The sequence below is a fragment of the Cuculus canorus genome, chromosome 2 (assembly GCF_017976375.1).
Source record: "Cuculus canorus isolate bCucCan1 chromosome 2, bCucCan1.pri, whole genome shotgun sequence".
NCBI lineage: Eukaryota > Metazoa > Chordata > Aves > Cuculiformes > Cuculidae > Cuculus > Cuculus canorus.
In genome coordinates, this window is record NC_071402.1 from 117,639,453 (window position 1) to 117,869,253 (window position 229,801).

Genomic DNA, 229,801 nt, shown 5'->3' on the forward strand with positions numbered 1-229,801 from the left:
ATACTCTAAAACATATGAGCTGCTAAAAATAAATTCTAAGCTCTTCCTATAGTTTTTGATTCAAGCAGCTAAACATGGCAAAATATATCAAAATATTTTGATAGGACATTAAAACATGACCATTAAAATGTGGTATCTACTGTGGAGTGCTCTTTAGTCAATAACTCCTGTGTTAATTTAGAAACATTCTGTAATAATTCAGGCAATACTGAGAAAGAAATAGCAGTTCAGACCTTGTGGTTAAAGCATAGTGTTCTTTAGTGTAATCCAGCAATGAAAGATTCATTTCACATTAAAAAAAAATAAAGAGTTATAAATACAAGATATGGCGTCAATTACAAAAGGAATATTATATTGCCTTTAAGAAAATCCAAATAATTTTCATTCATCCAATCCATTCAGTCTTACTTAAAAATCAATATATATATCAAGGTGTATTGCATTTTTCCAAGAAGAGAGAAATAATATGTTTTCTTACTTTACACTGCCATAGAAGTGGCCACATCTGCTCAACTCAGAAAGCAGATGGATGTCCAAATACTGTATCAAAGTATATATTTCAAGGAGAAAATTTAACTGCCTGTGTGTCACATTTTAATTCAATATAGCTGAAGCAGGGAGATTAGAATTTTTAAAAATTTCCTTAGTTAATTGATTGATGAATAGCAGCAACAGACCTCTATTCATCTCATTTCATACACCCTGATCCAAAATTCACTCAGATTACCTCAGGTCATAAAAAATGATAAGTAAGGACACACCGAAGGGTGCACTGCACACTTGCAGTTTCTATTTTCTAGCATTTTTCTGGGATTTTAATTTACTGGAGATGCATGACCAGAATACTTATTTCTATAAAACTACTTTTAGAGCTTGAGTCAAGAAATATTAAAGGCAAGTATTCCCCCGCAGTGTTTCTGTGAAAAGTAGAAATGACCCAGTGCCATTTCCCTCTCTCAGGAGAGAGGAATTTTTTACAACTGTCAACACAGACAAATGGGAGAACTTCTCAGCTCCAACAATGAACATTTTTATAAAGATGGTTATTAATGCAAATGCTTCCGTGTTTTCTGCCAGATTAGCTTTACTGCCCAATATCTTATACAATTGAAGAGGTGTTTGCTAAAATGATAGCTATATAGGAACAAACAACTTAACAATAAAAGAACACCAGTATGAAGTTTGTAACATGAAATCTATACACATCATAAGTTATTGCGGATCTATCTGATTTTATCACTGCTGAATGGTGTGAAAACATTGGATTCCTTTCACTTGTGCATCCCTAGCAAGCATATAAATCTCAGCTCTTTCAATTATAAACACTCAATAGCAAGAAGCCAAATTGTCTAAACAGTAAAAGGGAAATTTCAAAGATTTAGGTTTTGAGATAGCAAGAGCCAATTAGAAACATAATAAAAAGCTTAAAGCTCTGGAACATGGTTCAAATTGTATCTTCTTAAAGAATGATTTATGATGCAGCATATTCAGCAGCTCCATAGCTCACAGTACACCTCGTTTTAACCGGGTACAGCTCAGTACAGAACATACATGTTTTTCATAGGGACACTGTGTAACAGTATGTCCCACACTGAACAGGCATGCCACACACAGACCACACTGGGCAGTGAATGGAAGACAAAGAAAAATACCTTCCTAGTCACCCAAAGTGGGTGAAGGAACAAACATTCAACCTGTGAACAACTGAAGGAAAAATTAAAATTCATTGAGAACTTAGGGCTGTTTGTTTAGCATAATCCTAAAGTGTGCTCTGTTCATACAACTTTATAAAAAATAATGAGGACTTGTTCTTCAAATATAAATAAATGTTTTGCAATAGTTCTCCATCATCTCCGACACTGATCATAGTGGTTTTCTTTTGTCATGAGAGTGACTGAGTATGACCAGTTTTAAGCAGGCCATATCATGTAATTACTATCAACAACCATATATATTCAATTGGATAGACAATTTTTTCTCACTGATAATGGCTTCCATCAGGTCTATCAGTAGATCACATTTTTGTCTTCTGAAATGTTCATAATGCTACCTGGAAATTGATTTCTAAATTATAAATGAAGCAGGGTCATTTATAATAAACAGTATTTTTTTAAAAGACGAGGTTTTTGGAAGTCAGTTTCTAACATTAGTATGAATTGTCACTGCAAGGAGTTTGTTAGGCACAGCTACAGCAAACAGGACGAGCAAACAGGACAAGCAACAATAGTATTATAGAAGAGGACATTATTGAACAGAACAGATAAAATGGGATGCCAAAAAATACATGGTGTGAAGAGCCAGAAGGTTTAAAAAACTGAAATATAAAGTGTTTCCGTTCTATCTTGGTTCTGATAATAAGTTGTCAACTAACTGGTATCATTTAAATGAGTGGCTAGCTGAGTTTACTAGTTGTGTATAGGCAACCATGTAGAGACATCCTAAAGCCCAGGCTCAAGCTGAATTTGTCACTTCTCTGCAGTACTTTCCTGCAAAAGCCTATTCAAGGGTCAGCTCTACAGCAACACAGTTAGTGCAGCTAGTAAAGACACCCCATATACTCTTGAAAGTACACAAGGTTATGCTTACTTGCTATGTGGATGCACTGCAGGATACTGTGACTTAAGGGCACTCATGACAGCATCATGAGAGGTTGTCATGAAGGTCAGCAAAATGAGATGGCTGCAGGTTCTTCCAGGAAGGTCTCACTGAGTCCTACTGCAAAGCCTAACAAGATGCATCAGCTCAAGCTCCAGCACAAAGAAAACTGCTCGTAACTGAGACATAAAATTTCAAGGTTTCAAAGCATTTTAGGGCCACTCAGCTCATATACACAGTGGAGGCACAGCCAGAGGTTAACAATTGTGATATATTTGTACTATATCTACCCGCTATGTTATACAAAAATCAAGTAGGTCACACAGCCAAATATCACTGTACATGTTCTGACGACTGTTATCCACCCAAGAGTATTGAAGGAGCTAGAGGATGTCCTTTCCAAACCCCTATCCATCATCTTCCAGCGGTCCTGGCTGACTGGGGAAGTTCCACTAGACTGGAGGCTGGCTAACGTGCCCATTTACAAGAAGGGTTGCAGGGAGGATCTAGGGAACTACAGGCCTGTCAGTCTGACCTCAGTGCTGGGGAAAGTCATGGAACCGGTAATCTTGAGTGCTATCATGAAGCACATGCAAGAGAACCGGGTGATCAGGCCCAGTCAACATGGGTTTACAAAAGGCAGATCTTGCCAAACTAACCTGATCACCTTCTATGACAAAATGACTCAACTACCGGATGGGGGAAAGGCTGTGGCTGTAGTCTTCTTGGACTTCAGTAAAGCCTTTCACACAGTTTCTCACAGCATTCTGGCCTGGACAGGCACACACTCTCCTGGGTTCAAAACTGGTTGGATGGCCGGGCCCAGAGAGTGGTGATAAATGGAGTTAACTCCAGCTGGAGGCCAGTCACAAGTGGGGTTCCTCAGGGCTCAGTACTGGGTCCAGCCCTGTCCAATGTCTTTATCAATGACCTGGATGAAGACATTGCACCCTCAGCAAGTTTGCAGATGACACTAAGCTGGGAGGAAGTGTGGATCTGCTGGAGGGTAGGGAGGCTCTGCAAAGGGATCTTAACAGGCTGGACCGCTGGGCTGAGACCAATGGCATGAGGTTTAACAAGGCTAAATGCCGGATCCTGCACTTGGGGCACAACAACCCTATGCAGTGCTACAGACTGGGGGAAGAGTGTCTAGAAACCTGCCTGGAAGACAAGGACCTGGGGGTCCTGGTTGACAGCCGACTGAACATGAGCCAGCAGTGTGACCAGGTGGCCAAGAAGGCCAATGGCATCTTGGCTTGTATCAGAAACGGTGTGACCAGCAGGTTCAGGGAGGTGATTCTCCCTCTGTACTCGGCACTGGTGAGACCGCACCTTGAATCCTGTGTTCAGTCCTGGGCCCCTCACCACAAGAAGGATGTTGAGGCTCTGGAGTGTGTCCAGAGAAGCGCAATGAAGCTGGTGAGGGGGCTGGAGAACAAGTCTTATGAGGAGCAGCTGAGAGAGCTGGGGTTGTTTAGCCTAGAAAGAGGAGGCTGAGGGGAGACCTTACTACTCTCTACAACTACCTGAAAGGAGGTTGTGGAGAGGAGGGAGCTGGCCTCTTCTCCCAAGTGACTGAGGACAGGACATGGGGGAATGGCCTGAAGCTCTGCCGGGGAGGTTCAGGCTGGATATCAGAAAAAAATTCTTCACAGAAAGAATCATTGGGCACTGGAACAGGCTGCCCAGGGAGGTGGTGGAGTCACCTTCCCTGGAGGTGTTTAAGGAAGGGGTTGATGAAGTGCTTAGGGACATGGTTTAAAGGAGTGTTAGGAACGGTTGGACTCGATGATCCAGTGGGTCCTTTCCAGCCTGGTGATTCTATGATTCTATGATTTGTCCTTCCTTAGCTTGCTTTTTTTTTTCATTTAGGCCCCAGTTTTGCAAAGAGTTCCAGGGTCTTGTAATGAGGATGGGATTAAAAAATAAGACCTTACATTCAAATCTGAATGTAAGAGACTGTCTGGTGATCCAGGTCTGTAAATACCCAAGTTTTCTGGGTATTTGAGTTTGCTGTAATTAAAACAAGCAAACAAACAACTCCCTCCCAAAACCAGAAACAACAAAAAACCTGCCACAAAACAAAACAAAAAACAAACAAAAAAAAACCCCAAAAACCAACCCACAAAGCAATGCAAAACCAGTAGAAGATTACATTCTCTCCAAAAGATTTCTTCCACACATTAACCTAGTAAGATTACTCTGAATTAGCTGTCTGTAAAGAGTATTCCTCTGACCCTCATTCTTCTCCTTACTTCTATTCTCTTCTTTGAAGTTCGGAAGGTACACAGAAATGGGCTCTTGCCCACTTTAATCACATCTTCACTTCGGAATCAAAGTCAGTGCTATTGGCAAAGAAAATAAGATAAAATTTCAAGTCAGAGTAATCTTACTTGCAAACCCTCATCAATCTCATTTCCATTTCTCATTTGCATTCTGGAAACAATACTCTTCTGTTGCCACTATACCCTTGCAACAATTATCATCTCCAGGTGTTTTTATTTTTGTAAAGGAATAAAAGTGAGATTGACTAAAGAATGTTGGCAAAGGTAGCAAAAGAGAAAGTCTTTGAAGCAAAAGTATCCTGGTCATCATTATCCTAAGACACTGTATTAAAGGCTTTCTCCTATACTCATCTCAACACTGTAAACAAGAGGTACATGCTTTCAGAGGACAGTGGAACGAAGGTGCCACAATATTAGCAGTATTGCAACAAGTAGCAGACAGGATCTGAAGTGACAAAATGATATCAGAAAACACATCTATTTCAGGGAGAAAATGTACTAATTTGTAATCAATTCCACACGATGGAGAGATACTGAAAACAACTCCTTAAAGTGGCTTCCTAAGAAAGATAGGAGGATATTAGCTTACTGCCTCTCTTTACTGAGAGACACAACCAAATGCATTACACAGAAGAATGATGAGTGCTTTTTCTTTAAAAGTGTAGTTAAATATTTCTACTAATACTAATAACACTTGGCTTTTCATATAAAGTTTTCCATCTCACCTGCATCTCACAGCACTTTGTGAAAGTTGTTTTATAGCCTCTTTCAGCCAGGGAATTCAAAAGCAAAGAATTATCAAAGCAGAGTTGCCTCTGAGGAAACATCAAAGGAGAAAAAACATGCCCAAACTGTTTCTGTTGCTGCCAAGAACATTTATCTCCTGTCTCCTCATCCTTGCAAGTTCACACCTGGAGGAGGCTGTGTATCAGAGTTATAGAGGGAAGGGGTAAAGGTAAGCAGGCTGACTGTAAGGAGGCAGTGAGAGGAAAATAAGGGTCAGGAAAACCTTGGGGGAAGTAAAGTTTGGTAGAACAGAATGCAGAAAGCTCAGCTGGGAGGACCAAGACCCAGAGGTGAAGATGGTTCATTAACATTTATACAGACTGTCAACAACTTTGGTATGTAAACCACAAATATGACAACGCTGTGCTGCAGTACAGTTAGTGTTAGTTGGGAACGTGGCATTTATTGCACAATGAGTAACATTTAACCACAATCCAGGGGATAAAATAAAGAAAGATCTAACTGAAGCTACTAGGAAATTTACTAAACAACATGCAACTCTCTATGCTACAGACTAAGGTTTGCTTTTTCCACAGCTGCTACACAAGAAAAAGCTATATTTAGGTGCCAGATAGCGAAGACAATTGAGGTCCACCTGTCTATTTTAAGAAGTGTATTTCTTTCCCTTATGTCATTTTTTTTCTACAAACGTCAAGGAACACAAGAAAAACTCTCTGCTGTGCAATTGACTAGAGCAGAATACAGAGTTCCTCTTCCAAAATCCTTTAAACAACACCTTTGCTTTGTAACCATTGCTAATAGAAACAATAATCTACCATATGGAGCTCAAAGTAGACACTGCATTGGCTTGGTTCCAGCAATTATTTGAAAAACACTGTTTCAACCACTAAATTTACCGTTTTAATCAACTTACAAAACCAAATCATCCCCAGCAGTGAGTCACTGTACTTTTCAGTGTTTAGGCCCCATGGAAACAGCGATTGCATCTGTTGCCCCAAAAGACCTACTCATTCTTGGACAACTCTTCATCATCCCTAGAATCAGACTCCATACTTTATATTCATCTCTGTGAATTTAGGCAATATTTTGAACATGGAACAGTGCCCTAGTTGTTTTTCATTTGGACCAGAATTCCTGTGAACTATAAATGACAGGGTTTGTGACAAAACTGTTATCAGTATTACCTTGAATCCTAGTTTGACCACAGACTTCCATACTGCTTTTATGAGATGTTTAATGGGAACCTTTCTAAGATAATTTAATTTCTTGGCTTCCATTTCCTTCATACCAAGATAAAGCTGAAAAACCTGGTAGGAATCTCAGCAGTGCAATTTCCAGATAATCCCACTATTCAAATGAACAATGCCAAAAACATTTATTTCTAAGATCTTTAATTCTAGCCACTCTCTAGCCTTGCAAAATCAATTGCATCCTAGAAAGAAAGCAAAATACTATAGAACAGTTCATCTTTTCTATAGTAGATCTCTATCCTGTGCAATGCTCAAACCTGTTTAGTAATGTGGGAAGGACTACAATTTCCTGTTGTATCAGTCCCAAGGAACACAAGTCTCAAGTAAAAATCCCAATAGCAAAAGTGACCTTTAGAAAAACACTGTGTAAGGTGTTCAAACTGTTTAGTTACTACCTAGCCATGTAGAATGTAGCACATAACATTGAAAAGACAACTGATTTCACCAGACTTTAATTCTATCATCTCATATCAATTCTGTCACCAGATATTTAACTCTATCTGAAGAGACTCTCCTATGTCTTACCCCTGTGCAATCATTTACATTTATTCTGATCTAAAATAAAGCATAAGTAAGGGGGCCATCCAGTACTGATGTGACATATAACATCCTCTTCGTAATAGTCTAAGGTGCTCCGCATTGAAAATTTTCTTTAAAAATCTGAATTCTTAAATACTGCCATAATACCACATAGACAAATTAATTAAAATTATGAAAACCCACTCAGCAACAAAAAATTTTTGTCCTAGCAAACTGCAGATTTAATCTGGAAGAAGTATAAAAAAAATGATAAAAATAAACTTTCCAGAGCAGGCATAAACATTCAAGTAAACTCCTGTTTACTTTTACTATTGTTTGATCACTGTTGTCACCAAGAGCCATAATCATGGACCATGAAGTCACATCACCTTAACCACTGAAAAATAAATGTTTACTGTGTAATTGATCTTACTTCTACAGGTAATTGTCAAAGGTTTCTGGACAGAAAATTGAACACCTGATGTCATGAAAAGTGAGATAAATGTCTGGTGTCTGCCCATAATACAGTGTAATTCAGTGTCATATTTCTGCAGGTAACAATACTTTGAAGAAAACAAACCGTATTTGCCATAGAATTTTGCTTTATATCCCATATTTTCACTTCTTGTCTGTTGCCTTGTATAAATACACTACAGCCACACCTTCATTTTTCTAAGGAGAATACACCTGGGGTTTTTGCCTTCCCATCAAGTTTGAACTGTCTTTTGTTTGGTAGAGTTAAGGTACATGTGGAAAAAAAAAATAAAAGTCCCTACATTATTCAACAGTATTTGACATGAGTACGGAACTGGGAAAAAAATGTATCTTTGAAGTGTATATGCCATCATACTGTGACATTATATTAACAGGTGGTGATAAAACATTACACTATGTAAAATTATGATATACCTTTGTCATAGAGAATGTTAGCTGCTTGAGAAGACTATCACTTGCTGTTCTGAGAGAGAAAAAATTCCAAGTTATCAGGAAACTTACAGGATGGCTGCATCCAACACTGAGGAAAATTACTTGAAAATAATTTCAACTTCACTGCCCAGAGCATACATTAAATGCATTATCTGTATTGAGCTCTGCTGCAGCTCTAAATTTAGTGAAATGTGGTTTTCACTGAGGCTAATGAAACTGGTAATCCCTATGGAGAGTGAAATCTCAGCATTTTCTTTATTCAGTGGCTTCTCATTTTCCAACCAGACCACCTCAGGCTATGAATTATCAGAGCTCAGAAGCTAAGGTTTGAGGGCCTTTTAAAATATGTGGATAGGAAACCTTTTTTTTTTGAAAACTTGGTGTTGAAGGAAGAAGTGATAATGATACTATGAGACTATTATAAACTCAGAACAAGGGTAGTAGGTACCTTGTCGCTGAAATTGTCTTCTTTTGATTGAGATCTAAAACACAAAAGTAATTAGCAGAAGCCACTCAGAAGATTATCGGGGGTTTTTTTCCACAAGAAATGCCTGTACTCCTATTTCAGTGGGATATGAGGCTGCAGTTCTGTGTACTCTCAGGTCACACACAGCAGTAAACCTTTTTTCTGGCTTAACTCTGGGCACATAACCATAGTTCTATTGAATTTGCTAGATGACACAACTTGGAGCTAATATGGGCCCCATGCTTTTGTGATAACAGTATATCACTACAGAAACACCTAAAAACTCCCCTAAAACTGCCATGTGAGTGGGGTTGTTTTGTCCTGTGGCCAGGGTGGTTTCCATCCAAGACTAAGAGCTCTAATGTTAGATTCATTGTATCATGTTGTAGCTTGTACACAGATCTCAAGATTAAAAAAAAAAAAAATTATGCTCAGTAAAATTTTATGAGGATGGGATTTACCTCTAGATTAAGGCAACTAAACATAAGATTCTACATCTGAGCAAGAAGTCCCCACTCCTACTGTAGTTAGTGGAGATCTGATCAATATAGTTGATAGAATCCAAAGGCAATTCAGCTCAAAAGTCTGTTCTGAATTTGGCAGCTCATAAGGTCAGCATGGTTAAGAGCACTGTTTCTGTGGCCGATTTTATACAAGTGAACGATGCGTCTGTCAACCCACTTCATTACTTTCGACTCCTGAACCTAAATGATCAAGGACCTGTGCAAAGCGGGATCAATCATACACTTTTGTCACAAGGCTGAAATTCTCATCTCTGCATGCAGTGAGGGCCACTCTGCTTCCACAGTGTCATCATTACCTGTATCTGTACTTTGTCTCTGTGTCTTTACTTAAAAGAAAACAAAACAGAAGAATAACAGTTCACATTTGGTTTAACACCACAGTTCAAATGGTATAATTTCCTATCAGCATTAAGTCCTCTTGGAGAAAAACATAATGGTCTAATCTATGCAAAGTGCCTAAAATTACCTAAATGCCTGAGGTACTGAGCTGCCTGCTGAAACATATACTGATCCTACACATTCTTTAGGCAGCCTTTGCTGACTGACACATAAGAAATCCAGTACAGAATTTAGATCTCACCTACATGGACTTCTTAAGCTTTCTGTCCAATAATTACACCTCTGCATTACAGGAAGGTTCAAGCATCCTCTCATGCATGACATTTAACTGAAAACAGTTCACGCCTCAGGGAAAGGTTGGATAAAGATGCTAAAGATATCCCCTGCAGATCAGCTTTAAAACTTTTTACCTTGGTTAATAGATGCGAGTCTGATTGTATTAGTATCAGTTAATTGATTTGGGGAACAAAATCCTACTGCCTTAGGTTTAGCCTGTCTTACAATTGCCCTACAGTTTGCTGGTAAAGCTGAACAGTCAGAGACCAAGTCTCACCAGATGCAGGAGAGACTGGAAATTGTTTTCCAGCTCAGCAATTGGTATAGATGCTAGATGGATTATGCAGTCCCTTATTAAGAAGTGTCAAGGATTAGCTAGAACTAAAAACACTTGTGGGATTAGGGATTTATTTATATGGGGACAATGAGGAAAGTGAATTAACTAAAAATGTTACTTTAAAGAGAAGCTGTAAAACTGCATTAAACCCTAATGTGGATGTTCTCCTTCAGAATTACATTTGAATGATCTAACTTAACTGCAAAAGTAAATTAAATTAAATTAGGACCACCTGAACTCTGGATAGAGGATCCTTGGGGGGTTTAATGATGTTTAACTGATCTATTTCTAAGTCACATCTTTAGTTGACTTACATTAATTTTCATGAATTGCTCCATGTAGATAAGTCTTCAGTTCTGAAACGAGAAATTCTGCAAAAAGTATTTGCTAAATTAATGGCAACAAAACATTTCTAAAAACAGTTGCAACACAGATTGTTCATCTGCAAAGATAACAGTAAGTAATCACAATGACTCTGGATCTGCACACTGAAGGACAAGGTTTAGTAGCATGCTCTCAAACAAGTCTTCTTGTGACAAAGCCCAAGCAAGGCTCCTTCTATACTTCTCATATTGAAAACTGCTTGCTCCGTAATTACTGTTTAGATAATCTTACACCAAGATTTTAGATTTTAGGAAACTCAAACCATTTTAGAAGGCACACAGGCCAAGGTTAAGGTTTACAATTAAAGACATGTAAAATTTTCACATGTCGAGAAACCAGCTTTCTTTTCTCTTTTTTTCATTCCAAGTTCAACTGCTGGAAGCAAAAAGAACAATACGAAACTCAAAACTCTTTTCTTTTTCTTTTTAATTTCTGTTACCTTTGTAATCACTTGTATGGTATTAGAAAGCCAATGGGATAAATGGCATTACCTTTTTACTTTATGGATGTTCAGTATTCTGCTTCCAGAGGGGAAGGAACTACATGGCTCTCTAATATTATTGATATTTGAATCAAATCAGGCACCAGTTAGTTTGTTGTAAATTCAGCTAATTTACCATTGTTATCCTTCTATTGTGTATGTAGAGCTCCTCCTGTGCTTTCACTGTCTATAGAACAATGCCGTTACAGATAATCATATTTGACTTCATTCCCTCTTACAAGGTTTCCTTTTCCTTAAGAGGTATAATATAAGAATATGCATTTAAATTATAACACCAAGCATTATAAATGCTTTCCTTACAAAGACAGAGTTCCTCCAGTTCCTCTCATGATGTGTGCAGAAATGAACATCACATCACAGTAGATGGCTTGCAGTTATTGCTATTCAGAGAGTATCTCTGTACTTAAAGGTGAAAAAAGAGCCTGGAACCAGGCTAAAGGGTGCTGAAGGTTGAGATCCTTTTGTTTTCTCCTCTGACAGTTGCTAAGGATAAAAATATTATGCCTCAAAAGAACTAAATTGAATCCCTGTGCACGGGATAATTGGTGAAGGCCTGACCTCTGTTGCTAATAGCAAACACACATTTAGATTAAAATGTACGTCTTAAAATATCATACTCTTAACCCTCCCCCCCCCATATCCCTACAAGAATGTTATGTCTAATTTAGGCCTTTTCAGAGGCTTACTTTTTCAGAGCATATTTTACTGATGTCTTAGTATAATTGTGGATATAAAGTATATATATATAAAGTATAACATGTTGATTCTGTAGTAACCATGTTTCAAAAAATCTAGATTAATATGGTGTTTTCTGCTTACTTGAAAGAATAAAAGAAAAACCTACTTTGTACTGAAAAATAACAAAGACATTTCATTATTGTCATTAATTATGGTCTGAAACAACATTCATGCTACTAGAGCTGTTAAAGAAGCAGGAAAACTAAGAAGTTGCTTGTAGTAAGAGTTGTTGTAAAGTTTAGCTTAGCACGTTTACCATATTCCATCGTGGAATTATGGCTTCAGCATTTTTTTAAATAATTCTTAATGTTTTACCCATTACATCATCATTCTCAGTAGAAAGGAAACATAACTTGTGTGTTTCAGAGCACTGAACAAACCAACGAAAAGGGGGGTGGAAGGTGTTGCATTTATGAACAACGTAGAGAATACAATCTGTCTTTGAAGTTTGGGAAAATAAGGGGCTAAAACCAGAGAGGTTAAAGAGAGGAAAGTGTGCCAGCTTTAAAACCAAAGAGGAAGTCAACCTCAGTTTCCACAGTGTTTGTAAAATGCCAACATCCAAGCAGACCTTTAAGTGAAAAAAACAATCCTTATTCTCAATTATTCTGGTGTGACAGGGACTGCAGAACTTCAGAGACCATGATTCTGAGATTCTGGTATGCTGTTACCCATCAGAATATCCTTGTTTTATTTTTCACTGGGAAAGATAAAATCAATTATTTGGGAGAGAAGGAGGCCGAACTAGTAATGGCATAAGCATATATCCAAATCCTTCTGATTTCTAAAATACTGTATGGTTTGGGGGACTGTGATTGTCTATTTGTTACACATTTGTGCAGACTCTTCTATGAGAAATACAACAAAATCGCAAAAGCCTGCATGGTTCAGCAAAAAACCACCCTGCTTTCTGCTGACTTAATGAGCTGAATCAGCTTGTGAGTGGTTGAACAAGTAACAGTGCCTGTGGAAAAGAGTCTGGACCATAGGGCAGAAGCAAGGGAGGGCAGAAGAGGAAGCGGGAGAGAACAGAACCTGAAACCCTCCTTTCAACAGTAGCAAATTGTTAAACAGGCTCAGAGTTCTCAGCCATTTGCAGGTTTACAGATTGAAATATGACATTTGAAAACAGGCAAGCCTCCCTGCCTTTTTCTTTTCCCTTGTTTTCCAGGAGCACAGATCTGCTAAATGTGTAAAAAAGAACAGTTAAATCTTGCAAAATTTAGCAAAAGCTTTTTTTTTTTAACTGATGTGTAAGTATTTGTAGTACCTCCTGTGCATTGAACACAGTCTTATAGGAAAGTCCTATCTACTTAATATTAACCCTGATGCTTTCTCATGCTTGTCAAGAGTATTGTCTCCAGACAACATACTTTTATAAGTCTTTTCAAAAAACAGTCTTTTACCATAAAAATGAAAACAATTTCTTCCACCCTCTTGAAAAAAACAGCTTGTGCAGTTAAACTTAAGTCCTTTCTTTTTATTACACATTACACTCCAAAATGTAGAGAAGTTCTCCTCTATGAAAGTCCACATTAAAAGCTTTTAATAAAAAAACAATTTTACAACTGTAAACATGAAACTGCTATTGGAAGACTATATTCTTAAGATGCACTGCAAAATATTATGAGGGAGAGGTACAGAAATTTCCCTGGATTTTTCTGTAAATAATTATCAATATGCACTGGCAGACTTCGCTGGAATGCATTAAAACACAGTAAGAAAAAACATTGCCCTTTTCTATCTATATTTAAATTAGACCTTTGTTCAAAAGCCCATTTCAGATCAGAATTTTTTTTTGCTTAAACCAACACTGGAAGAGATGAACTATCTAAAAAAAAAAAAAAAATCCCCCAAAATGAAGATCATCTAATTTTATTTTCTACCCAGTTTTGTTTAAAATTCTGTGATAAAAAACCCTCATATGCTAGCCTATATAATAAAATTATATATAAACAGTATCTGCAGAAATCCTAAAGATACAAGCATTTTTCAATGCATATTAAATATCACATATCAAACTTATTAGCCTTCCACTGTGACATAATACAAGTAAAATAATACAAGCACAGGTACCACAAGGTCTGATGTGACAGCTTTCCATGCTGCCTTGTGCTGTTTTCCCGCACTAAGGATTCTCTCATGATAGGTTCTTTTACAAAATTTCTCATAAATGGGTAAAATTGATCATATTGTCATTCTGAAAGTTACACATACACCATCAGATTTTTACCGTGGTTTTATTTAAGCAGTAATGTATACGCATTTGCTACATCTTACCATCAATTGGAGAAAGGAAAACAGATGCATTTGTGTGGAGGAAATGCAAGTGTAGGAGGAAAAGAAAGCAGAACTAAATGTGAACTCCTGCATACAAAAGATGTTGGTAGCGAGTGGGGGTTGTAACTCATGAAGGCACACTGCTCTTAACTTAATTTTAACTTTTTTTTTTTTGACTGGTAAATTCATCGCACTTATACGACTAAGATTTTTCAGCCATTTGCAAGCAAGCACAGGAATAGAAGAACAGAAGAATGGTAGGAAGGGACTACAATTAGAGAGAATTCACGGCTAAATCAGCAGATAACAAGCAGGAATATAGAGATGATTGATGGATGAAAAGTGAGAAGGAAGGAAAAGGAGAAGGGCTGGAGACTCTCTAGAGACTGAGGTTGGTGCTCTGCAGCAGTGGGACTGTGGATGCAAGATGTGTGGAGCATACACTGCATAGAGCATGAAACAGCTGGAGACTGAAGGAGAGAATGCACATATGAGGAAACGCCATCTTACTCAAATGCAGACTTCCTGTCAATTATCCTCCTCAGTTCCTATTTTCAGAGTAATAATTCATTCCCCTGTTGAAGGTAGCAGAAGAGACAGGTGTGCCAGGAAATTTTGGAAATTAGAAATGGACAACAAAGTATTCATAGATCAACCATTATGGACACCTTTCAAAGGCCAGCTGTTAATGATCTTCTGTCTCAGTTTATCTCTAAAATGGAGATACAATACCCACCTAGTCCACAGAAGATATTGAGTTGTTGGCAGCAAAGCTCTTTTCAATACATGCAGTACTATAAGTGTGTTAAATATTATTATTGTTACCACTGCTAAGAAAAATCAATAAAATATAGCATTGAACAAAGGGCAGCACACTGTAGTATTGTTACATCCTGCTTGAAACATCTTTTTTCTGTCACTGGTAATAAAAATATACTATAAAAATGAAAACTGTGACAATAAATCAGAGATAAGTAATCTAAGGAGGGTGTGAGTGATACAAGAAATCGGCATTGGTTTGCTTGCTTGCTTTTACGCTGATTGGCTTGGGGATTGGGCTGAATACTCTAGGCTGTCGTAAGATTCTCTGTTAACATTGATTTGTCCAAATCCATTGCTCTGTCAGAATTTGCTTATTTATATATCTGTTGTGAGAGAAATCAAATATTATAAACTCTTGAGGCAGTGATGTAAAATCCTTATTGTAAATTTTTTAGTTTGAAGCTGTGCTGCAAATCTCCTTATTCCCTCCAAAGAAGTCTACACACAATGACCTTTCTTTCCTCTCTGCAACTTCAAGTAGAACAAAAAATATGCTGGTTTGCCGCTAGGCAGCATAGCTTCTGCTTATGTATCCAAGCTGACTTAACTAACCTGTTTGGTGATTGACAGAAGTACATCCCGAAGCAGGATGTGTCTCAGTGAAGACTATAAAAGCCTAAATATGCCGAGGAGTCTAATTTGCCCCATCTGGCTACACTATGCCTGGTACCCAAGCTAGCTGTTCTAAAGCCAGTTCGGGTAGATCATGAGGCTGCATTGCTAAACTGCAATGTAAATGTATGATATGAGAGATGACCGTAGATATTCATCAGCTTTAAAAATTAAAAAATGCTCAGGATGAGAGCAAGAAGAGACAAAGACAAATTTTTAAAGGAAATAAGATTTTACTTTCTGGAAATTGCCATTTGGACATAAAGCCTGATTAATGACAATTTAGTAATGGTTTTAGCACCTAATTACATTTGCTCAGGGTGGTTTTGGCTCACACCAGTGCTGGTTATCCAGTAAATTCGTAACTAGTGAAATACATGACACTTCCTCAGTCATCTGAAGCTTTGATGGGAAAGTTTCTTGCAAGAAACTATTCTGCTGAGACCTCAAACGAGGAACTGCCTGAAAAAAAAGTGGTTCCCAGCCATTTGTCCTTCACTGAGACGCCAGAGACCTGACTGCAGGGTCCCAGCTCAAGAGGAATACTGGAACACCATACAGGAATACCATACACATAAATACCTCAGGAATACCATACAAGTTTTGAAGATTTTGGTTTTACCTTCCAGGGCAACAAGCTTGTTCATTTGCTTATTTTGCTCCACAACTTCAACAAGCAAAAGTAGTAAAAGCCTTCTCAGATGGGAGCACTACTTCCTTATGGATTGATTTGTACCTCACTTCATGTTTTTACTTTCGCTAAGCAACATATCCCCACAGGCATCCTGTGTATAAAACTAAAGTCCTTAGAAAAGAATGCAGACAAATGTCCAATCCAACTTATTTCAAAAGTCATAAAGTACTTAAAACATTTTATCATGGGTATAAGTCCCATCAATATTTTTGGAAAGGGAGGGAGGCAAGTCTGTTTCTTAAGACCTTCATCATTATAAAGGGTAAACATCAGGAACTTGCTGTGTATAAATAAAGGATGAAGGCCATAGGAGTTTTCAAATCCCTTTTTTTGGTCATGAACTGATCCACAGGCACATAGGCAATCACATTATTTCATTAAGATACAATTCATTAAGGAACTTAAGCCTGTCAAATTGTAATCATGACTGATTCTATTACCATGACTAGAAGTATTGGAAGTCCTTTATCTACTGAGATTCTAACTATTCATTTTATTTAAAAACTTTAAATATTAAAGATATACATATATTTTTTAAATTAAAGAGAACACTATTGTTAGTTTGATATGAACTGCTTTAGCAAGCTATATTTTTAGCCTTATTTATTTAAGCTGACCTGTTTTCAGTTCTGAGATTTCTATTAATCATCTTCTCATTGTACACGCTTACGTAGCAAGTCATTGTTACCACATCAGTTGTCCCAAAGAGGTGATGAATCATTGTATTTATGACCAAATAAATGTGCTACAATGGCTTAAAACACTAGAAATTATTTCTGTTGCATCCTTAGCAGCAACAGTAACAGTTTCATTAGAGGATGAAATAAAATGAAAGTGAATGTTAGCTTTTTGTGCCTCTATAATGTTCTTCTTTACTTGATCTTTAATCTTTTAAAGAGATTAAAAGAACAAGACCTGTGCAATTTCTTTCAGTGATAACATTGTTAGTTCAGAAGGAATGCCTATAAAGAGCTGCAGTATTTGGCAGCAACAATTATTAAGGACAGTAGCAAAGACATGTAAACATGAATTTAAAATAAGGAGATATAATGTACAAATCTCATTTTGCTTACTTTGGTTTACCTGTCATTGCAATCAACAGTACATTAAATGGCTGTTATAAAAAGTCATCGTAATATGACAAGCTTTTTTTCTTTTTTTTTTAATTAAGATGCATTTGAAATAATTTGTTTAAATAGTACATCCTCTCTCACTCCTCAGGGGTTCAAAAAAATATATATCAAAACATAATTACAAAACCTCAACTTTTGCTAAGGCACTTGGGTACGTATAGCATTGAACTGGAAAATAATTTCTTTTCTCTCTACATAGCCCAGAAAAGATCACATAACAAATTCCTGTCCTTTAAAATATATCTATATCCATCTGCCTATCTATGTATGTATGCGACATATAAAGTAAGATATAATGAAATAGTTTTGAATAAGTTGTTCAATAAGTCCCTAGGGAAGCGGTCAAAATCCTGTTATTTGCAAAGACATTTAAAACTATATTGCATAAAGCACTGGAAAAGTTTATGGTAGAGAACCATTTTGCAGTGGCAAGGCAATGGACTATGTAACCTAACAGGCCTTTCTTATCTACATTCCATGATTCATATGATACATGAAGATGACTAATTACTTTTTTAGAAAAATAATAAAACAAATATTTCTTGACAACCACAGCATCTTACAAAAACTCTGTCCTTCTCAACCTTATTATTTCCCAGAATAAGAAGAACAGGGTTTTCATAAGATGCTGTGGTTGTCAAGAAATATTTGTTTTTAGAAACAAGTTCACTAATGGTTCTAAAATTGCAACAAAACTAATTATTTAGCTGCAAGTACCATTTCAGAAGGACGGTATCATACTTATGCTTCAAAAATATTCCACTTTCTGACACTACATTTGATCATGGTGCAGCACAACTTGTTGTATGCAAAGTGAAACAGCACAGTCATACAGGTAAACAAAACAAAAGCAACAAGAATTTAATCTCAATTTGAGCTGTAAGTCTGTTTATGAAGTTAGAGCAATAAGTCATAGATCACATCAATGAGGATTCCTGAAATGACAAAGTAGCCAAGAGTCTTCCCAGCCTAACTTGAGACATTTACCAAAACGTCCAAAATTAACATTGTCATCTTGAGCTCCACCTACAACCACTTAAGAGAAAGCTGCTCTGCCATGCAATTCAAGCCTCCTACAATCCAAAAGATAAGAAGAGACCAAACACGGAGCACCAGTTATCCATCCCTGCCCAGACAGGAGCTCCTGGGAGCTCAACTGCAAATCCTTCCTGGGAAAGGATAGCAGATAATGCTCCACGTGATGCTAGCTATTTACCTACAACAGCAGAGAGCTGCAGCTGATCACACAGCAATACACAGCCCCAGCTATTGCTTTCTTCTCTATACAGGGAATAGAAGAGTCATATGCTGGAACCATACAGAGTTCCCTTTAGGACAGAAAGAGTAGTAGAATCGTAGAACAGTTTGGGTTGGAAGGGACCTCTAGAGGTCATCTAGTCGAACCCCCCTGCAGTAAGCAGTGACATCTTCAACTAGAACTGGTTGCTCAGAGCCCCACCCAACATGACCTTTAACGTTTCCAGGGGTGGGGTATCTACCACCTCTCTGGGCAACCTGCTGCAGTGTTTCATCACACTCAGCGTGAAAAATTTCTTCCTGATGTCTAATCTGAACTTCTCTTCTTTCAGTTTAAAACGACTACCCCTTGTCCTATTGCTACAGGCCGTGCTAAAAAGTTTTTCCCCATCTTTCTTATAAGCTTCCTTTAAGTACCAAAAGTCTGCAATAAGATCTCCTCAGAGTCTTTTCTTCTCCAAGCTAAACAACTCCAGGTCCCTCAGCCTCTCTTCATAGGGGTGGCATTCCAGGCCTTGCCTTTGATTATTTTTGTGGCCATCCTCTGGACCTGCTCTAACAGGTCCATGTCCCTCCTGGCGCGGGTCCAGAGAACCAGGCTGTGCACTGGGTATGCCTATCTTTATCACAGTTGAGTGAGCCTTGAGTAACTCTTGGTTCCTCTCATGCTCGCCTCTCTCTGGATACCTCCCATGTACCTTAAGAGCACTTACACCACCATCAGCAAAAAAAAAAAAAAAGAAAAGAAAAAAGAAAAAAACAACCAACCGAGATCCATTTTTGTGGGCTGATTCTTCCAAATCAAATTATGAATAACTCTTACTGACAACAGTGGCTTAATTCTGTTTGCAGAGCGATAATAGAGTTTCTTGAGCACAATGACTAGTATTATACTGGATTGGAGTAGGCGGGCAGGTGATGTCTTGCACTTTCTCTGTGCTTATGTAACAGCACTGAAAAGCGCACAAATCCAGCCCTTAGGCTGCTGAAAAGTATCTTATTCCTGTCCAACATTTTATAAATTCTTAATAAAATAGTAACATCAATATATAGCATGATACACTTATCAAACGCAACTTTGGGGGAGGAAGAGAAAGAGGGAAGGAAGGGAGAGATATTTATGGCATGCTTCTTGCACCTAGGTTGCTGAAAAGTAGAACTATATTAAAACTGCATTCAAGGGAAATGTATACTCAGAATTATAATGCATATGGAAAGCAAAAATATTTCCACCAAACCTGGGAACAACGCTCATATATTTAGATATATTTTCCTTTATGCACGTTAAATTCTCTAGGGACTCAATTCAGCATCAGATTAGCTCTATGCACTTGAATGGGGCTATTCACGTACTTACAAAGAAATGCCAACTTAGGCGCTCAACTTAACGCTTAGACATTTCAACAATTTTAAAATTACAGTCTTCAAATAAAACATGCCAAAATAGATTTTATAAAAATAGATCTTATCAAAATATTCCCAACTCACAAGCAACTTTCCTCCCATCATCCAGAATCTGCAGGGATGTCCTCACCTCATACACAGCTGGAGAGAATCCTCAAATCTGTCACTTTTGTTATATCCAGACATATAACCAAACTACTAATGTCCAAGGCAACCTGATCTCTAGAGGGAAAACAGCAACTATTTTTTTTATATCACAGCTGTTCTGTTAATTTTCATAGAAAACAATGAGATTTGAAACAATATACCTAGAAAACTGACAAGAAAGATATTTACTTGATCCAATATCTAAGACAAAGTGTTTCTGCAAGAAGTTATTGCTCTGATCCTGACTAACAGTCAACAGCAGCAGCATTTTCCTGGCTTCTAGGAAGGCTATGACATAAAAGACACAAGTCTAACACATATGCCACCTTAGGGGTGCTCTGTCAGCTCTTCACCTCACCTAGATGGAAAACTTCACAGGAAAATCTACACATTTTTCTCCTCTCACAGTCCTCATTCTTCTGTCATGGATTCAGACCAGTGAGAATCCAAGCAACTCTATCTTCTAAAGAATCTGAAAACTCACAGCAAGGAATGCTTGACTCTATTATGGTAGGCAAGTTGCTTAGATTAACCAGGTAGCTAAGCACCAGGAATGCTCCTGTTGATTAGTATTGCATATGTGCTCCTTAAGGCACAGGCATTTTTCTTTTCCTTCCATCACAGTAAAATGACAAAAGTTTTAGATATAAAATACTTCTTACTCTTCTTTACAACTGAAGTAAAGTCTTCCACAACTATAATCATAGTTTTCTTCCTTTCTGCTGCAGGTATCACTGTCAGGAACACAGCTGAGGTGCATGAAATTTAGGATTGTTTAGTATTAATGGTTTAAGGATATAAGTTCATCTCCCATCAAAACATGACACCTGTCAATCTGCACTACTCTTCTCTAGAGCCCTAAGAAACCTAGATTTTATTTGTTTTAGAGATATTGAAAACAGTCTAAAAAGTGTAATACACTACTGCATCCTGACAGTTCTTTTATTCTGTGTGTAAACTCTACTAGTCAGCAGACAGGACTAGGGCAGCTCTTTGCTCACAGTAGGAGACCCTGTGCTAGACTAAGAGTGTAAACACTGCAACAGAAGAGTCCTTGTCAATGAAGATCTATTTCTCTGTAGTCAGTCTAAGGTAATTGGCTTCCTTCTGCAGACTTCTTATAGGTAGCCATGATGGGGATCCACCACAGTTCAAAAACTGCAAACAGAGTCAGTACCAAAACAACTGGCCCCTGTGACTCTTGCTCCAGTGAGAAAAAGCTCTGCCACATGTAAGTTAGGCCTAAGAAACTGTATTTTTCCAAAAATTCAGAGTTGACTAGATACATGAATAGACGCACACAGTGTTTGGTTGTTCATTATACATGCACATGGATGAGCTTGTTCTGAACACTTAAAATTTCAACTCTACTACCAGTGTATTATTTATAACTCCAGAGCATTTGTCAAGCCTTGCAGATGCCTGAAAAGAAGGGCTGCATAAGCACAGGAAAGGAGGTAATGCCGATAACTATGTGCTAAAAAGCCCAGAAGAACCATAATACAGTTCTGGGCAATTTAAATATTCATTCTTTCCTTGTTAACATAAAGTCTCTCCAAGTCCAGTTTCTCAAACAAGAGATGAAGTGGCTTATATAGCAGTTCTTTAGTGAGATAGAAAATAATTACAGTTAATCTCCCAATATACAAAAGGGTGGCTTCCCAACAGTTAATAAAAAGCGGTCATTAGGAAAGATGAGAGTACTGCTGCCAAAATGAACTTAAGAGAAAGCACAAAAATGTCTAATTATCCAATTAAAAATCTGCACTGAGAGATACTAATTTCTCAAGCAAGGATGAGCAGAACAAGTTATGATTGTATGTCTCATCCTGGAGGAAAGGAAATATAATCATTCACGTTTCTTACAGACCTACCTTGCATAGTGCTTAGGAAGCTGAATGCTTTTGCTTCCTTATCAAGAAACTAGATGACATGATGTTGGCTCTATGAATAAAAGGATAATGCTACTATATGAAGACAGAGGAACTAAAATATTTATATTTCATTTTTTAATCCTACTGGGGATCTGTGACTCTTCAGATTGTTCTAATATGTGACAGACAAACTCTTTGCCATCATAAATTAATATGATTCAGGATTGCACATCTAAATGCACCCAGGGTTTGACCTTGCATTTCTGAATTTTTAGGGGTCTCTACAGTACTCCAAAACATAATTGTATTATGCTGACAGAGTGCTTATAATACTCCAGAGGATCTGGCTGATCTTCAGAAGCACATCTCTACCTCAACTAAAATAGAGAATTAAGTAGAAGATGATCAGTCTTTGTACTTAATATTCACAGCTTTCCTAGTTTCTGGCTGTGAGAACCAGTGGTGACTGTATTAATAAGAATTTTCTCCTATCGCATTAGAAGAAACCACATAATACTTTTACTTGACAGTTCAGGTTAGGACAGTGCACACTAAGCTGGAACGAACGGTAGGGTGGAGGGACTACAATGAAATAACACTACGTTTTTCCCAAGCCTGACAAAATGTCTCTATCGCTGTTAAAAGAGCATTTGAACACTGCCTTCTCCTCATTGTTACCTAATGCAACGAGTTAACAAAGAAAACAAGAAACTAATAGAAGTCACTTTTCTCTCCAGAAGAAGGATAATTGTTGCAGAAATAAGAAAATATTACCATGCCTAATAATTCAAATTCCAGTAATTAAAAGCCCAATAAAAATTGTCCAGGATTTCCACACAAATCTTACCATCCGCCTGCAATAAAAACCACGGAGTGTATCTCTGCTTCAAGTTTAAGTCACATGAAGGAGATGTAAGTAGAAGCAGTTCAGCAAATTAAAGAACCTTGTACATCAAGATAATGGGGGTGTTTTCTCTAAAAAAGAAGTACATTATCTTATAAATTCCTGAATTTATTCTCATTATTAATAAATAAGACCCTGTCAAAATAAAAAGTTGTGTGATTCCATAGATACGCACAGTCTCCAAGCATAACATTGAATGTGTGGTGGTGTATGTAATAGAAAGACCTTTGAGCAAAGTAAAAAAATCCTGGTAACCGGCAAAAAGGTACCATGGTGCAGATAGCTTGGTCACATTTCTTATCCAGCTTGCCTGTGTGGACTTCAAAACCTGTATTGGGTGTATGTAGCAAGATTTTGGAAGTGGGAAGACTGCAGAGGAAGTCTTTGTGGGAAGAGGTCAGAGGCTGCCCTATGCTGGACACAAATGGTTCCAGATGGTTCTGTAATGGACTTGTTGCAGGTCAAAGCTGAGCCCATCAGCCAAGTTACTGGCACTTTTATGAAAACACATTTAAGAAAGCTACGAAAATATTAGCTAAAGAGAGGAGGAGGAACAAGAGAGTGTACACCAAGATCAGAGGAGAAGGAGGAGGAAGGGGAGGAAGTGCTCCATGACAGATACTCCTTGCAGCCCATGACACACCAGCTTTATACCATGCATTTGGAAGACCACAACTACAGTCACAAAATACATCTCTCAAATTAATGTTAAGCTCTTTATGACAGAGGACAGAAGCAGGCACAGAAGCTGCCATCCTGGTGTGTTATGTTAACCATCCTGCTCTGGCCCCTCTTAACTATATAGCATGTCTGAAACAGTAGGTTATGGGACTGCAAAGGCTCTCAAGATAAATCCTGAATATTGTACATAATGATCCACACTTTAAGCATCATTACAGAGAACAGTTGGAAGACTTGTTCATCTCTCACCCATACTATTTTGAAGGTCAAATATTTTTAAATGCAGAAGTACAGAGAGCATAAGAGGCAAAACCAAGAACAATTCACACCAGAAAACAACAAAGAGGCTTTTAAATGTTACGAAATGGCTTGTTATGTTAGGGTATATTACTCTGGCTGATTGCCACATCAAGGAAGCAAAACAGGGCATGTAATAGTTACATAACTTGCCCCATATTGTCCTGCAAGTGTCTGCTTTGAACAGTGGCTCGGGTGCTTTGGCAGGAGAGTTAATCCTCTGGTCTTGTTTTTGAAGCAGCACTTCATATATAGCCAAATAAGAAAAGGATCTTTATTTTTGTCTGATATTTATATGGTTGCTTTCCTTTAGTAATTAGAAGTTCTCTTTTAGGATATTAATTTGAAATACTAACTAATTTTTTTTTAAGTCTGGGAGCACATTATCAGTAACTGGCATAAAGTATCAATAGGCATTTCAGTATCCAAAGATCTACAAAAGTGGAACAAATATTTAAGGGAGGAATGCATAAAAAGAGGGTTTAACAGCAAGGATTAATTATTGTGAGATCAGTTTCCTCAAGACAGGATTTTAAACATTCAGACTCCTTGTTCCAGACACATTTACAATAAAAAAAAAAAAAATGAAAGAATCAAAAACACATGCCAGAAATTCAACTGGATAACAATAAATCTGAGATTCAAGTGTCACAGTGATTTATAAAAAGAGATTCCTGTGGTAAGAACTGAAGGCCTACAGATTAGATATCACAAAACATAGTGTCTCGGTTCACATGTGGACAGAAATCATTAAAAGCCTCATGGTAACTTCTCTGCAGTACAGCATTTTTTCCATTTTTGAAGCCTCTAATCAGCAAAAAAAACTTCATGTTGTATAAAGTCATAAAGTAGTCATTGCTGAATTCTCTTCTCCTCAGTGATGGATCCCTAAATTCAGATCTGTATGTGAGGATGGACTGAATTTATACTATCCCAAAGCACCCATAAGTTCTTGGTTTGTATTGCATTGCACATTTTGTCACAGTTAATTCCACAACAGAATGACTTAAATTCTTTTGCAATTCTGATGCAACTATTAATGCAGCAGTTGACTAGAAGAATATCTACAAGCAGTCTAGAAAACAGCAAAGAGACAAAAATTAGCCTGAATTGCTAGCAACAGAAAAGCAGTAGAAACAATTCTTTGTAAAATAACTTCTCCTTCCTCAAGGCTATCCCCATTTAGGCTACAAATTCAATTATGGAAAAATACTGCACAATATTTAGAGAAAATTTTTCAAGCATAGGGAATTCTTTGCTGATATTATACTACACAATCTTCAGATTTTTTTCCTACTGAATTAGGTAATGCACTGAAGTATCTTTGATGCTGTACAAGAAACTTACAACTTGAACAACTTGCTCAGATTTATCAGCCTAACTAATATCAGAAGAGTTAAGCTTTGATGAACTATGCTAATAGTTTACAGACAATGTGCAAACAATACCCTCTTCCCCTTTCCCTATATTCAGTTGCTACCAGGAACCATGTGGAATGTCTGGGTGAGGGAGGCAATGAAGAAAAATGCAACTCAAGGGTGATCAAAACCCTGCCAATAAAACTCTCCCACCAATTTCAATAGGCTTTAGAAAATATAAAAATAATTTTCTTTCCTCACAGTCCCTCTTTTCTGTACTGTTTCCTCACATCTTGCTCTGACGCTGTAACATGCAGCTGGTGTCACAGCTAACAGCAGAATGCCTCTTTCCTGTGTTCTCATCTCCCCTTTCATGTTAATCTACCAACAAAATTCACCTTAATTGCAACTAAGCAGTAACAGATCCCATATATTTAAAATGGATATATCTCCCACTTCAGTCCCCAGAGGTTAGCCTCACTCTCTAGCTAGTTCCCTTAGAAGATTTGCTGTTCCAACATAATGTTTTAATAAGACCCAGTATCTACAGCTGCTGGGGACTTAGCATTTACATGCTAAACATCACCCCTCAGCTATTTGATTGGCCGTTTAGTGATGTCCCTGAAGACAATGGTCTTTTTTTAAAAGTTTCATGTTTTGCTGATCATCCCCAAGGCAGCAAATTCTTTCTTACCAGAAGGAATAAAATAAAAGTTTTGCAAAAACACTTTGCTGCAGCATTTGACAAGAACAACCAAGTGCTGGTTAAGGTGCTTGTGAACACTAGAGATGACAAAACACAACACTTCAAGAAAGATACTTCAGAGGTCCACAGGATTTAAAGGTTGCACAGCACTTATGCATGTGGGTAAGAATATACACATGTATAGTGTTAAGTACAGTATTTTTATTTATTTATTTAAGGAAAGGCTGACTGTGTGCCTCTCCCTCAGTTTTCCTAACAATGGATGGGGACTTTGCAGAGCTGGTACCAGACCACCAGAGGGGAAAGACCCATTTCTTCATAAGAAGTGAAGATGAGGTTCATATAAAAGGTACTGGTGGCAAAAAGCATTGCGATTCCCATCAGGTTTGTGCATGCAAACTGCAGTGATTTTTACCACTGTGAAAGTCATGGGAAAGGGAAATTAAGTAGGGTAATGAAGCAAACAGAAGCAGAGAAGGAACATCAACATGTTTAAATTATTGGAAACAAAGATGAGAACACTGTTAGGAGTAAGTCAGGTTTCCACTGTTAATGAATTAAATGCTAGATGAAAGCCTTGTCTAAACACAATAGTTGTGCCATTTTAATTCAAATCAATTAAAAACCTCATTATAGTTGCACAGGTGCAAAGCTCTTTGCAGAGAATCTTTTGTCAGTTTACAACTGGCTTAAATGATTTGCACATATCCACGAAGGGTTGCACCTGTTTAATTAAACTGATTTTAAAACTATTTTAAACTCCTATCTTTTTGCTGAAAAGTATGACTTCTCCCACCAACCACGAGTTTGTACTTCTGATTAGTAATTTATTATCTGGGTGTGTCCATGTGCAGTTTCTTTTGCACAAATGTGGTTTGCTATTCTTTCAATAGCAGACCGAAATCAGCAGTACTTGGTAGCTGAGTTAAGGAATCAGCAGCTCTCATCTGACATTTTCCAGTATGCACCTCCACAACTTTCAAGATGTTCTGGGTTGTACAACCATAACATGAATTCTGTGCTTGGCATTATCCCCTGAATAATTCCATTATTAAGATAGCTTGAAAATGAAATAAGATTTTTTTTTCCTGAAGGCATTTGGTCATTATTTTGCATGCTTCAAACAGGAAACTGGTTTACTATATGCAAGACGGTTCATAATAACTGTGCAAAGTGAAGTCCTCAATCATTCGTGGGCATTTTTGTGAGTTTTTGTGTTCAAAGAAAACACCACACCACACAGTGGAACAAATCAAACCAATTAACCTTAAAATAAATGAGAAGAATGTACTTCAAATACTGTGTTCAATTCTGGGCCCCTTGCTACAAGAAGGATGTTGAGGCTCTGGAACGTGTCCAGAGAAGAGCAACGAAGCTGGTGAAGAGGCTGGAGAACAAATCTTAGGAGGAGAGAACTGGGGTTGTTTAGCTTTGAGAAAAGGAGGCTGAAGGGAGACCTTACTGCTCTCTACAACTGCCTGAAAGGAGGTTGTAGAGAGGTGGGTGCTGGCCTTTTCTCCCAAGTGACACATGATACGACAAGGGGGAATGGCCTGAAGCTGCACTAGGGGAGGTTCAGAATGGATATCAGGAAAAAAATTTTCACAGCAAGGGTGATCCCGCACTGGCAGAGGCTGCCCAGGGAGGTGGTTGATCACCATCCCTGGAGGTATTTAAAAGACTAGTAGACGAGGTGCTCAGGGACATGGTTTAGTGGCAGGTAGGAATGGTTGGACTCGATGATCCAAGAGATCTTTTCCAACCTGGTGATTCTATGATTCTAAGAACACACACGGACAGGAAGGGGAAAAAGGTTAAAAGAGATAGAAGACCTCTTTCCTTGTCAAGCTATTAGTATGGATTGAATGCTATTTTCAGTAGATATATTGTGCATCTCCTTTACATGAATGTACTTTCCATTGCTGTCATGGCAGTATAGTATCAAAGTCACTGAATCCTTCCATCTAACTGTAGGAGTCTATGTATTTCCATCCGTGTGCATTTGTTTGATCCATTTTATTGTAAAACTATTGAGCCTTATTTCATACAAAAATTTAAATCTATTTACAGAAGCTTTTACTATAACTGTGCTTTTGCTGCCACTACATTTCATTGCCCAAGCTCTGAAGTATTCAACAGCACAAACTTTTTAAGGGTTTGAAAATGAATAGGCAACAATATCATTTGTTACCAAAAAAAACTTTACCATTAGTCAGCATTCAAATAAATCACATTCTGTCTCGGCTTGTCTATGCACAAAAAATTGTCTGATTTAGCTCTGACAGTAAAGTCAGAATGATATAACCTCCCTGTTGGATGCAAAAGCCATAGCACTGAAATTTAAAGTAAGCACCGTATAACCTTATCCACACCACCATCTGCAATAATTATTTAAGTAAACCAGATTCCTAATCAAGGAAAGTTAACATTGATACTAAATTTTACATAAAAAGAAGTTTTGTTGTTGTACACATTTTTTCTAGCTGATATGCATCATCAGTCCTTTTTGGCTCCTTAACATCGAGAAAAATGGTCACGGGGGAGAAGAAAAGGCAAACATAGTCTATGTAAAACACTGCCCTTTGAAGCGGCTCCTCTACTGCACCATTAAGCTTGAACTGCTGTTACCAAATCCAGGATCCCAGCTGTAAGAATGGAAATACTGCATTGTCATTTCAGAAAAGTAGACCAGGACTGAGCCTGTTGTAAAATCAGTCAATGTGTTTTAGAAAACATTTGATAGTTGTAAATTTCTAGTCATATTTGCTCTTTGCTCATGAGCCAATTAAAGAAAAAAAAATCCTTCACTTGAAATGCCAGTTGGTCAGCTCATTAGAAAAGCCTCACTGACAACACCAGACAAGGGGCAAATGTCTAACTTAGCTTCTCTCAGACATATTATTGGCCTAGTTTAACAAGAATAAGAAAGAACATGGTATTAAAATAAGCAAACAAACAAAAGCTCATCTATCAAAAAACAGCCTTTTAAGAGTCACGCCCCTACATGACAGCCACTATATTAATTACCGGTATAAACAGTGCAAACCACCATGTATTTCATTTATTTAGCCCATGCTAAGTATCTCAAGTCTTTTAAAACCAGGAAGTCTGCTGCCATTTCAGAATAGAGTGAAGGTCAGTAGGACCATTCAGAAAGCATGGCTGCAAAACTTCACCATTTTTCAGTTTTCTTCACATCCTCATTACAGCTGTGGGTTTCACAAAATATCTGACGAAGTTACAAGTCTCCCAAATAGCATTTTATTATTAAAAGTCCTAAAAGAGAAGTCCCTTTTTTTTTTAAAAAAAAAAAAAAGGCCAAGGTTTCCATTTGTGGTCTCCTGACCAGCCTGGAAGCCCTCCTAGCAGAGGCAGGTGTGCCCAGATGCCTCACAGCTGCACCGGGAGGAGGGCAATGCTTGGCCAGGCCTTACCCAAAGCTACTCCTGAGGGCCAAGCTGTGGCACAACCGCTTGCTGCAGCCAAGCAATTTCCACTGGGGTAATTAATCACTTGAAACTAATGGATGAAAGGCATGTGAGCCCCAAGGGGAGGCACAGCATTAAGAACCAGCTGTACTACGGAAATCATAGAATGGTTTGGGTTGGAAGGGACCTTAAAGCCCATCCAGTTCCAACCATCCTGCCATGTGCAGGACACCTCCCACTAGACCAGGCTGCTCAAAGCCCCAAAGTGGCCTTGTGCTCAAAGTGGCCTTGAGCACTTCCAGGGAGGAGGGCAAGCAAAAGCAGGCTGCGGGGCTGACAGGCAGGTGTCCCCTCAGAGTCCCCTCGCGGGAGGGAAGTGAACCCACCGGGCTGCTCCCTGCCACACAGGCGCACGCCACGAGGGTCGTCGGAGCCGCTACAACCATCGAAGCGGCGCAAGTGGCGAAGGACACCATTCTGTCCCACCCAAAGGAACTACAACTCCCAGCAGGCCACGCGCCAGAGCCCGCCGGGAGCGGGGCCGGCCACGTGACCCGCGCACGCCGCGCTCCAATTGGCGCGAGGCGCCGTCAGTCACCGCCGCCCACGGCTGGCGGCTCGCGCCCCTCCCTCCCGCTGACACGCCCCCCGAGGCCGCAGCTCCGATTGGCCGCCCGGCCCCGCCCCGCCCCTTTTAAATACCTGTCGCTCTCTGACAGGTCGTCACGGAGTTCCTGTCATAAGGGCTATCGCGGGGATCGGCCCCTCCTCCTTCCGCCCTCCCCCTTCCCAGAGCCCCGCCCCCCATAGCTCCTCCCGCGCTGCAGGGCGGCAATGTCAAACCGTTCGCTCGCCGGGGCCTCATGCGCGAGCCCTCGCGCCTTTCCCGCCTGGGCGAGCCCTCCTGCACGCGGCCCCCTCCGCCCGCCAGCGCCGCGCTCCCGCTGTGTCCCCCCCGCCCTTTGCCCGAGGCCTGCGAGCGCTCCTCTCGAGCCCGGACCTCGAGCCCGGATTGGTCCCGCCTCCTCGGCTGCCCCGCCCCTTGCCTGCGCATGCCCGCCTCGAGCCCTTCCCTCAGCTCCCCCCGCCCCCACCTCCGTCGCCGTCACTGGCCCCGCCTCCGGCTCCCTCCGCCCCGCGCTCCCGCGCCGCACTGGGATGGTGACGGCGGCGGCGGGAGGAGGCAGAGCCCGGCCGAGCGAGGAGGAGGAGGAGGAGGTGGAGGAGGCGACGGCGGCTGCGGTGGCGGTGGCGTGGGGGCGGGGCAGTCAGTGAGGAGCACTGAGGGAGCGGGGCGGGGTCCGCCCCTCCCCTGTCCAGCCTCCCTCCCCGCTCGCGCTCCTCCCCGCTCCCTCCCCCCTCCCCTCCCCGCTCCCCGCGCGCGCTCCTCCCTCCTGCCCCCGCCCCTCCCCTCTTTCTCCCCCCTCCCCTCCCCGCTCCCCGCGCGCGCTCCTCCCTCCTGCCCCCGCCCCTCCCCGCTCCCCGCACGCGCCGGGCTGCGCGGCTGCGAGGGAGCCCCGGGTGCAAACATGGCGGAGCCCTCGGCCCCCGAGCACAAGCACAAACCCGCCGCCAACTCCGTGGCGCCACTCGGTAGCCGCGGCGGAGCGGCGGCGGCTGCTGGGGGCCCCCCGTCAGGAGGAGGAGGAGGTGGTGGCGGCGGCCTGTCGGGGGGCCTGTCGCAGCCGGCGGGCTGGCAGTCGCTCCTCTCCTTCACCATCCTTTTCCTGGCCTGGCTGGCCGGATTCAGTTCCCGCCTCTTCGCCGTTATCCGCTTCGAGAGCATCATCCACGAGTTCGACCCCTGGTGAGCGCCCCTCGCCGGACGGGACGGGCAGGCGGGAAAAGACACCCCTTCCTCCTCCCCTTCATCACCTTGGTGGGGACGGGGGGGCGCCCCGCGGGCTCCACCAAGTAGTTCCCGAGGTGGGAAAAGGGTGAGGGGGGCGGCGGGGACGGGCGCTTCGGTGTCCCCGCAAGGAGGGAAGGAGGTTCCCACACAGAATAACGCCTGGTTGGAAGGGACTTTAGGGATCGTCTGGCAGGGAAGCGACGAGGACAGGCGCTTTGGTGCCCCCGCAGGGAGGGAAGGAGGCTCCCACACAGAGTAATGCCAGGTTGGAAGAGACTTCGGCGATCATCTGGCGGGGACGGGCGCTTTGGTGTCTCCTCAGATAGGGAGGCAGGGTGGGAACGCGGTGCGGACACTTCAGGGACTGTCGTCGTTCCCCTCTCCAGAGAATGTCAGGTGGGAAGGGACCTCGGGGGTCGTCTGGTGCAACTTTTTAGATGATGTATAGTTTAAATGAGGGGGCCTAGAAGAAGCTTGTCGAGCTGAACCTTAAAAGTGTGCAGCGTAGAGGAATTGGGTTAGGTTGGGCATTAGGAAAAGGTTCTTCACCCAGAGGGTGGTGGAGCACTGGAACAGGCTCCCACGGAGCCAAGCCTGGCAGTATTCAAGGAGCATTTGGACAATGCCCTCAGACACATGGTGTGAATGTTGGGGCGGTCTGTGCAGGGATGGGAGAAGAACTCGATGATCCTTGTGGGTCCTTTCTAACTCAGGTGATTCTATGACTCTACCGCTTCCCTGGGGAGATCATTCCACTGTTTGACTCCGCCAGAGTTGTGCGGTCTGGACGCGGTAGAGTTGCGGTAGGACGCGCTGCAGGGGGGGAGCACGGGGAAAGTTGTGGAGCTGTCAGGGAGGCGGGGTGCCAGGCAGGAATCGGGCGCTCCAGAGCCCGCCGGTGTGATTGGAACGGTTTTACCAAACGTGACTGACGCCCGGATCCCCCGCGTTGGTCTCCAGATGTGCGGGGCGGCTTCCCGGAGCGGTGTTTCCTAAGAGCCTTCGTCGGCCGGGGAGGGAGGAGGGCGAGGAATGCGCTGCAGGAAGTAATCTTCGTAAAAGTGACTTGAGGGATTACAGTGAAATGGGTGACATTGATTTACTGCCAGGTGTTTCAAAGCCGTGTTTCTGAGCTCAAGGACTTTTTGCTGTTTCCCACGCATCTTGATTTTTCTAAGGATTGTGTTTCCTCTTCTAGAAGCTGTGTGTTCTTTTTCCCTGTTGGAGTGGACTAAAACCATTTTATGTATAAGATCAAGAAACACTGTGCTCATTCCTTGCAGCAAGGCAAAGTGAAAGATGAAGGAACTTGTGGGGCAGTTTTTTTAATGCAAAAACGTGGCAATGAATTTTTATATTACTGGCTATTTCATCCTAGAAATCCGTGGGGTTTTTTAGAACTTTCAGTAGAGTAAGCAGCAGATGACTTTAGAATAATGATTTCTCTGTTTTTAATTTAAAATTTTATGTCTTGGATCTTATTGTTCATTGCCTGAAGGAAGGAGATGCTTCATTTTGAAGTGCATGGTAGATACTCTTGTGTCAAACTTAATCTAAAATTATTACTGAAATTGTACTTATCTGCAAAGCATGCACTCCACTTTGATAGTTTCAAAAGCACAACTTCCTCTTTTTCTGATGTTTTTTTCCCCTCCTTGCCCCCCTCCCTCAATGTAATCCATTCACAAATCATGGCTGAGAGTAGTGGATAGAGAACAAGGAATTGCTTTGTCTTTAAATGCTGTCTGAAGTAATACATGTTTTGTGATGTGAAAGCCAAATATCTCAAAATATCTTCGAAACATCAAGTAATTGCCCATAATTTAAGTATTTTTTTCCATGCAAACACAAATGAGTGGAAGGAATGTAAACATTCTATTAATAAAGTTAACAAGGGGGGTGGCACAGTTAAACACATCTGCAGTGAGACTATTAACCTGGAGTTGCATCCTGGGGACTAGTTTGCAGGTTGTTCATGTCTAAACTTAAGCAAAAATATTTTCTTTTCTGTCACGAAGGAAATTTTTTTTAAGCATACAACTTACATTTCTGTACAGCTCTATCTGATTTTTATAATCAAAGGTCATCCTTGTATGAATTAAAATTTTATAGTGTTGATTTGTGTAACTTCTGTCACTAAGCCTTGAAGGACATAAAAAAGGTGCTGTGGGAGTTAAGTTCATAGCCATGATATGGTTGTGAAGATAAACTTCTGGTTTAAGCAGTGTATGAGTTGATGCAAAGTCATCTTCCTGAGTATACAAAGAGAAGGCATTGCTGCCTATGCTGCTGTGTGTACCTTTGCTAATTAGAGAATAGATGAAGTTGACAAAACTCATTGATTTTAATGCAGGTCTGTGAGAAGTAGTTGAAATGTTAAGAATCATGCCAGTGTCATGTTGCTGCACGCCAGAAATGGTAGAGGCAAATGCACTTAAGTTAATTACTAGGAAAGAGAACCTAAAATGGTAGAAACTAGGTAACAAAACAGAGCTGTCTCTTATTTCAGCAGCAATATTGGTGGAAAGAGTGAAAAATTATGTTGCTTCTAAATACTGCTGAGTAACTAGTTAGGAATGGTTTCTCACAGTTGTAAGGGTCTTACAAGTCTGAATCTAATGTGGGAAAGGAGCTTATGAAAAGAGATTAGAAGCAGTGCTCTATTTTTATTTTTTTAACCACTTCTTTAGCAGCTTGTCCAGGTAAACTGGATTTTTAATTTTTTTTTTCCAGGACAGTGACTGTAGTATTTGGTGGTGAAACAGTTACGTGGTTTTCTCTATTCCTTTGCCTTCCTATGTCAGGCTTGCATAGGTTATCTTGCAGTGTATTGATATGTCATTTATTCTCTAGTATTAATTTTGTGATCAAGGGGGAAAGCTGGGGTATATTTGATAAAATGAGGAGCATTGGGAAAATGTTATTTTTTTGAATGGAAAAATATTGTTGTCTTTAAGATGTGAAAAGCTTTCTCGTCTGCTGAGGAATCTAGTTTTCTGGTATGGACATAGAAATGTGGGAGATCTGGGGTGGAAAGAAAGGGAGTTTTGTCTTGGGTTTTCTGCATATTAATTGAACCAAATACTACTTTTTTTCTTCTAATGTTGCTTTCAAGCTTCATTTCTGACAGTAAAGTTAGGTTTTGATTTGGGGAGTGGGAGGTTTGCTTGTTTTGTAAAATTAGCCTCCAAGTCTTACACCAGTTGGCAGTTCTTCCAGAAATGACCCAAATGTAGTACAGGAGGCCAAGGCAGTAGAGAGAAGACAGCTTTTGCTTTTGATCTCCATTATAATACAAAGCCTGCATGAAGAAAAAATAAACTGGTGGTTTGAAGTCACCATACTGTCACTTACAAATTTGTAACCTGTTCTTTATTACTCAGGTTACTGCGGGTTATTTTTCATACTTAATACCTCCTTTGTGTAGCATTGCCACTTTATTTTGTTTTATTTCTCATGCTTTCTTTATTTTCTATACTTGAGCTGGTCCAGAAACTGGAAAATATGTGTGTTTTTTTGGCAGCTCTTAGGTCAGGTGAGCTCATATGTGAAGTCAATCGGCGTTGACTTGAAGCTGTGCTATTGACAGGCCTCCAGCATTTAACTTCAGGGCTCCATTATGAGGTCAAGAACTTGAAACATGGACAGTGATGGTACATCAAGAGGGATAGGTTTCCTAGCCTATGAAATTTGGTTCATCTGTTGACTGGTTTGGCAGTTGGATGGACCAGGGGAATAATTTGAGTTCTGCAAGTGCCCAGTGAAAGCTTTTCATGAATGTGCAGCAGCATCTTTAAGTCACTTATCAAGAGAGGTCATTCTTTATGTCAGATGTTGCCTTAAATGCCAGCATGGCTGCTGAATAAAGGCAACCGAAATTATGGAGTATTTAAACAGGAACCACTTCTTGCAACTCTAGCATGCCTGTGTGCCATTTCATTTGGCTGCTCCTGTCGTATATATTACACACATAATAATCTATATGCTGCTAACTAAAGCAGTAACAAACTTGGGTACATCAGTAATTTTCAGGGACTGCTATCAAAATAGTAACACTTGTTCTTTTTGCACAGTTGTTATGCTTCTCACACATGTGACTTAATGGTATCTGAATCATTTATCATAGCCTATGACATTAGATCAAACTCTTGTCTTTCCCTGAGAATTAAAACCAGTTACCTTAGTAGTGAAGAGATGCCTTATGCTGGACTGCAGAATCTGGTGTCTGAGCCTTAGACTCTCTGTACGAATTTACATACACAGGATGGAGCACTGGTGCAGTCTTTGTTGGTTACATTTGCCTACCTGTTACTGCCAGGAATGTCTTCTACTGTCCTGCCAGTTGCTGGTACTGAACAGCACTACCACAGTCTCATGTACCTCTTTGATTTTTCTAAACCAACATCATTGATCACTCAAATCACCAGCTTTTTAACTGCTTTCAGTGACCATTGTTTATCATACCTCACTGAGGTAACATAACTGTGCTGCTGGATAGTATGTTTTGGGTTTATATATATATACATATATATGTGTGTGTGATAACAATCCACTTTCTCATCACTGATACCATTAGCTACCATTAGCGGACTTCAGTGAGTGGGTATGAATTTGTGAAAATAAACACAAGGTTGGTGTCATTGCTTACATTTCAGAGGCAGACAGGTCAAAGGAAGTTAGGATTTTGTCTTTGACACAGGTTTTGCTAGGCTCAAATCATGTTTGCTAAATGGATTGCAACTGGTCATTGCTTGCTTACTAGTGTTTCCTCTTGCTGGGCAAACAGGCAGTAGATTACACAGGAAATGCATTGGTCTTTTTGAGGGAAAGCAGCCACTCATCTCCAAACTGCTGTCTTTCTAGAGGCTTTCAACCTATCACATAATCACATAATCTTGTTGAAGATGAGTACATGAATGTGGATCTGTTTACAAACATTACCCAGCCACTTTCATATTCTTTTCCCAAACACTTGGATTTTTTTTTATCTTCAACAATTTCCTTGGGAAAGCATTTGATTCCAGTCCAGTTTGAATATAACCACTTTGGATTGATTTTGAGTTGAATCAAGTAGGTCCAACTCCTTTCTGCCTTTTTTATTATGGGTAGGAAAGATAGTCTAGCCTGGTCTCCAAATCTGATTTAGTGAGGCCTGTGTGTTTTTGAAAGGCAAGTTTAGAAACTTATGTTCTTGTAGAGTAGCCTGACAGGTGTCTTCCTCTTCTTTTTTTTAAGGAGGAAGGTTCGGATCAGGCATCTCTTTTGATCATTTCTATTTCAATATGACGTGTTGAGAAACTCTGTTGGCACAGGTCAGTCTCTGCCTACGGGAGGTTTCTAGATTATAAATCCTGTATGTCTAGGGACTTGAACGGCCTTTCCTTGTTTGGATACTTGGAGGGTGCTGTTTTGAAGCTAAGTACATTTTTCTACTTTTATACAGTGTTAACAGTCAAGATGATGTGCAGTTGACTGTACTAATCTCTTCTACTGCTTAGGAAATTGCAGGAATAGATAAATATTAGAAATTTAATGGAAGGCAGACAATCTGGAAAAAGACCATTGGGCAAAGTTGTAGGCATAGCAGAGACTGCTTTGTGAGTGGGGAGACCTCATGCCAGGTTTGATCAGTTAGACTGATGTAGCTGAAAAGCACTTCACCATTTGACTTCAAAATAACATTCATATAAGAATCTAACCTCTGCTCCATCTCTACTATTGTTTTCTACCATCTTTACTTAACAGCTACTGTTTCTTTCCTCACTTGCGCAACTTCTAATTGGGGTGGAGACCTCATCAAACTTCGTGTGAGTGCAGTAATGGCGTTATGCATGAGAGTGTAGGAGGGACAGTGTTCATAAAGCATGTGGAGAGTGTGGTTGAGTACAGAGACTATCCCTACAGTGTCTTTCTGGAAAACATAGGAGGTGAGACAGAATGCTTGCAAAGCGTTGACTCTTCTGTTGATTTGTGGATAACAGGATGAAACCTGAAAAGGAAAAGGTATTGGAATGTTTTATGTAGGCTGGGTCAAACTGAACTGGCAATTTTAGCTTTTAATGCCATCTTTGGGGAAAAAAAAAAAAAGTCTTCAGCAAATACTCACAAAAACACTTGACTATCTAGAGCAAATGCTATGATGAAAATCCTTGAATGGACTTTTCTTGGCAGATATCCTATTGTTTGAGCAGCTTAATGTGTTCTGTTTCTTTAAAGAGAAGTTTGATTTGTTTACATAAGGTGAGTGTGTTTTATAAGGGTTACTTTTTCTTCCTGTCATTCTCTCTCTAATAGTCTCTGGGTTTGGCAGCTTGTAATCCTCATGTTTTTAAATCTGTCTCCTGTTGAACTGGAGAGGTAAGGGGAGAATAAAAATTTTGGAGAGTAAAACAAGCAGGAAAATTAAAAATTCTACAGGATACTAATAGTTTTGAAATGGGTTGGGGGTAGGCTGGGTTTAGGCTGTTCTGCGGGGATGTCTTCTGATTCAGTGAGGTTATTTCTCATTTGATGTCTAGCTATGCATATGCTGCAGAGTTTCCTCCTTAATTTTTGAAAATTCTGGTTTTGCAGGCCCTTTGAGGTGCATTTGTACTGACATTTAGGGCTAATCCTGAGGGCTTCTTTCTACTTAGCAGAGCCATTAAAGCTGCTGCTTTCTGAGCCTCAGGAGCCTGTACCCTGTAGCGGGGCATGTGCAGATGTTTTTATTATTAATAACTTTTTTAGCAAAACTTCTGTCAATCTTACTACTTACTTGGAGAACAAAGTGAATTTAGGAGAAGTATTACGACAAGAATTGCCATAGTCTTTCTGTGCTTTACATCTGCAGTAAATTTCATAGTTTGTGCAACGGACAGACTTTATTTCTAGCTCTGTCGCTGAGCAGAGATTGTGGTCTTTATCTGAGCTGTTGCTGGGAGTCATACTCAGGTATTTTTAATGTGGGTAGCCGGTAGGTCTGCGCTAGAGAGGTATCATGAAATTGACCCTAATTCTGCACCACACTGTACATAAGTTGAAGCAGCCTGAGGAGTGAATTTAAGAATATAGATACAAACAAAATAGATCAGCTGCTATATTTCTCAACTTACTGCTGCTTTACCGGGGTAAGAGCTTCTTTGGCATATGGAGAATTAAATGCTTCCTATACTTTAAAAGTTGTTGCTATTAAGTGAGGCAATATCCCTGTGCTTTAGAGAAATTGTCTATTTCAAACAAGGAATAACTGAGTGTTTGTACAGGAGTGCTTGTGAGAGGAGGAAACTTTAAAATGCCTGTCTCATATGGAAGACCCAAGTCTGGCCACATATGCTACTTGCTAAAGAGCTTGTCTAATATAAGTGACTGGTGTGTATGGACTGTAATGAGGATTGCTTCTGGGTGTTGCAGTGTTTATTATATTTTCTATGGCAGTGGGTTTATACGGGTTATGTCAGTTTGTTTGCTAAAGAGCATGTTTGAGTTCTGTTTGGCTGATAATCCATGAAGACGGAACTGTAAAACACCTTTTTGAAACTTCCCTTACTTGGAAAAAACCAAACAAAAAAAACTGGGAAACTGCATTGTAACTGAGGATGTCAGTTTAGTTTGATTTATTGAATTTTGGTGGGTGGTGTTAATAGGATTGCTCTTATCTTCTAGATTGTTATACACTGTATCGGTTACATCTATTTAAAGAGTGGCTCACAGTAAGTATGGGCACTATCTATCATGTTTGAATGGTGAATGGATTTTGCAGAAGGGAAAAATAGCATGTAATTATGTAATTTTAAACTGTTCCAGCACGTGTGGCTGGGTAGCCTACATTTTGTGAGTTCTTCGGGTTTTTTTTCAGTCTTCGTGTTCATTTTTTGCTCTTGTTATACTATAAAAGGTAGCCAGCTCCATCGGGTGCAATTGAAAGGAAATCTAGGTATGGAAAGCACCTCTTTGAGGATGCAGCTGACTGGGAAGGCCACATATTGAGCAGAATACTTGTGTGCTATAGCCAGAGGATTAAAAAATACAGCAATGCATTTTCTTGATGCAGAAGCAAAACATAATAAAACAAGCCTGGTTGTCCTGAATACTTTTCTTTGTCTATGTTTATCCAGCTTTTTTCTGTTCTGTAGTCTGTTGTATATATTGAATGTGCTTCCTTCCTATTCTAATCTTATCCCAAGCAGTATTTGAAAGTTCAGTTGAATAACTTAGAATTTCATAAATATTATTTGGAATGTATATTTTGATAAAGACAGTTTCATATTCACAGTTGAAAAATTTAAAGTTTATCATTTGGATATTAAAGCCCTTTAAAATGCATTTAGTTCTTTCTCTGGCAATACGTAAAATGCTTAAAGTTGGAATTATTCTAATTTAGAAAGTGAAACAAAATTTTAGCTTCACCATTATTATGTTGATGTTAACAATGGAAATAAATAGGCATCTTTTTGGCTCACTTTCCTGTAGAACAAGAGTCACGAAAGCCAATGCAGTGTTTGAGTTTTCCAAAAAGTTGCATAATGCTGCTGTTTTGACTATTTTGTCTTATACAGGTGACTAGGGTGATTTATCTGATGTCAGATGTCTGAAGTAATATTTGAAAACTGTTGCAAGTGTCTCACTATTCATTTTACTCTGTAACAGGTTTAATCTTTCATTTGCCAAATGGAAAATGGATTTTAACACTGGAAAAACTAACTTAAACATTTGCCACAGTATCTTAATTTGTGATGTCTCAGGTCAGCTAGTAATGACAAATGTAATTTTTCTGCTGTGGCTAAACATGTTCAGGAGCCAAGGAATTTTTAGTGCTTTAATTTTGTAATCCACCACTTCTTCATGAATGCTCCCTCCACCCTCCTGCAGTGAAGACCAATTTTTGCTTGGGAGAAGACTGGAAAATGTTTTGTGTCAAATGTGTCATGATTGTAACTGTTTCAGTGTTGAATTTTATTTTATAGCTTCTGCTTTAGTAATTCAATTTCAACAGTCCTTTTTGCCTTATGCGTCCATCATACTCTGGTTTCAGCACATGATTCTTAGGCACGTCATGGTTGTTGGTTTGTGATAGCATGTTCCATACAGTGCTGTCTGCCGTCTCCTTTCAGGATTATCTTCAAGAAGAAAAAGCCAAGGAACAGTTTTAGATGTTGAATGGTACTTTTACCTGGGAAGTTAAGCAGTGAATTTTGCTATCTCAGTATCTAATATGCTGTGCTGGAGTACCAGTGGATATCATTTGCATGTTGGGAAACACATAGATGGTGATTCCGAAGGTACCTCCAGCAAGTTGCTGTGGCTGATAAGACAGTGGTTCGGAGTGTTTTGAGTAAAGTCTGGCTCTGAATATCTACAGTATCACAAGGTGCTGCTGAGCTTGCCTTCACCAGTATAAATTTGCCTTATTTTCATCCAATTGAGTAGTTCCCCTGAATTTCCTATCACCTGCTGGACATTTTGTGAGATAGTTTTCTGCTGCTTTAACAAGCTAAGGTATCTCGTGGAAATCTGATAAGTGCAGGTGTCAGGATCTGCAGGTGGATGCAGGGAAAGGGAGACTCCCCTTCTCCAGTGGCAATGAGCACATCTTGTAGTCTCATCCAATCTCAAATATCCATGAGTTCTCTGACTAGTAGAACATGGGTTATTGAGGGATGAACACTTCAATATTTTCTGCTAAAGCTCTTCTGCTGTGCTGTAACTGTTTAGAAGTTCTGCCAGAAATAAGATTGTTACTGCTTAAATGGTTGTGCAGGATGTTGGGGATGTAGAGCCACATGCCTTTGCATCCTTTTTCTGTATCAGGAAGGCTAACTCTAGTTTTCCAATTTAAATGCACGTTTGTGGGGAGAAAGTTGAGAGGACATACAGTCTGGTGGGATTTGAAGCAAAGTGAGGAGAAAGAAGACTTGGAATTGTGTGACCTGAGAACTATCTCCTGAGAACTTCTGCTAGGTCTTTCCTGACAACTCTCATGTATCCCTGGCAATGCACCTCTTTTCAACCCTGCCTGAATAGCAACTGATCCTCTTGCTTTAGTATCCTTCTTTGCCCGTTCCTTTTCATGCATAACCAGACATTCATTTTACCTTAACCTGTTTTATCTGGCAGTGGAGCAGAATGGTACCTCAAGTCAGTACTTCTTATTTAGCAAAATGAGGTTAGAAGTTGAATTCATCCCTTTTACTGCTTGCTACTATCAAATAGAAGGGTTGTAGCTACCAAACCAACTGTGGCCAACTGGTGAAGGAGGTGATATTTTTTGGAAGGGACATGCTTCCAGACATATAATACACAAGGCAATGGTGGGTGTAGTCTGTAAATGTTTCCATAATAGCACTTGTGACAGAAAGGCATCACAGCTTTGAAGCATATGTGTGTAATATTAAGCCTAGCTCATCTTGACCGTGTTGCCCCACTTCTGGATTTTTATTGTATTTTATTATTTCAAAAGCCACTTTTAAGTTCACTTTTAAACATGAATTAGACTTTACTGAAGTGACAAAGGAGCACAGTGGAATAGTTTGGTAGCTACAATATAGTAAAATACTAGGAATTCCATCACGTAATGGGAAAGCAAACATGTAACTTTAATTTCACATTATACATGGCTGGAATTTAATTATAAATACTTTCTTAAATGCCGAGCACTACAGTCACTGCAGTACACAATCTCTAGTATTTCTGTGAGGATACCTAATAAAAACTAAATAAACTTTTGTTTTTAAAGTTCTGTTTCTTGTGCATAGTCTTCAAAGAAACATTGGTAACTGCTAGGTATACTTCTTAACAGGTTGAATTAAATTCAGTGAAAACTTGCATTTTTGTTTTGATATAGGTTTATTTGAAACAGTATGAAAGATATAAAATAAATATAGCTAATAACTGATTTTTAATTCTGCTTGCCACACTTATTTTGGAATAAAGCGGACATTGAAAGTGAATCAAGAATGCAGAATATAATTAGAAAGATAAACTCCACTCTGTGTATTGTAGGGAAGGATGAAGACTGCATTCGGTTGGTATCTACTTTCCTGATCTTTTTTGATTTTATTGGTGACATCGTGTTCCCACATCAGTTTCCTCCAGTATGAGAATATGCAGTCACTTTGCAAGCAGCTGGAGGTCTTTCTGACCTCAGCTGGAGACCACCATCTCTTCTGTTGGACTGTAGTAATAGATCATGTGAGTACTCCTAATCTGATTCAGAGAAAAATCAGGTGAAATAGTTTAAATTGTCTTTAGAGAGGTTTGCTTTTTAGCTGTGATTTGAACTAATTTGTCTAATTTGGCACAGAAGCACTCCTTTTGACTCAAAAAGCTCAGTTGAAGGATAACTGCTACAGTTAAATTTGAGTGTGCAGTTCGATACAAGGTATCTTGGAATTGTGTATCTCCCCCCACCTCTTACTCCTCCTAACCTTTTGCATTTTGGGCCACATTAATTCCTTTTCCTTTTCAGGTTTATTTGATTAGGGCATAGTTAGATCTACCTCTAGGTTTTTGTTTGCTTAGGTCTGCAGTTGCCTATGTATGTACGTACCAACAGCAGAAAATTGCCTGATGAATGCAATATTTATGCCTGTGTCAAGTTACTGAAGGGTTAAGCAGAATTTGAGCAGACATAAAGTTAGATGAAATTAGGTCTTTAACCTGGATTCAATCACCGGACAGATATTGTTCAAGTTAGACAAACTCTCTGATTCTGCTCTGATGAGGCTTTGTATTATCCAGTCTGAAACATTAATTTTTATTTTTTCAACATTCATTGTAGTAAAAAGTCAATATTGTAACAGATGGAGCTGAACAGGTGCACTATGAGAGGTTCTGCTTCTTGGGCTAAAAATGATATACATTCAGAAAGGACGATTGAAAGAAAGCATAGTCAGATAATTTGGGTAACCAAAGCTAGATTCAGGAGGAAGAATAACAGCAGGTGCATTAGGAGGTGTACTAAAAAGCAAATGCTTAAGGAATGTTGGATGAAACACCACCTTCTTTTAACTTGCTGAACTGACTCAGACTGAAGGCATGCAAGCATAACACTTAAGAATTTTTTTAATTTCTGTAAACTAACGAAAAACTATGTTGACATAGTCTGTACAGAGTGGTTTGATATCTCATGTCTGATTCTGGCTGGACCTACTCTTCCTAATGTTACACAAGTTCAAGCAACAGGCTGTCAGTAATTCAGGGGAAGAACACAGTCATTTCTAAAGTAGTAGCTAAAGCTATTCTACAGTGCTATAACTGTTTAAATGTTCTGCCAAAAAGAAGATTGTCATTACTTAAATGATAATACGGGATATTGGGAATCCTGAGCCTTTCTAAAGGCCCTATGTACTTTTTACTGTTTCGTATCTTACAGGGTAGAAGCAAGCTGCCAGGCCACCTTGCGTCTGGACAAATTCCTTAAAATTCCAATTAATGGGAACTTGTGAAGTTGGTTCAACTACATCTTGGTGTCACTAGTACCCCTATGGTTGCCACTGCACTGTAGCGTATAGATGACTTTATTATGTAATAAAGATGATGAGTGATGACCTTACCACATACTCATAAAAAATTACAGTAACCACAGTGATCAAGAAATATCTATTATTTTACTCTGTATTTCAGACTATTACAAAAATTATTATTCTTTTCTGCATACCTATTAGATTTTGCTACAGGATAGAAGGTGGTATCTTTGAGATCCATTTAATAATAGTTCCCTGTATTTGTTTAGGTGTTATATGTTGGTTTGTTCTATAGAAGATGACCGTGAAAAAGAGTGCTTGGGAGCTAGCTGTCCTCTGTTCCAAGTTGCTTCTTGTGAAGCAGTCATGACATTGATTTCTATTATCACATTTCTCACAGAGAACATATTTTGCTTCTTAAAATATATTATTCAGCTAACTGCCTTTTGCATTCCATCCTGCTGACCAGATCCTCGTGTACTGCTTTCATCTCAGAAGGTCCTGAAGTTCAGCTGCCTCCATGTTAAAAACCAGTACAGCACGAATGTCTTGTCTTCTGGAAGAAACATCCTTCTTGAACACATTTCTGAATTTGGTGCAAAGCCTTCAGAGTGGCAAGATTCAAGGCTAACGTGCCACAGAGTAGCCCAGTAGCACTCAAATAAAAGCAGATATAAGACTATGGGGCGTTTTGAATTTGTGGAGTTCGTGGTAGTTAATATGGTATTGAGCAGAGAACTGGTGCCTCTCAAGAAGTTGATGCTGTCAAAAGATAGGGAACCAAATATAGTGTGGTATCTGCAGTGAATTGGAGAAGAAAATGAGCATTCAATTCTCCTGTACGGGAATTTTGAATGATTCTGTTTGCATCGTGTCATTGAAACCTCTTGAGAATTTTGACTGTCCCAAGAAAAAATAGCATCATCTCTTTCTTCTGAGGTCTAAAATATTGTTAAATGTTATGAATGACAAACCTCACTTGTGAAGTATGTCTTCTAGTATTGGTAAAACTACCTGTTTTCTTAATAATTTGCCTTGAGACATTCAACAGTTCAAAAGCAAGAAAGAAAGATTCATGAAAAAGCCTAATCCCTCAGCAGAAGTGTCTGAAACTGTAGGCAGATATATGGCCACTATGGTGATGATGGAGAGCATATTGTGGCTTCAGATGTGGTTCGTTGTGTGAAAAGTACAAGCTGTGGTCATGGAATGCTGTAAAAAGCTTGCAGCTCTTTAGCAAAAATATTGAAGATGCCCTAGGCTCTCTGAAGAAGTTAGAGTGACTGTATGCTCCCTGTAGAATTTCATATCATTAAGGTACTGGTGGCATGCGGTTCCCAATTTTAGCACTTGCTAAGCATGACATATTATTGTAAGCAGCAAAAATACCATGCCAAGTAGTGGCAGTAGGAACACTGTAATCCTTCTTAAACACATTGGGGACGTTCTGATATTTTTAGTGGTTTATTCTGTAACCATTCTGGTCTTCTTCAGGATTTCCACTGAGCGTGGTTGAATGTTGGACCTAAAAAAATAGTTGCCCTTCTGACTGTGCCATCCAGTTTTGTTTTGTTTTTTTAATTCCTGGGCTTCCTACTGTTCTTCCATAGGGGAGTATTCCAGTGTTATTAAGAACAGGAAGAGTTCTGTTGCTTGGCTGGATTCTAGGAACAGAAATTACTCCTTCCTTTGACTCAGAATGATAGTACTGTTGTCAATTTTCTTACCAAACGTTAGACTTTGGGATGACAGCTTGCAGGACGTGTACTTCTCTTTTCAAATGGCCCTACCTGCAACAAAGGCCCTAAAGATCAGTTGCGCCTCTCTAAATGTGGGACACGCTTGGAAGCTTTCACTAACTACTTCAAATTAGCTTGGGCTTATCTCAGAATACAAAGAATAAGGATACATATGTATATATAGAGAGATAAAATAATGAAGAATAAACCATCAAAAAAATCCACATTTAACCCCCTAAAATGATAGAATTTAGGACAATATTAAATTCTATATCAGCCAAAGCTTTTCTTTTACCTTTCTCATGGACTTAATATCTTTTTCAATTAACTTTTTCAGTCAACATCTTGTCACAGTTCTTACATGTAGAACATGAGTAGGGTTAATGTGTTCATGGGTCCTGGATGTTTGTTGTCCAGTGAGGTGCAGAAGCTCCAGATGAGTTTGCAAAGTGGTGATCTCTTGCACATAAAACTACGGTAGATGTGCATCTAGAGAAATTTCAGAAAAGATTTGTGGACACAAGTACTTGATTACATATAAATATTGTAGTTGGGGACAATTAATGCAGTATTATCTTTGTTTGTATTAGATTTAAGACCTAGTAAAACCCTTCTGCTGATATCAGCCTAAGTAAAAAAGAAAGGAACATTAGCCTTTCCTGAAATAAAGTTGCTTGGTTGCACTTCCATTTTGCAGAGTTGTCAGTCACGCACGTAGAGCTCAGTGTATTCTTACTCTGACATGTGTAACACCTTGGGTTTGGCTTGTGGATGGTAGGAGAGGTTCTTTACCTGCCATAAGTTATTTTGTCTACAGGTATTGCTGGTGCAAAATTCTGACCTTGATTGGTTGAAACTGGTTTAAATGTCCCTACATATTTTCCAAGCTTGTAAACTCAACCGAAGTAAACATTTTTGTGAAGAGAAATACTGCTGAAGTGCATTGAATTCATTATATATGATTGATGGGGTACTACCATTTTAAAAACCATATGCATAACTCATTGTGGTAATTGCTTATTCGTAGGTAGAGACTTCAGAATAAGACTTTCAGGATGTTGTGCTTCTAGTATAAGGTGTTTTAAAATTTGATACAAAATACTGCATATATGTTTCTTCATTTTAGTGGAAGTTACTGAACTTTTTCATTAGGCTTTCCTTGAAAGTGTTACACTGAATAATTTCTTGCTTTGGATGCAAAGAGTATGTCGGATATGGAGTCGATCTGCAGCTATCTTCTTCAAGAATCTAGACTTGCTATCTCTAATTAGATGCTATATGGCAGAATTGATTCTGTAATCTACATTTGCATTAAGAACTGACTCCTAGAATTGCTCAGATAGCTCGTAATGTTTCAGTTAGTTTGTATCGTGTCATTTCTCCAAGTTTGCAGGTGTGAAAATTCTGTGCATCTGCAGCTGAAGACTTTTAGAGCACAGAAGTGTTTGTAATTGCAGGCTTAGAAAATTTTCAACAGATTCTTCTAGTAAGGAGATTACACGTTCTCAGATGGCTACAGAATGCCAGATAGAAAGTCTAGATGATGGGCAACAGTAACATGAAATTGATAGGGTTTTAGCCAGTCAACAACATTCCCACAAGGAGCAACACTGATCTTGCGCTGTCTTGTAAAGGGAGGGTCAAATTAATTCTTTTGCCATCAGTGTAATTTGCCTTAAATATTTTTAAGATCTGGATAAAGTAGCTGCATTGTTGTTACATGTGTTCTTTTCATTTATGTTCTTACTTTTCTCAAGAGGCTGAATTTTATCTGATTGTTCATCTTAAATAGTACTTTTGTCAAGGAAGTACTAAACTTAGGAATGTCAAAGCCAAAGATGTCTCCCTATAAATATAGCAGTAATTGTTGCTGGGAGAAGTGCTGGAGAATTCTATAGCTCCTGCAAAGAGCGAGTGATTCCTGTGAATAGTATTAACTAATCATCTTGCAGCATTACCTTGTGTCATCAAAAGAGTAGTTCATAGGGTGGAATGAAAATCAAACCCAGGCATGAACAGATAGTTCAGATTATTAACAGTACATAACACGGAACTGAAAACTTTATAGGCTTTATTTTGGAAGTTGCCTAGTTAAGCTTTCCAAATTAATGTTGCTACTAAAAAAAAATATGCCTCTGCTCAGTTATTTTGCTGTTGCTGCTTGTGCTCTGTTCTGTGCCGAAATTGAAATATGCTTTGGAAATGAGAACCAGATCTTTGTTAACTCATCATCTTCAGTTGTCTCCTGAAACAACTATAATGTAGGTATTTCCAACAATGCCTCAAAATTAATGGTACCATGCATACAGTGTTTTTGTGATCATTAAGGCATCTCCCAAAAGGTTCAAACTACAAAACCAGGCTAATCTTATGGTTGGGACTTCAAATTCTGAAATGTACAAAGACTTAGGATTGTCTGATGATTCCTTTAAAGCTTACCTCATAGGAGGAGAGAGTTCAAACTACAAACCTGACAGAAAGAGGCAAGGAGAACAGCAGAGCATCACTTTTCTTCCCAGAACATCAGCTAAAATAAGAAAAGTCAACACTTACTTGTGTTAGTCAGGTTCTGAAGAGCTCTTCTCTGCTGAATGTTAGCAAGCGTGTATCTTCTTTACAACATAGACGAGAACTTGAATACTTTTCTCAGTCTTTCAAGCTAAGTTCTTAATTAGGCATGTGCTTCGCATAATTTTGTTCTTCATTCTTCTCGGATCTGTCTCAAATTGTCTTACCTCAAAGGGATGAGGGAGGATGATAGGGAATCTTGAGAGATGGATGAACAGTTCCCATATGTCAAGATAAGGTCAGTGCGAGGGTCATAGCTTGAAAACGGGATCCTTTCCTCCAGTCTGGTCCTGTCACATAGTACTGCATCCTATTTAGTCACTGTAACCAGCAGTGCACTATTCTTCCTGCTGCTGGAGATGGAAGAACTAGTGAAGGTAGTGACACACAAGCTTAAAATGCAATCTCTACTGAGCACTGGCTGTTCTTGCCTTCATTCTGACTCCTCCTGCAGCTGTAGCCCCTAAATCTCCAGCATGCTGGCAAAGGCAGCGCTACCCCTGATATTTTCAGGGCTGTTCTACACCCCTATGAAACCTATAGATACTGTAACGGTACTGCTGTAGAAATACAATACTGCTGTGTTGCCTTTCAAACACAGTTTGAAAAGTACAAGAAGAGGGTTGCGTGGCTGTTTTTGCAGTACTTACTGTCTGCTAGCAGCTCTCTCCATTCTGGCTGTGGGAAACAGTTTTACAATGTTCAGGCTTGTGGCTAAAGGAGTAGAGCACTTTGAAGTGGATAAGTGGTAGCAGAGCATAATAGTGACTTCGTATGATTGCTAGACCATACTGTTGTCTTGTGTTCTGCCCATTGCTGCCTCTTAGTCACTGTCTGAAGCTGTTTCTGATGTGCAGCATTACTCATCAAGCTTGTCCTTACATATATATGTATTTATAGTGACATTTTAACTTAATTTTGTGTGCAGGTTACCTAGTGGAATGGGCAGTGAATGAGGTTGTTTTTTAAAAAAAGTCAAAATGAGATGCTGTAGTTAAGCTTTTAAATGTAATACAGGTTTCTGTGGTCAGGTTATTTCTTGTTCTTGCCTACAGGTCTTCTCACTGGGAAGAATTAATGTACCTATAGTATTGCTGATAATTTCTACCGTAAAGACATGCCTGGCTGTTTCTGCATGCTTTTCATTTGTAGCAAAAGTAACAAAAAAAGATTGCTTTTTGAAAGAAGTCATTAATAGATTTGTATCTATCCAGAAGTATATTAGGAGGGAAGATTAAATTCTTACCTCTTAAATGATAGAAATACAGCGCTATTATGTTGCCTTTCAATTTTGGTTGATATTTCATCTTATTGAAGACTTAAGGCCACATAACCAAAACACAAGACAGTTGCTCACATCTTTCTGAGGATGGTTGTGAAACTTGACGAGTTCAGAACAGTAGGAGTCAATATGTATCATACTAGCCTATTTCATTACAACTAAACTTTTAATGCTCCAAAAGTAAACATTAGTCATACTTTTGTAGCCTCTGTCAGTTTGAGTCATTGTTTAAAAGTTTGAAAGTAATCTATATTAGTAAATCTTTCTTGTTTCCTTTTTTTTTTTTAAATTCTAGGATAACAGTCCTAGGATAATCTAGGACTGGATTTTCAGTGCATTTTAAGTCTGGTCCATAGCTGGCTGCATTGTATGCTTCCTGTGTAACACAGAACTCCTACTTTGTCTTGTGCCATGCTGCATGCACTTGGCATTAAACAAATTAACAATGGACTTTGTTGTATTAAGATAAGAGGCTAATTTTACAGGTACAGCTTTCATAAATGACATTGTAGTTGACAGTTCAGAACTGGAGAATTAATTCACATTTAGAAATGTAGTCAAATGGGAGTAGTTGCAGGCTTATTAGAAATAAATGTTCACATTGCTGTTTGATACAAACATTTCTAGGTCAGAATGACTGATGTTTATGTGAATTTTCTGACATAACCATGACTAATTACTTTTGAAAGTCCACAGTTTTGTCAATTAACGTATTCTATATAACTGCTTATTTATCATGTAAGATAGTGTTCCTGAGAATACTGCAGTCTCTACTTATTTTTAATGTTACTTGACTAATGCTGTGATAGTTCAGAGAGAGTGGTAACATGCAAATTTGCAGACATCTGGACTTGAATTTCAATTCTTTTTGTTCTTTCACTGTGTAGATGAAGAAATCTGCTCATGACCTCTGTGTGATTGTACTTCAGATATTAAACTTGTCGTACTGGTTAAACAAGTAGGAATGTGATTTATTCTCTTGAAATGAATTAGCTCGAAGTAAACCTGTGATATTTCAGGAATCCGAGATACCCGTAAGAATTTGATAGGGTTTTAAAATTTGTGTTAGAAGTGATGCGTGTTACTGACCTAAGTGGATACTTGCCCAAATTAGACAAAATGAAAGATACACATAAGCTTTCTAATCTGGAATACTAACTATCTTTGGAAGTATTTCATGGTGGTTTGCTCATCTAACCTGTTGTCTGTTATGGTATTCCATTTAGTCAGTTGAACTTCTACTTAAGTAATGAATGTAATCTTTAATACTTCAGCTAATGAATTTCACACTGTTATGTAAATTCTAATTAGAATATCTATTAGGAGGGTTGGGCTTATGCATGTTGCTTGTTCTAGAAGTGATGCTCACCCAGGCTTTTCTAAGCCTAAATTTCTACAAAACTTTAAATTTCAGTATCTGTAGACTTGTTAGTTTGGCTTTTGAACAGTTCATGAAGGAGTTGGAGTATTTTGGGGTAGCTGCAGTTTTTCTCACAGAAGTTTCATGCCTAATTTGAGAAATCAGTGGACTTTGTAATTGTTGAAAGGTTTTGCTATTTGAAATTTGAGAAGCTGGAAAAATTATGTGCCATAAAAATGAATGATAAATGCCTTGATGGTTGATGAGATACGGGCAATGTGGAAGATTGAGCTGAAGGTATGCATAGGAGAGCAAGAAATTTTCTGCAGCAGAGTGTGTGCTAACTTTGAAGATAAAACTTTATCTACATAGATTCTGTGTTGTATAGATTGTCATTGATAGAAAGAAGAGAATATGTCAAGGCCATTAGATTGATAGTGAGAACAAATACAGTGGTTTCCTTTATTGCGTATAATTACATGATGTCACCTCTCAGTGTTAAATGAAATAGAGCAGCAGCAGATGTACTGGGTCTCTATGCTGTCTCAGAATGGGAGTCTTGCATCGATTCTTCCGTGATCTTAATTCTGCTTAAGTGATATTCTGTATGCAGTAAATAATTGGTAGATGGACTTCATTTGTAAATTAGCTTTAAAAAGGAATGCAAAAAATGACAAGAATGTGTCAGAGTGATAAACTTCTCAATGTTTACAAAAAAACCCCCACAATCCAAACTGTAGCATTTCATCTGTATATATACACTTGCTGTAGCAATGAACCATACAGTGGTTAGTAACTGAGAGCTTAGTAATTTACTTTAAGTTGCCGTAGATTGAAAGGACCATTGTACTAGTCTACTAAGTAGGATGCTGAAGTTTAATTACTTTCTGGGTCTTAGAAAACAGGTGACAAGGTATGCTTAAAACTTAAGTTCTTGATTTTTATCTTCCCTTCTCCCCGCCCCCCCCCCCCCACTTTCTTCTGTTTCTTTCTAGGTTTAACTATAGATCAACACATCATCTTGCATCCCATGGGTTTTATGAATTTTTAAATTGGTTTGATGAAAGAGCATGGTATCCACTGGGAAGAATAGTAGGTGGAACTGTAAGTATTGTAATAATAACTTAAAGATGACTATGCAATAAGTTTTTTGGACTTTCAGTACAAATTGAACATTGAGAAAAGGAGAATCTTAGTAAAATATGCTTTTAATTGTCAAATCGCTGCAGAGGGAATAGCAAGATGTTTTTAATTTTTAGCTGCACGAACTAAATCAACATACTTTAGTCTTTTTTCAGTAGCATACTGTGAACAAGAAATACAAAACTGAGTTTTACTTCCTTACACATGAACTTCTAATAATAATATATAAGGGAATTATGTCTCCTGTAATTCCGGTATGTGGAATGAAAAAAAAGAAAAAAATAGTCATCTAAATCTCTTAAGGCACAAGTTTAAATCCAGTAGTGTACGTTGAGTGGACTTTGTGTGTAGAACAAGTTAGAATTTGATTGGGAAGAGGCCTTTTGAAACTTAATCAGCGTAACAGCTATTTGAAGCATCAGGAGTAGGTAAGATGGTGTTGATGCGAGTTACAAGATGTAAAAGGTATACAAAACAGTATTATCAAATCAGACTACAAATATCGTTCATTAGTAGAATTGCATAAGTAGCACTAACATAGCTTTGCGTTACTGAAAGTGGGAACATTCATTAAAACTTTTTAATTACAGTACATACAGTTGAAATGCATTTACAAAGTTTTTTGTAATGAATAGATCAACGTTTGTTTTAGTGTCTTGAGAATCTTTTTATGTAACGTGTGTATGTGTGTTTTCTATACCTGTCTTCTATGAAGTAAAAACCCTTAGGAAATAAATAGAAATGTTGATTGCATAAATTATTTTGTAAGTCACATGGTATATTATGCTTTAATAGTTTATTTTGAAAACCAGCTCTCAAGGATATATTCAGAGGGACATTCTGTCATCTGTTGATTGAATTTGGTACAATGCCCTTAAACTTTCAAAAAAACCTAAGGCAGGTGGGGTCCATATTAACTTTCCTAGTACATATTGATTTTTCTAATGTTGATAAACGTGGGAGGGTGGAATTCCTATTAAGAATATATTAATGTTCTCCAATATTCTCTGATGGGTTTAATAGATTTGTGTAAGTATGTTATGTTACCTTTCCTGAAGGACATCTTAATTCAATTTTGTAGGACTTTATTTTAATCCTCCATATCCAAAGGTGTCTACAGATGTCTTGCAAATATGTAATACTCAACTGACTGACTGTCAGCTTTTCAGTTTAAAAACCAAAAAATGTTGATGCATGTTTTCTGTCTCCATGGGTGACAAGAAGGGAAAGAGTGGCATGGTATGTTTTGGAGGAATGTAGATGGGGCTGAGATATTGTTAGGTTTCTTCTTGTTATTTTAGGGGTTTGGGTTGTTGTTTTATTAAAGGTGTTAGCTGTTCTGAAATTGTCTTGCTAACTTTAGCTTCTGCTTCTATACCTTAACGACAAATTCTTCGCATTGTATGATAAATGTCAGGCAAGGTAGGATATTATCTATATGCTGCTTATTCATTTACAAAGTGGATTATATGCAATTGTTAGCATTTGGATAATATTTAAACAACCTCTGGTGTTCAGCAATGTTGTCAAAACATTGTAAAAGTATTATTAAAATAATTCCGTGAGCTTTACCTGCTCACTGCCTAGATCAGCTTAAGAAATGACTGTTTCATGGCAAATTACATGCAAATAAGCCTACCATGACAATTTTCTGCAATAACCTCATGTTTTTCTTTTTTTTCCTCCTCCTTTTAGGTATACCCAGGACTGATGGTGACAGCAGGCCTTATACATTGGATTTTAAATATGCTTAACGTGACAGTCCATATAAGAGATGTGTGTGTGTTTCTAGCACCAGTTTTTAGCGGCCTTACAGCTATTTCTACTTTCCTGCTCACCAGAGAACTGTGGAACCAAGGAGCAGGGCTTTTAGCTGCCTGTTTTATTGCCATAGTTCCAGGTTACATATCCCGATCAGTAGCAGGATCGTTTGACAATGAAGGCATAGCTATTTTTGCACTGCAGTTCACATACTATTTATGGGTAAGTAATTGCTGAGTCTTTCACTTTGGAAAGGTTTTTTGGTTCTTCCTCCAACCAAATGACTGATTTTTCTTAGAATCCATTGAATTCTTATTTCCCTCCCTCTCATCCCTCTTCCCCTTGGCTCTTGATCAGGCAAGTACTGAGAAGTCACATGATCTGAACCACTCCATAATCACGCTCTTTAGTTTGCTATGTAAAATGCTGTTCAACTGAAGTATGTGTGTCCTGTAATAATAGTAGTAACAATAATAATCTATAAATTTAAAGCAAACAGAAGGATTGTTTCCTGTGTTTCACTATGGAACTGTTAGTATTATGTGAGCATCAAACTTTAGCCTCCTTATTTAGCTGGTGAAAAGCAGTAAAAAAAGGAGAATAAAGTGCTTTGAATTTTCTTGTGAGGAAGCTGTTGACTATATGGAGAGTCTAGGCTTTGACTTAAGCATAAAAATTAAATACGCTAAGCTGTCCAGAGCAAGATATTAATATTGCTTGGAGGTCTTTTAATTCACCTGCTTACTTGTCTATCACTCCTTATTCTGTATGTAGAATTGTATCTGTAATGCAGTTTGGTATGAAGGAGTTCAGGCAAGCTGCAGTTTTTCTGGACTGTTACATTTTGAAAATATCGCAAACAGCAGAACTATGCTGTTAATTCAGTGTTGACAGTTTGTATGTTCTTCGAATGCATATGCTTCTTGTTTTGAGTGTCTGCGTATATGTACTTGGTCATTACAGCATTTCGCATGGTCTTTTTTTCAAGAGTTCTGCTTTGCAAAAGCAGATGCATACTCGCAAGTTTTTTAGCTGTAGAATGTTTCAAACTTGGGATATTGTTGGCAGTAGTGTAATGGAAGGGAATTAAAGTTTTGCATGACTTGACTGACTGGTGTTACTTAAATGTGTTTTGGTTTTTTTTAAATCTGGACTTAGAATAAACTGCAGCTGTAAAGTTGTAGCGTGTTTGATGTCATAAAGTAGGCTGATTCTATTATTGTTAACTGAGACATGATGGCATACCTGTTCCTGTGGAACTTGTATTTAAATGAACTGCATAGTGCAATAATATTTGCATAAGATCTTGTAGAATTATATGTGAATCATATATATTTTATAAATAAGTTTATTTATGTCAGTTTTTCTTTCCTGTTTTCCTACGCCACAATCACTACCATCTCTTTTGGACAAAATCATGCTTTTGGGCCAGTTTATGGATCCTGCTAAACCTGTAGTAGTATCTAGGTGCTCCCATTTACCTTAAGGGAGTTTTTCAAAATTAAAGAATAGCTCTTCTATCTATAATTGCAGAGTTGATGCCTGCCAAAGCCATGGATAAATGGCACTTAAAATTATAAAGTGGTGTAATATTTCAGAGAAAGTAGCACAGGGGTGTTGCAACTACTTTCTACTTCAGATCATGAAGCAGAAAGTTGCATTGCATCCTGCTTCTACTTAAACTAGAGAGATAGATACAGGGTGTTTTGTTGATGAATTAATTGCACTTGAGGTGTGGCTTTATGGACATCATTTCAGAAGCATACAAATATAACAATGTGTGCTAACAAAATTCCCTTGACAGTTGTTTTTGAGTGAAATTTTAGACTACTGTCCAGTGTTTGTTTGTCATTCATAAATACTTGGTTATTTTTAAAGGTGAAGTCTGTGAAAACTGGCTCAGTCTTTTGGACAATCTGCTGCTGTCTATCCTACTTTTACATGGTAAGCCTTTTATCTATTTAATATCTGAACTATTTCAGCAGGGCTTACATAATCTGTATGTTGACGAAGAAGAGATGAAGGAGATTCTGATCTTTGTTGGAGACATAAAATTGTTGCTTCGCGTTAGTATTAAAACTTTAAATGTATGAGTAAAAACATATAGATATTTTGAAATATAAAAGTATTTAAGTAAACACAATGAAAAAAATGAAAACCCATGAAGTATAACAACTGTGCTGTGAACAAGTACTCTGATTCGGTGGGATTTTCATTTTGGTGCAGGTAAAGTAAAGTGGAATCTTGATATTCATGACACACATATTCACGTGTGTCATTGTTACTGAAATGCAATAATAATAGTAAGTAACTTTGTCAATAAATTTTAAGTTTATATAACTTTGAAAGTTCTAACATTATGGTATAATTATATGCAAAGAAAAGCACCAGAGCTGCTGAATGAATTCCATGTCAGATTAAATGATCATTAAGTCTCTTTTCATATTCTTGACCTATGAAAATTGAGGCTATTGCAGAGATGTTCCTGAGGGCTAACAGGGGTAAAAACAGTAGATTTGAGGATATCAAACTCGTAGCAAAATGGAGGGAATTGGTTTCCTCTCCTACTCTTCTGAAACCTTAGACTTGACGAGTTTTCCTGTATCAATCAAAGGTCATTTTTTTCCGCAACTGATAATTTTTTTGTGTGTGTCTGTGGCTGTGTGAAAAATAAATTAGCCTCAAAATAGCCAGTGGTGGGATAGGCAGGCTAATTGCTTGTTGTCAGTTAAGATTGTGATCTGTAATGTTACTTTTCTACAGTCGGGTAACTACACTTACAAGAAAAAGGAGCTTATGTACTGTTTTGCATGCCTTAACCTCTGAATTAACCTTGTACCTTAAATTATCTGGATGCTACCTAGACCTCCTTTAGCTTTAATATTCATTGGGTTTTCTGGGAGACTTTTGCTGTTAATATAGCAAATAAAAGCCCTGTATGTGTTGCCAAAGACAATGGCTATCTCCTTTCAAGAGTACTTTTATTTTTCTCTTCTGTTTCTCCCCCTTTTTGCTGAGTTATGACATAAACAGACACTTCTTTATACATAGCATTTTAGTTTTAGTTTATTTAGTTTTACAGTGTAGGTTTGGTACAGACTTATGTGCAGTACAAAATCAAGCAAGCAAGTTTTTGGGTTGTTATATTTATATACTATGGCCTTTTTTTATACTTTGCCAATTTATTGGAAAGTTCCTTTAAAAATGCCGTTCATAAATGCACAGACAACAAATACAAGACTTTTAAAATTTTACTGCTGAAAAATCACACAATAAGACATTCTTCTGATCTTAGTCTAATATATTGGCCTCTGGAATTGCATGGGGGAGGAGGTTATGTTCTAGAGTATATATGGTGATAGAACTTACAGAATCAATGTCATCATCATAACATTCAATCCTTCAATGTAAGTTAATGTTTTTACTCTTATTTTCTGCTCAAGTGCTGTTAGTTAGAGAAGGGTTAATATTTGTCCATAGCTTAGCCTTGATGATTAATGGAGTCTTATTGCTTAGAGTGTACCTACTTCATCCCTGGTGGTGGCTTTTCATATATTGTGTTTCTCTTTGGGAAAGAGTTTGGTTAAGCAAAAAGTCTAGAAGGGCATCTTAGGTAAATTATTAGGACAAAGACTAATTATACTATTTGTTATATGGTAATAATTAGTCTTTCTCTGGTGGAATTAGTTATGTTTTCAGTGTAGGTTGAAAATCAAATGACAATTTTGGGGTAGTAAGTGTTGGTCCTTGCATGGGGAATTTGGAGAACAGCTCCTTGAAAGAGGAATGGATGTTGCGTGGACTGACGGAAATCTTTGATAACCGAATCTGCTTAAAATACATACTGAACTCACTGTGGTAATTTGACTCATAGCTTTGCTTTGCCTTCCATAAGGAGAAGGTTTTTCCTTGCATTTATATTGTTAGTGTTTATTTGGCTTCAGCAACTTCTGCTTTGAGTAGCCTTTTATGAGCAGGTAAAATGAAACAAAGGTTTACCTTGGAACAATCCTTGTAGCAGTAATAGCATGTTTTCACTTTTTTTGCCAATCTACGAGGATTTGCTTTGCTTTGAAAAGTTTCAAAGCGCATCTTCAGTTAAGTACAATCTTAAGTGCTTAGATTTGGTTTAATATTTTTATGATTAGAACTATAAGTCTGTGGTCCATACTGCATCATTCAGACCTTTCCCTAAACATGTGACAGTGTCCTCATTGCACGTTTGTTCTCATTCTGTTCTGTCTTACTCTTCTGTCTTACTTATCTCTTCATATAATATTTTCTCTCAATAAATTCACTCACCTCTGTAATGCATGATACTTCACACTAGTGATTTGGCAGTAAGATCATGGTAATCTGAAAGAAGTTTCTAGAAAATTTAGAAGATTTTTATTCTCCTGTTTTCACATTCTCTGTATCACTTAGCCCGAATTTTGAAATGCTGGGGTTTGTAGTATTAGCAAAAAACAGTACTTGGCCTCATCCTTATTTCGGCATCTGTTCTGTAGAACGTAGTCTTTTGAGTTTCTTTTTGGATTCTAAGGCTTTAAAAATATCTACATGAATCTAAGCCCTAAAGTACAACTAAAGTCTAAACCACGTTAGCTAATGCATTCTAAAAATGAAGATCCAGAGTAGGCATGGTACATATGGGAGAAGTCTAGGCTGTAATTTGACAAGAGGACATGTGTTAAAATACAGATTGTCTAGTCAACATTAGCCCTTCTAAATATGTTAGAAATCCAGATAACGCATTGTAATGATAGCTCATTATATCTTTATCTAAACCAGCAATCAGTGATATATTGACAGCATCTTAGCGTTTCAGTTCTAAGTGCAACATACCAGTGCGTCTCAAGTGCTGCTGTTATTACAGATTCACAGTATCTGTGATACTGTTGTATACTGTTCCACAGTGTTAAGCCCTGCTTCCCTGCACATCCACCCTCTTCTTTTTAGAATCATAGCATCATTAAGTTGGAAAAGACCTTTGAGATCGACTCCAACAGTACCTGTCCACTACTAAATCATATCCCTAAGCACTTCATCTACCTGCCTTTTAAATCTCTCCAGGGATGGTGCACTGCAACGTGCATTTGCTGCGCTGCTCCAAGAGTTCTGCTCTCAGAGACGTACCTTGCTCCCTTTCTCCTCTCTGGCTGGTGATACTATTCCCCATCCCCACCAAAAAGTGCAGAGTGTGGTGCTAAATTTGCATGTCGAAGGAAAGTTTTGGATCTTACATGGAACTCCTACCACACTGCCTTGTGCTCTGAAGCCTTCATCATGGGGAAAAGCCCTCAGCCATCCCATTCCTGTTTGCCAGCACAACCAGATCAGCTTGGGAGGAGGAGATGTAGGAAAGATAGCCTTGAAAATCTACCAGCTCATTTAGAAAGTCTTTACTGTATGGGGGGCTGATTTATTTTTTTTTTTTCTTCTTTGATAAAAAATATTGAGAAAGATTCTGGAAGTACTACTAGTAGTTCTACCTGCTTTTCTAGATGAGGTTTATGTTTTCTTGGTAGACTATCAAAATGTATAAATCCATATAATATATATGCATAAATCTGGCAGTCCAAAGAATCTGCAGATACTTAAAGATCTAATTTCCTATTCCATTTCTCCTAGGTCTCTGCATGGGGTGGTTACGTTTTCATCATCAACCTTATTCCACTGCATGTGTTTGTTCTGTTGCTGATGCAGAGATACAGCAGGAGGGTCTACATTGGTAAGTTTCGTTCATTGAACCGTCATTCTCAGGTGCTGAATCGTGAGATATGAAATTAATTATACCGATGTGTTTTGTGTCAAGTGGGAATTAAGTAATTGCATGTGAGATTGTGTTCTATTAATTTGACTGCTTATTATAGTCAGTTATTCTCTACAACATGGCATTGAGTTAAAATTTGCGCTTTCAGAATTTTGTATATGTAGCTGTTTATAATTTTTTTTCCTTTCTAGTGCACTGAAAGAAAAAGTTGGATAGTTTGATATTTGAAAAATCCTTTTTATATATTTTAAACATTTGTATTATTGTGTGTCTGAAATAATGTTTCATGTTTTTGTCTTTTCCTAGCATGTTAAACAATTCCTATTTTTAAAAAGTTGTGCTGCAGACACTATGAATTATTGTGACATATAGGAGAAAAGACATAGGAGGGATTTTAAGCAGACATGTATGTCCTACATAACCTAGACTAAAATGTATTGTAAGAATCTCTCTACTCCACGTGAGTTCTTAAGATTTTATGGGGTTAATGGGTCAGCCTTCCTTCCAGTTTCAGGAATATGCAAATAGGACACTAACTTTTTAATTTATTTGGCTGACATTTAAATACTCTATATGCTTTTATGGAGACTTTACTAGTTGAATCAGTTGGCCGTGGTGTAGGTGTGTGAATGAGATAATTTAAAAACAATTTCGGTATTCAAAGGTTTACAAATTAGCTAGAAGATTTTTGACTCCCTAATGTGAAATCTTTACAAGAGATAGTTGAGAACATCATATACATTGAAGTGTAATATCACAGGATGTTCCGTATTTATAAATAGGTTTCCTTTACCCATTTCAATACTGTTTTATCTAGAAAAATTGTATCTACTTATATATTTGAACCATCATATACTAAATTATTTACTTAATTTACTCAAATTCAGTTTGTATTTTTGTTACCAAAATTATAAATATTGCTTTCATGTTCTATGTTAATCTGTTTGTATAATTCCGAAATGGAAATTTTTGTGTTTTTAAGGAAAAAAAAAAAAAAAAAGCTCTAACTCACCTTTTAATTTTTAATGCTAGTATTACTTAACTTCTTCATTAACTACTTCATAACTTCAGGGAAAGTAATTTATCTTGGTTTGCTTTTTAAAATTGCCTTATTGAATATTTTCTCCTCCCAATTTCTATGACTTAGGTAAGAGTAAATTAAAGCTACTAATTGTAAAATCCTGAAGTGATGTGGTAGCAGAAACAATAAAGAATAAGTATTCTTGCTTTTTCAGCTTTCAAGGAACTAGTCTTTGAACTCATCTGGGGAAAATAGTACTGCAGGTTCATATGAATTAAAGGTTTTGGCAGATGTTTGTTTTGCAAATAGCTACAGTGTTTTGAGATTTTATTGCCCTTCAGCTGTGAGGGAGATGTACTTCAGCAGAGCTGTCAGAATGAAAATGTGATTGCTGCTCTGCTGTTTCATTGCAACTGTTGTCTTAATTTCAGCTTCCATAAGAAGCCTTTCATGCAGAGAAGTCTGTACATCTCACATTAGTATGATTTCTAGCTTTGTTTAATAGAATGTTTTTGTAAAACAGGTAAGAATGTTCAAGTACTTCTAGGAGGACATTAAAGCATGCTTCACTTCCAAACTCTTTAGTTTACAAAAACTCATTGAAGTAGGGAGAATAAAGATAGTTTTGGAGCTTCTGTGATATGCAATTGCTAATGTGCCTGAAGCAGTCTCATAATTCTCGAAAAGCTACCAGTGTGCAGCTAAAACTTGTATAAACTATTGTCAGCTGACACTAGCCAGTAAAAGATGCATCCATTTTACTATTACCGAGAAGTTTGGGGATTTCAAACTCTATATCAGTTACTTAATTTTTTAAACTAGCATGAGCCTAACTTTTGTAGCTTATGAATGTTTAATCTAAAGTAATAGCATGATTGTAGAGAACAATATTTGGTAGTACTGTGTTTTGAAAAAAATAGCGATGATGCCCTGGTATGTATTTTTCATACAGGTGTTTATACACTGAAAAAAGGTTAATGGGACATAATCTGATATGCCTGGCAATGTAATTCAGAATCATTTAGTGAGTAAAAATTTCCTAGTAAATGAACGTTATGCCAATTATAAAATATTTTATGACTTGAAGGCAGATGAATTTATCAGCCAGATAGCTTCTGACCCATTGATTGTGTTGTCTACATTTGAAAGCTTAAGCTTTCCTATTTTTGTTTTAGTCTTGATAGTGGTCAGTGTCTTTCATTTGGTTTTCACTGTCTTTACAATTAGGAATAGGTGCTTACCGTTCTAGATTATTAGCAACACTTGTATAGGTAAATAACTTCTTTATTCAGCAACAGGAACCACTGATATTATTTTCTCTTACTGTACTTGTAGTTTCTCTTGTAGTTTATCATATGTTTAAAAAATATATGGTTTTACATTTGGAAAGGTACTAATATGTATAATATGTATTAAAGTTATGCTTGGGCCCTTAAAGAAATTTCGTAATTTTCACTTTGATCTGATTTTTTTTTCTGTACAATTTTTTTTAAAATTCCATATGCTTTTCAGAAATTTGTTTAATAACAAATTTTCAGAAAATTGTTTAATAACAAAGCACTTAAGGATCTTCCACAAGTTAAAACTTAATTCCTTATTCTATGTATTGGACTTTATCATTTATATAGTGAACAGGCATATATTTGTATCAACTATTCCAGTATTCTTAAGCTTCGGTTTATTTGGGGTGATTATAATCCATTAATTAAAGGTATGTAGTCAAGTATTGGATCTTACTCTCTGGAGAAGTTACTCAGTAGGTTCTTCCTGTGGTTGTGTAGCGTACAGCAACTAGAATTGTTTGTAAAATGAGTTTATCCACAGTATTCAGAATGTTTTTGTTCTTGACCTAGCCAGAATTATAACCATGAGAGTAGCTTGCAGGAATAAAAATTAACTTCTTGTTTCTGCAAAGACTGTGCGAACAGTAGAATGTAAAGGAACATGGAAAGTTTGTGATGATGTATCACCTTGATGTATCTCAGTTCCTAGAAAAATTGTTGTGGTGTGTAAATTGCCATTTTTTTTTCAATACCAGGCAGATATATACGATAGCTGTTTGAGAAAAGTTGGGAGTAAGTGATTGGAGAGTAGGAAGAAGTGGGCAAGGAAAGTATAGCAGTTGCAGGACTAGGCTTAAAAACAATGATTTACAGTGTCCTTAACAACTGTGAAATGTAGTGATCTATGCCAATCATTGGACTTCCACAGGATGGCAGTGTTGTAACAGTTTCATGGTACATTAAATGATTTATTTTGTGGTGAATTCTTCAAAAATTGAGCTTCCTACAGCAAAAATGTATGTTGGTGATGTCAGAGGGGGATATATCAGAAGCTAGGCCAAGTAGTGCAATACAGATGTTTGAAGGAATAGCAGAGGAGACGTCAAGTAGTTGGAAGTATCGTCACAATCGCATGAAAGCATGCAGTACCCTGGGAGCATAATCCACCAGCGAGACCACACCAAGTGCTATGGAATGATATGCTAGTATCATTGGTAGGCATGAGCTCCCCAGACCTGTTCTTGTGGAGGTTAGTGAAAGATCATAAGAGAACAGGGATCGCTTAATAAGATCAAAGTTGTAACAAAGACAGTGGTTAATGATTTATAAGAGTCTTTCAAAATTTGGGAGGTGGATTAGTGGTGTTTGCCACTGAAGTAATAAAACTTCGTTTGGACTTTAAGTTTGCTGATTACTTCAAATGTAATTAAACTCATGGCTGTTCAGAGTTGGCATTTCCCTCTTCCCACCCCCCCATCTTCTTCATACTGGAATACTGAGGACCAAACCCCTGACAAAATAAAGTACATGAATCTTACTGCATACGTAATAATTGTTCATATTATTAATACTAATGTTAATATTAATGACCTTCTTGGTCTCTACTTGCTGGGGGGTTATGAGGCCCCGTGGTTGATAAAGATCCATTAATACACATACTAAATATTGACTTTTAGGTTTTTTGCTTTTCAGTTCCTTGACATACCTCAGCTCTTGTGTTAAAAAAACAATACATCTTTGCATTTTCTAAATAGATAGTGGACTCTTAAGTGTTTTGCTGCTTTGAGATCTAGTCCCTTTAGTTTCTCCTCATATAGAAAGCTTCTTTTCTCATCTATCAGAGAGCTCTTCCCCCTCCTACAACCCTCAAAAACAAGTTAGGAAGAGAGAAATATTTCCAAGCCTGAGCATCTTAGGTAGCTGGTTTATTTCCCTATAGGAGAAGCAAAACCAGTGCAATTAGGAACAAGAGTACTTTGCTACTTCCTCTAAAATTGGACACAATAAGCAGGTTTATTCTAGTCAAAGGAGGGAAGAAGTAATTAGGAAGGCGGAAATATTTAGAATGGTACAGTTGTATTTGTGTCACTGAAGTTGGGGTAGACTCTACTATGGAGCTAATGTTTTTGTAATGTATATATTCATTTTCTTCCCACCTTTCTCTTCCTTCTGTCTCTTCACTCTTTATTTTCCCAGCATATAGCACTTTCTACATTGTGGGGTTAATATTATCGATGCAGATACCTTTTGTGGGATTTCAGCCAATTAGAACAAGTGAACACATGGCAGCTGCAGGTAAGAAAATTGAATGTCTGCTTCCAAACAGGCTACTTAGCATAAGAAAACCATAAACCCTTGTGGCTTTGTTTCCTTGTATTAGAAAGAACACCTACTAACAAACCAAATTGTTAAAGAAAGAGGTACAATTTAGTGTCTATAGGGAAGTTTTCTTTCCAATTGACCCATTAACCCTCCTTTGTGTGATCTAATGGGGGTAAAATGTTTCCATAACTCTGTATCAGTTACAGGTTCTGACAAGCATTTATTTTACACATTGATAATCTATCCTGTTTTGCAATATGTTGAGTTCAAGCATTTTACAATTAAAACATTCCTTATTGGTAAACACAGTTTTTCCTGAGCAATTTGGTTTTAGAGTCGATAGACTTCGGTAGTGTTTCGAAGTGGGTTAAATAAAAACCATTTACATTACTAATCAGGAGGATGAGTTGTAAATAACCGATTTCAATCTTCTTTGATTCTGTTTATTTCTTTAAGTTGATTTTTCAGTAGTTGTTAACAGACATTTTATTGACTTGATAGGAATGACCTCTGCTAAGGCTGGTACATTTATGTTTAACTGCATACATTCTTCATGTGACATAGTTTAGTTAGATTGCTCAGGTTTTTTATCATGTGTAGTCACTTGTCAAAATGTATTTGGGACAGTAATTGGAATATCATTAAAATTTACCAGAAAAATACTTTTTAAAATTGAGATTTTTTTTTAACAATCTGAATAGAATGGAAAGAGTAAAGATTATCAAATCATATTTTGCATCTGAAGAATTTTACCTTTGTTTAGTAAATAGGGTTTGTATCTTTCTCTAGGAGATCAGAACTAGTGAATTTCAATTTTGCACACCTCAAATTTATTGTTAAATTGAAGAAGGACTGTACAGTTGAGTACTGTTTTCTGTCAGCTACCACTGCATTTTCACTTTTGAGTGGACTAATCATTGGGTTGATCTGATTATATACATTGAAATGGAAAAACAACAGGAAAAAATCGCATCCAATTTCTTGTTTAACATTAAACTCTAAGCAGCCTTTTTGTGGCATGCTTACCCAGTGAATTGCGGTGTTTTGGCACTAGCTTTACATAATTCAGTTGTCATGTCACTTAAAGCTTATTTGTTTCCTCCTTGGTTTTTTTTTTCCTTCAATAAATCCAGTAGCCTGATTTTCATGTATTTCTATATTAGCCTTGTTTGTGTGTTGCCTAGGGTCTCTGTCTTAGTTTTCTACCAGGTCTAGGTATGTTAACCTGTGGTTTTGTCATAATCAATGCAATCTAGTCTCCAGGTGATTCTCTCCCTTACCCCCCCCTCAATTTTGGGAACAAAGAGACATTGGATATTTGAGCTTTTGATGTAATAAGAGAAGAATGTTTGGGGAGTATTTCTCTCATTGCAGGCTGCTGTTGTTGCCGGGAAGTGTCATCCCTGTTAAGTATTGAAGATGTACCCTACATTTACTTTTCTAATTGAAATATAGCCAAAGACTGCGAGTTGCTTTAACAGCTGTTATTGCTTTTGAGGATTTAAACATAAAACTTTCCTCTTTCTTTAGGTGTTTTTGCACTACTGCAGGCATATGCATTTTTGCAGTATCTGAGAGACAGATTAACAAAGCAAGAATTTCAGACATTGTTCTTCTTGGGTGTCTCACTAGCTGCTGGTGTTGTATTCCTGAGTGTCATCTACTTGACATACACAGGTAATATATGTGAAAATAATTTGCTTTTGGAGTAGGTAAACCAGATGATCCGCATTTGGCTTAGTCTAAAGTAGTTGTTCGCAATCTGTGTTCCTATGTGTTGGAATTCACTGTACTTTCTACACGGCAGAAAAAAACCCTAACTTTGTAGCATCACTCCAATAGTTCAGGTTTATTCACAGTCCACATAATGAGTCAGACTGGATGAGGAACATAACTATAGCTAAAGCGTATTATGAAGATAATTTCAGCTAATCTATTCATTGATAGGTCAAGGACAGATTGCTTACTATCTGAAATGCTTGAGTCTTGATTTCTGCATGATTGGAATGAACTTGCAAGTTCTACTTTACTTCTGCTGGAGTTCAGCCTTCAGTCTTCAAGGCAGTTCAACCTAATCCACAAAAACAAGCTTGTCTTTGCTTAGTTGCCATCCCCAGGTGCTTCACTGCCATTTTCTGATTCCGTTATATATGTCCTTGGTGATCTAATAGCATCCTTCCTTCCTCTGATGAAGAAAAAGCAATCTTATTTTCCTGACTAAATATATGTCTCCCATGCAGAAATTTACTTCTGCTTGGTTTAAATTGCATGATCTTAATGTTATATACAGGTCTGTTTTATCAGAGCTTTATTTTGGAAAAACGCTTTCCTGGAACATAAATTGTTTTTATTTCAACTTATTTCTTTCTTGTACTTCTTTCTAGCAATGTTTCTGGTGTAATTTTTTTTTATTATCAGTTGTTTAGTGTTTTGGACTGTTTAATAGCAGTTTTATTTACATAAATTAAGATAACATTATTCCAAAAGAATACTTAGAATCACTATTTGTTTGAAAATCTTTTAAAACTTGGTTTGATTTGCTTTTCAGTACCTGTGAGCAGGTCCTAATAATACGTAGCAATAATTTTCAGACTGACATATCAAAACAAAATTCAGCTTCTAATCTCAGTGTGCAGGAAAATATGTCTTCTGTTGTAGTTCTCAGGAAGTGTGAATTCAGCTTCTGAAGTTCACTGATCGGTATCACTGCTTCAGCAGATGGAACAAACCTCACTCTCCCAGCTTCTGGTATGCTGTGCAATCTGGGATCCTGACCATCTCACAGCACTCTGTTCTTTCTCTATTTTCTTAACAAGACTCTTGCAGAACCATGCTCACATCTGGACTCTGTATCCCAGGTGCAACATATGGAAGAAGGGGTGTGAGGTTCTGTATTGAAATCCTGCCAATTGTAAGGCTTGTCAGCCATGCTTTTCAGTTTGGCAGGGTCCTCTGTTCAGGCCTCTGGGATATTTTTACTTTTTACTAGCTGGACCCCAGTCCACTGAGTACTACTTTGAGCTTTTCAGGACAGACGATTTTCAGCCCATCAAATGGTCTGTTTGGGCAGCCCATTATTCTTCAACTTATAAATAAGAAATTAGGAAAATGGTTTTAAAAGCATTTAATAATGTATTTCAGGAGGCTGATCTTTTCAGGAACTCGGGTTACTGGCCTGAAGTTTCCTGCGTATTCCCTCTTGCCTTTCCTGGAGGGGTAGCCCTAGCCATTTTTGCAATCACCAGGGGCCTCCCTTATCACCCTGATGAAAATGGTGGGTAGTTAGCACATTGGCGAGCTCTTTCAGCACCCTTAGATGAATGCCGTCTAATCTATTGTTTTGGATACATCCAGAGAAGACCATCACCTGTAGTTCCCCATCTGTTGGCAGCTCCTTCTTGTGCAGTGGTTTGGGAGCAAGTTTTGGAACTGAAGAGGAAGAGTGTCTTGTTGTAGACCATTAACCACAATATTCAAATGTTTTAACTAGATACTAAACTGAAACCTTCGGTCAGGTTATACTAATTTTAAATATCAGATAGAGAGAAGAATGTGTCATGGACAAGGATTTGGGTAATAAATAAAAGGACTTAACTTTCTCTTACTTCAGCTTGTCTGTATCTGTCTTCAGAGGAAGCTTAAACAGTTGCAAGGAAAGTAGAAATAAAATTTACAAAGAATCTTACTGATAACTTTTAATAAATTTTTGTTTTCATCTGATAATGAAACCATTTTTCATCTTATGATATTCAAATATCAGAAGGCTTTGTTTAAAAGAAACAGTATTAAAAGCTTATCAGCACATCTAGTAGCAGCTTTTATGTTTGTGCCACATGTAGATCCATCAGTAGAGAAACAGTAGGAAGCCACTGTTTCATTGAGTGGTAGAATAATAGAATAGTTTGAGTTGGAAGGAACCTTAAAGATCATCTAGTTCCAACCCTCTGGCTATGGGCAGGGATACCTCCCACTCAGGTGTTTCAGAAAAATTAAATACATTCTTATCAGTTATGTTTTCTTATACTTCTTTACAGAGTATAGGTTGCAATCTGTTGTATTCTTTGAGAAAGATTTTATTTATTATTGCATTACTTTGACTTTTGGACATGTGCCAAATACTCAGTGAGTACAGTGTTGTCCTGTAAGAGTGTGTTCTTCTGAAACTAGGTTCATAGCTGGTAGACTTTATAGCCTGACTAATACAGTAGGTCTGGTTCAGTGAAATTTCTTTGGGTTTGTGCTATAATATGAGGGAATATATTAAATTTCGGTACCTAGGTGGCAAAAGGTTTTTTTTCTTCTTCTGTTTTTCAGGGTATATTGCACCTTGGAGTGGCAGATTTTATTCATTGTGGGACACTGGGTAAGTAAGGATAAAGGATATAAGGATTTAGATAGCAATAGCATACTACTGAAAACTAATTATCTTTTGCGTTCCTCATCTTCAAATCCATTTAGCATTTCAGGCAAGGAGAATTTAGTTGGCTTTAATCAGTTATCTAAAGAGAGCATTTGTAATAACCATTTCATGATCTTTGCAACCATTTCACTAATTTGTCTATTAAATTTCTTGCTTCTTTGGAAGTCTCTGAATATGTAATGGTATGTTCTTCTATATAAAATTGTAGTGCTTCTCAGCATAAAATAACCAAAAGCTGTACCAACACTTGAGGACATGTTTAAAAATTACTAAAAGCCTTAAACCTACACTCTTGTCATTGTGCAGCATTGCACAAAATCACAAACGTGTTCCACGTGTGATCTTGCATGTTGCCTGTTAAATATGTTCATGCATCTGTATTGTGTGTACAGATGTCTTCTCTGAACAGTTCCAGTTTATTGATGTGTGTTTTCATAGGTAAAAAACAATATTAGTTACTTTTTTGTTTTAGTTAACCTTTTAAAGTCCAGTGTTGTTTTCTTCAGTCAACCAGGAAAACTGGAATAAAGTTGAAGCTATTTTCCTCAGATAAATGTATTTAAGGTGAAATTCGATATTTATTTTTTTAAGATTAAAAGCAGGGATAGGAGTTTGAACTCTTGCAGTTTGGGTTTCTTCAGGTGGCAAAGTCCAGCTTATATAGGATTCTATTAGACTCTGTAATAAATTTAGTAGAATAGAGGCCAGTAAAGAAGCCTCAGATTTATTTGAAGAACATGTAGATGTTATTCTTTGCCTATAAACAAAGTGGTCTATGTATACACAAAGCATTAAACTTTTGAGGGCTTGTCTACATTAGAAAATCATATTGTGTTAAGATACACAATACCAGTTTTCAATGCGAACTAGATCTCAATGAAGAAAAGGACATATGTTTGATACCTCACCATTCGGTCATGTAGCACACCATACACCGTAGGTATAGCTGTCTTTAATGTAGAACATAGTTTTGTCCTTGTCGGCACTGAGTTTTTAACATGTTATTTAGTAGACAAGGCCTGATTGTTTTCAATGTCTAAAAGAATGTGGGGGCATCTGTAACTGGTCTGGTATTTAATACTATAACTCTCTATATTGAGAAAATGGGGATATTCTGTGTAGAGGAGAGATTTCAAAATATAATATTGAAAATCTAAGGGTCTTACTGGCATGGATGGTTATCTCTTCAAAATGTAACGATGGGGGTTCCATAGCTGCGTGTTTTCATTTTGGTGAATTTGACTTCATATACAGCCGTAGTAAAACAAAACATCCATAGTTTTCATTCTTTTAGTTATTATGGAAATCGTCCTTTATATTGGTGTTTTAAATAATCCTGTACACCAAATGCTTCCTAAACACAGTAAGATATAGGGAGGTTTTGGTATGAAAGTTTTATCAGGTTTCTGCTGAATAGAGCTCTTGCCGTTCTAAATTGAAATGATTCCTTTGAAATTAATTTCAGAATTCCTAATGTTTACAAGTTTTAATAATTTTATCTCTTCAAAATAATTTGAACTGAATTTTTTTTAAAAAAGGTATGCGAAAATTCACATCCCGATCATTGCCTCTGTGTCTGAGCATCAGCCTACAACATGGGTTTCCTTCTTTTTTGATCTGCATATTCTCGTGTGTACTTTCCCAGCAGGGCTGTGGTTCTGTATCAAAAACATCAATGATGAAAGAGTCTTTGGTAAGAGAAAATATTTTAAAATTGTTTTGAAAAATCTTGCCTTCAACTTGATTCTATTTTTGTTTTGTTTGTTGAAAGCTGGTATATGGCTTGTTCTGAGAAAGGTTTTAAAGTGATGTGTTCAAAGATGATTCTTAAAGGTTGCCTGCACCCAGCAGTATTTGTAACCATTTACAAAAACACAGATTGTTGAAATGGTGATGGAGTGTCATCCCAAGACGTGGGATTTGTTGGTGTGGTTCTCTTCTGCTAATGGAGTTGCATGCTCTCCCACACACTGACCTTGCAAACCACACACAAAGGTACAGTTCCACAGTACGGTTCAGTCAGATGAACAGTCCCTGCCCTGCGCAGGCTGCAAAGCAACCAGCCCTTCTCTGAGTGTCTGGCACTCATCCTATCACAGATGATTCAAAATGCCTTTTCTTTCCAGATTTTCTGCTATTTTAGTGAATGGAATCACTTGCTGTGATATAGACAAGGCATAAGCTTAAGCGGAGGTGTGGGGTCTCTGTGTCAGTGACAACAAATTTATTTGTACAAAGCTGTATTGTGAAAGCCGACTTTTAAGATTATGAATGAGGCTTGTAAAAATGTGATGTGGAGTTGTAGGCCATGTGGAGAAGATCACACAGGACCTGGGCTTTTACAGGGACAGGAGGCTCCTGACTAATATAGCTGCCTCTTAAGGAGGTATGTGGACAGTAGGAAGGTTTACTTTCTTAAACCCAGTGACTCTGGGGTGTTCTGGGCTCTGTGGCTCACAGTGAGTCATTGCCAAAAGCAAGTGGTGGGTCACCTCACTTTCAGGGTCCTACTGCTGCGTCATCCATTTAAGACGGCATAGAGACCTCTGATTGAGGATGGAGAGCCGTACTACTTCACCACAGAGTAGGAAATACATAGTGTAATCTGATAAATCAGTGTCCCTTGATGATTTCCATGACAAATCTTTTGCAGAAGTGTGTTGTTAAACTGTGGCAGGCAAGGAATAACCACTATTACTTGAACAAATGTTAGACGTTCCTAACCAGTGTATACAGGTTGTTTTGGGTTTTTTTCTTTCAAAGGATAATGTTTTGAATATTCTTTACTATTCTAAAAATGTTGTTTAGGGTTGTTTTTTATTTCAGGGGGAGAGTGGAGAAAATACTTTTTAGGAAAACGAGCTTCTAAATAGCGCTTGCAGTGACGTATTATTTGTCTATGTGGAGTTATAATGTAGACAAGCCCCCAATTTGTCCACAGACACCTCTAACTTAAGTTATAATTTGATTACTTGAAATTCTAACACTTGCTTTTGCTTTTTCAGTTTCAGTAACTTGTTCGGCCTAGGGCTGGTTTTGACTTTTTTAATCAAATGAAGCTACCTGTTATTTCAGTAGCATTTTTGGTGTGTGATATTAAATTTCACTAATAATGTATCTTATTCATTACTAATGAATAAGAAAATGAGTTGTGTTACCATTAACAGTTGTGAAGAAGAACTTCAGGGAAGGGTTTGAGGTTTAAAAGGGATAAATGTCAATTGAACTGTACCTCTGTAAATTAAGAATCAATTAAATGCAAGATGCATACTGGAGTCTTTAAACACAGTGATGCTCAGCCTGCTTCCAGAGTAGTTTTACTACTGAGAGTATGTACGTGTGCAGTCAGAGTGAGTGTTGTTTTCCAAATGTCATCAGTAGATTTGTTTCTTTGCAGTTGCTCTGTATGCAATCAGCGCTGTTTACTTTGCTGGTGTGATGGTTCGGCTGATGCTCACTTTGACTCCTGTGGTCTGTATGCTGTCTGCAATTGCTTTCTCCAATGTCTTTGAGCGTTATTTGGGTGATGATATGAAGAGGGAAAATCCACCAATAGAGGACAGCAGTGACGAGGATGACAAAAGGAACCCTGGCAACCTGTATGATAAGGTGAGGAGAGGGAGCAAAAGTTATAAGTCAGAACCCAGCTTGGTTTTCCTATGTATTTTTCTTCTCTTTTGGTCTGAATATTTTAAATGCCAGTATAGGTCTGAATCGCTAGCATTGAAGTTTAGAACAAGTATTGATGTTCTCCCATAAGGTGTAACTGATGTCCTGAAATAAAATCAGTGGTTCCTTCTAGCTTGATCAGCAACGAGCCTTTAAGCTAAAGGAGGTATATAATGTTAACCCAGCTTCCTAAAGAAGTGATGGCAAAGTTTCCTCTTCTCCTTAACTAGTTATAGCAGTTCCATGTCACTGACTGTCTCCATGTTTCCCTCTTATTTCCTCTAAAGCATGGTGACATTACAGAATGATATATTTTTATGGAACAGTATTTTGATACATAAACTTTCCTACTCTCATCCTGAAGATGACGCTGTTAGGTGCCGCTTTTTTTTTTTATCTCTTAGAGTGTTTTTTACTGACTCTGACAATGCTTGAGCCTTGAGTTCCCCCTTTTTCCTCACAATAAATACTTGTACCTCTCTCTTTCCACCCTACCTTATAAAAGGGCATCATCATACCCAGCCAAACCAAGGAAGTTGTGCATTGACCCTCACTTAATAGGCTTTTTTTTCTTCTGAAATAGGCTTTCAAGGGATCATCCATTTTTACAGCTTGCTGGATTGTCAAAATACTGTTGTTCATACTTAATTAATTTATGCTACAATGGTCCAGCATTATAGTATTCTGTAGCATTTATGAGTATGCGTGTGGTGAAGAAGCCGCCATGGGTTCCATTGTCAAGGATGATTAAGTTACCATAACAGAGATGTTTCTGTTTGTTTAGGCAGGCAAAGTGAGAAAACACGTATCTGAACAGGAAAAAACAGAAGAAGGACTAGGTCCTAATATCAAAAACATTGTTACTATGCTGATGCTGATGTTGTTGATGATGTTTGCTGTTCACTGTACCTGGGTAACTAGCAATGCATACTCCAGCCCCAGCGTTGTTCTCGCTTCCTATAATCATGATGGGTAAGTAAGGTCTATAGGTCTGAAAATGAAGGGCAAAAGCCTTTCTATTTCCTTTGCTTTAGCAATTTGCTTTATTTTCTTTTAATCACTTCTTACTATATTAAGGCAGAATTGTCACCTGAAAATAATCATAATACTTGCATTCTCAAAATGATACATTTTTTGAAATAGTTAATGTAAAGAAATAAAAATAATCATATCCCAAGTTAATAAAGATGATAGTTAAAAAAAGAAAATTTTTGAATCAATTGACAAAACTTACTTTTGAATCTATATTCAGTGGAAATGCATTTAGTCATATTTTCAAAAGCAGTTCGGCTTCTGGCCACTCAGTTGTCAGTGTGTTTAAACTTATGATGGTGATGGAAGCTGTCAAAGGGAGCTAAACAGATAAGAAAATGTTTATTTGTGAGCCCAGATTTATCGTGGTGCAGTCAGTTTGTTGCTAGTATTTGTACTGATGTGAACAAAATGAACTCTTATTTTTCCAGCACTCGGAATATTCTAGATGATTTCAGGGAAGCCTACTACTGGCTGAGACAAAACACAGACGAGCACGCCAGAGTGATGTCATGGTGGGACTATGGCTATCAGATAGCAGGAATGGCTAACCGGACTACCTTGGTTGATAACAATACTTGGAACAACAGCCACATAGCCCTGGTAAGGGTGACAATTTTCTATGGAGTAGTATCACCAAAATGTTTACATTGCAGTGGAATATGAAATTGTAAATGTCTGCTGATAGATAGTATGTTGTTAGGGAAAAATTCCACAGAGCAGGAAACACAGAGGTGGAACGAGCATATTTTTTCCTTTTATTAGAACTCAAGTTCCAGCCCCAAAAGACTTTTTGGGGCTGGAAAGGATAAATTTTGCTTTTGCAGTTTCCCTTTTGTTTACGGGGTTTCCAAAGCTTAGCTTCCACTTTAGTTTCTCTTCTTTTCTTTATGGGAGGATAGACAATGTACTGCAAGTTTTCCCTTTGTGAGTAGGGCTACACCAGCTTACCTGGTACCGCTACTTTACCAGCACTGTCCCAAACAGGAATCATTTCAGTTCAGGAGTGTCTTTGCTGATGGGATTTTTGAATGGCATGTGAAAACTGACCACATGAAACAACAAATTTTCAGGTATTTGGGGAATTAGAGAAAGTCTATGAATAGCAGTGAAAGTGTTACAGATTTGCTGTGGTTCTGTCTTCTCAAATTTGGAGTGAGACAAAATATCTGTACATTTAATTTCTTTCACTTTTGAAGAGTAAGTTTAAGATCTTTGCATGTGCTCAAAGGCAAAGTGTTAGTATTGCCTGTGGTTGCAGGGGCACCATGCTGGACAAATTTACACTTTTTTTAGAAATAAATAGATGTTCTGTATTGTAGCTGGGTTGCAGCCTTACGTAGTGCTGTGTAATGACAGCTGGTCATCAAGCAGGGGCCACGTCTTTCCAGAAGACCCACATCACACTATGTGGGCAGCAAGGGGGAAGGAGTGGGGGAACATATTAGAGTGGTTTCTTGTCCTGTGTCAGTACCCAGTATGGCAGTTGGACCAGATCTGTAGACTGGCAGTGTTCAAAATTAACAAATTAATCAAGTTAATGCTTCAAGCATACAGAGTCCTGGAAAAATGTGTACTGGGAAAGGGAGGGATCATACGTATGTTCCTTTGATAGGAGCAGGGAACTCGTGTCAGCTGAAAGCAAGCTTGGGAAATTGTACTTTTGGTGCTAATATCAGTCAAAAAACCTTCCCATGTATCAGGGCATTTTTTTCTTATTCCAATTGTTGACCTGACAGCATTAGCATGTTTTAGATGGAAATTGAGCTCTGATAGCACTGTGTGCCACTTTCTTCTACTGTATCTAAACCAACAGATCCCTGCAGGACAAGGCACCTCAGGTGAATAGAGAGACGAGGGAAGTCATCTGTATTACATAAGCACAGCAACCATATGCTTTACAGCAATTAGCAACAATGGGTTTTAATAAAGAATTCTCTCTAGTATGACTGCTGGCACTGTCAGGTTCTATTTTGGAATGAATACTTCATAAAGGGGGACTCAACACAAGTGTGTTGTAGCAAATACCTGAATTTGTGTGCCAAATGAGGCAGCATGCCCCAGAGACATGTGCCGGATGACTTCCTCCCATGCAGAAATAGAAATCTGCCAAATAACTTCACATTGATTAGGGTACTGGCCAAGAAGCTGAGGTTCTGTCTTTTTGACAGATTGCAGCCTAAGCTTAGTGTTTTCTAATTAGGTTCTTAATGTTTTCAGTTTGGATGCAGTATTATTTATGTTGTAGTTACTCCCTTTTACTACACCAATACATTGTTATGCTTTTAAGTGCAAGAGCTTCAACAGCAAACAAAAATACTGAACTGAACTGACTTAAGTCAATTCTGTAAGTGTGGTAAGTGACTGGTATGGAAGAGGTTATGGATACAACTTTAAAAAGTTTTTCAAGTCCAAAACTATGTTATGCTTTTAACTCAGGATGTCCCTATTCTGATGTTTTCTCTGCATAAAATGAATTTAAATTCAATGCCGAGGGTGTCTGTATGCTGCTGAGTACAATGCAGCGTGGCTGCTTCATTAGTGAAAGACAGAGCTCAAGGAACCACAAGAAATTACTAATGTTTCAAATAATTTCTTCACTTTGGGCCATGTCTAAAGCTTTGAAAATAATTTGGAATTCGGTATTTTCTGCAAGACTAAGTTTTTGGCAGTGCAGCCACAACTTGAAAATATCTGTACGTGCCACAAAAGGAAAGCCTTTATTTCTCCATTTTATACTCAGAACACTAATTTCAACAGGCAGAGTACGTCTTACAGAGGAGAAAATGGTTCAGTTTAGGTTGGACTTCTGAGTTTCTGAAGAGGCACAATGGGTTTTCTTTAACTAGAATGAAAATGTGGGCCTCACTTGGCAAGTATGTAGTTTGGACTTTGGTCTGACAAGATACTGATCTATCTGTTTGATAGGCAGCTATGCAGGTATTTAAGATATTTTTCTTACGATACAGGTGGGAAAGGCAATGTCATCAAATGAGTCAGCAGCGTATGAGATCATGAGAAGTCTGGATGTGGATTATGTTTTGATTATTTTTGGCGGAGTGATTGGCTATTCTGGTGATGACATTAATAAGTTCTTATGGATGGTGAGAATAGCAGAGGGGGAACATCCCAAAGATATTCGGGTAAGTGGAAAGGTACACAGGAAAACTGAAGCATTCTTGGCTGAATACTGTATCTCTGTATGTTCATCTCTGCTTTTTTGGTTTTTTTATTTAAAACCTTTATTTTTGTTGCTTTTCTGGTAGTGCTTATTACAGTGGAGGGAAGTATCTACTACTTATTGCAATTTTATTTGAAAAATATGTTATGGGTTGTTTTCCTAGAACAGTAGGAGTGCAGAGGCCCGTAGCCCAGTTTCTTTCAATATTTATGGTTTTGAAAGGTCAGTAACCTCAAAAGCTTTTCACTTTTTTTTTTTTTGCATGATACTAAAAGTACAGGATATCTTTTGTAATTCTCGCATGTGTGTCTCACTGTGCACCATCATACTTTAAAAAAGCAGGAATGTTCAGACTGTTCTAATAGTTGGCATTACAAATTTCTTCAAACTGTAATAGTAGACAAGTTGAAGTGTTAATATTTACTTACATAGAGTTTAAGTTATTCAAACATCTCAGAGATTGCAGAAGTCTGTAGAAATATTTGCTTAAGCCTAAAAATACTTCAAGATATTGAGCACAGGCTTAAGGGAGTAGCCCATGTGCATAGTTTTATCTTGTACCAGAGATGAAAATGGCAGAAACCTTTTGTTTAAACACTGCACATATGAAGTATATCATAACATCGCAGACCTTGTATATTAACAATACAGTGCTTTTCACCTTTCTGAATTATTATTTTGATAGAGGCCAAACTAACTTTTATATTTTGAGATCAGTTTTCCAGTAGCTGCTTACTGTGAAGTGACAGAACTTGTACCAGCACAATAATATGGATTTACAAAGATTGGTCCATTGGGGTCTAGGTTACAAGCAGGTAGTTTGTAACCTTTAATAAGCATCATCATTTTCTGGTTTTTAAGACTAGCTTAAATCAGCTTTTAAAGTGTAAAAGTCAGTGTAGATTCTTTATGAAGTGTGTGGGATTTTTTGTGGAGAGGGGAGTGAGAAATGACTGTAAATAGAGATTTAGCTTATACTGATTCCTTGTATCTCTTTTATTTTTAAAGGAAAGTGATTACTTTACCCCTCAGGGAGAATTCCGGGTAGATAAGGCAGGTTCTCCAACTTTACTGAACTGCCTTATGTATAAAATGTCCTATTACAGATTTGGAGAGATGCAGGTTAGTATTACAATTTCTACTGAATCTTAATTAAGAAAGCAAATGTTGTTTTGATATATTTTCCATTTTCTAGATTGAGCATTGCTTGTAGTAGCAGAGTCAGAGGTAAGTGTCAGCTTTACAAATTAAAACACATCTAGGCATGGGCTACAGTATGTAACCTTTAGAAAAAAAGCATTTCTGCTGCTAATCTACACTTCTACTTTAGCTTTTTGTTGTCCTTCGCGTTGCCCTAGACAAGCATCTTAACTCCATTATGCAGAGCACTTGCTGAAGCATTAACTTTTATGCTGTGCAGAGCTTTAGATTTGTTTTTTCTAATAGCAACACAGAAGAGGAACTGTTAATTGACTATTTAATATCTGTCAGAAGCGACCTGATTTCTGTCCAAGTCACATCAGTGTATTAAACAACATGGCACTTGTATAATAAGGGCATAATTCTGAGAGAGAACTGTCACTCCCCTTTGGGACCATCAAGCATACATATGCAGCTAAGTCTGCCTTGTTTGCTTTTTTCTTTCCTGTTCTTCCCTGTGCCCCTACCCAAGTGCCCTTCATTCTGATGTGTCAGCACAAGAATCCTTTATTCAGCTAAAATGGAGGCCAGTGGATCTTACTTGTGATATGGGAGAGGAAACTTAACTAATAAACGTAGACATGAAGGATTTCGGATTTGTATGGTGAACCATGAAAGTGCTGATTTCTGCCCTATAGAAGTTCTAGAGAGTACAATTGAGCAGCTAAGGTAAAAAGCCACCACAGGCTGCTACACCTCAGACTTTCACTTAATAGTTTCAGCTCTGAATGCAGACATAATATTTCTGATGAGACACAAAGTGCTGTCTCCTGCAACACCTTTTAGGCATAAGAATGAATTTGTCTCAATTGTAAAAAGGAACTAAGAGGTTTTTTTAGAGTGTAGTAACAACCTTTGCGAGAGAAGTGGTGTCCTTTGACAAGACTAGTTGAAAGCACTGCCTTGTGGTATGAAATATTGCAGATTGCAGTGACTGATGTTTTGGGGTTTGTCTTGAACTAATATGCAACTTTAATTTTTATAGCTGGATTTTCGGACACCCCCAGGATTTGATCGTACACGCAATGCTGAGATAGGCAACAAAGACATTAAATTCAAACATCTGGAGGAAGCCTTTACCTCAGAGCACTGGCTTGTTAGAATATACAAGGTGAAACAACTAGACAACAGAGAGACATTGGATCATAAACCTAGAGTAACCAACATTGTACCGAAACAGAAGTATTTGTCAAAGAAGGTGGGTTCCCAGTGAAGTAACTGAAAGGGGGTAGGAGATGGCAGTTTATTTTTAACAGTGAATTACCTAGCTGGTGAATTATGTATTTCCACTAGCCAGAATGTTATGGATACTGTTCATGTTAGTGTCCAATATCAGACCTGCCTGCTGGTAATAATTGTTAATTTACCGTCTGCTTAACTTAAAAGCATGTGAAGACACAAGGCTAGATTTTTTTTTTTTAGGCAGAATGCTAACTGGAAATAGAGTGTGTCACTGGCTGTTACAGCTCTTCAGTCTTCATGTAACTGGAAGCATAATCTCTGAAGTACATCAATTCATGTTTCAGTAACTATGGCTCACTAAGTAAATAATGTGGAAGTTGCTTTCTGACTTTGTTTGAAAGTAGTGATGCCTAGAAGTTTAAAAATGGCGATTTTGTATGAAATAAATTAAATATGAAACTCTTGTTGACGGAACTTTAGTGTCTGTCTGCTTACTCTTTGAAATCATCTTCATGGTTTTAAAAGTGCTGGCTGTGGTGTGCTCCCTCAGCCTGTTAAAAAAGATGTGTTACCAGGGGAGTTGGGGAGAATCTTAGCAGCCCTGTCCTTCACAACACCTGTTTTTTATATATTCAAATATACATTGCAAAAGGAATTTGAGAGTCCTGTCAGAAGCGACATGGAAATACCAGTAAAGAATGCTAGAGAGTAAAGATGCTTATTTCTGTGATTAGATACAAGTTCATAAAATAATTTGGGAGTTGCCCCTGAAGCTAGACTTGTCTTGAAATTATAAGTTTTTCAGCGCCTGTCGTACACTTCAGTGTAACTCTTGATCTTAAGTGACAAGCAAGGCTGTATTTATTAATGAGAGATACATTGACCTCACTTAAGCTGTGGATGTGTCAGGATGAAAGTTCATGTAAATTCTGATCCACTGCCAATTCCTGCAGTACTAACAGGCTCTCCTTCCCATTAAGAAATCGGAGAACCAGCAAAGAGCATGAGGGCAATGGCTAAACTAGAATTTCTAAAATGCATTCTGAGGGCTCCTTAGTAGCCACAGGAAGCTGTTGCTTTCTCACTGGAAATTAAGTCCCTCTCCTGTCACTTCCATGGTAGGTATGACATAGCTCAAGCTCAGAGATGCAACAACATGACTGAGCGTTACATATTACTTTGTATCTATCTCACTTTATAATATTATCATTGTTGATGTTGTTAAAAAAAGAGAAAACTTCTGTTTAATTGGTGTAATAGAGCCTGTGCAGCAAATGTCTTACCTCCTGTCAGGCGTGTTGAATACACATTTCTACCTGCCAGGAGCTGACTGTATTTATACAACGTTGAGGTTTAATATTACCTAAGGCTAATAGTAATGCTTCCCCCCATTACTACCTTAAAACAAAATAATCTGAACACTCTGAAAAAGGTGAGCAGAAAGCGCCAACGAGCCTACAGACCAGTGGCAGACGATTACAGACTAAAATGGGATTATTCTTTTTTTTTTTTTTTAAATGCTATTTTGAGTAAATACTGCTGTCTGTCATCTTGCTAACATCAGAGAGAATCAAATAACGCAAAAGATGCAAGAAGATATTTCCAAACAAAACTTAACACCCTATACCACGTCTGCTCTCTGGGCATATTAGAGCTTTATCACATTGGTTAATTATTAATTCTGCCTCAGCACAAGCTTTGAAAACAGTTCTACAGCTCTAGTGACTGGGGTTCACAGAAGTAGATCTTGTGCAAAAGCGAACGTTGGGCATGAATTAATAATCCCAACGTTATAAATAGTCACTGGATAATATCTAGTTGAGGGTTCACCATTTAAGCTCTTTAAAAGCAATCTAAAGATCAGGCATTGAAATGCACATCATTAAACTGTGGTCAAAACTAAATTGTTAACTAACACATTTTATTCTGTTTTTCTTTTTAGACCTCCAAAAGGAAGCGTGGCTACATTAAGAATAAACTAATTTTAAAGAAAGGCAAGAGACCCAACAGGAAGACAGTTTAAATACACTGCTCTGATTGCTAATACGAAGCAGTTGTCCTTGAGATAACCAGTCTTTGCCTTTAGCTCAAGTCATGTTTCACAGCAACATGAGGGTACAGAACCATCATTGGTCCAGATTATTGTACAAAATTTTCAGGCAATGTCTGATTAAAAATATTGGCTTATTGAGAACAGCTGTTTTAGATTTGTAATGTGAAGCAAGACAGAGCTGCTATCCAAGTCTAGCAGCATTTTTTTTATTGGTACATATTATCCTTCAAATCTGTTGAGAATTTGGACTGACTGCACCAAAGAACCCTGTAATTTGGTCCTTGGCACATGCATACTTGTCAATCTTTTTTGGAAAACACTGTTTGGCTGAATAGCAGCAGTATGTAAACTGGAATGGCGACATCTAAAAATGACTTGTTTTCAACATTTAAGAGGAAGCAGAGCTCTCTGAAATTAAACTTTCAAAAGAAGTTACTCCCATGATTATTTTTCAACGGTTTCTTTCCATGTCGTTTTACTCTTGCTGCAGGCTGGTTTTGATGCGGAGTGTAAGAAGCAAAGCTGCAGTTTTCACACGAGATGACAGGACAAATTAATTGGATGCTAGATTGGATGAGCTGCTTTTGTTCAACCTGGATTGCAGTATTGCTGCCTTACACTGTCATTTCATAAGGTAGACAAGGCAAATCTTGCACATTGTAGATATAAGGGCTAAATTTGTATCGTCCTGAAAAATCTGAAACGACAGTAATGAATGCTATAGTGACACAGCTCGGCACCAGGGAGCTACTGGTGCTTTATAACAGAAATAAAACTGTTCTAGGTTAATGTTTACATTGGTAACAAGTGTAGCCTGTTCAATGGGGAAAGAAAAAGGTTGACAGGTATACAAACCCCCTTTTCTGTGGCTGCCAGAGGCAGAGGTTTTGCAAACCTCTTCCCTCCCTCACTGCCTTCTCTTGTGAGGGTGAAAGTTTTTCTGGAAACCCGTTTCTCTGCATTTTTATTTAGAGTGCTTAAATGAATTGAAGAAATACCTGCTCTAGTGCTGTTTGCTTTGTCTGTCTTTTATACTGTTGGGGTTTTTTTTTAAAAAAAAAAGAAAGTGGTGAAAACTCAGACTAAATGCACTAAAATATAAATGGAGACTGAACACGTTCACTTTCCAGATATAGGAAACCTTTATAGACTTGACAATTTTCTTTAATTCAAATGAAAGGGGTTTTCAGTTTGTTTTCCTGCCCCAGTTGTAACTTTTTATAGAAACAGAACTTGCATCAATCATTTGATGTAAAATGCAGAATAGTATGTACCTTTCATGAAGAAAATGTAAATTTACAGTGTTCTGTGAAAATGTTACTGCTGCCTTCTTTCCCAAGGTGTAGAATATTTTTTTTTTTGATTTATGAACTCATTTTTGACTCTGATGGTTTATACAGACCAATACCACAGCTGCAACATTTTCACAAAGGTTATTAAATCTGGATTTCTGGCCCCCCTGTCGTTTGGAGATTTCATTTTATTTTGTTGCTTTAAAGCTCACTGCAGACCAGTTGTTGACTGTAGGGGAAAATAAAAGTTAATTCAAGTTTTGTGTTAAGGGTGTTGCATCACTTTTGTTGTGATTAACTCGATAGCGTGTTGCTTATGGTCCTAAATTAAGTGATTCCAACTGCCATAATGCAAATCTGCTGAACTCGGGAAGCTGCTGTAATGAAGCCACAGCAGCTACTTAACATTCTTCTAGCTTAAATTTACTAAGCCAGATGTAGAACCTCTACTGAGATGAAATTCAAGATGGCTGTAATATTTTAGAGAGAACAGCAGCCGCCTTTCCCAAACACATAATGTTGCAGTGAATCCTTCAAGCATCTGGAGAAGCTCAAGCTGTTACCTTGCTTAATCACCCCTTCCGCTTGTGTCTATTTGATGCATAATTTTTATTCTTTTGCTTCTTTCAAGCAAATCTGCATCCTGCCCCATCACCATTATAAGAAACAAGCAATCTAACATTTAGAAGAACATCTGAAAGTCAACAAAACAGATGCTGCTGGTCAGTCTGTGGTTTGGCAGTAAGTCCAACCTACTTTTAATAAAGAAAATAAAAGGTTGTCCCTTGTCTTTAGGTATCTTTACAGATGTTTTCCATCTTGGCTGACAGTGTTCTCTTCAACAGAGCAGAAATAAGTGAATCCTTTTACAGCTTTAAAAACAGTGCCTGTAAGAAAAGTAAGCTAACTATGGCATCTTAGCCAGCCTGGGCCTGAAGGTGCCTACCACATACCTGAGCCTTCTCTAATTTGACTTCAGAGCTTCTGCTGATCTTCTGCACTTAAACGAAAAGTTGAAGTCATCAAGGAAGCCACTTAGAAAGAACAAAGTTACAAAGAAGAACTGGCAGGCGCTGTGTCACCTTCCTTGGTTCCACAGGCACAGCATAGGTTCCCTGGCTCTCCACTTGCATCCTGGAGTTAAACTGACTTCTGCCTTTTCTCTGTGAGAACTGACACACACTTCTGTCTGCAAAGAAAATACTAAACTCCTGCATTGTTACCAAACGTACCTTCCATACTAGTGTATTTCCTTAGCTACAGCCATCCTGCTGTACTGCTAGGGCTGTAGATTTTGAAGCATAATAGCCACAAACCAGTAAAACCTAGAGGTGAAAAAAAAGTTCCAACTAAGCTTTGGTCTTCATTTGCTAAGGAACTAAAACTGCAAGTGTCTAGAAGCTGGTACTGCTGAAGTTTTGTATTGCTTAATGATCGCTGCTGAATGCAGCGAGGGCGGACGGTGCTATTGGTAATCCCAGAAAAAATATTTTGACTTGTGGAAGAAATTCCACAATGGAGGGGGAGAAAAGTTGTTAGTTAAGTACCTTAATAGACTTACTCTTGAAGAAACCATTTATGAACTGCTTTGACTCAGCCCTCTGTACATCAGTCCCACTGTGAGTAAAAATTGAAATCCTATTCAGCTGTGACTAAAACTGTCAATAATGTCTTTAAACCACGTGTATGAACTGCTCCAAGACATGGCCTTGAAGCAATGCAAAGAACATGACTGGGTAGTGCTTCCTGTCCCATTTACAGACAGTGTTGTTTTCTGTTCTGCATAAAAACAAAGTGTTCTTGCACAATAGTTTCCAACGCTGTGGATCAATGTTCAAAACAAGCTAGAACTGCATTATCTAATACTTAAAAACGTTGCTCAGGATCCACAAAGCCTCTAAGCACATTTTTCCTCCCCATGTAAGTGTCCAATGCTAGAATAAAAATTAGATTTGTATTTTAAGAGGTATCTAGCTAAAAAATTGTCAAAAGATTAAATGAAATATGATTTTCAGAAACAAGGCAACGCCTTAACCTATTTCCTTTCTATTTATCAGAAGAGGGCTTATATTCACCACTCTTTGCTAAGGCTGTGATGCTTCCCAGCCCCGTTTTTTACATGTCGTGCTGTCCAGTTTAAACAAAAACTTACCTATTGAGTGTCTGGCAGCACTAACTGGGCAGAGCAACACCCACAACAAACCAGGATCCAGCTGAGGTGTCGCTTCTATCAGAACAGTGCGAGCAGCTCACAGGCGCCCTGAGTGTCGCACAGCGCTCCTGGACAGCTGAGTGAGTGATGACAGTTAACTCGTGCTTCGGTGGAAAGAGAAAGGGCATCCCACTACTAAATGAAACAAATCTTTTATTCATGAGCATTGTCGTTTTAAATTCACAAATTATGAAAGGAAGACAAATCCAAAGAGACTGCCAGAGCGTCTTTTAAATGATAAAGGTATAAATTTTCTTTCTGAACGTAATTTAAGAAAGAAAAAGGTTGCATAGGCTTCCTACAGGTGTGCACAAAAAAAAAAAGTGAAGTACACAGAGGTTTTTACATTACAATTCAGTGTACATTGGCTACTTGAAAAGATTCACTTGCAAGTCTAAGACAGCTATTGGAGCAACCTACAGAATAAGGCTTATGAATATTTACTTATCAGTCCTGTAAAATATATCGAACACATAACTATCAGAAAAATAAGATGACACTTGTGAATCTTGTTCTGGAATCTCTCACTGCTGGGCTCTTCAGAAAGGACTGGTTTTGTGTTTGCCTCTCCCAAGGTACTTTGGGAAGGGAACAGCAGTTAACGGCATCAGGGGAGCCTTCACAGCATAGAAACAAAACATTTACCAGAGCACAAGTGGAATGTTCTCGGCATGCAGAAACAACCAACCATGCAGACAGGAAAAAAAAAATAAATCGTCAATAAATTACAAGCATAAAATATTCAAATTTAAAAGAACGGCTACAGCACCTTTGTAGCCTCGACGGTCAAGCCAGCAGAGCCGAAAGAGGTCCGCTCTTTCAGGAGCACAGGCCTGCGTGCCTGACAGACAGAGGTTTCCAATGGCTGTTTTCAGTGAGCGTGTGGCTTGTTCTTTGGTGTGTGAAAATCAGGAGTTCTGGGAGGACGTTTGATGTGTTTAATTCTGCATTTTCAATTGTTCTTTGCAATGCTGTTACAAACTGTGTGGATACTGATTACTGATCAGACTAACCTCTAGGACAAGAGTGGATCCATTACAAAGTTAATTCTTGCAGGTGATAAATTACAAGTTTCCTTGATGACACTTCACAGTAGTTCAGTGTCATTTTGGTTTTGTTACAGAAAAACATCAACTATTCTAAAAATAAGATTTTTTTCCTTTAAAAAAAAAGTGTCAGTTACAAAATCAAGCTCATACAGTCCACATTTTTTTCTTTAAAAAATAGGATTTAAAATAATTCAGCATGTTAATCCTTTCTAATGTGCAAAAAAAGTACATACAAGCAGCCAAAATGGCATCTGGGAGGAAAAAGGAGCCACATCTTCGTTAAATAGGGATCTGAAGTTCAAATGTAAATATCTATTAAATATGCCCAAATGAACAACTAGTGGCATGGTCCCTTGCGTGCACACCTCTGTTCAGCCTTCCAAGTTGCTCAAGAGATTTTAACATCTCCCCTAAAAAATAATCAGGACGCACTAGAACAGAGAGAAGCAGCACTTCAACCTAACCAAGTTTGTGTAACTTCCCTAAAGCACAAGCAGTAAGAAAGCCGGCGAAAGGCACCAAATGAATCAGTACTACAGAAAGGCAGGCAGCCGCGCTACCGCATGTTCGAAACGTAGTGGTTTCTTGACAGGGCACTGTAAAAAGAAATGCTGAGCGAAGTCAGCACACATTGTACCTTTGCCTTTTGTCGCCACTTCTCTCAAACACATCTTCACTTTCAACAAACACGAACTAAAGAGCAACGAAGCTTTAATGCACTTTAGGATCCCCTCACTTCGTGTCACAGTGGTTACCCTTCAAAGCAAGATCAAGCTATGGGATCGTTTCCTTATTTTTTTTAATATCTTTACAAAACAAATTATATCCTATTTCATTTGTTTCACTAAAAAGGTTTTGTTGTTGCAATGTGATGGGTTACTCAATTGTTACTTTTACATCCAAACATGATTCATCTGAGAAGGCCGGTTAGGTCATCTCTAATCATCCAAATATTTCATCCAGAAGCAATCAACTGGATCAAATGCAAAAGAAATCAAAATTCAGGTCTGCTGGGAGCCTGCATATGGAATTAAGGGCTCTGACCAGATGAGCTGTCTGATTTCCCACAGCAGGGCACCAAACCTGCACTGGTGGGGAAGGCTCATTCCCAGCACAGCAGGACACGACTCCTACCCAGCTTCACCCGTGTCACCGCACAGCCCAGTATTCGAGCATGAATGCACCAGCGGTGGTTTAACTTAAGAGGCAAGGCCATGGATGCCTGAGGCACAGCCCTGCGGTGCACTGTGCCTCTTACTGGGGGTGGAAAGCGGAGGCAAGAGTGAGCTGGAACACCACAGCTCCATCTGCCAGAAGGGATTTAGCAGAACACACAACCCAAAAGCATTGGCATGACAGAGAACATTACACAGCAAGACCAAGATTTCCAGAGCAGCTGCCTCACTGGTGACCACAGATCCATTCAACAGTTGGAAGTGTGAACAAACAAAAAAGCAAGGACACAACAGGTCAGTGTGAGCAACATTCTGGAGAAGGTATTGCTACTTCTTATCCAGTGGGAAAAAACTGACACGGGTAAGTGACAGGAAACGTGCTCTTAAATAAGCATCCCAGTGAGCGATTTATCATCTTACGCTTTATCATTCTTACGTGAAAATCAGTTACTCAATGACTGTTGAGACAGAACGACTGCCGTTAAGTGAGACATCACATTTGAAGTGCAAAACATTTTTGGCAAAGTGAAAAATAGAAAAACCTTAACCAGTACTGATAAAAAAGTATTTTCTTAAATACCAGCGTAGGGCCTGATCCTGCAAGCACACAACTTGGGGAACCCCAGCTGAATCCAGCCGGAGCTCTTTGCTCTAACACTTAGAGGAAAAGGTCTTTAAATCACTGTTAGTGTTTAAACTCGTTTACATGTAGTGTAAATAATACACACACAAACCCATACACACTGCGTGTATACATGTGTGTCTGTATGGACGTGTGCGCGTGTGTTTGTGTATCCGTACGCACAAAATGGCTCCTGAATAAACTCGAGCTTGTGATTATTTTGAGATGCATCATTCACAGTATACAGCTTCTCGTTTGGATCTTCTGATCACAGGACCTATTCAGTGACATCTTGAAGTTATATACTGTGTCATTTTAATGCCTTTAAGGTAAAGCTACGAGGCAACTGCTCTATCTCATCAATGGGTCTTCCAGAGAGGGTTCACGTATAGCCAACCATCACCCTGCAAGAAAATTGGGGAGAGTTTACAAACCAGATTTATATAGATTGGATCTGCGTATGTCCACATAAAAGCTAAAATGCCAATCAACACAAGAAACCATCCCTGTCACCTGAAAATTCTGCAGCTTAATGAATTTGCAGGTAACCTGGGCAGGACAGAAATAATTACAAGGGGCAAGAGAAGCCATGGGGAGACGCACCACCTGAATCGCTGGTTTAAATAACTGCACAGGGCAGCTAACTTAACAATATAGTCACATCATAATTCCCTTAGTAAGTCTTATTTCCCCTGTGCATCTTTGGGCAAAGATGAACTTAGTAAAATCCATTTCATTTCAAGCAAATGAGTCCCAAGACTGTGTTTAAGATGTCCATGCTTACTTATATTGGACAAATATCCCTAGATCATGTTCACTTTAGTACGCTGAGATCAAGATTAGTAGGAGATGCGAGTACACAGCATCTGTACATTAAGGTGTAGATTTTAAGGGAAAGAGCATTGCTTTAGGTGCCTAACATTAGGTATCAAAAATTCTGGCTGTAATGAATCTAACAGAAGGAAAGCGAACAAGTTCACAAAATGGATACGGAACAATCAATTGCTCTTCCTAAAGAGCCAAACTCTGGCAAAAATAAAATTGAAGACATAAATCAACCCGTGTTACTAACACCACCAGCTGCCCACAGCAAAAAACCCAGACAAGCCCTCCCCATCCCGCTGCCCCCCAGTTTGCTGTTGGGTCTTGAATTAATGTACCTCTTTGGCGAAATATTTTGGTTTCCACGGGGTTGTCAAAGCGGCGCGCTGCCTCTCCTCTGCTCGCTGCCTCTCTTCCAGGCGGTGCTTGTGTTCTGTTGCTGCATCAATATCGCCTTCTTTCAGGGAATTGGTGACGTGTTGCCAAAGGTGCCTGAAGGACAGAGGAGCACAAGCAGCACTGTGAGAACACGTCTGCCACAGCTGGACACCAGAATGGCGAGAGGCAGACTGACGCCCTGTTCTCTGCACCGTTTCTGGAAGTCACACAGCCTGTGAACCATCGCTCTACTGGGATATTCACAGCATTTCAGGACTATATTTTCAGATTTGTTCTGCTCCCGGTATTTCGCCATGGAAGGAAACAAAAGTTAACTGAGAAATTAGTAGCTTTTGTTCATGTGAACCGGGGGCTGGAGCACCTTTGCTGTGAGGACAGGCTGAGACAGTTGGGGTTGTTCAGCCTGCAGAAAAGAAAGCTCCAGGGAGACCTTAGAGCAGCTCCCAGTACCTGAAGGCACTACAGGAAAGCTGAGGAGGGGCTGTTTACAAGGGCATGGAGTGACAGGACGAGGGGGAATGGCTTTAAATTGGTAGGGGCAGGATTTAGATTAGACATTAGGAAGAAATGAGGCACTGGCACAGGTTGCCCAGAGAAGCTGTGGCTGCCCCATCCCTGGAAGTGTTCAAGGCCAGGTTGGATGGGGCCTTGGGCAGCCTGATATAGTGGGAAGTGTCCCTTCCCATGGCAGAGGAGTTGGAACTGGATGATCTTTAAGGTCCATTCCTGACTCTTTTCTTTTCAAAGCAGATGAATTTCCTTAATCATTTCCTGTTCACGTTCTTTCCTGATGATCCAGTTACTGTTTTGCAGTTCTATTTTTTAAGGGAATGTTAGCCAAAAAACAGGAGTACAGTTATACGACACTGACCGTTCCCCCCAGGTTATTAACAGAGTTGACTCTAAGGAGTACTTCTAGGTCTGTGCTCTGTATTTCCACTTAACACTATCGGCATGGGACCAAACCTGGTTTTCCCACAACTGACGGCATTCAGATGCGATACCTTTACACACTGTATTAACCTAACAGCAACTTTGCCCAGAAAAGTACTGAGAAGAAACCGACTGCAGCTTTCATGTATTTCCAGGGGTGTTTAAATAAGCTTCTGTTTACAATCTGAGAAACTGCATATCTTGAAGAAACACTGAGGAGTTCTAATTTGCTTACTAGTACTCAAAAGTACAACAAATACACTGCAGACCTGCTGCTTTCCTTATTTACTCCAAACTTTCTGTTCCTAAACTACAGGGCAAAAAAGAGTTTGTATGTCTACAAGGTACTTAAAGGGAAAAGCTGGGGGAGGCGCTCCTTATGAGGGAATGCAGGGATAGGACAAGGGGGAACAGTTTTAAGCCAAAAGAGGGGAGGTTTAGATCAGATATTAGGAAGACATTTTTTCCTGTGAGGGTGGTGAGGCACTGGAACAGGGTGTCCAGAGAAGTGGTGGACGCCTGGTCTAGTGGGAGGTGTCCCTGCCCATGGCAGGGGGTTGGAAATGGATGATCTTTAAGGTCCCTTCCAACCCAAAACATTCTATGATGCTGTGATTCTATAAAAGTAGGGAAATTATCTCCAGACTCATCTTTGTACAATAAAGAAAACACATTTACAGGTAATAAAACGAAGCTTAACTCTTGCTTTTTAATCCTCCAACAAAATGTTCCCAAATTCAATCATAATACTGATTTTTCTGAAGATAAGCTATGGACAGTGAATAGCAGAACAAGTCTTTTTCTAATGTACCTAGTCAGTTCGGCATGTTGATGTGGTTACCGAGAGCCTTAAAACCATATGTGTGTATTTATATCTCACACTGCATCACATTTTACTTATTTATGTATTATAAAATGTATAACACCTTACATTCCAGTGTAAATTATAAGAAGCGACATTACTTGCAACAACACAATTTGACAACTGTGTTACAATCACTCAAACAAAGAGGTGAAAATTACCATTTTCCAAATGTTCATTAAAGCAAATACTTGCATTTTTCCCCTTTACAAAATTGATGTATCCATCACTATATGTAACTTATGTACCAGAGAACCAATACACAGCTATTTGCGCCTAGATTAACATGCTGTAGGAAGTGAGGCTGTTTCGAGCCGCACCATTTATAACTGTGGTTTTTCTTCCCCTTTCTGTTCCCACCAAAGGTTCAGAAGCAGAACACTGTAACGCCTCCGCCCTTACCTTGATTCCAGTGGGCCTTGTTTTGCTATTGGCCTAATCTTTTTCCTAATAACAGGCAGTTTATTAGTGTCAATCACTTTGGTTTCTCCATTGCTGTAAGTAAATTCCAGCGTACCGTTCCATTCTCCCTGTGCCTTGCACACTATGGTGTTAGTAGGATTGTGTTTCACTTCAGCTGTAACCCTAATTCAAGAGGGAAGAAAAAAAAGTCCACTGAAATAAGCAGTACCATTATTTAACAGCATGTGAAAGCAATACCACAGCTCAGGCTACAAGCAGCTTTCTGCACCTACAAAGTCAATTTTCAAGCAAAGTAGCAATGGTGTCTCCAAAAAGAAAGACTCAACTCAAGAAAGCTCTGCTAACACCACAGTAGCTTTTGGACAACTTTGTACTTCAAAGCAACCAAATCTAAAACTGATGCTTAGCTCTAACCCAGAACTGTTTCCCACGTCAGCCTGAAAAACAACCCCTGACGTGTGGCATTTTCACACCTGAACATAATGCTGTCGGCTACCTGTGTCAAAGACTTCTGGTACCTTTATTTTCTTCTTTAGCTCTACAAGTTTACTTCTCAGTTTCTGAAAGGCAATAATTAAAGCTACCTCAGTGGTCTAAGAACTGGTTTAAGAGGGAGCAATATAGATAAGTAGGACTGGGAAAGCAAAATGGAGAGAGAAGCTTTGAGTGTGTGTGTGTCTGTGAACATGGAATTATTTGACAAGCCATGCCGAATCATCTGTAAATTCAATTATGTTTTTAAACGATTAAACTAATACAGCACAACCTTCCCCAATTTCCACTCACCCCAATGGCACCAATTATTAACCGACGCCTTTTAGAAAAACACTGGTCAAAATAGCCCAGGTTGGTATTTGCCTGAACAATATTGAAATGGTTGACCCAAGTTGACAGAAGAATACTAAAAGAAAACTGAGGAGGGGCTGTTTACAAAGGCTGATAGTGATAGGACGGGGGGCACTAGGTATAAACCGGAGAGGGGCAGATTTAGACTAGATATTAGGAGGAATTTCTTCAGATTTAGACTAGATATTAGGAGGAATTTCTTCACCATGAGGGTGGTGAGGCACTGGCACAGGTTGCCCAGGGAAGCCGTGAATGCCCCATCCCTGGAGATGTTCAAGGCCAGGTTGGATGGTCCTTGCGCAGCCTGATCTAGTGGGACATGTCCCTGCCCATGGCAGGGGGGCTGGAACTGAGTGATCTTTAAGGTTCCTTCCAACCCAAACTATTCCATGATTCTATAATACTTTGACCAAGGGAAATAAAAGAGAGGTAACTATGCAAAGCCACAACAGGCAACAGCCTTGTCATGGACAGTGCTACAGTCCAGAGCAGGACAAGAAAGGGGTCTGCATATGTTAATGAGTGGGTCATAAACTTGAGAATGGAAGTAAGAGAGAAACCCCCTTCACACCCTTAATAAAGGGGAAGCAAAGATACAAATGATACTTCCATCATCTGGAATTGCAGGGTAGAAAAGAGAGTCCTCAGTAGGGAGCTACCACTAAGAGTGGCAACACTTCCACTTCTCTCCTCCTGTAGGAGGTTCCACCTGGAACCTCAGTTCATCTACAAAGGCTCACACAGAAGCAGCAGCCGGTGTAGCAGAATCATTGCCTTCTCTATGGACATCATTTCTGATCCTGCACTTACAGAGATTTTTACAAGCAACAAACTTCAGTTCAATGGGTTGGAACTGGATGATCTTTAAGCTCCCTTCCAACCCAAACCATTCTATGATTCTATGAAACATATCCAATTCAGTTATACAATATAAATGTAGAACTACAACAAACGGTGCTCTAAAGCTGTAAGTCATCTCAGACACTAGGAAAAGAAATTCAGGTATCTGTCTATAAAATACTCCAACAAAAGAACCGAACAGATGCCCAGGAGTCTTTCCATTGAAATCAAGTAGCAGATAAATAAGAATAAGACAGTAATTCCCATACCTGTGGACCTTCCCTCCATAGAATGGTTTGGTGTGGAACGTGACCGTGGCAGAATAGCCTGTTCTGGCACAATTGATGTTGACTTTTCCTCCAAGTTCCACCCATGGGATTGTAAGTATCGAGCGAGCATAGGCACTAGGCAGGGTGAAAACATACTCTTCTTCATGTTCCAGCAAGTGAAGAACACCTATGTAGGAAGAAGGTTGAAAGTGAAATGATAAAAGTTCACTGGTAAGACATGACGGTCACTGACCAATGACTGTCACAAAAATATAGTTCCACAGAGAGCACGACATGCAACTGGCCTTGAAGGAGGGTACTGTCTGCTAAGAAAAAAAAGTCCTCTGGAACAAATTTCCTCGAACAAACATTTTTAAAAAACACACAATTTGAATGTGGACCCTGTGAACCCTCATGGTGCCAAACGGCTTATTGGAAAATCTGACTGGATTACCTACTTTGTGTTATTAACAAGCAATAAACTGTTAAGGCTGGAAAATAAAGAACATTTGCATGCAAAAAGCCACACCGAATATTCTGATCCTCACTCAGTGACATATAATGATCTCTCTCCAGAAAAAATATGGGCATGGCCAAAGGAGTCTTCAGTTGTCCATTCAATCAGGCATGACCAGGTCCTCTTTGCTAATTCCTTACTGATGTATTTGTTGGTGGAAGTGAAAGGCTCTCTCTAGGTCTTCCTGAGTGCAACTAGGAAATATGCTTGAGGAATCTATCTAGAAATGTCTTAGAAGTTTTCTCCTTCAATTCCAAACATCTGGTTTCCTGCGGAGCCGTTGCAAAAGTCTTGCATAATCAATGCGGGGCCACCGGGGCCACTGCCCTATTACCACCAAGACAAATGTCTCTACCATGCAGAGAAAATTACTAGCAACTCTATTTCATTCTGAAAAGGTTCCTCCACCCTCAGCATTATAGGACTGAAACCAAAAACAACAACATGCAGCACTTTCAAGATTATTTGGAACTACAAAGGAAGGTGCATGTCTGATCAGATCTTGGCTTCCCCTGTATCCTGCCATAGCTGTAGTTTGGTCTTAAGAATAACAAAGAACAAGACACAGGACTAGCTGAACAGCACCTTAAGCCTCGCACACAGAATTAGATCATGCCAAATACCTATAGTATATTTCTGACCAGAGTTTTACACTCTTTTGTGTCCCATTTAGTAACTGCCTGAAGGCAAAAACTACACTTTGAAAATAATTTTTCACAACAGGGACTGAAAATAACCCATCGCAGGAAGCACTCAGAACCCAGAAACATTTGGGGGGAAAAAAAATGAAAATCAGGAAAATTATCTTGACATAGGAAGAGTATCTGTTTAGAAACAAGAGGAGCTTGCCTTCACCATGGAGTAGACAGGGGGAGATAACATTGGCAGCCGTACTGATGAGTTTGTCTATGTGTTTAAGGGAATAACGACACTAATTTTGCAAAGCGCTCTGACACATAATGATGAAAAAGGACTAAATAGGAACAAGGCACTACTACTGCCAACATAAAAATATGCCCTTAACACCATATAAGAACATAAACCTAAATAACATTCAGAATTTAAAAGCACTGAGCTCGAACACAATCATCACCTTAAACACTGGCACCAATTAACAGAACTAAACACAGGCACAGGAAGCTCTGCAACGTGACACTTCTGCCTTCTGAAACTGTTCCCCAGGAAAACATCCTAAGCAAACTGGAATAAGTTTTGGAGTTGCCCTCAGGAATTCTGCAACCTCAGCATGCCGGCAGCGACAGAGCCAGAGCTTCTACTCCAGCAAGTTTGACTCAAACAAGCTAGAGTGTGCAAAAGCACAAACACAGGAAAGCAAAGTCTTAAAAAGACCTTTAATCATTTTGCCTCTGCAAGTCACAAAGTCTTTGTGTCGTGTGCTGAACTCTAACCAGCAGGGACCACCCAGGACACAGCTGGAACAAACACACTATCTGCCTCAAGCTTCCTCAGCTCCACACCTGCAGGTAAAACCAGGCTGAAGATATTGCAGGAAGGTCAAACCACCCAACCCAGTTGGGACACACAGCCAAGAAGAACGTCTATTAAAAAAGACGCCTCTGCTTTATGAGAGCACTCTTTGAATGGGTGTTATAACAACATAAAATTACTAAAGAACAATTAAGAAGCTTTTTAACTAGATGATGATAATCAAAAGGATCAAAGCAAGCTAATGGATACTGATCAAACACACAAAGGAAACCTGACAGTCTGTAGATGGGCATTTTCCACGCAGAGAACTACAACAGGTTTTAGACTCAAGTCTATCAGCTTTTATTTCTCCTCCTCTTCCCATTTATTCTCCACCTTCTTCGTCACAGTCGTGGGCAACAGACACGTAGCAGGAACCAGCTGTGGCCTGTGGTGTATCCAAGAGGTCACATTTTTCCACTCATAACGGTCTAAGCATGGACGCAATCCTCACAGAGTCAAGCAGCACAGTCTGCCTGCAAGCATCAGGTTCCAACATGAGAATTATGGGTGTTTTGTTGATATGAGGCTTCTGTGCTTGGGCTTTTTTACAAGACAAAAGGTCTAACAGCAGTATGGTGGGCAGACATGGTGCTCACTGCAGAAACTCACTGTATTTATGAACCACCACTCCACACAAGATTCTCCAGAGCCTCCTACATCCCCCGACCCAGCCATCCTCCTCTGACCATCACTCCATTTTCCCACATGAGCAGAAATGGCCATGATAAACACAATTTCCTTCTGGGTTAGTAGAGGCTTACTTTTGTCTCTCTGATGGGATCGACAGCTTTTTTGCTCCCCAACTTCAGAGGGAGGGACGCGGAGCTCTAATGAACGCTGCTAAGCACACTGAAAACCGAACAGCAAACAACAGCAGTGACCTTCAATGTAAATATTCAACCATCACAACAGGTTAGATATTAAAAACTAAACCCAGCTCTCTCGGTAGTATTTTTAGCACTTGGTAGCATGTTTTTTCAATTCCTTTAACATCTGAACAAATACATCTTTAACAAAGTGCCCTCTCACTTGAAATACGACTCCACCTCAGTTATTAGAGTCTAAAAAAGACTCAAGTGAAGATCTAAAATATCCACAACTTGATACTACTTCTAGCATTAACATGACTTAGTTTTCCCCTCCATTTTTTGGGGAGTCCACGTGCAAAACCTTATCTGAACGAAGCACCATGAAGATGGTACCTGCACCATCCTGTCTGAACTGAGACCTGTGCTCTCTCTGGGAAGAAGCAGCCAAAATGACTCAGAAAGTCAACATTCGTAAATGCATCCACAGTTTGAATTTGTGCCCTACCCCACTGAGTTTAAATAAAGATAAATTAAAGGCATAAAACCTAAAATCTAACAGTTATTTTTAAAAGCATTGTGTACACTTAACAGCTGCTTATATCATTACATTGTGACTGCTGGAAAATACACATGCTATTTTTCTTTCCTTGCTTCCCCACCGTACGGGATTATTCATTTTTAGTTTAAAAACGGCTGTAAGTAAATATACATGAAAATTTTCAGGAGGTTCTCCCATTTTCAGTAACAATTTTTTGATGTGAAAGGAGGAAGCATTTTGGAAAGTGCAAATTCCTTTAAAAAAAATCTTAAGTAATAATAGGCAGCTATTATGCATGGAAGAATGCACCAGATAAGTACTCTGGGAGCAACAGTGGATTTAGCAATCTAGTTTATTAGGAAAAAAAGCAGAGAGAGAAAGATGAATTTTTTATAAACAATTGTGGAATTTTTAAATTCCCCCTTGAAATGTCCTCAACACTACTTATTCCTGATTTTGATTAAGGCAACTTATTCATAGTCATGCTCCTTTCCACAACTCCTCAGCCTGCATTAAAGGAAGGGATGTTCGCGGCATCTAATTTTCCCTGTTTGACTATTGCACGTCCCTCACCGATGCTGCAGCTTTGTGAATTGATTTTCCAGTAACGCATATTGACAAAATACCCAGAGGAGGCTCTGGATCAATACATTGCAGAAGAGGCATGTGAAATTTAATGCTTCCCACTGATTGTATGAAGATCAATCTGAACAACAAATGGTACGTGGGACACAAACAGCCTGAGGCAGTTTCCTAATTTAACAGGCTCTTCAGTCCGTCTCCATTATTTGTAACACGGCACATAGAGGAGTAAGTTACGTAGGAGTGGAACCCCACGTGGGTGTAGTGCACCACCAGCCTCATGGGTTCACACGGGAAAATGTGAGATGCCAGAACTGGGCTTTTACCATCTCCATACGTTCCAGGAAGCTGCACTGCACTCCTCAATTTCAAAAGACTGGAGCCATTTGCTAAATTAGGTAGTGAGTGCCATGCCATATGGAAACTGTTCTGAACCAACTGGGCAAAGAAATATTAATACAAAAATAAGCACTAGGGAAATATTTTGGTAGTTCCAGTTGTGTGGAGCAGTCAGTCTTGGGGACCGGTAAATTAAAAAGTCACTAATGCCTTAGGAATTGAAATTATAGACAACTACAACCATATACACATACGTACATTTAAACTGAAAAAAAACCCAAGAGAACTAACATTCATTGCTTTCATTTAGACTTATTCTGTAAAGAGCCCTGAGCCTTCTCCCTATTGAATCTTTCCAAGATTGATTTCAAATTAAAAACTAATTTTTGGAAGCCTATACCTCACTAGTTTTTAAAGCATTTAGAACAGCAGGAGGAAATACATAAGACATAACTAGCCACTTGATAATACAGAGCGATCCACTTAAATATACTTTATGCTTTCAGCAAAATTAACCTGTGCATCAAAGGTGACACTTCTTGCTGGATTTTACTGCTTTGGCGCAAAACCCAAGAGCAGAAAAGGAACATGCACAGCCCACACTGAGGTGTGATCACCAGAGGCTTTTCCACTAAAGCCCTCTTATCCCACCACCAGTATCTGTTTGAAAAGTCTTTGGACCATGTGAAAAAAACCATTAAATATTTACATTGGCTCTCCCATGCCCTGCTAATTTAAATCTTAATATGAGTCTATTCATTACACCCTATTCCTCTCCCTCCCTCTCTCATTAGTACGTAATTAAAATTAACCAGAATTACAGACTGCATAAGCAATGTGAATTCTTTTATGCAAAATACCCTCTCTCCTATTCAGGGTAGGTTTCTCATGAGGAAACAACACTGACTATTCTGAAGAATAGTGTTTTGTTATATAGTGAAGAAAAAGTTGAGACATTTCATTAGCAATCCAAATTTAGATCTCTCATAACCATGGATGAAGGGCTAGCATATAAAACAGCTTCTCACACAGATTTCCAGCAGAGTTTTCCTACTTGTTCTGCTTCTCTGGAACTGATACTTACTTTGAATCAACAAAAATCGCACATAAAGGAAAAAAAAATAAAAAAATCTTAATCACTTTGATGTGCAACATACACTAAAAATTGTACAATTCGGATACTGAGCATGACAGGACCGTACTGTCCTCAAATCCTCTCATTCTTCACATTCTTATAGAAGCCTTCGTACTTCCACGGCATCTTATTTCAGCATATCCGACACAGCATGAAAAGCAACACGCTCTATACATTTAAGGACACTGTGACAAGTTAAAAAAATATGCTTCAAAAACACCACAGAATCATCATCTAGAATCATAATCTATCCTTACACAATACAGGTCAAAAATCCAGTAGTACTATATTTCTGCAAATAGCCAACTGCAGTAGAAAAAGCTTCACTGAAACGTTTGAAGGCCATACACAAAACTCTTCAGTAAAGAGCAAAGTTTCAAAACAAATCACAGTTGTTTGTATTCAACACTAATGTCACGACAATGTTACAGATCAATTAAAATTGTCCTGATAAATATCTGAACTAGAACAAGATGGTCACACCATACCACTGAATTATCCAGAACATGAATTGCAGCTTCCTAATGCTCTGCTGGGAAGGACAAGGACTTTTTTTTCCCTACGTATATCAAACAGTACTGAATGAATGCATAGCTTAATAAAACTACTGTAACAGAATTATTTAAATCAAGTCTCAGAACGGGCATAGGTATATAACAGATATCAAGGAAATCGCCTTTCAAGTAACATCATAGAATCACAGAATGGTTTGGGTTGGACTTTGACAATCATCCAGTTCCAACCTCTCTGCCACAGGCAGAGACACCTTCCACTGGATCAGGTTGCTCAAAGCCTCAACCAACCTGGTCTTGAACACCTCCAGGGACAGGACCACGCAGAATCTAAAATCCTTAGTGACCCAAGAAAAAGTCAAAGGCACTCATGTGTATCTAAGTAAACTCAAGCAACCGCCAGGAACAGGAGCTGAATGATCATAACGTAAAGAAAAAGAGAAGGAGAGGACAAAGAAGAAAAAAAAATGGTAAGCTTTGTCACCCAATGCACAGCTGCAAAAAAAAAAAAAAAGAAACATAAGAAAAAACATGGAATTCTATTATTTGAAATGTCAGTCTGTCTCTTACAAAAAGCAGAATCAGCCATACGTCAGCCATTCCTGAAGAACGTGCTTAATCTCGTGTAAATTAAGACTCTAAAACCCTTTTGACTGACCTCATTGTCAGAAAGCTTCTCCTGGGAGCTAACTTCAGTTTCTACCTATCTTGACTACCTCTTCGTATACCTTCTGACTAATAGCAGGTCTTTCCTTAAGCGACTCTCTGCTAGAGTAATGCACCCCACTCAAAATGCTGCAGTGCATAAAATGTCTTCAAATGTGAAGAAAATTCTACAAATAATATTTCCCATTAAAAAATATTAGGCTCTGCATTACCAGATGTGTAAATACAGATGTAATTTTTCCACATTTAAAGTCCAGTGGCTACTTTTCTTGGTTCAGCAATCTGTTCCCCAGTACTCTCACTGACCTCAGTCTAATACAGTTTACACTTAGGCAGCACATGAGAAAGAAACATCTGCAGTAGATGGTAATTTTTGCAAGAAGACCTTCCTGGGATTAAAATAAATTTAAGAAGTTTGAACAAAGTGTAGTTTTGAGTGAAGAAACCACACTGCAAAGCAAACATTTTAAACCGCGGCTGTCAGGTTTAGTCTGGTGTTTCCAATGCCAGTCCTCTACACACAACAGAAATGCTTTGGCTGCACTGGAGTTTCTCCATCACATCCCAAAAACACTGGATGCTTCTGCACTGCTCACATGAGCAAAAAATGAACAATGATAACTATGATCGGTAAAGCCAAACTTCCTCCCAGAACACCCATCATAAAGACAGCAGCAAACACTGCAATAAAAGAGTTCACCATTGCAGATGTTCCCTAAAGCCTGCCTCCGCTCCTGGGATATCTCCAGGATGATGGGAAGAAAAGGGCATGGGGGAGAACTTGTTCTCAAAAATCCATATTAAACAATCCCTGGGGTAGGGAAGTAGTTAATTCCTAGACCCTTTCTCTCTAAAAACTGGGACATACCAGGACTTTGAAGTCTTAAATAACCAACACAGTAGACACCCTCAATCCCAGGGAACTGTATGTGCCAGTAGCAAGAAAGAAATTTCTCTACTCCTACATAATCATAAGCGACTTTGTGTTTAATTTTATTTCCATTAAATAGCTCCATTCACTGAGAAACACAGTACTAGAAATGAAAAGGTACCCAAAAAATGTATCAAGTGCAACCAATAACTCAGGCTGGCAGTAGTACAGTCAGGAGGCAGACAGAAGGACCAATTTCCCTTCTAACACTCCCTTCCCAACTTCCTTAGCTCCGTATTAAAGGCAAAATACCTAAATCATAGGAAGGAGAAAACAGCAGTAGTGCAATAGACAAACTATCACAACAATATAAAATCCAACAGTAAGGAAGTTTCACGGCTTTTCTACAAAAAGGGAATATATTGCCATCAGGAAAGAAGCTACTGTAGCCCCTTCTGCTGTTGGGGTTTGTTCTTTAGTTTTAGCTAGCAGGAATAGCAGACCATATCCGTGTGTTTTCACTATAATTGTTTTGTTGTTATTAAAAGACAAAACCAAATCACCACATTTCCCACCCTACTGTTTTACTCCCTTTGATGTCACAGTCTGTAACACAACGATGACAAGGAGAAGCATTTCCTCTAAGTTGTCCTTTTGAGACTACAGCCTAAAACCAAGTTATGACAAAACACTAAAAGCCATACAGACGAAATTAACCTCAAATGGCAAAAAAAGGCTGACTAAATTGTTGAGAAACATTAAATCAACACCTTAACACTCAGTAAGGACACTGGTACAGATGTGTTTATCAGTTCAGATTAAGAATTTGTTATGATTCCTGGTATTTCTGAACTCTTGTTGAACAATGACTTATCACAAAGCAGACTGTATAGATATGAAACAGCAAATCACGGTTTATATTTCAACTACATGACTCACTAAAAAGATTGAGATATTACACTTGGTAAAACTCTACAGAAACCACGATTCTTTGTAGAATTATGACAAAACGAACGTTAGTCTTAAGTAAAAACATGGTTTTTCTATTGCTCTCTTCCAGTTGTGAAACTGTCCCACAACGAATCACCTATTACTTTAAAAGTAAGCAAGACAAATAAATATGTTCTTATAGAATATGCTGCCAGTAGCCATTTGCTACTGCAACTTAACATATGATTGTACTTCAGATATAATTAAGTCTCACATAAATATAAGCACACATTTATATACATAATGTGTGTTGCATTCTGTTTAGACAGAGAAAAAGTTAGGTGAACCCTACATTCATAAATCCAAACTTCACAAAACTAAATAGCGACAGGGTTCAAATGAAAGGTCAGAGGGAGAACAAGCAGGAAAATATCTGAGTTTCTGCCATGTTGACACCCATAACATTAGCTAAAAAAAAAAAAGCATAATAAAAGCACATTTCTTACCTTCACCTACCATAGAAACACCTATCGACATGCCCATAAACTTGCTTTTGGTCCATACGTGAGCGTTCACACACATTTTCTTCTCTTTGCACTCACAGTAAAAGCAAGATACCGGTGGATGATGGGATACTTGTTCAGCTACAAACCTCAGCTTGTAGCACATGGACTGGTCCTGGCCAGACTCCTTGGTTGGGTCCTTAGAAACCTCAGAGGCACCATTAGTTCTGAATGCTTTCACTTTATCTTTAGGCACATCCCACGAGCAATGAAACGTTTCACCAATTATAGGGTTATAGGGCTTCTTGGCAACCGCTCCCTTTCGGCCTTCGTGAAAAGCTGTTAGATAATACTCCACAAAGCAGATAATTCTTTCCTCCGGGGTGGCTCCAGCTGCAATTGACAAAAACAGGTCTGGATGGGCCATGAAATTTGCATACATCTCCAGCAGGGATCTTTTCTCCAAAATAAATGTTGGAAGCACTACCTGTATGCAAAGCAGACAAAGGCAGATGTGATTTCCCCATGACCATACTACCATGAGGGAAAGGGGAGGGGGGGAGAGAACAGTTAAGACAGTTGCAATTCCAGCCCTGCCAAATTTTGGGACAGTGTATTTTCCTCCCCTCTGCCACAGCAATTTATAGTTTTCTTTGCAGTGTAAATAACAAGTGAAAGAAAAAGCAGTGGCCTTGATAGCCATGCAGGCTGCTTCCTATTTCATTATGATTCTCGACAGCAGCTCATGCAACAGGAACAGGCTGTTCCACTCACGTGGAAATCTGCTTTTTCCTCTCCTCTCAGTTAACAAATCAGCCATTGTTCTCCTTGTTTACAGGACAAAAACACAAACTCTGATGTAAATTAACTTACATCAAAATATCAACAAAGCCAATGCCTCAGAATCCTCCAGAAAGGGTGGGGCAAACTCTCCCCAACCACTAGAAGATAAGTATTTTATATAACCATACACATCACCAATCTGTAAGTGGTGGAGAGTGTGAGGCGTACATGGTACCCACTCTGTCAATTATCTGGACTCCCGATTTCACTTCTGAACCTTTGACGACCCACCGCATACACATTAGGTCCCTTCCAGCCTCTAACAAACCAAGCCAACTAGATACCATTGAACCCAAATTGTGGATGTTTTTCCAAGGTTAAAACAATGCCAAGGACCGTTCTCAAGAGGCTATAGGCAAGAAAAAGCTCCCCATTTGGCTCCATCTGCCTTTCATAGTCATTATGTGTGTCATGCCACCTCCCAAGTCAAATCCCTTGCTGCCTCCATGCTATCCCCAGGCAGATGGCACATCCCTCACTCTGAGGTTGTACCATAGTACTGTGGTGGGCTCCTCCACGCCTTCACCTTATTTCAGACAAGCTGAAACAAAAAAACAAAAAAAAACCTGCACAAAATGTTACATTAATGTCTGGGGATTAGAGAGGCTCCTGGCGGGCCAGAAAAAATCTGGGAGTGAACACAAGGCAGTCTGCACTGGAGGGAGCTGGCCCTAAGGGGCTTGGATGCAGTCTCCAGTGGCTCATCCAGCCAACACAGATGTTGCCGACCTCACTCACTTAGGAATAACACTTCGTTAAAAATTTGCAATGAAACATCCTAGACTGCAAGACAGACAAGGGCCACAGGACCTAAAAAAAATGCATTTATTTCCATTCCTTCTCCCTCACCTGCCACACCTTGTACAGGACCATCCCAGAGGAGTTCAGAGGTCACTCCCGTGTGACCAACAAGGAACTTCTGGCACATACAAATTTATCTAGAATCAAAGCAGCTCACTGACGCCAGATGCAGACCAACATCTGTCCTCTATTAAAGCAATTCTTCTGCTTTCCTCTATTAAAGCAGTTCTTCTTGCTTTCCTCTTTAATATGTTTACATTTTCCCTTTCCCCAAAGCCAGGGTTATTTACAGCACGCAGGGAGCCTCCCTTCAATCGCAAATGCATTTACTTTCCCCGCTGCCGCCCCAACTCGCTACTTTAAGTGGGACTTGAGCACAGCTCAGTCCTTTTGTATCCCATGGATAATGAAATAGAAGCTGTCAAACTTCTATTAAACATCTAGTTCTTTTCGAAGAAACTAGTAAACATGAAGAAAAATTTCAGTCACAACGGCTCAAAGGCAGTCTTAACAGCTACACAGTAAGTCAACATACCAAAACTGAAAAAAAAAAAAAACCCAATTACTGCTCCACTTGGTAAAATTCATGCTCATTTACTCTCTCCATCTGTATATTATTTACACACATATAGCCCTTCATAAGCTAATAATTTTTACAAGTTTAGATATAAATCGAGCAAAGTTCCAACTGTAACGTTCCTCTGACTCTACACTGTAAGCCTTGAGGATGCTACATGGTCTCTGTTACCAAACTAATGAGGCCCCAAACGATGAAGGACTTTAATTTTACACTGTATGTGGCAAACTACTGAATGCTAAAGGCAACCTACAGTCCCCAGGGTGGTGTGATAGTGAGTGGCCGAGGAGACTGGTTTTTAAAAGTGAAAAAATAGTTTAGATGGCAAAGAGCAAAGGTAGCAGATTTTTTTAGGGTATTTTTAGCTTTTTAAACAACTCCTTCTTAACCTGCAGCATTCTCATGCTGACCAAATATTCACTATCTGATATAATCTTAAAAAAAAATGCAATTCAGCATTACTGACCCTCAATAGAGGATCTCATTTTAATATAAATATTGTACACTCAAAGATCAGGTTTATCAGAAGGAACCCTGACAGTAAAATATGGAAAAAAATATGAGTTTACTGCACAGACATGAAAGGGCAGAGGAACTCATTTGAATAAGCAGCACTCCTTGTCTCGTTATGTCTAACTGTCTCTCTCTAAAAAGAGTGACCTTTATTAGTGCAAATAGAGGAGAAGAAAACTACAGACGATATTTAAGATGATGCAAATTTTATGGTACAACATTAAGACTGCTGTGTTTCATCCTGTTGGGTTGATCACACAGTCCTCATAGTTACTCTCTCAAGTAATAGCTGTGTGCTTGGCAGCTACATACTTAACACAGCTATACTCACAGCCGCTAAATGAGATGTTACGAATCACTGGACTCTTATGATTCAGTTACAAGAATCAATTTAGAGTCTGAATTAAGCTTGAACTCCAGCTCAAATGATCTTGTTTTAAAAGCTCAACTAAAATGGAAACTACATCCTTAACTGTAGCAGGAAAACATCCACTGAAAAACACAGAATAATTGAACTGTTTCTTCAAAAGGAGGCAGAACTACCTATGAAAAATATTTGAATTTTTAAGCTTACATAACCCCAGTATTACAGAATATGCCTAGAAAACATGGTCTTTTACTAAACCATCTCAGTACTTGAAAGTTTCAATATGCAACACCTCCACACTAATACAGTCAAACCAAACGAAAAAACATCACACCAATCTTTTTGGCAGGTTGTGTTTGTTGTTTGGTTTTGGTTTTGTTTTGTTTTGTTTTGTTTTTAATTGGCCCTATCTTGATTTCTGCAGAATAAGCAAAATAGAAATAAACCTATTTGGAAGTGTACAGTATTCTTCTTGCCAGCACCCAACTATCAAGCACTTGTGGTAGTACTCTAGCTTCCAAACAAATGAGGTTTTCAACTCCTCTGCAGCCAAGCAGAATGCACTGTCCAGAAAAATACACTTAGGACCCACGTTCTTTATAGTGGTTTTGGACTACAACTTTTTTTTCTTTTTGTCTTTTTGACAAAAAGTCAAAACTGCCTGATTTTTATCTCTGAGAAAAAGCCAGCATTACAACCAAATGGACAAAAGAATCTCTCTAGAACAAATACCACGTTGCCAAAGTCTGATGCAAGAAAAAAAAATCTCCTGCTTGCATTCTAAAATGTTAGAATAATCTGTTCTTATTCCCTCTCAGGCTTCATGTGAAAAGGAAGCAGTTTAACAGGAATTCTTCCGTTTTCACTGAGGTTCAAAAAAGGACATTGGTTCAAACCTCCTAGGTTTGAATTCACCTATATTTAATTAGAACTGAATGCAACTGAGAAAAATAAGTGCATGATTTCTTAAAAACAGAGGTATTTATCCTCCCTACTATTTCCTGTGAGGCAAAACAAGGGTGTCAGCACGTTTCCCTACTTTGGTCAAAACTCTGACCAAGGTAACCCTTGCTGAGATGTCCTTCCCTTAGAGGTACAAAGCATTCCATTGCCATCCACGTCACTGTGGGAATAAAACAGCCTGTCTCCATCTCACTTATATTTTAAAATTACAACGTAAAAGTGTATCGACAAGCAGATTAAAAACTTATGACATCGTGAACACACTACAATGTTAATTTACAGCAGGCTCATATTCTGCAGAAATACTGGCAGCCCTTTCACATAGATCGGCAGCCCTTTATTTTTAGCACATATTAACTGCGTAGGGAAGGTAAGGGAATGTGGAGGAGTGATCACCCATCTGTACAAATTGTTAGCATTAATTTCAACCCATTAGATACCATTTGCCAACACATTTATCAGGCTGTCATTGATTTTTTGCGCTATTTTTCATTTTTTAAAGTCCAATGAACAAACGATTCAGAAACTTTTTTCCCCCAACCAATTCCATACTTAAATGAGGCTTAAAGTTCTAGCTCAGTCCAAGGGATCAGTTTTGTAGCATGTTCTGCTGCTGTGAATTGCTTCCCCTTCCAACTCTCTTTAGCAGCTATTGAAGCCTATTTGGCCATCACAGAGTGTAGCTTGTGATGCAAATCCTCCCATAGATTCAAGGCTTCATCGCTGGCGTTTTGCCTCACAGTAGATTTTTGCTGTTTAACTCCTCATTAAAAGGCACGGTAGCATGACATTTCAAAGGCGAAGCACCTCTGCAACATTGAACATCACTCCGATCACTGTGGGAAACTGCTGTCAGCACAGGCAAGGCCGACGCTAACATAAGCAAACACCCCGCAGGAAAAGGAAAAGATGCCATTTCCTCTGATATGGTACATGAAGGTAATGATTACGCATCCAGAACCAAAAGCCACTAAGGGCTCAGAGGAGCTGTTTGTTCATTTGTGTATCATCACGTTACAATTCATAGCTCACAAAATGAGCCAAATTAACAAGCCTAGGGAAGAAGGCAAAGGAAAATGGAAACATATAGAACGTCCTTTGATGTTGGCAACTACTGTGCCACAACCACTTCCAGCAGACGCTGCATAGCATCAAGGCTCTCTGAAATCTGCCTTTCTGACAAATAATAAAAAATGAGAAGAGATGCAGCCAGCAAACCAAGCTTTATCGTCACATGTGTGCAGCCCAGAGGGCCTCATGTCGTAAAGCAAAGTTAATAAACAAAAAAGCAGCCAGCTGTCTTGTAATTTATTTGGGTTTTAATCCTCAAAATGGTCTGAAAAGTGATGTGCACATGTGGCATGTCTCATTAATACTCATCATATGTGTATTCATGCATCACACAGACTAGAGAGACATCTAATTCTGCCATATGCCTGTTCCTGCTTTCAGACTGTAGGTATTACACACCCACATTCATGCCCACTAATATTTTGCCATACTCTAGATCTGATAATATTTATTGTTATCCTTATAAACTGTGCACTAAAAACTATGTAAGAAAAAGTTTATCAAATATCTTTACCTTCCTACTTATAAGTGTTAACACTTCCCTTATTAATAGGAATTTCTCTTATTTACCAACTGTACATCTTTGGGGGTTTTGCTTCCTCTGCCATGATGAAAAGATGTCATCTCCATGACAATGGAAATCAGACAAGAACAACTTTGTTCATTACCAGATACGAAATGTTTTGAAGACAGAAGAACAATGAATAAAGAATCTTAGTCTAGTTAATACATTATGAACCAAGATACCCTTACTAAATCAACACATAAAAGAGCAGGAGCTATGAAAAAATGAGGAAAGTAAAAAATAAAACGAAAAATGAACTGTACATAACTCCATACATACTAAGAAGTGACAGGAATAAATTATTCACAAATGAAATGATGAAACTTTTGTTCCATTTAGAAAAAAATATTAATTTCATGTAGCTATTACATGGCTATACTTAGCAATAGACCATGGGATTGCTCAGTCTTAAAAAATGCAAGTATTTTTAAATACTGTCGATTGTTCCAGAGGAAGCAGAAAATGCTATACTGAGAAGGCCTTATGTGGAAGAAAGTGATAGTAAAAATAGATTTTTTGATTAGTATGTAAGATCAAAAGGAAAGTAGATGAACTCTTCAGAATATTAAAATGCCCACGAGAAGAATCTCCTGCATAGCTACGTCACGCACAAGAGTAATTCTGTGGTCATTCCAAACCTTTTTTTATTTGTGGAGGGATTAAGTCAGAATGAGCTGCTCTTATTTGTGGAAGTGGGTTATAGAGGCTTTATTTGCCTTTTTTTAAGTAGAAAACCTTTGTGGAAGGAAAAGAATATTCTGTCTTTAAAAAAAAATCCAGTTGATTTTTAAGCCCCAGAAGAAGGTTTCACTGGAATGTAGGACTACTCAAAAAGAAGCATTCCTTGCTTCCAGAACATCTAACTGATTTCCAAACTCTAAGGACTCATGGGAAATTTCTCAGATACTAATTTCTCTGATTATATCAGTATAGATAAGCTTGTAACAATACCAGTTCCAGGACTGGAAGGATGCATAGAAGGTTAAAACGATGAGCTGCCAAGCACAGACAAAAACAGCAATAACATCGAAGACTGTCAATTTCGTTTCATGTTTTTTTTGAAGCTGCCGAGTAATTAAATGCAATCCAATCCACAAAGCAGTAACTTAAGCACATATCCACCCATAAAACTGACATTATGGTTCCTCAAATAGTCTCTGCACCCTGATTTAACATACATGTAGGATACAGACATGGAAAGGCTTACAAAAGAAAAAAAAAAAAAAAAGGCGTGGGGGGAAGAGTTTTGGAGGGTTTTTTTCCTTTTCCTTTTCTCTTCCCCTTCCTCATCCCTAAAATATCTGATGTGGTCACTTCATGTGAAAGCCTGCCTAGCAAAGGACAGCACTCCATGGCTCTCTGGAACCACACCTTTATAAAGACACAAACTTCACTGTCTGGGGGGGAAGGCATGCTCACAGGAATCACACACATAAACACACACAGAAGGAGAAGAAGAAAAAAGAACATTTATAGAAGTGAGACAGTATTCATACCCTAGTAAGGTCCATGCCAAGTTTGAGCTGAGAGATGAGATGGAGAATTACGCTACGTTGATCATCCATAACTCCTAAATCCTCCTCTTCATTATCTTCAGTATCTGTTATTTCATCTTCAACTAGGATCAACTCAGAAGCTGAATGCTGAAATGAAAAGAAACATCACCATCTGGACAAAAAGATAGCATACATTTTTTTCCACTATATAGGTTTAAAAATGGAGCTGTCTCAATGGAACCAAAGACAACCTCCTTTAAAACCAAGAGAAGATATTAGTTTAAAACAAAAAAATCCAGTAATGGGTTCACAGACCATTTTGATCCTATCCTCAGAACAAGAGTGGTAAGTATCAGATGCTAATTTACATATATAGCAGTGATGCCAGACAAAAAAAAAAAAAAAAATCACAGCATATTAAAGTAACAGATCTTCTATTTATTAAATAGAAGTATGCAGTTGAAAATGAGTCCTCAAGAGTTTGTTTCCTAAACCTCTCCTGCAAAAATATTCACGCTTCACACCTAGACATTGCATGACCTGATTTCACTCTGATTTTCTTCTTTCCCCTGTCCAAGTTAGGTATCTAAGAAAGTCATGACTATTAACCAAAAGAGATAAAAAGAAGACTACAATTAAAGTACACAATTCTGAAAAAAACCCAAAGATATTAGATTTTGGGGGGTAAGGCATGAGTCATCATGACATTTGCACATTATGCTGCCTCACAGCCCAGCAATGCCAATACTGCCAGGTTTCCAGACTCATGCCATATCCTTTCAAGAGGAACTTCACAGCAGAAAGGGATAATGATTTGCAATGCTTTATTTCCCCTCTCAGATTTTACAATATATTACTAACAACAATCCAAACAGGTGGTACTTATTTTGTTCCCTGAAACCACTTTGCAAGCCTTCTAGACATATATACTCAGGTAAGTTTTTTGACCTTAAAAGAAAAGTTGCGTTATATAGCTGAAAAAATTATGGCCAAGGTTTCAATATTCTCCAAGGTTTCCATGCTGTAAACGAGACAATTCTACCTGCAAAACTTAGCATTCTTTCATGCTAAACAGCACTTTTGCAGAAGCAGCTAGCTCGCTACATAAAAACAAGAAAAGTTTCATTAAAACTGATATGCAGAATTAGGTTTCAAAGAAATATTTCTGAATGATCACATTAGAGACCCCTCAGGTGAAGAGCAGCTCATGCAAGGAGAGTGTCTCTGAAATTTAGTTACTACAGATGTTTCCAAGGGTTTTTTTTTTTTCATTTTCCTTTTCATTATATAAATGTTTAGGTAACTGTTCCCAAAAGAACAGCTATCTGATGAAAACCAAGGGCATCTGAAAGACACTTTACAATTACTTTATTTAGAAAGTAGAATACGTAGATTACATAAAGCAGAATTTGGTGAGCTGTAACCTCAACAGCTTGGAGTTTTTCAAAAGGACAGAATCATACTTTCTTCTTCCCACTCCCTCAGAAAATAACCGGATAGAACGATAAGCCCTTTCCTCCCAAAATGCATAGCATTATTATCCAACTGATGCCTTACTGACAAGTTCAGTTAACATAAAACCTGACGATCGCACACAAAATTATCAGTTGGGGAGACATAAAGCACCGAATTCTGGCTCAGTTTACCGGCTACGACTCATTTGGACGGAGCGTGGAGAAAGCAGTATCAGAACTCACAGTAGATGCTTCCACAGGAGGTTTCCCTTTGATCCAGCTTGGCCTCATTGAGAGCACTGAGCTACTGAATATGCACTGCTGCTTCTGTTACTGCCATGAACTGAGCTTGCGGCAAACAAGCTCCAGCAGGAATTAATAGCACTAGGAAAAAAGCAAGGGAACCTCCCCTCCTCACTCCCACCCCCTCTTTTTTTTTTTTTTGGCTATCTGACGAGTTGGAGAGTGTGCACCGGATGTCAATCTGCTCCTTGCGTTTCTAGTCACATGGCATGGAGATCAGTGAGCTTAACTGCACACAGCTCCAACTGGGAAATGGGCTGCTGTTTCCCAAAGGATATCCTGGTGAGCTGTTCTTTTGGAGGGGGGCAAGAGGGAGGGGTTATGAGTGTGCCCCAGTGCTAGCAGGTAACAAGCTTTCAAGTGAAGATATAACTGCTGCATAACATTTCCTTGTTAACAGCATCAGAAAATAAATTACACATCGACAAGTTCACAGACTAAATCGTGTGTTAAGAATTTCTTTTTCCTCCTGAAGACCGTGCATTCATCCAGGGACAGAAACCCTTCCTTCTTTCCTGCTAAAATAGGTATTAGGTTTTCCATGCCTTTAAAAGTGTTACTAACAAAACAGCAACTGCCTCTCGTTGCTACTATGCAAAATGCACACAGTGAGGGCGAGCAATCCTAGAAACAGGTCAAGTGCTCAGAAAAATAACGTTCACACTGTTTTAAATTAAAGACTTTCTGCTCATCAGGGAGGATAAGAGCAATGCAGCATCAGGATCAAGCATGTTTAATGACCATTCTGCAATAAGGATTATAATTTTAATTATCTTAACTCTCCCCTATTTTAACAACATGTGCAAGGACACCAAAAATCCCACAACTCTAGCAGTAGAGTTATCAACACACTAGAGACCTTCAGTGTATGCAGAATGACATCAGTTATCTGTATCTTTTCTCACTTTCCAAGAAAATAATAATTTGAGTAGCAGTTTAGAATTTATGTCACAGGAACTGAACAACAGTCATCCGCACTAAGCAATATCCTTCCTGTATTTCTCTCTCCCCTCATTAGCTGTTCAAGGTAACTACTGAACTCTTTTTCAAGGACACAGAAAACAGACTTTTTTAACAAACACATATTTCCTTTAAAAAAAAAAACAACCAAACAACATGTAAACACAACACAACACAACAGAGAGTGTGGACTTAACAGCCACAAAATACAAAGCTACTGTATCTTTAAAGTGTAACAGAAGTCCAATCAGGTTTTTAGTTCTTTTTCCTTCTAGAGAAATCCTAAGTAATGTAGTAGTAACTGGCATGTAAACATTCAGTAGAATACAGATTATGACGACTGATTATCCTTTAATGGCAGCTTATCTGACTCATCAGACACAGACGTATATTCCTACTACCACCACCACCCCCCCAAAAAAAACCCAACATAATTGCACAGCTGACCTACGAAACCAGTGATTTTCTCCATCCCTGTGTGGTCAGAGCATAATATAAAAAACGATCGAGCTGTGTGCAGCTCAGCCTGGGAACGAACAGCTCAGCTTCGGTGCTAACCCTGAGGATCAAAAACTGAACCAGTTTCAAACAAGCACTTAAAATGAGTTTCCAATACTGGGCCGAATCACCAGGATTTTTCAGGAAAATCTGAACGTAAAACAACAGATAATTTCTGGAAATCCCATTAAGGGATTCACATCAAAGTTTAAAGGCCAAAGACGTGAAAACACACACTAGCAGAGATTTATTTTAAACAGGTCACTTCATTAGAACTGGGATTGATTAATTTAGAGGTCATCTGCTGGGCTATGAAAGGGATGTTTTAGTTTGCAGTCTTCATCAGAAAACATGCCAATTCTTTTTCAACAGATAAAACCTGTAAGGGAAAGAAATTGTTTCTGAAAGAAACATCCTGCGTTTTAACAAAATGTCTTCAGGAAAAAGACACTTCTGCAAGCCTGAGATAGAATCATGGAGTTGAAAGCTATCTTTCAGTCAAAGAGTAAACTTGACTCTGCTCTTCTAAAGCCTTTTCCACAAGTTAATTGTCAAAATTAACTGTTATGTTGCAAATTATTTTTAGATAATTAGCTGAGTTACAAGGCTCAGAGCTTAGTTTTCCAACATAGTTCACAAACCATATCATGCAACAATACTGTCAAGCATCACATGGTTCTCATCTTGTTTATTTGGTATGAGGGAGAGAAAGGAACGTACAAAATCACAGTATCATTTAGGTTGGAATGGACCTCTTGTCCTGCACCTTGCTCATGCAAGGACACCTAAAGCTGGTTGCCCAGGACTGTGTCCAGTTAGGGTTTGACTGTGTCCAAGGACAGTGACTCCACAACCTCTCTAGGCAACCTGAGAGCATTTTCAGAGTTCGAATACCTTCACAGAAAAAAAGTGGTTTCTGATCTTCAGATTAACTTTCATATGCCCATTGCCTCTTGTCACTGAGCACCACCGAGAAGACTCTGGCTCCCTGTTCTTCACTCCCTCTCATCAGGTATTTATATATACTGATAAGATCCTCCCAAGCCTTCTCTTCTCCAGGCTGAACTGAAAGTCCCAACTTTCAGTCTCTCCTTATGCAAAAGATGCTCCAGAACAGTCACTATCTTTGTGGATCTGTGCTGGATTCCCAAAGAGTCCATTTCTCTCTTGTAATGGGGTGCCCACAACTGTGAAAAAAAATCACAGATGTGGACATACCTGTGCCAAGTAGAAGGGGAGGATCTCAACCCACTGGCTACCCAGACCTTAACCACAACAGTGCATTGCTGGCTCATGGTCAGCTTGTTGTCTACCAAGATCTCAAGAAGGAAGAACTGCAGAATTGCTTTCCAGCCACTTTTCCAACCACTTAGCCCCAAGCCTGTAGCGCTGCAGGGGCTTAACCCTCAGATATCCCCAGATGCACAGCCCTGTATTCAACTGGATGAGATTCATCTCTATCCAGCCTGTCAAGGTCCCTCTCCACGGCAACACAACCTTCTAGCTCACCAGTCACTTAGCAAGCTTTTTATCATCTACAAACTTGCCAAGGGTACATTCTGCTCCATTGTCCAGGTCATTAATCGAGACATCGAACAGTACTGGCCTCAGTATTGGCCCCTGGGGTATATCGCTAGTGACTGGCCTCGAGGGACCTTGTTCCACAACCCTCGGGGCCCAGCCATTCATATAGCTTTTGATCCACCTCACTGCCCCCTTATCTAATCCATACTCTGCCAGCTAGTCTACAACAATGTTACAGGAGACAGGGTCAAAACCCTTACCAAGGTCAAGGCAAACAACATCCACTGCTCTACCCACATGCATCAACCCAGTCACTTCTTTGTAGAGGGCCATCTCTTTGTAAATCCATGCTGATTACTCCTTCATATGTTTGGAAATGGCTTGGGTTAGTGGCTCCATCACCTTTGTAGGGATTGAAGAGTGGCTGACCAGCCTGCAGCTCCCCAGATGTTCCTTCTTGCCCTTCTGGGAGACAGGAGTGACCATTTACTTTCTTCCAGTCTTCATTAACATCTCCCAAACTCCATGACTCTTTAACAAACAACAGATGGTGGCCTTGCAATGACATCGGTCAACTCCATCCAAGCTCACAGGTGCACCCCATCAGGCCCCACACAATTATGCATGTGCTGTTTAAGTGCTGCCTAAAGTCTTCCTCCAGACTTTCCCTGTGATCTCAGAGGCCTGGGATTCCTGAAGGCTGATTCACCAGTAAAAGCTGAGGCAAAAAGAAGGCATTGTGTAACTCAGCTTTTTCTCCATCATAGTAACAAGCAGAGACCATCTGTATCTGAGAGGGACACACTGAGGACTTATAGAACTTATAAGGCAATTCTCCATATAATTACACCAAAATACCATAAGAACTTCCATTAATGCAAGAAAAAGTTGTTATGTAGTACAAAAAGGTCTGCAGTCAGGAGCAAGAGGATGAATCTTAGGTACTTAAAACATCCAGATACGAAGGAATCATTTAATAATATTCCAAGAGAAGCAGTCCTTAAGTGCATTGAGAGAATGATGGAATAAATTACTTGCAGGGGTTGTTCAGAAGCAACATTAAATAGAATTAGCATTTTCAGACTAGGCAAGGATTATGATATTTTCTGTAGAGTCATCTAATTACAATTAGTTCTAGTGCACATAAAAGCCAAAGGGTTCAGTTTGATTTTCAGATTCCCCTCGTTAATGATATAGGTTTGCAAGCTCCATTTACATTTGCACTTGTGTAACTTCAGAGCTTGCAAACAGGTTTTCTGTGGGTGTAAGATTAAATATAACTCTGTAAGGTCAGAGAGCTTTAGCACATTTACACTAGTGTGATAAATTCAACCCATGATTTTCACCAGCCTTGATACTAAAATTAGAGTTCTCTTTGTAAAGTACATACAGCAATAATACACCAAAAGTAGTAATACATAATGAGCTGTTAGCTTCTTGCAGTGCTTGTCACTGTATCAGAACTGACAGAACTGCACTAACTCGCATGCATCACTCTGTCTTTTCTCCTTCCAGCATGCACACCTTCAAAATATTTAATTGCATTTACTAACAGCTGTGGCATGCAGCTGACAGAAAAACATGCAACTATACCTATCACTCATTAGCAGTTATTTGAATCTCAGATGTAGTTTGTCCAGTAAGTTGTACTTAACCTATTTTTACAGACTAGTATGTTAGAATACTGTGAAAGGAGGAGGAGTAATTCCCATGCAGAAAACTGAAATTAATATAATAGAAACAAAACAGAAAATTTCATTTTACTTCAACCCAAATCTTGAAACAAGAAAAAGTCAAATATATTTAATTCAAACTCACTGTAAAGACTGAAATCATCATCATCCATGTACTTTTCTAACTTCCAAATGCACTGTCCTTTACAGATTAGCAACTTTAAGCTTTAAGTAAAGTAGCAACACTTCTTTTTATACACAACAAGCTCCTGTATCTCCTTCTTTAAGCTCTTCTACTCATCAGGAACAGTTTGAATAAAAGAATATAAAAAATACTCTTCTTAGCATTTACCACCACACCATTACATCATGTAGGCAGAGGAAGGGGTAAAAAAAAAAATAAGGTTGGAAAACCAGTGGTAGAATCAACTCAGGTCATTGCTTAAGTGCTGGCTTCCATCATACTGCAGTCTTTATTTATGCTCAGTTCCTGGTAGCCCTGTGGCTCATCAAGGACGAACAAATCAAAGATAAAACCTCAAACACACCAACATTCCATGCACTCATTGTAATGTGAGCACCTGGAAACCTATGTTCCTCGGTGTTCAAGGTTTGATTTGTCTTAAAAGAGACGTAATGAGCTCAGAACCAAAGCACAGCTTACAAGGAGAATTTCAAAAGCAAAACTTACTCCATCCTCCTATACATCTCAATTTCATCATGAAAAAAAGTTTTCTCAAAGTTAGCAAAATAGGTGGTTCAGCTCACCTGATTTTCTTCATCTACTTTGATTATTTCATACTGCCGTTGTCAGTACCTTTTGTTTTAATTGCTGAGGAAATGTTTGCCATAGCATTATTTTGAAAAAAGTCACCACCTCAAGGGGGAACCCAACCCCTATCCCAACAAAACCCAAACACACCTACAACCACATTTTCCTAGCATTGAATCCATTACGGCTTATATATAACAATGATGAATAAAAATTTAAATTTAAGATCACTTTCAAAATACCAAAACAATTAACAGATGATGACAATCAAACGGGATGAATATTACAATTAAAAAGTGAGCACGTTAATTTATTTACACACCACCACTATGGCAAGCAAAAAATCTTTTTGCTTTGCTACTGTCATCTACATACAGATCCAACCAGCAAGATAGTTTCTCCTTCAAACATCTGGATGAAGGGGAAATGGCGCGACAAGTAGATTTTCTACTTACCTTAAACTATTGATTATTTTTCTTGGTACATATTTATCTATCCAGATAGATATGCCTATCTGCTGCATTTGGGTTTGGGGTGTGAGAGCGCAAGACCAAAGGTTTTATGCAGTCCTGAATACGTTGTTCATCACTGATAGGTCACACTATAGAATATTTGGTAGAAAAACCTTGCATGGGGAAAAGATGTCAAGATGCTCACACATTAATTTCTTACCAAATTTGTTATTTGTATTTGTTAATTCAGGTCTCCAGAGAAAATAAATTTCTTCCAACTAGAACTATCAACGACCTCATTTTTTCTGTGTATGGATAATTTTTTTTTTAATATGTATATAATAGCTTCTTGTTTGAGTTCTTTTAATTGATTATGCTGAGCACACTAGATGTTCAGAAAATCCCCCCAGCTACAGACAAGTGCAAGGATCAAAGTGTGGCAGTGTGAGCAATCTGTCTATCACACAAGATTAATTGGATAGAGTGCATAATAGGAGAGTCATCTACTGAATCAAGTAATACCCAGCTCTCTTTAGGGGATCTTCCCTTCACTGCAAAGCAAGCAAGCAAGCAATGTAGGAATGCATTTTGATACTAATACTTTGTAAATATAGACAGGCTGATATATAGATGATGCAAGCAAAGAAAATAATCACAAAAGCTGTATCTTAGGTGAGAAATAGGTCTGCAATCTTCTTCCCTCCCAACAAAACAAATCTGCCGGGCATAGGAGGCAAGCACATTATCTGGATATTCGCTACTTTGCTTTTTTGTTAATATGTTGCAGTAGTATCTCTGGGAACAGAAGTCTTTTCATCCTTAAAGAATAAGCTCAGAAAGCTCTTCCTACACTGTAGATATGTTTAACTCTGACCTGTGACCATATTTAGGCATAAACATGACAATATAGCAGTGATGAGGACCAGATAACATAAAAGATTTAAGAAGAACAGTGTTGGTTTGTTGTTTAAAGAGTAGGAAAATATGTATGTAACAAGAAACAAAGGGCGTCTATGTTTATGTTGCAGTATAGCCTGTGTGAGTCTTCAGAGAAAATATCAGAAACCAACCATCAAAGTGATTAAGAATAAGGAATCAATCAATGACTTAACATCCTTTTAAAAAGAGATCCTCATTTGGGTTCCTGACAGCATTGCAATCCTGTTACACACCAAACTACGCTTGTTGGACAACTTTTTCTCTATATGTTCATATCTCCTTCATAAGACAACTCCTCTCGCAAATTTTGATTTTCATAAAACCTAAGGTAATCAGTCCTGAAAATCAGCCGAGAAGCAGCTAATATGCAACCACAGGCTCCACAAGAAAAGATTAAATACCAGCACCAGTCCACATATCTTGAGACCATCTTTCGTGAAATGAGAGCTACCGAAGTACAGCGCTGTTCAATCTGAATCCTAAAACATAAGAAGGCTTTACAGTAATGCATAAATTCTGTAAGAACTGGGAATAAATATTTTTCATCAGTGGTATCATCAGAAAGGAACAGCAACATGAGACTACAAAAAAAATGTGCAAAGAGAAAAGCCCCACGGACTTGTCCTAAATTGAAGCAAAAACCTTAAAAGCTAGCATAATTCACAACAGTAAATTTCATGCTAACCTAAAACCATGAGAAATATCATATCACATCACAAACAATTTTAACAAAACTTATTCCAAATGAAATATAGATAGTAATGAAGAACAGAAAGCTATTCAGTCTTGTTTTGAGAATCAAGCTCTTAAAAGCAAGCTATAAATACAGCATCCAACACTATACAAAATAAGTTACTGAGAATTAACAAGCTTACAAACCAGTCGGTGCAGCAGGACAGATTCCCACCACTGGCCATGTAAGAGTTCAGAGACTGCGAGGAGCTAAAGACAAAAGATTGCACTGAGCTGCAGGTTGGTGATGGAGACTTAGGTGGAGGAAAGTATGGCAGAATGCTATACCCTCTGGACTTCCCCCTGTATTAATAGATATCTTCTCTAGAATGAGATTCTTAGGGAGAAACCTGAAGAACTAGGAGCAACTTGTCTCATGTTCCCACAAAGAAGGGAAAGACAAACACTTTTTGGTAACAGAGCCAGCAGGCAATTTTAGTCACTCACCAAACAGTAGAGCACATTGACAAAGAAAGGCATCATACTCAAATGAACCTTTGCTCCCATTGATAAAAAGTCCTACAGAAACTGCAAGAGTTTGTGCAGAGAAGTTGTGGGATCTCCACTGATGAAGGTGTTCAAGACTTGATTGGACATGACCCTGAGCAAGCCAACCTAATTAGCTCTGCTTGGACCACAGTGTTGAGCTGCAGGACATCTGGAGGTCCCTTCCAACCTGGAGTAGTCTGTGACTCCATGACGATTCTGCTTTTAACACCCAGTAACGGAAAACTTAGGAAGTAACAGAACTGAAGTCATTCAGCCAGCTGTAATTCTCTTCTATGTCACTTTGTATGCCAGCTAAGTAAATTTATGGCTGAAAAATGTGACCACGTTAGTCAAAAATATACCATCCATTAACACACGCAGAGAAGGCATGAAAAGACGGACAACTACAAATTTAACCTTTACAATGATCCGGTCTTGCAGTACTAATCTATATGTAAATCCACTTCTCACAGTGCTGTTTATTGTATGCAACATCACATGTCAGCATATTTATAAGAGAAGATAAATGGTAAAGACATGTTAATAGAAGCAGTCTTAAATATCATTTCTCAAGGCAATACACTTATAAAGCCATGCTGACTCTTCCTGCAATTTGTTTTCCCTTCCACTGTACACATTCTAATTGCTGCCACACACATACAAAATAAAAAGACAGGCTTAAGTCTTTCAAAAGAAATAAAAAATCATTATATGTTATACAAGGAGACTATTAAATGTACATGTGAAACAAATTGAGCCTAGAAACTGTCATCTTCTATACAGCTAACTTCTTGAGACCAGTGGAACTCTCTGCTTGAAAATCTTCTAAGGTCTGTCCTTAGTCTCTTGGTCCATCTCAGACTACGAAGACGACTGTGCAGCCTCTCTACACTATAATGTGTAAGAGTCATCTCCTTCCAGCTCCTCCTCTGAGACAAAGTTTTCTAATTAAATATTTTCAGCCCAGCTGTTACCACATTCAAGGCTTTTCAAGAAAAGAATTACTATAATTCATCACCACAAGCAGAAAACCCTTTTTTTTTCCTAGTAAGATCAGGTGCAACAGCTGAAGCCAGTTTGGATGATGCTTCACTAAGCAAGATAAAGCAATTCCAACCTGAGACAAATAATCATTGTAGAAGTCTAACTAAGTTATTGACAGTCTTAATGAGATGGGTAAGCTTACTAATGGGCAGTATTGCCAAACCCACATATATAAATATATTAAGAAACAGAACTGACAGCACAAAGCAAATCGATTGGCACACCAAAAATCAATTAGCGCACAACCCTGAAATAAAATTAACATTGGCTTCAGAGTTCATTTTGCAGAGGGCACACTTTTTATAATGAACAGAGAAAGCAATTGATCCATTACAATGAACTCAATTTTTAAGCCTTACTGCAAGGGAACCCAAGTTCTTTACATTCCAATGATTAGTTTTCACTTAATTTCACTAGTAATTATGGAATGCCACATGATCAGAGCTTCATGCTTATTCAAATTAGATGCAAATTTTGTACAAAGCTTCACATTTTTATTTTAAGTAGCACATTACTCTCAAATATATAGATAGCAGCTGGAATACATGTATTTTGGAGGTAGGAGTGACTCAACAAAATGCAGTGGATTTGGCTGGAGATTATTTTTTATTAATTATTTGCATAAAAAGTTTTACTAGAGATGGTTTGCTGGCACAGTAACTATTCTAGAAAGCTAGCAAAAAAGTAAAATCAAAATTAGCTAGACTATCTATCAGTGCTGCTGTAGCAGGCTTTGGGTCATTTAATTCTACTTTTAGTGTAATTGTGCATTTAATCCTTAAATATACCTTCCCTTGATTATCCTTAAATATATCTTCAACTGATTATCTCAGATTTCATTTTTTAGATGGTCTGTTAGTGAATGGATTAACTGATACCATGTTTGCCTAGAGATTAATTTATCTATCCAAGTCATTACAAGCCATTTACTGTGCTCTCCAGCCCAAAAAATATTTAATCATGCAGAAGGCAAAAAGCAGAGCACATTCAGAAATCCTGTAATGTCTGTACTAAACAGTGAAAAGAGACTCTGTAATATTCCAAATGTTACTTTCCCACCCTGATCTGTTCTCTTCCTGTTACTGCACTTGTCACTAACACGGCATGTTCATGGCTAAGCTGATCTCCCAATATCAACCACACACATTTATGTCAAGTACAAAATGGAACTAGGAAATACTAGGAAAAATTTACATTAGGAAACAATCCACAGTCCTGGGCAAATCTGCTGAGACACAGATACATAAAGAAAAGGTAAGACTGAATTAGCAATCATTTCTTGTATTTACCTTAGTTTCCAAAATTGCAGGAGCTCTTTCAAAATTATTTGTTAGCACCTGTAACACACTCTGTAATAGCTCTAAAGACTATTGCATCCTCTCTAAATGATGAAATATCATCACAAACTGAACAAAAACACATAACCTTTTAAAATTAAGAACTAACCAACTCAGTACCTCATGTAAATAGAGCAGTTCCTTCTTACGGTTGAAAACATCAAGGTTCGGGTCAACTAGGGGACCAAAATATCTTTAATGACCTAGACTTGACTGCCCTTGCAATCACTATCACAATTAAAACCTGGTTTAGCAGTTAGATAATCAGAGCTAAAGCTTCAATCCTACAGAGCTAAAACTTCAATCCTATTAAAAAGACACTTCAATATGGAGTATGCGTACAGCTCCTCATGCAGACCAGCAAGGGAAAGTTAGGGACAGGAAAGCAGAGAGACTGCACAGATACCACATCCAAAGAAGGGGAAGAATCAGCTGGCAGGGCATTTTACGGCATAAAAATCACGTGGAGAGCTAATTCACAGATGATTTTTCTTATAAGTCTTAACTATTAGATCAAAAGAAAATTATTCCTTCTCTCTCAGGTCCTGCATAAGAACAGTCTATTTCTGTTTGGCTGCCAGGAGAAGCATTTGGCCTGCAGTTACATTTTGTCAGCTCAGAAGGGGAATTCTGACACCCAAAATGACAATTAGGTGAACGGGAACAATGGCTCACACAGGGAATTAATTCATACCTTCATTCTACTTAGGCATCAAGTTTATTATAACTGAATTTACTGTGAGATTTAATATTTTAAAACTAATCAACTTCAGCATTTTTTTGAAAGGAATTTCAAAATTACAAACCCTTAAATGAAGGAAGCAGGGTCCCATTTACTTCCAACTGGACACAGACCCCGTTCATATCACAGCTCTGAAGAGTATATTCCAGCATATTCCATATCAGATTTGTCCTATTCTGCTTCAAAGTGAAAACCCTAGATAATACCTTGAAATTATAACATAGCTTACGCCAAAAAGTCCAAAGTGGTTCCCTAGGGGATGCACAAAAGTATTTTACGTCATCTCACACCAGACAGAAAACAGTCTGTTCAGCTCAGCCCCTTTTTCCCTGCTTCCACTTGATGTTTTAGGTGGACAGACCAAAAAAATCAAAAAAAGGAAATTAACTAAAACTTGGAGGCTTACACCAAGAAGAAAAGTATGAAAAATAAAAGACAAAGGTGCTTGATCCAGCTTTTCACTGTCAGGGGTTAGTTCTTTCAGTGAAGATAACAGGCTTTCACTTCATGCTGTCCTATATCACAGCCCTTTAAAGAAAACTCATCTGGGAAGACGAAGCAGTAACATGAAGAAAGGACATGCTATAGTACGTAAGGAATACACAAGAAAATAATCTCTGCAACAAAATCCTGTATGTTCTGAAATAGTTTAAGCAATATCTCAAATTGTGTCCCTGCATCTGGAAGCAAGAGCATCGTGAATAACAAAAGCCAGTAAACACCAACCCATTATCTAAATAGAAGAATATTTAGATTCTTCTTTAGGTTTTAGAATTATTTCACCAAGGGAGAAACTCTGCATTGTTTCACACAACAGTGTGACAGACCAAAAAGAAAAGTGTCACTTTAGTAATCTACAGCATCAAAACTCATCTCCAGAACTTACTATATCCCTCAAGAATGCTTAAGTATTCAAAGAAAATTGGACCAAATGAGCCTTGCTATTCCAGAGGAGAATTACAAAGATCCATGTTTCTTCATAAACATGTAAAATAACCCGGCAGAGAACAAGTCATTGGTTTGTTAATGATGTTGCTTAATACACTGCTGCAAACTGTCTCCATGCTGTGCTGAGAATTAACACAGCTATCACTAAACACACTCAGTCACTTGGCCATGTTGCCAGGAAACTGCTGCCACTGGCAGGCTTCTATCCGGGAAAAATTCCTCAGCAGTCATCCCTTCCTCCAACATAATAGATATCAGCGTTTTCTTTTTTAAATCACTGCTGATCCATGTACCTAAAATTCTCTTTTTTCCTTATAAATAACATTCTTTAATATAACTGGCTGAGTCGGTTGTTCCTCAAGGGTAGTTATTTAATGGCTTTTTCTATTTCAGACTACAGGTCAATTCACAATTTGTTTGGTCGGTGCGTATTATGCTGAGCGTTGGCCAAAAAGCTTTCTCCCGTTCCTTTGGGGTATAGCTTCTAAGAGGTATGAGATTACATCATAAAAAGCACAGATTTTTTTTTTTTAAATAAAAAAAGGCCCAGTCAGAGGAGAAATTGGAATTAATTTTGATAGCACTGATAGAGAAAGCAACACTCTTTCCTCATAACTTCTGTAAATGTAAGTCTTACTTCTTTTGGCAGGCATATTATGAAAGCTGAGCCCCCTTAATATATGACCAACTTCTTGAGAAATAAGGATCATCTAGTGTTTAGCTTGGGCTTTTGAAAAGAAAATCATTAGGAGAAATAATCTTCATCAAAACAATATTTGTGGATTCCTCTTTTCTTCTGCATCTAAAAGAAGCTACCAGATAAATAAAGAAATCAGGGTGTTCAATGCCAAAAATTTGTCAAACATGAAATCTAGATGCATTTTCTCATTCTCTGCTGATGCCACAAGTTATTAACAGCAACGTACCTAGACTACAAAACGAGTGAGATGATTTGCATTTGCTTTTATATATAATTACATGTAGTAAGTAATTCGCACAGTCAGTGCTTTTATACCTTTGAAAATGAACTGGTTATTTAGTGCCAAACCTAGGCTCCTGCCTTGGACACAAAACAGGTCAGAATACATTTAAAAATATGCTTATATCCCGCACACAGAATTATGAAAGTGTGTTAAGTCAAACACCTTTGATAACTGGGGGCTGTCACACTCCGTCTCCTGAGTGACTGCCAAGCTTGGAGAGCATCCTCAGCATGGTAATAGTTATGTTGCTCTAACAATTTTTCTCTTCTCCAAAGCCTGTTCTCTCACCCTCCTTTCTCCAGTCACAACAAGAAGCAGCTCCAGCTTCCTGTTTGACACTTTTCTCAGGTGGACAGAACTGGCAGCACTCTGGGAGAACCTCACCTCCTCCCCCAGAAAAGGATCTGACCACAGCAGCCAAGGTGTAGCCTCTGTATCAGAGCATGAACGATGAATATGAAAACACAAAACCTCCAACTTACGATAGATTTAACTGCTCACCTCTTCCACAAATCAGGTTTTGTGCTTCAACCTTTCACTGGGACACTGAAATCTTGATCAAAACTACCAAAACTGAAAAACTGATCAGCTACATTTAAAAGGACGCTTCAAATTGTAAGCCAACAGTACCAATCTCAGACAACCTGAAGCACACAAGCACTTGGTGGAAGGGAAGATGCAGGTTTGGAAAGAGCTTCCAAGAATTAATCCTGATTTGGGCCACTCTCCCAGCGCAAAACCAAATTTCTGCTTAATAAACGGTACTACCATAGTAAAAATTATACATGAGTCCAGCTCCTTCTTGTTGTTCTACCAATCCACAAACCTCCATTTACTGTTCCTGCCAAAAATTCATCTTCAGATGAGCTTTTTATAACTTAAATAATTTTTTTTTTTATTATTTTAAGCTTCTTTTTCCTTTTTAAAGGGCTAACACCCCAAGACTTCCAAAAGCAGGCAGCTGATTTCAGGAAGACTACCCACAAGGCACTGAGGATTCTGTACTATAAACAGTTCTGTGCTCCCTTGCTCATATGCATCTCTTCAAGGGTACTCACTTCTCAATAAATCATGAGTTCTGTGAGCAAAGCAGCATCTCAAGCCACACACACAACTCAGTATCTCTCATCAGCAAGTGAAGGAGAGGAGACCGGACTTCTAAAAAATACTGTCATTTAAAGTAAGTCATAAATGGCTCAACTCAACTGCAAAATGATTCCCTGAGATGAGTTAAATCAGCTGCTGCTCTTTATGTGCTTGCTGCAAAGCCCATGCTTCCACATCCCATTTGGCTTTACCAGGTGGTCAAGAATAAAAACATCTAAAAAAATCTAATGAAACAATTTGCAGCGTATCAGTGAGTAAGGTAGTAACTCTCGAAACAAGATTCTTAAATAGCCTCTTGTCTCAAGACACTATAAGAACTGCAGTTGGCTTACGTGGTAAAGAAATTACACAACTTCCTAATAAAAAGCAATTACAGGTAATTTAAACTTCGTGATTAATAGACACTAGGAGTAACACAATTTGAAATTACTTTCTAAGAGAAGATCTGGAAGAGGACCAAAGTAACACATAATATTAAAATAAATATATGGTTTAACCTTGGATTTTGTGAACTATATTCAATTCAAGATACTACAAAAGAACTGGAAAAACAAACAGCTTTATTGATGTCCCCAGCCATTACACATTTTGTTAAAAGCAATATAATTTAATTTATGCCATTCCAATTGCCAAAGAGCATTCACTAGTAGAAAAGGTTTCTTCAGCTCTCTCAAAAACTTCTTCCCAGTTCTCCAGGTCTCACGTGCTCCAGGTGCCCTACAATCTGTGGGGTCCCAGTGTGAAGCGTTTTCTTGGTGGGCAGCACCGGTAACCGAAGCAGACAGTAGAAGCTGGAGAAGTTTGGCATGGTGAGAGCCTTTCAGTGTATGAGATGCCTGACACGCAGCTGTGAGTCTCCTCAAAGAGCCGATGCGTCAGAACTGCCCTTTACCAAGTAAATGCCACAAAAGCACAAATCAACAGGCTGGTGCAGGATGGTTTGGACAACTTCTGCCCATAATCACTTAACAGGAAAAGCGGTCTGAAAATAGTTTTGCAACTCAAAGCATAGTCAGCCAAACTCAAGAGACACCCAGGAGCAAACAGCAAACAGAAGAACAAGTAGCAAGGAATAGTTGTGGTCCTAATGTCTCCTGTCTTTCTCAAACCAGCACAAAAAACAAACGGCTTTTTCAAAGCTGTTTTTTTCAAAACAAACAGACAGAAGATAGAAGTGTGTTCTTACAGTCTGTTAAATGCTTTTACAACTAAAAAAGAGATGTACACTTGCCATAGCCCGCCGTCTCTGTCCAAAACAACACAGAGAAGCAAAAGCACACAGCAACACTGCAACAGTATTTTTCTAGTTTTGGAGTGCACTTCTGCATGAAACATTTTCACAACTAATTTCAAACAAACAGTGTAGGACAAAGAGAAAAGTACAATAACTAATTAGTAAAAGCATCCACTGTCATACATGGCTCACATCTAATCAATGCCAAGTCTCAGATACAAGAGAAATGGCCTAGAGAGATCTAGCGTGCTTACCTCTGTATTTGGTTGTAGTGCTTGTCCATCCTGGGCTGCAGATGGTACTATTGCCCATGTAATGTTGGCACTGGCAGATGACAAGGAGCTGAGGGCACCATTTTTCAGTTGCTCTGTGGAGTGTGACTTAGGCCCAGACCATCCCAGGATACCTTCTGAAGTAGAAAATTGGTGTCAACTTACAAGAAACACATTACAGATTTCTTCCATTTATGTCATCATTCTACTAATATAAACTAAATACTACCTCTTCTCTGCTTCCATGCAGTTTTACATTAACAAAAATACTCTTAGCATCTTCTATGCCAATTTATCTGTGATTGTTTTAAAATTCAGTGAAGAAAGATTTTTAAATTATTTAATAGAAATAGACATCAGAGCAACTCTTACTTCTGGGGGCACCTGATTTCCAGGATGGGCCAGTATTCAAGGATGCCAAGACGAAAAGAATAATCAGCTAAGGTGACTACACAGTTGTTCCTCCCTCACTGCTCTAAAACATAGTTATCAACATTCAAATTAGCAGCCCTTAGCTCAAATTTCAGCTATTAATCACACTGCTATAAATTGCAGAGATATTGATAAGAAAACCTCAGCTCTTCTGTCATTACAATAAAATGTATATGAAAAAATGTTAGTGCCACAGGGAGGATCTCCTCCTCTCATCACTGACAATTTTTTCAGATGACCCAAATCAAAATGAAGTAGATTAGAGAACATGCAATTTCTCTTCTCTGTATCACTTGAGGTTACCTCCTAATTAAAGTAAATGGTTTGATCTGGTGAGATAATGCTGTGCACTATTATATTAATAAGTTAAAACAAAATTGTTTCACTATTGAATAATCAGTTTTATAGAGCACAGTTATGCTTTTTTCTCTTTGCAGTAATAAATCTCAAACAATTTCATCTCTCCCTGTCAAACAGGTGACTATTGTATTGCTGTTATTTCCCTATTAAAGAGTGACTGAAAAAAAATTAACTGACTTCAGTTTATGCCAATATTTGAAAATAAGTCATCTGTTCATTTCTTTGGGCTATCACAGAATGGTTTGGGTTGGAAAGGACCACAGAGGGACACTTTCCACTGGCTCAGGCTGCTTATAGCCTCATCCAACCTTGCCTTGAACAGCTCCAGGGATGGAGCATCAATGACTTCTCTGGGCAGGCTGTTCCACTGCCTCATCAATTTCATAATAATAAAAAAAAAAATTCTTCCTAATATCTAACCTAAATCTCCCCTCTTTCAGCTTAAAACTGTTACCCTTCGTCCTATCCCTGCACTCCCTGATAATGAGTCCCTGCCCAGCTTTCCTGTAGCTGCCTTTGAGTACTGGAAGGCTGCTATAATGTCTCCTCAGAGCCTCCTCCAGGTTAAAAAAAGCCCAACTCTTTGAGCCTATCCATTTTCTCTCTGTACATGCAATCTATTTGGTCTTCACTGTAAACAGGTTTTTTTTTTTTAATTAAAATTGTTTTTTTATAAACCTTATTTCTGTAACTGAACACAAGAAAAAGCTCACCCTTGAATAAAAAACTCACTTCAGGGGAAATTTAAGAGTGAACATTTACTCCCCCGTCACTTACAACAGAATCATAGAATGATTTGGGTTGGAAGGGACCTTAAAGACCATCCAATTCCAACACCTCCCACCAGACCAGGCTGCTCAAAGCCTCATCCAACCTGGCCTTGAACACTTCCAGGGATGAGGCATCCACAACTTCCCTGGGCAACTTGTGCCAGTGCCTCTCCACCCTCATCATGAAGAATTTCATCCTAATATCTAATCTACATCATCCCCCTCTCAATTTAAAGCCATTCCCCCTCATCCTATCACTACATGCCATGGTAAAAAGTCCCTCCCTAACTTTCTTGTAGCCCGCCTTGAGGTACTGGAATGCTGCTATAAAGTCTCCTTGGAGCCTTCTCTTCTTCAGGCTGAACAACTCTCAGCTTGCCCTCGTGTGGGAGGTGCTCAAGCCCTCTGATCATCTTCATGGTCCTTCTCTGGACCTGTTCCAACAGTTCCATATCCTTCTTACGTTGGGAGTTCCAGAACTGGACACAATACTCTCATGAGTCTCATGAGAGAGGCACAGAGGGCCAGAATCACTTCCCTCACCCTGCTGGCCACGCTTCTTTTGATGCAGCCCAGGATACAGTTGGCCTCCTGGGCAGCAAATGCACATTGCTGGCTCATGTCGAGCTTCTTATCAACCAGCACCCCCTTTTCAGTGCAAACACACCATTTGTAAAGACTATTTACTTCATCTTCCTCCATACATTTAAAGAGACTCTCTTGCAGAAATAGAAATTGTTAGAACTACGTGAGCATGTTTTTCCATGAGTCCCAAGGGCAGTGCTACCCGGACAAAACAACAAATCCTGTCAATCAATTTTTAAACAGATCTTAACAACACCTTATGACCTAGCCAACATCAATAGGATGACAAGACTTCATATCCAGGATAAAGCACCTCTGCATATGGGAAAAACTGTTCTGTTAAATTCTGTCTGCCTGGAACTACACTAATTTGCAGAAGAAACATATGCAGTAAAAGATACTAGTCATATGCCACAGAAACCTAAATAAATAAGAAGTCAGCTCTCTGAGTAAGTTGAAAAAATTCAACGCTTAATTTCGAAGTGCCATCTAGGAACATTTGATGGTCTTTAATCTACAAACCTTACACTGAAATGGCAGCATTTTCATATTATCCCAAGTGAGTTGCCTTATAACTAATATAACAGCCTACTTTTCAGGCAAAATCGAAGTATGAAGAGGTAACTCATAAGAAATTATCTTAAAATCAACTAAGATGAGAATACAATCTCTATACAGAAAGTGAAAGGACAAAACAACATGGCACCTACCTCTCTCACATTACCAGGTATACATTGAAAATGTTCTGATCTGAACTAGCAGAAATTACTGTTACCACAAAATTGTACCAGTAATTGTTCTCTGTCCCATATCAAATGAAATTATTTTATTTTAATTCACTCACTGCAGACTAAGCTGCCACTCTAATGCCAACGTGATCCACTCTAGTGGAGTTACTATCTTTGCCGCTTCATGGCACTCAAAATTTTCTATCACTTGTTCAATTCCTGTTCTTCTAAAGACTTCAAGAACAAAAAACCAAACATATAAAACCTAAACACACTGTGAGAAAGTTTCTCTTCAGAGATGGATAAGAATAAACTGTTGTCATGTTTTGTTCTTAAGTCAGATGTTTGCTCTGTTCTCAGTCATACCTGAAGACAGCTGACAAAAGGGTAAATTCAAAGCTTATTTTGATACATTTCGTAGTTCTAAAGAAATTGGCCAGAAAGGCTGTCACAAATGACACAAAAGCATTCACAGCTACACAGCCACCTGACTGTTTGCTTTCAGACTATGAAAAGCACTACGCTAATTTAAACAACACATCTGTTTCTGCAGTAAATTACACAAAAATTAGAAAGGACATACCAAATACACAAATAGCAATATCAGCCAGATCTCTTCTACTTGAACACTGTTGGTTCCGTAGTTCCAGGATTGAAAACCCAAGCCTGATTCCTCTAGAATTTCAGTGCAGATGTACACACAAAATTAGAGTGCTTATAGAAAACACCCGAAAATGAGCTTCTTTCCCACTTGCTCTCAACACCGATTTGCATTGTGATGAACAGGCAGCAGACAAATCCACCAAGGCACAGGGGAACACTTCTACATAAGAAAAGCAAAGCATCCAAACAAAATCTATTCTTCTTTTCCTACAGCAATGCTACACTTCACAAAGCCCAGTCTGTCTGGGCACAATAGGTTGTATCCCATACAAATGCCCTCAGGGAAAATGTGTTTCCTTTAAGCAGGTTCACACAGCAGGAGAGAGGGAAATTCTTCCCAAAGAGGTCTACAGAGATTTTTCAGTTAAGTTGTCAAGTTTCTTTTGTTAGTTCTGATTTTCTACCTACCTGATGCACCTTCAAAATACATTTTTGCACAATAATTGATGCATCAAATATGCTTAACACCTACCTCGATTCTGTAACAAAAACATTTCTATTTTTAAGCCCTCTCTTGGTTTATAGACTAGAAGAGCAATCTTTTTTTTTTCTCCCTGGCACAGTTGTAAGGTAACATCTATTAATAAAACTCTTGCAATATACTGTAACTATGCTCTAACAAATATCCTTTAACAATGCAATAGGAGGCCTCAAGGAAAGACCAAGATTAGATGCTGAATTCCTTCCCTGCCGGGGATGGATGCGACAGTTCTGTCTTTCTGTTGAAGCCTACAGCAGGCTGTACCAGCAGCAGCAAGTGGCAGCTGCACATCTGCTTTTCCAACTAGAAAGACAACGTTGTATTTGTTAATGCTGTGCAGGGACTAGAAAATAACATTATTTTCCAATGAAAGAAGAAGGTAGACAGAATAATGCATTAGCATTTAGATAGAAGAGCAAATTGTTTTGCTTATTCTCAACAAAGGCAAGTCTAGTGATGATGCACTTAAGGGAGACCTGACTGACCATGCTAAATTTAGTAAGTTACACCAGTAACAAACAATATGCTCTCCCCGTCTTCTTTCCTCACCCTTTCCTGCCCATAAGCATTTGGGAGAATATGGGAGAGTGGAGCAGGGTGCATGTGTGGTTGTTAAGCAAGAAAGGGAACTCTGCTCATTTTTCTCTCCTCCTGTCATCTCAGCTGCAGACTCTCTAGTTGTCATCTGTCACCAAACTGAAAGCATCTAGATTTTGTCTTTCCTATCAATTTATTTTCTTTGAAAGGGAGCCAAGAGAGGGCCTGCTAAAACAAAGTTCAAGTCCACCCTCACCCCCAACTCTAGACTCATCCTCAGTCCAAGCCAAAATAAGCAACATTTGAACATTCAAATGAACTTTGGAAAATTCATAGTGAGGATGCGTATGGGTTTCGTTTTTTTTAAAAAAAATCTCAGAAAAAAAAGAAACATTCTGTTTTACACTTTGGAAAAGCATGCAAGTGAGAAGAAGAAAAATATAGGAGGGAATCCCTTTAAGGGAGATGCTTTATTCAGTAAATGAATGGCTAATGTGAAATATAGATTAAAAGAATGGATTTATCTGTCCAGGCTGCTACTACAAGACAGGATTCTGTCTGCCAACACACAGAAAGAGAAAAACATACTGAAAATACAGCATAACTGGTACAGCTACTTTAAAATAAACATTCATGTTTGCTCTGTTCAGAGTTTGGGAAGGAAGGCTGTTAACCACAGCTGTAAATAGTCTCTATTCTTCTGCCAAAGGCTACACAGGCAGAAAACATAACACCAAAAGTTCTCAAGTTTGAAGCAAAGACAAAAGTTTCTTCTCCAGATTCTTATTTCAAAAGGCACCTGTTTCTGGTCTGCATGCTGAAAGAACTCAAGCTTGTCACAAGACACTTAATGCTGACTGGCAAATACTTGACATGTCCTCCCAAGGTGACATCCTTGGCCAGTAAGAAAATCCTTGACCTTTTTTTCCCTTCCAATTCCCTAGCCCAAAGAAGTGTCAATAGATGCAATCCCCTCATCCTCAACTTGCACTAAATATAACCAACACTTTCAGCTAGTAATATCCTTTCTCCAGCATATTTTTAAACAAAAGAAAAAAATTACAAATAATTTAGCCAGTGATCAATGTCACACAACTTTAACAATGACAGCTAGAAATTAATTTGACATTATTTTGACTAAGAAGTATAAACACAGACAGGATTTTGCTTCACCGACTCTTCTTGTTGATGTACTTCCAAAATCAAGCACTAACAAAGAAGACGATGACAAAAACCTTTCCTTGAAGCTCTACAGTGGAAATAAAATATGTATTGACTACCCTTCAAGACAAGACTGAAGACTTCAGTTTAATCTTCACGTCTGCTTGTAAGCTTGAGATCTAAGACTGACAACTCATGAGAAACATAAAAATGAAGAGGAAAAAATCATGTCATCCGTCAACTATTCCATGACAAATAATGCCATAAAAATATTTAAACTCAAGATCTACACAAACCTCGATTCTAGATAAGATTCCACTAAACTGAATGCCAAGCCGCTTTCTTCCCACTCACATTACTGGAAAACAAAGCAATAAAAATATTTACATCAAATGATTTTTTTTTCTGTTTAAAACAATAAAGGACTATAAATCTGTTTAAAATAGCTACCATTTAATTATAATCTTCATGAATGCATTCCATAAATACTAGGTTGGAAACTCAGTTAAGTTCTTGCTTTAGAAGCAATATGATTACAGCTGCACAGAGAAGTCAGCAACCCTTGCGTACCTGGCCATAAAGACTTCAATGACACAAGCACAGAACAGGTACCGAAGAAGCAGAGCAAGTAGATATATAGCTACATTTTTAGGGCAGTTCTCTCTCTTTATGCCATAACAGTGAGAGCCTTGGACACTGGAGGAAGGTAAACTCCAGGGTAAGTTCATATCACCAAACCTAAGCCATCCATGCATCATTCCTCACACTCCACATGAGCAGGACTGTGCTGCTTTGCTGGAATGAGCTGCCTTCATAAATTGTAGGATATAAGAAAGAAAATTAGTTATCAAATTCCTATCTTGTCTCTGTCTACAAAATTTTGGGGATTCTGCTCCACTACGCCTACTATCATCTTGGACACTATGCAGGTAACGAGACAGCACTGCGATGAAAACATTTGGCAATAAATTGCACAAGGCCATCACACTTCATGGGAAAGGCATTTGAGACTTCCTATCAGAGAAACACACGGCTTTTAAAATTAACAAGAGTCATTTTCACCTGACACTATTAAGAGGTGACAGAAAGGGTCATCTTTGGTTACATCTTCTTAAAAAGAAAAAAATCCGGGAGGACACAGAATCAAAGCGAAATATATCATTTCTTAGAATCAGAGTTTGCTAGAGGATTACTTTAAAGGCATTAGTCTGATTAGGTACGAGTTTATACAGCTTTGATGACTTTGAAACTACCTACTCAGCAGAAACATTAAGTCTATCAAAGTATGCCTGGACAAGATTAAGTGCATAGGAAAATCAGTAATCAAGACTTAGGCCAGGTTCTTTCAGGCAACTGTGTTGCATAACAAGGCCTGGGGAAAAGAAAAGGAACAAAAATTGTTTCAAAGGTTTTCAGTCAGGGAGAAGAGACCAAATATTTGAGCAGCTTTTGTTCCTCTCTTTATTTTGGTTTGTTTTGTGGGGTTGTTTAGGTTTGTTTTTTTTCCATTACATACCAACAAATAAGCACATGTACACACTGAAGAATTAACTGTTTCCATTCAGATTTTCACAGGTACACCAAAGATGCTGGTGTGATTCAGTGCTACAGAATTTTGATTCCTTAAAGGATTCCTGCACAAGCTTAAAGTCCTAGGAGGAACAGAAACACTTATAAAATTCTATTAAGTATATTATAGCCATGGCTTTCCTTCTTTTTTTCCAAAAAATGTGCTATTCCCTTTCAGCAATTACTAACGTTATGCTTGTTTTTCTCTGTTCTTGTGCACAGATCCTCAAAAAACATTATCAAGTCAACATACAGACACCGATCTAACAGAAGATTATTTGGACACAGATTCAAGGACATGTACAAACTCAAGCCATCTATGTCTGACAGTGCACTTCGATCACATGAAGATGAAAAACAACCTTCAGGGACTTTTCTTTGAAGGCCGCTTTTCATCTTTGTTACAAACCATTCTCTTTTGAAATTCATTTATACCAGAGCTCAATTACACACACTTTATTGTTACTATTTAGATATGTGCAAGGGTTTAATGCATTTTTTACAAGAAAACAAGACAATTTTTTTTGTTAATTTATGTTTCTTTATGAAATATATCAGAATCTGGATAAAGAAAAGTCATGATATACCATAGTATAGGTGTCAAGCTTTTTACACTGTTTCTTCCAAGAACCCTTTTCACATCATTTGCATACTTCTCAGCTGATCCTCTCATATTTCTATTCTCCCCACAACGGGAATTCTTCAGAGGGCTTCCTACTCAGCTGTCTCAGCAGCCCTGAAGGCGTATCCTGCCCAGTGGTAGACTTACTATTGGGAGGGGAGGGAGCGGGAAGGGTATGTGGTTGAAGCACCTAAAGAAAACATAAAAAGCCAAAAATCTACCCTGTAACCAGAGGTGTCAAGTCCTGCTCCCGTCTTAGACTAGACAGTGCAGTTTGTGTACGGAAAAACAGTGACCGTCCTCTCACAGAGCTAAAGGTCCAACCCCTCACACAGACACAGAACTGGGTGAACTGAAAAAAAAATGAGCTACATGGGGAGTAGGAGGTTCATGTCTGCAGAGTTCAATGCAGAATCACACTGTTTGACATCACAGGCTCATAAAAATTTGCCACAGATTTTTTTTTTCTTCAATAGCAGCATGCAGAACTCTTTCCAAATTTAAAGAAAATCTGCCTCAACAGCATCCTTCCATGTAAGTAACTATAAATAAGATTATCACTATAACATTGCATAGATTATATGTATTTTTATCAAACACATCTGAATTGTAATTTCCATTTAAAAATAAATAAATTAAAAACAACAATCAAAAGAACTCACCAATCAAAACAAATAAAACCCAAGCAGGTTCTGCACTGTCATTAAGAATATAAATATAGGCTTAGCTACCTGTTCTACACCTCCCTCCCCCTTTTTTTTTCGTTTTGCTGTCTTAAGAACCCGATTTCCCTGAGAATACTTAGGACAACCTCTTTCCCTCCTTTCTTCTGACTGCAAAAGATTTTGCATCTTTTTTTTTAGGCAAAGAAGAAAATTATGATACTTGAGGCTGTAAAAGCTTACAAGCTGCTCACTCGCCTCTCTGAGGAATGGTTAATTTTGCCTGCTATAATAAAAATGCCAAGGCATATAAAACAATACCCAAGAGAGCTTGTGTTCACCTGATGACAGTGTCCTGTTATGATTTTGTCCCACTTGATGCATGCTTTGCTGTAACAGAGTCAGGCATTCTCCAAGGCAGCTCAGGGTGGCAGCAGAGGTAGCTTTTAAAAGCAGCAAGTCCTGATCCAAGGCAGAAAGGGGCCCAGAACTTGGGAGAGCTTCAATGGCTTGTACAAGATTCTTCTGTTGTCCTTCAACTTGGCTCATGATCTGTAAAGGTCCAAAGACATCTGCTGTCATAGGAAATATCACTACGTAGCTGTTAAATTCTTATGGGTTGATACAGTGACTAAATGTGAAGAACTACCACAAATGGATGTTAATGTTCTGATCCAAACAGACCATATACTTACCTACAAAAACGAAGGGCTTGAGACTACCAAAGGCCTGTAAAAATGTCAAGACTGTGTTAGAGAAAATTGTCTCTTAAAATAGTAGGTTTAATAGTGAGAGTCATACTTTCTGAAAGTCTTCGTAAGGAAAAGTATGAAAATTACACTTCTTTCTCCATTATTAATTTAGGCTTAGATTTTCTTTCCTTTATATGCGATCTGAGACACCCAAAGAAGCTATACTGTCCCTCCTCCTTCTTTCCTACAGAAAATACCTAATCACACTTTAAGAATTGGCACTTTCATTTCTCAAGTATCAGTAAGGAACTGTTTACACAAAACAAGGTAGCTTTTATGTTTACAAACATTACCATACAACGCAGCTTAAGAGTATTTATTTACTATCAGATATGTATACCAGCTGCCAGGAAGAAAGTTAATCTGTTTCCAGATTTGGACCATCCAGATGAAGATGAAATGCATGCTTGTATAGCAGATAAAAATAACGTTATTTGAGCGGGCTGTTCTTTAAGCAAACTGGCAAGCTTCCTAAAACCGAAAGAAAAAGGAGATGTCTAAAACATCTCTCTCTAACAGTCTGTAGGAAATTACACATGCACGTGACAAGCCTTTTTTTCTTACACTTACCTTACAAAAAAATTATTGTAAAAACTTATGGGTTCATACTTGAGGTATCCAAAGCTTTCAAAAAAAAGTATGTGAAGACTTCATAAGCAACAAAGATTCACACTCCATTTGCCAAGGTTACTATACTGTAAAAATGCATTATTACAAACTTCATTACTTTTTTATGATCTTTATTATATTTTTAAAGTATGGTGTAGCCTCCCTGCGCTGCGATAAATAGACTAATTTGAAGAAGTATCCATTGAGTGCACTGAAAAGCAAGAAAGGAAACCCAGCTCAAGATGCAAATAAACATCCTTGCAAACTTGTTAGAGTGGAATTAAGTGAAAAGCTATTGTTGCAAGATTCATAAGGAAATTCAGCAAAGTGCCTTGCTGAAGGTTACAATAATGACATTTTAATAGGCAAAATTTAAAACACAGGCTAAAGCTTCAGCAGAAGCCACAGACAATTTTAATTCCCTTTGACAGAAAGCAAGATCAGTCAGAAGGTGACACAGACCCCCAGGATAGGCAGCTTTAGGGAATTGTTAGAGCCCCAGGCAATGCTGTCCTTTGAGAAATCACACATCCTGTAACTGAGCTCCACAGTACAGGCAGAGGGTAACTTCAAAGGTAAAACAAAAACAAGAGCACCACAAACACACACTCATGCAAATATTCCTCCCTCAGTAGAAGAGCTCCGAGGCAAACTGAAGGAACGGCTAAGAGAAAAAATACCATCATCCTCCTGGAAGCCTGTACAATATAATTGTAATGAAAACTCCTTTCCTCCTTTTTCCATCCTGAGTGTGATGTTGAAAACCTGACATTCTCATGCTTCGCAGCAACAGAAATGTTCTGGTTTTGTTTCCAAGTGATGAGTTTTCCTACCTTCCTTTAATTTTTGTGAGAAACAGCTTACATTTCCAAAGACTTGCTTCCACAGGAAATAAAAGTCAAAACAAAATTCAAACATTTACATTTTAACCTCCCTCTTAATAAAAGACAATTCTATTCTTCTGCAGCTCAGACAGGATAAGATATAAACTGACCAGACAGCTTAATAAATATCTGAAGTGAATGTTTGCAGTCATCACCTAGTGCAAAGCTTTCCAGGCTTTCAATAACTATACTATTCCTAGATTAGAAGACATTTAAATAAAAACAATTATTTATTCTCCGTTTATTCAAAACAAGGTATAACTCTAAGTCTTACTATTCTCTAGCTTACCTATGATAGTTTAAAAGACTTCTGATTCATCCTTTCTGTGCTACCTAGCTTCATGTTATAGTCGTGATACCAGCAGCTGTTCTACAGATCTGACACAGCGCAAGACTGAAATTGCTGAACTTTCACTGCTTGAGCACTGATCAAAACCACTCTGTTTATGGTGCTGAATAAACAAAATAAAAAGAACCTCCCCTGTTCTAGAGAGTCACAGACCAACTCTGTGGCAAAAGAGGAAGGAAATAACATATTATTGAAATAACTGCACTTTTTCTATGTGCTTGCCAATATTTTTCTTTAATAAAGTCATTGACAAAAGATTTTTAAGGAGTTAAAATGTGGTTGTCCTAAAAATAGTAAATGAAAGAGGAGCTAATACAAAAACACCAAACCATGCCAGACAACTCATTAAACACATTAAGCCTTAGCAGGACAGACGCTAGGCCATGCAGCTATAGCATCATCCTCTGTCTTACTTGTCAGTCTGTTTTTTGCTGTCTCAGAGGGGAGTCAGAGTGTTTGCTTTATTAGGCTCTAAGCTGGTTTCAAAAATAGAATTAAAAGCTCCGATTTTGAGAAAGTTAAATTGTAACTTCCTTCTTCCAAAGTGAAGTAACCTGCATATTTGGTAAGGACTTAGCTTTTACACAGGGTTCTTTTAGTAACTTACAGCTCTCCACCACCACCCCCCCCGCACCTGCAAATACAGACAGCTCAAAGTAGAGCTCTCTACTTTTTACAAGACCAAACACTACATGCCCCCATCTCCTCACCAAGTGTCAGTGCACTTCTCTTTCTCCTCTCGTTTCAGCTCTGGCACCCCCTCTTCACCTATAAAGAGCTTCTCATAATACAGAAAAGAAACCTCATGTTCCCACAAATGCATTCAAACTTCAGAAATACAACTCTATGCTAGATATAAAATAGAAAACCAGAAAGAATCATCAGGACTACGTGTATTAAAATGGATTATATGTATGCACTAATCTAACATAAGTAGGCCGGCATTTACCTAACTGCAAAATGTTCAGTAAGAGGAAGCCTCAGGCTAGGAGGAGACAAGTCCACATGCATGGTTTGTTCCTTTCACCATCTCCAGCCTGCAGCAGGAGAACAAGCAGACCACGTTATTTGTTCCCTACTAACGGCTGTTCCTGAAGCCTGGAGATTCAGACCTTTTAACTTGCCAGAATTCTCAGGTGTGGTCCAAATTCTTGTGGTGAGTTGACCTTGGCTGAATGCCAGGTGCCCACCAAAACCACTTTATCATTCACCTCCGCAACTGGACAGTGGGAGAAAAACAGGATTAAAGGCTCATGGGTCAAGATAAGGACAGGGAGAGATCGCTCTCCAATCACCATTACCAGCAAAACAGACTCGATTCATGGACATTAGTTTAATTTATTACCAATCAAATCAGAGCATTACCAATCAAATCAGACTGCTTCAGTAAGGGTCCCCCACAGGGTCCATTAGTTCTGCCAGGAAACATGCTCAGGGTCACAGCTTCCTTCAAGTGCATCCACCTGCTACAGCGTGGGGTCCTTCACCGTCTGCAGATGGATATCTGCTCCATCATGGACCTACATAGGCTGCACAGGCACAGCCTGCCTCACCATCGTCTTCCCCAGAGACTGCAGGGGAATCTCTGCTCTGGTGCCTGGAGCAACCTCTTCTCCTTCACTGACCTTGGTGTCTGCAGAGTTGTTTCACTCATATAGTCTCGCTCCTTTCTTTTGGCTGCTGCTGTGCAGCAGTTTTATTCCCCCTTCTTAAATATGTTATCCCAGAGGTGCTACCACTGTCACCAGTTCCTCTAGTTTCAGCCAGCAGCAGTTCCATGTTGGAGGCAGCTGGCATTGACTCTACAGGACATAAGGGGAGCTTCTAGTAGGTCCTCACAGAAACCACCTCTGTAGAACCCTCGCTTCCATAACCCTGCCACACAAACCCAATAAAATTCTTCTGAATAACACTACCCTCAAAGAAACCTGCCACACAATGACACCCTCACAGAAGACTGAATACAGCAGGAATAACGTCTGATGATACACAGTAGGCAATCCACACTCTACCACTTGCTCCAAAACAGCTAAATCACAGCTTCTGTTGCTGCCTGCTTCCTCCTCACCCTCGCTGATCTTAAATTCCTGTGTGATTGCTTTCCCTGCTTAGCCACATCAACTGCCAAGTACTCCTTCACAGCTGAAATTGCACCTCCTGGATCTTCCCTTCGTGAATACACTGCCAATCATGAAGTACGGGACCAAACAGATAATTGACAAGATCCCAAACAAATGGCTAAGTAGAAATTACTCTGTTCTCGGAGTCAGTCCCAGAGCATGTGAAAGACAGGCAGAAAAAGCTATGAGATACCCTAGGATCGCAAGAAATTTATTTTAGGCATAGTGAGAAGAAAGAACGTTCTTTTATACAGTACGTGAGCTAAAATTACCTGCTAAAAACTAGTTTAAGAAATAACACCGAGAACTTGAGGAGCTATTTTCTGTACTAAAAGAAAAAATGACAGTAATTCAATATTTTGTTGAAATACTAGATAGTAATCATTCTCATGCAGAGAAATCGTTACAAAACTTGTCATTTTTTAACGCTTAGTTTGTTTCTGAAACTAGAGATTCCCAATTATTAAGCATACTAATAAACTCCCTGTTAAAGATATTTCCTCCTACCCTAAACCAAAGATAAACAGAAACTTCAAAGGAAGAAAACTGAAGAACCACACCTAAATGGAAGAGCACATGACTGCTTTTGACGTTAATTTATTTACAGTGGAAATGCTTTTGTTATCCAGACTCCAGGACTAACAGGCGTAAGTCTGTTTGTGCAGCCCAGGCGGGTATTATGATAATCAGAACACCCTCCTTTCTAGAATTACTGATCTTACAGGATTTCACCCAGCTAACACAGCACATCACAACAATCTAATGCAAACACCAGTCTCAAACCATCTACAAAACCACCTAGTCCAGAGCTGTCTCAGAAGCATCTCCCAAGACAAAGTGACTTCAAGCTCCCTGACGCAAAGGAAGAATGACATCAGCCACATTACCTTAGAAGACAAGCAGATGCTCTCCCTTCATCACACAGGCCACGTGGAACAGGCCAACAAAATAAGTAGTGTCACCAATCCTATCCTTCTATAAAGGTTTAAACACTTCATTTCTTCCTACCCTTTTTTCGGAATATAAAACATGAAGAAGATTCTTCAGACTTCACCACTCAAACTGATACACAATGAGCAATTTACATTTTAACGTATGGCATTTCCCTTTTTGGGTATTGAATTTTGAATGTATTGAATCCATTTATAGTAGGTATTAAGGTACACCTACTCATATATATTAAAAATCTCAGAACACTCCAGAGAAAAAGGAGAACAATCTGTTAGCACTGAGAATCCCACAGAAATTCTGTATTGTTGAGCTCCTCTGTGACGTGCTAGAAGCTATTAATCCGTGAGGCATCTGGCTCCATCAGTTAATAATTCTTCTTCTCTGCTGTACTATTCTCTGCGCACCACCACTTGCAGCACATTGATTGTCTACTTACCTCTAGGCAATTCCTCTGAAAGATTTAATGCAGAGATTTTTATTTTAAAATCCTGTCCACTGCTGACTGCACACAAGCTGAAACTATTCATTGAAAAAAATGGGAAAATAAACAACATAGTGCTTATACGAAAAACAGTTGTGCGAGAAAAGCTTTGGGGGTTTAAATAATAACAGAAATACAACACGGATGACTTTCTTACCAACCCTTAGTTCAAGTTACCTTTGTAAGAAGTTTATTGCCTTCAAAGGTTGGGAAATAGCCAGTCTGTTTCTTCACTTTTTTGAAGTTTTTATGTTGGTTGATTGGTTTGGTGTGTTTTTTTTTAATAAATAGAGTTCTATGAAAACATAGTGTATCTGTCACACACACACACACACACACACACGCACTTCCAGCAAATAACAGATTCTTGCTTTTAGACAACAGTACCAAAAGAAAAACATTTCAGAATGCACTCGGAAAGGACATCTAGAGAGCATATTTTTTCAAACCATTCTAGCATAAATCATGAGTGATATGAGTCAGGACCTTGGTTCTCATTGTTAGACAAGCATATGCCACAGAGGGTTGGTTTTTTTTTTTTCCTTTTCTTTAATATAAAGCACTGCTTTTATTAGAAGCAAAAGTCCACACACAAAAGAGAAAAACCTTCTAAGTCATTGTAACCCTCCTATATCTGGTCGCCAAGTAAACCCAATATACTCATCAATTCTGACCTTGAGCAAGGAGCCTTGCAATCTTAACCTGTATTTCATCAGCAACAATACAAACTGTCATATTGTAAAATTAAGTTAAAACAGACAACCAATATATGTAAAAGTATAAAAAAATACATATACACATACCAAGTATATATCAAAATGTGACTAAAGCAATCATACCAGTTATTCATTTGCCACACTAGCTACCAATTCAGCTCAAGTTTACAATTCCCACTTAGTAGCTCCATGAAAGTTTCCAACATCCAACTATTTTTTCTGAAAAAGATCATAAACACATATGCAAACAAAGGCTACTGTAGCTAGTAGCTCAAAAAGTATGCCTTTCCAACTAGAAGTCTCAGCAAAAGTGAGCCTTTTGCCCCCAATGTAATGTATTTTTGTTTTGAGTTAAGCATTTACACCAAACCAGTGCAGAGCAAGAAAACTTTTTGCTTGGTTTAACTTCTGAAAAGCATTCCAAAACTACTCAAGGTCATTTGCTACATGCATCTTGCTACTTGACAAAAGAAATTTATGATAAGGACTTATAGACCTCTCTTCTGCAGTGAAGTCACATCCGTAGATCTCTTAATAGGATTCCACCAATAGAATGCAAGCCAGAAAGGCAAAATCACAGCTTAATATACAAATAAAGAGAAAGAGGCATACACAGAGTTTGCTGCTGGAAGTACTGCAATATATAACACAAATGTCTTATAAAGAGAAATTAGTGTTTCAGCTTTAGAAGTGTCAGTGTAGAAACAAGTATAACATCAGATGACAACAAACATGCATAAGTTCCACAGGCAGCATAACTGTACACTTTGTTTATAATAAAGCCCGAGGTTTTTACCAAAAAGAACCTCCCTGAGCTGCAGACAGAAGGGAATTCTATGCACAAAGCTTCAGTCTGGAGGAAGACCCACAGTAGCGTCTGTGCACGTTACTATGCTAATGAGAAAAAGTATTTTAAGAAAGGATGCTATAACACCAAGTGAGATATTCTGAAAGCATCTTGGAAAGATGGAATCAGATAGTGACATCCATATGAACTGTCCTTTCTTGATTACTGCTTCCCACCCATTACAGAGAATAAGCACATAATTCTCCATTACTATCACCTTAGGGTAACAGCCAGCTTGACCTCAATTAATTTAAAGAGGCAAACAATGAACAGTAAAATTGGAATGACTTGTTATATAATAGTTATTAAGGCTTAGACACACACACATCCTATCAATAAAGTTTCAAAGGAGCAAGTTAATTTTCACGTGGCATGTAATTTGCAGACAAAGCCACAAGAAGCAACAGAGCAAACAGAACTACACCTCTGACAAGAAGGATGGCAGCTAATCACTGGGGCACATTTCCTTTTCTTTTTTTTCAGTCTTTGCCTCTGCTTTCCCAATTCTATTTCCTCTCTCAGAGGAGAATGAAAACAAGCTCTCCTCACTCCTGTCCGCTATTTTGTTCTCTTTTCCCTAACAGGGATTCCACATAATCTCTGCTAAAGGAATAACTGAAAAGCAGTTGCTACATATCTTCCTTGTCTCAACTAACAAAACATTATTTCCTTTGGGGTTTTGTTTTGGCAGTTTTGGGGGTTTTTTTTGCCACCTGGCCTTCTCATTACACGCTCCACAGGGTGGTTCCTTATGGGGAACCTCGCAGAACAGAGGAGTAAATATCATTAGAACTGATTCTAAAAGCCAAGTCTAAGTCAACCAGGAGAAAATAAGGTGTGGAGGAAGCAATCTGGCTCAGTTGCTTCCTGGTTTTATCTACTCTTTCCAGTTTGCTGCTTCCACTGATTACGCTGCTGTTCCACTGGTTGTCATCAACACCTACAGGGGCTACAAGCTCTCCTGGGCAACTCAGCACACAATTCACACTCCAGGAAGCAGTTGTTATTTACAGACTCCTGTCATGCACTTTTTAATTCAGCTAGTAAATTTATTCATGTACTAGACTTGATCCTATACTCTACTCCTTACACATTCAATTCCTATTTTACATCTTTAATTTCTGTAACTTGGACACTTGCTGCATATCCTTACAACATAATATCATTCCAATTTGTAAAAACATTCATTAATCATTTGATAGACTACAGGCTTCTTACTCATTGGCCTGCTATCCAGCAGCTTATTAGTCACAACTCCAAGCTTTCTTGCTGTTACAGCTACATTAATCAAACTTGATACTTTGAAGGCATGCAAACTATTGCTTTAGCACATAAGGCTGTCAGATTTGGAGGAGGGATGAAAAATGGGAGAAAGGTCTTTTTTGTTGATGGGTCTGGAAGCCTTAAACATTCCTTCCAGTACCAGAGGAGGAAAAGTAATCTAACTTCCCAAGAAATTCTCTGTTTCATCTCAAGTCTAGAAGAGGAAGCTCCTCCCTTCCTTCAGCGCTTTAAAACATGCAGAAGCTCAGCAAAAAAAAAGAAGCTGACATAAATATCTATCTCACAAAAGCACCTCTCAATTCACAAGAACAAAAAACAGGATATACTTAACAGATCTATTTATTTTGTGTCAAGCAACGGGACAGGCTTCCCAGGGAAGTGGTGGAGTCAGTATCCCTGGAGGTGTTAAAAAAAATGTGTACATGTGGCACTTTGAGACATGGTTTAGTATGCAGTGTTGGGCTGATGGTTGTACTTGACTCATCTTAGAGGTCTTTTCCAACCTTAATGATTCTATGATTCAAATACTAAAGAGCATAGCACATCTGTAATTTTCAGTGTTCTCTGGAACTTTATACACTTTATTTGGATGCAAAACACATCCAACGACTATACACTCGGAGTTTCTATGGGACTCTGCGTCTTACGCTGGTCAAAGAGACATCAGAGACATCAGAGAAAGGCTCACAGCCCCTGCAACACATATGCTGGTTAGTAGAGGGGATCTAGCAGCTCTGGCAGGATCTCTGAGGACACCCCCAGAAATCTCAGTGAAACAGTTCACCTACTTCAGGCCAAAACAAATCAGATGCTTCCCTTTGCTACCTCAGGCAAACTCCTTACCACACTCCTTTATGACCACAATTCCAGACTTAAGGCTAAATGTATGCTTTCTGTATTCAATCTGCCCTTCTCCTCAACGGAGAAATGAGAAATTTCTTTAACAGAAAAGAAATTGGGTGTGGGGGGACCAAAGCACTAAAACACTAGAAGAAAGTAAAATTCCCGACAGTGTCTGCTAACTGAAGAGTGTTTCGTGGAGCTACTCCGCAAGTCTTTCAGTCAGAAGTTAAAGCTTTTCAGTAAGAGCTGGCTGCCATAATAAATACACAAGTGAAAGAGCACGATTCAGTCAAACTGTATCATTGAGCACTACTTCTCCCCACAAATCAGAGTGAGCAGGCTATACATTTTCTGCAAAATGATCAGTATCACTCTAGCACTGGTCACTTTGCCACTGGAGGAAGATGTCCAGGGACTGGGGTCTACTGCAGAAGACATGAAAGACTTTCATCTACTGCATTAGCTCCCTGTGGATACTCCACACCTGTAGGTAATGCATAACATTTGCTAACGGTATAAGGTTTATACCAAAACACAACTAGGAAGTGCTAGGTTCTCCCAACATTAGCTCTCTTCTTGAGCATTTCCTAATCTACTTATATTAACCATACTCTACTAGTAGCCACCTACTAAGACTTACCATTTACTACCAAGGACTCAAGGAGCGCAGGCTGCTGAGATCTTGATGTAAAACTACAGAGATGAGAAATAGCAGAAAGTGGCTGCCAAGGTTGTTTCTTCTGCTTTAAGTTTCTTCCAGTGATCCAGAACGAAAAACTAGAGAAGCAAAAGGATGGAGCTTGCAAGTCCAAATAAATATTGGACAGCAACTGGCTGCCACCTAGCCAAGTAGGAAGGACACATGTATTTTAACCCATAGAATGCAGCATTGAGAATACAGCTTATAAAAAACATCGTGCAGGAAATTATTCTTACCTTAACTTTACTAAAAAGTAAAAACTAAAAACTACCTCAAAATCTGCAAGGACCATCATTAGATTTAGTGATTAAACTTGGCTCATAAGCAGATGTTACATTTCGGCTCTTCTTAATAGCAGTTTTTCCTTACACATTTCAGAAGGATCACTTGAGTGAATTAATAGCTATAGCACAGAGCTATACATCAAAATATGCTTTTGATTATCAGCAACTAATGCACATTTATGAACATTAAGCGTTCAAAAGAGCATCTAAAATGTTGCTGCTAGTCATTAAGTCAACATCAGCAACCCCCACAGGAAAATTCTATTAGTTTACCATGATATAGAACACTGTTCATAGAACCTGGGGTTTGTACTTTGAGCACAAACAGTTTTCAGAAGAGAAAAGGCCATGTTGCACTGGAACATAAATTACACATTTTAACATGTGTAGCTTCAAGGGTGAGGAGGCTTCTCTCAGAACACATTGCTAGAAAATGTAACTCAGTCTTTTTTAATATCTTTTTTTTGGTAATGATTCCATTCCACCTGGAAACATGTAAACGCGCATACCACCATTCAGAGTCAACCAATACCCTGTATAGTACTTATCCAGATTTTTGATGGACACTTCTTCCCCTTTCCAACAATGCTTATACTTCCTTCCATTCCCCTCCCAGCTGGCTACCTGGCTTGTAGTGTCAAAGAGTAAAATAAAATTCTATTTCTGTTATTTAAACAGCTCTCAAGTGTCCATATGCACTGGAATGACCTTCAGTTTTATTCGAAGTAGATATTACTTCCCCATCTTATGGTCTATTCACCTCATGTTTTCTGAAAAGCAAGTGAACTGTCCCTTTCAAGGCTATCTAATCTTGCCATTTCTGAGCCTTGAATAACACATACCTTTATGCCTTGTGACAAAGCATTTCAAACCCACCCCCTTTGACTTCTCCCCATTTCCCAAAGCTGACGGCCAACTGGTTTAAGTTGACATCATTACCTTCACAGCACCACAGTGATTCAACATACGCTGCCATGACTTTGAGCACCCAGTTTATGACACAGTGTTAAAAGGCTGAATTTCATTTATACAGCAACTTTTTCATGTGTTTTGTGTCTGCCAGCCTAGTCCTACCAATAAAAATGTGGTTGGAAAGCTGGGGATCTCTGTGAGAAAAATCTCCAAGCAGTCATCCCAGAACACAGTAGATATCATCATAAGAACATGCTAAGCCGTATATGCAAGAACACAGAACTGATTCCTGAGCCAGAGACAAATATATAAACCATAATAAAAAGAAAAAATAATTAATTAATTACAGGTATACGGCTAGTACCTATAACACAAGGCTACTTAAAAGTATATGTCAAATTCAGGCAGATAGTTCAGTTTAGTTTGTTGGATGAAACATTGATAGCCATGACATTATTAGCCATACTTTAAAAGCATATTGTCAGAAATCAGAGTTGCAACCAAGAAGCAGATAAGCAGCTGCTTAGAAGCATCTGTGTAACATACACGAAGTGTCTAAAGCATTCAAACCCTGCAAGCCAAGCATTACAGATGGAGATCACAATAAAAACGTGAAGCCAAATCCACTAGAGATCAGGTCTTTGCTAAATAACAGATGAAAGCCATAGCATTTAGTATTCCCATTTGCTGTAAAAATCAAAATGTTTCCCATTTTTCTTAGTGCAGCATGCAGCGCCCACAAGGAGCAGAAGATTATAGTAAGTTCCTCCATAAATGTGTATAGTAGTGTAAACTGAATGGTATGCTTAAAATATATGAGGCATTTCTATGGTTACTTTCTCCTGGAGGGCATTTATTTAAGTACTTCTTGTAGTTAATATTCAAAACTTGGCTGCCACCTGGTATCACATTGTCATCTAATACTGCTGAGAACATTAAAAAATACCTTCTACTTAATTTCTTTAAAAGAGTATTTAAGTGAGGGTTAACAAAATGGCCCATGTATCTTGGAAGCAGTAATTCACATTATAAACAGAGCTGCAGAAGTAAGTGCACCTTGTCTCGGTCAGGCTAAGATCATCACAGCCACATGGAAAGCCGCACTGCAAGCAAGGCCAGTAAACAAGCAGCCGTGAGATGTGACACCCTAACCTGAGAAAAGATTTACTGAACTATGTTTTGTTTAAAGCTTCATTTTCAAACTCTCAGCTCTGAATTGAAACTACTACACTATTGGTGCTTTAATTGTGAAAGTAAACAGCCTTGTAGCTTTCCAAAAATGTAGGCAAGTACATGATGTGCTATGTTGCTCTATGTATGTACATAAAACAGAACAACTGAATTCTGTTTTACATACGAAAACAAGCAACAGTTTAGAAGCCATACAAAAACTGGAGACTGAATTCCCATCAAAACTAACTTCCCTCAAGCTCCTCTGGGAGCCTACCAATTACTTAACATTTAATGAAATATTTTAATAACTGTAAAGAGTAATCTCAGCTTCTCTGAAATTGCTTAAGAAAATTAATGCTGCAGCAGTCTCTGAATGCAGCTCTCATATGTGCTGTATTAATTTATAAATTAACTTATAAATCCCTAATTTATAAATTGCCATTTATCAAATGATTGAATATTATTGTCTTTGCACATGCTCAATTACTACTAAACTACATGCTGAAAAAAATTAATTAGAAGAAGCCATGTTTGCATCATGTATATTTTTCAGATTCGGAGAAAAAGAAAATCAGAAACAACGAATGAAGTTCATTCTTGACATAACTGGTGTGGACAAATTGTGCAATTTTAGTTGAACCTTTGTTCTACGATTCCCATAGCAACCTTAATTCTGCTTGCCTGAGTGTCTGGAATCCAGGATGACTCAACCTTTGCATGAATACAAAACCAAATGCAGAGAACAAGGTGTAGTTCAGGAAGGTGCAATTTATATATACTCTTAGCAACGTCAAAGATACTGCAAAGGCAGGGCAAAGACTCAGAGAACACAAGCCTATTAAACTCGTATTTATATGATTTAATAACTATTGGTTTATAGTATTAGAATAATTTACATTCTCTCATCCCTAAATTGAGATAGGTAATGCTACTTACTGAATAATTTTTATAAGCACATGCACATTTAATACTTAGGAAGGTACCAGACTGACACGCCCAGAGATCTTAAGCATCCCATTTATCCCCTGAGGAGACATGTTTTTATTAATCTTTGCAGTACTAACTTAAGGTAGAACAAACAGACACAGGAGATGAGACTTCTAAAGTCGAGCCAAATAGCTTCCAAAGACACGCCACAGAAGATACCAGATAATTTCATCTGTTCCTATATGTTCTAATTTGCTTCTTGTCTACAAGGATACGGATAGCAGCCAATCCCACTAACACTGCTGAACAGCCAGAAGAAGGTTTCTGCATGTTTGCACTGGTACTCTCATATTTTACAAGGAACACACATTTCCAGAACTGGCACCAATACAAATTCAGAAGAAAGTGCAATAACATCTGCAGCTGCCCCTTCTAGCCCTAATGTTAGGTTTGAAATTAGTTTATACTGTTACAGGTTTAATGCCCCTAAACCAGTTATAATGGCTCCTGTTAAACCTCAGCAAAGAGCAACCCTTTCAATAACAGACAGCTCAGCTGTCACTAAGCTGTTAAATGTACCTGTGACACAAACTTACATTATAGTACTTCTCAATTCAAATAGTGTTTCTTAAGCATTTCTAAGCATGGTTAAACAGCTGCAGTATAACTTACATGAACATGTTCTATGCCAAATAAATATCAACAGCTGAATCAAGACTTACGGTCTCACGCACTTTCTATTGACTCCAGTGCACACAGAACTGACTCAAAGGTTTTCTGCTATTTTTTATTCACTATCACTAGATAAGAAGTAATCATTGCTTTTGGCAAAACAGCCATGGTTTTGGTTTGGGTTTTTTGCAAACACTTTTTCATTATCTGTTTTAGACTAGAGACATCAGTCCCTATTTTCCACACCCTGTTAATTAAAATGAAAATTTGTGATAATGAGTTTGTAGACTAACAGAGGTGTAATACATACAATACAAAGTACAGATGTAGAGGTATTAAGATGTAACTTATTAAGTAACAAATTATTTTCTGACCAGCACCCCCCTACAGCTATGATGTGATGCACTTGACTGAAGATGATCAAAATGATGACCCTGTGGGGAGTAGGAGGAAGATATTTTAAATACAAGCCGGAAAAAAAAAAAAAAAAAAATCTAAAACTAACAAAGATTTCTCCTCTGTGGTTTTACTCTTCTCCTTCCAAAACTGCCACTCATGGAGCCACCATATTATTTGATCAAATGGACAGAAAACAAGACACTTAGATTTCAAAAGTGAAATGCTATAAACACATTCTGTAGTATCTATAAACTACTAGGATGAAACTACCCTGAACAGTCCAACTGAGATCTCTACCAGGTATTACAATACTAGTTTTGAAGTGCAGGAAGACTCCAGTTTAGAGTCAACCACAAACTCCTACAAAGAAAGCATCACGAAGCTAATTTTATACTAAAATACAACTAGAAGGAAAAACAGACATGGTTTTAGGTAATTAGCGTTAAATCTGCCTAGCAAAAGTGCAGCAGCACAGACTTCAGCGGTGCTATAGCAGCCACAGTCTGTGGTTATCTGGCCTCTCTCTGTTAACAGCACCTACATTACTAGGCCAGAAAAACTGAAGTTAGCATAGTCTACCAGTCCACACCTTTGAATTGGGTGAGCATGATGACAGCATTTCCATCTTCTAAAAGCAAACATTTGATTTATTAGTCATGCAGTCCCAAAGGTCATCTTTGTCACAGTTACCTCTCATCTTCCCCAACACCACAAAATCAAGACGAGAACTGCCAGTGAAGGCAACAGATCTAATACATAGATGGCACTTCTTCCTACTTACACAGAAGTTTATCAAATTAATCAAAATCATATACTCATTTTCAAAGACACTTCAGTTATTAGCAGGATTTTTTTTAATGTTCTTGCTGCATACTTCCAACTGTTGATGCATGTTCAAAGGTCCAAGTCAAACATTTTTTTACATGCACATTTACTTATCACATAACCTCAATGCTATACCAAACATCAAGAACTACACCACCCTCTTTGCTGGAACCAGCACTAGACTGCTTCTCTTCTTATTCATTGACTTTTTTATGTCTACACTTCCAAAGAAATAAAAGGGAGGGGAAAAAAGAAATAAAAAGCAGAAGTTGACTTTTTCAAAGCTTCTGAGAAGTAAAATATGGCATGAAACAAAAATTCATTTGGTTTTCCCCTAGTACCAGATTAAACACTGATCACAAAGTTTTATCATCAACACAGATCTTAGTTTACGTCTGTGTGTTCACAGACATGAAAGTCCTACAAATCCAAATGTCTCTGTGAGTGGTTTAAATACTGTATCTGCTTTCCCCACTTACAACACTACCCGTGCAGTGCTATAATTCTGTAACAGAACACAGTTCTCCAAAGACAACAGCATTGCTTTCCTCTATCAATTACTAGTCACAGTTCCTAATCTTGCTACACAAAGACGAACAACATGAAGATATTCACTTCTTACTAGAAAATTTCCAAAGTGTTTTAGAAGCATCTCTTTCTCCTAGTACCCCCCTAAAACTGGACAAGCATGGCCCCACAAAATTGCAGGCAAAACCTCACCCAATGAAGCCCAAGGTGCAAGTCCTAGCTTTTCCTAGACTTCAAGGGAAGAAGCAAAAAACTACCAGCTATTTGCATAATTCCTGCAGGAATCAAAAGGTAAACTACATTTACATATGGCAAAGGACATGCAAGAAGCAACAGGACTGTCATCTTACCAAAAGAGTCCTTTTCAAATTCCGGAACTGCCCACTGGCACATAAAATGGATGTCACACTGGTGGAGGCCCCATGTAACCTGGATCCCACTGCACCAGCTGTTCAGAAACACACGCTGATATCTAGTCCACTGTAGAGTATCACAAGTTGTAACAAACACCACATTTCAAAGGGATCAGAAATTCCTCTATGAACTTTTCAAAATTATGGAAAAACTTATTTCTCCAGACTTCTTTTGGACAACCCCATTTCATTTCTCTAAACTTCTGTAAATAAGTTACTATAAAACGTGCATGTATTGTAATTCTGGCTTCTTTTTCAACAATAGTAACATTGGTAGAAGTCACACAATAAAACAGTCAGCCATTCTCAGCCAAAATAAACACCATTGCAAGATGAAGTGTGCTGCTATTGCTTAGTTCACTGTGGCAGGTAAAACTTAATATGAAATGTGATGTGGCCATTTGGCTTTATGTTCTAGTAAAGATTAACCGCCCATAGAAAAGAATCCTGCAAGTATAAGCCTTACCACAAATTGCTAAGAGGACAATAATATGCATAGGTTTAAAAAAAAAAAAAAAAACCCACTCAATTTCAAGACCACATAGGCTTAGGTTACCATAAAATCACTTACTGAAAGATCAATCGAAACATCCCTTATAATGATAAGTTATGGCCCAAATAAAGAGGTAGAATCTTGAATAATTCTGCATAAAATGCAACTCACACATATCAGCTCTCTCAAATTAATGTAAGGTGAATTTTAGTTTTCATATAATGTCCCATAAATCAGTATGGACTGGACTATCAACATCAAGTTAATATAAGCAAAAAACTGATCTAACAGAACAATATTGTTTTAAACAAATGTATTATGTTACAATGAAAAGTAATGCTCCTGAGCTTCTTTTCAATTCAATGCTACACAAAAGTAGCTTGATATTAAAAGGAAACTTTTTATAGCAGTCCAAAGCTCCATATTCACACTCACTTTTAACTCAGTAAACTTTAGAAAAAAGGTACAATTCTGATTTCACAATACTTATTACACGTGTCATTCTGGAGATCTATGCAGTTGTTTTTACTGCTTTTACAAAATTTTGGACATCAGCTTGGTTCAAAATAGACTTCTTTGCTCTAATTTGTCTTACGCTAAAATTCTCCATGTTGTCTTAAATAAATAAATCAACCAGAACAAACAACAGAAGGAAACAATGTATTGTTTATTCTTACTACTAGAGGAAAACAGGAGAAAAATAACAACCAAGTGTTATAATAAATCACTGTATTACATCAAATATAAGAGTACATTTTGTCCTGTTTGCAGTATGGGGATAGACTTTATTGTTTGCAAATAATATGGCCAAATCAAGAAACACTGCTCCAAAACTGAGTAGTAATTTCAAGTTCAGTTCTTCCCAGGGATATTGCCCAAGTTAGTGAAGACTGTATGTCCAAATGAAGGATGCTCCTTTTACAGCATTCCTATTTTCATAGATCTCATATATAGCATTGTAGTATTACCATAATATTGTTTTAAGCTTAAAAAAAATACATACTTTCCAGAAGCTGAGGCCAACAGGATGAGGTTAACAAGGCCAAGCGCCGAGTCCTGCACCTGAGACACAAAACCCCCATGCAGTGCTACAGGCTTGGGGAAGAGTGGCTGAAAAGCTGCCTGGCGCAGAAAGACCTGGAGGTGTTGGTCAACAGTGGCTGAACATGAGCAAGCTGTGCGCCCAGGTGGCCAAGAAGGCCAATAGCATCTTGGCTTGTATCAGAAATGGTGTGGCCAGCAGAACTAAGGAAGTGATTCTACCTCTGTACTCAGCACTGGTGAGGCTGCACCTTGAACACCATGTTCAGTGTTTTGGGCCCCTCATTACAAGAAAGACATCTAGGTCCTGGAGTGCATCCACAGAAGAGCAACAAAGCTGGTGAGGGGGTTGGAGAACAAGTCTTACAAGGAGTGGCTGAGGGAACGGGAGTTGTTTAGCCTGGTGAAGAGGAGTCTGAGGGCCTTATCAGTCTCTGCAACTACCAAAAAGGTTGTAGAGAAGTGAGCGTTGGTCTCTCCTCCCAAGTGATAGGACAAGAATGAATGGCTTTAAGCTGCATCAGGGGAAGTTTAGATTGGACATTAGGAAAATTTCTTCACAGAAGGGGTTATCAAGCATTGGAACAAGCGGACCAGGGTGGTTGCTGAGTCACCATCCCTGGAGGTATTCAAATGATAGGCAGATGAAGTGCTTGTGGATATGATTTAGCAATGGACAGGTACAGCTGGAGCTGATGATCTCAAAGGTTTTTTCCAGCCTAATGATTCTATAATAATCATTGAAGGTTAAAAGAAATATGTTCAACATCTGAGATTTTTTTTATTGCAGCCCTCTAGGTTGTTCTCAAGGGATTTGGTGCTGCAGCTGAGGTATCCCTCACATCAAACATAGCAAAATAGTTATCTTCCATGATTACTGATCAAAGTCGTGTAATATTTACCTTTTTGGAATGACATCACATCACAATACACAGCAAACGAATGAATCTGCAACCTCCAGGCCTTTTCTGCAGGGATGATACCCAGCCACCCATTCTCTGCTTTACCATAGACTAGTATTATTTCTTTCTTCCCAACGGAAGTTCTTTGCATCTGTTGACTTTTTCCCTTCCCAACTTAGCACGATAAGCACATATACTAATTCCCTCTTTTAAACTCCTTTCAACCCTACACAGACTTATTTGACAAACCTGCAACAGCTATTACTGTTTATTTTATTAATAGGTTTTAGGTGCACTCTGAATTCAACCTATAAGAGCAAATACATTTAATATGGTAGAAGCAACGTGGGGAAGATGACTGGCAAGCAAAGACAAGATAATCTCATGTAAAACAAACAGATGTGTGTTTTCTGTAATGTAATGAAAACATGGGTGACATTCAGACTGCTCTTCAGAGCAAGGAATGACTGTTCTTAATACAACAGAGGATATATGGGAAGCTTTCACTTTTAATGTTACTAGAATATAAACAACCATTCTTCATCAGGATGTGCAATTGCAAGCACAGACTAAGAATTTATTCAAATTCTTAATATAAGGGGCCTCCATTTATAAAATGCTTAGGGAGCATAAACTTTAGAGTAGAATCTTGAGATTGCAACTTGAAAGACCAGGATAAGTATTTTAAACCTATGTGATAAAAGAATGCTTTAAAGCAGCTAAGCTGCCAACAGTTTCTTGAGTAGAAGGGAAGGTAGGGGGACCTACAAAGGCACTATGAGAAAACAACTAGAAATTCAGACAAAGCAAAAATAACACGGGATGAAAAGAAGATGAAAGTGAGTTCTGTGAAAGTCTGCCATACTATATAAGCTTAAAATTCTGTACTATTTTCATCGTCTGGAAGACAGATTTGGATCGGTATTCCAGTTATACTTTTTAAACACTGTTAAACACGCTTTGGAAGAAATATACTTTTGTGTTTGCTTTTCATGTATTTAATACAGAAAAAATATTCCTTCCATCACAAGCCAGTAACAGAAACTTGACAACAAAGTTAAGGCCATAGCCATGTAGAAACAAACTGCTGAGTGTGTGAAGCTGTGCCTTCTTTCATATTCATTCATCAGACTTTTTCAAGTTGGTTTTTTTCTAGTCAACCTACTTCCACTTTTAAGCATGTGTGCACGCTAATTTGTACATCAGCATAAAAAAGGCTGCATACACCAGATTTTAAGCTGAATCAGAACTGAAGACCACCTTTTGCTCAGCAAGGGGATCAGAACAAAGCACTCAAACATAAAGTAGGAAACAAATTGAATTGTTAATTTCTCAGACTTAATTGTTTATTCTAAAGGAAATAAGCATTTAGATGTTAGAGCAAAACAGCAAATTTTTATCTCTTACCTCTCTGACTTCATGGAGTTGACCAGAACGCTGGCTCTTTGCTCTTCGAGCAGCTGCAGGTGATTTGTGATGTGTAATGGTTACAACACTTTGATTCATATGCTTCTGGCCACTAGGAGATGCAGAATTAACTGCCCCAGGCGTCAGCAGAGATGATCTTCTACTTCGCGAAGATGAAATGTTCTAGAAACAAGCAATGGGATGTTGGTATTAGCAATCTTTACACAAGTAAATAATTTACAATTCAGGCTATAAATGTGTGCGGTTCTATTTTCCTCACAAACCTAAGTTTCGAGGGTAATTGTCCTCAGGACTGATTTACTCCTTCTGAACCATCTGCTCAGCAGGGATCCTCTTGGAAACATTGTGGCTATCGCTTTTGTTTCTTGGATTGTCTGAAAGTGGCATTGTGAAGAAAAAAATCTTCACTATTATCATGCTGAATTCTCCATACTTTTTAGGAAAGATTAGGAAGGATTTTGCAGACAGAGGAATAACAATGCCAACACAAGTATTTTTTATTAAGCCAGTAACCTATAATTCACCAAACTGGCCTGAACAGCAAGAAAGAAAAAAAATCCTTTCACTTGATGAACTTCTGAACGAACATAGTGGTTTTCAATATTAGAGGAGCTGCAATTTTGACAAGACCAGTCCACACACCAATTAAACATTAACATTTAAAACAAAACATGGCTTAAAGAGTCAACACATTTTGGAGTAAGTTTGGGATAAACCATAAAAACAAAAAAGGCCAGAAATAGATCTCTGAAAGTGCAATATAAAAGAGATTTTCCCTTCTATTTGAACTGCTGATTGCATGCCTAAGGTTAATACAGAATAATTCTTACCTCATGAAACACAAACCACTTCAGAGAGTAACATTTAGCAGCACTTGAAGCAAGTAAGGTAAATAAACAGACCTGTGGGTAAAACACTATTTCACCTCTCCTACAAACCCTGCACAAGTAAAGATGGCAGCCTTCAACATCACCAAGACAGCTACCATCAGCATGGGGCACTACTCGAGTCTGACAGCACGTGCACTTGGGTATAGTCTCTCTTCTTAGCCCTCACAGGTCAAACTTTGCAATTTAGTGGTAATTCCATTAAAATACTTTAAATCCAAGAGGGAAAGGTTCCAACTGGCACTGGAATTGAAGTCGGGCAACACGTTACCACTACACTGACTGTAAATGACCCTGCAGATTATCGGGCACAGCCAAGAAGGAAGAGTAAAATAAGCTACAAGATCCCTCTGCCACCCCCATACAAAACCAGACTTCAGACTTCTTGAATCACTTGAAGGTTACAAAAATGGCTTATTACATTCCCAGCATAAAAAGAGCTGCTATATTCATAGAAATAAGCATTTTTCCATTGGTCCAGAGCTACATTTACAAATACCAAGATTGATGATCTGACTTTGGTTTTGCAACTAAGAGATACTTTATTTCCATGACTAGTATCATTATAATAAAAGGCATCTGTAGAATCAGATATTCAAAAACTATCCATCCTTGCTGATAGTTCACAATTGCATTAATACTGGATTTGACTTTCAGGAAAAAAAAAAGCACGAAGGATGGAATTTGTCAGAAGGGCACAGAAGGTTGCCAGGTTTTAATTTGTCTTCCATTTGAAAGAGCATTGCTCAGATATAACTGCCATTAAAATAAGAGCCAAAGGAAAAGGTATTTGGAAGAAGGAAGGGGATGAGGGAAACCGAGTATGACTGAATTTCCTTTTTTAAACAGGAGTTTCACAGAAAAAGACAACTTCTGAGAATCACTGACATTTTAGTACCGTGCGATCGCAGTATTAAAAATATGTGACTGCTACCTTAGAATCACAGAATCATAGAATAGTTTGGGTTGGAAGGGACCTTAAAGATCATTTAGTTCCAACTTCCCTGCCATGGGCAGGGACACTTCCCACCAGACCAGGCTGCTCAAGGCCCCATCCAATCTGTCCATGAACACCTCCAGGAATGGGGCATCCACAACTTCCCTGGGCAACCTGTGCCAGCGCCTCACCACCCTCATGGTGAAGTGAAACATATATAGCTAAGCTGATCCTAAAACTCAGATAAATAGCAGCAATGTTAAAACAGTGAGTTTTGCCTGGAAGAATACAACATCTTTGAAGTTTTGTTACATTTTTATTTTCTTTGGGGGGTGAGGAGAAAGCTACAGATCTGCAAATAACAAAAGAAACCAAATTATATTGAAAAATCCACACAGTTTCTGTTTAAATACAGAATCATGAATATTCTAGGAGAATTAGGAGTCAACTTTGAGAAAAAAAAACAGCTGCCAAAATAAACTCAGATAAGAGATATGTTCATAAATTGAAATGCATGTATATTCTAAGTTAATATCTATATCACTGATGTTATTTGGCAATTCAATGCTATTTTTTCTCAAGACAGTGAACTGTCTTCAGCTGACCTGTCGATCACAACAGACACCTTAACTACAGCTTACACCTTGCATTTTCTCTCATCGTGTCACCCTAATGTGATACACGTTTCATCAAATCCCACTTAAGCTTGGGAGTCATAAATTTGATAGTGAACTATTAGTACAAAAGCTTTACCACAAGTAAGTAACAACCACATTCCCAACAAACCAGTATGTCCATCATTTTAGGAGTCTCTCAATCCAGATTGGATTTTTTTCCTGCAAGATTTGCCGTAGTTCATATCAGAACTGACTGGGCTACATCAACTACACTCCTGACTGTGGCTTGAGGCAGTCTGTGGGACCACAGTGCATTTAAGATAGGGTTTTATTACATTTTGCAAAGGCACTTAGCAGCTTCAGCAACTGTTGCTGGTGGCCAGTCATTTAAGGCCAGAGTGTGGTAATCAGTGGAGCAGAAAAGAAAATCCAGAAGAACAGCCCACCTACAGTTTCAGTAGCAGGCTGTGCTCAAGAAGGCTGTCCTGCTACAGGGATGCTAGGTAATCCCAAATCTCTACCTATGGAAGTTCACAGCCTTGTGACAGCTCACCATATCACACTGCAAAGTGTGCCTGACATTCAGTTGCATGTAATTCCCTACAACAGTGCAATGTGCTCCCTAGGGCGAGACCACCACTGCTGGAGACCCTCTCCTTGAGTCCTCTCCTTCCCCTCTCAGCACAAGATAGTTATCGGTCCTATGCAACTCATCAAGTTAAGAAGACTGATGATCTTGAATTAGCACATACAGCCACAGTTTGCCCCAAATATCAGAGCCAAATACATTGGTTTGAACTGCTCCTACAGGTCTACAATGAAGTTTTCCTCATCTCTTTGTTTTCTGCCCTTTTACATCCTTCATCCATCTAGTGATGCATTTCTGACTAATGTGCCAGAAAACTCCACCAGCCCACAACACACATCCCCTAGCATCTACTTTGGGATTATTCTTTAGACAACACCTGTAACATATAAACTCTAAATGAGCTCAGCACAAGGATCCCTGGCTGCCCATAAAACTATCCTTAGGCAAGGCTCCATGATAGACGTAAAAAATTCCAACTTACGACATGCAAAATCAGTCACACTCAAAGCACAGGTGAATATCTGCAGGAAGCAGTTTCTACAACCACTTAAACCCTTCTGAAGCAGAGCTCCACTCAACTCCACAGCGAACAGCAGCAGAGCACTGTGCCTGCTTGGTCCAAGAAGACAAGAGGTGGCATCTAATTCCTTCTGACAGTTTCTTCCAGCCACTGCCAGAAGAGGCCTCTCCAGGAGCTATACACTCAGCTAGCCCCTTATGCACTTTCAAATTTTACAACACATTATCAACACCTAAGTCCCAGCCAAATACTTGACTCCTCTTCTGCAGAACTTCTTCAGATTAAACTCTAAGAATGACAAGCACCTCTTTCGCATTGATACATGGCTCTGCAAAAGTCAAAATCTTCCATTTTTGTTAAAATCTTAAAGCCTATGTGATGTTTTCCACAGCTAAAAGCACTATAATTATGTATCATACTACAACAATCACCAAAGTCACTCTCCGTGAAATCAAAGCAATGAAAGCAACTGATGTATCTTTATTCCTAACCCCCTGCTCTTTCCTTAGTGCTGCTGGTATGACTGATCTGCCCCTCTAACTATTAGCAGATCTTGTTTTCTTTGGTCCTACTGCTTCCTGGTTTGCAAATAAATAAATAAAAAGATTCTGAAAAGTCTGAAAGGAAGACATAAGTTCTTCAACAATTAGTAACGCACGGTGCCAATAATGAGTCAAGAAATCCACAGGCTGAAGCACCCAAAGGGACTACAAATATTATTTCTTGAGGCTACACTCTACCATAGCTCCAACAGTTTGCCTGCTAATAAAATGAAATTAATAAAAGAATAATAAAGATGCTAATAAAATATTAATTTGGAACTTGCGTTCATCTTGGGTTTATGACCAAAAGCTAGCTACAGTACGCTTAGCTAACACAGTTTTGGGTTAAGATTTTTATTTTAGTAGACTGTCTCTCTCCAAGATAAAAAGCAGTGTAATAAATGCTTCCATTTGGATATCAAAAATCCTAACAATAATGTAATTGTAGAACAGTAAGTTCCAACTATACTAATGTTTTCATGACTCATTCTCCCCAGAGATTGCCCTTCTTGCTCACGAAAAAGGTGAAGTGTTTTTCACCATTTACCAGAAGCATTTCTGTTTATTTTGGAAAGTAAACGCAATGTTCCAGAGATCAATAAACTAATTTCTGAAGTGAATTGTCATATCTGTTTATGGCTGATAATCATAATTTTCACAGGCACTGTGCCACAGATGTTTTCTACAGAATAATAAATACTAAACTGACATTCCTTTACTCTTTTGTATATAAAGAACCAATCTCTGCACACAGCTTTACAGCAATCAGAAGTCACACACTATCAGAAAGTAATTATGGTTTTGAGACACCACCATTCAGCATTTTAATTCCCATCTACTTATTTTCCAATGTATCCTAAGTAAACAAACACTGAAAAAAGAAAAATATGGACAGAGCTCTGCTTAATTTACATTATAATCATTCACAAATATGAAAATGCAAATTACTGAATCTACATAACATCCAAACTTCAGCATTGTAAATGGATCAGCTTATGATATGCTTTGCACATTTGTGTAAAGTAGCAGCTATGGTATTAACTTTTCTGTCAGAATATTACAGTGCTTCATCATCTCCAGTAAGACATTAGACGTGTCTGCTTTTAAGTACGTGACTATGATAATTCCATCATAAAATCTTTTCTTTATCAAGAATAATTTGAGCAAGCTCACGATCAGTCCTAAATGGATATTTTTTTCCATTTCTGCAGAAGGATTTTGAAAACAAAACTGTGAGCAACTCTTACCTTCATGAAATTCTTATCTTCACGCAGCTTACAAAGGGAGGTAAAAAGGTGTCAAACCCATATATCCACAGCCAAGCACTGCTTCCCTCTCAGCCTCAACACTGTGAGGATTTCAAAAGCATGTTTCCACGCACCATTCTTTAGTCAACTTCTATAGGTCAGGGATGAGAGGAGGAAGCAGATAAACATACCAGACGAGGGAAGAGTGAACTTGCTCAACAGGAACAGAGGTTTGATGTGCATAAAAGAACCAAAACAACACTCAAACACCTGAATCTGGCTTTACAGAAACGGATGTTAAAAATACCCAGTGAATAATTGATTTAGACATGTAAAGGTATCTCCATAGCCATTCATTAATATGGCAAGAAGAAACCTGATAAAACTGAAGAAGTGCCAAGCAAAGATCTATGATAGCCATTCTTCCAGCTGTGGAGAAAAATTATACATTTACCTCAATGATTTCACAGAGTGTTGACCTCGAACTTTCAGGCATTACTACAGGTCCTGTTTCACATTACAGCTAAACTGCTACTGCACTTGCCACCAAAAGGGCAGGTTTGATCTTCTTCTCCACCATCACTCCATGTTGGCTGAGGCCCATTTGACCTCAGGAAAAGCCACTCCAGAGAGCTAAACCAGAAGAGAAATGGAGATGTAGACACACATACAGAATTTTCTGCTTGTTTAGTTCCCCAAGCTGCCTTTCCAAAGGGTTTGATGATGGTTTTAACAGGCACCAGAACAGTGGTTGAGCAGAAAGAGAGCAGGACAGTCCCTCACAGAGGTACACAGTCATGAGGTTTCCTAGTTTTAAATATGAAGCCTCAGACAAAATCAGAGAAAGGTTAGGTTTTGGCCAGAACCATTTCAACCATCCTCCAGCTATTTCACAAGATAAATGTTTCTGTTCCCCGCCACATTCCTGATACGCACTGAGACATACAAGGGTTATAGTCCAATCCAGCAACTGATCCACACACTGGCATTAAGAGCTGTGTTTGTTCTTAGCAGTGCTTTTACAGTGACCATCATTAAACAGTCAAGAAAAAAGAGGAATGAAAGAGAAGAAGTAACAAGCTCAAGGCAATTTATGGATATAAAATTATTCTTGGAAATTACCACAAAAATTATGCATAAGCCTACTTCTTGGAAGCATTTTATATCACTGAATTCCAATTTGACTAATGCTTTAATTAAAACTTGTACAATAATATTCACTTAGGACAGTCTTAAAAAACTGCAGTCCTATCCAGATATAGAAGACTTCTACCAACACAGTGTGATTTTGATACTCTGTGGAGGGCCGAGCAGTCTGCAATTAAGTGAAATGAGTATGGGAATACCAGAACATTAAGACTATCTTACAGCATGGGAATTACTTGCCAGAGAACGTTATCCTTTTACTGCTTTTTTATCATTAAGATGTAAAATTTAATTAAAACAAAAGTGACAGAGTTAGCTCATGTTATATTCACCTTTCAAGCTACATAGCCCACCTCTGGATCATTCATTAGAATGCAACTAAAGGAAATCATGGCTCTGCTTTATTTCCTGCACCACTCCAGTCCCCAGCTGAAGCTTTAAAGACAGCAAGGACCACAAGCCATTCAGAAGCATTTTGAAGTAAACAACAGCTCTGAAAAAGAAAGAAAATCAGCACTGAATGGGATCCAGTGCAGGAAGAAGAAATGCTCTCCTATCAATTTTTTACAGATGCAGTGAAACAGCTTCAGATATGAAAAACATTCTCCAAATGCTCACTTTTTCCTATGAATCTCCTTCCAATAATATCTATTCAAGATTTCAAAAAACATCTTTTCTCTCCACTATGTGAGATCTGCAGGTAAGAGTTGCTTCACTGATACTCTTGGGACCCTTCCACTGCTTGCCTAGTTATCCCATTATTTTTCCCAAGTTAATCTATATTCCATTTGCATAAGTTAAAACATACTCTTCACTGCATATTTTACACTTCCCATTTCACCTCCTTCTCAAGAGCACAACTCCTAAAAAATACCAAGAAACTTCTGCTTCTCATTCTTGCTGTGAAAAAGGTGAGCTTAAGCTGTAAAACAAAGTGGGAGCACTCAGGCTCCAACTTCTCAGATGCAGAAACATGCACGTTCCCAGCAGAGACAGAACTTGGATTCTGTTCAAACTTCAGAAGCTTAAAACACAGGAGTATCCATCTGCCTGTTCATGACAGCACTATGACACACAGATGGTTTGCAGCTATCACTTACTACAGCCCTCGAAGTACAGGACGACAAGAAAAGAGAGATGCAGCCTCACTGCCAGTAGAATAACAAATCACATCATGACAGTCTGCTATCAATGGTAGGGCTTTTTTAACAAAATCCAAAATTACAGTTTTTTGTTAAGTCCTCAGTTGCACAAAAGGAAGTCAAACATCCACCTTTTTCAGTATCAGATCTTCCTGTGCAATTACAACACAAAATAAACAGCCCCTAATTACAACACAAAATAAACAGTAAGGCGGCTAAAAAAGCAGCATGCTATTTTACATAGATTTAAAATATTGTAAATAGCATGTTTCCACTCCCATGCCAATAACTATTACACTAAAGTTACTTTACCTACAAGAGAAAGGAAAAAAAATCACAAAGAAACACAACAGTTCTTGCTTCCCTTACCTGCTACTAGGCAGTAGTTTTGAAGTAAAAAAACTTTGAGGAAAAGAAAAAAAGAAGCCATAGAAATGCATTTTTTCCTAGTTTCTGGAGTCTCTGTGAAGCATCACTCCCTTGTAACCAGCATCTGAGCTCCAAAGTCTTATCATTGCAACATTAAAGCTTCAGATCACCTGGTTTTACAGAGAAAAGGAGGGAGAAGCTTTAAAACCTACTTGTAGTTGAAATCCAGGTTAGCTCTACATGCAATGCTAAAGTCAGGGAAAATCTGCCTCTCCAATAATACTCTAAGCCCGAGAAGACAGGAGGGGGAAAAAAGAATTGAAATACAAGAGACAAATCTTGTCAAAAGAAAGGTTCCTAGGAACAGGTAAGCATGATGTTGCTTCAAGTACAGCACACTTCTGGAGTAAGAAGCAGACTTACTGGACTCATCAGTGGTCTCATCTAAAGCATGTAAATACCCAACATTTTATTTTCTGGACTGTTAAGCTTAAAAATATAGAAGATACAAATTCTCTGCTTGCTCCATGGCTTACAAAAGTGGAGAATTAAGAGTGCTTCACTAACAAACATGTCAAGTGAAAAGTGACCTAATTTGATTTTATATATAGACTTGTAACACAGAACTGAGGAAAATATTTCAGTTTACCTTTAGCATTTCTACTATATACTAAAAGGATTCAGGCTAATTAAAGCATATAACTGGCTGTACCAACTAAAACATCTATACTCTAGGATCATATGCCAAGTTTCTGTAACTCAGTCTTCTAAGAAAAATGTGAGAACCTTCCTGCTGTTTGAAATAATCATTCATTTGGTTCCTCGGTTATGTATGTCCAGCAACCCTAAGACAAGGAAATCCTTTTATTTTCTTGCACGATGAGCATAGGGATCAGAAGAAAGCCACAGTAATGACACGTAGGTCATTATGCAAGAGCACGAGAATAAGTCTAGAGATGCTCTTCATTCTAAGCCCTTCCTGTTCCTATAACTTGCATGTTAGATCTTCTGTGACAGAGGTTATCTCGATATTTAACAGCCTCCCACTCAGTCAAGACTTTCTAATGACATTTTGCTTTTCAAACACTTTTCAAATCTATATACACTTTGGGCATCCAAAGTATCCCATAATATTCTCTAGTTTTCATTCATCTCCTTTATTTTGAAACTGTTTTCAGCTCATTTTCTTTGAGGCTCCCTTGTACTGATATTAACAGCTACCAAATATTTCTTATTCAGCCATTTCAGAGCACTTGTTAACGTTATACTTCCCTGATTTGTCCTTTCCCTTCCCATAATCAGAAAAAAAGATTTCAGTATCATTGTTTCATCACACAGAGGTCATTCTGTACAGAACGATAACAAAAGTACTTTCCTCTACTCCATTCCCCACTATATTTCCCCACTCCCACAATGTTTCCATTTCAGAAATGGAAGAGGACTGGCAAAAGCATCCAAGACAATTATCTTACAGAGTTAAAGCAGTCTAAGTATCTTCCCTTTTGTTCTCTTCTCCTTTTCTGATAATTCCTAAAATTATATTTCCTTTTTGTTGACCACTACTAATTGCTGGACATTTTCATTGTTGTAACACCAAGATTTTTCTCTTGCCAGGCTAATTAATTCAAAACCTAACAAAATACACAGAAGCTGCTACTGCAGGAGCTCAACAAAGAGAGGCAGTATGAAAAACTCTGAACGTAAATTATTACAAAGCGCAATAGTTTTTACCTAGGAAGAAAAAATGATCCAAATTTCACTTACAAAACGATGTGCTTCAGATCAATTACTGCCATTCTGGAATTAGACTTTGGTATTAAAATAGAGACCTCTACAAAATTTGCAGGTGAACAGAGAAAAACAAATTCAGTATTAAGAAATACTAGCAAACAAATAGAGAGTAGGAGAATCAGCATGCCGTTGCACAAGTCTCTGATACATACCGAACAAGCTCTACTACCTCATTACCACACACTGTAGATGCTAAACATTTAAGTGTGTTCTAGAAGCGACCAGACAACTCACTGAGGAATAACTGACTGATGGCAGTAGCGTTTTAAGTCACAGTCTCCATCTAGCACAGGAAGCCCGAGCTGCAAATCAACAGCACTTGTGAGATTATTCTGACCAAGCAGAGTCGCACCTTTGTGAATAGTACTGGACCACAGCTACATAAAAAACATATTTAGTTGTCATGCGTAAGAATTGAAAAAGTACCAGAACACTGAAGTTTCTTATTCTCCTTCAAAAGAGCTTTAATTATACCATAATTGTTTCCCGACAAGTCCACATCACTCAAAAAGAAGAAAAAAAGAAAAAGTTGGTTTTATTTTACTTCATACACTTCAATGAATGTCCATTTCCTCAAAATACCATCTGTCTCTTAAAAGTCCAACTTTCAAAGATATTCAAGATTATGACTGACTATCGTTAAGGTAAGACTGATACTCCAAACATCTTGTGGCTGGGAGGAATCCTTTCTGCTTGCAGCTATACGCATTTTTTTTATTTAGCAAACAATTAGTCATGAGGAAAGCAACCTTTTTCATTCTTGTAAAGATAACAATAAATGTGCCTAAGAGACTAAAGAGTAGGATGTATTTTTTAGTGACTTCGTAATAACATCAAAAGAATACATAAAATAAAAACAATAATAGAAACAATAATATTTTACTTCTAACAGGGGTTTTTTGTTTATATGTTTCAATAGTTCACACTTTGAAAATGCATCCTCATTTAAAGAAATTTGTGTCATTTCTACCTGTCCAAATACTTATCTGCTTGAGGACAAAAATTCCGGCATCACTTCCAGACAAATAAATAATATAATTATTCATATTATGACCTCTTTCAGATTTGACAAAGAAGTTGAAGACCGATCACTGTTAAGATCCATCTGAAGCTTCTACAATAAGAGCCATTAAATCTTACAAAATTAAACAAAGCTAATACCATTTAACACTTTTAAATACTAATCAGGACATCACATGGCTATTTATTAATAACTCTTGGTCCAGTCACTCAATTAATCGTGTACTGACAGCATCTGAAATGCACTTCATTAATTTATCACAAATAGGACAATGTTTAAGACCACCCAATTGACTTAAGCCTGCTCCAGTCAGTGACAAATGACACACCGCTTTTATTCATAAACCTCTTCACATCAGCCAGTCTATCATCCAGATCAGACTGTTCATCACCTACACCACTTAAAATGTAATATTTACTTCTCCCTCTTAATTATTTACCTTAGAATTACCTTCCTTGTGATGTTTGGCACAGGATCGCAGCTGATTTATCCAGTATTGTTTCTCCTTTGCATCAGCAGCTAGAACAGAAACAAAAAAAAGCAGGGAGTTACACATAAATCAATATTCTTTTTTTGCATAAGAAATGTGGAGGGAGATTATTTATTGGTTAGGATGCACTACAAATTCTAATTTACACTACTTAAATTAAGTATATGCGAGTTCTTCAGTACAACACATTTAAACCTCAGCTTAAGACGGTGTGACCAGCTGGAAGAGTTAACTATGAAGAAAACTCACACGCTTATCTCCTCCAAGTGTTGTTAAAAGCAGAACCGCCTCAAGACTACTTCTTTAGGAAAAAAAAATGAATCCAATTTTGCTTTACTCATCTCCCTCTGTGAAGGACAAAGGCCACACCATAGCATTTAAATCAATGAAACCTCTACACTCAGGCTGTCAATCAGATACCAGACAACCTATTTTAGTACTTTTGTTTTAATGTTCAATTAAATCTTTCTTTAAATCTGTGTTATCAGTATGCAACATAAAGACCCAAGAATGAAAACCACAATCTCCCCCATACATCTGTAAAAAAACAGCTTTAAAAGCTAGTAAGAAGATTGTCTGCAGCCTGTCTCTGGTGGCTACTGGCTCTGGTGTAACACTAACACGTATATTTAGGAGAAAGGTTTCGTTGTTTTGGGTTGGTTTTTTTTTTTTTTTTTTAAACAAAACACTACTACAGTAATCCTAATTATGAATATCAATACAAAGTGGATAATTTCAGCAAATATTTTCTCTTACTTCCTCTGCTATTAAGTATCTCAATGGTTATTGACTCAGCATAAAATTGTTTTGTGATCTGGACCAAATTCATAGATCTCATTAAACCAAAAGCAGCAAATTTTAAGTATTCAATAATCTCAAGTAATTTCAAAGGCATGATAACCAAACCACAAGTGTTTGTTATTTCTAGCTCTGCAAATTCCAAAACATTGTAACAAACTCTCCTCCTTTGTTCTTGTCTTTCAGTTCTACACATAAAACAGCAGCATACTATACCGCCAGGGAGTCCTTCATACTCTGTCCTGATAGTAGGCTGATAAACTGTGGTCAAAATAAAGCAACATCATTTTAAACTTTTGCTAAGCTGTAGTACGGGTCACTTCTTCTCTATGTTTTTTTTTTTTTTCTCTATATGAAAGTATCCAGACCAATCACCTATACCTTAGAATCAGAATACTGCTTTTCAAATTAAAACAAAGAAAAAAAATATCTATTCCAAAGTAACCCTTTCATACCTTATACTAACTTTCTCACATTCGGGAGCAAAGGAAGACAAAATTTTATGTTAAAGGTGCATTCATTTATTGCAAGACTGACAAGAACAGACTGTGTTAACAGCCTTTCACTGCCATTTTTCCCTTCTGCAACCCATCAGCAGATTCATATATTATCTGCAGGGCGGTAGCAAGGAAGAACAGTATTAGAAATTAAATGTTGTGCAGTGGACAGCAATGAAAGCTGCTTTTTCTTCCTTCATCAGCAAACAAGATATTCTGTAAATCAAAACGCCACAATAAGAGCTTATAGAAGGCATCTTGAGGTTATCTTCCAGCCCTGAGAATCTATACATTGTAAACTCGCACATATTGAACTCCAGATTACTGTTTTACTGTGTTTTGTAATACAGTACATAACAATATAGCTGTACCATCAGTACTTTCTGACAGTACAGGGAAGAAAAATGAGATATGAGAGAAGAGGCAGAGAAGCAGGAATGGGAGAGAACAACTAAGCAGCACTGTACCTCTCAACTTGTACATCTCTCCATTAGCAGAGTAGACCACCAACATGTGTGGCACTTCATCACTGGGCGATATTATAGCTCCAGCTAAAGACAAGGTTCCTCGTGGCTTCTGGTTTTTACTTTGCTCATTCACGAAATATTGTAGAATCCCCGTCTCAAAGTCCAGCACAAAGTACCTGTTCAAAGAAATGATAATCATATAGTATTTCTGTTAAAGAGGTTTTCACACATTTACTCAAAGAAGATTGATCTTAAATCAAGACCATAAACTAAAAATGAGGTTAAAACCATTTTTGTAAGAACTTCATTTTGTAAGGTATTGTTATTTTGATCATTAGGTTTGGGTTTATTAAGGGCATGTGTGAGCTATTATTTTTACTTGTGTCTTTCAAATTAATGACGAGGTTCACATACAAAGCATAAAAGCAAGGAAAGGAGGTTTTAATTGAAGAGGTTTCACTGAAGAAGTATCAGACTACTTCTTTTGGGATTTTCTGCCTCCTGCCCCTTTTTTCCATTTATCACCTTGAAAGACATGCCAATTCCCCATAACCAGTCTTTTGAAAAGGTGACACTGTTTTTGCAAAGGGATGAGCACAATTAAAGATACCATGGTATTTTCATCTCTGTGATAATATTTCGCATACAGATGCTGAGCGTAATTTTGAAAACTGGCCAAGGGAACTGAACATTCATGTACCAATAAGTACAAGGCAGGAAGTGGAAGTATGAACACCCCCGTGTAAGAACACAATTAGGAGGAGAGAGAAGTCAAGCCTAAATTCTATTTGGTCATTCTGCTATTCTGCTAGTAAATTCTAACAAGGAATAAAGCATTTTTGTATCTGCACACACCTCTTTCCCTGAGAAGGCAAGAAATTATGCTTCCTGAAGCAGATTTAGACTAGACATTAGGAAGAATTTCTTCACTATGAGAGTGGTGAGACACTGGAACAGGTTGCCCAGGGAGGTTGTGGATGCCCAATCCCTGGAGGTGTTCAAGGCCAGGTTGGATGGGGCCTTGAGCAGCCTGGTCTGGTAGGAGGTGTCCCTGCCCATGGCAGGGGAGCTGGAACAAGATGATCTTTAAGGTCCCTTCCAACCCTAAGTATTCTATGGTTCTATGATTTTTACTGCTGATATAACATTTCTCCTTTCAAGGACACTAAAATTTTGCTACAATATAGCTCTGTGGAGATCCTAAGGAGCAATGGGATCCTCTCAATAAAGACAAAACAACTTTGCCTACGCTACTTCAGTCTTCACTCACTCAGTTTTGATGAGCACAAGCCGTTCTGCAATAAACCAAATGCTAGGAATGCAAGATCATTCAAACAAAAACAGACTATATTGCATTGTCCAAGCATAATAAAGGAAAGTGAAGATGTTTCAAACTTAAGTGTGTCAGCCTAACAAGCAGGAAACAAACCTTTTTACTTATTTCTTCCCCCCAATAAACCTGTCTTTCACAATAGCACAGATCTCAAATTCCATTTCCCTGTGGAAATCATGTATGCTATTACACAGAACAACTATTTAACTCTAACTCTTTGCCAAGAGGAGAGAGCAACTTCTTGGCTCACATGAAGTTTGCCATGACTCACAACAGGCAAGAGTAAAGATTACACAAACGCAGGTTAACCTTTTCACTTCTACTAAAGAAAAACAGCTCTATTAGTGGCTAATACCACTAAGATGGGAATTTGGAATGCATATTATCTCCTATTGTTCCTCTAGAAGGGATTAGCATAGGTCATATGAATTTGTGTACATTATTTCAGAAATCAATTATTCAGACTTCTGTAGCTATGTAGTTGCTCAAGTTACTACTCTGTTTCTGAAGCAGTATTTTGTCTTGGCCATTTTTCGGCATCCCCATATGCAGAACACCTCTAACCTTTTCCATCACAGAATATTTCCAGGATAGTCTTCCTAGCCTGCTGGGGTTCTTGGTGTTCTTACACTGACCACTTTATTCAAGCTCCACAAGCCAGGACACGGTGCAAGCAATCATTTCTTAAGATTTACAAAGCCTCAAATGTTTTGCTGGGGCAACCCTCCTTTGCCACATTTACGCATAACTCTACAGTCACCACCACCACATCAGAACAAAGATCACATTCTCTTTAAATTATTCACAGATTAACATCCCCTGTCCCAAATAATTTTAAGTTGGTGCATCACTAATCCTCATTTCTGCCCTCACTCCATCTCCCACAGTGCCTCTGCATTCCTTCCCTCGCTAAACAAATGAAGTCTCTCTTTTGTAAACATGAAACGCATCTCTACACCGCCTCTATAAAGAGTTCACCTTCACCAAAAAAAAAAGACTAGAGAGAAGGCAAGTTGAATGCCAATCATCACAGTGTTTTCAATAGTAATAAATAAATAAAATTTCCCTAAATGGAAAATGTGAACATTTCAGAAGATTACTTTATTGACTTGTATTACACCAGTCCATAACCTGTCTGTTTTGTTTTGACTTTTAAATGATTTTCCAATACTGCTCTCCCACTTAGAAAACATTTTTTTCTCTTCAGGTCGCTTAGTAAGGAGAGATGAGCACTTAACTGCAGGTGAATATAGCAAAATTGGAAAACATACAATAAAAAAAAAGTCACAGTTGCACATTCCATAGTAAATTTTCGTTTTGCTCATTCTCAGTTTTCCTTGTCCATTTTGGGAATATCTGTCATATATTCAGGAGAAAAAGCAGCGCACTATGCAGAAGTCATGCCATGCCCTGAGAAAACGATACAGCCCTTTGACCCTAGAACAAGTGTTTCTCTCTGTCTCGCTGACAAGTTTTCAGCAATCTCCTTGGTTCAGGAAACAAATCCAGGCTTTATAAGCAGTGATGTCCATTCTGAGCCTGCACCATGCTCATTATAATTTCATTGCCCTTTTATTTTTCAGCTACAAATCACTTATTTCAGCCTTTTTTGTCAAGCTATCTTTTATCAATTACTACCTTGAAAGTCATCATCATGGTTACTGCAGGACAGCTGCACAATTAACAAAAGGAGGAATAAGAGTAAAAAAAAAAAAAAAGGCAAAAAAGATCATCTTTCCTTCTCCTACAGAGGATTTGGGGATGAAGGTTCCTATATTAGAACAGAAGCTATTAAGTTACATAAACATTATGAGCACTTCAACTCAAAAATTTTTCGATGTTAGACCAGCTAAGCACTCCCAGAACGACACTAAGGTCCATGAAGATGCGCTTCACATAGCCATAAAGCTGCCCCAGGGACAGACACCAGCCGTTCAAGTACAGAATTGACCTTTACCAGCGTAACAACATCCAAAAGCAGCAACTTCTGCAAATCCACATCCACACATGCAGAAACAGCATCCTTCCACATCTTTGCCATCACAGCTACAGTAGTGCTAAGCTTCTGGCCAACCAGGATCTATTTTATGCAGTCTCAGAAAAACAGATTACGATTGGCCTTATACCTTAAGTTTTCAGTACTTGTGATGACATCTCAGTTGCCTGTAAAAGCACGCAACATTTCCAATAAAATTCAAGCAGAAATAATCTTAAGAAAGAAAAAAGTAACCACCCCTTCAAGTATGTTGCCTTCTTCATTGTTCCAGATGAATGCGTTTCCAAGTCTGCCAACTTCAAAAATCGTAAGAGAAAACAGAATTATCTACAGAAACATAAGCCCCAACTGATCAATCAAAACTGGTCACATCAACAAAATAGCTTTCCTGTGATTTTAAAACGCTCAGAAACTTTTCACAGTCATCCTGACTGGGACACTGTTCATACCACACAGAACCAAGTATTTGCTTTTCAAGGGTTATGGTTTAATGCACAACTCCCCTCTTCACCTTCCACACAGCGGTATCGCAGAAAAACACAGACTGCACAGAAAACTAAGCATCTCACAAGAGAAGCAGAGGAACAATGTACTTTGAAAACTACTAAAAAGGATAGGAAAATCCAGGAGAAAGAACGAGGAATTAAATGTCAAATCAAGCAGCACAAGACTCCACACAAAGGAGGGGTGGGGGGAGGGAAGAGGAACAGAAAGAGAAGAAACAGAAGCAGCTTTCAAAAACATTTTCTTGTATCACAGACCAAGTGATGACCAAGTTCAGACCATCAGAAACACACAGAAGAAATGGAGACCAGGTTCTTCCATTAACCAAGGATGGAAAAGCATTATATATATACATTAAAAAAGCAGAACAGAGGTAAGAGAACTGTATGGGTCCTGTTTCAGAAGCCCCATGTAACTGTATCAAAAGAGAAAGCATATCTTTTGACTGTTAACTTTTAACAGAAGTCATTTTGTTCTGCACACCAGGGAAATGCCAGCAGTAACCTCTCTAGAAATGATTAATCTTGCCACCTTCTGTATTTCTGCACTGGCTGTGCTCACAGAACACACATTTACCCATGACGTTGTATTTCTGTCATTAATTTACAGATAAACATTGATGAAAACTAACATTCTCTTTCGAGAACAATCAAGTAGAAGGCAACAAAGTCAAGCTATGTCGTCCTAGGCATATGAACAATTAGTGCTACACAGAAATGATGAAATAGCTGTTACTGAAAGATACTTCCAAAAGACAGCTAATTTTTTCTGTTATTCCAAAACTGGACAAAATAATCATTTGGGTTTTTTTTGTAATATATTCTCACTGACTTAAATTCTCCCACACCCTTCTTGCCTGCTTACAAAACTTTTCTGGAACAGATTTTGTGCAACTTCCAGTTTGAATTCATAGTGTGAGAGAGTTTTTAATATAAAGACTTCTGCAACTGGAAAACTGCAATCCCAGTCAAGTCTTCAATTATAGACCTAATCTGCTAAAAAACTTACCTCTTTTGGAAAGCAGAATTGCCTTAATTACTTCCTTGGGTCCATAAACTAGTCTACATTGGCATCCAAGCTTCACAGTTGGACTGTGTCTAATCCTAGAGCTCATCCATTTAAAACTGGCCCAAATATTGCACCGTAGCATAGACAAATCCTTTGACTAAAGACAAAAACAACCATAATCTCCAAATAATGAAATCGTTTTCATTACATGATGACCTAACACAGCAGCTACCTCTGGATGCAGAACAGCAGGCTAGCCTTGATTTCAGGTTTTCGAATTTTTTTTTCCTACTTACTTTCTCATTGAGGGACAGAGGAGCTTTTCTATCTAAACACCACTTTAGCTCTTCCCCAAACACTTTTTCTCCTAAACCAGTCTCACAATACATATTTTATGATCTACTTTTTATTTTGATTTAACCACAAAAATGCAAATTGTTCAGATAAAATACATTCATTTGAAACAGCATAAAGTCTTCACTCTGATTTAAAACCTTGATAGGCAGCAGCACCTTCATGATCTGATTAGAAAAGTAGCAATTCATGTAATTCTCCTTCTCAGACTGCTGAAATTTATTATTCCAGACAATGACACAAATGCATCCACTGCACATTTCAGCATTTATTAGTGCAAGAACAGCAGCAGCTCACCGGCATAAGAATTTCACTATCTTCTCTTTATACCACTTTGTTCTCAACATTCCCAACTTTTCAAACACACTCATTTCAATCTGTTCCAATTTGCCTCAAGTCACTGCCAGGGTGTGTTCTTCAGTGATACCATAGTCCTCAGAAAGAGAATGTTTTCAAGAATAAAGAATCAAACTAATCTATAATTCTGTCTTTTTTTTTTTTAATGCAGTTTAAAAAACTAGATAAGAATTATGGGGTAGAAAGTAAATGACTATGTCAAAGAAAAGCAAATTTTCTGGTTCCAGTAGCTGAATGAGGTGTCATATAGAAATATTTCATTTTTAGGAAACTGCACCTTATCAGGCCATCTTGGAGATGACATTTAAGCAACTGCTTAATCCCTTTTTTCTCTTTTTACCTTGAGCCGCAAAATTAGTGTAATTATTCATGCCATAAAGATAAAGCATGGCATACACATTTGACAGTCAAGTATTTCATTATTGAAAATCATCTCTAAAGTTGTAATTTAAAGACAGGTGGATGGGATAACATGCTTACATTTTGGTAACTGTTTAATTTCCTTTATTGCTTGATGTTCCTCAATTTATCATTCTCTAGCAGGAAAAAATGTAGGAACTGCAGTATTCCTTAAAAGCTTTTATGACTCAACTGAATGAAAACTGGATTTTTAAAACAGTAATTTCTCTGCATTATTATGATTACATATCAGTCAAACTGAACTACAATTTGTTGGCTACTTTTAGAAGCATTCCACATCTAAAATGAGATAAGAAACAGAGGAAGTATTATCCACAGTTAACAGATGGACTAGTTGTTACTGGTCATCATGCCCATCATGATTTTTAACATACACAAAACTCTCACACAAATGAAATATTAAAAGATATCTCCTTTCCTTTTTCTTCTTTTAATCTAAGTTTACAAGTAAGTCCACTTTATGAACCAAAACACCACATCGTTATCAGCAGTTGCAGAAGTTAAAATTGCCACTGACCAGCTCATCTGTTCATCGACTCTTGTCTGAAATGACAGTTACTTGGTCTGAAATACTATATAGTCAGCAACAGACATGCTGACTTAAATATAATCTAAGTAAAAAGAAACTACAGTAAATATTTCATATTAGCTTTCTAATTTCAGATAGAATTCCTCAAGGGTGGCTTCTTAGGACTGAGGGCGGAAAAATAATAATTAAAAATACTGCATCCATTTTTACCCATCAGGCTGAGAATTCGTACATATTTGTGGAAAAGTACTTTGACCATACTACTCTAGGCTTAGCACAACATGACTACGTCGAGGGGTAACAACTGCAATCCAGGGGCAAACACAAACAAAAGGTCCGTGGGTTGAGATTGATAACAAAAAGCACTTATTGCTCATGGCCCACTGAACAGGGTGGCTGCCCAAAGCTACTTTATGTCATTTCATAGTCCTTGCCACGTGCCTTTAATTTGCTCTAAATTCACTACTATTTAATAATTAAGCAGATAGCCATTTTTGTGTTGTGGATCACGGAGAAAAGCCTAGCAGTGACATAAATCAGGAAATAAATGTGCCAGTGCAACCTTAATTCTGGCAATGTTGTTATACTACAGTTTGATTGAGGTCACAGATTAAAAAGAGAACTTCCAAATAGGGAAATACATTTTCTTTCATAAGGAAAAACAAAAAAAAAAACCAAGATCTAGATTTAGATTAGATATTAGGAAGAAATTTGTTACTGTGAGAGTGGTGAGGCACTGGAACAGGTTGCCCAGAGAAGTGGTGGATGCCCCATCCCTGGAAGTGTTCAAGGCCAGGCTGGATGAGGCTTTGAGCAACCTGGTCTAGTGGAAGGTGTCCCTGCCCAAGGGAGTGGGCTTGGAATGGGGTGATCTTTAAGGTTCCTTCTGACCCCAACCATTCTATGATCTAAAACCAAAACAAGAATAAAGAGCCTCCATGTAATTTCTAGTAACTTGCATGTAATAAAAGGACTTAAGCTTTAGAAAGACACAATTCTACACAATTCTAAAACAAGATACAGGAAATGTGCAAGAGACAACTAGTTACACACACCAACTCCATTCCCCAACTGAAGAGAAATCAGTGCTTTATATGATACAAGACTGCTGATAAATTAGTTCTCACTGAAGCCAGGCTCACAGGACAATCATTTGCAGTCATTTGGGCACCAAAATGAAGGAAGTTGTCTGGTTTATCCTCTCTCAGTTTCACATTTCTACCTTATCCAGGAGGAAGAATTTGCACCTTTAAGAAAGCAAAAATTTGAGACCTACCTTGGAGCCTGTATGGACAACTACTTCTCTGTTCCAAATCTTTAAGCATTATTATCTGTCCTAACTAGCAAAATATTCTGCCAATAAATGAAATAAACAAAAGATAAATAAATAAACAAAAATGTAAAAATAAGCTCTCTATTTCCTCTATTTCCCAAAAATCTGGCTTAAGCAGGTTTTACACATTAAAATATTTAGATTTTACCTAGTCATCTCAAAGGGATCCAAAGGAGTAGAATGCATATCCTTTTCCTAGTCAAGGAACATTCTAATTGAAAAGTATTTTAAGTCTATCCAGAGAAACAACTGTTGGGAAGACCTATAAGGAAACTACATGCGAAGTAATAAGTAAATGAGAAAAACCAACTCATTTGCTTTCATTACCATAACAAATCACCTAGAAATAAATAACTAAATATTGGGAGGGAACCAATAAACAATGGAAGAAATATATATATATATATATAAAATGAGAAATTGAATTAAGGCCAGCTTGTGAAAGCAGCTTTTCTATATCAATACTTGTAATTCTCTTTACTCACATTAGCAGTTGTCAAAATAGCTTCTGAGCAAACAACTGCATCACCACAAAGTTTTAAACATCTCCCAAAACAATGCCACCCACGTCAGGAATTCCCTTGCTTATTCTTTTTTGTAACAAAAAAAAAAAAAAATCACACGAAAATTGTAAGTGATACAGAAATATGTGACCTTCCATAAAAACATGCCACCTTCTTTGCTTGGCACTCTCTGCAAAGAGTTCAATAACATTTGATGGGCTTGGCAAGCACATTTCACATCAGAAGTTGCCTAGTTGCACCAATTTATCTTCCACAAAATACTCATAAAATAAAGCATGAAATAAACAGTTTAGAAGATGGCCTAACATACCAAAACCACTACTCTCCAACAAGACAAATAATAAATTCAGGAAGCCTGAAATGCTGAACAAAAGGCTCTATCATTAACACACTAAGACTAACTTTCTTAAAAACATAAGCATCCCACAGATCTATTTGAAGGAAAGTAATCAGAAAGACGGCAGCATTGAATGCAGCCACTGCGAACACAGCAGAGCACTAGAGAGTCCGACAGTGACTGACACTACTCTGTTATTACCCTTTCAATAGCCTGCTTTAGGTAGAAACATACTTATATGCAGAACCTGTTTCAGGAAGATCATGTATGAAGACATCAATAATGAAGTGAGATATGAACCAAGGCAGTATTTTACAGATATTTCTGTCTGCTACTTCCCATACTCTGCAGAAAAATTCATGGGCTGAAAAGAGAAGATGTGACCTTAGCTTGGTCTTTTTGCTACCTGCTATTACAACATCCATAAATTAATTGTGTATATCCATCGGACAGCCTGGTACTCACACAAAGTAACAAGAGACGAGGAAATTCAGCCACCTAATACAAAGCCCCTATAACACACACTCTCAAGGAGCCTGGAGTTGCTGGTTTTGCATCAGCACTGCCAAGCAACAGAATTTAAAGAAAACCACATCCCATTGAATTTGTGTGAGCCAGCAAGACTATCTCATAATAATATTATTCATGATCCAAACTCTCTGCAATTCACCCCTACTAAATTTTGGCAATCCCAAACATACATACCCCCAAAATAGGCTGCTGAACAAGAAAACCTTCTATTCAACTCAAATAACCCCATGCCCCTCTCCTTCAACTTTGGCAACTAGAGCTGGCCCACTGAATTATGTTAAGAGAGAAGGATACCATTACCAGAAGGACAGAACATGTAGGAAGAAAGCAGTAAACCCTCTCTCACACACTCTACTACACAGTGTCTTCCTCCAGCCTCATCCTAAACTTTTGTATCACTTCCCTCTTACAGTGCACCAATGATGAATCAAACCCTTATTTGTAGAGGTAAAATTGGTTTATGTTCCTTTGATTAGTGCCTCCCAACTAACTTTTCCTTTTTCCTTCCCAACAGCTTGCATTCCTCACTGGTAAAGATCAACCCTAACTTCACCCAGCGCTGCTATTATTGGATGCTATTGTCCCATCTAAGGGAGGCACCTTCATACATCAAACCTCTGTAGATTTTCAGAGCCCTCTTGCGCTGCCAAGAATTACAGACTGTATACAGAACATGCTGTAAGACAACCAATAAGACCCTGAGGTTTTATACCAGACCTGATGTAAGTTCGGATTTCACCTGCATATAAAACGCTTTCAGGGACTGAAATATTAATGATACAAATAACAAAGACACAGAGGGTGTCCCTGAACAACAGCATGAACGCTGAAGGTGAGGAAGAGTCAAATGCTGGATGACAAACCAAAAGATGGCCCAAACATCTCCTGGTGAGAATATCAGGCAAACTGTTTGGGTAATCAGACCATAAAACAGTTTGCAAATGTAGCTTAAATTGCAAGACTACTCCAGCTTCAATTAGAGAAGCTGCAGAGTAGTTCAGTTACTTTAAGTGCTGCTTTTACTCAATTTAACAATGACAGAAAAGAAATTAGGAACATCATTCAAGTCATATCTTGAGCCAATTACACAGACAAAAGGAATCTGTTATCTCAGCCCCAAGTATTTGGGCTGCATGTCTTCAAGTTAAAAGCCAGGGAAATTAACTATGTAGGTGAATCCTAATATGTCTATTCCTCATAGGTGAATATGGTCCCACATATAACAGCCACAGCCTGTTGCTTGAACACGTATAGAGCAGTGGTAACTTGGGGACCTTCAGGAAGTTGACTTGCACATAAAAAGAAGCAAAAGTCAATGCAAGAAAATAGGCTGCTGGAGTTCCTTCCAATTCATTTTTACTTCTTAGTGGAAATCCAAGGTTGCTTTAAGAGACTGCAAAAACCCCAAAGTCACAGGAATGGTACTTTAGGTCATGCAACTAAATTATAAATTCTGTGCAATAAGATCTGCACTATAATAAAACCATACCGTCATAGAATTGTTAAGGTTGGAAAAGATCATCCTGTCCAACTGTCAGCCCAACACCACACCTACTAAATCATTTATACAGTATAATTGAACAAAAAAACCTAAATCACAAACCTGTCTTCACTGTTTACTAGCTCTTCCCTCATTTTTAATTGTTAAACATGAAATATGAAAAATTAGGTAGGATTCCTAAACTCTTTCAAAAAAAAAAAAACTTGACAGTAAGCTAAAAGTTTTCAATAGAAAGATGTTGCTGAAAATTAATTAAAGAAAGAGAGAATGTCGGTTTCGTGACCACAAATGAGGGACAATTTAGAGGGGAAATGAAGAGGCAGAATGAAGGAGACATGCCAAAAGGTTTTTAGTAAATTTGCCTAAAATTAAGCAAATAGAAATCTGAAGAATCATTTGATATTACAGCCAAGAACAAAGCACTTTACTAGCTAAACCTTTAACCATCATCCAGAGCAAAGCACTCTTCTTCACTCTACTGTATGCACTAGAGACTAATTATTATGATAGTGAAGTCTGGATTTTTCCTACTTCTCACCAAAACTAGCTCATCAACATCCTGAGGATATCCTTAATGAAAATAATTAGTTGGGTACTTCTTCCTAGGCTTATTAAGTAGCCAACAGAGAAAACAACATCAGATCACACTTTGACAGTACATCCATACCATTCTCTCAATCCACACAGAGTGCTACATTTTGTCCCGACAGCTGCATAGTTTCAATACACTAAGCAATCACTAAGCAGCAAAGATGTAGCTGGAATATTTTGAAGCTGAAGCACTTAACAAGAAAGATATCAACTCTAATATATACTTGAAGATGCTTTCATCTTTTTTGATCTGGTTCATTTTCTGCCATTTTAGTGAGCTGAACTCCATTACCCCACAATCAACAAGACATCAGAGTCGCAGCATAGTGAGAAGAACTCGGCAGCAAGGGAGGTTGCTCTCCTTTTGTTGACAAAATGCTCTTAATTCTTGATTCATGATTTCATGAATCTCTTGAACCCTTTGAGGACTATTTCAATGACATAATGCTTTATTGTAATTATCAGCAGGCATAAAACCGTAGAGAAGAATTTTAATGCTTCTGTTAGTCTCAATAGGTCTTTTCTATTTCCAAAACTACTAAGGTTCATAAGTGATAGCTATTGGGTTTGGATTTGCTTTTTCAATTGCAGAGGAATAAACATAGTATTATTTTTTTCTTATTCATTTCTCTCTCATATCGTCTTCTTGACTTCTTGCCTCACCACCTACAAATACAAAAACATATGTATGTGGAAAAAGTAAACCTACAAGTGAAAATGCAAATCTACTGCATTCTGTATGTTCAACATCCTAAGGCATGCTATGTACAGACCTATTCATATCGCTTCTGCTGCGCCTAGAGGTGACTGGCAGGCAGAAAAAGCATCCTCTTTGTTCTGCTGTGACGTATGAGACACCTAGGATGCTTTTCTCCTGTCCTATCAGTCTAGAAATATTAGTTTCAGCTTTCCTAGTCTTCCTGAAAGAACACCTCATGTCTACAGCCCAGCTGATTGAAAAACCTCATCCAGACTTAGGGCTTACCACTGTTTCTCTCCTCTCCTTCCTCCCCTGCTGCATGGCCACAGCACATCCCTTGGGTCCTCGTTAATGCTCATCAAACTCAATGGGAACTAATTCAATTTGTTAAACCAGGGGGAAAAACACAGAAGGTAAATACAGTTGGGAGAGGGTGTCCCCACTCAGCAGTAGGAAGGTGAAACAGTGACTCATGTTTTGGTCTCATGAGAGCAGGTTACCATGAAAGCAAAGGAGGTCATTTTAGACATCATCTACCATCTTGACCCAAGTCAAAAAATACATTTATGCTAATTATATCAGCAGATAACAACTGGAATATGCAAAATAATTTGTAACTACTAAATCATTATAAAAGCTTACAAATAGAAATAAGCCATGTTTAATTTTACCTCTTAACTATGAAATAACTTTTACATTTCCTTCTCCTAATCTGCTTTTCCAACACTGTTATTTGGAAGAAAGTCAAGAGACATTTAATTCTGTGCAAGTTACTGGCATGAGAGACTAAAGAACATGACATTCCTCTGGAAGCTAAAACCCTTCCAAAAATTATATTTAATCTGATTTACATTTGATACATTTCCATGGATGAAGTTTTAGGAAATCAGATAAACTCTTAGAATTGTTAGCATTCTATGTAATTTCACTCCACTCCAGAACTACATAATTGAAGAAAATATATAAAGTAGCCCTAGTATTCCTCAATATATAAAATTCCAGTCAAACATCAGATGAGCCCTTTAACCTCTACAACACTTTGAAATACAATGTCTTGCATGTTTACACCACAGTCCACAGCAATGGAACAAGATAAACAGTAATTGTTCCCCAAAATCTCAGTCAATTGTTACATCAATAAAATTGGGCCAAGTGATAAAAGTTGCCCTTGGAAAGCGCAACCAAAAATCAGTTACCATTTCTCACTCTCTCTCCTTAAGAAAGAATGCCAATTTGCACTTTTAAGAACCTAGTTCAGCTGAACCAGCCTTCCTCTATTTGGTGTCACATCAGAACTACTGCTCTGTCATCTTCATTTCTTTGTTCCCATCACCGTCCAGTAGCAGTGCTCAGCACCACATTCCAGTATAACTTATACAATAATAATAGTCGTAGTTAGCTAAATAATAATGCAGTCAGGTCAGACTTTCGGTAGATCCATTTCTCCTGCAGCTACAAGCATTACATGGAAGCCACAGGCCAATATTTTCAGCTGTAGGTCTGTGATGGACACACTTGACCTCAGCTCTACTTTTGTTCAGGATGACAAAGGAGCAACAGACCTCGTGGCCTGTGGTGAACCTGCAAGCTGAAAAGCTCCTGGCTCACACACAAGGCAGTGAAGATGCCTGGGAAAAACATTTCAAAAGGTACTTTTAAAATCCAAAAGTACAAGATAACCAAAGTACTGAACAAGCTACTAGTGCTAAAATGAAGATGTTTATACTACTGACTAGCTGCCAACTACTTCACTCCATGAACGTTACCACCAAAACGGGCCCAGTTTGAGCTCTCTCTGAACTGCAGCTGGACTGCATGCCAGGTGACTCTCCCCTTGAAGAGGGATGCCTCTGAAGGTTTGATATTCCCTGAGACCAAACGATCCTTCCTTAACCAAGGTGAACAGATCACTTACCTGCAAAAGATCCTCAGTGACTGATAGCATGTTTTGAAAGCAAGGGGGTCTGCTCTGAACCTCACCATGCAATGGGAGGGTCTTCCTTACTATTTGCATCTCTGGCCTCTGTGTAAATCATTCTAACACAATTCTAACTCAATTTTGCTCTGTATGTTTCTTCCATGCAGCAATTAATAAGCTGAACCTCGCCACCAAACTTATTGAACCTTGTTAAACCACTGCAAAACTTTGTTAAACTCTATTAAACTCTGACAAATTATTATCTTCCCTCAATAAAAGATATTGCTTTTGAGTGAGGTGCATTCCACTCATTCACAACAAGGCTGCACACATTAGTCACGGCAGTCCTGACTTGACAGCACACAGAGAAGCTCACTTGCTGCCCTGTTATCAACTTTCAACTGCTCCAAACTGCTGGAAAGTAAGCTTTTGTGCGATTACATGCAACAACTTTCTCCCAGGCTGAAAACACAGTCTCTCCCACGCTATTAACTACTTCACCAATATAAATCTCAGACAGACGGTCAAAGAAAATAGATAGTAAGAAAAATTTCCATCACTCAGCACCAGCAGTCCTCCCAAATTAGTTCCCACTGTACTCAGTACTACAGCAATTTCCATTTTAAAATCACAAAAAATGGTATTTTTCAGGAGCCTCCTATATTACCTTACATTACACAGGCTTCTGTCAAATCCCTTGTTACATCTTACTGAATTACTGAGAAGAGTCATATTGGCTGATCAGCTGGTAAATAGGTACTTTTAAATAAAATTTGACATCATTCATAATACAAAAGCAATAAGTCTGCTTGACAAAAAAGGCACAAACTCACTAGTAACTTTTTAAAAGCTAACATAATTCCTGCTGTCGTTTCTATTGCTACAATCACACTAGTTATAAAAGCAATTCAGAAATTGCTGATCTAATCCACCCTCCCACACAAATGAAGTGCTCCTTTGCCATAACTGAAATTACAAACTTCTGAGCCATGAAGAAGTGTGAACCAATGGCTCTGAAATTTAAATTCTTTACTTTTGCAATAAACTAGTACATAGCTATTAAAGAAATAATGACAATAATGACAATATGATAGCAAAACAAATTTCTTTTAAAAATGCTGACATCACTGCTTATCAATGGCATAAAGCAGAATCATCTGCCTATAGGAAATCAAACTACAGAACAATGAATTAACTTAATGATACAAATACAAAACATCTTTTAAACTCTGATTCTAGTTCAACGTCAGATTTTTATAGGTTCTCTCAGGTCAGGTTTCTGCTCTCCTTTTGGTAAAACTAAATTATTAATTATACTACATCAGAACAGCAGGCTTTTCTCCATGTGATGGGAAAAAAACATCAAGTTTCTTCAAGAAGTTTCTGTATTTAACCACTTGGTTTTAGTTTTCCTTTAGTTTATTACCGAGTGTTAGCAACTGCAAACAATCTTAATAGATGCTGTTCCATCTGGCACCTCAAACAAAGTATGATTGAAAAGCTTCAGAATGCATACCATTATTACTCCCCTCGCTCAAAAAAAAAATAACTCCTCTCACTCATTGTATCCGAGACATCCAAATTATAATCACAAATGCTCAAGCAAAAAAACAGAGGTTAAAAAAAAACCCAGAAGAAATATCAGTCCTAACTGAAAACTGGAACAACGGAGATGCATTTTTTTTTAACAGCCACTTCTAAAAATTTACTATTTATCAACAGAAAACATTGTCAAGAAGTATTACTCCTTCACTATACGGAGCACAAACTGTAAGTCCTGTTTCTTGAGAGAGATTTGACATTTGAAGGTCACTCCTGCTCTGCAGTGCTCTTTGGTACCCTGCTCCCTGCCTTCAGTGCACTCCTCAGTACTCCCACCGGTCCTGCACTGCAGCATTTGACAAGGCGCTCTCTCTGCTTTTCATCTCTCTCTGAGCAGTGACAAGCAGACAGCATAATAAAAGGATCATACAAAAAAAAAAGAAACACACTACAGAAACCCACAACCTAAATATACTTGGAGGAAGAAAGTCCTTAAAACAGACTAGCAATAATTTTAAGCATTTCCTTAGACTTTTTTACTAAACCCCACACTTGCTGTTAACTAGCCAGCTTGCCTCCTATACAGTCCCTGAAACAATATCAGAGAAGGAATCAATACGGAAAATTAATTTCAGGAAGAAATTCAGTACCAGGGATTTCAAGAAACAGGATTTTTGTCATTTTTTCCTTCAGCAGTATAAACATGCCACAACTTAACTGAATCTCTGAACCCAGTGCTAGCAAATATATATAGAAAAGGTGGGGGGAACAATTAATAAGTGTAAAATACTCTCTAAAATAGAAGAAAGCCATCATAATTAGTTCAAGTACCTCACAGATGACACCTCTATTAGGGGGAAGAAAGGTGGGCGTATGGGAACAGAGGACAGACCAGGGACAGGATGGGACAACATGGGACAAAAATAAGTGGAGATAATAAATAAATAAATTGCCAGAGCAGAGAACCAGTAGTTTTCACATTTCCATAACTAAGTTACAGTTTCATAATTTTGACATTTTCCTTTTTAAAAGCATGCAATTCAGCATTCCAATAATTAAATCCAGTTGAGGGATTTATTTAATAAAAGTTAAAACTCAACATGAGCAGAGTAGGTATTTTCAATCTCTCAGACATCTGTTCCTGATGTCCTGACACCATCTCAAACCAGCAGTCTGTGAGAAACTGCACTATATTTTTTCCTACAGCAGCTGCTTTCTCTATTACTACTGACAGTTCCATTAAGCTTTCCAGCTCCCTCACTAGAGACACCTATTCCACATCCTCTGTGTTCAATCTGTTCAAATGTCACTTCTGAAAAATCAATTTTTAAGCTTCAGGGGAACAAGTCTTCATAAGGCTTCCTCTCTGGAAGCTGAGGTCACAGCTCACCCATCTCTAATTTTTAGCACATGTAACATTTTCATATCTGATCTCCTTACTCTGAAATGTTTTCTTCTCTTCTATCCACCTTCTACAGCACCACTCTGTCTACACTTGCTGTCAGAGTATCAAAAGCAAGATCAAAAGAATAGGAAAGGAAAGAGATCTTAAAAAGATGAGAAGGAGGACTGGTAGATTCATATAATTTATCTGATCCTATTGAAAAGCTTAATATTCAACTGCTAACCTGTTGGTTCAGCACAAGAAGACTGTATCTGGCATCTGTTCAGCCCTCTTCCTCAAGGCTTTAATTCTTTCATTTAAAAACTAGCATAGAGAAAAGATAAGAAGCCCGGTTACGAGGCTAAGAGTTGTAAGCTGCTACAGTCTGCTTAAAAGGTCCAGCTACTTGCCACAGCTTGTCCTCCAACTCGGAGACTCCCACCGGAACCTCTGTGCCCAAGAGGCATCTACCTAAGCCTCCTTCCAGCTTTCACAACCATCTGACCCCTCTATAAATGGTCAGGTATAGCAGGACACTTCCAATCTTTTACCCACACTGACAAGAGCACAGTGTGCTATGGGGAGCCCTGAGCTCTGTCCAGATCTGAATGATCTGCCAGCCCTTAGCTCACAGCATAGAAAAAAATACAGTATATATTACAGGATTATTTTAGCCACTAATATTGAGGCCACTGCACTGAATGAAGTACACTACGTCAGACCTGCAACCTTGGCCATTGGGCCAAGGGGCTATGAATTAGTTCAGTACAAGCATAGCAGTCTGAGCTCACAGACACAGATGAACTCCAGACCATGCAGCACTGAGCACATCAAAGCAAGGCTGCAGGTGGCCGTCGATGCCAGCCTCAGAAAACAGCATGATAAAACACTCCAGAGCACCTCAAATCCAGGTATCACCTGCCTATGCCCTGTAAGCAGCATTGGGCACGCAAGGACATAAAGGCTGGAAAAGCACTGGACTACCAGAAAGGTGCAGAATGAAAATTGCAATTCAAACCTCTGATGCCCTGGGAAGGATGAGCCACTGAACAAGGCTGTCATAACCAAGAGGTTATCAATTGCTTATTGCCTGCAATCAATTCTTATGTTTGTACTCACATCTGAGAGCTCTGCTTCAAGACACTGACTATTTTCATAGCTCCTTATGACTATCAAGTCCAAATTAGCTACCTTAATTAAAAAAGAAGGCTAAGAGTACCAATGAAGTCTTTTTTTTCTAGTATGATTACATTTTCACTAGGGTATTTTTTACTATCAAGATATAACAACTGGGGGGGAAACTAGCAGTCCTGTTTAGCAAGTTACTTCATGTCAGAAGAACTAAGGAATTAGAAGTTTCTGGTATTCCAGTCTTTGGTTGAGTTTTTCTCATCCAGGAGTGAAATACCCCACCTAGACAGAACCATCCCCACAACAGTTTTCTTCAAAAAACTACCAATCTTCCCCTCAATAGTGCAATTTGGAACTTGGAAAAAGAGGATATTCTGAAATAAGCCTCAAAAGCACATTTAGATTGAAGTGCTCTCCCAAAGAGAAAGGGAAAAAGAGAAAAGGAAAATATATGACCCATACATTTTACCAACAAATTCTGGATCCCTTGCATTTCCCTATCTCCACAACGACAAATCTACTTGACACACTAAACTGCATTCCTTACTGGGCGTGGAACAATTGCAGACATACTATATGAAGCCTGGTACGTGTTAAACAAAATGTATGCGTAGACTTAACTGGACAGAACTTGCATCAATTATAGCTGTAGTTTTTATAAACAGCATATGAAATTACAGAAATTACTTAGGGTGTCCAAGAAAGCTTGAACAAACCAAAGAGAACAGAGGCACTGGCAACACAAGGGTGGGGATGGAAGGGAAGTACAGTATGACTGCACAGTCAGTTTAAAGTAAATCCATGGAATTTTTACAGGGACATCTTCTACAATAGGAAGTAACAGTATCAATAAAGATTACCATATTATGCAAGCAATATTTTTTCTCAGCATACGTTATGTTATTGACCAGCAAGTACAAGTAGTTCTTATTACCATTACATGTTTAAAAACAGCAGAAGTTTCAAGTACATCCAAAAGTACTAGTAGTTTATTTTTAGACCCACTAGATTTCAAGTTGACATCTTTTCAATATTCAGAAGCTATTTTGTTGAAGCCAACTTTTTAAGAACGCATCAAGAGAAAGATACTGACCGTACCATGTTACAGTAATGCAATTCAATGAGGTTTAAAGCATAACCACATCCCATCGATGAATATTATAGCATAACTTTTCAATTAGCTGCCTTGAGTCAGCAAAGTTTTATCGGGGTTGTATCACAGTTCACTGACTTCCTTGCCAGACCTTCATAGCTCATCCTTGTTTTCAGATGCCCTGTCCTCAGCAAGAATCGTTGCCAGGAGCCAGCAACAACTAAATGCTATTTTCGAGGCCACAGCTAAAATCATCAAGGAATAAGAGACCTCAAGATATAATAACCTTCCTGTAAACTGAAAGAATAATGTTCAGATTTGAATACCACCTTGTAAATGAAAACCACATGTGGACCTCAGTTTTGCACCAAGAAAAGTAAGACAAATATACTACACCTGGTAATGATTTAACGAAAAGAAATGTGCTCAGTTAGGGATCAAATACCTCTTCCTCTAAGCTCAGTAGTATAAGCATCACATCTGAGGCTTGCTCAAATTTTGTAAAGTACCTGTGGTATTCTCTGACAAAAAACAGAACTTCAGGGGGGGTTTAAGAAAACACTATTATCATAAAATACAGTATTAAAAGTTTAAAAAAGAGAACAATTGTGCTACAACTTAGTTTTACTAAGTATTTTATTTTTATTGAGTCAGGTATTGCAAGCTCACTGTTGGCTTTTTTGTCTTTATTATATTACGGTGTATTCGAAGTATTAATACATTCTTAACAAAACAGGCATGTAAAACAGTTTGAAACACATTTTCATCTGAAGTGTGTTTGTCTTCATCAGTCTATGTCACCAGAGTTATAATGCCAGCATAAAAAGCTTCTGCTTCAATAATCTGGCTTCCTGATTTTTTCCAGTAACTCCCTCACGTTCATTTAGCCATTTATGTCTCGTGATTATATTTATATTACTCATATAATTTATGTGGAAAAAAAACACATAATAACAAGAGCTGATTACCTCCTGTGAAAGCAACACAAAAATTTTAAAAGTCATTTCCAGGTTGAGAACAACATACACATGATGCCAAGAGACAGCAGTCCTCACACCAGTTCTTCATTCCTCCCTTCCACACCATACTTCTTATATCATTCACCACGGGTATATTCTCTATAGCTGTTCTAGACACAAATTATGATATATTCTAAGTGAATATACGGACTATCAGATACTTTTCTAGCAGAAAAATGCTTTCCAAACACATCTGCTTGGACAGTAATTTTTGTACAAGCTGATGGAATAAAACATCCGCTTTAAAATTTGATCTTGTGTTTTACTGTAGTGTTTATAGCAACAGTTATTTTTCACTTTCAAGATGCAGATAATTTATCACCTACGTTCTCAAAATTGAGCTACGTGAATGCTGGCATTACTCCCAACTGCAAGTTTCATTTAAAATACTATTTCACTGACAGGACCTGTTCAACAAGTAATATTCGTTCCACTCTCATATACAAGGGGCTGAGGACTCAGATATGTAACACTAATACCATTTTTTATGAGTATTTAAAATATATACTTACGCAGAAGAAAAAAAAAAGCAAATGGCAATTTAAGGCCTTGCTTTGGGAATTTCTGAAGTTCTCAATTTTATGTTCCTTTTATGTTCTTCCTAGCTCTTGAGCCTTTATTTTTTTTAATCTATAGTCTCGAAGTACTTGGTTGGAAAGAATTAACATATCTAAGACCACGCAGTATTTGCTTTATACATCATATGGAAGAAGATACAATATACAAAGCAAGGACCTTGCTTGCAAGATCAGCATGCTGGCTCACTTCCATCTCTTCTCCACCTCAACCAGTTCAAACAAAGCTTTGCAGAAAACAGACTTTTCTTACGCGCTGCATCATCTTAGGAGTCTTGGGACTTCTGAGCTTTCTGTACCGATACTTCCAATAGAGTTTGCCTTGCCCTTACTCTTAGGACAATCAATTCATTGACAGAAATCAGACGTTTAAACTTCCCTCTTCAGCCATTATCCTGACAGTTGCTATTTTCACAACAGAGTACTTGTCAACACTGTTTCTAAGAAACATATGCATAGAGTCCACAGAGTCCATGAGAGGGTGGTTTCATCAATATGTTGCGAGATAAGTGGCATATTAGCCAGGATCCTTCTGAAGAAAGTGTATTTAGCTTTAGAAGCAATAACTACTTCCAAAGACCTTTATGCATTAGGCGCTGCTTACATACATTTTAAAAATACTGTTCTACCAAGATACAGATCCTCATTGTTTTAATAAAAAATGAAGGAACAACGCTTATAACCTTTAACAGGAATGCAGTTTCACCACCCCATATTGTTGATTTCCCAAAGAAACAATAATGTGTTTAAATGGGCAACGGTAAGCCTGGCACATTAATTTATACCCAGGTGGACACTGTCAGTAGCTTCCTCTAGCTGCTATTCAGATTCGTAGATGACCGATTGATGTAAGACAAGCTCAGCTAACAGAAGGTGGCAGAGGAAAGAAAGCAAAACCAGAAAAGTCTTCACTGCAATACACATTCTGCAATTAATCTCCTCTATGTTCCTTGTCTGCCATCCTTAATGGCAGTACTAAAATTAATAAATAAGAGCAAATTATCTTACCTGGGTTCCCAAGACTTGATTCTGAATTTCAGACTCTCTTCTTTACTTTTTTAAGAGGTGGTAAAGGTCTCTCCTTGTGCTGTCTTCAATTCAGTATCTACTCCTTTCTCTCCTCCTTTTCTTCCCTTTCCATGGCTCCCTTTCCCTCCATCAGTCCTCCTCCAGAAGTTTTAACTCCTTTTCTAAACCTCTCCAATCATCCTACATCTTTTCTTTCCTGCCAAACCACCCTTTCCTTGCACTTGCATAATAAAAATAAGATCAAGTTTGAGACATGAACCCAACAGTCACAGATTCAAAGCCTACTAACCAGATAAGATAAAACAGGCAACAGAAGAAGAAAAAAAAGGAAAAGGAAAAAGAAAACAAACAAAAACCCATAATACATCTTATCAAAAAAAAAAAAAAAAGAGAGAGAAGGAACTTTTCCATTTTCAAGAGCAGCAGCTGTGGTAAGGCATCAAAAATAAACCACCAAACACATTCAGGAGAGGTTCTTGTGCAAGTGCAAAATGCACAAATGCTTGCAGCAATGGCTAACACATTTTTCGCTTCTCCATCTTGCCTATATTTTGGTATCTTTTCCGTGATCTAGTTCATTATCTTCCTCCTATCACCATGATAAAAGCAGTATGGAGAAACCATACACAACTCTTCATTTTCCTACCAGCTCCAAATAACGGCAACAAAGAACAAATTGTCCATTTTCCCTTCTCCCTCATTATTAATTTTATAAAGTTGAGTATAATAGCAGAATGCCTGGTCTTGCCTGCACTAGCTTATACTGTTCTCATTCCATTAGGAAGGTTTTCTGCATATTCCAAAGCTAGGAAAACATATACACCTCTCTCCTGGTGAGGTTAAACATATTACTCCAACTTCAGTGCATAGACTTTCCCACAACGCGTATGCGTCCCTTACATAAAAGCATCATCCTATCTCAATGAAAGACATAACAACCAATATAGCTCTAAGTAGCAGCGTGGTTCACATTCCTGTACATAAGGTAAATGCAGAGGCTTTATCAACATGGAGCCTCAACTTATATTCATGCACTCCTCTGTTTTTAAATATTCTGTTGAATGATGTAGACAAGTTGTCCTGTAACAATTCTTAACTGTGCTCCAAGTCCTTTCTCAAGCAAATACAATAATTGTTATCGCAAAGATTTTTTTTATAAAGTAAGTGTGTCCGATGAAACGCACACTATGTAAGGTGCAAGTCTTAATAATGTAACGGGTAAACAGCTGTGTAGTGGAAGCAAAGCCACTTCCCAGGTCAATAACAAGTACTTGATATATATGAACTTGTAGTAGTAACTTATTCCAAACCACAGAAAAATATTAATATAAGGATTTCAAATGGCAACCATCCAACTGATCCCTGAAGTCTTTCTAGTCAAAAACCTTAAGGCACCATCAAACGCCGTACAACACTCCTGAGTGGGTGCACTGGACTAAGAAATACACAAGAGTAACTGCCTTCAGCCTGGGGAAGGGCACTGAAACAAGAACTAAGCATACAGCAACTAAGACTACATACATATCATTGTAGTTCTGTCTGTTACTTTGAAGATGAGAACTCCAAATTTTAAATTGTAATTTTATCAGAAGGATAGTATCAGCAAAATTGTTAGATTTCACCAAACACGTGGTGAATGATGCAAAATGCTAATGTTTGTCAATACTTGGTGCATCCAGCTCCTTTCCACCAAAACCAATGGAAGAGTTTCCAAACAGAAGGAAACTGTACTATGCAAACATTTTGAAAAATTATAAATGCAACAGCCTAGTTAATTGCCTACACCTCTCAGCCTATCCAATGCCCAATATAATAACAGCTGATACAGTATATTTGTAAACAAACAAAAAATATTTAAAGCAAGACAATTAGCACCAATCAGTATGTATTTAATAAAAAACAAACCTGCTAGTTTCTGATATCACAAGTTTCCTTCATAATATTAATAGCATCAAAGCAATATTCTAAGGCAGTACTCTTCCGAGTACAATAAAAAAAAATGAACAAGAAATATTAAATGCATTGAAAAACAGCTAAAGATGGAGTGAATTTAAAAATATAACTAAACAAGGATCTTCAAGTGAATTTATTTCTGACAGAGTTCTCCAGCAATCAGTTCTTGGCTTTGAAATGTTCAGCAATGACCCAGATGGGGAAAAAAATAAAGACTGATGATGACATGAAGATAAGCCATCATCAGCAAAGGACATGCATTGCAATACTGTCAAAATAAAATCATACATCTAATGACAAAAAAGTCATAATTATAAGATAAAGAATTTACCTGGAAAAGCATTGACTCATAAAAGAATCATGGTAACAAAAATTTACTGATTATTTTCTCCAAGTAATTTTTCCAACCAATAATCAGCTTCCTCAACGATATTTTAAAATTGTTGTCTTCTGTAAACAAATAATTACTATTTTTACCCTCTCAAAAATAGGGCATGCACACACCATAAGAAAGCCCAAGAAGTATCACTGAGGATATGCAAAAACATGCTAACAGCAGAGAAAGCATCCTGCAGGAAGACAGCTCTCACAGCATTCCTTTTCATCATCTTCCCATCCACAAAAGGATAGCTAAGTGCTACTCTTCGTTTTGACACTTCTGGCTACGATATGGCCATATGTTACCAGATCAAGAAGCATACCAGTAGCAGGAGAAAATGGCATAACAAGCACCAGGATGCTGTGACACTGACAGCTTAAGCAAAGCATGTAGGAAGTGACAAGAGTGTGGGTATGAAGACACCTGTCTGGAGAAGCCAAGCAGCATCAGGGAACATGAGGTCTCAGTGTTGTGTGCAATTAGATTAACAGTTAAACTTACAAGGCAAACTTAACAACCTAGTTTTCAAAAAAATAAAAAAAAAATAATAATGATTAAGACCTAGAAAGCTAATGGCCTTTGAACTTTTTAAGCGGGGAATGTCAAGTTGGACGAAATGAGATGCACTACACCCATACTGGATCACCAGTGTAGCCACAACCAAAACTGTACACAGTTCTGGTGTCCACGTGTGAAGAGAAACACTGCAGTATCAAATAATAATCAGAACTATCAGATTCTTAAAACTACTGGGAGATCCCATTTACAGCAAGAAAACTCCTTTGATTTAGAAACTCCAAATACAAAGGAAAACCTATCCTGCCCAAAAGACTGCACATAGACAATAAATTAGGTATTTTCAGTCTCATACACAACTAGCATAATAAGATTCAGTGAAAAGTCAAAGGCTGCTATGCATCAAGAGCAATGTACCATTTTTTAAGTAGCAATTAAAGCTGGACAAATTGTTCCCGTAGCTATGGTGAAGAATCCTCTATCATTGGAAGAAAAATTCCCACACAGGTATCCAAAAAGAAACATAAGTCTAGGTGACACAGAAATCATGACAAATCCTACAACTTGTGCTACAGAACTGGGTAGTTAAGGACCTACATCCTTCAGCTTTTAATTAGCTACTAATTAAAATGTCATCTTGGAAAGTGCAGTAGCATTTAGATAGCGTTTTTACATGCAACAGTTAAATACTAAGCAAACTTTGCCCCCTCAATTAGGTTTCTAAACAATAATCAAACATCTCTGAAAGATATCACAAAAGCCTTCAAAACCTAAAGCAAAATGCCAAGATCCTTGAAAACAAAATTGTAGAAGTGTATTGAGACCAAAGAAATAAACTCAGTGTTTTTAGCCGAACCAAATTCAATACTCCTTGTTTCATCACTCATTATAATACATATTTAACAGATACAATTTTACATCAAAAACAATAATTATGGCAATTTTTAGCATCTTTTTCACTCAGAAGGTTCAGCCTTTTTAATACATGATAAAGAACAAAATAAGACTACCAAGACAAGCTAAGTCTCAAATACATTCTGCTTACTAAACAACTAGTTTTAAATGTAAATGACTGGGGGAATCTTTTCAATACTTTTCTTATATACTCATAAAAAGACTCAGGCACACATTGCTTAGTTTAACAACTTATTGTCACTTCTCCTACATGAACAAAATCCATATTCATAAACTGATGGATTTTTCTAAATGAGCCAGCAAGTGCATGTGTGCTCCCTCTAACCACATTTATCATAGCATTGCTAAGCACAGAAATCACCATTCAAAAAGCTAGCAGCAAAATGAGCTAGTAATAACAAAACCCAGATAAGGGTAAGTAAGTCCTTCAGTGTTCGTGCCAACTGCCAGCTCTTTTCACTGTCTGAAAGCTAAGTGTGACATCTGGGTGAAGGGAAGACCACGCTCTATTTTGCCTGTCACTTCATTCCCTCTGGTACAAGACTGCTGCTCAGCTCTGAAGCGCACTTGCAAAACCCAAATACACTGCCTGAGTGAAAATGCCCAAGTCTTTTGTTTTAAACAGATTTTCTCCTAGACTATCATCAAGCATCTTGGGCATTAGATTATTACGCATAAAATGAATTTATCCGCTGCACAGGAAGAAGCTGCCCTGACGCCATGTGACACAAGCAGCTGAGAAAGAGCGAGCTTGGGCTACCTGCCTAGGGACAAGAGAAATGTCCATGGCAGCTCTCCAAGAAGAATCCACATCTCCACAGCGCAAACCAATTTCTTCAGCACAAGATCATCCTTTGCAATGCCACTCCGAGTTCCAAAGTTGTCTTCTTCCAAATGCTTCTTGTAAGAATCACTGAAGGGCAAAGAATGATGGATTTCTCAGCCTCCCTCTTATCTTATTAAAATTCTTTCTCCAGCTTCACTGTTTGAACAGCTTTCTCCATTCTCCTAACATAGCTGGTTTTGAAGCAGTTCAAACTAAATAACCAGTTCATGATTAAACCAGTTAAGTCTGATCAACCACTGACTAAACAAAGACAAAACGCTTCTTAACTGAAGTTCTATTTTCCCAACAAATAAATTAGGGATATATGTTTAAAGAGATCCTTTTTGTTTTCTTTTTTTTAAGTGAGTATTAACAATACTTAATGGAGGAAAAGTTTCAACAGCACAAAGTATAGGAAGGAGAGGAGGGGGAAGAACGCTTATATTTGAATGTGATTATTTTTGCTACTTAGATTTCAGGATTAAAAAAAAAAAAGAGATTAGTGTCTTGAACCAAAACAGAACTTTAAAATATAAAAGTCAGTTATATTAGTAGTAATTCCAAGTCTATTTGAAACTAATGACATACATCTTCATTTCAGTAGCATAAGATTCAGCACAGAAAACATTCTGTTAATTTGTTCAAAAGAACTAGAATACATTGCTTTCAAGCAGCTTTCTTCCTTTCCATGTTGTCTCCTACTACACACAGAATCTACATGTGAAGGGACAACAGTCAGGTAAAAACTATTTTGCAAGTAAAATCTTTAATGTGGGCCCAATATTATCGAAATATCTTAAAGTGTTTCCACAATTGCTAACAAATTATAATCAAGGTTCCAAAATTTAAGGAGCAGACTTCTAAAAAAGGAAGAGAGAAAACTGCCACCTCCAGCTCTTTAAAATAGTGTCCCACTTCCCAAATTCTGCAAATAAATCCTGGAAGGTATTACTACACTAAACAAAGCCCTGTATAGATATGCCAGAAAAATATTAAAGTATATTCAGTGGAGGGGTTGGTGTTAATCTGATTCTAGTAAGAACACAAAAGAATTCCCATTTAAGCAAACTTCACAAACAGTTATTTTTTCCTCTCTACTGTTAGAATCGTGACAGCATGGTTTATTCTGTATTAAAAAAAGTTTATTTCTCTAGGCCAGACTTCCCTCCCAGCGGCTGTATTGGTATACCTATACAACTACAGTCATATAGTTTGTTAAGTAACAATCTACTCATTTTTTTTTACACTGCAGGAGGACCATAATTCATCACTAGAACAATTTGTCTGAAGAATTAGCAACTACCGGAGGCATTAACTACCCCAAAGCTCCACAAGCACGTGCCAACCCCAGAATTCTGCAAAATTCAGGAGGGGAGGGGGATTATTACTGAGCTTGAAGTATCTTCAGTAATTCCCCTTCTAAGAGGTCACAATCTCTCCAGACTATTTATAAAATTTTAAAAAACCAATTAAAAAAATTATCCACACAGGTTTTTGTAGGTTCCATAGCACAAAACAGTGCCGATTTATTTTGCCAGCAAACTTTGGAAGCAACCTTCCGTAACAGCTAAAGTCAAAGCAGCATAACCTCTGGGAGCCACAGAAATCAGCTGCTCAAATAGCACAAGGAGTAGAGTCTGCTGGTTCTTTTGGTGGTATTGTAGCTGCTGTTTGGGGCATCGGAAACACAGAAAGGTCTCTCTGTGGTGGCAGCAGTCAGATTGCAACTGTTCGCTGAAACTACAAAAGCAAAGAGCTCGCACTACAGCATTGTGAAGCCTGGGAAACAGACTGAGTGCAAAAATTCCCCAAACCACCCCAAAGCAGACTTCTGCTGTCAGCCAAAGCACCCCCCCAAAAGGATTCTGATGGTGCCCAAACACAAGTACATCCGGAACAATTCATACGGACTGGAAACACTACGTATTTCTCAACAAAGAGAGAGGAAACAGGAAGAGGCCAAAGTGATGCTTCAGAAAACACCTGGGCTATAGAATGAGTTACACAGAGTACTTCAGCTCAGAAAAGCAACAAAGGCATCCATCAGCTGGGACTCCATTTGTTCTTACAAACCCTAATTTATGCCCCAGCCCAAATGCAAGTGATCCAAGGGCTTATACAAGCTTGCAGGACAAAACCCTACAAGCACCAGTACTAAGAACATTTCCAAGGAAAAAGTGGAAAAGGGAGACAGACCACAGGTGATTTTCAGACTACCTTGAGCAAATGGAGCTTTAAGACTCCTCGCAACATTGTACCATTCTTTAAAACAGGATAATCATGCCTCAGGCAACAATTATTTCATTAATATCAAATTAACCCATGCAAAATACGCATGCCTCCCACATGAGGATGGGCTGAGAGAGTTGCGCTTGTTTAGCTCACAGAAGAGAAGGCTCCAGGGAGGTCTCATAGCAGCCTTCCAGTTCTTAAAGCGGGCTACGGGAAAGCTGGGGAGGGGCTGTTTATCAGGCACTGCAGGGACAGGATGAGGGGTAACCATTTTAAACTGGAAGAGGGGAGATTTAGATTAGATATCAGGAATAAATTCTTTACTGTGACGATGGTGAGTCACCAGAACAGGCTGCCCAGAGGAGGTGTAGATGCCGCACCCCTAGAGGTGTTCAAGGCCAGGTTGGATCAGGCTTTGTGACATAGTGGAAAGTGTCCACTGGCAGCAGTGTTGGAATTGGATGATCTTTAAGGTCCCTTCCAGCCAAACCATTCTGTGATTCTATGATTCTATGAAAACAGGTTTTGCATGACATGAAAGGATTCTATAGAGACCTGTTTGTCCATAAAACCCATACAACTCCCATTTAAAATACAAGCTACTACTCTCCCATTCATACATAACAAATAGATCCCAATAGAAACGCTTTCTAACATTCTTTAATTGCGATAACATAATTAATTGTAATTTCATAGTAAAATCAGTCAGAAGCCCAAATGTCAGACCAGATACAAGTGTTCTTATGTCCAAGTGTCTGTGTTTTAGATTAAGTTCTGCTCTCTGCATTCATACCTGAGTAAAACCACAGAAAGTTATAGACTTCAGTGGAGACACTCTAGATGCTCAGCCCCCTCAGCTTCTTCAGTAGACAACAAACTGCCTCAAAAAAAAAGCACAGTTTCCTACTGCTTGTTACAAAGGTGAAGAACCTCACTCACTTCCGGATCAGATTGTTCCTCAACCTGTTAGAGCAGAATAGATTTCTTTAGCAATAGACAGCAAACTCTCAGAAATTCTTAAAATAAGTAATGCAGCTCCATAGAATGACTGATTTTGAGACCTTCAATTACTTCAATTAATGCTTATAAAGTGAGTGTTAAGCTTCAGTTTTCATACTAAGTTGCCTCATCCAAAATAAGACTACCTTGCATATACCTGCTAAATGATAACTGGTATAAGTGTGACAGTAATTTATTATAATTCATGTAATAATAATTTCTTTAGACTTGCAGAGGCTACTCTACACAGTAAGAGTTGGACTATGTACAAAAGCCTTTCAATTTCAATACCACATGGCATAAGCTAACATTAAATAAATTTAAATTATTTAGGCTAATGGATAAGGAGCTTTAAAGAACATTCCTAATCCTTGATCACTGAATTCTGTTAGTTTGGGCTTTACTTTTCCATTTTGTTTGTATTCACACCATATGGCTGTATCGATCATGTAGTTAAACAATCCTGCATTTTTTCAGACAAAGTAGATTTCAAAACTAATTTGTATGATCATTCAGGTAACACACCTACTCTTCATTGATTTGCAGGTGCCAGCTATGAAGTCAATTACCAAATTTTACAGTCAGAGCTCCAATTCACATAAAATATACACCCTAACAAATATTCAGAAGGCCAAACAGGCAACCAAATCCATGGATCACTACTCATTTATTGGATATTATAACGAGACCAATTTTTGTGAGGCTCAAGATTCAACTGTTCTGTTCAGCACGTGTATCACATTCTCCATCCCAAACAACAGATACATAGACAGAACTGAATAAGCGAACAAACTAAAAGTTACTTAGACTAAACGCTCTATGTCATTATAAACCCTTTGCTCAAACAGCCAGATTCACCAAAAGTAAAACTGGCAATTGACAAAGCATGATAACACTGCATTAGGAAAGACTACTAAAAGTAAACAGACATGAATTTCCAAGTGCCACAGTAGAATTGTTTAAGAGACGCTTATCTTTTTTCCATTATGTTTTCAGATAAAAGTCGCTTGGACATAAGCAGATTATACACGCTATTTCAAGTTGCCAGCGACCAGATTTCATCTGGGCCCAAATACAACAAACAGAGACCCGAAGACTTATAAGCAAAGACCCATCTTTTGTAATTTCATCAGATTACATGAAAGGGACCCTTAAAATGATTCATACGACTAGTGGAAGAGTTATCATTTCTAAAAGAAGAGACGAAGGTGTCAGGGAAAAAAGGGGGAGGGTGGGGCTTCAAATTTTACTCATGCATTTTAGTCCCACATTTTAGATATCAAAATGAAATTATTTATTAAACAAAACTACAGAAGGACTGCATTAATCAACAGACACAAGCCTAATGTGAATCTAGCACAGAATTGCAGTAGTCAAACAACAGTCAAGGGCGTTCTCTATGTCTACACTTAGGCAGCCTAGTTTTATTGAGATGAGTGTCTATCCAAATCATACTAGGCATACTCCTTATCACTCACAGCTGCTGCATCTATACATGCTCTCCAATGTATGGCATTAGATCAGCTCCTGAAACTTTTCAGGAGGTACTGCTAAAGTTTTCCTACCACTGATTTAGTCCCACACAAGTCAGCACCACAGCACCATTAGCATTTGTACAGTTTAACTCTGTCACTTATAAATGCTTTAAACGTACTGTTAGAACACCAAGGGCCCAGACATTCCCATGGGATCATTTAATATGGGCAATAGCCCATTTTGGTATGTTTGGGGGGGTTAATTTTTAAAGGGTTTGTGCAGAGATTTGTAACTAGCCCTGTAAATGTTTTCTCTATGGCATTTGCTTCTCTTTGAATCCATCACCATGAAACCCTGCATTAAAAAGTGGAGTTTAGATACTCATCCTCACCCATGCACTGAGAGGCCCGAGTTTAATAATGAGAAGTAAAACACTAAGAAGAAATAGTCTCTCTTGATTTCAACAAACCCCAATATGGCATTATTAAGTCCACAGTCAGGCTTCAACTCTGTAAAAAAATTTGCCCCAAAAAACTAGATTAAAAAATACATCTTTCCTGGGACTTACACAGATGCACATCAGCCTGTCCACACCCAACAAATTGCAGGACCAGGGCCTGTCTTCTTATCAACATAAATAAGGACTTGTCAAACAGGAAAGACACAGCAACAAGAACATATCTTACTGAACACACTGTGCCACTGTCTCACCCCATAGCAAAAACACAATCATCACAAGTGTGGCATTTCTCCCATTTATTTTGGAAGGGTCTCACCCAGCTTTACGTTCTTTAGTTTACAGAAGGGTTGGAAGGGACCTGAAAGATCACCCAGTTCCAGCGCCTCTGTCACGGGCAGGGACACCTTCCACTAGATCAGGTTGCTCAAAGCCTTAAACACCTCCAGGGATGGGGCACCTACAGCTTCCCTGGGCAATCTGTGCCTCACCACTCTCAGAGCGAAGAATTTCTTCCTGATGTCTAATCTACATGTTCCCCCTTCCAATTCAAAGCCATTCCCCCTCGTCCTATCACTATACACCCTTGTAAAACCTCCCTCCCCAGCTCTCCTGTAGCCCCTTCAGGTACTGGAAGCTGCTCTAAGGTCACTCCGGACCCTTCCTCTTCTCCAGGCTGAACAACCCCAACTCTCTCAGCCTCTTCTCACAGCAGAGGTGCTCCAGCCCTCGGATCATCTTGGTGGCCCTTCTCTGGCCCAATTCCATCAGTTCCATATCCTTATTATGTTGGAGATTCCAGAGCTGGACGCAGTGCTCCAGCTGGGATCTCAGGAGAGCAGAGTAGAGGGGCAGAATCCCCTTCCTCACCCCGCCGCTTCGCCTGCAGCCTTGCCCAGCCCAGCCCAGCCCACTCCCGTCCTACTCCCAGCCCAACCCAGCTCAGCCCATTCCCAGCCCGTTCCCAGCCCAGCCGGGTCCGGCCGTGGCGGCGGCGCTGCCCGAGCCGCGGAGGCTGCGGGAGGGAGGACGCGGGCGTTTACCTGCTCTGCCAGCCCTGCAGGAGGTTGGTGTATTTGCTGAGAGTCCCTTCCAGCACGGGCTCCCGCCTCCTGCCGCCGGGCACCTGCGCGCCCCCGGGGCTGGTGGCCGCCGCCGAGCCGGGGCTGCAGCCGCCTCCCTCCAGCTTCGCCCGGCCCGGCAGCCCGCGGCCGGCAGAAGAGGACGAGGGCGACGAGCCCGCCGAGGTGGGGCGGCTGCTGCTGCGGCTGCTGCTGTTGCTGCCGCCGCCCTCGCTCGCCGCCTTCTCCATGGAGCCCCCGCGGCGCAGGCTGCGAGCCCGGCAAAGCCCTGACTCACCGAGAGGGGCGGCGCCCGGGGGAGAGGGGACGGGCTGCAACGCCTCCTCGCAGGGCCATCGGCGCTGCCCCCGCCCCGCCCGCCGCAGAGCGGGACCGGGCAGGGGCCGAGGCTTGCGGGTAGCTGGGGGTCGGCGCTGCTCCCGCGGCTCGGAGCGGGGACGGGGACCGGGCAGCCCCCGCTTCTCGGATGGAGCCGGGCTCCAGGCGCTGCTCTGCGGGGGGAGCCGAGCGGGGTCGTGATGCAGGAAGTCATCAGGCACTGGCACGGGCTGCCCAGGGAGGTGGTTGAGTCACCATCCCTAGAGGTGTCTAAAAGACGGGGAGAGGAGGTGCTCAGGGACGTGGTTTAGAATCATAGAATCACTGGGTTGGAAAGGACCCACTGGATCATCGAGTCCAACCATAAAGTGGCAGTTTAGTGGCAGATAGGAATGGTTGGACTCGATCTAAGAGGTTCTATGATTCTATTAAAAAAAAAACCAAAAAGATTTCTGTGATGGATGGAGATCGCTCCCTCGTGTTGCCCAGCCCTGATAGAGGGTGCTTGGCTTCTAAACCTCCAAAATGAGTCTTTAACTCAGAGTTTATTTGCCGGCGTTTTCAGCATCACCTGGGTGTAGCTGTGGGTGGCTCGCACACAGGCGCGGAGAGGCGGGGAAAGATATAAAATAGGGTCATAGAATCATTGAGGTTGGAAAGGACTTCTGAGATCCCCCAGGGAAGTTGTGGATGCCCCATCCCTGGAGGTGTTCAAGGCCAGGCTGGATGGGGCTTTGAGCAGCCTGATCTGGTGGCAGGTGTCCCTGCCCATAGCAGGGAGGATGGAACTGGATGGGCTCCAAGGTCCCTTCCAAGCCAAACCGTTCTATAATTCTATGAAGAGCCACATCTACACATTTTTTGAACACCTCCAAGGATAGAAACTCCACCACTTCCCTGGGCAGCCTGTTCCAATGCGTCACTATTTCAGTAAAGAAATTTTTTTTAATATCTAATCTAAACCTTCCCTGACACGTGGTCCTACCTTGAGTCCCATGTGCAGTTTTGGGCATCACAGTATAAAAGGGGTAGAAAGCTACTGGAAAGTGTCCCGAGGAGGGCCACAAAGTTGGTGAAGAGTTTGGAGGGGAAGCTGTATGAGGAACGGCTATAGTCACTAGATCTGTTCAGCCTGGAGGAGACTGAGATGGACCTTATCACAGTTTACTGCTTCCTCACAAGGGGAGGAGGAGGAGCAGGCAATGACCAATGATAAGACCCAAGGGAATGGCAGGAAGATGTGCCAGGGGAAGTTTAGGTTGGATATTAGGAAAAGGTTCTTCACACTGCGGTGGAACACTGCAACAGGCTCCCCAGGGAAGCAGTCATGGTGCCAAGCCTGACAATATTCAGGAAGCATTTGGACAACACCCTTAGATGCATGGTGAGAATTTTGGGGTTGTCCTGTGCAGGGACAGGAGTTGGATCAATGATCCTTGTGGGTCCCTTCCAACACAAGGCATTCTATGATTCCCTCTTCTTCTATCGTTTGTTACCTGGGAGAAGAAACCAATACCCACCTCACTGCAATCTACTTTCAGGTAGTTGTAGGGAGTGATAAGGTCTCCCCTCAGCCTCCTTTTCTGCAGGCTAACCAACCACATTTCCCTCAGCCACTCCTCACAGGACTTGTGCTCCAGACCCTTCACTAGCTTCATTGCCCTCCTCTGGACATGCTCCAGCACCTCAATGTGAGGTGGCACGTACCGCAAACAGTGACACACACACACCTGTGCCATGACACAGAGAGGTGACCCCAAAGGAAAGAGTGCCCAGAACACAGGTGTGGGATGGGCATGCAGACCCATACACACTCAAGCTGATAGTACTGCGAGAGGGTGCCCCAAGTGCATATTGTGAGGCCCCTGTGCATGTGGCAGGGAGAAAGGAGAGCCTAGCAGCAACTCCATCCTTGTCAGTCCTCACACAAAGAGCACATGACATGCACACATGCGAGGAGCAAGGAAAGCAGTGGCTCTAGGCAGGGAATACACATAGAAACACCGCTGTAGAGGAGGATGCTCACGCCACAATGGATATGACTGACACTCGCCAAAGCTGTGCCCACCAGAGCACAAAGCATAGCAGCAGAGAGGGGATTTCTTGGTACAGACTGATGCACATCACTGCCTGCCGCCACAGAGCATGACACCGATGAAACGACTGCCTATGATATAGTACACCAGCAGCACAGAGCAATGCCCACACACAGTGAAAAATCAAGAGGCAGGCAGTGTGCCCAGGAATACAGCAGTTTTGCCCAACACACAGCTGCATGTAACACGTCAACGTATCACATCAGCCCTATCACTCATCCAGACTTTGCAAAAAACATTATTGTGGGTTAAGTCATATTTCCTGAAATCAGAGGATGTAACCTCAAGATCACAGTAAAAAGCTAAGCAAATCTTTGTACAGTCAGCTCAGTGCAAAGCTACCTGGTTACATTCCTTCAAATCACTTCCATGGCTGTCCTGGCTGCAACAGCCAAATGATGGAGTTTTGTAACAATATGTATCCTCACAGCATACCAGAGATGTAGTGATTCTTGTGTGATTTTATAACTGGAGACCTGAAATACAGAGGAGCTCAGAGAGACTGCCACCCAGTTTAGCCCCACCCTGGCCATGTCAGGAGCTGAATGCCGGCAGTTTTGATCCCTGTCACCCCACACACACAGAGGAAAAGGGGAAAGGGAAATAAGAGAGAGACTTGTGTGTTGGAAACTAAAGCAGCTTTAGTGGATAATAAAATATATACAAATAAGAAATTGATACTATATGCCACCAGTGATGATGCAAAGCAGGCACCAGGAAAGGTCCTAGACTGCACTCAGTGGCTGATGGGAGCTGGACTCAGGAACTGGATTCAGGAACGCATGTATCCGGGGATCAGGGGAACGAGACAGGCAGAGTTCTTACTGTTCACTGGCCATCGAAGAAGAGAGCCTGACCTTCATGGTCCCTCAGTGTTATACCAAGTATGAGGTGTATCGAATGCAATACTCTGTTTGGTTTGGGGTCACCTGCCCTGTCTGTCCCTCTTTGCAGGCGTGACTCTTTTTTACCCCTTTGACTTACAGAGTTTTGCTAACTTGAGGATGGCCTTGGTTTCTATAGGAATAAGTATAAGCAATGGCCTTTCTGAATACCAGTCCTGTTACTTTGCTGACAATAATACGTTTTAAGTGTTATCACTTCTACAGACAAACGCTATCTGAAAACATGCAGTTAACTTTCAGAAAATGAAGTTACTTAGACAAGGCTTAGCTGAAAAGTTAGAAAATTAGTTCTGCTTTAGCTCAAACCAGAGCACTGACAAAATATGATCTGAGAGTAGCTACTGTGCTTTAACCTCGTGGAAAGTTCTACACTCCTATCTATTAGAGATTTTTGGAGCATACCCCATGTTCTGTGCCCTCTCTGCGTTCTGCAGCTTGGTAGACTCTCAAACCATCTGAATCCAGGTACAGTTAGAGGCCTGCTCTAATAAGCAGAGAGAGGAGGGCTCCTAACTTAGATTGTCCCAGTTATATCTCTGGAAAATCCTACCATATGTGTTGTGGTTGGGTAGCAGAAATGTTGGACAACCTGATCCTAAATTCTGGGCAGTTAGACTTCACATGTTGTAGCTAAATATTGAGCCACTGCAGTCTGGAAACTTGAATTTTAATTTAGTATTTCATTGGCAGAACATTTAATGTACATCTCTTGCAGTACAGACAAAGATTATGGGGTCTGTTTTTTTAAAAAAAAAATTTTAGAGTAACTAGTTTTTCAAGTCAGAGCTGTTATTTAAGGTGGCCACATAAAATTCCCCAGTCATTGTTTACCATGGAAAGAAACTCTATGACCACAATCTGAAAATCCTTATTCTTGGACTCAAGTCCATGACTTCTGATGATCACAATTTTCAGAAGACATTGGAATGAACAAGGCACACTCCTTCAGGAAGCTCAGAGGCTGCTCTGAGAGATAAAGATGAGAACCTTTCATTTCTCCTCCTAATAAGGTACAATGACAGCCTAGAACAGTGGAACAAAATGATCTAATGAAACAAGCGTCATCACATCAGCCACTGCAACACATTATCTATATATGTTCTACATTATAGATACTGAATGTAATGTTTTCTGCCTTCCACAGAATTTATCAGAAGAGAATTATGTCAGGAAAAGAACCCTTCTTACACAGGTATAGAGAAGAGTCTCCATATCTTTCTATCCAACAAAACTCAACAACAGTGTGTTCACCAGGGAGTTTCTGGAATGGAAGGGACAACAAGCTCTAAGTACATTATGACCCCAGGAGAATTTCACAACTTCCCAAAGCATTCTTCACTGCTCCTCAAAGGTTTACTGTGAGGTGATAGGACAGTAGGTCTTCTTACAGATTATAAACTAGTTAATAGATGGGAAGCAAAACACAGGAGTAAATGGCCATTTTTCAAACAGAGGGAAACCACTACTCTCCATTAGGATCTATCTTACTCAGCATCTTCTTAAATCAGAATACCTTCATTCACTTTAAAATTAGAATCAAGTGCAAAAAAATAGCAGAAGGATCTCACAGTATGAGTAAATCACTGACAAAATGACAACTGAAATTTGATGTTGCTCAAGAGCAAAGTAAAGCACATAGGGAGAAAATAGCTTTTACTACGCATGCATATAAGTGATCTATGAATTAGCTACAGCCTGTCAGAAAGTAGAGCTTGGAGCCATTTTAAGTATTCTTCTGAAAACACCATCTCAGTGTTTGAGAGTAATCAAGCGAATAGCTGCAATGAGCTCATTAGGAAAACAAATACCACCATGCTCCTATATAAATGCATAGTACAACCAGTTTGTGTATACTTTGCATTTGTAATGTTCCTTCAGAAAGGCCAGAATAGAGATAGAAAAAGTATAAACTCCAGCATTTTTGTGAGGAGAGAGCTAACTGAACAAGGGGTTTCAGTTGGAAAAGAGACAACTAGTGTACAAAATGGTATTCAGATTAATAGGAACGATTCTTCACTGTTTCTCATGAGGCAAGAACTAAGGGCCAGCTGGTTTAAAACAAGCACAAGAAAATACTTTTTTACATTTTTTGTACTCATAAAACTCATTGTTACAAGGTGGTTTTGGATGCCGAAAGTCTAGAAAGATTTAAAAAAAAACCCAAAACCAAAAGAACCATTAAACAAGGTTGGCCAAAGTGTTTTGGACGTATTCAAAGTTCAGAATGTTTCTAAACTTCTGGCTCCTTGAAGACTGTTTATTGATTAAACAATCCCTGCTCTGCTGAGTCTTTCTCTAAGCAACTACCGGTGGAAGGAATAAAGTAGTGGACTACACAAACCTCTTACATATGGTAATCTATGATGCAGCTGTTCATATATTAAAGAATCCTTCCCCTTAGTAAACAAAAGGTCTTTTCGAGTCAAACGCTGGTACTCTATGCAGCTTTCAGATTGTATTTAAGCACAAGAATATATCATATCCAACTTTGTCATCCTTTTCCCCCACCCAGTATGTACATACTGTTGCAATCTAACAGAGCTGGACAGCCTTTCATGGCAATCTTGATATCAGCGAGCCCTTATCCTCATTTATTTTAAGTTATTAATGTTCTTCAAAATGACTGAACCATTTGGAGGTTATTTTACTAGCTAACGGTCAGTCCCAGTACAGCTAGACTTCAGGGTAATACACACTTAGTCTGATGCAATCCTGTATGGTGTATGCTTTGTTACAAGTATTCTTAATTAGCTATTTATTAACAGCAACTTGCCTAATGAAAGTTCTCACTGTTTCCACAGTAACACAGCTGCTAAGTTACAGTCCTCCTTCAGAACCTTGCTTTCACTCTCTGGCCAAATCAAAATTAAGTACCCTAAAGAGTATACCCCAAAATAATTGATCCACCTTTTAGAAAGCAAAACATCTAGTAAGATAACAAATGCAACATTGTTTGCCCTTATCAGGAAACAGAAATTTCTTGAACGTTTGCTAAGCCACACAGTTTTAGCTTCTAGAACAAGGTCATCTCATAATCCATTTGCCAATTTCTGTTTCCTGTTCATCTTGGTTTGGGTTTCTATACCTCTTGAACGCTCCCCTCACAAACAGTTTTCTCTAATTACTTTCCAGGTTCTTTTTCCACCTCCTCCCTCCACCAGATTTCCACACAATTTCTTAATATCATAATCATGTGGAGGAATTTAACTATGTAGTCTACAGAGACAACTTCTGCCTACAATCAAGCATTGAACCTATGGCATGCAAATGCCTCAAGTTTTGCTCAGTTTTACCATCTCCTTCTTGCCCTAGAGAGTCCTCTTGAGATATTGCTTCATTCTCCTTAAGCTTTGGAGACTAAAGCCTTCTGTTATTAAGCTGTCAGCAATACTTAGTGCAAAATCATACTACTGTGCACCTCTGTCACCACTGTCTATAGATGTAAGCACTGGAATGACTCAGACACGATCCCTAAAGTTCAATTCATGCCACAGTCACACCTGCACAGAGCCTCTTCTCACTAATTTTTACCCAGTTGTCTACAGCAACTACCAAAGACTGAATGCAGCTGGTGGAAGAGTGCACAGCAGCAGCATGTCCTCCAGTCCTTCCCCTGATCCAGTTCCATATATTCCTGGACCTGAAGGTTTAAAAGAAGCTTTGACCCCTCTTATTTGGCCTTTTTCATAACACAGTACAAGAATTGTAATACTACATTTTATACTATATAACGGTTTAACTTAGATTTAACCAGCATGTCATTCACTTCTGACCCAAGGATTTTAAGAATGTGAAGAAGCTACTATTAACTTTGCAGTCTGCCAACTTTAGCATTAGCTTTCCTGAATCACTGTGCATCTCATCCTTCCTTTCTGGTGCCTGTAAGCCTGCAACATATGCTAAACGTGCTTCTTTGCCTCATTTCATCCTGTTGACAGCAGCTTCTCATCCAAGTATCTCACCCCCACAGCCATCCCCCTAAACCTCACTTAAAGCTCGGGACAGAGAAACAGTCGAAAGAGACAATGCATATGGCAAAAGCACTCAAACTACCTTGGTTGCCAGAAACAATTGAGACCAGGAAACAAGGTAATTGACTGCCATAAGGCTTTGCAGATTCATTTGGGCTGAGAGTTGTGCTGCCATAGCTAAAGTCTCATAGCTCGTTTACTCAGTTATAGTGTGTTGCTCTGTAATTTGCAGGTTAGATCAGTTGAAACAAAACTTGGTCAAAATGTCTGAGCCTCTGGAATACGAAATTTGGGATGGTTAGCTAGAGAGAATACTAGTTTATATTATACATATTATATTTATTTATATTGGATGTCATTAAATGTGCATGAGGAAGTGATCTGCATAACAACCGAGACAAAAGGTATTTCTGCGTAGCTAGAATCAACCCTTTGAACTGCAACTGGAAACAAATAGGAAGCCAGTGCATAAAGAAACAAAATGAGCACAAGGAACTGCATGAACATTAATATCACTATCTATTATGTATTTTAGATTGTGGGAACAGCCTTATTCTGTGACAGGTAATGTCTAAACAGTTGTTGTAGGTTCTTTAAAACAGATCCATTCACACGCTGAGGCCAGAAGAAAACACTGAGATTAGCTATCATCATCTGTGGGATAACAGAAAACCTTTTGGGTTTGATGTGGAATTATAGATAAATGTCGATATACCAAATCTAAACAGCATGCAGGCATTTTTACCCACTGTTTTTCTAGTGAAACATTGAGAAATGTGGCCCACTAAGGGCCAAGTTCAGTTTCAAGACCAGGTTGAGTTTACTCAGTGCTGCTCTCTTATATCACACCTCAAACCAATGCCCAAGTTCTTTTTCATCCCTTTTTGGAGAGCTGAGTGCTTCCAGTAGAATTTGTTATGTTTCAACATTTATTATTCATAAGGAATGAGGCTGTATATCACTGTAAAAACACCCAGCTTACTGTCCATCCACTTTCTAAATGAAATATCTATGCACCTGTAATTTTATGCCTAATTTGCAAAACCATTTTTACATCCTAAAACTATCGCTATAAAGCACTTAAACTGCAGAGTGTATATTTATTGATAATATAATGCTAGCTTATGCCACTTGTGCTCCGATCTCATACTCCGCCAAGAGTGATTTATATAGTTGTTTGATAACTGCGTGCAGTATCTTAGAGTTTACGAACCAGTCTCATTCAAATTAGGCCAGCCTCTAATCCCCTTATTCACCCACAGCGGAGCTGTATTTTACTCCTATCATCTTTTGAAATACTGTTTAGGCGGTGTTAGAATCCACCACACAATGGGATGACAGTTTAAAAAAAAAAAAAAAATTAAAGAACTACACGCTAGAAATTAAAACAAGTTATTTTTGGCACTGAAAAAGGAAGAAAAACTCACTTAATGAAAGTTTAACAACCACTTCTTCAGAAAATACTTCAGGTTACTAGTTTCAGACTCCTTTTAGCAAACAGATTCATTTACATGAAGCGAATGTAAGTTTCTAATGCATTATGACTGACTCCTTTCTTACCAACAAATCTGCATAAAAAATACTGGTAGGTATTTCAATAAGTGTAACATATAAAGATGACAAAAGACATGGTCTGTTTGAAACACTTTTGGAAACTGCAGAACCTCATATGAAAACAAGCAAAACATTCACTCCCTTTTTCACAGCAATGTTTTAGGACCTGGGCAGATAGTAGAGATTTCCTAGTTTTTATGACTGTTGTTAAAACAAAATACAAGAACTTTAGAGCAAATCATGATACCTATATTTTAACAGCTTTTTGCTATAAAAATAAATCTTTTCTAAATTCAATAGACTACTGAAATATATTTAGACATTCTGTTCTAAATCTTAGCTCTCACCAATAAAACCAGTCAATAAGCATCGAAATGGCCAGAAAAGGCAGTAAAACCTATTTTTCTTTTACAGTTTGGGGGTTTATAGCCTTGGAGGTTATGTTTTGATTAACTATAGAATGTGTGATGTTTCCCAATCTAGGGATGATGTTTGTTTGCCAAGGTTCATCACTGAGTGTTTTTAATTTGGCCAATAACAGACAAATTATAATAGCCTACAAAAAACACGTGAACAAAAAAATTCTTACGTATTACAATAAATAAGATTAGTCTAAAAAATAAAACAAAGCACCATAAAAGGACTGAGCTGCATATTGCCCAATTCATGCAAATGCTGGGCTAATTATTTTGTGGTCTGCAGGTTCAACGCTGATGTAACAGATGGGCAACATTATGTGCAGCAGGACCCCACAGCACAGAATTGACTGATATCTTAACTAATTCTGAAAAACACTAGAAACTATGGTTTATAAAAGCCTGACAAAGTCATTTATCTAGTCCTTTTCTGGTTGCTGGACAGAAAAAGACAGACATGTTTTTTTCTCCCTCCTCTCCAGTGAATTTGCTTGTAGTGCTTGCTGTCTCGTATTACACTTAGCCTTGACAGGAGTATCCAATGGAGATAACCTTAAATACGCAAAGAGCTGAGTTATGACTCTGTCCCTCTGGTTTCTAAAACTCAGATGTCAGCTTTGATCTTTGACTTTTGAGGGCTTGAATGTGCATTCATACATGGCTTGATATAACAATATTTGCCTTGATTTCAAAGATAGAAGCAAATGTTAATTTTTTAGACTAAGCAAGCTACAAGTTCAGGAAGCTACCATTTCTTGGTTTAACTTTTCCTGACCTTGGTCTTCTTCATCATGGTTACCTGGAACAGGCACTCCTTAGCTGCAGTTCGACAAATCAAGACACTCTAAACTCTGAACTCTACCAGCTTCAATCAATCATAAACTCCCCCCTAATATGGTGATACTGTGTTACAGCCTAAGTATAGGGGTAGGCTTCCAGAATATGAGCTAGCATTAAAGTTATGAAAGTTGATAAAAAAGATTCCGGATACTAACAATGTGAAGTGACAGTAAGAGGAAGAAACCAAGGGTTTGCACAGGATTTTCTTCCTTCTTTACAAGATATGCAGGAGTCTAGGAAGTATTATAATTTTTCTGACCTCTTACTTGTGTGCAATTAAGAAGGAATATCTAATCTTACTGTCTTATTGGGGAAAAACAAGGAAGGATTCTGAGAGGCCTTGAAATCCTGATAAGGAGAGGTCAACCTCTGACTGACAAGACAGGCTTTAGACCTCTAAAAAAAGTCTTCTCACAAGTATTTGAAGCGTCAGCAGCAGTAAAATTTAAACAAATGATATAACAAAGCTTTGAAGGATGCCAGTAAGTCCTTTCCAATTCCAAATTAAGTTTCACCTAATCTGCTGTCAGATGTAAAAAACTCTTTAAGTTCTCCACATAATTTTCAAAACACGTCATGAAAATCAAATATGAAAAATCTCAAGTTTTAGTATAAATAGCAAATGGAACAGGAAAGGTCTTAAAAAGATGATGTGCCTCCACTTTTTTTAGAAGACTGCTTGAACAAAATCATCATCTAAAAGCTATAAATAAACTTATACACAGCATGTGCTTCCTAAGCTGGAATAGGGTCTTACGGGAAAACACAGCTCATGTACTAATTTATTCTGGTCCCAGATTCCTTCGTGTCAGAAATCAAATTCATATTGCTTTTAGTAGAGAAAGTCATAGAATTCTATTGCTGGCAGGGGAAAATGGGGCTTGTAGGCAGAAAGAAAGGCAAGAATCGGTCAGTTTGAAAGAGTTTTGTATTTTTTCTTTGCTGACTACAATAAAGTCTGTCACATCGCATTTGGAGCAGCAGCAAAGTGTTTGGCAGTTACTATCACCTTATTTTGCCAGTGAGATCTGTCCTAACTAAGTTTAGACAACACTTTGATAGCAACACAAGCGGTTGGTCTACTTTAGAATTCCCAGTGGAAGCGGAGCTGCTCCAGTGTCAGCCTAAGAGTGTAATGGGGAGTTTGCCAAAAAAGGCTAGGTTAGATGCAGTCTTCAGAGGCTGCACATAAACCACACACGTCAAAATCCCAGCAGTTAACTGCCAAGAAGTTTATAACCCAGGAAGAAAGAGAAGGCAAGTCTCCTGACATAACCACAGGATTTTCTCACTCTCACAGAGCTTCAGCACGAGAACTGATATTGTTTGATGATGCAGTGCACCAGAAATAAGTCAGAGGTCATCAACCACAGACAGAGATAACCAAGCATTTCAGGGTAATTTGAATCTTAGGAAAGTATTACAAAGGGAAACAGATCTAAGCAAGCCAACCCAAGCCATCACACAAGGAAAGGGAAGGATTTAAGGGAAAATATAAAAAACTTCCTTTGCGTGAAAGTAAACTGATGCCCTGCTGTTATGTGTTTTAAGATTATTTTTCTTTAGATTACTAGTTTTGAGGGAAAATACCACTCCTGTCTACATAAATTTTATAAATAACACTTCTGACACATTCCTTGCGCTCAAGTAATTTTCTTCACAGAGGACAGGAACTGTGTTTATGTATTCAGAGGTACTAATGAACTCATTAATTAAGAAATACACAAAACAATTTCTTTCCACTTGGTTTTTCCTAACATTTCCCTAGTATAAAATCAGTACAGTTATCAGAAGTGGAAGTTCTATGAAGTTGTTTAAATGCAGTAGAGGTCCTTAGGCTTGAGCTTTCCTAAAAGAAAAAAATACAAGTGAGGGAAAGCTAGAAAAATACTCTTGCATCAGCCTCTTTCTCACGAAATTTCTTGACTGTAGTTCAAGTCAAGAGAGCTAAGGTTACCATCTTCTTTTTCTTTGGCCAAAAGCAGGTTGCTGCAACCTGGACTGGGAAGGCAGAAATAAACAGCAAGCAATATATAGCATCAGTTTACAAAAAAGCAATGGATATCCATTTGTAACATAAAACCAAGGCTATACATTTTTTATTCACAATCTGTAGCACAATGCAATTGATGTTTCTTCCTTGGAGAATAAAGTTCTTTTCTTTTCACTAATGCTGTTCTTAGGTACAGGGGAATGTATAGATGGAAGGACTGACCAGGAAGCATGTACCTTCCTGTTTCACTGGCTTCTGAACTTCCCCTTCATTCTCCGTACTGTTAGTGGCACATTTTGTGAAGAGCTGCACCTCTGAGAAATTGGTTCTATGTAATAGAGAACATCAAGAAATTCAAGCCCAAGTGGAATCTAAGTGCTTAATGTAGTTGATCTTTGTGTCTTGTGTGCCAGATTCTACTTAATGTCGCATAACGTCAGAAGTAAAATTAAGACATATATCCTAAAGGCTCAATCACAGGTCTAACTCTCTAGAAATAGAGCAGACAATGGAAGGAATTCCGAGCACTGTTATATTGTGTATACAAAAGCAATATGTATCATTATATTATAGGAGGACAGGCTGAGAGAGTTGTTCAGCCTGGACAAGAGAAGGCTCCGAGGAGTCCTTAGAGCTGCTTCCAGTACTTAAAAGGTGGCTACAGGAAAGCTGGGGAGGGGCTCCTTATCAGGGAGTGCAAAGATATGACAAGGGGAAGAGTTTTAAGCTGAAAGAGGGGAGATTCAGATGAGATGTTAGGAACAAATATTTTACTGTGAGGGTGGTGAGGCCCTGGCACAGGTTGCCCAGAGAAGTCATGGATGCCCCATCCCTAGAGGTGTTCAAGGCCAGGTTGGATGAGGCTTTGAGCAACCTGGTGTAGCTGAAAGTGTCCATGCCTGTGGTAGGCGAGCATGGAACTGGATGATCTTTAAGGTCCCCTCCAACCCAAACCATTCTATGATCTTAAGATTAAAAGAAAAATTTACATTGAGAAGATCACCTTTTTGTATTGGGTGGTGCTGAAATACATGGTATGTTTAGGCATCTCCTGTTAAACAGGTCAAAGGAAGCAGCGAAGCTGCAGCATATAAATGTAAGGAGTACAATAGCTGTGGCATAAAATGAAACACAAAAACGTGGTTTTATTTAAGGTACAAGATTAGATTAGAAGTAGCTGTGGTGGAATAAGAATCAAAATTTTTTTCTCATGAAAGAAAATTATGTTGAAATCTAGGACACAACTAAAGAGCTTCAGAAAATACTGGCAGATTTAGAATTAAATCTAGGCACATTATTTAGAGATAGCTAAAGATCTACTCAGTCCGAAACAAGGCTTCTAGCAGATGGATGGCAGTCTAAGTGAGAAGACATGACTAAAAATTCAAAGTGCCAGTAAAAAAGACAACCCAGGTATGAAGCTCATATCCGCAGGGTAATAAGAAATATGCATACAACGATCTAAATCAAAGTCAAGAAAAACAGTGCAAGAAGCCTTACATTCTGTGATAGCCAGCACAATCTAGGAAAACATGTCACAAAGCATGTGCAGAAAGAGAAGCGAAAAATCTAATACATTTTGTCATTTTACAAAGTTGCACCAGCAGAGTGCACAACATCAAAAGGAGATGATGAGGGCCTCATTAAGTCTGATTTATTCCTCACAGGAGTTGTACCAGAGGATGAATGGTCTGTCAGATAGAAAGCAAATGGGAAATTTATTGCTTTGTGCACCAGTGTCCAGCTTAAAACTAATATATTGTCAGGACCACAGACTTTCTAATAAAATGTCACTAATACTAGAAGATAAGCAACAGGACCTAGATCTCACAGTGGTTAGCTTTTCCCACAGGCATAATATATTATTTAGGCTATATTTCTATAAATTATAACAGTGTCGAAGGAAAAAAAGCCCCAACTTTTGGGTTAAAAGTAACTAACGCCCTTGCTCTTAGTAAGGAGGCCAGACTCAGGCAAGACAAAAGGCAAATAATGCAAGTTATTATAAAGACATCTTCCTAGAGATTATAGAACTCCTCACAGAGATAGAAAGAGCTGGAGAAGTTCGAGGACTTCATGTTCTGTAGAAAGTTCCTCTTGGCCTAACATAGCATGAGAAGAGAACCTGAATGTATTGTTTTGGGAGTCACAGAGCAAAGAACAAAAAGAGCAAATGCATTTAAACAACATGGGAAAAACATTCCACTTAGGCTTGGATTCCAAACAGTTCAGCAAATATTTAAAATGGGAACAGGTTCCATTTCCTCAAAGGGAAGGAACATTCAGGGAACATGGCGGATACCAAGGATTTTTCTTCACTGAATGCATTCTCAAAATATTCCAGATACATCTGCAATAGCCTATCCTGAAGAGCTTATGCTTTTGAGAAAAGACTAAATGGACATTTTTATTTAATCCAATATCCTAATAAAATCTCCAAGGTTTAAAGGTGCAAGGTTTAAAGGTGCAAGTTAATGTGGTAATTAGTGACTGCAAAGTCAATTTTCCATTTCATTATAACTTGAACAGCTCGCACAGTCCAGAAGACTTCTAATTGCCTTACTGTTGATTAATTTTGAATGGTCAAAGCATACATGTATTGTGCACGTTTTAGTGCCTTCAAGGCCAACACAGTAAACAATTAAAAACTTTCAAATAAGTACTCCAACAAACTTGAAAGCTAAGCCATAAACTACACTACTAAGTTCACGTTATTACTGCAGATTAATTAGTCATACAATAGAATTTATAGGTGCACAGATAAAGAAAGACAATGCATCATTTCTACTGGCAGCAAATATGAAGACCTGAATCTCCAAGAGAACTGGTAGCATTTCTTCTATATGATGCAGCAAGTTTATAGTAGCTGAGAAAATAAGCACAAACGAGAAGAAGCTTCATTATCAACTGTGTTAATTTATTCTTCAATCCAAGTGATTTTTACACTATCCTAGTATCCATTCTTACATATTAGTTATAAACTAGGATATTAGAGCAGAGGAGAAAAGTATGCAGAGATGGGGACAACTATAGGGAGGAGTCTCTTTGTATAAAGTATTTTCCTCTTTAACCAAATGAATACAAATTAGACTATGGGACAGTTCTAGAGCCTCTCCACTACATAAAGAGAGAGTTATTTTTTTTCAAGACAGTGGTTTGCAGTATGCTCTTGACTCTCATATTGGATTTATGTAAATCAAAGTAGATTTATCTCCTGCACATATCCAAAATTAAAACTCTTCCACTGAGATACATCCACTGATATATACTGATACCTGGTGCTACCTCTTAATATCTATCTACTGATCTTTACTGGGTTTTATTCCTACCAGTAGTGACCAAAACTCAACTCCTCTTCACCTTGGTTCTTAATCAGCATAACTGCATCTTATACTCCCATCATTTATGCCTGCACATCTGTATTAATGGCAATCAGGTTGCATGAGCTTTGGGGATGAATATGCCAGGCTCTAGAACATTATTTCAGGTCTGAATATCACATTAATACGCATAAGCATTGCAAACAAAGAAGTTTTTCTCTCCAAAAGTAAAGATAATCAAACCTAGTGATGAAATCTTTAAAAATCACTGTAGTAAATCACTCTTTTTCTAAAAATTTGCAGGGATTTATTTTTTCCTGTTCCTTCTCCCACACCCAAGTAACCAACTGAGGTATCATTCAGGAATTCAGAACTCAGAGCTCCTTTGGAAACACGTCTGTCGAGCAGGGACCTGAGCTAGCTGCTAAAACCAATGAAGCTATCCATAAACTACAGATTTTTAGTTTTGCTATAAAGAACATCCCAGTCTTTCTTAAACATAAAGGGCGGAGACTCCAATTAGGTCCAAAGTCAGAAATGAATTCAAATAATTTACTCATTTTAAGAGCTGTGATAAAAATTGATGTTAACTGGCTGCAAACTTAATCTTTGTGCCACATCTCCTTTAGAAATGTTCAGTCTAATGCTTCCTTTGTCTCCATCTTGGTATTTTGCTCACTCATTTTGGATAAAAACCCCTATAAACCAATAAAGTCTTCATATGCTTCAACTTCAGCTGCGTGGGACAGAATTTATTGTTGGGAAACAGCAACTCCCTCTAGTGCCAAAGGAGCTTCCTCCCTCACAGCACACTAAATAATTCTCCAGTGAAAGCTGTTCTTTACTGATTAATATTGTGTTCTTGTTATAGAGCTGTATTTGGGAATCTTTTCTACTGTTACTAGGGTTTGTTGTATCTGCTAACACAAGTGTTAGCAGGCACTACAATTTAATAGGAAAAAACATTTCTGTGCTTGCAAATCAGGATGCCGTTGGGCACTATTATTTTTTTTTCTTTGAGACAAATAATGTTAAGTGCACTGAAAAGCTTTGGCGGACATACTCAGACCCTATCAGACTGGCACTAAAGCTGGCTGGCTTCCATCTTTGAAAGCTGTTTCAAAACCCACTGGCCTTTCACAATTTATGGCAAATGTATGACTTCCAAATAAACAAAATCATTTAAATCAGTCACAGTTACACTGGATGCTAAATTTGTCCTAGGTGTTGATACTTAGGAGGTTAATAAGCATAGACTTTATCACAGAATAACAAAACAGAAAACTGGAACACCCTCATGAGAGTTTTTATCCTCTGCAGATAAGATAAATAGAGCCCTACGCCCTTGAGTTACAAACTAGCTGCGGCAGATCAGCTCCACAGAGGACATTCCACGCTGGCTTAGTATGCTGATAACAGCATTTGAATTCTGCTGGTACTATTATACTGCACATACCGTACACAAAGGTTACTGAGATTGTCACACATGATGCAGAGAGGCTTTGCACACATCAGGACTGCACAGCTTGCATTGCTTTCTGATGCACCGCAATGGAATAGCAGGAAAGTAGGTGGCAAAGGACAAAAAAAAAGCCCACTATTGGTGAGAAATGAGATTGCATCTCATTAAAGGCGACCAGAGGCAGCAGGGAAGCTGTCAGACCTCCATCACAGAGAGGTGACCAGCCTGCAACACTAGACCTGTCCTCCATCCTGAAGGTGCACTAAGCACTATGGATGAGAAACAGTAGTAGAAAATGGGATTTATAAAGAAGATCTCACTAGACACTCCTGTTGCAATGCTCTAAAACTTAAATAATGACCTGATGACCAAAAGTATACAGTTTTAAACCTTTATAAGGATTGCTTATTATGACCTACTTATCTAGAAAAAGGATGAATGCAGGAAACAGTCAGCTGCTCTACTTCCCGAGATCAGAAGCTGAGGTACAAGCTGTCCCTCCTCTAGTGGACATGGTTGTCACTTACAAAGCAGACCAGCACAGGGCAGTATACAGGCCCTGTGCAGATTCATAGCAGCAAGGTATGTCTCTGTATGTTGCAATGTGGCAGAGGTCTGTATAGTGCACAAGCTAAAATAGCACAAAATTAGCATACAAAGAATTAGGGTCTCTACAGTGCAACAGAAGGGGCAAAGACAGTGAAACTAAGAAATTACATACCGATTCCTGAGCAACTACCAAGTACAATTTGGCTTTCTTACTCCTATAGCCTTCACTTTTTCTTTACTGGGATCACTGGCACCCCGTGAGTCCCACATAATAAAACTGAATGTCACCTGAGACTGAACTAAGTAACAAGCCTGCCTGCCCAGGTGGAGCTGTAGGAAAGGTGATTGTCTCAAGTCCCAACAATCTCTTAAGGGTCTCTGTAGCTAATGAAACATTGTCTGGCATCATTGGTGGAGATTTTACATTTTGCATGAAGAGTTAGGCTACTTGTTACTAAATACCATATTAGTTTTTCTTGGCGCATAGCGTGTATTTTCAAGATGCAACATGTTATACATATAGATTTTTGTTTATCCTACTTGATTTATTTTTAATATGGTCTCATGTAGTAAAAGAGTGATTTGCTCCAGCTCTACAACAAAGGAATAAGAAGATGTTTTCACTTCCAATCTTAAATAGTTTTGTAATCTGGAATAATATGCACTTCGTACCTACCTTTCATGTACAAGTGAGTCATGTATTAATTGTTACTTCTGATGGCTCTAGTCCCTAAGCCTGCATAACTTCACTCAAATAAACCGGTTCTGCAGCTGCTCAAATGAGTTAAGTAAAAGAGAAAACAGATGAATTGCCTTTCTGTGGAGCTGATCTTTGTCCTCTTGTTAGTCTTACTCCTACTTTCAATGATGCAAGATCAGCACAGGTGCATCCACATAACTAAGTAAAGTATGCCTTTCCTGTGCTAAAGTCTTAAAGCATTTAAAAAAAGCTTTTTAAAGTTAGTGTAGAAAAACATTTTTAGCTTTAGCTGTCAGGAAACAGCAAGAATGAGCTGCTCTGCAAAGGAAGGTGAGCTGAGAGAATGAGCCACGATGGCAAGCAGATGGGAGCAATGCCTTTCCTAAAAAGGGTGTAATCCTACACTACCTGAGCAATAAAAGCTAAGCAGGTCTGGTGACAGTAGCCACGTTCAGGCACCTGCAGGTCCAAGGTCAAACCAGGGAGACAAGTTAGGAAGGTAGGATCAGGGCTAGTAGAGTACAAGGCTGGGCATTGCATATAGACAACAGTTCAGGCAGGAACTGAGAGCAAGGTCTGAGCTGAAATGCATCTCCTGAGGCAATGGGGTCGAGTGTGCATGGGTGGAAATGTGCATCCTGGTACCGTGTTAGGTTTCTCACAGCTCCGTCTTGTGACTCCGCTGTTTTCAGAGCAGTCTGATCCAATGCTACACATTTGGTCCCACACCATAGTTGCCTGTGAACGGAGGCAGCCAAAGCCTGGGAGATAGGGAAGGGGTTCCAAAGAAGGCTTAGAGAGAAAGATGGTTACAAGTAGGTCAAGGAACTAGAGCCTGTTGGCTCACTGAGGGCCTTGGTAGCAGCTTAGTTAAAATGTTTTGTAAAAACTTTTTAGCTATTAATTTGCATTAAAATGGAGTACTCTTCTCATATTTCTTGTCTCTTTGCTACATCAAAAGTTTACAAACCCATACACACTGAGGCTCTCATTTTGCTTAAAATGAACCAACTGCTACTTTATGATTTTAGTACTTTATGTTGACTGTCTCACAGTGAATTTATATTGTTTACTGTTTCACAATATTTACATCATGAAAAATGTGTTCCATTCTTCTCAGTTGAGTTTTTCCTGAATGACAAGACAGTTCACACATTTGTTCCAAAAAATGACAATGACATATAATCAAATTTGAATGCAACAAAAAAAATCAGTTATAGAACTGCATGCAATTTCACATAGTCTGTGTCAAGAAAAGCTATTAAAGAGTAACAAACTGACTTTCAGACACACCTGTTGAGAGCATCAGCTAAGTATATCATTGATCTAGCAGGAGTTGCTGGGCATAAATATTTCTACAATTCAGTTAATACATCTTTCTACAATAACTTTATCTGAAGGTTTTCTTCAGATTGCATAAGATTGAATATCCAATATATGGAGAGAAATTAAGAGATACGTATCTAGGTCAACATTCACAGTGTTGATGGAACTGCCTTCACTGTATCAGTCCTTATTTTGGCAATCCTAAACTTCACATCTTGTTCTACTAAAAACACAAAGTGAAAGCACTGGGACTGTCTTCCAGAACCTTTTCAATCTGGGATTATAGATGTCTTTGGGTTAAAATTCATTCTAGATGTAGCACAGTAGAGAGAAACTATAAAGAACCTATCCTAATTCCAGATCATAGGACAGCGCATCAGATTACATTATGGATAAAGAACCATGCAGTCACTTAGCTGTGCTTCCCATCATGTGAATGTCAGTTAGACGCATGAACTTCTGGTTCTATAATTCCACTGACCAGACAGTCATTTTACATCTTGACCAGCTAGAAATGGTTTTCACTTTAAGTCCAAACCTTTACTATGAGATCCCTTATGGCAACATTGTGCTGGGGCCAAGCACCCCTCCAGGGATTCCCAGTGTCAGCATGATGCTAGCACAGAGCACTGCACCTAACAATCCAAGAAACCAGTAGCACTAAACAGCAACACTGAGAAAATCCTCACCGTTGATTATTGAGAGTTTGCAAGTCCACTCAAAACCCTCTGATGTTAAAATGTGGAGGCAATGATACCAATGAATGTGCAGGAGATCTGCAGCCATCTGTGTCATCACTGTCATAAATAAAGAGGCACAAACCACGCCACCAGAGTTAAAGTAGAGTTTTCCTAATTGTTTTTCCTCCTGGCTGAGAACAGTTATGTTCCCTGGACACTAGGCAGTGCAGTTCTTCTAAAGATCCAGATTTTGATTTCGTTGCACCTTTTCATATTTTTAAATTTCAATTCACTCCTCCTAAACTTCAATTATACTCTATATGTGTTTGATAACAGCCCTGTGTAGCGATAGGAACACAGTTCTGTGAATTGGGGCTGCATAGTATTGGGAGGCTCATTTCAGAGTTTTATGAAAGATCTGGTCACCGCAGTGTCTGGAAAGCAGAGCAGCTATGTGAGCAAGAGTTATCTGCAAAGCAGGACTCGGTGATCAGGGCAGGACATAGTTGCAATAAGCACCACAGTGGAGGCACTAGTTAGTCTCTAGCAGCTGTAAGGGTCACATTAGAGGTACTGATCTAGGCTTTGCAAATTGAATGCTTTAACAAAGCTGACTGTAAAACCGCAGGGAATTAGGCCTACATTCTCACACCATCACCATTCTCCTAGCTTCCAAAGGCAAAGGCCTTTGTTATAGTTTGCTCTGGGGTGGAAAGGTTAGAAAAAAAGGATTCCCTCCATATCATCAGAATGGTACAGTGAGTAAGGTGAGATGAAGTCTAAATGAACTTTAAGAGGATAAGAATGGAAGACAGAAAAGAAAGGAAGGATTTGAGGCCATCTGCACTTCAAGAAAAATAAAATGGAAAAAGAATCCACATATGTAGAGCAAAGCTTGCCTTTATTTTTTCTTTTGGAAGGAATATCTTTTAATACTCTTTATATATAAGACAGAGCAATGACAAGTAGTTCTCCACTGCCTGAAGACTGCAGGCAAGAAACACCTCCCTGACAGAAATCCATATTTCCCAAAATCAGTTTTGTCTATTGCACTCAGCCCACATAATTCTGTCTCTGTTTTATATTTATACTCTGTATTCTAGAATACAAATCTAATAGCAGTAAATTGCTTAGGCAGACATTTGACTTTTTACGATATGGGCTGAGGCAGTTTTTCAACAAACGCTTTAAGATGGAAAAAAAAACCAGATAAACACAGCTAATCCTCCTATTTGATTTTCTGCATGGATTGCACAAATAACAACTTGTGTGTCAATACAAGAAGGGAGAAAGAAGTGCAGAAAGAGGAATGAACCACCAGGGGAGGATGGCTTTTTTACTGACCCAAAAGGTTTGCTATGCTATGACCTCAAGTAATAATGAGGCAACACAAAAGCTTAATGGAATAATTGGTAACAAATTACCATCAGTCATTGGTTACCTGAAAGAAGTACACCCTGTTGGGCAGACAGAAGAAAAACAGCACCAGCAGAATCTGCAAGATACAGAGAGAAAATCTTTATGGAACAACAATGAAACGTATTTTCCAGATTTCTCCTTACATATTAAGCTTTACAATTTGTGCTTGACCTAGGTTCCCAGCTAGATTAAAATTGTATTTGTCTTATGAGGCTTGTCAAAATGCAATGTGATCTCCAGGCAAAGCTGCAAACATTCTTTCTTCTTTGAGAATAGAGAGGTGATATATTTGGAAGACTGAACGATTTTGAAAGTGTCTGTCAATCTTCCATGAGGTGGATATTTCTCTAAAAATAAAGTGAATACATTTGCCTCAATGTAAGGAAAGGTAAAATGGCTTTTAACCTTCAAAACACCTTCCTTTTCTCATTAACTTTTTATCCTCAAAAATGCATAATGGTCAGCCAAAGTAGAGGATGTGAGAAAGTCTGATGTGAGAAAGGTTATAAATGAGAAACAATTGCATACAGGAGTGGAGAGCTGACAAAACAAACACAGATAAGAGGTGAGGAAAACAGCTTATGTGAAGAAAAGATGAGGAGGAATAGGCAGTGGAGTTGATGAAGAGGAGGAAGTCTGAATTGGAAGGGAAGGTAAAATGTTTGTGTCTCTTAACTATTCCTGGTCTTTGTCTACATTTTTTTTCTCAGGAACTTGAAAGCTACCAGGCAGTCACTGGGAATAAAAAACCCAAAACCTAAAGGCCAAACCTAACTTCTTCCCATTCTGTACTATTTCAAAAAAGTCAGAGGCTGTGGGACAAGAAGAGCACTTTCTTAATACTATTAATCAGTTAAATCTATGTTTGTTTAATTTAGGCACAGACCTCATCCCGATGTCAGTCCGTAAGATGCTTTATAAACTCAGGTGTCTTGTGAAAATATTAATTATTAGATTTTAGCCTTCTTCCTTTTGAGGCAGTCTACTCAGAGAGGCTGAGCTGTGCTACCTAATCCATATCATAGCTAGGTTTAAAAGTATATGCTACTAAAGAAGTCACACAATTTTGCCAGTCCCACACTTACACAATAGCATGTATGTACAATAAATTCCTACAAAACCAGCAGAATTCAGAATGAGTCAATATCTGTTTCAAGATCTTAATAATTACTGCAATAATTACCTAATTATGTATAAATCAGATTCCTATCTTTTGGACAGAACACTAATAGTAAAATGAAAGGAAATTGCTATTTCATGTTTTTAAATGTGTCTTTTAATAATAATTTATTCAGTGAGAAAATCTGCATATTAAATGGAAATTTTGCAAGTAGGTACTCAGGATTGTTTTCAGAAATTTGCAATTAAAGCTAAATAAAGTGTGGTAGCTCTCCTGTATTTTCTAGTTGCCAGGTGTTTCTGCTTTGTATAAGACTCTTTGTAGTTGTAGATTAGCACAGACATATCTTATAATCTCTGCGCAGTGAGTTTTGGAATGAGCTTGTCGGGTTTTGGTAAATGGTTGGATGTCAGACAAAGAGAGAATTTCCTGGAAAATGAGGAATAGACATCCTAGCAATATCTAGAACTGTTACAATAGATTAATAGATTAAGCTGTAAGCGCAGTGACTGCATACAAGTAGTCTTGAACACCAAACAGGAGAATCTCAGAGCTTTATACTGCCTTATGTGAGTTGTTTTTTTCCCTTTTAATGGATGCTTAATCCAAGCTGTCTTTTTCATCAACATGTAAAGTCAAATGAAGCACCGAAGAAAAAGATGCATCTGTCTCTATTGTCACAATACAGAGGAAAATTGGAAAACAAGAACAGTGATCTCATTGTGTACTACTTCATCCCCCACCTAAAATGTATTTCTATTTTCTTTATCAATGACCTGTTTCTTCTTCTCTAATGGAATTATAGGTACCAAACCATCTGCTTTCTGACATACAGTAGATAAAAGTTGATATTGACTTAGCCTTTTGGGGTGTTGACAGATCAAATCTGTCAGATCTTAGTAGAGGTTTAATAAGCACAGATGCCCACTTCACCTGTCAGAGGAGCTCATACTGCTGCCATAGCAAAGCTAGTATAAGGGAACATGTGCTCCTGCCGCAGCTGCTTCCATGCAAAGCTCAGAATCTGAGGGTCTTAACATCTATAATTCAGGAAAATTGTTGTTTGTCTCAATCTGTTGGAAGCCACAGATGTCTGTCACCACCTTTTGCCTGGTTGCTGTGTAAGGTTTGGGACAACAGAATATGCACATGAGTCTCTGTGACTTCAGTTTATTGATCATACGTGGACTGTCATGGCTACACTGTGAGGATGTGCTCTTTTAAGAAAGAGGCTTCTGTTCTGATTTCCCTGACATTACCTTTCCGATTGCCTTTGGTCCTAACCCATCTTAGTAGCAATTTAAGGTAAGACACCAGGCTCAGAACTCAAACCACTATTTTGGCTGTTAACAGCATTTGTATAAACTTATACTGTTTGACAAGACTGTAGTTTAGTTCATGGTGAAGATGTATATTAAAGTTCAGGTTGTAGGCTGCCAGCAAGACAATGACATTTCTGTGTAAAACGCAGAATTACACACACAGCCTCGTAAAATGCCACAGGCTGATGGACCATAGTTTTCCAGACTGTTGATGAACTATTAGCTTTTAAGAAAAAAACTATAGAAATTATGATTTGTCTATATTTTTTATATTTCCCATTTAGCTTAATAAAGACTTATCTCTTTTCTGTCAAGAAGACTAAAATCACCCTGAAGTACTTAGATTAGGTATGTACTTTTTTACATCACGTTCATTCCCTTATTTCATTAAGTATTTAGAATCCAGTCACTTGTGTCCTCATTCAATTTTATAGGACTACTCCTTCCCCAGTCCCTCCAAAAGCTAGAATGGATATTCTCAACTCTGGTCTCTGGATACTTAAGGGAAGGACAAGCAAAATACTCCCTCACAGGACTCAGACAATAAGATGAGGGTTTTCTCCACAGCAGGAAATGCTACCAGTAGAAATGAAGATACTAGTGCAAGCAGATTTGGTTTATGCCTGTTTCGGGGTTGTTTTTTTTTTCTCTTTCTGGTTTAGTTTAATGTAAATGTAAACCAGCAGTGAGGTAAAAGAAAGCACCACTTTTAAAAAGAAAGGAGAACAGCGAGTAGCAGTTCATACCACTTCAGTTACGATGACCTAAAAGGCAGCTGAGATGGTGCAACATTTCCTCTCATGTAGCCTCTATCTGAAGAAGCATTTCAGGAACAGATAGCACCGACAGACTTCTTGCAAGCCACTTAGAAAAGGCGCAAGAGAAGTAGTTTTCCACAGCTCCCTGTAATGAAAAGCTCAAAAGGGTATTGTCTTGAAATATAGTTTATTCTAATAAACAGAAGGGGGCACCATCTTTGTACAGAGACAAAAGCATTGTATTTGAGGGCTTTCCGGTTATGATTAAATACATCTAAGGTGTCAATAGAAATATACCTTTGACAAAAATGTTCCTCACAGATTACTCAAAACCACCTTACCAAACCAACCAAACCTGGAGAAACATGAAGGAGAGAGAACAATATGATTCTGACTAAAGGCTGAGGGGAACTGAATCTTGAAAACACTCACATTTCTCTCACTAAGATCTTCCTGCTCCTGACCTGCTTTATTACACTGGTTCTGGAGAAGGGCTCTTTATCAAGGAGTGCAATGGTAGGATGAGGGACAAGGGTTTTAAGCTGAAAGAGAGGAGACTTAGATTAGATATTAGGAAAAAAAATTTCCAGTGAGGGTGCTGAGGTTCTGGAACAGGTTGCCCAGAGACATTGTGGATGCCCCATCCCCGGAGGTGTTCAAGGACAGATTGTATGAGGCTTTCAGCAACCTGGTCTAGTGGAAGGTATCCCTGCTCATGGCAGGATGTTTTGAACTGGATGATCTTTCAGATCCCTTCTGACCGAAACCATTCTATGATTCTTCCACATCTGGAAACTTCAGAGTCTTACTCCAAAGCTATTCAGAGCTGCTCCAGATCTTGGAGAGACCAAAATAGTTTTGTTATGACATATATAAGTGAAATGTATGGCATTAGTTGAGCAGAAAATGGTTAACAATTCCACCTTTGCTTGGCAGAAAGGACCTGGGGGCAGTGGTTGACAGCCAGCTGAATATGAGCCAGCAGTGTGCCCAGGTGGCCAAGAAGGCCAACGGCATCTTGGTTTGTATCAGAAACAGTGTGGCCAGCAGGACCCGGGAAGGGATTCTGCCCCTGTACTCAGCATTGTTCAGGTTGCCTCAAATACTGTGTTCGGTTTGGGGCCATGCACTACAAGAAAGACATTGAGGCATTGGAGTGTGTCCAGAGAAGAACAACAAAGCTGGTGAAGGCACTGGAGAACAAGTCTTATGAGGAGCGGCACAGTGAGCTAAGGTTGCTTAGCCTGGAGAAAAGAAGGCGGGGAGACCTTATCACTCTTTACAACTACCTGAACGGAGGTTGTAGTGAGGGGGGTGTTGGTCTCTTCTTGTAAGTAATAAGCAATAGGATGAGAGGAAATGGCCTCAAGTTGTGCCATAGGCGGTTCAGATTAGATTTAAGAAAAATTTCTTTGCTGAAAGGGTTATCGGGCACTGGAATGAGCTGCCCAGGGAAGTAAATGGTTGTGATATGAAAAGTAGTTACTGTTACAATAAGTGGAATATTTTGATTTAAGCTAAAGTAAAGTAAAGTTTTCATCCAAATAACTGTACTTTTGAAAGTTAGAGAGAATGTCCCTATGACAGCATGGATTTTTTTTTCAAATAGTGTTTTTCCAGACACTGTTACGTCTTGTGTTAAGTATATGTGCTGAACAGATGTATCTTCTTCTATAATCACCTCTATTTGCAGTCTTTGTCTCAAATGCAAGGTCACACAGAGAGCTGGAGCCAGCTGCAAATGAGCAAGAGACCTGCTTGTTGTGAAGTTCATAGTGATATTAAAATTACTCCTTGGAAAGCAATAGAATATGCATAAGATTTCTGGGAAAATTTATACATATGCATGTAAGTGGGAAATACATTCTGTAACCAGCTCTTGTCATGATTGATGGAGATCACTCCCTCAGGTTGCCTAGGCCTGCCTTAGAAGGATGTTTGCTTTCTAAAAATCCAAACCGAGTCTTAGAGAGTTTATTTGCCCACATTTTTGGTATCAGTTGAGTCACCATGCCTGGAGGTATTTAAAAGACAGGTAGACAAGGTGCTCAGTGACATATTGTAGTAGTAGACATTTACAGTTGCACGTGATGATCTCAAAGGTCCAAATGATTCTATGATTCTATGACTATAAGGATATGCCACAGTGCCTGTGGGACTGACAGTATGGTCAAAGGCTCCCGCTGGATGGGGGCCGTTGCCCTTAACCTTGCACTCTATGATAGGAGTAGTCAACCCCTCCACAGAGGTGACACAGTTGAGGAATCATAGAATCACTAGGTTGGAAAAGACCTTTGAGATCATTAGGTCCAACTCTACCTGTCCACTACTAAATGATATCCCTAAGCACTTCATCCACTTGTCTTTTAAATATCTCCTGGGATGGTGACCCAACCACCTCCCTGAGCAGCCTGTTCCAGTGCCCAATGAAACTTTTAGTGAAGAATTTTTTCCTAATGTCTAATCTAAATCTCCCCGAGCACAACTTGAGGCCATTTACTCTCATCCTGTCACTTCTTACTTATGAGAAGAGACCAACACCCACCTTGTTACAACCACCTTGCAGGTAGCTGTAGACAGCAATAAGGTCTCCCCTCAGCTTCCTTTTCTCCAGGCTAAACAATTGCAGTTCCCTCACCCGCTCCTCATAAGACTTGTTCTCCAGGCCCTTCATCACCTTCATTGCTCTTCCCTGGATGCACTCCAGAACCTCAATGTCTTTCTTATAATGAGAGACCCAAAACTGAACACAATATTTGAAGTGCAGCCTCACCAGTGTTGAGTAGAGGGGCAGAAACACTTCCCTGGTACTGCTGGCCACACTGTTTCTGATACGAGCCAAGATACTATTGGCTTTCTTGGCCACCTGGGCGCACTCCGCTGGCTCATGTTCAGCTGGCTGTCAATCTAAACCCCAAGGTCCTTCTCTGCTGGGCAGCTTTCCAGCCACTCTTCCTCAAGCCTGTAGTGATACTGAAAAAGCAAGCAAATAAAACTCTCTAAGACTCATTTTAGAGTTTTAGAAAGCAAGCATCCTTTATCAGGCCTGGGCAACATGTGGGAATGGTTTCCAACAATCGTGTGCAACAAGACAAAAGTTGGTTACAGAATATATTTCCCACTTACATGCATATGTATAAACTTCCCCAGAAATCTTATACACATTCTATTACTTTCCAAGGTCTAATTCTAACGTTGTTATGAAACTTCACAATGGTCAAAACTCTTGTTAATTTGGAGCTGGCTCCAGCTTTCTTCTTGACCTTGCCTTTCAGATTAGTAAGGATTCCAAACAGAGGTGATCACAGAAGAAGAGACACCTGTTCAGCACAGAGCATACTGAACACAAGACGTTGTCATTTTCAAGAAACAAATGATGTCTGGAAAACACCATTTGAAAGAAAACATGCTCTCAGAGGGACATTCTGTGTAACTTCCAAAAAACCACAACTGCTTAGACGAAATGTAACTGTACTTTAATCAAAATATTCCACTTTGAAATATTCCATATATTGTATCAGTAGGATGGCATGAGGTTGTCCCCCAAGTGCAAGACCTGACACATGGCCTTTTTGAACCTTGTTGAACACCAGTCGATGTTGAGCCCATCGATCCAGCCTGTCCAGATCCCTCTGTAGAGCCTCCCTACTCTCAATCAGATTGACATGCCCACTCAGCTCAGTGCCATCTGCAAACTTAGTGAGGGACTACTAAATCCCCTCATCCAGACCATTGATTATGGCCTCAAGTTGTTCCTGGGGAGGTTCAGATTGGACATTAAGATAAATTTCTTCACCAAAAGGGTTATCAGGCGCTGGCAGAGACTGCCCAGGGAGCTGGTTGAGTCACCATCCCTGTAGGTGTTGAAAAGATGAGTCGATGAGGTGCTTAGGGATATGGTTTAGTAGTGGACAGGTAAGGTTGGGCTTGATGATCATAGAAGCATAGAATAGTTTGGGTTGGAAGCGACCTTAAAGATCATCTAGTTCCAAGCCCCCTGCCATGGGCATTATCCTACTAGATCAGGCTGCCCAAGGCCCCATCCAGCCTGGCCTTGAACACCTCTAGGGATGGGGCAACCACAATTTCCCCGGGCAACCTGTGCCACTGTCTCACCTCTCTCATGGTGAAGAAATTCCTCCTTATGTCCAGTCTAAATCTGCCCCTCTCCAGTTTATACCCATTGCCCCTCGTCCTATCACCACAAGCCTTTGTAAACAGTCCCTCTCCAGCTTTCCTGTAGCCCCTTCAGGTACTGGAAGGTCCCTATAAGATCTCG

At 38.7% G+C, this 229,801-nt stretch overlaps 2 protein-coding genes across 4 annotated transcripts; one reads left to right on the plus strand and one right to left on the minus strand.

Moving 5' to 3' along the window:
- Positions 1 to 30,949: 30,949 nt before the first annotated feature.
- STT3B (STT3 oligosaccharyltransferase complex catalytic subunit B) lies at positions 30,950 to 84,265 on the plus strand. 2 transcript variants are annotated; one of them, XM_054060293.1, is made up of 16 exons: positions 30,950 to 31,293; positions 51,726 to 51,834; positions 53,569 to 53,856; positions 55,513 to 55,578; positions 59,266 to 59,365; positions 63,908 to 64,006; positions 65,564 to 65,710; positions 68,348 to 68,396; positions 69,992 to 70,146; positions 71,851 to 72,062; positions 72,907 to 73,094; positions 73,586 to 73,757; positions 76,124 to 76,297; positions 77,344 to 77,457; positions 78,521 to 78,733; positions 78,958 to 79,191. In XM_054060293.1, the coding sequence occupies exons 1-16, from the start codon at positions 31,016 to 31,018 to the stop codon at positions 78,967 to 78,969; spliced, it is 2,376 nt and encodes a 791-aa protein (XP_053916268.1). In that variant the 5' UTR covers positions 30,950 to 31,015; the 3' UTR covers positions 78,970 to 79,191. The 2 variants fall into 2 exon arrangements, with proteins under 2 accessions (XP_053916268.1, XP_009568676.2); XM_009570381.2 differs by lacking the exon at positions 78,958 to 79,191 and adding an exon at positions 80,660 to 84,265 and having other exon boundaries at positions 30,951 to 31,293.
- Positions 84,266 to 84,410: 145 nt separating this feature from the next.
- Positions 84,411 to 201,063, minus strand: OSBPL10 (oxysterol binding protein like 10). 2 transcript variants are annotated; one of them, XM_054060294.1, is made up of 12 exons: positions 200,735 to 201,063; positions 168,230 to 168,405; positions 166,417 to 166,496; positions 155,149 to 155,331; positions 134,978 to 135,188; positions 126,049 to 126,203; positions 108,604 to 108,750; positions 101,411 to 101,894; positions 92,515 to 92,701; positions 90,539 to 90,721; positions 88,281 to 88,434; positions 84,411 to 87,524 (listed from the first exon to the last, which is right to left on the minus strand). In XM_054060294.1, the coding sequence occupies exons 1-12, from the start codon at positions 201,001 to 201,003 to the stop codon at positions 87,480 to 87,482; spliced, it is 2,274 nt and encodes a 757-aa protein (XP_053916269.1). In that variant the 5' UTR covers positions 201,004 to 201,063; the 3' UTR covers positions 84,411 to 87,479. The 2 variants fall into 2 exon arrangements, with proteins under 2 accessions (XP_053916269.1, XP_053916270.1); XM_054060295.1 differs by lacking the exon at positions 200,735 to 201,063 and adding an exon at positions 172,320 to 172,419.
- Positions 201,064 to 229,801: the final 28,738 nt, after the last annotated feature.

Bases quoted from the DNA above. Each gene is read 5' to 3' on its own strand.
- OSBPL10 (XM_054060294.1), bottom strand. From the start codon at position 201,003: ATGGAGAAGGCGGCGAGCGAGGGCGGCGGCAGCAACAGCAGCAGCCGC. The intron at 101,895-108,603 runs GTATGAATACTG...CTTTGCATACAG, and splicing joins TTGGCATGGACCTTACTAGG to GTAGTGCTTCCAACATTTAT. The intron at 88,435-90,538 runs GTAAGGGCGGAG...TCTGTCCTTCAG, and splicing joins CAAGGCCCACTGGAATCAAG to GCACCTTTGGCAACACGTCA.
- STT3B (XM_009570381.2), top strand. From the start codon at position 31,016: ATGGCGGAGCCCTCGGCCCCCGAGCACAAGCACAAACCCGCCGCCAAC. The intron at 31,294-51,725 runs GTGAGCGCCCCT...GTTTCTTTCTAG, and splicing joins ATCCACGAGTTCGACCCCTG to GTTTAACTATAGATCAACAC. The intron at 70,147-71,850 runs GTAAGAGAAAAT...GTTTCTTTGCAG, and splicing joins CAATGATGAAAGAGTCTTTG to TTGCTCTGTATGCAATCAGC.